Genomic DNA, 288,358 nt, shown 5'->3' with positions numbered 1-288,358 from the left:
TAAAAAAAGTTCTAAGAAATCTGTGCGTCCTCGCTGGAGGTGGTAAAAGCCTTGGCTTAATATACACATTATCAGAAAGAACCCCTGGCCTCTTCCAGCACTGATGTTTAGAAAGCACACATTGACACCTCATAGCTACCTTAGAAAGGTCAGGTTAGAGAGGAACAAACCTTCTTCTTTGCTTTAAAATGACTATGTGATAAATCCCCGTCACAAAAGAGTATGAGTTTACACAGCTCCTTAGATGAGTCCCAGAACCCACAGATTTTTTATTACCTTTAGCTCCAGAACATCCATGGTACATTTGTGCTTTTGTGTCTGGAGTAGCACATAGCTGCATTACTATTTGCCCAGTAGAGGCTGGTAATAGGGAGGCTTCAGGTAAATGGACCACAGTGCTTTCAAGCACTTGTTAACAATCAGATGCCCTCATTACATCTCTTTTAATGAGGTAAGCGAGGACTGGCTCTACAAGATGGCTCTCTCTCCTATTTCCAAGAGTATGGCTGGGACTTTTTAACCTGCAAAATGCTTGGGCAAGGGGCTGGCACCTCCTGAGGGGAAAGAAGGGCTCTGCACTTGGGGAGCTGCATCTCTGGTTGGATTTCTGCTCATCTTTTTGGTATGTGGGAGAAAAGCTGTTGTAGTCCAAAGCAGTCGCTTGAGCCTTCGGTAAGTTACAGTATTCAGGCTATTATTTAGAAAACATATAGGAAATTTTAAGAAATAAACACTTATTTTGGGAGACTGCTTGGTGTATACACTTTGTGTACCCCAAGAGTGGACGGCCAGGTCTGGGAGGGCACACAGGAGAGGTATTATTCTGGTCTATCTCTGTTCCTATTCTTAACAATTCACTACAGGCCACTGTTCTTGCTGGATTTTCCCTTAAGATCAAAACTTGATAAAATGAGTACATTGGACTAAATAGATTCTTTGGTCAGCCTCTGACCATGCTTCATTTCTTCCTCCTCTGTAGCTCAAGTGTTTTGTCCATGTTATGTATGAAACTACTGAAAAAGTACTCTGCATCCTTTGGTTCAGAATTTTTGCCAATTTTTGTTGTGTATCCACCTCAGTTTGTAACAAAAGACTTGCTCGTGCATCTTGTTCTGCAGTTACCATTAGATGTAGGTGCAAATAGTTACTAATTAAACTCTACCTTATTGCACTTGAAGAGCAAATTACATACTCCTCTGGAATTAACTGAGAACTAGAGTATTATTTCAATTCTCAGCCTTGTTATTGGTTTTTTTCTGTGTGTTGCATGTTAAGTAAAACAAAAAAAATACTGTGGTATAGAGGCAAACAAATATGTGGGGTTGTACTGGGTTCTGAGTTAGGTTTTCTGGATGGCTGATTTGCTTATTTTGATTTCTCTGATGTTTTGCAGTTTTGGAGAACATAGAAATTTACTGGAGGAACAAAGTAATTTGCAACCATTTTATTACTTGATGGAACTTTCCACATAATATGCATTTGTTTTTTATTTTTTCTGAAACAAATGTATTCTTTCTCTTTCAAGGAGTGCAATACTCTGGTAATAGTTTACTCTTAGTAAAATTCATTAATTCAGTAAGACGTTGGAGGAGCATTTATGACTGTGTTCACTTATTACTTATTACTGCTTAATTTTTTTTCTCGTAGTCTTTGTATGCATGGTAAATATTAACAATGATTTGCAATTTTTTTTTTTGTATTAACGAAGTAAAAAAGCAGCATGACACTTGTAGCACACAAGTAGGATTGATCCTTACTGGTGCAGAAAAGTGAAAATTTATCCCTAAAAATTGTATCACATTCAGGTGGTGTGGAGTGGATTCCTCCCTAGGGAAAGTTGGAAAGTGTTTTCTAGAACTAACCTCATTCAATCACCTCTGTTAGAATATAGCTAAAGTTTCTGTAGAGGGGTTTTTACTGGATAAAGAAGTGTGCAGAGGTCTTATTTTTAAATACACATATAAAACATGCAGCCTATATATGGATGAGGACAGGAATGAGTCCCTTGAAGAAGCTGATGCAGATAAGCCAGGATAGGAGACTGCCTAGGAGGAGATGCTTCAGTGTAACCTCAAGAATAGATGCTTTAAGAACAACAAAGGAAACAATAGATGACAAGGGGTTTATAGGAGAACCTTTTCAAGGTCACTTCCCTATGCTGTGTAGGGAAGGAGCAAATGACATCCTATTCTGTGAAATCTACAGAAATTGCAGAAGAAATGCAAAAGGACTACAAAAATCATCAAATACCTAATAAATAAACTTTGTAATTCATTTGCAGTGTGGAGAGGGGGATGCAAGGAAAAGCATACTTGTCTCATTTAGGCCTTTTCATCTCTATGTAGTTGTGAGTTTGAGTCATCAGATGGGGAGGAATAAAAAGCAGCAGTAATATCTTCCCCAAGAAAAGGCAAAGACATCAAAAGATGCTGATGCAGAGAAGTCAAAGGCAAATTCAGGTGTACAGCTGTCTTGCCACATTCTGTTGATATACTGCCAAGTATTAATTATCATTGCAATGGCAGATAAAGTCTCACAAAGGTGTGCCACTTGGAGCAATCCCAGCTGCAGAATCATGATGTAACTCTTCATCTCAAACCATTTATCTAACCTTTACTTTTTGGAACTAACCCAAATGAAATAAATGTAAATTATTGGTTTTCCCCACTGCTTTTTTTTTTCTTTTGATGTTCATGGCACTGATGTGAAAACCAGGGATGACAAAAAATCTGCTGCCCTGACAGGATACTGAAATCATGAAGTCAGGTTATTTGGGATGACTGTTGCTGCACCTCAGGCAGAGGCTCAGACTCGTGATGCAGTGACACTCAAAAATGCAAACAAGTTCACAAAATTGTTAAGCCTCACATCTGCTAAATCACACATTCACAGCATTTTTAAATTATTAAGCTAAGGTAATGAAGTTGCACTTTAACTTGGGCAAGTTTGTTTCTGCTGTTTCTGTAGGAAAGTCTTCCTCAGTGAGCCTGTTACAGAATCAAGCTATCATAACAGCAGCCTCCCATTTCATCATGAGTACAGCTTCTTAAACATAACAAAAGCTCATCAAAACTTCAAGGACTCACTGAAATAAGGAGTAATGATGAGTACTCTTGATGTAGCTTTGTCCTAGCCCTCTCCACAAGATCTAGAAAATAAAAGCTGTGACTGATAGAATACTTCTGTCCAACTAAACTCTCAAAAAGCAGCAACCATTCAGCTGACAGTTGCTGTATTTATTAAATCTTGTATGCTAGGTTAGGAACACAGCAGATATTTGTATTTTGTACTTTCATAATGTTCCCCTCATAGTCTTAAAAATAAATTGCTGAGGATGGGAGCATTAGTTTATCCCTTGCACTGAGGCAAAGGCTTTGATCCTAGCACAAGCTTTCCCTCCAGTTTGGTTTAAAAAGAATTAGTGAGGTTTTCATTCACAAAATTATTTATTTAGTGCTTGAGCAGTGGTGCAGTAAGATTGGTTATGCATTTGGATTGTGATTGTTGGATGTTGGTTAGAAAGAAAATGTTTTACTGCAGTGGGAGGCATTTGGGGGAATTAAATAGTACATGGTAGGATGTGCTGTGAAACGTACATCTACAGCTCAAACTAGCTGGCAACTAAGAAATTTTAAAGAAATGTGGGTACAGAAATGAGAAGCAGTGCTCCTTTTTGCTTATACAGCCCACTCTTAGGAGGAGGGTGGCCTCTCTTCCTTTCTCTGTTCTGGATTAGGCACAGAGGGGACTCAGTCCTCACAGCTGCGGACTGCTGCAGAGAGAACATGCATACCTCTTTCTTTCCTTCTTTTTCCTACACACCTCTTATCATTCTACTCCCATATTCCTCAGCATGTGGCCATCTGTGTCTGCTCTTACACTGCTAATCCATATAGTAAATATTTTTCTTTTTTTTTTTCCTTTTCCTAGGCAGAATTATTGGACATGGTCACCTTTTATTTGGAATTAGGATCTACAGCACTTGTCATCATTTCCTTTTTGTTTTCAGTTCCCCCTGCTTCAAAAATGGTTTATAAGACAAAGAGGTTACCTGAAGCTTCTTGGAAAGGTGGTTACTGATTTCCTCAGATCAGTTGTTCTTCAATAAACTTTTAGTTAAGAAATCAAGAGTGCAGTTGAATACCACTCTACATCCTGAATAAGACTTGATTGCAAGAATTCAGTTGTGGTTCACACGGAAAAAAGGAAAAAAAGGAAAAAAAAACTTAGAAAAAATAATTACAAGGGTTTTCTCAATTGTTTCTTAACTATAAAAACTTCGGCAATGCTTAACAGGAGTATACTCATTTTAGTAAGTTTAGCATGCCATAAATCTGGGGGTTTTTTGCTGTTGATGGATTTATGTGAATGTTTGAAAGATGCTCTTAGTGAATAGGAATGAAGAGTGGGTACCAAATCAATTTTAGCATTTTGATGTGACTATTAGAGTATGTTAAGTTCAGCTCTGTTCAAATTATTTTATGTATCTGTTTTAAGGCTTGGCAAAAGACTGTACTCCCCTACCACTGTTCTTTAAGAAAGCATAGCTTAAAATGGAAAAAAATCCAGGAATTAGAATTTTGAAATATCAGTAAAACAGAGCAAGAGCAAAAGAGTTTCTCAGTCTGTTGGCCAAAGGACTAAAGTAGACTCTGCTGGTTTTTAATCCTCCTGGTTTGAAAAAACCCAAGTTGAAACAACCCAAAAAACTATCAGTACTTCCACTATCAGTGGAATCTGAGAGATCTGGTAAACAGACTAGGCATTTATTTGCCTCCATTTTTGCTCTCTGTAATATTAAAATGCATTATTTGTGTCTTTTCAGGAGACTGGAGGCTACAAAATTGAACAAATAGACAACCCATAATTTCCAGTTTTCAAGCTGGCCTCAATGTTTAAGGCAGAATTGCATGTTGTTGTGTCTCAGGTAGCTCTTCCCACATCTGATGGTTCATGGATGAAGCTTCCTGGCTTAACTGTCTGGCTAATGAGGATCAAACAGTGAGGCTATCAGTGTGAGTCAGCATTATGCAGACTTGCAGAAACTGTACTTTTCAATCCACCCTAAAGCTCAGTAATTCTGTTCTGAGTCCTGATACTTTGGTTATTTAAGCCAAGCCTGCACTTGCATAGCAGTCGCACAGGAAGTACTAAGAAATGAAAATTTGGTGTGTTTCAATGGAAGCATTTATTTAGAAGTGTTTGCTTCATGCTAACAGCTGGAATGTTGTAACCCTTACATCCTACTCTGTAATGGAGCATTGCTTTCCTCTCTCATAGCTCATCGTGCAACATTTATATCAGTAATTTGAGCTGCTGTAACTGAATTAATGTTCTGTGTGTTTTTCTAATACCCTAGTTATCAGTATATTTGAACTTCTAAGTACCTTCTGCATTTATAAAGCACAGCAAGATGTCATGATTTGTTTTATATCTTTTTTCCTTTTTCTCCTTCTGGTGAATTACAGTAAATCTAAATTGGACTTCTCTACACCAGCATCTTTTTTTCCATTCCAGAATCTTCCTCCACTTGGCCAGATTCCAAGCCATGATTCTCCAGCCTTTCAGCATTGCTCCCAAGGCAGATACCTAAAGTCCTTTGTCCATTCAGGGCTCTGGTACACTCATAGCAGAACAGTAACTTCATGTGAAATAGGTCCATGTGATTATTATCTGCCAATATGGGGCACAGTATTTGTTTTTGAAGAAGAAAAAAGGACATTATTGATTTTTTTTAACAGATAATTACTATGAAAGACCATTTGGGGATTATGTGGGGTATTCTGCAAGTGGTGGTAGGTTTTGGGGTTTGTTTTTTAAACCCTGGAGCATAGTTGTGAGCTCATCTTACACTTTACATCTTTTCCCTCCTGCCTCATTCCCAAAATCCACCCACAAATTGCAATTTCTCCAAGTTTTTATGAATTTAATTTGAGGAATCCTTTCTTTTTCATCTAACTTTTGGTGCTTATTTTATTCCTATTAGGTTGTTATAGGGATAACACAGCCCATAGTCTAACCTAAATACATCTCAGACTCCATGGAAAATATACAAGTTTGTATTCATGATAATGACTAAGTCAGCATTCTAATGCTTATGTTATCCTCCCATATACATTTTGTATACTTTGCTGGTGTGAACAGCATGTCCTGTGGTAGAGCTAAACTCCTACTGCTGTTTCCCACCACAGAAAGTATGACTACACAATAAAATCAAGACATAATTGCAGAATGAATAACAAGTGATTATAAATAGCGACAGAAAAGCTCAGAGGTTACTTGGTATCTTTCATACAAGTGTTCAAATATTCAGAGTGAGCATTAACTGAATTCACAGAGTGCCCTGTGCCACACATTGGTTATTTTATGTCAAACACACCCAGAGAGCTGAACTGACTTGTCTGAGACCTCAGATATGAAAAAAATCTGTTGCTTTAATCCGTAGAAAGTACTGTTTGTACTGCAGAAAAGCACAGGAGAATGTACAAAGCAGGCACTGCCTTGAGCTCTGTGTTTTAAATTTCTCACCTATGTGTTTTTCTCCTCTGCATTATAGAAGAGTTCAGTATTTTCTATTGGGAAGAGGATTTAAATACTCTTCCAATATTTTCTCCAGGATAGAACTAGTCCAATTGTGACAGCTAATAGTCAACATGCACCTCCCCAGAAATGAAAACTTTTCTCATGTTTCAATATATGCACAGGAGCAAGAGAATGGGTAAAACTGGCCCAGCACTTAACTGACTATGAAGGTTTTGATTTCCAAAGTGCAAACAAGTCTGAGTGGTGTAATTTATAGTGGCTAGCTCAAAACACTGACAGTTTGACATGCTGGCATCATGCAGAAAGAGTTCAATTCACCCAACTCCAAGAGCCCAGGAGAAAGACCCAGCAAGAAAATAAATTTAAGAATTTCAGCATTGTATGTAACTTGTACCTGAAAACTTTGGTGTTTTTGAGACCTAGATGAAGAGATATTCTGATCTTCATCTTGAGCCTGAGAGGCATCATCTTGATATTTATTCACTTTAACCTCTACTGTAGTCAGTGCCCAGCTTTGGATCTTGCCCATTTAACATTGAAAATTTTTCCTGTGGACATTGTAGGACAGCACCTTAACTGTTGAATCCTGCTGCCAGCTACTTTATTGTATGTGTTTTATAATGTGTTGGAATTTCTTTAATGTGGAAAATGCAGGGAGCTAACACGGAATTCTAATTGTTTCAATGATCTTACAAAGTTATGCATTCTAGTTCACCAGTCATTGTGAAAGGATATCAAAGGTGTGGTGCTCTTGTCACCTACAGTCATCAGCAAAGATAATGAACTTCATTAAGCAGCCCTTTGCCAGTGACCTGTGGCAAAAGGGAATGGACAGGTTTTCTTACAATATCCTCAGCAAGTTCATTAGTACAGCCATCCTCTATAAAGAATTTATTAAAGATATTTTAAAAAATACATTCTATACTCTTTTAATTATTTTTTAAAGTATCTGTTGAATGCAAGCAAACATAAAACAATATAGTTGGAATGCTCTAGATGTTGTCATGATACAAAATATATGTACTAAACATTAAACACCCTGGGCCAAGCTCTACTGACATTAGACTTGTTTTAGTGATGTGGTCTGTCACTGCATTTAATGAATCTCTCTTTGTTAGTAAGATCTTATATATATTTATGTCACTACAGGTTTATCAGCCAGGTTCAATGATTTGGATGAGCCAGAAGATCTTTCCAACCAGCTGTGGGGATGGGGGATTTCCAAAGGTAAAGTTATTTATGTAATTTTTTTCATATAAGAAATAGTTTGCTAAGATGAAAGTTTTTGGGAAAAAAAGAATTAAAATTGAAAGTTAAATGGATTTTATTTTACAACCACTTCAAGAAAGTAGCCAGCACTCCTGATTTCATCACGAGTCTCATGTTGCTCTGTTTTTCTTAAAGCCTTGGCTCCTTGTACCATGCAGTTAACTGAAGAGCTCAGTTTTCATTTTATAATTATGTTTTTAGCCTTCAGGCTTGCAGAAAACATGGACTCTTGTTGGCTGCACACCAGAAGGAAAACATACTAATTTTCAAAGGTTCATATTTCTTAAGCCTGTCTCTTGATTTTACAAGGTTGACATCTGAGTTTTGAATGCTTAATTTTGGCAATGCTTTCCTAGCAATGCAGATGAAAAAGTCAATGATAATGCAGCAGGAGGAACCAGGTGGTTGCTTATCTTTTATTAAGTATCTTGCTTGTGGGTTACCTGGCTTGAGTAACAAGCATACAAAGCCTGAAAATTTTCATCTGAGTTTGACAAGAAGTCCCACATAGAAAGGCAGAAAATGTGGCTCATCAGACAGCATTAATAAGATTTTATTTTGTTACCATTACTGGTTTAAAAATGTGAAACTGGACATGAAATTTCAGTAGTGAAAGATAAAGATTATGCAGAACCATAGGATGTACGTGTTTTATTTTCATATTCCCTTTCAGTTACTGGCTTAAGCAGGTAAGTAAAGAAGAGAACACATGGAAAATTGTTTTGATTAAGTTTCAGTTAATAACTAGGCTTCTGCTGCTCATTGTTAACAAAACTCTGCTATCGTTCCATATGGATAACACTATATTTTCCTCTACTCTTTTTCCTCTACAAGTGAACTTCTAAAGTTTATAGGTGGGGTATTTGCAGCCTCATGTGCCAGCCTGCCAGTCTTTAAACTAGCATTAATGGCAGTACTGTGATTCTTAGCATTCACAGCATTCCAAAAGTTCAGCTGAAAAGGCTGATACCAGTGCCAGAGCCTGATTAATGTGCTCTGTAGGGTCAATCTTACATCAAGTGAATTTGCTAATTTTATGAATCAGCTTTGTGTTAACTAGATGATTTTTATTCAAAATGTTAAGTTAGAAGCTTTCAGTAAGTTGTCATTCATCATTAAACAAAGTTTCTCCTAAAGCACAAGAATGAAACTGTGCACTATGTGCAGCATAGCAACAATGCTGCATTATATTGGATTTATGAATAGCTGTGGGTTTATGCTGTACCTAGTTTAAAATAAAATGTTCTCAGAAAGGATAATGGTTTCTCAACTAGCCCAAACATATTATAAATCTTTTTTCCTTTTAAAGTTACTGGATTCCTGCTTTTAAAATACAATTTTTTTCCTAGCCTTTATGTAATTCTTCAGAAGATATTTGGCATGTGCTAGTACAACAACCAGTTTTTAGAATTAGCTCCAAATTTTATTTCACAATTGATATTCAAAGGCAATTTCAATATTAATTGCACATAATCCAGCTTCCAGCAGAGAATCATCTTTAACAGAAACTGTGCATCTTTCGAAATTTTTTCATTTGTGCTATAAAATTAATTAGGATAAATTGGTGAAAAAAACTGCAGAAAGTTTTCAGTCCTCTAGATGAGCACTTTTATCTACTCAATGCTAAATAGCTTGAACTTCTGAAAATATAAATTAAAATACATAGATTTTTTATAACTATTATTTGAGATAAAAGTGGGGTTTTTTTTTGTTTTTGTTTTTTTAAATTTTATTTTCATGCAACAAACAAACATAAAAGGCTTCAGTTCTTAATGACAGTTTATTTCCAGACGTAGAAGGGTCACATGGGACTTTATATCTCATGATTGTATGGCAGGATTTCAGGACTGAGATTGTTTTCACAGCTGAAAAGGAACTGCCCAACACAATGCTTTTGGAAATTTGCCCAGACCTTTGGTCTGTGTGGTGTGCCTGTTTGCATGTGTAAGTTTCCAGTTTTCCCTTTGTATCCTGTAGTGATACACAAGTAGCAAATTTAGTAAAACAAAAATAAGTAAAAATATTATCATGAGGATGGAATTTTCTAGAGTACTTTGAGGAAACATGTTTTTGCAGTCACTAAAATTTAAATGTTATTTTCTCATTTTGAAATTCTTGCAGAATACCCATATTGGCTCTAGCAAATATACCTTACAACTCCTTACCCTTCTGCATTTGTACTGACCAAATTCTGCTCCTTTCCTCCATTTCTTGATGCCCCAAAGGAACAGGTCACCAGCTATCTCCAGGAAGGGATTTTGCTCTGTGCTCAGCCAGAAAACTGCTCCTGTGTGCAGCGCAGAACTCCACGGGGAGTTCATCTACCTAAAACCAGAAGTTATCCTGTACACTGTGATAAAGAGAGAGGGAGAGCCATGGGATGGCTTCATTCCCAGCCCAAGTAAATGTAGCAAGTATGAACATCCCAGTGAAAATTCTGGGTTTGAAGAAAGGAAAATTGCTGAAAATTGCACTTTATTGATGACTGGGAAACTGCCATGTGTTTAATTCCTAATTCAGAAATTCACATCAGAAAAAAAATTAACTTGGAAAAGATAACTTTAATTTCTTAACCAAAGAGAGATATTGAGCTTATGTGACAAATACATCCTAAACAATACGAGCAACAAAACACCTTTACAATTCTTACCACTTAAACACAAAACCCACAGATTTTCTTTTTCCCTATCTTAAGATAAATAAATTATTTTTGTTTCAGATCCCATAGTGACATTTAATCAGTGAAGTACTTTAGGCATGTTCTTAGCCTTTAGGCTTCATTCTGAGGCTTAAAATGAAACATATATTTAAATGCTGTCTAAAAACTTTGCTGAATAGGCTCTATTAAAATGTGTGGTTGACAAAGATCTGAGGCAGCTGGCTCATTTGGCACACCACTTCCTTACCTGCTCAGAACAAGAAAACACTGCAGTGTTTTTAGTGTGCTCTTTCTGGTGGATTCATATAGGGAAGTGACTTAGTAGTGTATGTTGGTTGCTTAATTAGTAGTTTTCTAAAAATGAGAGGTCTACCTGGAAAAAGTTCTCATAATATTAAGATGATATTTCATAAATAAAATGTACTTTTGTGTTGGATCTTCTGCATTTTTTGCTGCTAGGACACATTCGTTCATGCCCACATGAAATGTTTTTATCAGATGCTGCAAGAACTTCCTGGTTTTCAAACAACCCTTTGTTCTCTGTGGCATCAGGTGCTTCAGTCATGTTTAGTAGCTGATCTAAAGCTAGGAAACTATGGAAACTTTAGGATGAGAGAAGGGAGCACCCCACCAAACAAAGCACAGCTAATATGACTTTTTCCTCTCCACAGGGAAATCTCCCCATCTCGAAGGAAGTGAATCGCAAGAAAAGTGAGGTGGAGGGGCTGTGCCTGGCTCCAGCAAGTGGCTATGGACAACATTTCACCAAAATCAATTACCTCTACTCTTTTTAAACATAATTTCTCCATTCGTATTACATATGATGTATGGGTTTGATGAGGTCATGGTGTCATATATTGGAAATTGTTTCTGTGTAAATCATCAAGTGTAAGAAGAAACTATGGGACTCTGAGCCTTGCTTTAGAGAATAACAGTGGACAAACGTGTACCATAAAAACTAGTTTTTAACATTCTAACTCAACCGAAAGCTCTCAGAATTTCACACTGTGAATCCATGTTTACAAACATTACAGGTGGGCCCTCAGGCCTGGTTCTACCACAGCAATGTCTTTCACTACTCAAACTCCACAGCTCACACACAACCGGTAAACCACTCTCTCCATTTCCACCAACCCAAACTGCTTCTTGCAGAGGCTGAGAGTCCCTCTTTTTTTTCATTTAGATGTAACAAGCCTAGTAGTTTATTTTCATCGATTGTCTGTATATCTATATTTTATCCATGTACTCTTTTGATGTATAGAAGTAGTATGAAACTCATGGTTTCCTTGTGGTAAGTGATCGTGATGCTGCCACGGGATTTGAGACACTGATGAATGGTGCTATTTTGGACTTTAAATATGCTCCTTGGCAAGGTAGCTCTGATGGAGTTATTTTTTATTTCCATGTTCTGAGAGGGTGTTGGTACTTTGTTTTTCTGAATGTTGTTCTTTAGACTGGACTGACTTGTTTACTTGTGTCTTCAGTGTGGCTTTCTTATTCAGTGCTGTAGGTGAGTAACTACTTATAGTGTACAAGTGAGGAACTGATTCCCTATCAGTGTCCACTCACAAACATGCAGTTATAGTGGGAGCAATCACAAAACTGTAATTTTCGTAAAATCTCCCTTCTGACTCCTAACCACCTTATGGAGAAAGATGAGCAATAATTTTCCACCAACTTCTCAAAATCTCTTGATTTTTGTCTTTTTTTCTTACAAGCCTTTTTTAAAGAAGGGACAAGTTTTAATGTCCTCTTCAAATCCATAAACTAGGGGATATAGTAAGAAAAATACAGCAAATTTCTGGGAAGAGAAGTCCTAAAGGGGAAAGAGTACATTTCCACAGTACTGTCAACATGTGGAATTTACATTTTTGTTCTTGCTCCCAAACTACTATAAATACAAAATAACACAAACCACAAAACTAAGCAGTATCATCTACTCATGGAGTGTTGTTGTGTTAGACACAGTCTGAAAGCCCACCTTAATTTTTTATATGATTCTGTCTTTTAGCTATTCCTTTTACAGGGCAGCCCTTGTTCTGAACTGTCTTAGCTTCTGACTGTTAAATACCAATGCATGCACTGCACTTCTAGATTTCTTTCCTTTCCTTGCCTTCTGTATCCCTTTCCTTGTACACTCACTTTATTTTCCAATAGAATAGATATATCTGCTGTGCTGTATATAGAGCAAGAAGTAATATTCAGCAGTTGTGGCATTTATGTATAGTTGCAGTTGTGTACTGCTGAAAATGCAGGCTTTTGTAACAATGTGATCTTTAATAATGCAAGTACCCAATGTATTTTAGCTATTTTAGTAGGATTTGTTCAATAAATATGCAAGCTCTAAGGGTAGCTGTGATGTGTCTCTTTCCTTATTACAATAAGGGCAGGGTTCCCGTTACCAATTGTTTTCACCTGTTCTTTTCCTGAATCCTGAGGTTTGTTTCAATAATATCTGGTGAAGTAAAAGGTAATTCCTTTTGCTGCTTGCAAAACAATAGCTATCAAGATAACTTAAATGCCAGACCTGGATCTGGGAAATGATAGCTTGCTGGACAATGGCAGTGGCTTCCCACACCGCTGAGTGGCTGGGTCAGATGTGACACTCAATGCCATTTTTAGTAGCCCCAGGAGGACACTCTGGGGCTGTGCATGGCAAATACAATATGTTTCATTTTCTACTTCTGGTAAACTGAATTAAAATATTATTTCCCCTGTGTGGCAATTTGGTTTAAAATAGTGTTGATACAGTCCTCTCTTAAACACAGTTCTTATTTTTTTTTATTGGTGGAAAAGTAACACACGCATTGCTAAGATTTAGAGCATATATTGGTTTCATAATAGTATAGACGTAGTAGAGACAAAGATTATACAATAGACACTGTGATTAATAGAAGCTTGCAGAATAAGCAAAGATGGCATACACTTCTGCATCTGCAATAGTGGCTGTGGTATACACGTAGTATCAGATTCATAAGGCTTAAAAAAAAGAAAAAAAAGTTATAGTTATTAGGCATTAAAAAAGAAAAAAATCATATGGCCATTTTAAAGAATGCCCCTCAGATTGAATACATGTATTTTCACATTTGGGATGAAGTATAAAATTATATAAATGGAATTATTGGGGAAAAAAGCACAGTGTATATGTCTTACAGTCAGTTGTTGCAGAACACCATGACCAGCTACTTTTGTACCTACCTCATTAAATAATAATTTCTGAAATAGACTAGTAGAGTATTTTGAAAGCATTATGGTCAAACAAATTGATCAGGAAACACTGGTTCCAACTTCAGACCTTTTTATAACATATCATGGAGAATCTAGCAAATCAATATTTGTCCCTCAGCAAATCAAGGAAAAAATAAAACCCTGAAGGTGAATTCTGAAAAATAGAAATAATAATGAATCCTTGCTTTCATAAAGCATTTTAATCTACACAGACAAAATCACTGATTAGGAACTAGCTGTTTTTACCATTGAGCATCATATTTTAAATGAAGAGTAGGCCATAATGGTATGTGTTATCAATTAAATTCCAATATTAAAAAAGCTCCATCATTAATTACCAAATGCAGAATACATTAATCATTATACTTAAGAGTTTGTGCCACTAACAGCATCCTGAGGATGTGTATTAAAAAATATGATTCATATTAATAATTTTATTCATTGGAAGTTAGCTAAATTCTGTCTGCAAGCATATAAAACATATGGAAACAATCATAAAAAATTTCAGTCAATAGTACTTTAGTGCCAGACTCTAATTAAATTTCTAGTATTAAAGCTATGCTACCATATTACAAAAGATAAAAAATAAAATTAATATTCTACATAAGAAGTTCAAACAGAGGAAGAAAATTTAAATAGAATGGAATTAGCCCAGATCTGTCTCATCAGCATTATGCTCTTGTGAGTGTAAAAAAGAACATGAGTATAACATGAGGAAGCCAAGTGAGGTAATGGTTTAAGACCACTCAGTAATAGCCCATGATCTATGTGCTAAAGCTAGAGACCCCTTTTTGTGGCCCTTCACATCCGTGTGCACTAAGGTTCATCTTGAGCTCTGGTGAAGTAAGAGGCGAAACGCAGGAGCGTTGCTGCTGTACAGCAGGGCTTTGCTGCTGTACAGCAGGGCTTTGCTGCTGTAGCCATGAAAACATGAGTAACTTACATTCTACTGCAGAGAAAACAAAGACCAGGAGGAGGAAAAAGAGAGGGAAAAAACAAAAAAGAAATAAACATGGAGAGAAATACAGCAACCAATTAAGGAGAAATAAGAAATTCAGAACTTGAGCCTGTCTGGAGCCTGTCTGAACTAGAGCTCCAGAGGTGCAAGGTTTGCAGAGAGAAAACACAAGTGTCACATTCCAGTTTGGGACAGCAATTTTCCTTCACAGATACGGACCTGTGAAATGCCCTGTTAAAAACATGCAGGAATAAACCCTGGCTTTATGAGACAGTCGTTAATGGGGTTTTTTTCCCCATGAAATTTTGTGAGTGAGGGGCTGCCAGAGAGGTGGCAGGCTGGCATCACCCCCTGGAAAAAGACATAGCAGGACAAGACAGTCTTGGCCAGCGGTGCCAGGGGTAGGGTGCAGGCTTATCCCAGCTTGGATCTTGAGACTCTAGCACTTTTTCTGCCCAGGGACATGCCTGGCAAACTTGAGACAGTGGTCCTCACACTGTGTCCTAGTCCTGGACTAAGTAGGGGAACATGGTATAAAAGAGCAGACACACTGCAGTTTGTATCACCTTGAAGAAAGAGCCCATATTTGGATACTCAAATGCTACCTGCTTATGCTTCAGGGAAAAAAAAAAAAGAAAGAAAGAAGAAAAAAAGATAAAGAAAAAAAAGAAGAAAATACATCCTGCATTTATAGTTCAACTGGTATGTTAACATAACCCAGAATCTTCAGGTATCTTACTAGCACAGTGAAAATCCTGCTGGCCTACACCTACCCATCTGAACTATTTTCTAAGTGCATCCAGAACTACCATCTGTCTGTCAGGGTATGGCCAGAGCACAAAGTGCTGTGTAGGCTGGTGTAAATTATCTCAGGAAGCAGAGTAACTGCAAAATCAGCAGTGCCTGGGGGAAAAAATAGTCAGAAAAGGATGCTCATGCTCTTTGTGTATTCATTTCTATCTTGTCATTTCTGATGCTGCCTGGGCGCCTTAGCTTGATTTCACCAATCAATTTGTAACATTTCATAGCAGCTTTACTCTATTCCTGCTCTGAGGGCTCTGATTTGATGTTTTAAGTTGTGGGTTTAAAGCTTTCACCCTGTATGTCACCTGGTGTATGCTGCTTTTCAGAGCTCTCAGATTCTTGTGACTCATGTAATATTTTCCAGCTGGTGATTCCAGAGGAAGAGATGTGACCCAACAGCTGATGTTTTATACAAAGAAAGAGTATCCTGTTTGCACAGCACTGTTTCAAATTCATATTGCATGTGTCCAAAGTCAAACCCATGAATCTGTACAAACAGATAATCGTTTTACTGGGAATTTTATTTTGTGTAACTTAAAACAGATCCCAAAGGTTCCAAAAAGTCATAGCACCTGGGAATTCTCTTTTCCAGGACACGGCCTCAAGATGAAAGGGCTGTACAGGTTTCTTGTGCATTTTTTTCCAGTATTCTCAGGTGATTTTTGCAGTCTCAAGTCTCTAGTTGATCTCAACAGACTTCGACTGATAAATATAAGAGTGCAGAAAGATCTTCGTGATATAATTTCTCCATTCAACACTGCAGCTTTCCCAAAGCTACTTTTCTCAGCTTTGCAAATTTTACTGTGTATTCCTAATAAAACTCTCTGCACCTGTCCATTCGAGACTTACCACAGGCCATCCAGCTTTCTTCCACCAAATTACTGGACAGCAAGCCCCAAAAGCCTGCTATGTTCTCAACCAGGCTGCCACAGGTTTTACAGCTACATCTAGATTTGCTTTCCCACCAGTTATGCAATCATTCTGCTCACTGACTGTAGTGCTGCTGCTGGAGTTAAGTGTGTCAGCAGGCTGCCAGGACAGCCCTGCTCTGCAGCCTTTGCTCCCCTGTGAGTCATTTTGGCTTGGTCACTTTTTCCCCACTAGTGCCACTTGCTCGGAGGTGAGTTCCTGCCCGTGAGTCATCAGCGTGGCTGTGGAGCCCTGTCTGCTGAGGGCCCCCGGGAGGCCCAGGAGCCGGAATGTTTCCGGCACAGACTCAGCCGATCAAAACCACCTGCAGCCTCTAACAAATTCACAGTCCCTTTGCTTTCTTTTCAAGTCTGACAAATTCTCCGTGTTTCCTTGGTAGCCCACCCAAGCTGGCAGCGCTGCTCACAGGAAGGTTGCATGAGGACAGGGCTGCATGTGGCAAAAACACCCTTCAAAAAAAAAAAAAAAAGAGAGAGAGAAAAGAAAAAAGAAAGGGGAGGGAGGGTACAAAAAAGGATGTCTGAACACTGTGTTTGTAAATAAACAGCAGTAAGTTATCAGTAACTTAACTGTAGCAGCAGGAAACAGTTCTGTCAGATTCTGGAAAGCCAGCCATGGCAGGAAATTGTTACATAAAGTGCAAAACTGCTACTATTTAAAAGTGTACTTTGATCAACAAAGGGAGAAAAGATGCATTTCATGCTTTTCACTCTGAAATACATCAATATGAGCAATTTGAGGTATCTCTTTTCAGTGGGGAACCTCAAGTTAGCAGACTTGCAATTTGCTGTAACTGTTAAAGATCACAACCTTGGCAGATCACACATGAGAGCAGAGGAAAGAAACTGGGCATTGTTCCCCAAGTTTCATCTGCTGGGCGTTATCCTGTCACTGAAGGACCTAAACCTCTGAAACCAGAAGAGAGGAGCTGGACACTGGCAAGAGGGTGCAAAGCTGGGCACCCCACCTCCCACCTTGCCAGAGCCCCAGTGCTCTCTGCAGGTCTCTGCTCCATTTTCCTTTGCCCAAGGGGTCCCAAAGAAGCAAGTTTCAGCCAGAAAAGCCCAAGCCTATCTGCTGTGAGTCATGAAACCTATCTAGAGCCCCCAGGTGTAATTGATAACCCTGGTTATCAAATGATACAGGACACATGTCCAGAGGCTGGGGAGAAGCTTGCTGAAGAGAAATGAGAGGAGGGGGATGGATTATCCCAGTCTTGGAAAGCAAGATGGTCAAAGATCTGAAAAGTAAGGAATTACTCACTGTGATAGAAAAAAGGTATCTTGATCAAAGCCTTTTCTATGATTAGTGGCATCTATCCTAATTTCCAATAAATTAAGGAGAGTCCAAGGACACTATGTGCCTAAATCACATGCCAAACCCAGGGATTTTAAAACAGTAAACCATCCATCTGATCTCACACAGTGGTAAATGCTGAGCTATTCCACTGGAATTACCAGGCTGAATAAAAAAGATCAAAACCAGGTTCATGGGGATGACCCAAAACTTTTGATGCACCTGTGAGGCAGATATTCCAGCAGGTAAAGAAACTGCAGACCTCAGCTCTCATAGCCAGACAGTGTCACTGACATTGCCTTACAGACAGGCAGAGTTTGAGCAAAAGGGCATAACTCTAGGGGTAGACAAATCTCCCTCAGGTGAGCTTTGCCCATGCACACCACCCCTGCCTTTCTACCCACCCTGGGGTGCTGAAAGGCAAACCTCAGGTTTTCTCCCCTTTCAGGGGTGCTTGGCTGCTACTGATCAGAAACTGAAGCTCTACATGCATTTTAAGTCCATCACCCTAATTGTGGATGGGTTTCCTTTATTATGAAGGTGATTGTCTTGTGATGTTCCCTCCTGATGGACTGAACTACTCTGATGTGGAGGAATGACAAGCCAGAGCTCACTTTCTGCTGGGAAGCTTTAGGACCCACCTAAACAACACATAATCAGCTATAAGGCATTTTTTGGGGAGTGAATAATTTTGCACTGATTTAACAGGCCTCAGAAAGGATTCAGAACACAGGTCCCCTGAAAACTCAGATTTCTCCAGATGCTCTAATGCTTCTAAAAAAAATGTGTTCTGCATTGTTCTAATGTGCTTGAAAGGTAAAGACAACCTGGAACTGACATCAAGAACAGATCTTGTCCTGCAGGGCCATAAAGAATGCACAAGTTGCACACAACTCTCTTCCCTTGCATTAATTCCTGTACTGAAAAGCCAATACACTTTTATTCTACATCCTCCCCTCCCCCCCCCATTGGTTGTGTAAACACTCATATCAGAAATGTGAACAGCAATTTAAATTACAGATTGTGATGGAGCAAACATCTTTTTTGTGGATAGTGCAGTAGTGTTCTGTCCAGTGGCAGGTAAGGCAAGGTTTGTTCCTATTTCTGAAAACCATATTATTTGTGCTTATTTCGGACTGGTACAGGTGGACTCACTTCAGAAAACTGGGCTTCTTGTGCTTCTTGGAATCACACATGAAGTACTGAACCTGTTCCCGCACAGCCCATCAGCAAACCATCCCCATAAGCATAAACTCTCTTTTGAGAGGATAGAGTGCTGTTAAGGAAATGGATTTTTGAAGGCTGAGAGAATAATTACCCATGTCCTTTTTTTTTCCCTTTGGAGAAGAACATAATGTTTTCAGGTTAACCTTAAAGTCTTGAACCCTAGAAAACATTATGTAATGTGTTATATTAGGAATATCATGCAAAACCAAGAGAAATGGTTCTCCATAGGCTTCACAGCAATAACAAGCTATAAGGGATAAGGCAGAAATTATAATTTCAGAGCATCTCATTTCAGTACTGTTAACCTACATTAGAGTTTTTGACTCTATGATGAACAAAACTATCTATACTCAGGGTGATAGGTATATCTGAAAACATAACAAATATTTAAATTAGGTCATATTGCTACATTTTATGTAGATAATTTGTTGCACCAATATTTTTAAAGCAAACTGCCATAACTAGTCTGATGAACATCACACCAGCATTTCAGGAAACCCCCTCTGGAGCAATGGAGACAACAGGCCCAAGTTTTGCTGGATTATAAATAACCAGATTTGGCCTGGCTCTCTTGTGGATTATGCAAGTTCAGTGGAAGAGGAAAACAGATTAGGGACCTCATGTTGCCTATTTCTGAGCCAGGAGGTTGCTTTTACAGTACAGGCAGGAAGCAAAGGAGTAGGACAGAAATAGTTGCTGTCCCCCTGGGAGAGGGCACACAAGTGAATGGTACATCTCCCTGCTTCCTCTGTATCACAAAGCAACTTCTGTACCATGGAACAGATGTATTTGGCTAGTTTGGCATCCTAGAGGGCACAAACTGAGCACACTCAGTATGTCAGTGTGTCAAAGTAACTCAAGGCCAGAATAGGTGTCTTTTCTCTGAGCCTGAGAACTGGTTCTGGGCAGCAATCAGCTTCTTACAGCATTTTGGAACTGTGTATTCATGGCTAATTGGGACTACACAACTTGCCTTTGAGCTGGAAGGTCTCAACTAGTATTTCCTCAAAGTACACAGCTTCCATGCCAAGCCTGTGCCATTGACTGATTTTCTATTTCATTTGTGTTTTCAGAATGATATGTGGGTGCTACTGAAAAGAAAGCAAATAAAAAGAAAGCAGTAGGTCAGGGAAACAACTTTATCCAATGCTCATGACTTGCTTGTCTTCTACTAGTTGCTAAAAATATTTTTCTTTCCCTGCCAGGAAACAAAAATACATGTATCAATGTCTTGGGCCATGGGATTTGCAGGAGTATGCACCTCACAATGCCAGTCTGAACAGTCATGGATGTCTGTGCTGTGCTATTTTCTTGATTTACTGCTGATTCCCTGGTACTCATAAGAAAAAGTAGAGAGAAAATCTAACAGTGAATGTGCTGTGTGTCCCAACTTGATACCAGCCCACACAGCACTCTCTGAGCACTCACAAAACTTATTGACTCTAATAAAAGCATGCAGTTACAGAAGGAGAGCTGAAATCCCTGAGGGATAAAGGTTAATGTCTGCACCAGAAACACCTGCTCCCCAGGGCCAGCACGCCTGTGCTGCTGGATGCAGGAGAGCCAGGAGGGTGCATGGCAGGAAGCCCTGGAGCAGCAGGAGGCTCCCCTAGGAACAGCTGCAGTCCTTAAAAGAGGTGATATCTCTAGAGTCCTTCTAAGCCACAGCTCCTGATACACCAGCTGCTTTTGAAAAAGTAATTTTAAGTTATCCCTGGCTTCTTTTTAATGTAAAGAAGGAGTGTAAGAGAAAATAATACTGATGATTAGGTTTTGGAATGTGAGATGGCACATAAATCCCTGAGAGCAAGTTAAAAGTGTGCATTAAAAATAGCCCAAAGACCAAAGTGTGACACTAAAAAATATGAGAAACTAGTAATGTTCACTGATTTCTTATGCCAACTACTGCAAGTCACTCTGTGTCACATCTAAAAAAATTCAAAACCAACAAACCATAACAGCAATAAAACCAACAACAACAAGAAGAGAAAACCAGAAGAAACCAACTATGGGTTCCATGTTGGAGTGTACTTTTGGCATTCCAATTGTGTAATCTACCCACATTTCCTTGCCCATTTTCATCAGAACTCCTCTATAAAACACAACCTTCTTCCTTCCCAGTGCTGCAGGGACAGCCCAGTCACTCTGACATACTAAAAGCATGGTTGTCTTATACATGGAAGTATGAAAGCTACATGCAGTGGTTGTCATTATTTCTTTTTAAACACTGGCTCAAATGACAGATTGCTGACACTTCAGGACTCTACAAATATGAAATACCTGCTACAGCTAACCTGCCTCAACCCTCAGGCTTTCCCTCAGCTATCTTCCTGTACTCTAGCAGCAATATTATTTGGGCTTAACAATAGTTGTTACTTCTCTCTCTATATTCAGCCCTGATTTACTTGTGAGGAACATTTACATGTTTGCTGTATCCATTTGGGATTTTGTTGTTTATTTGAGTCTACTCCTGATGTAAGTTTTTGAGTTAAAATTACTCATGGCTTTCCAAAAATTCTGTCATACCTTTCAATACAATAGTCACTGTTGATATTCATAACTCAAATTACACTGACTAATGTAACCAAGGTTTTCTAAGCCCTTGTAATTCACCTCGGATGGGTTGCTTGCTAAGGCCATAAAGGTCTACTCATTGCTTATCATAAGGTATGGGATTTGGCCATTATTTTATCCTATGCCTAGGAATATATTCCTTAAAGTCATTTGGATAGTCTCATTCTCCTCTAGAGTTAGCAATGCCTTGCAACAGAAATTTCCAAATTTCCATCCTTCTCTACACTGTGAGATATTGTGCATAGGCCTGTACTTTCTTCTCTTCAAGATAAGAGAAGTTGGCCTTAGACAATTAAATTAATTGATCACAAGGGTTTCAAGACAAAATATCAAAGGTTTGAAAGTTTGAGACAAAATTAATATCATACAAACCATGTTTTAGCAGTCAGCAAGGATTTGATGAGAACAAAATTGCATCCAACCAATCCCATTTCATTTATGGAAAGTTATAATGAGGTAAAGGCTTGTGAATAAACAATAGAAACCATAAATCTTGTCTTCCATTATGTTTTTGATATTGGCTGATGTGATCTTTTTATAAATAAATTAGGCAAACCAAGACTGGATGAAATACATTTGTGTGGGAATAAAACTGGAGAAACATACCAGAAAAGTGCCCAGCCATACTACAAAAACAGTTGTGAATTAAGTCCTTATCTTTTTTCCAAATCAATATTTCCAACAACTAGGAAATTGAACTAGGAAGAAACCCAAATGAAATTCAGTGACTGAGGTAAAAGTACGGTCAGTGCCAGTGCTGAAAACCAGGAACACTTGAAATTTTCATGACAAACTGACATTTTTTTCTTTGTAAGAGAGTGTTACTCAAGAGGAGGGCAATGTCACCCAGTGCTTAGACAGCCAAAGTTTTGAGTAATACTTCTGTGGAAAACTATCTGGGGATCACAGTGAATCTATAGGTAGGAGGAGTTAATTTGCTGCTGTTAGAAAAGTTAACACTCTACTGGATTATACAAACAGAAGCATTAACCTACACAGCTCATGCAGAACTCATTCCACTCCTGTCAGCATTTGCTAAACCTCAGGTGAGCAGCTGTGTATCTGGTTTTGGACAAGGCACTTTGAGCAAGATGGGGAGAAGCTGGAGGATGCCCAGGAGAGAGCAGTGAGAGCAGCCAAGGGTCTAGAAGACGCGCTTAGCAAGGAAAGACTGCATGAAACTGGACTGTTTAATCTAACATGAGGGAAGCACAACAAAAAGGGCAGCTGCAAAGGGGAAGAGGAAAGATTTTGTTTCTTGGTCCATGAGTGTCAGAGGAGGATGCAAAGAGCCTAAATTCTGGTAGGAAGCATTGGGTTTAATGTTTGAAAGTGGTCTCCTAACAGCTTGGCCTCTGCTGCAGGGCATCTTAGAAAACTGCACAATTTTTTCCAAGCTGTGAAAAACTTCACAACCATGCAGGTAGTTCATACTGCTGACAAAGGCTGAAGATCTTAGAGATCTTTCCAGGCAAGCCTGGCCAGGAAGAGACATGTAAAGCTGTTCTGAGGGTGGTGGTGCTGTTCCTCTGGATCTGGTGGGAGTGTCCTGTCACACAAAAGGAGCTGCCTTTGATGCCTACTCCCCCTTGCCTTTGTTGTCTCAAACCAGATTTTGCAGGCTGGTTGCAATAGCAATCTCCCAATACCTAAATGAGGAATGCAAGATCATCTTAATAAACCAAAGACTTCAGTGCTTTATACTTCCAGTATTTTTATCCTTTCCTTTCTCTCTTTCTGTACCCCACTCAAAACATTTAATGTATGTTTTAGTGTGCTGGTTTTCGTGGGTGTAAGCAGACCAATACATAAAACTCTGAATCTTGACTGCCCTCTTGTCATACTCTGATGAGGCTGTGCTTAAACTACTGGTTTCATGGCTGCATGTAATCTAATAACCAGCAGAAGCAGAAGTTGCAGTCTGTAGTCCCTGGCCTAATGACCCTATGCTTTAAATGAATATGTGATGCACCTACCACAGAAAATGTGAGGAGGAAGACAAACAGTGAGTGAAACACAAGTTTCACTTCATCCAGTTTCTATTGTTTCTACCACCTATATCTATGTTGTTTCAAAAATTATTTTAAATTTTCACTTTGTCTCACTGCCTTAAGAAAACTATTAAAACCAAGGAGATTGGTTTCTTTTAAGACAGCTACTCAGATAATAAGCCAGTTTCCCCCTCAAATCATTCATCCCACTGATGTGGTGCTAAGAAAAGCAGGCAGTTCCCCACTTTCACCCTTCAACCAGGACCACCAGGAGCTGCTTCCAAGAGAGATGAGCATGGACCCAACTCATGGTACTGGATTGAGCAGAACAAGGAGCACCTCTAGGTGCTCTCTAGTCCACCCTGCTCCCACCAGCTTACATTGGTGCCTAGAAAAACCAGATTTCCAGATTTCAATGTATTTCTAATTATTTCTGCCTCATGAGGCAATGCAATAGCTTGGGCTACTGACATGGGCAGGGGCTGCTTGGGCATGGGCTGGGTGTTTATGACCCCAGTGGATGGATCACTGCATAGAGTTTTCTGCTGTGAGGCTGCTGAGGGGTCCCATGGACAACTCAGGTTGTCCCCACCAGCTGCCAAAACCTGTACTAGACCAACCTTTAGACACTGACAATCCAGACATGTGCAATTTATGCATAAAACCTATTGCTTCTGTTGAAGCTAGAGGTCTAATCTACTTGACTCCTGGAAATAAGCGCCACCTTTCTGAAATCTACCATGTAGCACAGGCTGGACATAAACTGCTGAGCAAGCTGCCTATTGCAGCATTCCCCTTGAGGAGGATATACAGGAGCAGATTTGTATCTGCAAACTTGCTCCTAACATACAACATGACACTTCACAGGTTAAGGCCTGTTTCTCTGGGCTCATCTGGTAACATCCAAGCTGCCTCAAGCTTTGTCTAGGCACACATAACCACCAGGATAATTATCTGTCCAAAAGCCAGTTTTGATTTCATGTTAGCATTAGGTCTGCCCTCAGAAGTGTATCTGTAACACCTGTATTCTGCCCATTAACTCTGCTACATCATCTGCTTAACATCATTATCCTCAGGAGGATTATAATGTACTTCATGTACCTTTAAAAGGCAAAAATTCATTATGCATCGTACTGAATATAGAAGTGAAAATTTGTTTCTGGGACTGACTCTTGCTTAATCCTAGGGACTGATACCATAGTGAGTTTATGGGGTTTGTCAGAACTAGACAGTCAATAGATGTGAAATTGTACACACAAATGTACACTTGTACAATGAAATTAAATAAAAGATGTTCTTTATATTAGTTAGGAAATAAACTCCTTTTTTTTTTTATTTTGCAAACTACCTCTAAGGAAAATTTGCCATGAAGAATTACTTGTGTTTTCTATATTATATGACAGCAATTTATGTCAATTACTTAACTTTTTGCCATTTTGTGAATTTTGAAGTGCTTAGATTACTTTGTCTATTTTTCCTCATTTTTGAATGAATACAGCTGTTACTAAATTTCATTAAAGAAAGCTTTGTACCCACTCTTTTTCAGACTTGAAGCCAAGACTTTTGGAAGGTTTACAGAGGTGACTTTCATGCAGATAAGAGGACCACCATCAAACAGTGTCTCTTTAATTTTAACTTAATGAGTTCAGCTACTTTGCTACTGGAGATAAAAGGAAAGACCTAATGTAGCACAAAAAATTTCTTCCTACCAGCTAGCTTTTCAGCTACCAAATGCTTCTGCATCTATGAGATGGGGAACTCAACTGATTAGGCCTCAGATCGGATTTTGAACCTGCACATTAACATCAAACTAAACTTACTGGCATCTGCAGCAATGTGAATGAATTGCTAAAAAAAAGCAATCAGTAATTATGAAGGGAATTCTCTAAATTCTCATATGGCTCATTTTCATGAATGCCCCAGTAGCCTGAAGGTATTTTATGCCAACAGCATGGAATACAAAATAAGGTTATAAGAGAAACATTCCACCTGGTATTTCCTTTGTAATAGATAGTAATAATATATTGGGGTTTAGTACAATTCCTTGAATTAAATCTGAGCTGACAAGAACTGAAAGAATGTCTGACAGGTTTCCTCCACCTGCAACTTAGATCACTTTCTACACTGTTGTAGCCAACATCAGTTTACAACCTCTCAACTTCATGTTTTCCCAGCAATTACACCCTGGTCACAGCAAAAGACAAAATGAATATTATTTTCATTTCTGCAATTAATAGATTATTTGCCTCACATTGTTCAATGCCAGTGTGCTTAAAGAGAATAGTGTAAAGATTGAAAGAGTCTGCAAGAGAGTCATTTGAGAGAGAAAGTGAGCAAGGTGTGGAGGAAGTAGATCTGTCTTGAATTTCTAACAGATGTTTCTTTAACTTCTGCATGCTGCTCATCCTAGGAATATAATTAGCCTGGTGTTTAAAGCTATCTCAGACTACATGTGCAATTGTTCAGCAAGATGGCAAAGGCAAAGGTCAATTATAACTCATGTAATTTATTGCATAATAGGTTCTTGCTCCCTAGTTGTGTTTGTGGAAGTGCTTTTATTCTAAGGACACTACCAAATTTGATCCTCTTCTGCAAATAATTTTGAGTCTGCTGAGAACTCAAGAAGAACTGGAAAGAGGGAGATTCATCCAGTCCTGAAATGGTCTGTCTCACATAACTTGCCTCTGGGAAGCTTTTGAAGCAAGGCTATAACATATGGCATGTGTGACAATTTATCAGATTGTGTCATTCACAGGGCCTGGCCTACATACTTCAAAAAACAATAATTTTCCCAGGGAGTGATTCACACAAATTAATTAATTTTTGTTTTTAACTGAATATCTGTGCTACACATTGCCTCCATATTTATGCTCTCTCACATCTCCCCTACACCACTGTTAGCAATGACAATTTTAATAGGATGAGGGAAGCCACCTTGAGCTGAGAAGCACCAATCTGGTGATACTGTTCCATTAGATTGAAGATCAATGTTTGTAGTCTGCCAGGGAGATATTTGGAGTTAATGCGGCAACCTGGGCTCTTGCTCACAAACTTTAGGCAGTTAATCGACTGCCCTTCCAGTCTGAGTTCAGAGCAAGGCAAAGCCAGTTTTAAACTTGTACCATAGGTAAACGTAAAGTGAAATTATTGGGACAGCCTATAATTACAGCAAAACTGTAATTCTGTGGCACTGTGGTGGTGTAGGAGAACAGTTAGTGTGCAAGCACAGAGCACCTTCTCAAAGCCATGAAGTGAACTAAAGAGGGTTTTTTGGTTTTGGTTTTTTTTTGGTTTTGGTTTGTTTTTATTTTGTTTGGTTTGGGTTTTTTTGCCAGAATACACAAAAATTCAAGTTGGTACTTTTCTAATTATTATCTTTCTGTTTTCAATCCAAATGTCAGCATCTCTTAAACTAACACTTCAGATAATTTGGAGACATTTTGCCAAAACCTAAGAACACCACAGTATCCAGACACTGTTTTGTAAACAGTTTCTCTTCCACCCAGAAATCTAAGTCTATGCTGAACAAAACAAGAACAGCCCTAACCTTAAAAGAGAAAACATAAAAGAAATACCAATACCTACCCTAGAATTTTTATTGCTTATTTTATTTTTTTTCTTTTTATGCGCAGCAGGGCCACTGGTCTTTGAATGACACACTTTTCTTGCAATTCAATTAATTATAATTAACTGGGTTTAATTAATTATAATTAACTGCACTCTTCTAGGCAATGCACAAATGCGTCGGACAGAAAGCAGCCAGCAAAGAACAAATCCAGTGGTCAGGTAAGGCAAGAGTAGAAGTGCAGAGGAAAGGAGAGGTTTGTCTTCCATCAAATGTGCTAATGGGAAAGTAGGCAGAATCCTGTTCCCTTGCCTTTGCTGGGACTGTTCATGTGCATAAATGCATACATGCATTCATGTTTTGACAGTCTGAGATTTTTAAAAGGAGATCAAAGTAGCTGTGGGAGGGAGTGGAGAGGAGGTTTAAAATTCTCAAATTCATTCAAGTGAGTTTTTGCCTCTGAGCTTAAATTTGGCTCAGTGCTGTGGATCAATCACTTTGTTGGGTGGGCAGGCTGGGGTGGGAAGCGCACACAGACACACACGCACATGTGTATGCACACATGCACACAGGGCTCTGTAGGGGCCAAACTTACATTATACAGTGAGATAGTAGAGACACTTCACACTGGCAAAATATACTGACTAGCAAAACAGAAACCAGCCCTTCTTATCTTTTTAGGATGATAGGAACTTGATGAGATGAAAGAGCAGTGGTATCTTCCTTAGTGGAAGAAGACAAAAGTGGAGCAATTCCTCTCTTGTTTTTAGGTTCCCATTTTTTTCCCCTTTCTCTGTGTTTCTATTCTTCTAGGGGTTGTGAGAATTCTTGAGACTTCCCTGTTTTCTCCTGTGTTTTTACCACATATGGGATTTCTACATCTGGTATACGTATTTCCTGTTTGTTGTGTCTGCTAACCAGTTATGATTTGTGCTTTCACCCTCAGCCTCCTGTTACTCCCTCTGCCTATATCTTCACAGCCTCTACCATAATTTTCTGCCACTTTTGAGAACGTCTGAGGTGTCTCAAAGGGAAAGACCTCTTGAGGATCTCTGCTACAGAGTAGGGTGATTCCAAAACTGTGTTATCAGAGTCCTCATTTTGAGCCCCAAAATTTGTGCAGTGCATAAATATTTGAGAGATTTAAAAGACATTTAGAGTGCCTATTTCCTAAATGTAAATATGGATGTGTAGCAGGGAGAGGGACATGTAGGTATTACTGCCTTTCACTGTCTTCAATAGGGCTTCTATTTTGTCAGTAAGCATGCCTCCATCATATCCGTAGTCCTTAGACAGATCTCTATGAGAAGTAGGACACAACCTTCTTATGTAATAATAAATACTGTAAAACACAGAAAAAAACCCTCTGCCTGACCTTCAAACACTTTCCAAGAAATAGTTTAAGCATTTTCCAAATAAGGCAGCAGTTGTGTAGGAAGCTGTCCAGCTTGGCAAGCATGTGAGAAAGAGATGCCAAAGTCCAATCTCATTTGCCAGCCTCAAGAGTATAGTATCTATCTGCAAGTTTCTACTTGGTAAATCAGAGACAAGTATTAGCTCCTCCTCTACCAGTATTCATTAACAAGTTCTGAAATGAAAGCTAAGAAAAGTCAGAAGTTTTGAATAATAGAGTTGGAAGAATTGCTCCAGCTTTTTGTTGCACTTCTAGCATGTTTTCCTAGCCACAGAGATGTTTTTTCCTAGATTTTTTAAAATCTGCTTGATTTATAATGGGAAAATAAAAGTAGATGACGGCAAAAATACATAGTTTGTGGACTTACAACCCTCCTTGTTCTCGTGATGTTCCAAAACAAGAATGCATGGCTCATTTCAAGTTTAGTTTGTTTTCAGGTTTTCCTACCTACCGTCATGCAATGTGATTTAGAGGTGGCTGCATTCCAAGCACTGTGCTAGCAAAGGACCCCAATACTTCAGGGCATTCTGGTTGATAGTATTTTTCCAAATCAAAAATACTACAGACAGTTATGTTAGCACATATTTTTAAAAATAGGAGAGCAAGTTTTGCTATCAGAAAGAAAGATTTTTTTTTCCCACTTCTAAAAACAAACTAATTATAATATGTTTACGATGACCACAGTGGTCAAAAGAATATGGAATTTTTTTAACTTCTTATTTGAAATTTAGGCATGTTTCCACACAAAGATCTCACTCAGTTCTCAAAAAACTCTCATGAAGATACAAGACAGCTATTGGTTGCTTCTTATTGTGTAGCAATTTGATTGTACTACAAACCAGCTGCACAGCTGACATGTTTTTGAATTTGACAAAATATCAAACCAAAGAGAACAGAGGCTGAGTTCTGCAATGCTTCAGGTGTCCTGGTCTGAGTCCAGTGAAGCACTGGCTCAACTCTTCCATTTAAAATAACCAGTTCCACTGCAGACTGTTCACTTGCAGAAAGTCAGGTAGTTCAGCTCTGCTGCAGTAATGTTTGCCAGAGAAAGGTCCCTTCTATGGAAAAATCGGCTTCAGGTAGCTTTCACTATGGCAAACAGACCTTAGGTCAAAGAGAAAATAAAAGTGGGAAAAATAATGTTGCAACCTGAAGCTTTGTTATCTACCTAAATAACTAGTAATCCAAAAAGTGCATCTAGGTCCGCCACATTTTCAACATGTCTTTGCATATGTGATTTTTCCTGCTTGGAAGGCATGCCTAGGGACAAGAGTGGGTTTTCTTCTTCTGGGTGGGAGATCAGACAGTCTGGTTGGAGCACAAGCTACAGATTCCCAGAACACCTGGGCAAATCTTGCATGTACATTATGCAGCTCCTAGCAGACAAACTGTAATGCTGTTGTAAGTGAGGAAAGACACTAAAACTACAAATTAACTATTTTCTATAGAGTGTTCACTGCTGCAACTCTTTTTATCGACTGTTTTGCTCCAACAGCTCAAGGCTAAGAAAACCAAACTCCACAAAATCATATTAAACACACAAAATGTAAAAACAATCAGAAGTGCCATCATTAGAAACAGTAACTTTATTTAACATGTAGAGGACAGACAATATAAGAAGAAACATCTCCCTCTGTCACACAGCCCACACTTGGTCTTGAGGTGGAAAGGTGGAAAATAAAGTTAATGGTCAATGAATTTTCCAGTCTGTATAGGCAGCCTAATAAACAACACACAAAATAGGAACAGACTTGAGTCTCACCCATCCTGCTGACATCACTTTTATTAAATGTTTTACTAGTTGAAAGGGCTTCTGGATAAACTTTTTGTGTTCTGGCTTAAGGCAGACATAAATCAAAAGTGTTAAGCTAGAGCAATTATGACACTTACTGGCCATATATTACGATAATCTGTTACTTAACCTGAAATTTTAACCAGTGAAAAAGTATTCTCTACTATTATTAAAATATATTTTATACCATTGCAGAAAGTCAGGTGTTTATACACCAATGCAGATGAGAAGGTGCTGAAATTTATGCATAGCATTAGTGACTCATTATGGTTTTTTTAAATGTTTATTTAAACAGACAATTTCTGTTGGTATTGTTACAATTGTATGGAGTTTATAAAGGCAAATACACAATAGTATAGCTGAAAGAAACTTCTCCAGGTAGACAATTTTAAACATTTCATAGTTGCATCCATAGCTGAGGGCCACATTTTTACTTGTGATACACAGTGTGAATACGGCTGAAAGAATCCCTCTTTGCAGGAAAATAAGGCTTCTGAGAGGCATTATTCAAATCTTAAAATCTGCCTGAAGTCATATATAGGACAAATACTCTGCTGGTGAAAAATACAGAAGATCAACTAAAATAAATACAGAAAACATTTCAAGGTCAGTTCTGTATCAGTCAAGTTGTGCTGAAATATAAGTTATTATCTTTAGGTTTTGGAAAAAAAGAATGCAGCACCTGTTTGCAGGTAAACAATAAAAATCTCCTTTTCATGTCAATACAATATTGCAAAATATTAAGTGTTATCTGAGTAGTACCTGGCTTAGAATGCACTAGAGGGTGAAGAGAATATTTCTGCTTACTAACAGGGTAATGTTTGAACTGATTATCCAGTAACTATTGCTGATAAACCTGGGCCAAATGTAGGGTGATTTATTTCTTATCTGATACTAGCACTAAGAAATAGTTTTTTTTCAGTTTTTTTTTTCAGTTTTAACCCTGAGGTATTGCTTAAGTTGGAACAAAACATTTGCCCCATTTTTGTGTTTTCTACAAATTAGTATTTTGTAATCTCTTTTGTTTTGTTTTGTGGGTGGGTTTTTTTTTTTGTGTTTTGTTTTGGTTTTTTTTTAGTATTTGTAGTTACAAATATTCTTCTCTCTGAGAACTATGAGGCCTCTAGGATTTCAGCTTCTGTAAGGCACCTCCAAAACAGACATTGTAAAGCCTTTAACCAACAAGGCAATTCAAGAGGTTGGGGTCACACTCCCTTCAAGTCAGTGGTGAGATCATGGAGGGCAATCCACAAAGCTAATTTGTCTGACAGGACAGATCAAGAGCTGCACTAGCAGACACACTGCAGTGACTTTAGTCTGTCTAAATTGGTAGTGTAAGTGCTAAAGACTCAGAAAAAAACCCGTCACTTCCAAAGGCACCTGAAAATTCATTTGTTTCAGTTCCTTGATGACTAAACCCATTCTCTTGTGTTTTGTTTTGGCATCCTTTAACTTGCATATAGACTTGGAAAGTACTCAGCTGATGGGTCAATTAAAGGATAAGATATTTGTCCAGATCATGAGATACAATCTGTAGGACCTAAGGTCTCAGTTCCCAGCAAGAATCCTCTCACATCTACACAAAGGTCTTATTAAACCTCCCTTCCTTCCCTCCTCTGCCACAGGCTAATAATCCCATAGAAGGACCAAGTAGAAAGTGAGAGCAGCCTAGTGATAGAAACAATTTAGCAGGGTTGAGGAGGTTCTGGGATCTCCCAGGACTGTTTTCATTTTTTGTACTGGACAAGAGCAGCCCAAAGAGCAGCACAGATTGACCTGAGGAAGGTCGAGGAAGGTCAAGAAAGCAAGCCAGGTTTGAGAGCAGCACAGTCACTGACTGGTACTGAGCACCTTCTTGTGAACCAAACAAAATTATCCCAGATAAACAGCTTTTTTGCAACCAGACTAAGTGTTTGTGTCTTCTCTTTTGTAGTGCCACTGTAGAAGGGAGAGAACAGGAAGGGGCCAATGCTAAAAATCTTTGTATTTCAACCTCTCCCCAAAAGCGGAGAGAAAATCTTTGTATTGCAACTTCTCCCCATGCAGTAGGGAGTGTGCAGCAACCAGCTCTGGCAGCTTTACTACAGGGGCAGTGGTGGCATATTCACTGTCCGATCACTGTCCAACATGTCCAGCCTGTGCTGTCTGAGGACACTCCATGTGGTCAGTGCGGATAGGGCTGGCCCTATCTGCACCCAGCTTCGAGATCTTCACTGTGCACTTAGACGGCATGTCCTCTGACTGGCATCAGGAGCAGACAGATGTGTGTAGCTGTCACCTGCTGAGCCAAGCAACAAGTATTAGCTAAGCAAAAGTCACAAATGGACTTGAGCAGCAAGACCTCAGGTGCAGAAGGCAGGGTCCTACACATGGAAGAGAGTAATTCTCCTTTGTATGCTGGTGAATTTCACTGGAAGGGTGGAACTCAAAGCTCGTTCACCCATGGGAGATGTCCCAGAACTGTAAATATAATATGAGGCTGGATCTGGAATCCCATGTCAGTAGGCTGTAACACCTAATCTCATTAGACCTTGGAGCATGGCTCCTTAGCTCAAGATCAGACCAAGGCTGACAGGGTTATGACCTTTCAGGGACATAATTATTTGGCAGCATCTAACAGCTTTTTGCAAAGCTTTTTTCTTTGGCCACTAGACATGTCCTAACTCAAAAATGGCAGAGCAAATAGGAAAACCCTATAACAGTCAGTGTCAGAGGGTCAGCCAAGTGTCACCCATTCAGTTTCCATAAGACAAGAAGAAAAGGACCTTCCACTGAAGAAACAGAAGTAAACAATTTAGAAGCAAGAGGAGAAATTTAATTATGTGCTGAACAAAATAATAAACAGAGTACCTACTATCTCATTCTATCAGAAAAACAAGGAAAATAGGTTAAATGGATAAAAAGTAATTAAAAATATCTAACATATTCTTTATAAATGAGATGTTATTTGCTGTTAAATTAACCAGAATTAGAGTTAATACAGAATAGATTTATGGTTCGTGTCAGAATTCATGACTGCAAGGGTTGTGCTGGGAACAAATTTTTCCTCTTGGCATAAACTGTATAATTGGATTTGTGAAGGTCCTACATGTGTTCTTGAAGCTCATAATCTGATCAAAGTCAAAGTCACTGCTTAGCATTGCAAGGTTTGTGCTTTTCTGTACCTATCTGTTTTCTACTAATTAGAACATTAAATTTGAGGGTGAATACAAAGGAGAAATGTTACAAGGTTGCACAAAGCAAATTTATTATACAATTTCTGCCTTTATCATGGAGAACACATCACATAGTACTATGAAGCAAGTGCAGAATATTTGACTTGGTGAGATGAAATAATTTTTCCACCATGTGTGAGTGGTTACACACTACAACAGCTAATTAGTCTCTGCCCTAATTCTTTCAGAAAAGGCACTGGATAATTCTTTTCCACAGTGAGTATCAGATTAGAGGGAAGACTAATGCACATTATGTATTCGACTTATGATCGATGGCTTTCTGCCTATCGTTTGCATTGTTGTTATATTTGCCTTCTTATTTGCCACCTTGATCTCCCTGTTAGATAAATCCTGACTTAGAACTGCCCTCAGTCAAACACGAGTCTTTGGAGGGGGCTGAAAGGAAAAATAAAAGCTTTGACTCGAGGCAGTATCTGCTACCTCTGCAATTCATGAGAAGCTATTTGAGCACACTGCCACCATGCCACCTGCAGACCTGCAGGAGCAGTACAGGTGGTTATGGTGTCTATGGCCTCGGTGCTGGCTCACGGTGGCACACTCATATTCTTGCTGGCATTGGCAGAAGCATTTCATTATGTATGGCACAGGCCTTCCACCATCTCTACCAAGGGAAATTAAGAAAAAATCTGATGTAGGAACAGCCAAAGAAGAAAGCCAAGTTACAATGAGACAGCTCGAAGTGTTGCTCATATACATCATTCCAGAAAAGCTCTTTCACTCTTTACCTATAGAACAGTCTCATTGAGAAGACCTAGAATAGCAGAGGAAAAAGAGTGTGGTTAGGACTGAAGTTCTCAACTGCTCCAATGTCATTTCTCATTGTGAATCCTGAGAGTAAGATGTGTGAACAATTAGTTTTGATATTTAATATAATGTCTGCATTTTGCTGTTCCTCAAACATTTATCATCAAACATCTGGTTGCAAAGGTGTCAACAGCTCTGAGGCCTGTGGGAAGCCAAGGCCAATTCCAGAACTAAAACCCTCCTCTAAAAAGGACCAAAGAAGCCACGGTCTCAGCTATTGTATAGCACAGTCTAACCAACTCTCTGAAGAGCAGTCTCCATTCCTACTGGGCTGGTACAGGCAGAGCTGGGCCTACAGGCTCAGCTGTGTGCAAAGTGATCACAGGCTCCTTTTGCCTAGCAATTGAGAGCAGTCTTTGGAGAAAAAAGAGGTTCCCTCTCATCTGAACTCTCAGTGAAATATCATAATCACAAGTGCAGATTGAATTTTCATTCAGCTTAATTTTTTTCCTGGCTTTTTCAACTTTTTTCTCCAAAGGAGTTGAACAGCAGGAAATGCTCTCACTGCAGAATCTCATGGCCCAGAAGTTTGGTCAATCCTATAGTGATAAGGATGACAAACCCATTCATGCAGAAAATAGCAAAAGGATGTACTCTCACCCCCACCTCAATTAGCCTGTGTCCTGAGCAGATGTGGGAGGACTTCTGTCTGGATTTCTGTACCCACAGTGAAAGACACACGCTGAAGTGAGTGGCAATCATTTTGTGTTACAATTCTAGTCCCCTGAAAAATATCAATGTAGAAGGAGGATTCTAAATTGGGTGGATCTGATACTCACTGTCACCATGTTGCAGAACTCCAGTCCACCTGGCATTGCTTATACCCAAGGTCCGCAGGGCACAATTTCCTTGGATATCAGTGCTCCAGCAGGAGCAACCTTGCTGTCTGCACACCTGCCTTCCTTCCCCAGGGCTCTAGTTCTATTGCTACAATGGTGACCTCATTTTCTTCGTATCAGGAATTTTAGTGCTTATCTCCTTACCTCATCATCCCTGGCTTTCTTATGCTACTGAATACAGGAAATTTCATCTGTAACCCATGAATAGTTTTAGCCTTTTGATTTCCCATCTATCCATCAGTTCAATCCAGAACATTCTGCCTACCTTCAGTATTTTCCCTTTTACACCAATTAATAAGTAAACGATCCTTTTAAAATTTATTTAAGACATCCACATAGGAAACTTTAAATTTAGTTAAGAGAACCACCATTAGCTTGCACAATGATGTGCAAAATTTTCTGAAAGCAGTAAGAACAGATGAATAACCATCTAAAGACACAGTACAATGAAACAGGAATCAAAATTGCCATAAATACTGCCATCATTTTCAGTTATTATAACACTACCAAACTAATGACAGTCAACCTGGCAGTGGGGATCTTGGAAGTGACACTGGGGTCATGCATATATTTGTACACACACATGCAGTGCATTGAATATGCCCACAATCTAAAGCAGAAGTGTAAAAACACAGAGAACAGGAAAATTTTTGCCAACTTTAATCTACTTAAAGCCTGCATCACCAGCATTGCCAATGCTTTGGCCTGGGCTGGCTATCCTTGTCCTTTGCAAGCTTCATGCACCCAAACCTGGCTAATAATTCTTATCTCTTACTGGCATCAAAAAAACTGGGCCTCTGCTGTTTTGGTAGAGCTCCGTATGCCTGCAGTCACACATGACTGCCATGCAGACACTCTCTAGCACCAAAGAGCCTTTGAACACCAGGCTTATGTACTGCTGCCACCACATGTGAGCTGCATACACTGTTTTCCAGTACCTTGTTATATCCTCATGCTCATTGCAAATCAATCTTTCCATTATGGTGAAATGGCAATGTAAGAAACTAGAAAAAAACAGATGAATTGTTGAGGTGATACTACTATTTCAAAGCAGTAGTTAATTTGGCTGTTGAAGAATAAGAATTTGATAAGTAAAGAATGTGTTACAAGTACCACATCTTTGTCTTTCTCCCAAAAATTCCATGCAGGGCCTCCCTTCAAGAAAGAAAGTTACCTAGATAGTAATTAGCAAACTTAGGTTTTTCAATATAGTAAGTTTTTCTGGGGTATTTTTTTTTTGGGGGGGGGGGGGGGGGGGTTGGGTTTTTTTCAGATGAGGAATATTTTCCTGGATTTTGCATCTCTTCTTTGGCATAGCTATGGGAACCCAAATAAATCCAAAGGTTTTTACTAGGGGCTACGAGACTTGCTATGCAAAGTTCAAGCTTGTGGATGTTAACGTCAAACTGCTTTACGAAGAAATACACATATTCAGTCTATTTATGCTACCTTTAAATGTGAAGATGTGAGTGAAAACTAAGCATTTGGTAAAAAGGGAGCCACATTTGAACTGTATGAAAGAGGTAAAATAGTATCCTGTTCTGAGGATATGAACACACATGCACAGAGCCCTTACCAAACCTCTACAAAATACCAAGACTTGCTGTTCTTCTTACACAACTGCATGAAAAAAATAAATTAATAAGGATTTTGTGATGTCCTGCCCTTTCTTGGATGGTGTTTTAGTGGTCTGAAAGACCAACCTTCACTGATAGTATGTAGAAAACAAAGTAGTCACGTGTTGTTTCCTGTTAAGCCAGTTTGCATACTCAGTATATAAGTGGATTCAAATCACCAACAGTCAAAATCAGGCATGAGAAAATTACTCAATGAATGTTAGTGCTTTTTAAAGCCATTAGGTACCATCAAGATGAGCCAAGTGTTTTCTAAACTACAATGAGGACCTCTTCACATTGGAGGAGTTCAACCTAGAAAATAGCAAACACTTAGGCTAGGAAGAAACATTATAAAGTACATATCAATGTAATTACTGCTGTTTGTCAGAGTCACAATCACATGTGAAAAAAACTCAAACCTCTTGAAAGAATGGGAACATAAATAAATAAAAGGTAGAGAAAGAAGGGTAAGGTTTCTAGTGGTCCTTTTACCACATTTCTGGGAAAATGCATGAAAGATTTCACTGTCTTAGCATGTAATTGAGTAGGCAAGTAAATTGATTATTACCTGGAAAAAGGTCAGGTCAATAAACAAGTGAACTGGGGAGAAGAACACAGAGAAGCAGAAAAATGCTTTGAAGAGCATGTGTTTACCATCTCGGAATATTTCAGAATAACCACTCCATGTGCTCTCTGTTTAATTAATTATCCAGCTTATTAAAGATATTGCAGTAAATTGGACTCTGTCCCAGTGAAAATTGCTCTTACCATGAAAATTTTCTTTTTTTCTTTACAAGCTGAAATCCCTCCTGGTGCAACTTGTACTCATTGTCCCTTGTCCTTATGAAGAGACAAGCTCTGTCCTCTCTGTAGCTGGCCTTTAAAAATTGAAAAACTGTAGTCACATGGCCCCTAAGCCTTCTCTTCTCTAGGGTGAAAAGACTGAACTCCTTTAGTTGTTCCTCACAGTGCAGGTTCTCTGTCCCTTTCATAATCTGGGAACTTTCTGCTATTGTCTGCAGTAAGCTGTTGTTGAAGTAACTTGAAGCAAGTACACCTTCAAGGTGAGTGAATCTTCAGGATTTACTGACAACTAAACCAAGGCATGAACATGTTATGTAAATGTGATTGTCCAGCTGTGCCCTGCACTAGTGCAGCCACCTTAGATATTGTGTGCAGTTTGGGGCACCACAACAAAAGAAACATATTAAACTATTAGAAAGTGTCCAAAGGAGGGCAGTGAAAATATTGAAGGGCCTTGAGGGGAAGCCATGTGAGAAACAGCTGAGGGTAGTTCATCTCTTCAGGCTGGAGAAGAGGGGACTGAGGGGAGACCTCACTGGAGGCTGCAACTTCCTTGTGAGGGGAAGAGGAGAGGCAGACACTGATCTCTTCTCTGGGGTGACCAGTGACAGGACTGGAGGGAATGGCCTAAATTTATGTCCAGGAAGCTTTACCTTGGACATCAGGAAAATGTTCTTTCCTCCGAGGGTGTTTGGGCACTGAACAGGCTCCCTGGGGCAGCCATGGCAGCACCAAGCCTGGCAGAGCTCAAGAAGCTTTTGGACAATACTCTCATGGTGTGACTCTTGGGAATGATGCTGTGCAGGGCTGGGAGTTGGACCTGATGATCCCTGTGGGGCCCTTTCCAGCTCAGCTTACTCTGTGATTCTGTGATTCTGTAATTTGCATCCACAGTAATAAGAAATTCTTTCTTGTATTTACTGTGTATCCATGGATACTCTGTGTATACAGATCCAGTGATTTGTGCAGGTCAACAACTGTTATTTGTAAACTCCAAAAATGATAAGGTGTTTTGGTTCAATCCCAGCCAGCAACTAAATACACACAGCTGCTGGCTCACTCCCACCCCTGGTGAGACTGGGAGGCGAATCACAAAAAACACATGGCCTGAGATAAGAGCAGATTAATAGCTGAAATAAAGAAAATCAATAGTAATACAATAGCAACAAGAGGTGAGAAAGAGAACTAAAACACAAGGGAGACAAGTGATGCACAATAGAGTTGCTCACCACACATTGACTGATGCCCAGGCAACAATTGTTTCCTGGCAGCCAACTCCCCCAATTTACCTACTGGGCATGACCTTCCATGGTATGGAATATCCCTTTGGCCATACTGGGTTACCCATCTCAATGCCCCCTCCCAGTTTCTTGCAACAGCTCCTTACTGGCAGACCACAAGGCACTGCAAAGTCCTCAAATTAAGATAAGCACTGCTCAGCAACAACAAAAACATCAGTGTGTTATCAGTATTATTCCCACACTGAATCCAAAATACAGCATTAACAGCCGCTGGGAAGAAAATTCTTTCTACTCCAGCTGAAACTAAGAGAGTAGGCACTCCATATTCCATATAATTCGTATAATGCCAGGTCCCACTTCCCAAAACCCTATCACTTTCCTCTCTTTTGGTACATATACACACACAGATAAAATTCCCTTAAATTATGGACCATCCCTATAAAAACCCATTGAGCTCACTGAGTGCATGACCCTGGGCTCCATTTGTCAGAACCAGTTTTCAGGCAGGAGAGAAGGTGTGTGGTGTTTGAATGTTGCATGTGGAAAGCAGTTCTGAATCCATCACTGCTGTGCTCATGGTTCCATCAAAGTTCATTAATGTGTGATCAAAAGGGAGTTGGGATCAGAGCCCCAAGTGAAAGCAAACTGTGGCCTGCACTCTGCTTTCGAAAGGATTGACAAAAATACATCAGTGATACCCACTGTGGAACCACTGGGCTGCCTCAGACTCTAGTTCATACTGAAGTTTCAGCGTGTCCAGCACAGCAGCACTCCATGATGGTGTGACTTCATTCAGGCATTAGCCTCCCTTCATTCAGCTAGTCTCCCTTTTCCTCAAACTTTCACACTGGCCATATGGGACTGATAAAGGATGAACAGGCCCTGTGGATCACTCCTTGTTTCCGCAGGCGATAAATCACCAATGGGTGGGTACCAGGGAATCTTCCATGTCAGTTGTGGAAGTGATTGGCAGCTGTTGTTCTCTGACCTTCTGCAGCTTCACAGCAGAAGGGTCCTCTGAGAGACCAGGCAAATTAGAAAGCTGCTTCATTTCCTCTGTCTCCAAGGCAGAGCTGAAAGCCCACTGCCTTTGGGTCTTTGAAAAGCCTTCTCCACAAGCGTAACTTGATATCTTCTGACCTTCCATGTGAGGTGAAGGGCAGTATAGCATAGCATGTACACATCTGACAAAACTGCATTTTTTTGGTAAAAAGTGGGAAGTCTTCTAGAATTAAGCTGGAGGACAGGAATGGATGTCCTGAATAACCAGAAAGAATTACATTAAAAAACTCCTAAACACTGAATTCCAGACAATCTGAGTGTGAAGCAGTAACAAAAATTTCAAAAGGGGAAAGTGGCCACTGATTAAGGAAGAATTTGGTTTTAGAGTGATTCATAAGGAAAATTTATAGGTCTCTGGTGCAGTGCCAGTGCTAAAACAGAAATACCTAGCAGAAACATTAGTGTATTGGCCAGTTTAGGAATGAAAACCCATAATCTGCACTTATTGCAGAGAATTAAAATACACTGGGGAGTTTTTACTCTGATTTAAGCACTCACTGCTTGAAGGTCTCACATCATCTTTCCTCTCCATTTTTCTGTCCTCCGAGAGTTTTTCACTGTCTTTTATTATCATTTCAATTTATAATGATAACTGCTAATCAGTCTCCCCACATCCCCCTTGTAAAGGACTCTTGGGCTCCTTCTCCAGAGGCAGTACTGCTGCCTCCTGCACCACGGTACTGCAGGGGATATTTGTTTCAATGGCCAAGATTCCTGGGAGGTCTTGCATCAATAGCAGCATTTCCCCATCTCTAAAAGAGGGCTGACAACATGAAGAAATGTACAGAACTTCATGGCAAGTTTTACACTGTGGGGAGTAGAAGATCCAAGCAGCATTAGCCCTTGGAACAGACAAAGTGGCATACCATAAAGAAGTTGAGAGGATCATTAACATCCTCAGTGAAGAATGTGTAGTCTTGAGTTATGAAGGATGCACCAGTTTAGTATTATTCAGACTGGTGTCAATATTGTCCACAACTCTCAGTGACCACAGCAAGGACTCTTGTCACAACAGAATTATTTAATCTTCAGAGTAAAAGCTAAATTAATAGTCAGGGTTAAACCAGGACATCATATTTAACCTCAAGCATAATGCTACGGGTGTCATTATCTTAAGCTGGAGGGAAAAAAAAGTAGACCAAAAATTCCTCAGGAATTTACTGAAATGGCTGCAGTATGACTGAGCAAGAAGATTTTAATGGAGAGCAGTGAAACTCATGAAGCACCCTTTTTTTTCCTGTTCTCACTCAAAACCACACAAAATCATTGAGAAGTAATGAAATATAATTTACCCTATGCCAGCACAAACAACTCCTCCATGTTAGGCAAAGAAAACACCATCTGTCATCTTTTCTCTTCAAGCTATAGAATAAAGAACTGACTAAAATATTTTGGGATATAATTTCAAGAGAAACTTTACCATGGTCTATGAGTAACAAGTGGCACAAAACCAGTACCCCTCACTCTGAAAAGGGTCTCTGAGCAGCTTCTGGCTGAACAGAACTGGTCAACGAGCAAATGCTACTCTCTGTAAATCAGCAATCAAAGTCTAGCAAGATCCAATACTCACAGATGTTGGTCTGGTTTCACCTAATGTACAAATGTTAAGACACCTGAAACATGTGGCAAGATATGCGATCTATCTATCTATCAGATGTAACCTAAATAAATTACTTTTTTTTTCCCGCAACAGTTACAAGCATTACTCCAAGCAGAGGCACTGGCATATTTCATGTAGGTCTGACTGAGAGGACACAGAACTGCAAAAGGCTAAGGGAAAAGCAAAGAACACAGCCCAGATGTCTACAATTCCTTCTGCACAACTAATATTTATGTGAAGACTCTTCAGTGAAGATTCCTAAGTGAGAAGTCTTCGTTCTGAAAAAAGAGAGACAACTGAATGCGGTCTGTAACAGATGTCAATAAAGCCCAAGTACACAGAGATACTGAATGGGGATTAACTGTTCACTGTGTTCCAGCACCAGAACTGGGGAGGGCATCATATAAAAGTAACAGAAAGCAGATAGAAAACTAGGAAAAAGAGATGGTTTTCCTTGCAGCATATGGCAAAATTTTGGACAGTATTATTTTACACAGGTTGGAAAAGTGAGTAGGCAAATTCATAGGAGAAAAATCCATAACCAGTCATTAATTTAATCAAATCCTATAAAAATATCTATCTGCAAATGATCAAAAGGTGAGAGAGTGTATGTGTGGAAATTAATTTGTGATTAACTTATATTCTTCTACAGGTAGCTGCCCTTGGCCACTGCAAGAGACGTTCTTATGTTCTTTGCAGTGTATTATGGAACTCTGAAAATCATTATGGATGTCTTCAATACTACTATAAATGTTTTACAGAAATAGACTATACTGCTTTAGCAATTTAAGTAACATTATGCCATAAATGGCACATTTTCTTTGTGGCATGAGTTGCCCACTTCTTTTTACTTTCTCCTAAAGATAATAGGATTTATGCAGGAGGTGAAATTACATTCTATATTTGCAGTCTCCTATTGTGGTTGCTTAGACTATGTCAAAAAGAATGCAAACCTCATTCTTAAACATGTTTCTATACATGTGATTAGTTCTAAGGAAAAGATCCATACTGATACTGCATTTTTTTCATGACTTCCAATCTTGAGCTAAAACCAGTCTCACAAATATTCTGGATCTTGTTGCACAGTAACTTCTACTTCCCGAAAAAAACCCCACCAAAAAACAGAAATTCAAAAGTATTGTGGGAGATCAGTGAATAAGTAATGATATTTTTTCTTCCATTAAGCAGCACCAGGGAAAAAAACAATAATCAAAACCACAATCAACCTAAAGCCAAAGAAAAAAATGAAACAGAACAAATGCCAGAAATAAAAAGAGTATAAAAGAAATAATTGAAGAAAAGAGTAATGGTAGTATAGGAAAAAAAGATAATTAAAAATTCACTTATCAGCCCCCCATATTTTCTGTTAAAATGAATAGATAAAATTTTATCTACTGGCCTGTGTGAAGTGTGAATTTCATTATTAAAAGACTAGATAATGTGGGATAGTAAACTCAATTTGCTGGGTGCCTTTAAATGCTAAGCCCCTTTCTCTGTAACTAACTTAAACTGTCATCTATCATGTTGCCAGACACTTTCTGTAGAAATCAAGAGCTTCAGAATTTCTCTACTTTGACATGGCTGAGCCGTCTTTAAATGACATAAAAAACCAACCTGGAGATAACCAAGAACTTAGACAGATGCATGCAGAGCACAGAAATGCAGGACATGTGCACAGGTAATCACAGCCTGCCACACGGTGGACACAGGCACACAGAGCACTCACATAAACACAGCACAAACAGCATCATCCTGCTCCCTCCTCTGGCTGAGAAGGACAGTGAGGATGTAGATCCAGCAGCTGTCCCTGGATCCCAGACTCCGGAGTTGTTGGCGCTGGATGTAGGAGAACCCGAGGTACAGTGTTGTCTCAGTGTTGTCTCTGTCTCTCAGACAGAGACAACACTGAGACAGCCACATTGTGGTCTCACAAAAACAGAGCACCTGCCTTTGCCCTGGAGACCCCCAGACCCTGACATCTCTCCAGCAGCTGGGACTCCTCTGGGCCCCAAGACAGACCTCCTCCCTAAACCCAGGGAAAAACAAAGAGTTAGAAACTAATATGATAAGAAGATAGGTCAGATTCTGCTAACTGGGCACATGGCAAAGGCAGACAAATGCAATTATTTAGAAACAAACAGCCCTTTCTGTCATCTTATCCCTCTGTTTTCCTTCACTTGTTACTCCCCAAATAATCTAAATTCTTTTCCTTTCCCATTTTTGGCATTTCCCAATATAGCCTGTTATAAATCCTCTGCAATCCTAAAATGTTCTTCCCCTAACATATCCTATGCCTCTCAGCAGAAACCCCCTCAGTTCAAAAGCTGCTCCAGCCTTGAATTTTTATTATAATGGGTGTCATAGCTGTGCCACGGGGTGGTGGGTTCCCTGGGAGAGTCCTGGGAAGAGCCTGGACAGGGCACAGTTCCCACCTGGCTTTGGGCTCCTGTGTTGCTCTGGCTGTGTTGAGGTGGGCTCTGAAGGGCTGGTGGCTCCTTGGGAGCAGCCAGGGCTGGGTGTTCCCAGGTTCTTCCATGTGCCACTGGCTCCCTGTGCTCCACTGGGTGGGTGAGCAAGGGAGCTTTTTAACATCACAGACACGGTCACAGAATCCAGAGATCCCTTTGAGTCCCTTTGTATCTGGGACCTGTCCCAGGTTCTCAAAATACAACTGAGATTATGTAACCAAAGCTCTCATGCATATCTGGAGGTGCCAGCATGAGCCTAGCTCAGAGCTACTTGCCCTGTTCACCTCCCTGAGATGCCGATTTTATTCAGCTGCCAAACAATGTAGCTGTAATTAGGGAAACGGAGGCTGGAGAGCAGCACTGTGGAAAGAGACCTGGAGATCCTGGTCCACGGCAAGTTGAAAATGAGGCAACAGTGCTCTGGCAGCCAGGAGGGACATCCCTGTCCTGGGGGCATCAGGCCCAGCATCACCAGCTGGGCAAGGAAGGGGATTGTCCCACTCTGCTCTGGGCTGGGGTGGCCTCACCTCCAGTGCTGGGGGCAGTTTGGGAGACCACAATGTAAAAATGATCTAAAGTTACTAGAGTGTCCAAAGAAGGGACACAGAGCTGGTGAAGGGCCTTGAGGAGAAGCCTTGTGAGGAGTGGCTGAGGGCCCTTGGTCTGTTTAGCCTGGAGGAGACTGAGAGGAGATCTAATTGGAGTCTGCAGCTTCCTCCTGAAGGAAAAAAGGAGGGGCAGGCAGTGATCTCTTCTCTGTGATGCACAAAGGCTCAGGAAAAGGCATCAACGGGACCTGAAGCAATGGCCTGAAGTTTTGTCAGGGGTATCAGGGAAAGGTTCTTCCCCCAGCTGAGGGGCAAGATTAATGTTAAAATGAAAATGTCTTAAATTGTTTGGATTTTATTCTGAACTGTTGCTTAAAAATGTGGTTTACTAAGGTTAAATATAAGAGTACTACTCCTGGAATAGCCACACATGCCTTGTCAGTGACACGTGCCCAGAGAGAACGAGCGCCCGTGGATCGGCAGGAGGAGGAGGAGGTCAGAGAGGCTCTGTCGCTAGGATGACTTCCCCGAGCAGCCCCCTTCGAGCCCCCCTCGAGGCGGGGGGAGGCTCCGTCGCTAGGATGAACTCCTCCGGACCACCCAATGATTCCTCCGGACGATCGGACTGTGGGAGGGGCCAGGCTGTATATAAGGAGTTATGAACTGCACCGCAGCGCCCAGCCCCTAGCCTGGAGCCCTAAGTACTACCTCAGCTCGCTGCTGCCCCGCTGCTGCTGCCCTGCCGGTCCCGCTCGCCGCCGCCCCGCTGCCGCCCGCCCGCCGCCGCCGCCGCCGCCGCCGCCGCCGCCGCCGCCGCCGCCGCCGCCGCCGCCGCCGCCGCCGCCGCCGCCGGAGCTGCCGCTGTCCCGCCGCCGCCGGAGCTGCCGCTGTCCCGCCGCCGCCGGAGCTGCCGCTGTCCCGCCGCCGCCGGAGCTGCCGCTGTCCCGCCGCCGCCGGAGCTGCCGCCGTCCCGCCGCCGCCGCCGCCGCTGCCGCTGTCCCGCCGCTGTCCCGCCGCTGTCCCGCCGCTGTCCCGCCGCTGCCCTGCCTCGAGGCGCGATGCTCCTCTCCGCCCGGCACATGCTGCGATTCTCTGAGCAAACACGGGTCTTCCATGCGGACAAACTGTGGGATGAAGGGAAGAGCAGAAGGGGAAAGAGAAGGAACCGGAGGCTGTCCCGATTGAGAAGATGCAGAGAGAAGATGCGTGAAAATCAAAGAAGCAATACAGGACAGTTATAATGTTGTTGATGCTTATTGTACTTTGTTAAAATAAAGAAAGAAATGTGTAAATCCTGTATCCATTAGGAAGAGTTTCCAGAATTCCAAACCGTTTCTCTAGAAAAGAGTTCAGTCACATTTCAGCACAGGCTTTTGGCATGCTCTTGATTAATGTTAAATGACAAAAGTTAATATCCTCCAGGTACAGATAACATTGTAAAAGTTTTCTAAGACTACGTCCATACATTTTAACAAATTAAACTTTTGATGTTGTTTCCTAGGAAAGTTGTTTTGTTTGTTTGTTTTAGATTGTTAGAATCGTTATTGTTTTGCTGACTTTCACTTGAAATAAACCCATGAGACTTATTACTATCCTATTTTCTTTGCCATCCCTTCACAGCTGTAGTCATAGAAAATTTAAACCACAATTATTACCTTAAGCTATTTAACAACGCTCAAAAACTTTGTCAGCTACTACTGAGTACATAAAATGTCCAATGTTACCCCAAAAATAAATTACAATAAATCATAAATATTTTCCAAATAAAATAAATGCATTTATTTTATTAAAAATAAATATACCTCTGGATTGTATTTCAGAAAATTGTACAGACAACTTTTAAAATTCTCTGATATAGCAAGATGAAGCCATTAAGCTATATCCTGCTGGTGTGGATACATATATCCTGCTGGTGTGGATACGTATATTCTCTTTTAATGATACTTTAAAACATGTATCATAAAAAAAGAATATATGTATCCACACCACATTTATGGTATATGCAGAGTCAATGAATTCACCTACTACCTCCCACTTTAATCAGAATTAATTGAAAGCCAAACTAATGTAAATGGCTTCTCTCTAGGCTATCTATCTGACAATTTTCTGCCACAGAAATACAGCAGAGAAATTTTCTATGAAAAACATGCATTAACACACAGTTTATTTTCCCGAACCTCTTATGCAGAGAAGAGGTCACTCAGGCCTTCTAATGCATCTTGCAATTTAAAATACTGTGTTGTGAAGAATATTGCTCTCTTGACCCAATTTCAGCCTCTTATTTCCAGAGCACTGCATAAAAGCTTGTGTCAGAGCATCCTTCAAACATATTAAAGCTCCTTGAACTCTAATAGAGCTTTATTCAACTTCCTCCTTGCTGTACACACAGGCAGTTGATGTGACTGAAGCCTCTTAAAAGTTTTGCTGTTATTTGAAACCACACAGTCCCTCTCTGACCCCTGTTGTGCAGCCTTTGTTACTACCCAACAGAATTACATCCTTTTATCAGCTGAACTACCCTCCCCAAATCATCAGCCTCCTACTTCTAGCTGGCTACATGCACACTCTAACCTTGTTTTGACTCTGCATAAACCTGGTAATTTGCATACTTTCCAATCAATTCTCTGCTATGTCTTAGCAGAGTGCCCTAGCCACTAGAGGATTTTTTTTTTTTTTCTGTGGTCACCTTTCAGGATCCCATCCTTGGACAAAGGTGCTCTTTATCCAGGAAATTAATTCTTTCCTAAAAGTGTTCTACTAGTCATCTTTATCTCATCTAAGGCTGCCTCAAGGAGTCCCTCCATATTGAAAAAAAATCCTGACAACAATTGCACACAAGGAGTTTTAAGCTGTGCTCTGAATTTTGTTGTCCATACTGTTATTCTCCTCACACATCAAACCCTGGAGCACATTGTAATAAGAACCATCTGAAAAGACAAAGACATGCCTCCATGGTACAGAGGAAGAACTGTTTTATTCATACCACTAGTTCTCACCAAAGCTAAGAAAACAAGAGGTCATAGGGTTAAAGAAGGCTTTTAAGACAATCAGGTTCAGTCTTCTGCCACTGTCACATCTGAAAAATATCTTAGGTTTCCTGTCTGTGACTGCCATCCTCAACCAGAACAATGCTGCCCTATGTTAGTCTACTCACTTAATACTCCAAATATTACATTTATAACCAGGATGAAGATATAATCCAAGATAGCAAGTCTGTTTTGGACTGGCTGAGAAAACTGAGGCATTTATTATGTCCATATAATTAGCTGATTAAGAAAGAAAGTGTGTTAAAACAATGATGTCATGTTCTGTTCACTAGTCAAAAAGGCTTATTTGCAACTCCTAATGCTATTTTCTGAAAGGAAATAGCTCAGACATCCATGATAAATGTATCTTACTTCACTGAAAAATTGCCAAATATACTTTAAGATCTTAAAAGCTCCAAGTTGTTACCCTGGAAGTATTCTAAGTAGTTTCTATTTTATATGGATGATAAGGAGGATACTTTTCTAAGAAAAAAGGTCATCTAGGAGGACTGTGTGCCATAATGTTCTGCCACCACTCAGAAAAAAAAAAACCAAGAATGCACATCCAGCTACAAAATAATTTCTGCAAAGAGAATGTAACAGTTATTTCAGAGAATATATGGTACAAAAGGCAATTACTAAGCTTAAGCATTTCCATCAAGCCTGGAGATTACAGACATCAAAAGAGGTCTTGTTTTTCTTGACAGTGACCATGATTCACACACATTTTGGTGATGATGGCTGTCCTATACCTATGTACACTTAAAATTGTAAAAGGGTCAGCAAATTTTATATATTCAAATTGACTTACAAAATAATATAAACAGTGTAGCAGCAAATATATCAGGAACATGGTTTCCAGATCTGCTAATGTCAGGACAATACCAAAGCAGAGCAATGTGTGGCCACAGGGGCTTTCAGCACATATTTATAGGAAAATAGTATAAAAGCCTACAGTGCTGCCAAGGGGCATGGTAAGTTAAATAATTAAAAGAAAAACCTACAGGAAAAGTGGATCTGGAGTTTACTTGTCATTGTTTCTGTCTTTTTTTTTTTTTTTTTTTTTTTGCCATGATTTCCTCAAAACTACAGCAGCTGAAGTTGTGAGCTGCTTGAGCAGGCAGAGTGAGAGTGGCACAGCTCTGCTATTGGTGTAAGACCATTAGGAGTAAATTCAGCTTCAGTGTTTGTCTGCAGTAACCAGCTCCATTAATCCTGTTGTCTCACTTTGGGTGAAGGGAGAAAAAAGGAAACACAGCAGAGACTGAGATTTTGGAAGTGTTGTTGCAGAAATCACAACATACTGTGTAACTACAACAATCCCGAAGTTGGAAATCAATGGATAGGTGGCAAGAAGTTTTCAATGCAGCACATTTTTAAAAACCCATTAAACATTAGCCTTCTAAACAAAGAATGATAATTATTGCTGTAGGTTCTTCCACGAAAAGTGCAACATCATGGCATCTTGTGCAGAGCCCTTGCTTTGCCCCAATGTCCACCTTTCAAAGATCTGTAATCTCAACTTTCTATTTTTGTTTTCTCATTGCTGTAATAAAAGATCTGGTTTCCTAAAACAGAATATCATCTTCTGCCTATGACCTGAGAAGCAAGTCTTTCAAGGAACGTTTGAAAACTTGACAGATTTTATGATTGACACAAAGAAGTCACTTTTGGTACTTATTTAAATTGGGCATTCCTCACCATGACTGAGATATTGAGTTAGAACAGGTATATATCCAACAGCTACCTTTTACTGGTATTACTCCCTCATAGTGGCACAAGCATGGACAATTCACAGAAAAGCAATGAAATAACTGCTTTAAAAGAAAACATTGCTTTGCTGCCTGAGTCTCCCAGGGATCAAAATTGCTTTAGGGACAGCTATGAATTTATCATAAACCAACATTTTAATACCAGAAAATGTGGGATCAGTAGTTCTCACAAATAAGTGTGTTGTATGCATAAATCAGGAGTTACCAACATGGTAATTTTTCAGTTATACTTTTTTCCTTTTCTTAGCAGGGCAACTACATATGCACACATGAACTATGACTGTTTAACTTCATGATAAAGACATGAACTAGTCTTCATTTCTTGTCAGTGATAAAGTTCTGTACACTGCCTCATGGTCCATCATCTGTGCTTCTGACCCTTGGCCAAGGCACAGCTATTGCAGAATGGTGCCCTCAAGCTCAGCAGAGACCTGCTCTGTCACTGATACATCCGAGGGCTGCTTCTTGGAGAAGAAAAAGGTGTCCCTGTTAGAAGCAGTAAATGAGAACAGTAGGGATAGAAAGAGGCAATAAATTCCCAAACAGACCAAACTACAGAAAGCCCTGGAGGGTGTAATTGAAGCCTGTCTAAAACAAGTTCAACAACTTTTTTGGAGATAATAAAGGCATTTTGGTGAACAGCTTCCTGGTTCACTATGATGAGATGACTGCAGAGAGGCCACAGACAAGTGTATCCAGGAACACAGACAAGGCCAGAGGTTAAAACTCCATCTATCATTGGACATAGGTCTTTTACTACACTCAGCTTGCTACAGTCAGGAAAACATGTAAGACACCCTAAACATTATTAATTATGGTAGACAACATATTCTCTGGGTTGCAATCAGCATTACACGGCATTTAAGAGTGTTTGCAGGACGAGACTATCTAACAACTGGGAATTGCTCGTAAGACTCCATGCACACCACTCCTACAGACACTACTGCCATGTACTGCTATGGTGCACTATTGCTACTTAGGCAGTACTAATGATGACATTGTGACCACCGCGTTTGAAAAAGGAACTAAGATATTTTAGAAGCCACTCTCTTTAAAATTCCACTGACAGGATATGGCAGGAGAGGAACAGAATCCAGACATTTGAAATTCTTTCATAGAAAAAGTTACAGTACTTTTCTTAATATCATATCACAGAGGCAGATAACTACAGAGATGATTTTAAGGCATTGTGTCTTTTACTCTTCAAATCAAGAAGAATCAACTCATCATTTGACTCTCTTATGTGGCTTTGCAGTCTGCTTTGAGAATAATGTGAAGGTAGATTTTTTTTTTGCAAGGCTAGAATGAGAGGGTATACCACGTAAGATAGAGAAACCAAGGACTAATCACGGTTCAGGGCAATCATGGTTTTTCTTCCACATACAAAGAGACTTTATTCTCAATTTAATTTTGTTACACACCATATTACACTGGGAACCACAATTGAAATAAGCAGTTCTAACTTTTTTAATTCTTGCCCATAGGCAAAAAATTAGACATTTCTCCAGAGACATAAAACAGCAGGTAAGAGAAAGATGGTTTAGTGTAAATCACAGTTAGATAGCATTAATTAAAGGGATATCTAACATATTTTAAAACTTTAGCAACACTTTCATGAGGAAAATTTGCCCCCTTCTTGATAGTATTTGGTTTTAGATGTAACTTTCAAGTGCAGCTGCTTCATAAAATAATATTTATTTTGTTTTCCTGCCATCTCGTGGCTTAGCCGCAAAATGCACTTTAAAAAAAAGAGGTACAATTGCAGGTCTGTGAAGTGATTGCTTTTGGAACGCTATTTGGCCTAAGCTGTGCTCCAGACCATCACTCCCTCTTCCCTAAACAACACAGCAGCTTGCAACAGCATGGACCTGCAATCCAGTGAATTCCTGCAACAACCTGATACCATGGAAGGAAATTGTGGCAGCTAGCCCAGGTCTCACCAGAGGAGTGATGGCCCATTCTCTCTTCCAGACTGTTCTCTTGACCCACATCTGCCCAAGCCAGTGAATTCTTATTGCATTCCTGTTTCTTAGTTAAATACATTAGTTTGAATGATTATGTGAGAAGTGAGCTGAATTCTAGTCTGGCTCACTCACAAACTGAGGCAAACCTTACCAGAGCTATGTTAGTGAAACATGCAATATTATTAGTTACACTTCTCACCATCTGGAAAGTTGCATTTGGCAATATGTATGAGTGCTAAGAATCCAGACGTAGCCTTTTGGGATTTTTTGGCATTTACAGGGAATGGTCAAGCTAGCTGATTTAATACAGCTCATTTTAAGCAAACATGAAATCCTAATGCCGTTTCTGTCATTTTATGTGGGCCAACTGTAGAAAATAAAGACTTGCTTTCCATCACACTATGATTGAAAGGCATCACATTGTACACTTCCCTAATCCAGCCAAAGTTAAATAGACGGTTGAAGATCAGACATGAAAAATACTAGAGGTTTTCTACAAAGTTTGGAGGTTTTTTTGTTTGATTGGTTTGTTTTGTTTTTGTTGTGACTCACTTTTTAACTGCTCAGCAGAAAAGCAAAGTCATTTGTTTTCTTCATGCCTGTGACATATTTGTATGAAAAAATTTTACCCATGCTGCATTTGAAAGAGCCTCCTTACCAAAGATGTATAATCAGTTAGATTTAGTGGTTCATGTGACAGTTTATGGGTGAACAATACATGTGCATGTTTTAGCAAGAGATGGCCTCTCAAGATTTCACTGGCTGAACTTTCTAGAAAGTCAGACTCCTCCAGCAGTTGTCCTGCCAGCTGAAATGCTGTGCTCGTCTGACTGAATACACCAAGAGTGGTTAGAGCAAAACACTTTTGCTAGTCTATGATTTAGCAAGAAATTTTCTGTGCCATATAATTCCACATGAGCCAGTAAAAGGTTTCAAAACAAAATTGTTTTAGTTAAATATCAGTCCTCCTGTGCCACTTGCAGAATGCTCTTCCCAGTACATTCCAAGACTGTGGTTTTCCAGGGCAGGTTTTTGTCTAAGTTCAACTTCCAACTGTTTTACTTACACCTGAGCTGCAAACCTGGATACTTGTGTTTCATTTTATTGACAGAGAACATAAACTGGATAGTTATAAAGGTGTGTGGGGGGGAAAATCTTAGAAGCCAGCTGCAGGAGGAAAGTAATTGCAGGATTTCTCACAAGATCCTCATAAAGAAGTTGACACACCAGCTGGATGACCAGATAGTGAGGGAGGTGATGGTCAGTGGCACAAATCCTGGTTGGAGCAGTGTGACCCAGGGTTCAATACTGGGTCTGAATCTCTTTCACCTTCGTTAATGCTCCAGATTATGGGGCATCTGCACCCTCCATAAATTTGCTCATGGCACCAAATTGGGGAAGGGGGCGGGGGGGGGGGGCAGGGGAGGGCTGATTCACCAGAGGGTCATGGTGCCATTCAGAGGGACCCCGACAGGCTGGAGAAAGGGGCTGACAGAAACTTCATCCAGATCAGATGGCACTGAGATCCCTGCCAGCTTCAACCATCCAGTTACTGGGTCTGCACTGAAGAACAGCTTTAAAGGACTACACAGCCCATGTGTTTTGTGCAACACAGAAGGCATGGGTCTAGAAAGTCTGAATTTTGCCACAAAATTGATGCCTGTGCAAACGCCCCAAACTTGTGGAACTCTGACTACGTGGAGGGCTTTCTACCTTTCACAATTAAAAGCAACTCAAGTTAATACCTGAAAAAAATCCATAAACAAAAACCAAAAGCCCAGCAACATTTTGAATTGTATAGTCAGTTATGAGTATTTTTCACTGCTTGAAATTGCTCAGATCTTCTGCACCAGTGAGGAGATTCATGTAGATTTGAGTGCAGTGTCCTGGTAACAGGGAACACAATGACCAGATAAGGAAAACTGAGTAGTCAGAAGAGAGTAATGATAAACACACTGCTCATGATCAAATTAAGCACAGCTCTAGCAAGAGATCAATTGGTCAATCAACCAATCATATCACTCTCCTATAGAACTACAAATCTAGAAAAAAAACCAAAATTCCTAAGTGATATGTAAAATAGAACTGTACAACAGAACATGTATTGGCACAGACATCGTAGCTACTTTTCATAAGTTCATAACTGCTAAAAAAGACTCAAGCTTAGAATAAATATATTGGACCACACTGGAAATCACACTCCCTGACACACTGTAGCTTATTCATGACAAAATAAACAGTTAAAAAAATATAGTAAGAAAATGCTGCTTTTTCCTCAAAAGTATTAAGCAGTACTGACAAATAGTGATAATTCCTGAAAAGCTGTCTAATGGCTCTTGCCAACCCATCAGCCAAAGGAATGTAGATGCCCCAAAGAATGAAGGATGTCATTATCTCCACCCTTCTGCACTGGAACTATCTGACGCCTCTAATTGCTCAAGCCTTAGTTAATGCTTGTAGAAAGAAGAAAGCTCCTAATGAGGCATAAAACTACGAGAAAAATCCCAGTTTTTCAACTTACCTGTAGCTACTGATCACTTGTGAAAAAGAAGTGAGAAAATAGTAAGCCTGGTAACATGGATCCTGGATTTGCATTTTCATTTCCAAAATTCAGATTTCATTCTGAAGAGCTGTAATAATTTAATTCTAAAAGGAGATACTGCATCTCCATATGATCAAGCCAGCTCAACCAGCAAAGAACAGTCTTGGCAGGACAAAATATATTGGGTTTTTTAGAGTCCTCTGTGTGACACAAGTTCAGATTATATTTAACTTTGAGAATATCAAATACATTATTATTAATGGCAGCCTGCTAAGCTTTAGAATCATATAATACTTGCCAGGGACATCAAGGATATCTTTTTTATCTGCAAAGAGCACAAAATACATCTAAATTTAAGAGAAAAAAAATTGGTCAGAATAACTTTAATGAGGTAATTGTGTGCCATTTTCTCTTCTTCCAACAGCTGGAGTTAAGGTTTCATGCAGCTAAATACTTTGGGTACTGTTCTGGGTCGGAAACAGCATGCTGAGTGTCATATACAAGTGAGCACATTATGTATTAGTGGTTCTATACCCTTTTCTACAAAAGCAGAACTTGGTCCAATATGTTTGGTAAACTGCAGACATTTTGCTGACTTGCAAGACATTAGGATTAAATGTCTACAGTTCCTTGTATCTGAAAAGCAGGCAAGATTGTTATACATTCTTCAGAGAGCACCTTCAGTGATCAAAGCTATTGCCAGGCACTGGTAAAGTAAAATTAAATGCCAGTAGTTAATATTCCACTTTTCCAAACAACAGGATTTCTAATATGAAATATCAGACACTGTAAGCACTCCTCTTCATGGAGGTGAATGCAGATGTTTCCAGAAAGAAAATTATTTTATCTAGTTACTTTCCTGTTGAGGTACAGAGGTATTTTGGGCTTTTTGACAGTGTTTGTGGGTTTCACCCATTATGGTAATCAAAATTCACCCGTGCAAGGTGTTATGTAACAAGAGGAACAGATGTTCTTCCACAGGAATACAGCATACCTCAGGCATGACACAGCTGTGGTGTAATTTGGGAGTGGTTCAGGAGTTACTGCGCAGAGATGGGCCAGAGAGACCAGCAGGAAGGAACAGCAAAAGCTCAGCTCTGGTATTGTTAGCAGTATTTAACATTCACATCCTCACAGCAATTTTCTCACATAAGCACAAACTAGTGGCATTGTAGCTATTACTGTAACTCATGAAGGAATGTAAGACAAGAAAAATATTCAGCATCACATTGGTTATCTTGCACGCTTCACTGACACAGTGCTCTGCACAGCTGGGAAGCCAGAAGGTATGGAAGTACCTCACTGTGAGCAAGAACCAGTTTATAAGTCCTGAAAGCACCCTGTTGGCTCATATATTAAAATTAATGTTAAATATGAAATACAGAGTATCTATATTCTGTAAGACTATTTTGCAGATCTCCTAAACTTGAGAAACTGATGTATGAGTTCCCAGAGAAGCTTTAAAAAGCCCAAACAACCTTCTGTTATAATCCACTCAGTCCAAGGAAACATAAAACATTTATACAAGTAAGGTTTTATTAAAAACATCAGCATTTTCCAATGCAAACTTGCCATTCCCCCCTTCAAGAAAAAGAAATTTCCCTCTTAAATTTACACTGGTGGTTTAAACTAGAAACAGCCCATGGGGAAGAATTTCATGCTCAAAGGCATGAAAGCACTGGACTTCAAGGAGTGTAACAGGGCAAGGAAGAATGGAGAAAGTAGCCAGGGACTGGTCAAATGTACACCTTTTCACTCAGAGAAATATAATAGACAGCAATCTGAAGGAAGATGAATGAAGTATGTTCCTCTATAGTTATATGCTTTCAACTCAAACTTCTCTCTTGATTCTGCAATTTGTAAAATTTCAAGGATTGCATGTAAAATATCATCATTTTTTTGTTTAGTATGTGCTAGCATGACCTTTGTTTAGAGACCCGTTTTCAATTAGGGAAAAATGAGCAAGAGTTGTACATTGCAAAGGGAACTAGGACAGTTCAAAAGGTCTGATGGTAAATCCCTGTATTGAAAACAAAACCACGTTCAAAACACTCATTTTGGGAGCCAGCATTGGCCAAAATGAACAACATATTACCACACAAAGATCTGTTGACCTCCTACTCCAATCATCTGCTTTTTAACCAATTTAACTTCCTGTCTTTACAAGAGGTTTCAGTTTTTACATGGACATTGTCCAACGTGTTTGCTGGACTGAATGATGCCCAGTGAACAGTGCAAACCTGCAGGAAACAAGCACTTACACACACTTTTGAAGTTTGCTTCAGCTGTGCGCTGGCCGTAGGTGCTGCTGTTTCCTAGGACAGGAATCCAGTCTGCTTGCTGCTTTATAGAGCAAAGCGAAACTTCAACACTCCCTCCCTTCAACACTCTTGCTGAGTTGTGTTGCGAGCACTGCTGACTGGACCAGGAGTGTCAAATACTTTCTCACCCCAATGTGTCGCTCACCATGCTCTGCAGCACCTTAAGCTCTTTGTGGCTGGACAAACATGCTGTTTTCAGTTTCAGGTGCTGTGACAAAAGCCACAGCTAACAGCCACCTGGAGATGCTGACCCAGGGAATCTTCCTTCACTGCTCCTGCCCACCACATTGGCACTAAAGGACATGCTTCAGCTGAACAGCAAACACAGAGGACTCTGGAAAGCTGCAGCCCTGTGTAAACCTTTATATGGCCACTGTAAAGAAGCACTGTTGTCCCCAGATATGTTCTTGCACCTGGTGTGCAGGAGGCCAACCCATGCACAGAATAGAGATACTTGATTTATTTACAGACCTGTGCAGCAAATGGGGACTAGGTGGCAAATCCACAAAGCCAGCACCATGATTCCCAGAACTTTTTACTATTTATACATTTTAGCAAAAATAGGAATAATGTTCATTGGCTAAAAGCTGCATAGTTCTCTTATTAATTAGCAGCCTATCTTCTATAGGTTAAGTGAGTCACTCCCTTCTTATGTTAATTAGTCTGCATGCTCAGTCTTTCTTTACTTTTGGGTCAGTGGTTGCATCTCCTGGTGCTGGAATTACTTTTTACCCAGTCATACCTTGTGGAAATCCAGGGCACAGAGTATATTTCTCTGTCTGCTCTAGGGTGCCCTGACCCCCAGGGGAGTACCGACTTTGACTCTCATTCATGGAGAAAGCTTCCTAGACTTCAAGATAGACTAGAATCCACAAAAGTGTGAAATAGATTATAGAGATAGAGAGTAGATTATAGATTATACAGAGTAGTGTAGGTGTATCACTTGTCTGAGAAATTCAGGTTTTGGGATTTTTAGTATGTTGCGAATGGAAGCAAGATGGAGGACAGAGGGTGTGTCCCATGTTCCTTCTTTATCCTTCTTCCCTCTTCTTCATGGGTTTGGGTGGCATTTTGTAATTGGGTAGAAAAGTTTGCATTATGGGCTTCCAGGGATCTGTTATTGGGTTAAAAGGGAAAATAATCTAGGCATCAGTTCTTAATTGGGTAGTTTAGTCTTAAAAGACATTGTAACAAGAGATTGTTAGCCATTTTTGTGGTGCTTTTCCAGTGCACTGAACCTAGTGTGGACAGCATGCAAAACTTTAGATAAGATAATAATAAACCTGAAGACTGAAAAAGTCCGGTGCATCTCTCTTTTCTGACACAAAACTGCTCCAGGAGAGTCTCCCCCAACAGAGGAGCGCCCAAGGAAAGCACAGCCAGAGGCCCAGAAATCGAGAAATTAATATTACCTGATTCAGTGCAATTGCTGAGTTCCTTCATTAGTTTCTTCCTTGGGGATTCTTCCAGATATTCTTGTGCCTTGGAAATTCTGCATTCTTTGTGCCCACCATCAGTGGTACATCCTTCTCCCCAAGCTTTGCAAACCTCCCATAGGTCTGAGATCATTGAAGCCTGCCAAGCCCTAAACCTTAATAAGGCAATTCTGCCAAAAAAGCAGTTTGTTTTTTGAACACCTGGATATCACTTAGAGCTTGTTGGCTGTTTTCTGTTTCAGGAATTAAATCTTGTTGTTGAAAGCATAAAAAGGTAATAAATTAAAGAACATCCCTTCTTAAAAAAGTTTTTACATCTTCCACATTTTGCAACAGTACATTCTTCTTCTAGATATTATCAATCTCTTCCTAGGTTTGAGCATTGAACCTCCCCCTAAGTCATGACAATGAAGCCCACTGAGTCCTAAACCTTAACAAGGCCATTATAGTTACAAGTAATCAATCTTTTGAACACCTGGATAAACATGCCATATAATGAGTGAACAACTGGCTCACCAGTCAGGCACAATCCTGATCCAATGCAATCCAATGCAGGGCTCCATCCTTGGCCCTGTGCTCTTTGACATCTTCATAAACAACCTGCAGGCAGGACTGGAAGGGAGACTCAGCAAATCTGCAGATGATACAAGACAGGGAAGAGCTGTTGACTCCCTCAAAGGCAGGGAGGCCCTGCAGAGACCTCGATGAATCAAAGGGCTGGGCAATCACCATGTGCAGTTCAACAAGGAAACATGCTGGACTCTGCACCTGGGATGGGGCAACCCTGGATGTATGGAAAGACTGGGGAATGAGAGGCTGGAGAGCAGCACCACAGAGAGGGACCTGGAGATCCTGGTCCATGGCAAGCTGAAAAGGAGGCAACAGTGCTCTGGCAGCCAGGAGGGACATCCCTGTCCTGGGGGCATCAGGCCCAGCATCACCAGCTGGGCAAGGAAGGGGATTGTCCCACTCTGCTCTGGGCTGGGGTGGCCTCACCTCCAGTGCTGGGGGCAGTTTGGGAGACCACAATGTAAAAATGATCTAAAGTTACTAGAGTGTCCAAAGAAGGGACACAGAGCTGGTGAAGGGCCTTGAGGAGAAGCCTTGTGAGGAGTGGCTGAGGGCCCTTGGTCTGTTTAGCCTGGAGGAGACTGAGGGGAGACCTCACTGGGGTCTGAAACTTCCTCAATGGAAGGGGAAGAGGAGGGGCAGACCCTGATCTCTTCTCTGGGGTGCACAGTGACAAGAGGGGAATGTCTTGAAGTTGTGTCAGGGCAGGTTTAGTCTCGGTATCAGGTAAAGGTTCTTGCGCCAGAGGGTGTTTGGGCACTAGAACAGATTCCCAGGGCAGTGGTCACAGCACCAGCCTGACCGAGTGCAAGAAGCGTTCGGACAATGCTCTCGGGCACTCTGTGACTCTTGAAGTGCCCTGTGCAGGAAAGGAGTTGGGACGCAATGATCCTGATGCGTCCCTTTCAAATCAGCCTATTCTGTGACTGTCTGCGATCGGTACAAAGCAGCACTGCCAGACACGCGTGAGCAGAGCAGCCCTGGCGCTGTCCCCGCAGCTGCCGGGGCCGGGCGCAATCCCACTCCCCCACCCTCCCTCACACCACCCCCGCCATTCCCAATCCAGCCCGAGGCTCCGCCCCTGCCTCATGACGTCATGGTCGCCACACATCGGGAGGTCGCGTGACGCGAAGAGGCGGTCTCCCCCACCCCCGCGCCCGGCGGACCGCGCCACCATTGGCTGCGCCGGCGGGGCGGTCGCGTTCTGATTGGCTGTCGGTATCGCGCGCTGTCGGGCGGGCCGCGGGTGAGCGCGGAACCGGGGCGGCGGCGCGGCCGTGAGGGGAGCGCGCCTGTCCCGCGTTCCCGCCGGATCCCGGGACGGGGCTGGTGCTGAGGTGGCGGCTGCTGGCCCTCGGCCTGCGCCCCTGACCCTCGGCCTGCGCTCCTGGCAGCCGCTCTCTGCCACCTGAACCAAGCTGGGAGATGTGCGAGTGTGCGCGCGGCGGTGTTTCCCGCATCCTCCGTTCGGGTTTGGAAGATCCGCGCTGTTGCTGGCATCCCTGACTCCGTGCCTTGTTTTGCTCTGTGTCTGTGTGATTAGGCATCTTCGCGCAGGAGGGAAGCAGATGGATCCCCTGTCCAATCCCGCGCCCCTGGCCTCGAAGCTGCGGCACACGCTGGTTCGGTACCACAGCATCGGAGACAGCGAGTGGCGGGTGGCGAAGAAAACCGTGAGTGCTCTGGCCGCTTCCCGGTTCTGCTCCACAGGAAGCTGTGGGTCACCGGTGCGGCGGAAAGAGCCCGCTGCTGTGCGTGCCACAAGGCTGAGAAGCACTTGGCCGCGCCCTGCAGGACTTGAAACTGACAGAAGCTGTGAAACCATCCCTCTAGAATATCTTTAGATGGCAGGATGTGTTTTTCCTGTTCTCAGGCATACTCTGTCATTTCTTCTACCCATTTGCAGGGGCGTATCTCACGGAAGAACCTGTGTAGGATTATAGGCTTGACTTGCAAGAAAATGTGAAGTAGTTAGCATTAATAGTGTTGCAAGAGGCTGACGTGTACTTCCAGCAAAGCAAACGCAGGCATCTGGAATCTCTTGTCAATAGATAGTTGATCATGCTTCAGCTTTCAATAGTTGATCATTCTTCAGCTGTCTCCCTCTCAGAAAAGAGAAAATTCCTTCCTTCTTAAGAAGGAATTCCTCTCCTACTGTTTCACTTTTCTGTTGTTCTTTAGAGACTGCACTTTATCCTAAGTTTCCTTCCCTGAAAGGGAATACAATTCCTGCTCTCTCCAAGCAGTTTGCCATCCTCTTCTTTTGAGCTGCCTGGGTTTTTTGAGTTATGCTTCAGCAAGCTAAATAGCCTTTACTTGTGCACCAGTCCTATGCTGGGTGAATACTTTTTGGTTCTGTCCTCCACAGAAAGTAGAAGTGTAGCAATATGGTAGGGCTAGTGTGGTAAATTTCTGTCTTTGTCTTTTTATTACAGTGATTTGAGTAGTGCTTTTATTTTTTCTTCATCGTGAGCAGACACTGATAAGACAGAGGCAACTGATCCAAATGTAACTTATTATTTGCAGAATTAATAAATTTGCTGTCTGGAGAGGGAGGAATGGAGCATCCAAGCCTTTCACTCTTGCAGTACACCTATACCATCTCTACTCTACTAAATGTGTTGTTAAATTAAGTACTACTGAATTCCTTTAAAAAGTTACCTGCATCCTTGTGTTCCAAATCCTCAGATTTTACCCCTTTCTCCAGCCTTTCCTTCCTCTTTCCTTTCTTTCCTCCCTCCCTTCTTCCATTTTGATGTTGTGTCATGTAAAAGAAACTAAAGCTTTACCTACCACAAGGAGATGTGTTGTGCCCCAAAATACCTTAAATGATTCTGGATGTAGTACTTAGCAGTACTGTTCTTTAGGGCATTTGGTCTTTTGTGCTTATATACTCATGATTCCAAAGAAAGTGGTGCCATATGGTACTCTTTTCAACACCAAAATTTGGACACTTTGTGCAGAGGTTCCATGTCATAGTTATGTAAAAATCAGAAGATACTGGTTTCTCTATTTTCTCTGGGTAACTTTAAAATAAGTAGACTACTGCTTGCAAGAATCTTCTAGTCAGGCATCTAGGAGAGAAAGGTAATTGAACTTTCTTGTCTGCACCTGCACCTCATGCATGCTTCTGTAACTTGTGTTACAGGAGTGCAAGCAGGAGTAGTGTGGTCTTCCTGTCTGAGCAACATCTGGCTGTTGGCTTTCCAGTGGCCTTGCAATTGGAAGGCTTTCCCTGCTAATGTTGTTCCATTATTCTATGTAAACTGACTTGGCCTACCAAACCCTATTTCTGCACAGACTTCTAGCGTTTCACTCTGAAAAAGCCAATTTTGTGATTTTTTTTGAAATAATAGAAAATTACAAGTAAAAGATATCTGAAAGATCTGAAGAAAATTGTGCAGTGGTGCCCAGGTGAACCATGGAAAATTATAAAGTTGTCTGCTTTTCTTCAAGGAAATTGAAACATTTTGTGGACTTCTTGCAATTGTATCCAAGTGACAATTTATACTGTGTCTTATATTTTCTTTCAGAAAGATGCAACCGTGTGGCGTAAGCCATCAGAGGAATTCAGTGGATATCTGTAAGTTTTCCAGCACAAGAGATACATTTTTAATGTTCCACAGATGTGTTCTGTAGAATTTAGAGATTAAGGCTGTGAATTCTATAGCCCTCAGCTACACCGATCCTACAGGCGGGAAGCTAAATGGGTTACCTATTGTGGCTGTATGATTCCTTTGTAGTTTTTCAGTTTGATGCTTTAGCATTGCATGGTGTCTAGAACAACAGTGAAGTCTGTGGAACACAGCACAGGACTCCCATTAGCTGAAGTGGCAACAGCATCTGTCCAGAAATTATGTCCTGTAAAGCTCAGAATCAAGCCTGGGTTCAGTAGTCCTGAAGGGTCACTGGGTGACAACTCAGTCAGTCCTTGGACTCATTAGTTTGGTTCTCATTAGCTTGGTTCTACTCCTGTGTTATGATCTGCTCTAATCACAGAGGAGTAATGGGAACTCTCTGTGAATAAAGCAGAATGAACCCAAAACCATTCGAATATTCCCAAGACTTGATTAAAACCAAACAAGGCTAGGTGTTGATACTGAAAAATTGATACATTTTATTTAGTAGTAAAAGAGGCAAAGAAAAAGGAAGAAAAAAAAAAAAGAAGTAGAAAAAGGGGAGTGTGTTTGGGGGGACAGGGAGCATGACAGCTTAAGTAGAAACATGTTACCCCTCTGTGGGTCCCAGTGATGTCTCATTGCTCCCCTCTTCTTGGTGGTGAGGGTCCCCCATCCAAAAGTATAGAATCCCATGGATTAATACAAGTTTGGACAGGTGGGAATGCCCAGATGGCCTCCCCTGAGGGGGGCAAGTTTGACACTGTCCCTTGCATGATTCTGGATCTGTCATTTTGCATCACATGCAGCTTTGGTGCGGAATCTGGGGACCCCTTTGGGAGGGCCCTTTATTGGGCCATGATAGCCCCTCTGCTGTCCCTCATGTGGATGTCCCTTAGATGTGGCTTTGCCGGGGTGAAGAGGTCCCACAGCTGAGCTGGTGTTGGGCTTTCACTGCCTCTGAGCAGAGGCTTTTTCACCATAGACCCAAAACCTCTTCTTTGTCCTCTTTTGGTGTGAGGGTCTCTTCCAGCCTGACAGCAGATAAGGCTGGGGCTGTGGCCTCCACCCCTAAGGTGCCGGGTTTAATCCTGTGAAAGTATTTTTATACCCCAGCCCAGACCTGAGTCACTTTATCTTATCTCAAATCAATTTGCAGTCCAGGGCCTCAGTCAGGAGGCCCATTGAGGGTGCTTCTGTGCAGCTTTTGTTACACAGTTTTGCTATAATAGGCAAAAGTCCTTCATAAAACTGTTCAAGCCATAAACCATAGCATTTCAATCTCCAACATCCTGTTACTTCTGCTTTATGAAAAATGTTTTTCCTGTTATATTCGTGATCTCCTTTTTACCTTAGGTTTACTTACCTATGGTGAACTCTGTTGCTAGCCAAGCAAGAGGAGTAAAATGATAAATTGTTACAGTTGTTAGAGAAATAAACAGGATAATTTTTATCCAAGGAAGGAATTTGCCATTTATAAAATACTAACTGTATAAGAAAAGGTAGTATTTTCAGAAACAAATTTCTTGCAGAGAAGAACAGATGCACCCGTAGGTGTTTTCCTGTACTGTTTCTCTGATGTAATTGTGCACAGACCATGCTTTCTGGTACCAAGGTGTTAATGGAAGTGGTATTGTTGAAAATTAATGTAACATAAAGAATTTCTTACTAAATGTAAACACATTTTTCTAGCTACAAAGCTCAAGGAGTGGTGGAAGATGTTACTAACAGAATAGTGGATCATATTCGCCCTGGACCTTACAGGCTAGACTGGGACAGCCTAATGACTTCAATGGACATCCTGGAAACATTTGAAGAGGTGAAGACTTGTTTGGATTCTTGAAGGAGATGTGTATTGATGAATACATTAATTTAACATTCATGTAGAGCAGAGCAATTCTAACCTGAAAGATCAGAACCTTTCTCAGCCTTCTTGTTTGCATGCATGAGCAGCATTGTGCATACATGCTCTGTGTGACCATAGATCAGGCCCTCTGGCAGCACAGTCCTATTCTGAAGCATGAAGTGCATCGTTCCATTAATGCTAAAAATAAAGGAGTCAGTCACAATTCTCTTGGACCTGGGAGGTCTGGTAGCCTCTGATAAAATTCACATACAGAGGGCTACAGTGTGATACTGTGTATGCCAAAGCCATTTCATACAGCTTGCTTTCTTCCGTTCCACAGCAGACAATAGTATTAGTCCAGACGTATGGAAGCTGCAACCTCCCCCTCTTCCTGAAGGCTGACTTGTGTAGCATGGCTTTGTGCTGAGACACAAAATAGTTCATACTGAGGGTCAGGACTTGATAAAAAAAGGTAGGTTTGAAGCTGATTACAGAACAGCTAGTAGCCTTCCTTTGGTTAATGCAGACATTCAGAATGAATTCAAAACCCTCATCTGGACACCTGGCTTGAACAAGGATTGTCATTTGCTCTGTCTCTGAAAGAAGATTTGTATGACAAGGTATTTTGTCTATATAAAATTTATACAGACTCTACTTTATAATATAATAAGAAAGCCTATTTTGAAGAATTGTTCACATTCCATTTTATTTTTCCCTTGTGGATTAAAAGTATTAGATAGAGTATCTTAGTACAAAGAGATTCCTCTTGAAGTTTGTTCATGGTCCTTTTTGACTTCCCAAGTGCTCTTTGGTGACAGAAGAGCCACGTGGCTTTCAGTTATCAGGCATGCCAAAGTTCTCTAGCTTTAGATCTTTAAATCTTTATGGTGCTAGATACTCTCTGCTTCCACAACTCTCAGTTGTAGACCACAAGTCCTTAAAACTTCCAGATCTTAGGTTGAGAATGGCACAGCCATTCAGACCTCATTGAATTTGCAGTGCACTTGACAGACGCTGTGAACTTTGTGAAAAACGTTAGCTCCCTGCAAGCATTACCTTTCCCTGTATTCATTATCCTAAGTTATATATTTTTTTTCCCCTTATAATTCTGTCACTCAACAAGAACTGCTGTGTGATGCGCTATACAACTGCTGGCCAGCTCTGGAACATCATAGCACCAAGGGAGTTTGTTGATTTCTCTTACACTACAAGCTATGAAGATGGGCTTCTAACATGTGGTAAGCCACCACCTGCCTCTGCTAAATTCTTATTTTACAACAGTTGCTTGGCTTAAGATTTGACTCAGATTTAGTAGTAGTAAACATTCCAAAAATGGTCTAAGATGGTCTTCAACAAGTAAATTCAAGATGTTTTAACAAATTTAAAGGTGTTTTAACTTTAATTTTACGTATATAAAGAAGTGTACAAGTTACTGGATTACTCATGAACCATTCCTTTCTGCCAGGCTTCACTTATGTCAGCTGTGGGACAGGAGTGTTAGAGACAAGTTGAGTCCTTCAACTCAGGTCTTAGAGCAAAGTGGGATGAGTAACAACTAGCTTCTTGTAAATGGGAGGAATGTCCTCTTTTAACATTTGATTTTTTGCTTATCATGCTTTCCTGTCGTAGAGTTTGGATGAACAGCAAATTCCATGCATGAAAATACCTGGAAACTCATAGTGTGGCTGTCACTACTACTAAATTCCCCAACCAGAAGCTTATATATGACAAATTTACTGTGCATTATTTTTTTTTTAACCTCTTTCAAATTAATTTCCCTTTTTTTGGTTTGTTTTATTTTCCTTGATAGGTATAAGCCTGGACTATGGAGACGTGACACCAAACTTTGTCCGTGGATTCAATCACCCTTGCGGTTGGTTTTGTGTCCCTCTCAAGGACTCTCCTGGCCACAGTCTTTTGACAGGCTATATCCAGACTGAACTGCGAGGGATGCTGCCACAGTCTGCAGTAGACACTGCCATGTCTAGCACCCTGGCCAATTTCTACTCTGACCTCAAAAAGGCACTCAAAGCGTAGACAAACAGTGATTTAAAAGTCAGCTCATTCCTTGCAATCGGATTATGTTGTTTAGCTTAGCATAGGTTACCTACTAAATTGAGGTAACACTCTTCCTGAATGACACCTGAACCTTTGTTCCAAATAACTTTAGCAAGTGCTTCCTGATGTGATCATTGGCATACATTCCCAGTGCACAGTGCAAGATGCTTTTTGCTGCTCAGCACTGTGCATCTTTGTGAGAATAGCCTGAATCTCTAAACTGCCAGCTTACTCAGTAGAAAGCGCAAGATGTGTGTGTGGGCTTGAAAAATGCAGTGTGAGCTCAGCTCTCTCCAGCAGTTTTGGAAGCCAGGTGCTCAGGATTTTGATGGTGCAGGTTGCTGTACAGGCAGCATCTCATTGAAGATGTAATTTTGTAATATATATATATTTATATTTACCTAAATTTTAATTTATTTTTTAAAGTTTGTTCAGCTCCATCTGTAATTTGCTTTTAAAATTTGCTTTGATTTATCATATGGATATTATATAGCTAAGTTGTTAAATTATACTATTCATAAAAAAGCTATTTGTACTTGAGAGCAAAAATAAGTGTTCATTTTTGGCATTTCTTTGATGTTGTAACTGTAACTTATTTGCTGTTTTATATAACAGTTTCAGTACATAAGGAAATGCCCTTACAGCTGATCCAAAGCTCATTTAGGTCATCAAGTATCTTTCCATAGGTTTTTTGTTGGACTTTTAATCACACAATTGTCAAAATAGCAAACCTCCAATGGATCTTCAGTGACACCCTCTACTTCTAAGGAGTTTTTGATTTAAAGTTGCATGTAATAGTGTGTGTAGGGATTTCATTTGGTTGGGTTTTTGGGGGGGTTTCTTTCTGTGTATGTTTCTTTAACTGCAAACCCTGGAATTACAAAAGCAGCAGAAAGAGCCGCTCACTTGCTTCAGGGATAGGTGTTGCTGTAGCCACAACAGCACAGGCTTGCCAGGGTTCTGGTGCTGTGGAGTGCTCTGTGTTACTTCCCCTAGATTGATCTTTGCAATAAATTAACATCTTAAAGCATGAGCAACTGAAGGCCAAAGCTCAAGCTGCAAAATTGCTGAGAACTGCTGAAGGATACAGGGTCTTTTTTTAAGATGCAGATTTCAAGGATATTCAGCAATCTGAATCTGTGATTCTGACAGATACATAGCAGCAGCATTTAAAAAATAACTCCCTCCCTGCTAGGAACATGAATTCTCTTTAAAATCTGATGTTAAGCCTTTGATGTTGGTCATTTGCTCAGACATTTTAGTTATCCCCATGTTTTGCCAGTGCTCACAGTTGCAAGTTTAGCTGTGTAGGAGTTTGGGAAGGTATCTTGGATCCTTGATATTGTGGAGTTGTATATATATAATCCAGGGAGGGGTAATGGACTCTCAAAAAAACCAAAAATTCAGATGAAAGTCCCCAGTAATATTGGCTTTTTTGACACTGGCCACTGTAACTGAACTCTGAACAGTGAGGACTTTCCTTTCTCATTGCTCAATCAGAGAGGTAGCAAAAACATAATACCAAAAATAGTGGGGGCTTCTTCAACCTGCTTCATGTTTTAAGGTATTTAGTACTATTTAAGACTGTTAAAAACAATGCATGAAACAGCCTTTGGGTCTTTATGGGCAGAAAACGTTAACTCCTTTTTAGGTTTTGTGTATTCTGCATTTCCCTTTAAACCCCTCAATTAGTCTTCCCATTTTTTTTCTACCTTCCTTGTGTCTGCCAAAGTACTGCAAGCTCACAAGGTGATCTTCCACTGCCAAGGACACCAAGGAATTGCTGCCAGAATCCTCTCCTTTCTAGTACTGGTACAGAGGCAATTATGAAATCTCTGGCAGTGCTGCTCCATGAATGATGACATTATGGTAGAGGAAACTGTTTGAAGTGTATCCTATTTTTTCTTCCCAGTTACAAAGATTACATGTGCAGTGAATCTGCATATTCATGTCTTCTCTTTTTAGAGCTGCTGGGAGTGACTAAGGGAGGGGTTGTGATACAGATGTACATTGAGAAAAATATTGCCCAGTTTAAATCTGCATAGAGGCACTTCAGTGCTGGAGAAGTGGGTCACAAGGAGCACAAGACACTTACAGGAGGATGTTTGTACAACACCAGGCACAGAAAAGTAATTGTTCCAAACACCCATTTTAGTGGCTCTGACACATATACAGTATCTATCCATATTTAGTATCCAGTGAAATGGCTTTTTCTGCTTTCAGTAGAGACAAGTTGGTGAAGCACAGAGCGGCTGAAGAAAGAACTTGAGCTAAAATAAGAAAATTGCTAGTGTATTTTTGTATATTGATACTTCTAATAAAAACTTCAGCAACTGATTAATACAGAACTAGAAAAAAGATGTTCGATTTCAAATGTATTTGAACCTAAAATTTATATTATTTTTATATAGCTATAGATGGAGAGGGAAAAAGAACTGTTCTTTAACCAGAATACATCAGAACCAAGAAAGCCACAATATCAGAGCCTCTTCTCCTACTCTTATATTCTCCTGCTGATTTACTGGACAATCTAGGTGGAGCGAAGAGGGTTAAAACAGGAAAGCAGTGGCAAGGACAAAGTGCAGGAACCTATGTTTTGCTTATGCAGAAGAAATGGGAGACAAAGTAAGTGGTTAGTATGGATTTCTATCATTTAGGAATATAGTTGTCCAGAAGTGGCTTCTGAACAAATTGCCCAGGAGTAGTAGAAATCTGGCTTTGCTAGACAAATAGTATGTATATAGACATATCAAAATTATTTTTATATGGCTAATAATTTTTTTTAAAAACTTACTTTTTAGAGATTTGGGCAATGTGGCACTTTATGCTTTGGCACTTTAACTAGGTGCTTTGTATGTGTGTGGGAAACATGTCTGAAGATAAGACAATTTTCATGTTTGGGTTCTGTTCCTCATGTAAAACCTCCAGCATTAAACCTTGCCTGTGATGTGCAGAAGACGCAGGGCTGGGGTTAGCCTACATTTAGAGGCAAAGTACTCTACCAAATCTGGCTGGGAAGTGCACCAGTACTTCAGAGAGATATTCTGTGCACAGGCCCTGATCTCAAATTTGATGAATTTATAAATGTGAAACATGATGAACTTATAAAACACAGCATATGTAATTCCTCCAGTAATCGTAAGTAGCCAGAACATGACAATGTGGCCTGGTTGTTTAACCTAGGAGGTTCACTGTTGTAAAAAAATCCCTAATTCTAGAGAAACCACTCAAGTTGTGCCTGTGAAAGTCTGTTTTAACAGTGGGTTTAACTTACTGTGTTCAGCATTTAAGCAATTGTATTTGTATTTTGAGTGCAAATGCAGAATAAATAATGGATTCCAACAGGCTCGTGATGTAGTTTCTTAAATACTTGTGCAGCCATATGTAGCATTTTTGGGGAGTTATGTCTGATGATGTGGTTCATCTTCAGCTGCATGGTGATCTCTAATGATACCAGTTTGTCTCCTTAAATCTAAAACCCATAAGGCCTGCCTTCACTTAGAAACTTGATTTAGACTGAGGAAAATGCCTAACTGAAATGTCTTGAAAGCTGTACAAGCAGGATTTTCGCAAGGCTTCAGTTCTAAAAATGTATATGCAGGAGTGTTTGATGGCCCGTGATTGTTGTGGATTATTTATCTTTTTGTATGTTTAAGAAGTGATCTAATAACCATAAATAAATAAATGAGCATATAGCACCTGGCAGAAGGCATATAGATGTATATTAGATGTATAAAACAAGCTGCAACATGTATATTGTCATGTATTTAATTAGCACCTACAGAAATGAAGAAAATCCCTGTATCTTCTCTAGAGCCTTCCCTTGTTTCTCTTGCCAAGCTGGCATAAAGGCAGTAGGGTTCTGTAACATTTGACTTGGGTGGAAAGAGTTGTTGCTTTCCTCTGTTGCTGACAGAGGGAACTGTCACCTCTGAAAAACAGCACACTCTTGTAGGGCATGTATCATGTCACTTTCTGTAAAGTGTGGTAGGGGTAGGTATAGAGGCCACTTGGGATCTTAGGATAATCCTTAAGGACATTAATTATTAGAATTGGTAAAAGATTGATATTCAAACCCATTTCCTGGTGAAAGATAATAGAAAGCTGAGAGAGATTTTAAACCTACACGAAATGTTAAATGTTCTCTAGAAAAGAATATATCCTGAAGTCCTAAACCACCATTCTAACACATTCTGCCTTTTCCAGTCTGCATGGGCTGTGCTGGTGACTCAGTTTTACAGTTCATATAGGGGCTGCTTATCATGGAGTTAACCTTCTTTGGAATTGTGCCACTAGCAGGGAGAAAGCAGACACAGATGGTAGCAGCATGTGGCAGGAGATACCTGTGCATATTGCATAGCTGACCCACATGATAAGAAATGCCACATCTGGACTAAGGAGCCTCAAATACCAACACATTACCCAGAACTGCCTTCTCTGGAGTTACTTTCTTTAAAACATTTCTTTCAGTGTGCCAAGACACTGGGACAAGCTAATAATCCTTAGGTTACCTGTATCAAAGATCAACTGATCTTAGAAGATCAGTTATTGCCTGAAGTGTAACTGGAAACTGACCTTGCTCAGGCCCTCACTGGACCAGTTTGGCTCTGCCCTGGGATGCATGGGGGTAGAAATCACTTCCTGAGCTCTGTACCTGGGCCTTGCTGACCTGCCTGCCAGCAGAGACCCCTCTCTGTGGCAGTTTATAACCCTGGAGAGAAAATTATTATGCCAAGATTCTGTGACTGTCTCAGCCTGCAATTTGGGTTCCAGTCAGGGAGCATTGCTGCTGAGGCATTGGTGTCACTAATTCCAGCTCCAGGGTGCACTGGGGAGGCAGGGCAACAACGCTCAAGTGGATGCATTTGAGCCGCAGCAAACACGAATTTGGTCAACTCATGTTATTTGGGTGCCATACAACCCCTCCTTGTTATATGCCTAACAGGATTTCAAGCTCCTCGCAATTTGAAGGGGGAAGGAAAGAAACCACAGCAGGCCTTTTTGCTGGAGCATAAGCCATGTCTCCAGAAACCACCCTCTCTTCTGCATACAGGATTAACGATGCAGCCTGTATGTGCGCAGCCATATCTGCAGAATTTCATGGTCTCTCTGTTTCAATCAGCTAAAAGAAAATAAAATTTTGTATATGCTCAACATGGGCAAAACATCTTTGTGTTCTGCTGTGTGCCTCCCAGCCCACACCATGGGAATAGAGCTTCAGTGGAAATGAAATTGAGGAAATCTTGATGACCACCACTAATACCAAAGAAGTGAGGATGAGGGAAGAGACCCTCCATGCACTTTTTTTTTTTTAATATCAAATGAAAGTATGTAGAATTCATTATGGATGTAAAAATATTGAATCACTTCTCAAAACTACCTGCATCATGGGATATTTGAAACATAATTTTGGGGATATGTAAAATGTTGAAGGAAACAAGTGCCTGAACTGCTGAGAAGGACATCATAACTACAAAAGCCCAGTGCTTTTTAAAGAAGACTTCACTAGACATCAACAGAAATGCAGAAATTTGATAGTTATGAGGCAGGATCATTATGTTTAACTCCCCAGCTATCTTAACTCATTAAAAGTTCCTCTGACTTGTTAATTCTTATTTCCCATTTCCTTATTTGCCTCAAGTTCACTATAAAGCCAGTGTAATGTTGTGCTGTATCACGAGCTCCAACTCAGCTGTTTGATGTGCTATTTTTAAGAGGTCAGGCAAAAGCAAACAACCCTTGAGCTCCAGGGGGAGCTCGAAGCCAGCTTGATACTTGCCCTCTTCTTTCCTTTGGTCTTTCCACTGCCCTTTTCCATTCTGTTACAGAGGTGTGACCAAGATGATTTCATGAAAGTGCAGTAAGAATATATGCCTTGCATTAGCTTGGGATAAGATTCAGCAACATCCATGGAAGTGCCAAATTAAACTATTTTTTTTCCTGGAGCACTGTTGCCATGCAAAATGTCTTGTGGAGCTTATAATAATATATTTCTTACATTGCTCCAGGATGGAGAGATTTTGTAAAATCATCTCCCACAAAAGGATATGAAGGAACTTTGCATTCATGCAGTTTGCAGGCGTAGGAGTTGTAGGTGACAAGAATAACAAGATGCTCCAGTACCAGGCAAGACAGGACACCACTGAGGGTGATAGATGTGGGAACAGAGCAGAGAAATTAAAAAAAAACCAAGTCCTTTCAACATGTCAGTCTTGCAATGTTCTCCATTCAAGTACCATGTGCAGCTTTTGACGACATAGCTCAAGACAAAGAGTAGTCAACTAAAAGCAGAAAATTCATATTCCAGTAAGAAGAGGAGTGTAAGACTTCTGGGGTAAAGGATTTGTTTGTGCTGCTGAGAGAAAAGGATGCTGAATGAAGGAGCACATTGGATTTGGTTACAGTAAACAAATCATTGTGAAATGGCTGCAGAAAACAAATCATTGTGATAGAAAAACTGTTAACTGCAACAAAAAGACTTGGGACTTTGTAAAATACTTCCCAGTTAAAAGAGAAGCAGAACTAAAATGCACAAGGAGGTGGTAATTTCTTAATTGCTGGAAGTAATTAACAAAAAGGGACACAAGCATCTATATCACATAACCCACCCCTGGGACACAGAGGAAGCCTGGACAGCCCCTAGTTTTGTACTCCACCATTAATAACAGATTTTGTTTGTTATTCAGCTGCTAACTTTTGAGGAAAGAGGAGCAGGGGAAATGCTGTGCCAAGCTGGAATTCAATCTGGACTTTGCAATATAACCAATTAGTACCCATGATGACTCCTCTTTATAAGGATGAATATTGTTCCTTACTCTACATTGAGCATTAGCTATCAGCAAATAATAGATGTAAACTTTTCTAGATTTACTAGTTTATTTAGCATCAGATCCGTCATGCAAGACACTTATTAAAAATAGACATCCCAGCACTGAAGCATTTTCTCATGGCTTATCAGCATTCCCATGCAAACACACAAGGAGGTACACTTGTCCCACACACAATACATGGAAATAACGAAATCGTCATTTTCTGGTTCAAATTTCTCTCTAATTCACTTGCACAGTATAAGAAAATTTACTACACAAACAGGCCTAATCAGAAGCAAAAGGGTAAAGTTAAACAAGCAGACTATAAACTGCTATTTAGTTGCTTACATCTTTGCTAGTATAAGAAAAGAGTGTTGATAGTACAGGATTTCTTACACATTAAGCAGTAAGTTAAGGATTCAGGAACACAGGACATGGAGCTAATTTGAGAGAGTCTGCTATATATATTTACAACATTCTTCATTGTTATTAGTTGGAGTCCAGCCTCCACTGCTCTGAGATCAACGAGCTTCTGTAACAGGCTTATAAAATATTTTGTGTTATTAATCAAAGGCACCATTTTTTCTGTTTGTCTTGGAAACATCAGCACATACCCTAACCATCCAGCATACAGTATTCTTGAATTAACAAAAGCACAATATTCCCTCCTTATGGTCCTCATCCAGCCAGAAGCCTCCAAACCAAGGCCAAGCCTTCATGTATCACACTTCTTCCAAGCCTCCAAACCATGCACCCTTCATGTATCACACTTCTTCAGGTTAAAATCAGTTTAAGCTGATGAGCTCCTTACTCTGGGTGGGGAGCAGCCAGGCAGCCTCTGCTTGGAACCCCTGATCTTGCAAGGGTGTGGTGGTATAACTCCTGGGGACCAACAGACTTCTTCCCCCAGGCCAGAGAGCCTCAAGGAGTCATCCCTTCTCCTGCTCCCTGACAAGCTGGAACAGCCACCACTACTGCTTCCCTGCAATAACATCCTGTTCATGGTGGACTTGACAGTGTTGGGTTAACAGTTGGACTGCATGATCTTTCCCAACCGATCTCTTCCAAAGGTCTTTCCCAGCCTGGATGGTTCTATGGTTCTATGATGTGGGTTCACCTCCACCTCTCCATCTTTCCTTCTCCCTGAGCAACCATTTCAGAGGTAATTTCTCACAAGCATAGGCCACTTGTCTCCATGTATCCCAAAAAATAAAGCCAAAAAAAACCCCAAGGAACAACCAGACTTGAAAACAATGTCCTCTTATGGAACATTCAGTAAAATTTCTGCTGTTTAATCAGAAGTGTTAGCATGACATCTCATGAGGATTTGGTGTGAACAAGGAAGTGTTCTTCTTTCTTTGTGTGAACAAGCACAAAGAAACTGTTTGGGTTAGCTCTCACCAGTTAGTAGTTGTAACTGTCCTTGTTTTTAATTCCTTTCAGTAAAAAGAATCTTCATTTGTAATTATTGTCTCCCTGCAACCAAGGTGGTAATGATTTGAGCAGTGCAAACAAGGCACCTGTCACTACACTGGAGGTAGTACATTGATGATGGAACCAGCCTTGGATGCTCTGTAGGGTCCTTGTCATTCCTGAGGAAAATACTTCTCAGGGAGGACACTGCTGCAGCAGGCTTTAGGAGGTATTTCAAAGATATTTTTGTCAAAATATACATACAGTCCATTTGCTTAGTTTCATGAAATTTTTCTTGACAAACTTCAGTTTTCTGTAAAAGACTACTTCAGGCCCCCATGGCCAGCTGAGGGAGAGACGACTGGGGAACATATTAATAGTACAAACAATACAACTTCAATGTCTTACAAATGAAGGGTAGGGTCAGTGGTGACATTTTTCCATCTAGAGGAGGCTGTCACTAGATACATGTGTTTGCACTACTTCCAGAAACATGGCTGGTGGGCATATCAGGAAAATAACAGAAATCAAGAAACTTGAGACCTCAGAATGTACATATATAGACACTTCTCACTTTATCCTTTGTTGTCACAAAGCTAAAAAGGAGCTCCTTTTGGTGTGTTCTGTAGCAGACTTCTCTGGTGTGTTTGTTGTGGGTGGTTATTGTGCAGTTTTATTTGGGGATTTGTGTAGTTGTGCTTGTTCATGCAAATTTCACATTTGTAAGTAACATCATCATGCTTTGGGATCTGAGGGCTGATAGGATAGTGTAGACCCCTATGCACAGTTCTGTGTATGAACAAATATGACTCAATAGCTCCTAGAACATACAGTCTCTGGGACAGATCACATGTAAATCAAACCCAATGGTTTGTCCTCAGCTTTCAAATGACCAGAATAGCTGCTTCAAGTAATTTGAAATAATAATTTCAATTAGAAGAGCTAACCCAGATCCACCCAACATAGGGATAATAATTACAGTCTTTTTTGTTGTTAATGGGACTTTCCCTCTGTGTACTTATGCAGATACAATGATTGGCTCCACAATTTTGTATTACAAAGCAGATCATTATTTACAGTTCCAGGCAACTAATGGGACCACGTGCTCCAAACCGACTTTGCAGCTTCTTGTGCTAACACTGTAAATGGCAACATGGCATAAAATAGGATTCTAAGTGTGTCAACTCATATTATGTAAACAGTGTTAGGAAGGTCACTGGTCACAGAACACATGATATTTTTCAGAATTCCCAGACCTTACTTATCTCTTTGGATTGACCTAAACAATGTCTTCCACAGAAGGAAAAAGGTGCTGTTGGCAAAGGAGCTTCCTGGTGCTGAGGAGCAGAACCTGGCACAGTGCTGTTCTTGTGCCTCTTTGCTCTGAGCCACTCACCCTGTGCCTACAGCAGCCCAGGTGCCTTCATTTTCTTTTGGGAGAATAACCCAAGAAGCTCAGTTATTTTCTGTGTCTGTCTGGCACTTGTTGCACACCAGTGAGCTATTTCTGTCAGCCAGGTATAGGCTGTTAAGAAAGGAATCTGAAGGTGCCAGCAAACAGCATGAGTCTGGGAACTGGAGAGGGAAAGTAGAAATACCTCTGCCTGGGTACCAACTGGCAGTGACAAATCACACCAGGGATGGCTCACAGAGAAATATATGTACTGACTGGTGAAACCCAGACTCTTCTGGGAGCAGAAGAGCAGGAGTGAAACCCACTGATGGAACCAAGGGCAACAGCAGATTTGGAAGGGCTGAAAAGCTGAAACCTGCCAGGTGTCAGATGGCTCTTTACCCACTGACTGGCAGCTGACAGCTGCTCCTGGGTGCCCCTGGGCCAGGAGAAAAGAGATGAAGCACAAAGAGGAAGAATAACGATAAGCCCTTTAGCCATTAATGTTAACACATGTTAACACAAACTCTGAAGCCAGAGTTTCAAACAGAAAAAAAAAAAATCCCTTTCTTTTAAGCTTTGCTCTTTATGTATCTTCCTATAGGAAGAACTCTGTGCTACTTCATAGGGGCAAACACTTGCTGTTAAATATACCTTGGCCAGTAAACATCTTCCTTTTAAACAAATAAAGGGCCCAACTGTTCTCACACATGCTGTGGATGGAACATCACTGGGCAGGGTTTCTGTGCAGTTTGGGGAAGCTCCAACTCCTCACAAAATGCTGTTCTTGTGTTGTCACTCCTCTTCCACACCTGTACTGAGCACACCAATGGAAGGCTTTGAAATGATCTTTTTTCCAGCTGTGTCTTGGAAGGAGCCAGAGCAGGGCAAAACTCCGTACTGTTGTATTTGTTATCTTCCACACCTTGATTTGCATTACTGAATTTCATCAGCAAAGATCTATGTACACCAGACTGCTAATCATTATAGTTTCAGGTCCAGCTGAGTAATGCTGGCAAGGGACAAATGATGGCTTCAAACTGCGACTGCTGCAACTTTTAATACAGACTTGGTTCTCAGATTGTTCAGCCGTCTCTGCTTTTTATTTGATAAATTTATATATTTATGTGTTCATGTACATATTCAGATTTCAATCTATAATTCTACTGCTAAATTCAGAATTGGGCCACTTCAAGTATTCCATTATATTCCTCCTTCTGTACTATGCCTATTCCCAAAATATTTGAATGCCTTACAATAATAACTGCATTCATGTTCTCTTTTCCACTTGGGAGGGGTAGAAGAGGATGTATGTATTTATTGAATTTTTAGTTATGTGTATGTATATCGTTCTATCCTTCTATTAGTTAGAGGATTCACACTCCAAGGAATGCTCTTCAATGCTCCTTCAGCAATCTTCTGTATTACTCTGGCCAGAAATTTTACCTCCCAGATGTAAAGAATCTGCAGCCTTGCCGGTAAGAATTTATATGTCTTCTGGAACTAAGATCATGAAATCACAAAATCACAGAATGGGTAAGGCTAGAAGTGACCATTGGCACGGTCATCTGGCCCCAACTCTCTGCTCAAGCCAGGCTACCTAAAGCACATTGCATAGGATTGTGTCCAGGTTCTGGAATATCTCTAGTGAGGGAGATATTGCCTCTCTGGGCAATCTGTCCCCAGGTGTGGACACTTGCACAGAGTAAAGAAGCTCTTTCTCATGTTCAGGGGGAACATCCTGGACATCAGTTTCTGCCTATTTCCTCTTGTCCTATTGCTCAGCACCATGGAGCAGAGCCTGGTCCATTCTCTTGGCACCCTTCTTTCAGGTATTCCCATGTATTAATGAGATCCCCTCTCAGAGATCCCTGAGGGGCAAGCTCCCTCAGCCTTTCCCCATAAAAGAGTTGCTCCTGTCCTGTCATCATCTTTGTAACACTCTGCAACCCTAGCTTTAGAGCTCTGTGTCTACACTAGGCAAATATTTCCCTCATATTTTTCCCCTTTTCCTTCCTTATTTTCTTGTTATTCTGCAATGCAGCTGATGTTTTTTTGTCAAGAAAACATGGTATTGTGCAGGGGCTTATCAGGGAATTTAATATAAAATTTTTTATACAAAAGAAGAATGAACTCTGTTTATGTTCCAACTGGATTAACTCTGATAGGAAATAAAGGATATTCTTTGAGTTGTTATTGTTTTATAAAGTAACTTTAAGGATGTTCTGCCTGTCTCTTATATTACCGTAGTTATCTTCAGGACTTGTGTGTATCCCTAGCACTGGTCTCTATGTCTAACTGTACATCTTTCTTGGTCAGCCTCTGATATTTTTTGTTACATGAATGCCATGCCTCCATAAGTTGTGCACACATAACCTCAGCAGCAACAATGTTGGCTCAGCCACACAAAAATTAGTTCTTCTCCAGGAGGAAAAGCCTCTGCACAAGCCTCGGGTCAAGGCACTGTGCTGACACTTGTGTCTGCCATTCTGTAAGCAGGCAATGTGCAGGACAATGTGCAAGGATCTGCAGGGAGTCCTCCACTCCACACTTTATAATACTGCTCTCAAAACCCCAGAGATGACCCAGCACATGTGCAAGAGCTGAGGGACATTTATTTAAAGACAAGGGCTTATTTTCCAGAGTCCTGCTGCATTTGCTGCTTGTCAGATATTGCTTTCCTTCTGCTGAGTTGGACACTAACAGCTCCCAGTATCATTTTCCCTTTCCCTGCTGCAGAAAATGTGGTGTTGTCCTCACTTGTCCTATGGCTGCCAGCTCTGTCTGTCTTCCACTTGCAGTGTGAGTTGTAGGAGAAGGTGATTCATTTGGAAAGTGTGGAGGCCTAGTGACAGTGAGCCACAGCCTCCTGCAGCCTGGGCCACCCTGCTGGTCTGAGCCACTTCAAATAACTTTTTGGTTGATGCTTTGATCCTGCTTTGCTACCACACAGCATTTCAGAGCATTTTGCTGTATTCACCAAGGCAAAGGGACTGCTGGGCAGTTTTTATCATACTCTGTGTGCCCAACAGCTTGCTCATTTGTGTGGACAAATAGTACCCTTCTTCTGAAGAACCTGCTGTATCAAAAACTTTTGCCTGGATGGTATTCTGCATTCAGAAGTTTGATTATGGTGTGTCTGCCTCTTTACAGCATGTTTGCACACTTTAGAGTACAAACTTCAGCCAACAAACCAGCACCAGTCTCACACAGTGCAATCTATTGTGTCATCCACAAAATTACAAGCAAAAGTGTTTGGAATTACAGGAAATCTGTTCTACTTTGGAGGGAATCTTTCTGAAACTGGGAAAACCCCTGCTGTGGTGCAGAGGCAGGACTTCCTTAGCCATTTAACAGCAATCTTTTCATCATTTCAGCTCTAAAATATTACCCTACAATTGACTAGTGCTGAAGTCTGCTTTTACAGGAAAAGTTTTACTAAGTTGAAATACTTCAAAAATATTGGAAAGTTTCCCCTTTTGTACTTAAAGAACTTTGTTAATATGTTAAATATTCTAAAGAATTAAAGCTCAGTATTTCAACAGAAAAGAGCACAAGTAACTTTCTAATTAGCTTATAACCATGGATTTGGAAACATCTGCTCTTTCCCCAGTAGTTTTCAAGTGTGTTCACATTTTTCAGCCATAGTAAGACACTGATGTTGCACATCCCAGTCTGCACTACAGCAGATGCCACCAGGATGTGATTTTTCAGACAAAGCCAATGCAGGTAACACCTGCATCTTCCAGTGCATGCATACACCCAACTGCTGTCATACATCAAATATATCAGCTAGGCACTGTGCTTTGCCAAGTCATGTACTAGTAATCACAGCCTCAGCACAGACATCCTGATTGCTTAATATTGAGTATGATAAAAACAAAAACAACTGAAGCCCCAGAGCCTAACACAAAACTGAGTTGTCTCTGAAGATCATGCTGTCACAGAGAGCTCTTAGATATCTTAGATATCTATGCTCTTAGATATCATCAGCTCATAGTTATGATATTCTGTGGTATAATTTAGCAAAAACCACCACTGGGAATCAGCTGGGACCACTTTTCAGCTCAACAAACTGTGCCTCAGACGAAGGAATTTATACTCAAGCTCTCACAGATGTGCAGTTACTGCTCAGCCAACTCCACTTCTGCAGGTTTGAAGCAATTATCCCAAATGAAGGAGAAATAGTACAGAAATCCAGCCTCTCCCATCAAATTTCCCTACTGACTGAATTTGGATGACTTCACTACAGTATAGGAGAGTGGAGTAAAGTAGCTGAGAACTGCCTCTTTCCTTCAGTGACCTGAAAGGAGGTAAGACAGACAGTAAAAAGTGAGACAGGTGGATGTATCTATGATCTTCTCCAAAGTTATTAATCTTGCTGTATTTGTTTCCAAGGGAAAAATCTGTAAAAGTGTCACGTTGGCTTGCATACAGCTGTTATGCCCCTGCCAGATGTTTCTGCTGACCTCAAAGTGTGTCCTTTGAAAACTGAATGGATGCATGTATACTTTACATTTCAACCCTTCCTAGTTAGCAAAACTTTTTGTTCAAATTCAGAGAGTTCTGAGAAATGGATAAAAAATCTCAAGTATAATAGATCCATTAGCATGCATTTTCACCCAGTAAAGACAGGATCTTTAATCCTCCTTTATATATTAATTTAGGGCACATTTTATTTATTAAATCTACCATACGAATAACATTGTATTACCCTTTAATTTCATCAGGAAATGTAGTTATTGAATGCTTTATTAAAGTCTTGTTTTTTTCAGTAGCTGCTATATTTTTTCAAGGCAAGTTGTGCAAGGCCTAACAACAACATAAAAACAATTAAAGCTAAAGAGGAATGATGATTGTATTAGGATGTTAGGTAACTATCAGTATTAAAAAGTTTAACAAGCACAAATGACATTTTTGTATGTCAGGTTCTTTTTGCGATTTTTGTAATATATCAGTACAATAGTCACATGCTGTCAAATAGATAACAAACAAGTGTAAGTGGTCATACACACTGATGCACATTAGTTTTTCAGTTCCTAACAATCACATTCAACAAGAACATCAAGATAGCTGAAGAGCCTGACCCTACTTTTGCAAGCTGATTGATGCACACAGCTGCTAACTCAAGACAGCTCTGGGTGGATGCAACATCGTGCTGGTGGATCACTTTACAGGACGCATCCTTTGTTAGGAAAATGTGGACTAATTACAAGTGGAAACTGCTCACTCATGAGGTTAAATTACTCAGGAACCAACTAGATTATACTACTTGCTCCCAGACCTTGCATAAGAGTGTTTCCCCAAAGCAAAATCAGTAATTGTGAAATAGCTTCAAGCATTTACAGCTTATTTAAATGCAGATTATTCCCTTAGGGTTTATAAAATGTCTTCTATCTGCAGATTAGAATTTTAATGAAGAAATAAAATGGTATGCCAGAAATTTGCATGTATTTTAATCCTTGTTTAGTGTGTGGTTTTGTTTTGCTAACACTTTACTGTGGAATGAAATAACAGAGTAATTTTGGTTGTTATTAAAATACTGTATATAAACAAGAAAAGTCAGAATAAGGCATTCTCAATGCAAGTTTGAACAATGTACATTTTCATGCCCAGTGGAACTACCATTTCAATTTCTTCTCAGAAGTAGTGGAATGTTTTTTTGTGGTTTTTTTTTTCTTTTTTTTGCATGTAAATCCCCAAATACTTTTTCAATTTTACAGATAAAAAACATTATTTCATACATCAGTTTTAAAAGCATTGGTTTGGTATTTCCTTCCATTTTTCTGCTGAAGGACTATGAACCTGGAAGGAAACAGTTCAAAGAAACTCACAACATAGATAAGACACCTACTTCCATAAAATCAAACAAAATAGCATTTTGTTTCAAATGCCACCTAGGAACACTAGATAGATGAAGTATACACATTATGGTAGGTAGTTAATAATCCCCATGTTTTCACCTGCCGATATTACTGCAAATTACACTGTTTCCATGACATGCCTAATGGAACAGTTTACTATTTTCATAAGCAGTCACATGCACTGAAGGTAGGATCATCAGGTGGGGCCTGTGACACCCCAAAGCAGAACCAGAGAGGCCAAGCTTGCTAATCTCTCTTGCTGGATGACAAGGTAGCTGGTGTATGAAATGACATCTCCGCTGACATGAGCGAGCGCCATCGATCTAAGGCATTTCTCCGGGAGCCGCCGCTGTCGCCTCCTGCGAGGGATTTTCTGTGTCCGCGGGCTGGCTGTTGTGGCCGGGCGCCGGGCTGGGGCCGGCCTTGTGGCCCTCGTGGGCGCTGTGGCTGCTGGCGCTGCCGAGGCGTGTGGAGGCCACCACAGCTTTCACTGCAGCCTGGGAGAGAGGGGACCAAGCAAACATTCCTTAGGGAATGCGGCCCGTGGGCACGCGGCACTGCCCCGACAGCAGCAACTACATTCAGTCTTCCTGGGAATGTCAGCTTTGGATACCTGCCTGGGCCCGGGTGGATTTAGAAAGCCACCTGGCATACTGGGTTGAGGTTTAAAATTGCTGCTTTCACAAGGTTACAGGTTGGGTGACGTGAACTTTTTTTTCAGCTATACTTGCTGGTTTTTTTGTTTCTTTTGGGGTTTTTTTTGTTAGATTTTTTTTTTTTTGCTTTGTTTTGTTTTGTTTGTTTTTGTTTTGGTTTTTGTTTTTGTTTTTGTTTTAGAAATTACTTCAGGTGTCCTGCCCTGAAGCCTGATGGCAAAAAAGAAAGTCATCATCTTCTGTCATAATAATAAAAACCACCAGTACTACCACTGATTATTCCATGAAAATTTCACAAAGAACACAATATTTTTCACTATTGCACTGTTGTATATTCCAAGCACAATGTTGCAGGGCAGATGGGCACCTTCCTAAGTATAGGCATATGAAAATACACACTAGGAGGAGGATTTCATATCACATGTAATATCACAAAATGAAGACACATATGAAGACAGGTATATTAGCCCTTGCCTTGAACAGTTTTATTGCCTGAAGAAAACCAGACATACAGAGGTGAGGAAAATAAATGCTAATTTCTGTGTGCGACAGCTCAAGCTATTTTTGACTTGGCAGCTTTTGCTTAGATCAAAGCAGGTCTGCAGGAAGAGATGAAGAATATAGCAAGTTTTATGGATTCTTTGGAGAGGTAATCACACACATACACACACACACACACACACAGAAAACACACACAAAAAAGAAACAAACAAAAAAGTCCCACAAAGAAATAAAAAGGAAAAAAAGATTTTAATGAAAAGCAGATAACATAAGCATTGTCAATAGAAAAGAATCAGCTACAACAGATTATGAAGAAATACTATAAGGCATAAACCAAAGAAATGGGCAAGAATTTTGAGAGAGTAGACCTCTTAAAGGAAAAATCACAGACATCCACATTGGTGGTGAGAGGACATTGGGAAGCTGATCACAAACGGAACAAGCCACTTAGTGATACTATAATGTCTAAAGGCACTTTCAATGTAATTTAGTGTCGCAAGAAGTGTTGGATGTTTATGAAACAAATTCAACACAGCCTATGAGAAACCAAATCTTGACTGAAACCTTTAGAGTTACTCTTTAAAATTTGTCTTTACATAAAGAAAGTCTGCTGATGGACTTTTATGTTGGGAAAGAGAAAATAATTGCATATTATTCTTAATAACAAAACAACAGCCAAAGCGTGTACTCACTACTTTGATGTCTGCTTTGGTTTTATTTTTTTGACCAGGAGTTAACTGTCAAAAAATTTATTGTTTCTTTTACAGATATATTGTGGAAAATTATTAACTCTACAAGAAGCTAACTGCTAACTTCAATCAATCCTCTTAATAATTGGAGATTTGGTAATTTAATCTTCAACAGAGAAGCAATGAAGAAATAAACTTATAAAAAGTGATAGTTTGTAATCACAAAAGAATAAATTGATTTAGTGTAGGGGTCTAAATAAAATGAGCTTCAAAAATATCTCTGGTGTAAAAAATATAAAGAAAAACAAAATCAAAATGTCAATGTGAATTATATCTATAATCTCTGAGAACTTTGTAAATGACAAAACAAATTTCTTTGCCCTGTAGAAATTCTCTGCTACAGTTCTCTACTAAAAAGAAATAGCAAAGCCAAAGTTAAGGCTCAGTTTTTTTGTGAATGGATTTTTCTATGGAATTTACTAAAGCTCTCAGTTAAGTTGCTTTTACTCTAATTCCCCAGGGCTACAAGGGCAGCTTCACTGTAGCTGTTACTAACAATTCCTGTGCTGAGGTATCCCTGGAATTATCTCCTGATCAGATGAAAATCTTTAAAAACTAAATAACGTATTAGGAGAAAAGAAAGTTTCCTGATACTATGTCAGTCAGGTGACCAATTGCCTGCTATTTGCACCTAAAGACATTTCCCTGCTTCTTCCCATGGCAGATATGTGGACTGGATGGTAAAGGAGCATCCTGGGGATATTTATGGACCTACACATCTGAAATGCTGACTCAAGTTCATACAGAAGGATGGCTTAAACCTCCTGCTTTGAATTGACAGGTACAGGTGGGTTAGGGATCAAAATATTCTTGAATAGACTAACTTTCTTCTAGATTGATGGATGCTTATTAAAAAATTACTCAGTATGCCGTTCTTTCTGGTCAGTATTCTAAGGATGCACCAGCAATACAGGACAGATGGATGGACAAAAGCAAGAAAGGAAGAAGGGAAGAAAAGATGGAAAGTAAGGACTTTGTGAAAGGTGTGTACATCCTCAGTGGTCCTATCTGTGTAGATAGAGTTTTCAATCAACTTCACCAATTTTTTATTTGTTTTGGCTTTGGTCATTGACTGAATCAACTTCAAACTTCTTCAATCTTCATCAGACATCTTAAATGAAAAGCTTCCATAACACCATGGAATATTGTCCTCAAAAATGTGCAAGGTTTCTGTAAGGCTAATAATTTAATTGCATGCTTTCATAGCCAGAACAGAGACTATGAGCAGAGACTTGCCTTAAGTTTACGCCGGGCATTGAATTCTTGAAGTTTCTTTTGTGCGTTGTCCATGTGTGCAAAGTTTATTGCCTTCCCTGTGACCCACGGGTGCTGCAAAGCCTGTAGAGTGGTGAGGCGTTTCTTGGGGTCTAAAACAATCAACTTTTTAACCTGCATCACAAGCAAGAAATACAAAAGACTGTCAACCTTATTCTTCATTCAAATTTACCTAGTTTTGCATTTGGGGGCTCTGGCCTTGGTTTGGAGAGCATCTTAGGTGAGACATTCTAAGAAACCAACAAGAGTTTTCATTTGTGTCTTTGCAAGTATTTTGCTTCTGGCATTTCTTGGTCCTCCATAAATAACATCTGATTAAGACAGCCACTAAGGGGGAAGAAAGAAGAGAAAGTACCAACTGGTTACCAACATATTAAGGGTATGTACCAATGCAGCTGACCTGTATCTATCATAGGCTCTTTCATGTCTGACTTGTCACAAAAACCCTAAGAGGTTCTCAAAGTCTCTAAGCAGTCTCTCTCTCTACTTCAGGATTTGGACAAGTCTTAAACTGGATTAGAAGGTTTAAATTATGCACACGCAGCTCCTGCAGGCTTGTACCATGCAGTCCCTGTCATATACATCACAAAGGAAATTTTTCTTTCAGTCACTGAAAGACCTCTTGTACATATTAAAAAAAGCATTGTACAAGTGTTTCTGTCTTAACCCACTCTGGAACTAATGCTGTTTACACCATTCCTTCTATCACCACAGCCAGAAAACCTGGACTTCTACAAACATGACACTAGGATATTTTTGGGAAAAGGCACTGCAAACATACCCTTAGGACAGCAGATGGTCCTGCTGGGTACAAAGTGTGACCAGTCAACTGACATTCCATAAGTTTTATTGTATCTCCGGACAAGTGGAGTTTTAAAAAAAGAAGAAAGGTGAGGATGGAGTAACAAAGTACACAGATGGCACTCTGCAGAGCCACACTTACCCAGGTCTCCTGACTGCAGATCCTCTTGGAGCAGTGCAAGTGATGGCACAGGGCTCCACTGCTCCTATGTGCCCAAGGGTGAGGGAAAACTTGCTTTAGGGTTCCCTGAAATCTCCCTACAAATACCTTTAAAGTTGCTGCCCTGAAGTGCATGCAGGAGAACAGGCATTGTGGTGAATATTGGTTGTGTCTACAAGGAAGTCTTTGAGTTAAAGAAATCCCTTCAACTGAACACTGAACTGCCCACAGCATGGGTTTTGAGAGTCATGGTCATCATTGTTATCTACAATTTCCTATGCAATGTTCAAAAGCTTTACCTGCAGACTGCTGTTTATCTGGCATTAAATGATATTTTTTTTGGCCTTAGAAAAACTTCACATCTCATAAAACACCAAAAAAGTACTTTGAACTTCTTCAGTCCTTCCATTTGAAATATCCTGAACTACTTCACTAACACCAATGACGTAGTATTTTGTGACACAGTTTGTATGAGTGTATATGGAACAGAGCACTTGTGTTTTCAGTGCTTATGAAATAACTGAATTATGCAAGTTATTATTGACAAAAGTCAGACTCAAGCATACATATCTTTGCAGATCAGTGTCTCCTGGATCCAAATTACTTTATCCAGTAATAAAAGAATAGAGTGCAGATAGCATGCCAGCCCTTGCATTTTGCTAATGGAGCATATTTAAAAGGGGTCAGTCTTTCCTCACCTACCAAAAAAAAAAACTTTAACGGACAGAAAAAATATGTCAGAAAAAGCAGTGGGAGGAAAGTTTCATTCCTTTTTATATTCTTCCCCAAAATGCAGGCTTGAAAATTGCACAAAAAGAAGGGCTTGTTTCTACATTCCCTGAAGGTGTTTGCCCGGAAAAGATGAATGGTGAAAGACTTCAGAGCTGGAAGGAAAGGCAGGCATACACGAACACTGTGACAGCTGCCAACAATCTATGGCTTGCTTCACAGAAGGGCCTGAATATCCATGTTCTGAGTGCAAATTACAGCAGTGGACTAACAGGAGATATTAACAGCACCATAATGTAGCAAAGGCAAGAGGAAACAATTATGAACAATTAATTAACCAATTATTCTGCCCCCACCCCAAAATGGACTCTTTCTCAGTGGCAGAAATACTAAATACTCCAGTCTCATTTTTGCTTTACTTACTAAATCCTTGGCATTCAGAGACACATCATCCCACCAGGGGGACACAAAGTCATATTCACAGCTCAGGATTCTCTTAAACATATACTGATCTCCCCTTTCATCATAAAATGGTTCAAAGCCACAAAGTCTGAAAGGATAAAAAAGAAATTAATTAATCAAAGTTTAATTAGTCTTGGGTTGTTATAAACAGTTCATGGTAGTATTTTTCCCTGCTTTGTGTCCTGTAGATCACTTTGGGAAACCATTCCTGGATGTACTCATGAACTCCTAATTCTACCTAACAGAGAGAAATGTGGTCATAAGTATTCTTAAACACTGGGAAAGGTTTTTCTAACTGTAATTTTTCTATTTTCATATGTTGGAACTATTAATATAGGATCATAGAGCATTTATCAGAATCCCTGTAACTCTTGCCAGAGGAAGAGGAATTAGCTGAGGAAACCCATCTTACACATGAAGTTAAAGTTTTTATATATCCAGTTAGGAATGATTTTTAGACATGTTCATCCCTGTACTTTTTTCCATCCTATCAGCCACAATATGTAAAAACCTTTGTTAAGTTTTCATGATTAGGCCTCATCTTTACTTAGGTAACCTACATACAATCTAGAAGTCTTGTGATCTCACTAATGACTGCATTTATAAATATATTGAATAATACAGATCCCAGCAGAGATCCACACCGCTGGCCTCAGGGAAAGCAGACTCATAGATGTGGTTTCCATTTGTATAATGTCCTTTTTTTATCGCTTCACTGCACTTTAATCACGCCTGCACACATAATCAGATTTTTTAAAGTGAATTTCCTATTCAGCCAGTATGTGATCTGAGCTTGACAGAGAAAGGCTATGTCCTCCTCTGCTTCCAGAAAATGCAACAAGCAGTAAGATGATGAGAGGAAAACAACAGCAGATCATAATGATCAAGACAGCAACAAATCTAGAAAAGCCTTACATTTTAACTTGTTTTTGTATTTTTAAACACAATGTGCTTACTGTTTTGAAAAAGGAGGCTGAGATTCAAGGAAGAAATGTGGTTTTGGGAGTGGTGCATAACCGTGGGTGGAACAGCTGCATCAAATTCCACTGCTGAAGAGGAGAAACACCTCATTGCAAGCACATTCTGGGCACATTATTTTTCCAAGTCTGGCAGAGGTGCATTAAAACACAAGGATCTAGCCTCAAAACCTTGTGCTTCAGTAGGTGGTGGGCAGGCAGAGCCCCTCTGCTGCTCCTGTTTGCTGTCTCTCCCATCACCATTTCTGGGTTGGCAGCAGGTCCCTGCTGTCCCATGGAACACCCCTGAGCAGCTCCCCTCACTGGCTCAGCCCAAACTGCCTTTTGGATCTGGCTAACCTATGACAGTAAGAACCTGCTAAAGTCTTGCTGTGACTGTGCTGGAAGCCTCCTAAGTGAGTTTTCTGTTTTCACTGTAACTCACTATTACCTATTGCTTTCCTACCAACAATTTCAATAGATATAGTTCTAGTTAAAAATCCACTTCAGCAGAGAGTATTTTTTTTTTTTTTTGCTACATGCCAAAATAGATAAGTAAATCTAGAGGTGTGGTTTCAAATTAGATCAATTGAATCAGTGCAAAACCTCGTGTGGCTGCTCTTGATTTTATTTTATTTTGAAATAACATTTTATTATTCTGATTCACTTTAAATCAGGTACTTATAAATAAAGGAAAAGTCAATGTAAGCAGCTTAAAAAACTACTAAAAAAGACCAGATTGGGTCTCGTGTCCTTTTAAGTAAGTTAGTGAAATAACATCCTTAATTAAATCCACGCAATTTTAACTATTGGCAAAGAGTTTGTATTTTTTGACCACTGTCTGCATCTCAAACATGCAGAAGGATTTCTACCTGCTTTAGGAATAGAAAAAAGACTGCTCCTCTTGACTTTTAGAACTATACATGTGGCTTCCCTTAAATTATGGTAGTTTAAGGTAGTCAATGGGTCTTAATATAATTTGCCTCAGGAAAAATTGTTCTGTCAAAATATGTGTCGGTTTTTTTTTTTAATCAAATGTAAGTCCACTTTGATTAATGGCAAGATACAGTTTTATGCAGATCCTCTGTAACATGGTTTTTAACTCTTACATCCACTTCATTTTAGGGGGACATACAGGAATGGTGGGGATTTTTTTGTCTCTATGTAAGTGGAACTGAACTATGAGATGGAGACATGAAACATTGTCCTCTGGGCTCCAGGATTAATGACTTAGTAATTTTACATGTACCTTTCTGGTCTCAGTTTCTAATCCATCAGACATATTGATTCCCAAAGCTTTACACACAATAGAAGAGTTTTAAATGTGGAGTACTGTTAAAGCTAAATGGAAGAGACAGCCAGGTGGATTTTTGCATCTTGTTCCTGTAGATCAAATTGGATTTTGAGGTGGGAGTGGGACAGGATTAGAAGGAGGAAAAATGGAAGAGTATCTGTAGTCATGGAAGAGTATTTGTAGTCCATCCAGGGCAGGAGCCCACACGCTTACATTTACACTCACACACTTGTAGAGGTTTAGTGTGGCTTGGGAGCATCCCCTGAAGAGCTGGAAGGTTTTGAGAAGATGCATATAGAAAATGCCAGATATTTAGGTAGGAACTGTTTGGAGTTTGTTGGAGCTTGCTTACACTTGAAAATAAGTTCTGCTTAAGAAAGGCTCTTAGTTTTAAGCGCAGTAACTTCATTAGGCCTTGAGTAACTAGGAAAGGCCATAACTTAATCTAGGTGGCTTTGTAAAGGGACAACAAAAGTCATCTCTCCAGTCTTAGGGACCGCCTTGCTGGCAAGTTTCATATCTCTCTGCCATGAGTGGAAATCTTAGAAGTGACAAGAAATGAGGACCTGGCAGGCAATATCTGAGATGTGATCTTCAACACAAAGTCTGAATCTTAAACCAGACCATGACACAAAGATACACGCATTTAAAAGGAGCAGATAACAAGATGGGAAATAGGAATATTGTAGTCTATTATTTACAGGTACCAAAAAGGGGACCTTTGAATTATTTGAGGTTTATGTGCAGAAGAAAAGATGAATGTTTTCTGGCATTACTATCAGCATGTATGTATATTCTTACATGGACTTTTAGTATAAACACTAGAGAATATAATTTTTTCTTTGCAAAAGATAAAAATAACTATGTTATTCCACACTGTACTTGCTGGACATAGCAAGTAGTAGGGGAGGGATAATCGCCCACATGTATAAAATCCTCCATATCTTTAAGTTACATGTATAAAATGCTATTTTCTTCCCACAAAAGGCATCCTAGAAATATTGTATATTACTACACAAGCCATCTACATATTGTCATTGCCAAGGGTCTAAATTAAGTCTCATAATTATTCTCCCATAAAGGAGGTAGTCAATACATCATATGCAATTTTCCTTCTCAATAACGTTCCTTTGAAAGATTCAATCAATACAATAAAGTAATTGTAATTCTTACCAATTGAATCATGACTAACCACAATAAGACTTAGACACAAATGCCTACTTAAACACAAGTGTTTGGAACTTTTGTTCTATACTCATTCACATTAGTAGCATGATTCTGCACAGGTCTTGCTGTTGTTCAGGAAGAAGTGTTATAGTTATCAAATATTTAGACTGACTGTTTTGCCATGTTCCTCTAGGATTTGACTTACTTCAGTAAGGTTAGGAATACAATAAGTAAAGTTCAGGATCTTGTCTTTTCCAACACCACAGCCCATATTATAATGATATCCTGTGGATGCTAAAAAGTGAACTTCTCTTTGTCAACATTTGCACTTACAGGATGTAGGTGATAATCCCCAGGGACCACATGTCCACCTCAGGGCCATAGGCACATCCCCGTAGTATCTCTGGTGCTGCAGAGGACAAAACACTTGTCAATAACACAACACTTGCGTGAGGAAATAATAGCTACAAAATCAATCAAAGTCCATGCACAGTTGTGTCTGTTATAAAAAATTAGGACTGCCCATTTAAGCCCTTAATTAGACAAATGATTCCCTTCACGGAATACAAAACAAGAGAAGTCATGTCCAAGCAGAGCCAGAATGAAATGAGAAGTGTACTTTGGTTTCAAATTGTATTTTATGTTTGTGGAAGGAACCACAGAAAGCTACAGCAGTGCTGGAGCTGCAATGTGACCAATAAGGTGGTGCTTTAACTTCAGTATTTTACTTAGTGTTTTTATAAATACATCAACAACAAAAATGTGGCCAATGAAAATCTCCATCCTTGATTGGATGCAGAGGCAAACACTGGAACCAAGGCTGAGGAAAAGGCTCAGATGCCTTCTTTGCCTCAGACCTCAACAGTAAGGCCTGATTATCCTCAGGGAACCAGCCCCAGCTGGCAGACAGGGACAGAGAGCAGAACAGACCCTGTGCAGTCCAGGAGGAGGGAGGCAGTGACCTGCTGAGCCACTGAGACATTCACAAGTCCATGGAACCAGGTGGGATTCATCCAAGGGTGCTGAGGGAGCTGGAGAAGGAGCTTGCCAAGCTGCTCTGCCTCACTGATCATCAATCCTATCTAACTGGGAAGGTCCCAGATGATTTGGAGGTTGACTAATGTGATGTCCATCCACAAGAAGGGCAGGAAAATGGATGCAGGGAAGTACAGGCCTGTGAGCCAGACCGTGGTGCCAGGGAAGATGATGGAGAAGATCATTTTGGATGCAATCACATGGCAAATATAGTGCAGGGGATCAAGCACAGCCAGCAGGGGTTTGGGAATGGCACATCCTGCCTGACCAACCTGATCGCCTTTCATGAGCAGGTGACCTGCCCAGTGCTGGGACCAGTCCTGTTTTGCATCTTTATCCTGGTCTGGATGAGGGGATCGAGGGTATCCTCAGTCAGTTTACAAAGGACACCAAGTCAGGTGGGGATTTGTAAAGTTATACAGAAGGATGTGGAAGGTTGGATCCATGAGACAAGGCCAGAGGCATGAGTTTCAATGAGATTGAATGTCAGCCCTGCCTTGGGACACAATAACCTCCTTCAGTGCTACAGGCTGGGGGCAGAGTGGCTGGAAAACTGCTCAGCAGGAAAGGACCTGGGTGTGCTGGTTGACAGTGGCTGAACACGAGCCAGTTGTGCCCAGGTGGCCAAGAAGGCAGAGGGCATCCTGGCCTGTGTCAGCAACAGTGGGGCAGTAACCATCCCCCCTGTACTGGGCACCAGTGAGGTCACACATCAAATGTTGTGTCCAATTTGGGGCCCCTTACAACTAGGAGGGCCTTGAGGGGCTGGAGCCTGTCCAGAGAAGGGCAAAGAAATTGGTGAAGGTATAGAGAAAAAATCCAAAGAAGAGCAGCTGAAGGAAGTGTGAGTGTTCAGCCTGGAGAAGAGGAGACTCAGGGAGTCTCTGCAACCACTTGGGTGGAGGTTGTAGTGGGGTGAGAGTTGGCTTCCACTCCCATGTAACCATGATAGGTCAAGAGAAAATGGCTCAAGCTTCACTAGGGCAAGTTCAGATTGGACATTAAGCAGGATTTTCTCACAGGAAGGGTGGTTAAGCATTGAAAGAGGCTGCCAAGGGAGATGGTAGAGTCATCATCCCTGGAGACGTTCAAGAAAAAACTGGACGTGGCCCTTAGTGAGCATGGTGGCATGCAGTCAAAGGTTGGACTTAACAATATTGGAGGTCTTTTCCAACCTTAACCTTAGAGTCATCATCCTTGGAGGTGTTCAAGAAAAAGTGGACATAGCCCTTAGTGAGCATGGTGCTATGCAGTCAAAGTTTGGACTTAAGTCTTGGAAGCCTTTCCAACCTTAATGGTTCTATGAGACTATTTACTTGGCACTTCATTTAGGCTTTATTTTTGCTATTCTGTTTTAACTGGAAGGAAAGACAGACCATTTCAGGCAGTTGGTTCTGCTGCTGTGAGGAGCAGACGGAAAGGCCAGGCAGTTTTGGGGGATTCCAGCTCTGCAGCAGTAAAGAGGAGTCAATGTCTGCCTAAGCAGCTTGACAGGCACAGCTTGAGGACCCTGGTTGCCCTGGATCTGTGAGGCACATGGGATGACTGCCACATTTCTGGAGCACAGTGGGCTGGCTGTACCTACGAACATCAATGCAATCTCTTCCCTTCCCACACTATACTTGCACAGCCATGAACAGAAGGGCTTTTAGTATTTTTTTAAGATTTCCAGAAGTTTGCTTTTGGTGAATGGATTTGTCTGACAGAATTGCGTTAGTTTAGATGTTGCCTGTAACAGACTGATCATGAATCACTGCTTTGCACTGGCTTGATTTTTTGTGTTACTCTCAGAAATCACTTATGCTCTTCTTGTTAAGTTCACTGAAGGTACGGCATTGCAGTAAACTAAGTTCTCTGTGATCATCTTCTTGCCTTCAGTCCTCTGCATCAATCTGTACATCCCAAGGACAACAGATTGTCAAGTCTTGATGCCAAAGTGTTCAGAATCGAGTATGTGTTTTTATTGCTGTGTCCTTTCTGGAGAAGCTACTGTTAGATGGGTGGGCAGGATGTGGGAGCTGGCAGCCCGGAACCATCAATTATTCATAGTTTAATTTGGCATTTAAACAGTATTTCTCCTGGGTTTCCTCCAATTCTGGAAAGTAATGCTTGAATGTTTTCTGGTCACCAGGACTTCTGCACAGTTAGTTAACTTGAATTGTAAATCAAGGATTGCTATAGGCACATAACTACAGGCATAGAGCTCTTTTCTTCCCTTCCCTGCAGAAATATTCAGCTTCAATCCTTCCTACCCAGTCGACACAACTCTAGAGCTCTTCTACAGGAATAAGCCTTATCCTGTTTTTAAGCACTAACCACTAACTATGGATGTGTGGCATTGGTACTATAATTTCACAAGAGAAGACAACCAGAACATTAACAGCTAATATGTGAAAACATTTTATGAAACTAACTGGACTGGAGTTAGGTGCTGCTCTGAAGCAGACTTGGCCTGTGTGTGTGCTTTGCAGGCAATGTCATACAAGATAATGGACAGTGACAATGTCACCTGAATTGCATTATCAGTTGCTCTACGAGGTAAGAGAGTGATCTCACATCTTCTGCAGTGCCCTCTTGCCTTTGAATCTACAGTCATAAAAGCAAATATAAGTAACAAAACAACATACCACAGTACCCTGGAGTTCCACAAACTGTCTTCATGGTCACATGATCTTCCACAATCTTGGAAAGTCCAAAGTCAGCTGTTAAGATGGTTTGGGAATATTAATGTTCTTACTCCCTGTAATAGTGTGGGGTTTTATGTTGTATATGCAATTAAACAAACATTTATACATTAAATGAATGGTATTGACATTTCCATAAGTAAGCATTGATTTAATGAATCTACTCATGCTGCAATCCAGAGGTAAAATTTCCTGTACAAATGAGTATTCCTGGCTCTTGCTTGACAGAAATGTAGCTTGTATTTTATTCTGAAAACTACACAAAGCCAGTGCAGTGGGAGGCCTAAGGGCATACAAGCAGAGATGCAAAAATATATTCTAGGTATATATTCAGTTTCCACTCTATGTGTAATCCAATAAAATTATCAGAACTATTTTGGGTTGCTTTTTTAGTCAAGGGTCAAAGTGTGCAGTCTCTGCAAGACAAAATCTCAACAGTATTTTGATAGAAGGCTTTTAGAGGCATAAAGATGGTGACAGAAGAAGTATTGATCATCCTTTCTCCAATGTTCCACCCTGAATTATCATTCACAGAGTGAGGGCCTTTGTGACAATACACACTGTACTTGCATGACTTCATAAAAGTAACAAAAATTGAAGTGTTCACAACACTTTTTTCACCAAAAATAAACTGAGCTTATTCAAATTGACTTATTCTTAGATAATGAAAATCAGCTTTGTCTTAAAAGTGCAAAATAAAGGACTTGATTTTGTTTTGTAAGACTGAATATAAAAGGGAATGTTCTAACTCCAACTCAAGATCAGGATAAAAATAGGTCACTTTTTCCTAAATGGCTATCCTTTTTGCATTATAATTTATCTAATTAGAAATACAGTTTACTTTTATAAACACAGCCACTCATTGTAAATTGAATTTCAATTTAAACAGGGCAATAACCTTATCAAAAAGATGAAGAATCATGGCATTTAGGAAATGTTTCAAAAGCCCTACACACTCTGGATGGTATTGCATTAAATTATCAAGTTTAGAGCCTTTCCAGGAAAGATTAGAAGTAGGATAAGATATAAAATACCATCACCCTGAGAGCCAAGATGTTCCTAGAAATTTATACAAAATTGCTTGAGGCCACTTCATGGAAATTTGGATCCAGAAAACCATTATGATCACCAGCCTGATGAACGTGGAAACACTCCTAAGGGAGCACCAGGTAGTATTTTCAAACTCAGAAGGGTTGCACAGATGATCCTTGTTGCTCAAGCAAAAAACTAGGCATGCCCAACATTTTTGGAGGTCATACCCCTTGGAAGTGTCTGCCATCTACAGCAGAATTGGCACAATAGATTCCTGATCAGGAGAGCCTTGCTCCTCCTTGCCCCCTCTATGGGGCTGACCATACTTCAGAGAGTTTCCCTGTGCTCTTTGCAAAGATCTCTGCATCTCCCTCAAACCTGCCCTTAAAACAGAAGCCAGCCTTGCTCAGTTTGCCTTCTGCCACTTATCTGCACATTTTTATTTTCACATCAGTGTGTCTTTCCTCTTAAGGTACTAGTTTAAAAGAAAAAAAGGGGCATAGAAGTGGTGCACAGACCTTTATGCTGTTCTCATGATTCTTCTTGTTCCCAGTGCTTTAATCTCTGCTATGTTCCACACAATTTTGGCAATGAATGCTCTAAGCAAGCATCTAGTTTTGCATTGGTTTTGAAACCATCATTAACAGCTGTGCTTCTGAAGTAACATGCTGTTCATTAAGCACTGGCTTCAAATAGGGTGATCATGAGGTGCACATACTCCAAACATCAGTTAGCACATACTACTGATGCAAAGGCATCAGGGAAGCAGATATTTAATGCTGCTCACCAATTTTTAATGGTGCATCTGGTGCTGGTGTTGCATAGAGTAGATTTTCTGGCTTCAGGTCTCGATGCACAATCCCATTTGCATGCAGATACTAAGAAAGAGAAAATCAAAGCACGTAAGTGAGAATGGTCAAGCATGAGTTGACATCTTTCTAATTCTCTATAGCAGCAGATTAATATTTTCTCTGTGTGTGAAACAGAGTTACTTCACTAATTTTCAGCAGCTCTTTTCTCTGCAAACTTGCTCAGCATAGGATCCTTGGATTCATGCTGTAATCTGTAATGAATAGGAAAATAAAATTTGGGAAGGCAAAGATAACATCATGTTCATTTGGGAACAAAAACATGTCAGAAAGTATCCTTGAATTTTAATACAGCAGTAGCTCCTAAGAAGCCATCTGATAGATGATGAGATGCCAAAGTCTGGCTCAGAGGAAGGTAGTTTCTGCACATTATAACATTCTCAGAGATAGGAAAATGGCCATGTAACTATTAAACAATTAAATACACGTATTTGAGTAGAAAGGATGCAGTAGTTGTCCTGGGTCAACTACAATTCTTAGGGTCCCTTGGTGCAGATTTTCTACAAGTTTTAAAACCACTCAACGGGAAAGTTCCAAAAATCCATCTGTCTTGCCAAAGGACATGCAAATCCACTCACTATTGAATTCCTGCCATGCACTAATGGAAAGAAAAATTTCTAGAACGTATGGCTTCCACTTATACTGCTATGGATAGAAATAGAAAAAATATAATATACAATATACTGATAGACAAAATGGATAAACTAGTGAGAGAAAATCTGTATTGCTCGTTGATAAAATATTCACACAAAACTCTGAAGTCTTAGAAGAGAATTGCTGAAAGGTAGAATCACATTATCTTATTCAAAAGTCTCCTGTTATACATTTTAATAGTATCTCTCAGCTGTGTTTTCACTACCAAAAAACCCTAGTCTCTGTGTATATTTATCCAGGAAATGACAAATGGTTGAATATTCACCTAGACAATACAGCTATAGTAATGTACACTTGAGTTAGCATCTGAGGTGAATTCTTGACTGTGTATCTCCTATAAATTGCCAGTGATTAAACAACATTAAGAAGGAATACATTGCTCTGTCCTTTGGCATTGTTTTAGTGACACTGTGTGTTTTTCACAAGTGTTTTTTCTCACAGTCCAATAAGTGTTCTTTATTGACTTTCTCTGCAATCCTAAAGCCATAGGATTTGTCATGATGTGGCTTTTAGAGATCAGCCAAAGACTCTCACCTTACTTCACAGAGAAATTTAAATGTTTGTTCCATCTGTTTTCCACAGTGAGCTAACTAATCAATTATTCAAGGTAAAAACAGCCAACAACATATGGAAACAGATGGATAGTACACTGCTACATCATGTAATGTAGCCACAAAGTGGATTATGTAGCCACATCTGCATGCCTGTAAACAATCATGTCCACCCTCCATAAAAATATATCTTCATCATGCCAGACATAACTGTAGCAAAGATGCTCCCACAGCAGAGCAGTGATGTGTTTGACATGCAGAGGTGACACCAAAAGCCATCAGACTGGAGTGGACAGAAAAAGATGTCTGAACTAATCTGTGTTCATGTGCTGAAAATCAGTTTAGCTACCTCTAAGGAGTGAGAAGGATCAAACATTTCATGATCTGATGGAAAACAGACACTGCCAATTCATCTGCATAGAAAGTCCTTGACCAAATTTGTGCAGAGGAATGTTCCAGCCAAGTTTGCAGTCTTTTAGCAGGTCCTTTTTACCACGTGCACATAATCCTAAAAACATTTTATGCTGTGAGGCTGAAAACATAGAAATTTTCTTTTCTTTCCAGAAACACATTTTTGTGGGAGGGAATTTTGGGAAAAACTTTAGGAGAAGCTGTTCAACTTTTCCTCCCTTTTAAGTCATAAAATGGTTCGTGGGGCTCCTTCTCAGACACAGAACCATAACTGAGAACATTTGCTAACCACTCCTGTGCCTGATGACTGACTGACTTTTTAACTAATTGAACTTGGAGTGTAAACTGGTTTTTTTGTTACAAATTTACAAAACCTCAGGTAGGAAATTTCTTTCCCCTGTCCAAACCACCATTTGTATAAAACTTACACATAGCGGTGCCCAACAAATGAAAATTGCCTCAATAACTTAACCCATGCCTTTCAAAGATTGTCACTACAGTAATCTGAGCTCTCTCTCTCATGTGCCCTCATCACAACACCTGCACCTATTCCCTCTTCACCATACCTCCCCTATATTCCCAGCATCTAATCCAGCATTCCTGCCCAGACGTAGTAACTCCTCTGTCATCTCTTTGCAGCCCACATAAATCCTGCCATTGTTACACCCTAAAATCAGTCCTTGCTGCTCTTTCCTCTCTCATCCTTTGTTTCTCTTGCTTGATTTCATACTTGGACTGGGACAAGACGTGTAAGGCCAGGGACGCCTCATGCTGCCAGGTCCTGGCTTTAACAGCTACTGTTCTCAGCTTGTATTTTCATAATACATCAAATTTTTTGGAGTATTGCCAATAGGGTCAACAGCTTTGTTGTGAACTAGCAGACAGAAGGACAACATGGATAAAAACCCCAAAACCAACCCAACAAAAAACCCCCAGTGGTTTTATGGACATGGATGTCCCATTCTTTATGGAAGTATTATTTAGGCTTGTGGATCCCTAGGTCTCTGAGGGGATAGATAGCTGGTTGTACTTCTGTACAAGGTGTCTGCCTCCAAACAGCCTTGGTAATGGTCTCTAGCAGATGCAGTGACCTCCTGTCCTCCAGCCTGGGCCACCTGTCACTCACTGACAGCATTTCCGGCTCCACAACCCTCTTGCAACACTGTCCCTTCTCAGCACTGCTCCCTTAGTTAGTAGATACCCTGGGACTGACCTATTTCCAAATTTTCATCAGTCCCATTCTCCCTGTGTAGTGTTAGAGCTCCAGGCAGTATTGAAGGAATACCAATTGGTCTTGTAGAAATATGAACAGTATGAGCTAAAGGATCTTGGTTTAGAAACAGATTTAGTTAAATTAGCATAATCCACTTTGTATAACACTTATCTCAATTTATATGTGCTTTATTTTGATTGCTCTCGCTTTATTTCTCATATACTGATTTTAATGAAAGTTATGTTCCTTTGCATAACTTCAAAGACTTTCCTAGTTTGTAGTATAGAGCTGGGCATTGTGCATTTCCACTGTTAGACAGGTGCTCTACTAATTATATGTTATGTCTCTTAATGACTAAGTTATATGATCAAATGAGAGGATCTGGGCCCAGGTATCATGCAAGAACTCACTTTACAAACCTAGGCATTACTGATTTACATCACTTTTCCCACATAAAATATATGGATAAGATTTGGAAAATAGTTTATATCTGTGGCTGGATGTAGAGTTTGCAAATGTATAGCACTGCAGGACACTTTAACAGGGCATGCACATTAAAATGTGATCATGATGCGGTACTCTCACTGTAGCTAAAATATTCAGTTTTCACTTTCTTCAGATTTTCAATAGAGAATGCCAGCCAATAAAAAATCACAAAGACTTCTCAGGTAATCTGGGAGAAAAGTTTTATAACAAAATTTAGTAGCACAGTCTTATTACTCTTGGGTAAACTTTGAGGTCAGACTCATCATGACACTATGTTGTACTGAGTTTGATATACAGGTGCTTCTCTGCAGGACCTGCTTAAAAATGAAGACAGCCTTCATCTCAGCCTTTACTCCTGGGGTACACAACAGGAATTCATGACTGAGCAACTTCCATGACTCTAACTATGACTGCAACAGAAAGACTTTTTTTTCTTTTTTTTTTTCTTTCCCTCTAAGCTTTTTTTCCAAAAAGCTCTCACTCTGATGCATGAAAGTTTCTTTTGGTCTTTGTTTTGTTGTTTAATAATTCAGGCATCTATCTAACTTGAAAGATTCTATGACAAAAGGACAAATATAAACTGCTTAACACTTTGGCCCTATCCCTTAATTTTATTTATGGCACCCATTACACAGAACTGTAGAAAAGTAGGGCTGTAATGAACCTGAATGATCTATTCCTCTCTATGCTCCTTGGCAGCATCAATTACACCTACAACAGTTGTTTGTTCAATTTATTCCTGCAGGCCTCTGCTATTAGAGACTTTAGAATTTCCCCAAGCAATTTATTGCAGGGCTGTGCTTTTCTGACTGTTACAAAGTACTTCCCTGCAACTCACCTGAATTTTGACTAGAGCAGATGAAGCCCATTGCTTTGTTTCCTATGTATGGAAGAGGCAGAAAGTAGATTTTGTCCTTGTTTTGCAAGAGCCTTTTGAATGCTTGTTATCATGCACGCAATTATTCTTCTCTCTCAGATTGCAGGACTTTTGTTTGGTCAGTCTTTTCTAGACTTGTGGTCATTCTTGTTTTCTCCTACAGGAAAGTATCAACTTGCACTAATGTGTTGAAAATGCAAAAATGCATTCCAGTAGTTGTGGCCTGAAAAATTTTGTAAAATGTATTAATAAATGTATTTGTCATTAATTTCCAACATATGCCACTCCTGTCTGCCTGTTGATCCAGTGTAACCTTCAAGCCCTTTCTCTTTTTTTCCACTGCCCTGACTGAACAAAAAGGGCATTGAATTTTAGCAATATTATTTTATTCCTAATCCTACTCTGCAACATATTTGCAGCTTTCTCCAATTTTATGGTGTATAGAATTTTTTTAAGTGGATCTTCTATTCTATCATATGAGGTTAGCAACAAAAAACACTAGAAAAGCAGAGCAGGCAAGGTTTCTCCTGAACTTCCACTTTTGCTCTTCTGATACACATTCTCTCAGTAGAGACAACCAGTCTCTAACCAGCTTAAAGCCACATAACCTTGATAATATTTTAATAATTTATTGTAAAACTGTCAGATGAGTCAAGTACTGAAAGCTTCATTTATGTCAAGATTGATTTGTCATGGCCTGATCTGAACAAAATCCTGCCTTCCTCGTGTCCTCCATTCCTTGTTATTCCCCAGGTGTCCCATATTCTTTTCTTCATTATTTACTTCAAATTTCTGGGGGGAGTGAAGTTAATTCCTTCCTTCTTCCTCTGGAAGTGAGTACTGAATATATCTGCTTCACTGCCCAGCCGATACTGGATGTGAGTGTTATCTATTACATCTATTTTAGGCTTAAAAATCTTGCTCTTTAAAGACTGTACCATGCAGGTCACTGGGTGCAAAGAATTTAAAAAAAATCTAAATTATTTGAATACATTCTGAAGTTAATTTTTAGTAATTTTTCTTATTGTAGGCTCATCCTTTACAGCTTATTCACTGCTATTAAATGTGCTAGACATCTGAGTATAGCTCAACACTTATGGAAACTAGCAGGAAAAAAAAAGACAGAAACAGTGCTTCCTTCTAGACATCTTTCAATAGGTCTCCTTCACCTGTAGCACTTATGGGGAGGATCGAACTCACTACCCCTCTTGTCTCATTCTAGATTCTTTCTCATTTTCTGCCTTGGCCTTCTTGGCTTCAGCCTTTGAATTCCTGCTGTTATTCAAAGCCAGGCATGAAGACCCTGACCGGTTCTCTGCTTCCACCTGTGTCAGTGTTTAACTCCAGGATGGGCTCTTTCTGAGCAGTGATCTTCATTCGAGGACTGATGATGGCAGATTTCTGTGTGCATTAGCAGCGGGGAGAAGTCTGTTGTCTGATGTGGCTGGTGCAGTGATTTCATTACAGCAATTTCTGTCCAGGATGCTGATAATGTGACAGCCATGATCATGAATACCAGATTCACTCATGTTTTCAAAAGGAAAATTTCCACCAGTTTCATTGCTGGATAGAATATATTTAGGACTCGCATGTTGACTTTATTACAAAACCAGGACAGTAAGGTTTTAAACCAAAGCCAGCATTGGACATTTTCTGCTATAAATGCAGTCATTACACGCATAAGGAACTGAAATCAGGGACTTTTTTTGCTCTCTTTTCAGGAATGTCTAGACTTATAATTAAGCTCGTTCTTTGGCCCTCACAAAAGCTGCACAGAAGAGTGTCATTGCATAATGAAAGCTACTGCACAGTAATTTGGTTTGATTACAGCCATATATTGCTTGAATAAGGCTTGGTTAATTGATGCTGATTTTGCATCAGTTAAGAGGAAGCTTAAATAAATTTTCAATAAACTAGAAGGATATTGGGAAAAAAAAATCCTGTTTTCTAGTCCTAGGAAGGTGAGTCAGCTCACCTTATACAGGTAGAATGGGAAAGCCAGTCTCCATCTATGTGGTGTCTAAAATCACCATTCAGCACAGACCTTACAGAGCACAGAGAAATATTCAAAATGCATCACTGAAAATGTACCTGGAATCCTACATTCCATGTTGGTGCAGACTTTAGAAAACAAGACACATGCAGCTTGGAGGAATTGAGAGATATCTAAAATGTTATAGTTAATGAGGACCTCTGCACTATTACAATCTCACGCGTGTATTAGCCAATTTGCAATTCACAGGTCCAACAAGTGCACAGAAGTTACAGATTGATAAGAGGATATGGTATGTGACCTGGAACTACTATAGGCTTATCCTAGGCCAAACCAGGCAGTTCTTCTGCATCTCAGTTTCTACATTTTTGAAACTGTTGAGGTATATAAGCTGCACAGATGTCAGAGTGAAACATGCAGAGGGAATGGGGACACATAATAATTTGTTTTTGAAATGGCGCTGCTACCAGTGAAATCTATGTAAAATTCCCCTACTTCAAAATTTTCAGACTTTATTTAAAATATATATAGTAATATGACAGCCTGTTCCTGTTCTATTTATCCCTTAGGCAGCACATAACTTTAAATGCAGAACAGGACATGAAATCCTATATGCTTTGGCTATGGAAATTGAATAGTTTATTTGTGCTGATTATGGGAAAGTGCATTTATCTAACTCTGTTGCTTACATGGTAAAAAAATTGTTTAGGGTTAAGTTTTTTCTGTACAAAATAGAACAAAAGGATAGAAATATTTTTGAATATACAGGAATTGTTTTAGGAGGTCTTGCAGAGGTATATGTTAGAATTCCTGCTTAAAAAGCTTAAAAAAAAAGTCACCAAATAAAACCCACCATCAATGGTAATTTCAGAACCCAGCTCCACATGCATCAGCAAAGCCTCAGTAATAAAGTATGAGATCAAGTTACAGTTATATACACATCAATATCTCCTCTTTGCCACCTTTCCTTTCTGGTAGTCACACTGGTTTTGAGACTGAATAAACAGAGGTCCACTTCATCACCATAACAGATGAAACCACTATCAATTTATTTTCTGGATGTATTATTTCAGCAAGTTATGGAATTCAGTGTCTGGATCACAACAAAACAGAGACCTAGAAAGGTCACAAATAATGAAAGTTCCTCCAAACAGAGGAGCTGTTGCAGATTGCAGATTTCAGAAATCTGAGTCTTTGCACTTGTCCTCCTTTTACTGGCTGCTCTGGGAAATAGGAGTATGCCATTATGTTTGCTACTTGAGAAACTGACTTCCAAATATTTTCATAAAATATCCATTAACCTAGTCAGATTCATTTAACTGAACATTGTTTTAGTGGAACAAAGAATATTTGCCTTTGTATTTAGCATAAGTATGCACTAAGACAACTAATTTGATTTATAATTTCAGATAATAAATCTTTGTATTATGAAAAAGAATGAAGAAATGCATCAGCATAGATGAATAAATCCAAATCTCATTATTTTCTTTGCTGATCTACGATATTCAGAGTTATGAGATAGGTCAGAAAGGAGGTTTTAAATTAAGCAGTTGGGTTATATAAAGTTTCAACTGCATTCCCCACAATTAATTTTCTTTTACATTTGGAAGCTTTTTTTTTTTTTTTTAACATTCTAGCTTTTAGGAGAGTAAAGCAGCCTTAGGGATGACGACACTACACCAGGTGTGGTGACAGCAAACCATGTACAGTAATTTCTGTACAATCTGACATATGTAGGAGATGGTAACACACACACCTTCCCACACAACTCCCAAATGAGCGGGCTTTGTGCAGAGAGCTGTCTGCAGTGGCATGAAATTCTCCTCTTAAGTTGTAAGTAGGCCACAGCATCAGAGTAGCTAGAAGAGCTTTGATATAGTGGCTTTTTCTCTACATCCATCCAGAACAGCCACCTACCTGCAGAATTCAGAGAAGAATTAACATACATTTACCATGTTGCTCACACAGCCACTCTGCTGAATTTTCTTTTTTTGTTGTTTTGGGGTGTTTTTATTGTTGTTGTTTGTTTGGTTTGTTGGTGTTTTTGGTTTTTTTTCTGTTCTGCAGGTCTGGGGTACAGAAGAGAAAGATGATGCATCTTCTCCTGCAATTGCCAGACCCCTCATGTAGGAAAATCTTCCCACTGCAGTCTCCACACAGATTGGGCACCTTCCCAGTGCCTGCCCCTCTCCAGTTTCATAGGGAAAAGGTGAAGAATATATTTTGTTCTGGGAAAACTCAGTCGTTTATGGTGAAATTCAAAAGAGTCATTGTAATAAATGTAGGGTAATGCCACAAAATTGCAGTGGGCAGAGCTGAACAGCTGTGACTCGATCGGTCAGGCCTGCTGAGGTACAGTACACTACTTCATGAGGTGCAAAAAAAACCCAGGAGAGTTAAACTCCCCCCCCCAAACCAGCACCGTTCTTAAAACAAAAGCCAAAACCTGGCAATGCAGTTCTTCCTTGGTACAAGCACCTATTTCATCTAGTTTTATTCAGCTCACAGAACCTCTCTGCTCAATTTACTTAACTCAACAAAGCTCTTACAACCAACCCTCCACAGTGTGCTGAGGTTTTATGGTTTGTACAGAGATCAGAAGACAAAAAGCATCACAATCACATTGCATTCTACCACTTTGCTGGGCTCACTGTCTTCACCATCTTTTAGTTTATTGACCACAGTCAATAACTTTATAAACAAACAAACAAACAAACAAACAAATCCCTAATAAGCAAGAGTTTTTAATTAACTTCAAGACATGAAAAATATTTAAATAGCATAAGAGATGGAACTATTTAAGACTTACCTACAAAAAAAAACTTTCAAAAACTTTGTGAACACGCAAATGTGTCTTTGTAAAGTAATGCAACTACAGCAAATTTGAGAGGAAGCAGGGAGGAATTTTATAAAATTGAGTTTCTACCTTTTAGCCAATGGCATAAATCTACAGAAAGGCTTTTATCAATCTGCTATCCCTATATGGAAAGAAAAATTCAGCAAGATCACTGCAATTCTAGCAAATTTAAAACTTAAATTCTCTATTTAAATTTAAAACTTAGATTCTCTATTCTGAGCAGGTTATTGAAAAGCAAGTACTGTTCTTGCAAGCCAGTAATGTCTTTAGTTCTGCCTCTGGGAAATTGAAAAACATACAAATGAAAACCAATCTAGAATAAATCTAAAGCTGCTGTCAATGATATCTGGGGCTAGGTCCGGTCCCAGTAATGAAATCATCAGAGAGACATTTAGCTAATGGAAAACTATTTCTGGCAGCATTAGGTTTCACTGACCACAGGGATTCACAAGCCACAGTTCTAGGATACTGTAACAGGGCCATAATGCAATACCCTAATTAGCCACAGGTGCACGTCTGTTCATTCAGAACCAACATATTTTAGTTTTCTTGCAAGAAATTGCTTGTTTTGCATTCCAATCAAAGCACTAAATTTCATTTTGATTATTTTTTCTCCTTTTTTTAAGAGGGATATTTCATAAAGTAATGTAGATCTTAAATGAGTAAGTTAGTTTTTAGCGTGTGTTCTTGAACAAGCAGATTTTGTTCTGCCTGTACTGTACACTACAAAACTAAGCCATGTCAGGAAGTGCTCCTGGGTGCCAGTACTCAATTGTCTACATTGTTCAAATGTTTAGAAAAGTCCTGGGTAAATTAGTACTGATCAAAACAACACCCTGTTTCTCAAGTAAAGGGTATTCCCACCAAGCAATTTGAATCTGGACATTTTTTTGGCAGGCTGGCGCTGGCACAATTTAATGGCATGGATATTGTCTGTAAAAAGCCAGCTGTCATTGCTGACAGCGAATGACTGTTTTGGTAGAGTCAGACTTAAATAGTTTCAAAGGTGAAATTTCAGTGTAATAAACCAAAGAGGATGAAATTTCTCTTGTCCATCCATGAAATTCTCATTCCAAAATATGCATTTTAAAAAAGTCTGTAATTTTTAATGCATCATTTTATCTATGGGATATTCATAATCCTGCATTTGAATTCTTCTTTATGCATAAATAACACACAGATGTTGTTTTGTGTTATATTATACTGCTTAGCTTGAATGGTCAAGTTTGGCCTACACTGGCATCACTTGTTAAGCCTAATATTGACCACACATTTAAGCTGCATAAACCATATTATTAAAAAAAGAATAATCTTCTTTTACTTCTGTTACAGACTTTTTACAAAATGTAATTTTAAACAGCTTAGCCCTCAAGGAGTACATGTATGCAAGAGCCTCCACTCATTCATTTTCTAGATGTGAGTCCTCAGCCTGTGCAATACAAATGCCAACATCAGTCTTTGAGGTGCCATTACATTAAACCACAAGGGGGGTGAGGCAAACTGAGACTGATCTCAGCCTCACAGAACTGTGACACATGCACTCTTCTATTCTGAAATCAGGAAGGAAAATAAAATATCATTTCTGTCGGTAGCACCATACCTCAGGCATCTCCTTGCTTGAGGTACACCTTGCAGGCTAGAGCTGTAAACTATCCCCAGTTTTCATGTTTTTGCAACACAAACTTTGCACTCAAAATGAGAGAAGAAGTCTATTATGCTCTGTCATGGGGACTCAGTGAAAAAATCCAAACAACTTCATGGACAGTTACTTAGGATCCCAAAACAGTGAGAATTCATAAGTTCAATTTCCATTCTAGGTTTTAAAGCCTGTATTTTTCTTCAGGTGATGGCATTAGGAACATACACTTCTGTTGTACTTTACAAGATACCAGCAATATCTGTAAGGAAATCAGGTATTTTAAAAAAATCAGACCCATTTAGCTATGCCTTTAAAAATGTAACAGGAAGGAGATATAAAATTCTCACTTAATAGTAAGAGGAAGAGGTCAGGTAAGCCTGTGGTTACTCTGATACATAGGTGACTGCTTCTATTGAAAATCTTTCTCAGATTGCACAGGAGTATAATGATGAGTTTTCTGTAAAGGCATATTATGTGTTTGTGCATATAATATGACTCTTGAAAGTGGAGGAAAATTTAATGTTCTGCTGGGAATCATCATAACTTCATCAAGGCACTCCATGTTCATTGTTCAGACACCTGGAATTCTGAAATACCATGAGCCACTCAGAGAAATGCCAAATTGTAATTTGCTAGAAGGTTCTCTTTTTTAGAAAGGCCAGGAACAGATCAAAATGGGATGTTTAATTTCTGTCTAACAAAGTAACCTCCCTGTGGTTTTGCTGGTCTAGTCCAGAACTTCAGGCAATGCTACCAATTTTTAAAATACATCATATGACAGTTGTTTTAATATCCAAAAGGCTACAAACATTTTCCTTATGACATCTGCTAATACTGGAAGACACAGTAAGAGATTTAATTTAAAATTGTATTTTTATCACAGAAAGATTTTCAGAAACATGTTTCCAAGTATTTTTCCTGGTTTCTACATGAATCTCTCTTAACTCCAAATGTTGCTATTACAATGGAGATGTCCATAAAAAACTACAAAAATTTAATTTCTGTTAGTATGCCATACTCTTCCCAGCATTCAGAAAATCTTTGTAAAAATGCCTACAAATATGAAGAAAAAATTGTGCTCTGTCACATATTCTACAAAGCCATGGAATTGACAAGAACATCCTAGTATTTTGACTTTTTGGACAGATTGTATTCCCAATGCAAATAAGCCAGCCTTTCCCAAACTGCAACTTCCAGAGCTGTTTCTCTAAGCAAGTGACAAACTCGAATAATACAAGTGCTTTCCAGGGTGAATAGTGATAATATGTCTAAATAAAATATGTCTAAAATATAAGAACCTGCTGTCATCTCCAGCACCTGCCTCAGGGTCTGCAGTCAGACAGGAGGAACCTGGGGTGCAAAAGCATCTCAGGCGTTTGTCTCACAGGCCACTGCTAATTTTCAATTAGGACTTAGAGCCAGAAAAAGGATCAGCCACACAGGACAAACGGCAAATAATCCCATGAAATAAGTGTAAATGTTTCTGTCATTTTCAAAGAAACCGCAGTGTGTGTGCTAGTTTAGTGTTTTGCACTGCACTACCACCATAATTCAGACACCCCTGTACCCTTGATCAGCAGACAGTCACTGCTGTGGCTCTCAAAGAGAGTTGAGGTCTTCTGGTTTAAAACTGTGGAATTAAATGTAATGACCAACACTCAGTCAACATGTTATCACTGCACTCAGAGGGCTGGAGATAGGGTGGCAGTATGTTTTTCATTTTGTATTTTAATCTAGGTTTGTGTCTTTGTATCAAGTACAAGAGACTTAAAGATTAACACTGAAGTTAAATTTATTCCCATACTAAAAGGACACAACAGGATAATAAAGAATCTGGTCCACAGATTCCTGTTTATTTGGATTTTTATTGATTAGCCTAGCAATCAGAGTGAGATATAAAATGTATTTATTGTTCCAGAGTAACTTCCAAATTGAGGGAATGATTGTGTTAAAGATTTGTGTATAGAAAGTCTTTTACCTCAAAATATCAGTAAATAAATCTAAAACATGTAATGAGAAACAGGAATGCCAGCTGGGATAAAAAACTTTTTCTCTCACGTCTCTGAATCTAAACATAAATCCATATAAACAGAAAAAGCTATTTTGCCCTCATTCAAGTAAACAGCTAAATTCCTATTGATCAGAACAACAAAACAACCTAACTGAAAAACTGTGAAGAGATGACTGAAAATGATATCCTTTCTTGACACCCTGGCTTTCATCATCTCATTGTCTGTAATGCCATCATTTATGTTTGGTTTTGTTTTGTTTTTTTTAAATCACAGAGGTTTCTGGCTTGCTATGACCTGGATTATAAATGTGAAATATTATGAAGAAACGCAAAAGTAAAAATTCAAAGCCTTTCACAGTTTTGCATGGTACAATTACATAAGAAAAACGTGAACCCCCTCAGCCTCTGCAGGCTATGGTTGAACAATTCCATAAGACTAAGAAGTGCTAAGAGAAGATAAATCAATGTTAACTTTAACATATGTCAAACATGGGTGCCACTCCCGTCCCAGAACCTCCTCTTATCAAACCACACCTGGACTAGGCTCAATGGCAAATGTGAATATAAACACCAGTGCTGAAAGAGAAAGAATCCTGCCTGTGGGCTGTTTAGAAGGAAAGAAATCCTCTTCTTTGGAAGTTTTGATAGTAAACTTCATGCAACAATCACAGATGTGAATATGTCTGGATTTCAGTCAAGTATCTAACATTAACTCTGGTGTCTAGTTGGTCTTGCTGATGGTTGCGCTGATGGAAATAGAGATCAGTAGGAGAGTGCAAAGTAGGCAGGAGCACAAAGCGAGGAAAGCACTTGGTGTTGAGAGACCTGTTCTGGAAAAGGAGGGACTGATGGAGGACTGGAGAGGCTGTTGTTTGATGAGACAATGCTAAATTTGCCCTGTTCAGCAATGCAAAGTAGAGGTTTGAAGGAGGACTTGACCACCCTCTACAAGTACACAGCAGGATGTACAAATCAATGCCAGGCAGGGCGGAAGGAACAGGCTAAGCTATCCCATTCTTGGCTCATAAAACCCAACCAGAAAGTAGCTATGAATATTTTTAGGCCAGAAATGAGAAAAAGGCTCCTCACTGTGAAAGTGTCAAGTATTCAGGGCAACCTTGCAGGAGGAGTGTGTGTGGGTCAAACCAAAAACTGCTTCTAAGGCCATGCAAGAACCACTATAAAGGACATGCTATGGTATTTTTTTTAAATTTTCTTTCCAGTTTATACTAAAAGGTGCTGGGTTTGCATGGCAAGGTTTTGGGAGCAAGGGGACTAGAGGGGTGGCTTCTGTGAGGCTAGCCATCAGCAACAGGGGCAGCAACTCTGGGATAAGATATTTAAGAAGGGAAAAAATTCCCTCACCACAGAAACATCACTTCAAGGAGAGAAGAGAGAATATTTTCTCATTATCACACTGTGATTTAATTGGTAATAAATTAAACTAATTTTCCAAAATTGAGTCTGCTTTGCCTGTGATGAAAGCTGCTAAGCGATCTCTTCCTGCCCTTGACTCATAAGCTTTTTGCTGTTTTTTCTCCCCTGCCCATCTGAGGAAGGGGAGGGATAGAGCAGATTGGGTGGGCATCTGACACTGAGCCAGGCTCAAGCCCCAAATACAGCTTTTTGAGTGGTTTTTAGTTGTAGTTTTTGGTGGTTTCTGTGTGTTGTGCTAATTAGCAGAAATAGGATTTGATGCATAGGGAATCTAACTGCAAGCATTTGTGCAGCTGGGCTGAAGGAGGACACAGGCTGAAAGTAAGAAGGCCAAAAGGGAAACAATGAGCTGGTAGTACTTTATTTCATTGTTGAACTGGAAATGACAACTACATCCTTAAGTATTGATCTCAGCTCAGTGCTTGCCAGGGTGAGCATCACACTGAGAGTGATCCCTGCTCAGTCAAAGCCCCAGTACACAAAACACTGCAAACACGTGAGAGGATATGACTTACCTGTCTGCTCAATGATGCCCTGGAAGAAGTTCAGATGAGGAATGTCTTCTGTCAGATAAGAGCAACTCAAGCTGCTGACATGTCAAAGGGGAAAGATTTAACGGGCTGCTTAGCTCCAGTTTAAGAGGGAATGTGGTGCAGAGAGATCGTGTAGCTCTGAAATAGTGATGTAAAGGAAAGGTACTGCCGGAAATTACATCTTTCAATCTGTGAGGCTCAGATAAAATTGGCAAACATATGTTTCACTGAGACTTTTGTCAAACACCAAAGATAGCACCACAGACTACAAGGCTGAGCTTCTACACAGTCTTGTCTATGATGAGGTCTCCACTTTATGTACATTCAATTGCTTAGGTTTTTAATGTTTATTTAAGTTGATTTTTGGATAATTACCATCTTTTAACTTAGCCCACAAATCCTGCTAATAGGTTGCCTATAACCCATCTTTGCTTCTGTTGCTGCTCTTTTCTTCTCCTTTTTTTTAAACTAGTTTCAGGGTACCTTTCTTTTCTCTTCAGTTATTCATTCCACAGGGCTAAATAGTCAAGCTACTGGTATCCTCTTGCTCATTTGAAGGTCTGTCCCTCCTCTATTATCATACTCCTTGTTTTAGTCTTTCCACGTCCTTCTCCTTAGGTCTCTCACACCCCCTTGCACTGCTTCTCTTACCCAAATACTCCAGGATCTGTGTTAAGCACCAGCCTTTATCCATGTTTATACATCTTCCAGCATCCCGGCAGCATGTCCTGTAGTATACACAGCTCTTCTGTTTTCCTCACACAGCAGATATAACCAGTTTCATAAGACCACTCCAGAGATGAGCTGCATTCAGTGTTGGCAGGTACATAGGAATATGTAATATACCAACTTCCCTCAGAGGTGGTAATCATTCCTGCTACTGTGCACCTATACGGAGTTGTTGAGCTCACAGGTGAGGAGTTATCAGCTGGAAATGCAAGAGGAAGAGAGATGCTTAGGTGTATTTATACACCACAAGATGTGCTATGAGTACATCCCAGAGGCACAGGGTGAACTCCTGGAGTGATGCCTTTTTGCAACAGACAGATGCAGTCCTCAGATGCAGCAGGGGAGATATTGTCAGGGAGAGAGGTGCTACTGGAAAGACTGGTTCAGATCAGATGCTGAAACAGGCTGATGATGCTATTATATGCTGTAACATCTAACTTATATAGTGAGAGTTTTCTGGACTGAAAAACAAGCGAATTTTGAAGAACATGAAAATTTTCATTTTGCAAAAGAAGATTAATAAAGTGAGATGCAATATTTTACATATATAAGGTAATACATGTAAAGATAAGGTCTATCTAAGTCATGAGGAGAATTTGTTTAATTTTGAATTATTTTACCTTGAGCATAGGTGCCTGAAATATGAGACTGGAGTTTTCCCAGAACAGGTTGCAATCAGGTTCAGACCTCCCAATAAGAAATCTATTAAACCTGAAGTCCATGTTTTTATGAGCAGAGATTAAACATATGGGCTTATTTGGTTTAACAATAGTTGTAGGCTGCAAGAGGAAACAAATGCTGTTTGTCAAGACAAGAATGGACAAAATGGAAGGAGGAATGAAAACTCACGGCTGTTACTTAATCAATGAGGTCAAAGGAGGTCTCCAACAGGAATGCAGTAGCAAAAAGCTGCCTGGTCTCATGATCACAGCTCTGTGAGAATATATATCTATGATGGCAACAGCAAAAATCCTGGAGCTTATGGAGATAATGGAAACAAAAGGTTGAATTTCAGATTTGAGCACCCTTCCCAGAGTCCAAAAGTGAGCGCACTTGTGAAGTCAGGGATGCTTTTTCCAAACTGTGGAGTCAACAAGACCAAATTTAATTGCTATGTTTACCCCACTGGCTTCAGTGCAGCACTGATAACCTCCACAGATGGAGGATTTATTCACAGTAAAATCTGTACTTTGATGTAATACATGCCCAGTTTTCAGTAAAGGATGTATTTTTTCCCCTGCTAAATCAGTGAACAAAAGCTTTGGGGCTTCAGCTGCTGCAGTCATCATTCAGCTTTTTTGAACTTGCAGAGATGACAGTAACTGTGTTTAGACAAAAATTATTATGAAAAGTCACAACAGTTTCATACAAACCAATGTTGTTTCCAAACGAGGAAACAGAAACTCTCAAGCACACCATCAAACACACAATTTGCAGGAATAGGTAAAAAATGTTATGAAAACTTATGAAAATGCTAACATTTTCCACCATTAAAACATATTTACTGCATCTACCTCTTTGACAAACCTAATTATCTTAACTGTCACTGTGCTTAAGCTATCTCATCCCAGGTTTTGGAAGATTTTATCATAGAATTGTAACAGTGTGTATGTGAATGACGAGGAAAAGCTGGTATTTTCAACACAAAAAAAATTACCACAGTGTCTGCTGAGAGCAGGGAACACTAAGCTACAGACTATCACATTACATGGATGAGTGTATGCATATAAATGTACACCAGCACATCCTACAAGACCTGAACCAAACCAGGCACATTTTCTTCAGAAGAAAGCAAGAGCATTTAAAGTGTAACACTCTGGTGCAAAATTAAGAATGTGTGTTTCAGTAAGATCACTTCCATGGGAGCTGTGCATTTGTACCTGGTGCTGCAAATCAAACCCTACTAAACTTGAGGGACAACATCCTTGACCAGGATTTTACGGCCCCGTTGGGTGAGCTCTGACCATCCTGGAAGGAGGCAGCAGGCAGCTGGCGTGGCTAAGGCAGGCAGAATTATGAAAGCAAAGGGAAAGGTCATGCAATAATATATACTGTGACTGCCAGGAAAGTATTACATTATAGCTGCTTTCTGTTGGAATGCCTCTTATTAAAAAAAAACTCTCAACAAGAGAAGTGATTTCAGCTGAGGCTTTATTTGCTTTTATTTTGCAAGCAAAAGGGCATATAAGGTTCTAGTTCCCTGTTCAGAGCATATTCCCTTCCCTTTGCCTAGCCTGCATGAAATCAAGAAGGATTAATTCCGGAGGTATGATTAGTCAGTGTGAACTAAACACGCAAAAATGAGTTAATAAAATCCCTAGAAAAAGTGTGATTTTTTTAAAAGGAAAATACTTGCTAATACCGAAGTATTTTAAAATTCAGGACAGGACCTGGCCTGCAATCTGTTGTCTAAAGGGCTTCAGTCTTTGGGACAGTTCTACCTGCTTCAGCCAAAGCCCAGAACTGCACAACTCCTGAGGCTGTACATGCCACATCTTAGGTACTGAATCTACTTCTCTGTAGAAGTATATTCATTAGCATTTAAATATGTGACTCTGTGACATCTCAGTCCTTTTCTGAAGACAACCCACTGTCTTAAGAGAAAGCCACTTCTCTTCAAGAGAAATGCCAAAATTTTGAACCCTAAAAAATGAAAGAGACAAATACTAAAAGGAGGCTTTCATTTTGGCGACCAAGGGAACAGTATTTTTATAAATGGCTGAAGGCGACTTTATTTTTTTCAACCACATCTGAAGGCACCATTTCCTTTGCTTTAAAAATGCCTTCTTCTCAAGGCAAATCCTGGATAAAAAACTGCTGTTGCAATGGTGGCTGAAGACAGAAATACACAGGTTTCTCTTCTCTTTTTCCATCAATCAACAAGGCACAGCTGAGGCTCCGAGCAACCATCCCTGTCCCAAGCTAGGCAGTGTGCATTGCTGCTGCTTCCAGTGCCTGAACACTTTTTCTGGAGAGGGCAAAGCCACCCCAGACAGACCCAGAAGAGGGCAGTGGGATGCTGTAGAGCATCTGCTTAGTGACACCTCATTTTTGCAACAAGGGTGTGCATACCTTTTTTGTAGAGTGGTGTATTTTCCAGCCTCAGAAAGTGCAACCCAGCATAGCCTCAGCTTTTTTTACACAGATTTGATGCTGGGTTTATGCCAGTGTGTTCATGTTACATCTCACAGCACATCCTTTTTCTAACAATCTATTCTTCTTTATGTTGAAATCAGGTAAGGAAGCTTAATAAAAGCCAAACAGTGTTTTAAATATTTATTTCTAAAATTCTTTATTGGTTGGCTGCAGTTATTTAACATTCAGAATGCTTTGGTCTGAGCAGACTTGTTTGAAATACAAACCACAGCTACACCACTAAATTACCCCAAAGAGTTTTCTAAGTTAATTAAAATCTAAGTTCTTTGCTTTTAAAGTAAATGTTGATTCCTCAAGAACAGAACAAGCCCACTAGTGTTATCAACAATATCTGCAGATAAGTTCATCTACCTGTTAAACTGTGCACACTACCTATTAGAATGAACATTCCACTGTTTGTTAGCCATGGTTCTCTGCTTAGACACCTCCCAAAATTAACACAGAATGCAAAGGAAACAATGAAAATGAAGACTTACGACAGATTACAAGGGCGAATGTCCATGCCAAGTTCAAAGTGACTTTACAAATTGCTGAAACACAATACTGCTCCTGGATGGAAATGCAATGGCATTCAGAAGTTCCTTTCTGCCTAAGGGCAATGCCTATCATGTTTACTACTTTGTTTAAAGAAACGGACTTTTTAAAACTTTTGTGGCTTGAACTGGACACTTAAATGACTCTCAGTAGTGAGGCTCTCCATTCAAAGCAAATATCACCAGAGCTAGAAGTCAACCAGAGATTGAACCTCCTGAAACTGAATAAAACTCATGCAAATCAGTAAAGAAAGGCAAAAATCTCTCACTTTACAAAACAAACCCTTCCCCCTAAGTTAGGAAGGATATAAATTATATTTTCCTGGCACAGATACTAAGAAAAGAGGATTTCAGAACTATCTCACCACATTCTCTGACATTTTCTTGTCACTATACATTAGTAAATAATAACTTAGAAGAATCAGCTGCTCATTCTGGTAAGGTCCCATATGTCCATGCCATTACAGAAACAACAGTCCTTTAATCTAATTATCATGAAATGTTGTGTACACTTACCTCCATTGCCAAATATTGCACAGATCTTACTTTAATTTTTCACTCTTTTGTATTTGAGAGAAATTTTACACATTTAGGTTTGTAATTCAGAGTAAATCAAAACTGATAGCAGATGAACAAACTACAGCATGCCAGATGTGACAACTTATTCTCAAATCTTGTGTGATTAATTGCTGCGCAAATGTAAATAACCTTAGGTGCCCATACCTGCATTGGAAGGGAAGGACAACAGGCATAAAGCTACATTCAATTTTGTTTCAGCAGAAAACTTTGCATCCAGGGAGGGGCTCAGAACTGGATTCCTGACCTCCCAACACTGTAGACATGTTTCTACTCTCTACTGCCATGCTGAGCACTATGAGGAAGGGACCAGACATTTAAGAACTGGAGAGGATTTATGGCCTCTCACCCTTCATTTTTTTGCATTTATTGATCAACCCAAAAGCATGAATGCAGCTGTTACGAGACAGGATTACAGGAAGAATGACAGAGAAGGTCCCAGTGGTCTCTGACATGCCCCAAAAGGGTAGTGAAGGATTCTATCTCCCTTCCCCTCCAGGGGATAACCTCCTTCCCCATATGCAACTTCGAGCTCAGAATACTAACAACATACAAACTACTTTTTCTAATCAGAAAAAGCTGTAGACTCCCCTGAGCACTGCAATGGTAACAAACCAAGATCATGCTGCAGCAGAAGAACAAGAAACAGAGCCAAGAAGGCTAGTGATGGACATACCTGCAGCCCCTGTTGGAAGGGCCACACACCCTGCTGGGTACATAGTGCTTTTCATTCAATGTTTTTGATGAGTAGGTTCTTGTGGGGTCTTAAGGATCTTCTGTCTGAAGGGTGGCCAGGCTCTTTTCATCACTTCTGGCTACAGATGAGAATTTTTATGGGGCCTGTGTGAGAGATTGTTTTAGCTTGTCTTTAGGAAGGGATGCGATTAAGGGTTTGTTCTTGTGGTAAACTGGTGGGATGTCCAACAGGGAAGCCTTGGAAGGAATGACCAACCTTATTTTTCTGGTGTCATTCCTTCTTATATGTCCAAAGCTGCATGAAAGGATTTCAGCCAAAGGCCCTTGCCAAGTTTACAACACATTGGACACAGCTCTGAGACAAAAACTCATCTCTCCAAGGTAGATTGTTAGTGTTTGAAAACAATAGCCCAGTGAATTACTTTTTTTCTTTTGCTTAGCTGTGCCTTACCATATTAAATAATTTAATTTTCTTTGCCTAGATAGCAGACATCAGCTCTGTGATTTTAAGCATATCAATCAAATTGAAGACTGACAGAAAGCAATGAACTGGTCCATGACTTTTCATTATTTAGATACGTTGGTCTGTATTTCATGCAGAAAGCAAACAATTCTAAGAAACAATAAAGAGAAAAGGTCATGGAAAATAAAGTCCAGGAAGAACAGTAAGTAAAATAGTAATATAGGAGGGGTGAATAATTTACTCTCAAAGAGCCACATGCCCATTCTGCATAACAACATATTGAGTACATCAAACCTGAAGAGTGACAGAATTTCATAAACCTTTGCTTTCAACACACTAAAGGCTTTCTGGGGAAGAGAGTTTAATCTGAGTTACAGATCTAAACCTGGCCAGCTATGGCATTGGTTTTTGGAGAATCTGGCGCAGGCTGGAGCATGGGGAGCTGTGCAGCCCAGGGCTGTGTCTTGCACATCTATGTGGTAGTTGGGACATGGGAGTAAAGGCCACCCTGCCAGTGCCAGGCTGCTGCCCCACAGCTCCAAAGCCTGAGGTGTGATGTGAGCCACAGAGCACAGGTGCACCATGCAACAGTCTCATGTGTGATCCTGAACTCCAATTACTGGGTTACAGACCTCAAAAAGAGCTGAAGAATAGACATGCTTTGCTGGCTATTCCAATTTCTATTTACCAACCAGTTCACTTGCAGCAACGTTAACCCAATTATATCACTCATCTTTTCCAATAGTTTGGAAAGTACCCTTATGTTATTTAAGCAGTTATTTCTTCATTATCACTAAGACGCAACTATAAAAATCTTTTGTGCATTCCTGAAACACATGCTCAAAGATCTGCTCAGACTAACTGCTTCAGTCTGCTTCTTCCTTAGGATTAGCAGAGATGGGGAAAATGCAGCTAGTTTGGAAAGGAAGAAGGTCTGCACCTTCACAGACCCCTACTCTGAAATTAAGCTTAGGAAAGTGGCAGCTGGAACACCTCCACTGATAACACTAGAGTCAACCCAGCACAGGAGCCATCCAGCAGTCTTATATGGAAAAAATTGCAAAAACATGTAGGGCTGGAAATGGTTATTTTATATTCAAGTGACATACTGGACCTTATCCTTGCTGCACATTTCAGTGACCACACAGATATTTAAAAGCAAGTATATAAGAATTTGTCTTTCAGTTGGTTTCTCTACATGTTACCAGATTTTTCTTCACACTCCCTAATTAGACAATTCAAAGCTTACTAGAGATGGAAGCTTCTAATTTTATTTGCGGATTTATTAATTTAATTTTTGACAGGTTTGCCTTTCTAGACAATCATTCATTCAAAATTATTGCAAGGACTTATGCTTTCACAGAAAACCAGATGAATCCTTCAAAATAGTGAGATAACCCCTGATTTGTTAAGAATATTTAGTCTGAAACTATGTTGTTCTTATAAAAAAAAAAAAAAACAACAAACTGGCTTAGGTTCATCTGTTTGATTTACCAGTAGGCATGTGAACAGCAGAATACTTAATTTGCAAAATAAATACACCAAATCTGGGTATACAGTAAATGGCACTACCCTACTGCACCATTTGGAGAATGGGAGCTGTGGAAAGCACCCTCCATCAGCCCCTGCACAGGAAGCAAAGATGCTGGCAGATCCCTGTGCACCTCTGTATCAGCATCTGCAGGGGCAGGAGCAGGGCAGAAACCTCCCTCTGCTCCTGCACCTGGAGGTGAGAGTAAACCCAAAAAAGAAGCAGCCCCTGGGAGGTGGAAGACCCTCTCTGAGGAGAAGGTGTCTTTGCAGCAGGCAATTCTCAGTTCTCTCTAGGCAGGGAGCTGAGGTACCTGTGGTACCTTGTCTGCCTGCAGCTGTGAACAAGCTCTTGCTTGTTGATCCTCCCTGCTTTGGATTTCCAACGTGAAAAAAAGTCAGAGGGAGGGTTTCAGGAGAAAAAGCTAGGATTGACATGAATAAAATAATCTATTTAATCTCTCACTAGGTGGAAAAAATTAAGCAGCCAACAAAGGAGATTTTTTTTAGTCCTATCATCAAGGAAAACACTACAAGACAAGACACTCAATGTACAGCTGAATGCTCATGTGGTGCTCAGACTAAAAACACTTTAATGAAGCACCCTCTCAGAACTCAGGAAGAAAGAACTCTTATTTGTGAGAGACATGGAGCTGTCAAATTTATCTTTTCTGAGTTTGTTCAATTATTTATCCTTCCAGACAGCCACAAGCACAGACTTATTCCAGGGTGGTTGTATATGCACAGAAAACCATGCTGAATTTTTTGTTGGCAACAATGTTCCATACCAGATATTATCAAATCTTTATGGAATTTTAAATTAAATCTTGATTTTTAAATGAAGGACATAATTTTAACAGATTTTATTGCTTGACTTTCCAAGTTCCTTACAAAAAAACCCATCATTGTGTCACACAGAAAGATATAAGAATCCCAGTAAAGGAGGCACAGTCAGATGCAAGGAAAAGGATTGCAGCCCTGATAATTTATTATACCTAGCTCTACAGTTGTTAGATTTTTCTCGCTAAAATATAATTCAGAATTATTATATTTTATTGCTGTAAAGTATGATAACAATTACAAAATACAATAATATTTTATAGACAGGAAACCACAATAGTAAAACAAAGTAACTTTAAAACATAAGAAATAAAATATTCATATATTTACTTCCTGACAGCATGCTGAATTTTTGCTGTTGCTGCTCATCAAATGGACTCAGCTGAGCAGAGTATTTGGAAAAGCACATTTCAATAATGAAATATACTGTTTGTTAACCCTCCAGGTGCTGCCCATCCTTACTACTGCACAAGAACTTGTGTTAAAAATTAAAATAAAATCCTCACATCCAGCACTCTTCACCAAACAGTCAAATTTGTCAATGTCCAGAAATCGAACTACCATTGACTGCGTGCTCCATTCAGGCACCATCTAACACAGCTCCTAAAAAAGCCCTGTTCCTCTTCTTATGAATACTTGGTCTCATTATTTCTAGCTCATGAAGTAAAATCATGGACTCAAATCTAATGAAGTGGTATGTGCGGAGTGGTGCTGACTGCTGGAAGCATTGGCTTCAATATTGACCTCCGCCAAGGTTTGGCTCTTCCGACATGGAAGTCTGTGCAAAGCTCAAATGAAAAGAAGAAGTGTGTGAAATTTAAAGTCTAGAAATTCAAATTCCCTGGATTTGTTGACAGAAATAATGAAAGTGGAGGTAAAAGGCTTCAGAAAGCATTCTTCACATGCCAGCAAACAAATGTAACAACATCATGTAAACCAGTCACTCAGAGACATAAAAATAATCAGAAATAGTAAATGAGAAAGAAGAAAACCAGATGTATTACAAGTTCCAAAATACCCACAGTTGCTGACATTTCAGGGGATCAGTTAGGGACCTTGAGAGATTAAATAAGGAGTTTTGGTTCACTCATGTAGCTACCAGGGCCGCAGAAATAGATCCACCGAACTGAAACAATGACTGATTAATTTCTATGTAGCCTATGTATTTAAAAGGGATCAGTGTCAGTCAATCTTAGTTTACGACAACTCCTCGCATGTTAGGAATCTCCCCCCAAAAGGGCAGAAATTATCTTACTCTTTTTCCAAATCACAGGCATGGGGTATCTGGTAAGTTTCCCTACAACCTAATGAAAAAAATGCAATTTTGCAAGCAGCTGTTCTGCTGAGAGGCTGCTATCTTAGTCAGTCTAGTACTACAAAATTAGAGGTGCAAAATTGCATAAGGCTATAATAATACTACTGAGTAATTTTTTGGCAATTGTCTTTATTTTCACGGGTTCCCTTAAAATTTAGTCCTGAAATCAATGTCTCTTTATTCCTTACCATCATTACTGATGGATAGACAGCAAGACACACAGAGACAAGCCTGTCCTTACTTAGTCTTACAGGCACAGGTGGCTTAGGAAACAAAAACCACAGTCCTGGAGGACTGTGCCTAAGGATTTCCTTAGGCTTCAGTAAATATTTCTGGGGACAAAGCAGTGACATAGATAAAGGTGGTTCTTTTTTAATGTAACATTTAAGCAGATGCCTTTCAGTCCTCAGTGAAATACTGCAATATGTGTCCACACTGCTATCACTTTATCAAGGCTGCACAGATTGCATAAGGGGCAGCAGTCACCTGTGGCACTCTTGCAGTGTCAGTTCACAATTCTCCTCTACCTTTCCATGCACAGATGGGGGGTTTTCTACTTTGGTATTTCCTCTAGGGCAATTCCTGATACCTCCTTAGTCTTCAGCAATACTTCTTGACTCTTTCTGCAGCACCCAGCTGGTAAACTTTTACTGTTTCTACACAGTATGTGAGGATCTCAGAATACTTTAGTAGCTTCTCCCACTCAGAAACCTTCAGAGCCCTGCCAAGCTCATATAGCAGCATGTACTTTTGGAGATGCAGAGTGTACAGTGTGTCCCATAGGAACAGGTACTTGAGTGCCCTATCCCTGCATTACAGTTTGCAAAATACATGCAATAAAAATTATTGTAATAAAAGGAGTATTAGCAGTTTAAAGCCTGAGATAAATGCAGTCATTTTCCTTTACTTGTGCTTGTTAATTGCTAACTTTGTGCTGGCTAACATACAGAAGATAAATGTGTGGCTGTCTAAAGACAAGACTCAGACCCTCACAGAGCTGGTTTCCTATGCTATTTTCCCCCTTAAGGAGATGGCTAGGCCATCACTAATGCCTCAAGAATCAGTGAATGAGGCAGATAGACTCAGCCTTTGGACAGGGTCAGCACTCTCTTCACACAATATTTTCAACAATCCATCTTATAAATGAAGGTGCAGAAATATTGCCCATCTCCTTGAGATGAATTGGGAAAAGGTCAAATCCTTGAGTCCCCAGTCAGTTCTTAGACAGAAATTTCCCTGGAAATGTCAGTCTCTTAGACTAAGTATCAGCTACTGACTCAAACAGAGTATCATTTGGCATTTGTGGTGTGCTAAGAGTTAAAACAAGTGATAATTAATCACTTTCATTGTTACTTCCAAATATTTTCCAAAATTAATATTTTAGTGTTACCAAAACAAGAGAAGGACAGCTTAATTAGATGAAAGCATAATATAAAATAGTAACAATTAGGCAAATATGACCCTGACTTTTTGTTGCACTGGACATTAACTGTAATACAGTAAATCTGCTCACTCCATTTCCTCTATTAGTGATAATAGCAAATACAATACCCTCATTTCCTCATTGCTGATGACAGCATTGCTGGGCTCTTTTGACTGTAATTCTTCTTCAATATGTGTGCTGCAAGATGAACCTCATACTCAGCTGAAAACAGATCTCAAAAAATGTTTTTGAAAAAATAATTTTGAATCAAGGCACTGATAAATCAGGTTAGTGTGATTATAAGTCCCACTCTGTTACCCTCCCCAATAACAAGAAAAAATAGTTTAAAATCTGTCTACAACAAACATGAAAAGCAATCAAATGTAAGCTTGCAATATTATGAACTGAGTCATTAAGAATGCCTTCACGCTCTCAGCAGATTATCCTGTATAAGGAACCATTACTGAACATTGCTTCAGAGACAGCACATCAGAAACACAAATGCATTTCTCTCCCAGACAGGGGCAGCACTTGGATTGGTTTCTTACACAACTTCTCCGTTTACCTACTTGCTTATTTGTTCTTAACAGCAGTGTGACAGAACAGTCTCCCAGATCACTGATCAAGTCCCTGTTAAAATGTTGTCACCAAGTGGAAGAAAAGGCCAAGAAAATTTCCCAGCTTCCATGGAGTCATCTCTGTACATGATGTGTTACACTGTGCCTCCCCAAGAAGATTCACCTTCAAGCCTCAGAAACAAATCTTGAAGAAAGAAACACTTTGTGCCTAGACTAGATCAAGCAGAAATTATTTTTTATTTCATAAAACCCCAACAACAATGCCATAGGATGGTCAGATGTTGTTATTTCTTAATACAAGTCATTAAGTTGCATGCCATGCCTCTGGCAATACTCCCAGTTCAGGGAGGAATGAATGTAATTGACCTGCAAAGCATGTCCTGATATCAATTCAATCATCAGTCCTTGCCTGCCTTCACTGTATTATAAGATACAATGCAAACAAACAACAGATTCTCCCCTTATTTAATTCCTCCTCTGACTGACACTTTGCTTTGTTATACAGGGTTTATTGTGTGTGTGAGGCATGTTTTATTATGAAAGTCCTTTTTAGAAATATTGCTAGAACCTCTTTATTCTGCAGTCTAATACAACCACTATCAAAGTAGTGTCTATGCTATTTCAAGAGGCTATGAGCCTGTAAAAAGGGGAATGGCCAAAGTGGACCACACACTCTCAGTGAATGCAGTACAAAATCATAATCCTTAGCAAATTCCTTTTCTTATAGTATCAAGCATTGGTCTTCAGCAACAACCATATAGTTGAAGACATACTGAATCTGGCCTAAACCTGCAAGTTTCTAAAGTTCCACTTTCAAGCAAACATACAGAAAACTTGACAGAAGAATTTTACATTTCCCCTTCTTTCCCCATCAGAAAAGCAAGGGTTGGTGGGTAGTCTTAGATGAGAACAGTGGCTGTTCCTTAACTTCCTCCTTATGGATAAAAACACTTATGCCAGGAACAGAGTCAGAAATCCATTCTCTACTGCCAGAGGGAAGATGGAAAACACTCAGGATTCATCAGTGAAGGAGTAAAAACCTGAAGGTACAAATGCCTCTTCTATTGAAATGAAAATCCTTTCCAAAATCTTCTAAAGAGAGGAAGTTAATGTTCTTCAATATCTTCAATCAAGCATAGTATTTTTCTTCCTACATAGAGTATTCCCAAATTTTCCTACTATTTTAGACAAGTCTTTTTCCTCTGTTGTAATATCTAGGCATCTCTGCCATTCTCTTCTGTTAATTTTGACTTTCATTTTCTATAGAACTGAGCTCCATGTTTCTTCCCAATTCTTATCCTTTTTTGTGGTGTGCCTTTTTAGGCTTTGTTAAGTATATATTGATCATGTAACACATTCACCTTGTTCAAAACTTTAGAAACCTGTGACAATTACACCTCGAGTAAGTTCACCTTGTAGCTGGTGGCTAAAACTAAAATACATTTGTTGTCTCTGTCTCCAGCAAGAACTAACTCAATGACTGTATAGAAAAAAAAAAGGAAACTTCTACATAATCTTTATCTCTTGTACACTTTTCTTTGAATGTCAAACTCCCCAGATATCTAAGTCAATTCTCTTGAGTCTTATCCTGCCTTTAGAAGTCTGATTAGCTCATTTGGCCTAAGCAACAATTGTCAGACACACCAGTAACTCAGATGTTGTAAATGTTCTTGCAAGCTGCACATTCATAAATAGGTTCTTACCTACTAACATACAGTTCATTATTGGACAGATCAAAATTCTCTGAAATGACTAGAAACCTTTAATCTAGATTTTCTCTCTCAAACCTGCAAGCTGCTTAAGTGCCCTCAGGCACTTAAGCATCCCTGGCAGTTCAGCATGCTCCCTGTGAATTTAAGATGACAAGGATCTGAACAGAAGTGCAGATCTATAATGATGCTTGATGCGGTAGAAAATTTAAATTAAAAAATAGAAATAGAGGGAGTCCCACATATAACTTCAGGAAAATATTCCCATCTAGACAAGAGAATGGGCTGTCTAAGAAAACAAATTACTGTAAAATTTGATGGAAAATTATTTTAGAGACTGATGGATGAGCTCAAAACTAAATATTGTATGTATGCTAGTAACTACCCTAAGTACAAAAAGCTAAACTTTAAACTTAATTTCAAATTTAAATATATAATGAAAAGAGTAATTTAAACCCCAAGCAGAAAGTATTCCTTTTACACCAATGTAGAACAGGTAAGAAGGAACAGCACTATTTTTAGTGACAAATATAAGATTTTAAAAGTACACATTAAAAAAATATATCAGTATAATTTTATAAAGTTTAACCACCTCAAAAATAGATGTGTGTTCTTCTCCTAAAGAAGTGTAGAATATTCCTTTTGTGACCAATCTTTTGAGGACTGCTTGGATACCAAAACATCAATAACTAATTCTTCACTTCAGTGAAAATCTGGCCTCATCTGCATGCAGAAATTCTCTCACTACAAAACAACAACAACAACAACAACAAACCCAAAAAAACCCCAAAAAACTAAAAACTGCTACTAGAATAAATGTGCAAGAAGGCCACACTGCATGTAACTTATTCCCTGAGAGGAGAGAAATTACAATAGTGTTCCAAGAAAGAGTGCCTTCAAATGCCTCCTCTTTAGGCGTGAAACTCATTCATGGAATCATGAGATTCCAACTCATCTCCCTGTGCTGTCAGATAGCAACAAAACCTCCTCACTTGTTTTGAACAGCACAGCAGAAGAGTAAAGGGATGAACATTGGTTTGACCTATTTTTGCATAAGCCTTTTATCTTATGAATGAAGCTCTCTCCCAGCTTGAAGAACAACTAAAGAATAATGAAAAAGGCAAAAATGCAGAAAAGAGGAAAAAAATGTAATGTGTTCCCTCTAAGGACAAATATAGTCACTGGCTGGGAACTGGTTACATCCAGATCAGATGTAAACAGAAGAAAGGAAAATCATGAAAAAAGACAAAATTAATGTGGAGGTCTACACAACAGTACTGTTTTTTTAATTTTCTCTGATCTTGGGATTACAGATGTCTGATATATCTATGATGCTTTGTGACATGAAGATTCAGATTAATCTTCTGTGTGATACTCTGCTTGCTTAATTAATTCTTGGTAAGCCAGTTAGAGCTGGGCATACAGGTATTCAGGTATTACAAAACCCTGAAAAAGCCTGAAAAAGACAGAACTAGAATTTATTGATTGACTAATCTTTATTGATTAGTCTGTAATTTAGTCCATTTGCTTTAACAATTTCAAAGGAAATTGAATAAAAAATGCTTATGTGCTTTTAAAAGGCCACTCTACACTTACTAAATTCTTTAGAAGTGTCTCGCTATACGAGACATAATACCTCCTCCTTAGTGACCCACTGCAAAGACAGATCCATGACGATAGCAACAGACCTGAACAGGGGCCTTATAAAACATTTAGCTCAAGAGAGGTCAGCAAAAGGAAGGCTGGATGCTGCTTTTTCAAAGAGCAATTTATAAAAATCACATAGATCAAAAAGCCTGTGTGGTGCCAGAAGGGTATTCATTGGCATTGTCTATTGTACAAATTGTACAAATATTTAATTTTAAGAATGATCTATGGATACATTTCCTTTTATTTTGAAAAGATTATTCTGCTGCAGCAGCATTTTCCAGTTCCTGACAATAGCTCCTGTCCTGCTCACAAACACCATTCTGTCAAGTTTATAGCCCCAATCTATCAGAGTACTTCTGCAGGGCTGCAAAGATCCCAAGCTGGGAACTGCCACTTCCACAGCTTTTCCAGCTTTGGCTTAGATATTTGGTGTCAGCTGTAAGAGCAGAAGAGAATACAGTTCATCCTAGTCAGGGATCTACTACAAGGAACCATAGAAATCCTAATTATTGCTTATATAAAAATCAGCTTTTTAATTTTCATACATCACTGTTCCATTGATTTCAGCCAAGCTATTACGGCTCATAGAAACTGAAGATTTTTCTTTTGTTTCTGGCTTTAAAATAAAGAGCTTAAACACCATCTGAAATATATTTCAGCAGAATTTAATCATCATTTTTTTGTAAAATAATGTTAAATAATGTAGAGCCATCTTAACTAGGGCACTTCAACAGAAAGAAAAAATTAGTAATAAAATAATAATCTGATCCAATTTTAAAAGTTTATACAAATGCATTATGTTGTGCTATAAAATACATAATTTAGATTTCTTTGGATGAGAGTGACACAGTAGAATCAGATCATTCAGAAGGGACCATGAAGTGAACATGCATGGCCTTGCAGTATGTGCAGTTTGTGTTGTGAACACCAGTTCTCACATCTTATTTAGTGTGAACAGGCTCACACTAATAATACCAACAGGGGCTTTTCACACTGAGGTATTTTGTGATCATCACAGGCAAACATGCCCAGGTTGCCTTGCTCCTTCTGATGAACAGAATTACTGCTGTAACCATTCATCTCCTCATCTCTGGATACCTTCTGCAGAGGCCAGTAATCCCTACAAGTCCTTTTCTGAGGACACCTCCTTTCACACTGAATTTCCATGGATGGCCTGTATAGAACCTGCCTCACCACTAACATCCCACAAATGAGCCCTGCAGGCTGACCTCTCTTTTCTCTTGTCCCCTCTCTTCTGTACTGGAAGTGAACAGTACTAACACTTACACTGGGCAAATTAATTTCTTAAGTATTTCCTCAGCATCTGATTGCTGGTTTGGAGAACATCTGGTGTGAAATCAGATGGAAGAGCAACAAGTGACTAAGAAGCACAGAAAATGTAGAGAAATGCTGTATATAGACATTAGAAGCCTTCCTCAAGAATCTGTATGCCTTTAGCTAATAGAATGTGAAATTATTATGCAAAAATGTCCAATGTTTGAAAATCACAAAACATAAAGAGGAATAAGGTGCATTAGAAATTGCACAAGCTACTGGTAACAATTATTATTCTTCTCTCTCTCAACAGTACTGTCATTGCACTTGAAGTGCAATTCTTCAAAGTGTCACTACCTTAAAAATTATAATTGTCAGAGGAAACCTGGGCACACTGCCTCTTTCACACACAAATATTTATTGAGCCACCATAGATGAAAGATCAGGTGCTGAGCATGATATGAGATAATACTCACAGAAACTGCCTCCAGGATTTGTTTGACAGCATCAGCAGCATCTCTTTCACTGTAGTACCCCTTTTCCACAATCCTACAGAAAAAAAAGCAACACAATTAAGAACCAAGGTGAATAAACATCTTGAAGGTAGATGCTTCTTTTCAAAAATGAGATAGCAAGCAATCAAATTTAAATATGACTAGGACAGTGGAGTGTCCCCAAGAGACTAGAAAATAGTCCTTTTGCAATTTAAGTTACCCTTGATTTCCAATTAAATGAAATACAGGAGGTAAGATATCAACTGGATAAGATGCTCATAATATATGCACACATTTAGTTAGAAGTTTTTGAAACTTTCTGACATGCAAGGAATCTGAATTACTGAAAGACAAAATTATTCAACATTTAGGAACTGTTTTTTCACTTTTATATTTAACTTAAGCCCCTCTTCCCCAATTAGTTAGTTAGTTAGTTAGTTAGACAGACAGATATATAGTAAGTTATAAAACAAAAGCACAATGCTATGCACACACAGAATTATTCAAGGGAAAAGATTAGTGTAAAACTTTACTAGTTTCAAATTATTCCTCAAGTGTGATGGGCTGAACAACTGTCTTTTTTCCCTCAGTAGAAAACTAGGGATGCCATATGCAGAGAAATGCAGGTTTTTTACAAGTAAACCTACTTTTTTCTTTTGGAAAAGCTACTTTTCCTTACAGAGTCAGCAGTAGACAAAGATTTGCATAATGATGTACAAGCAGTTAATAAAAGAAGGATCTATCATTAAGATATCCTAATATTCTATTTAAGACACTCAACAGTCTTTTTACTAATGTTTTTAACTGAGCATAGTATTTGTGAACTACAATAATTGTCCCTCAGAGAGTTACCTTAAAGGTCAGAATTTTGATCTGAAGTCTTGATATTTTTAGTATATTAATTTTTCAATGCCCAAGAAAACATAGACAGATGTTGTCTAGGAGCCGAGCCTGTGGTGCCTACAAGACATTCTATAAGCAGACAGGCAGTTTTATAAAACAATATCCTAAAGTCCCCATGAAGCAGAACAGCAAGGAAGCTTTAATGGCTGGGGTCACTGGAAAGGCCTTCTGCCCCAAGATCCATAAAAAGGCTCTGCTGGTGGCAGGAAGGCTATCCTTCTTTCTCCCCATTACTCCTGCTCTGCACTTTTTATCACTTCCTTTCACTGAAATAACAGATTAATGCTGAGTTACCATCAGCGCAGCTCCTCACAGCTTCACAAAACTGACAGGAAAGGGGTGAGTAACTACATGGAAAAACATTACTTTATACTCATTAGAGCATCAAGTGATTAGAAGTAAGAAACAATGCAAAGACAGCACTCCACCAGACACAGAGGCAACACACTGTGGGAAGCCAGGGATATTCCCAATCAGCTGCCATCACTTGACCTTTACACTCATTGTGTTCACAGAGAACTGTGTCTATTCATGTGGCAGCAACAACAGCAAGTAATCCCTCTCAAACAGCTCTTCTATTTCATCATTATTTCTTTGCTGCATAATTGCTTGGGATTATTTCTAGAAGCTTGTTTGGTTTGGGTTCTTTGGGTTTTTTGGCAACGCTTTAGCTGTCCTGCCATATGCACTGCTTTAACACCTTTGCTTTTTTTGTGCCTTCAGCCCTTCTCCTATTTTGGTCATCTGTTTACACCATTAGGGAGAGTTTTACTGGAACTTATCACCATAAGGGGAAAACAAAGCAAATCTTACTCACTGAGACATTATATTAGGCTTTTACCCTGAAGTATAGAAAGAGGTTACAAAAACCTAAAAGTCACGCCATAAAATGCTACATTGTGCTTGAAGGCTAGATTACTCCTTAGCCATTTCAGGCTGAATTATCCTCTTGTGTTAGATTACATTGTGAGACCTGAGCCCCATTAATGCTCTTGCATTCATTGCTCCAAATACACTGGCTTTGCTTCCTCCTCCTTTTGGATTCAAATGAAGTATTTAGCGTCAGCCAGATGTGCTGGTCTGTAGCATCCACCCTGCCCCACACACTGAGTCCCCCAAGTGCAGGATAACCTTGTGCACCTGACTTCAGAAATGCATGAGGCAGGTTCTAAGGCTTCAATAGTATTTTGAGTACTCTGTTTTTTCCAATATTTCTCAGAATAAGATCACAGGAATATGAAGTAATGCAGTTACAATTCAACTTACATTTCTCCCTCAATCCAAAAAATTCTCTATTTTCAGTGTGGTAGCTCAGTCTTTTTTTTTATCTTTTTGAAACACGTAAACCAGGGAAATGAAAAAAAACCCAAAAAAAAAACCGCAAAGGCAGCCTACAGCTTTGTATTTTCCTCCACTCATCAAAATCAAAGAAAACAGGAACTTCCTATAAATGCCCAGTCAATGTTAATTACCTGACCACTGGAAACAAGGGAAAAATCAAAGAGACACTCAAGGCTCACCTCTTGACCTCAAGGCAAGTCCATGCTGACTTAGACAATATATGCTGGTACAGATAGCAGGCTGCTCTCATTATTTATATTAAACACACAGCAGAGAAAACACAAAGACCTTGTAGATGAAGCCTTGTAATTTACACTTTAAAATAAATAAATGTGATGAAGTGTGGGCCCATATTTCTGGAAAGCAATAAGAAATAACTGTAGAAATATTCTGCAATGCACTGGACCCATATGCCAATGCTACAGGTGAATAATATGCACTGGTCAATTACAGATTATGTCATACAGAGTTACCTTTCCAGTTTTCCGTAAGTCTTATTCAGACTTATTGAGAATAGAAACCTTACTGTTAATTAATAATAATCTAGCAAATGAAAAACTAATATTCTGTGACACAATAAATGAAAAAAGACATCCCTTTTTAAAGATGAAAATTTATTTCTAAGGGTACTCTGCTTTAGAACTAAAACCTGGCTATTAGGCAGTAAGGAGGAATAGTGAAAGAAGATTATCCTGTAGTTTAGGGTTATATAGTAAAGCTGGGGGATCACCTGCATATTTATTTTTCGCATCCTCCCTGTGATAGTTTACATAAGACAAATGGTAGGTGTGCCAGCAAGACTCCTACCTGAGACCAATGAGTCTTCTTTAAAAGGGTTTTTCAAATTCAGCCTGCAGATTAACAATTACTCATTGGCTGTTTTCTATAAGGGGAAGGAAACCTGCAGAAATATCTTATTTCACTCTTACTGAAGCAAACCCCAACTATTTACACCTAGTTTATAGGATGATCTTTGACAAAATCATGGGTGAAGGAAGATTAAGCCTTTGCTGAGAGGACAGAAATATAGGAACAGCAGCAATAAGGAGCTAATTAAATATTTTCTTTGATATGCAAATGAACAAGCCAGGTAGGCCAAGAGGGTGCTGGATAGAAAAACTGTGAGGAAGACAGCAGGGAACTGCTGGAAACCAGAAAAAGTGCTTGGAAAAACACTTAATTTGGTGCTGCAGGCATTCAGGAAATTTAAGATGCAACTTCAAAATAGAGACATTCTAGACCTAGCAAAAATGCAATGCCTGATCATGTAGGATCCCTTTTTCATGGTTCTGTTCACACATTTATTGAAATACGCTGATCCATTGTTTACACTTTTATATATCAAGACACACATTTAGCAGAATGGCTACTAGATGGACAGCAAGCCAGAGCTCTGCCAAAGCACCACCTGACTCAATCTTCCAAGCACATGTCATCATATTTGAGACAAATCTGCCTCCTTCTAAATAGAGGAGCAGGGAAATAATTCCAGGAGCCCCTACTCACCACCCTCTCCCAGTGCTAGCAGAGAAGATGTCCTTTGGGAGCAGCCTGAGTCCCATGGTGCTGAGACACATCCCTGCCTGCCTGCAGGGCCTGGGCACCCCACAGAAATCTGTGTTATCTTGCTCTTTCAGCTGCTGCTGCTGCCCAGAGGTGGAAGAGTCTTGCCAGGTAATGGGGGTATAACAGATTTAGCAGTGAGAAAACCACCCCAGCATCACACTGCCCAGCAAGCACATGGAAATGGCATAATGTGTTTCTGGGGAGGCACACGTTTCATATTTTGGCAGCTTCCATCATCAAACACATGTGTGTGTTCAAGTGTTTCAGAATTTGCAGTAATCCTTGCCAGATTCAACTGGCCTTTCCAGCATTTCCTTTCCTTGTGAGCACTGGAAGTTTTCTTGCAGTATAAATTCTTTAGTTTTGCAGATGGTTTTCAGTGTAGCCTCAGTACCATGGAATTGCAGCTCTTGCTAATTTTTTTATAATATTTCCATGTTGCATGTCTTCATTAGGGTCTGCAGCTACATAAACTCCTACCATCATTCACCCCATCCCTGCAGCATCCAGTGTAATATGGGAAAACCATGTAATGGATTTTACTCCTTTTGGGGCATTCTTCCTGCTACTGGGCTTTAATTGACTGTATCTGTGTGAAGCCATGGAGAGGAGTGGGCCATCCCAGTAAAGAGAGGGAGGTAGTGGCCACACCTGCTCTGCAGAAATTTTGTTACTGGTAGGGGAAAAAAAGGAAGAGTGCAGTCCGGCTAATCTAAACACATGGGACCTGAAATTCAAGGAGGAAAGAGATGGGGAATCCCAATGGATCATTTTAGAATCTATTTTCAGAGGAGTATTAAAATTATATTGGTATACAATTTTACACTTGGCTAGGACATGTTTCTGGGGATTAATGACAAGCACATCAGGCAAGTGAAAATAATCAGTCTCCTAAAGGAACAAACAAGTGAACATTTCATCAGAGAAGGACAGGACGAGGTTTGGGGTTTGATTTTTCAAAGAGTAACAAAACAGGGGCCAAGCTATTTCCAAGTCCAGCAAGAGAAACAGATCTTTCACAGCTGAACTGGTAGAAAAAGAAATCAAAACCACCCAGGAACCTGCTTTGAGCAAGGAGAAGACTCATCCAATGCCAGAGGATGCTAGACTGGGCTAGTCACTGGCAGCACACACCTCATTGTGCAAGGCTGACCATGCTTTAAACACCCAGTCAGCATGGGAATTTAAGGCACTGTCAGCCTTAAATTCCTGCTGTTATAGAGACAGCTCTCAGCTAAGAGTGAGGAAGAGTGAACACCCTTCCCCCCTCCACAGAACCACTCCAGGCCTCTCACTGTGGAAATGCCAGAAACTTCCAGCTGAGACCACTGTCCCTGAGACCAAAGCTTCTTTCTCTTTTATTTTTCATCAGTATTAGAATTGGTATTGGTACAATCAATATTCCTGCATTTTTAAACTCAACATGTACTCATTACTCCTGCTAATCAAGAAAATTTGAAATCTTACTATTTAAAAAACTTACTTTTTCCTCCCCCATGCTCTACATGAACTAGTTCTCCTATTCTTAGCTTTTCTTCTCTGCTTCCCTCCCACGTGGTCCACCTCACCCATCCTCCAGTCTTGCCTAAAATGTGAGCAGGTAAAGTCTGTTGCTTTCCTGCTTTAACTTATATTAGCAAATGCACTTAGTTTTATGCTAATAATCTAAACAGTTACTCTAAAATTTGCAATATTTAGCAATTATTTAATGTTGTGGCTATAAATACTATTTCTCCACAATGTGGAGTTGGTAGCATTTGAGCTGAATTTAGAAACATATCATGTGGCTTGCAAAAGTCCTGCTAAACTTGGCCTTCTAAGACAGTAAAAATTATTATACTTTACCAGTTCCCAACATTGTTTTGCTTTCTTTAAGCACTCTCTGTATTTGCCTTGTAGACCATCTTTTATAACTATTATTAAAAAAAAAAAGCCATCACTCTTTCTAGAGTAATTTTCATTCTGCCTCTATCTGGCTTTTACCCAAAATCCTTGCACCACATCTTAGCTGTGTCATGCTACTTCATCTACAGTCTCAGGCAAGACGCTGCCTGAGATACATACAAGTTCTATTCCAATGCCAGTATGTCCTAACCATTTTAAAAATTGTTTGGTTCTATATAATAAATGTTAATTTATCTAAAATGCTTTGGTTGTCATGGAGATTTTTTCTGCAACCACTCAATTCTTATGCAAATTATTGTACTCAATTAAAATGAAATTAGAAGATTTCTACAAGATAAAGTGAGACTAAAAACTAGAAGAAACAGGAAAAGAAAATGACATCACTCTATTCAATAGCAAAATGGTTTCCACAAGGGACATTTTCTCAATGAATGATTCACAGATCTATTAGTTCTTGTCTGTATTGAGGTGATTGCAATTCGTAGTTGCATTTGTTTAGTTAAAAAAAAAGGTTTCCCGCATAAATATGCATGCATTTTCCATACTACAAAGCTGATGAATAATAAATGTTTTTAAAAGTAGCTCTGCAGAATCTCCCTTATTCTACAACCATGTTCATATTCCAGAGCAGACTAATGCTACTGTGTCTAATGTCTCAAACTGCCTGTTTGTCATCTGAAAAAAGATAATGGGAAATACTGACCTGGGTTGGAATCTGATTCCCTGAGAAACAAACTAGAAGTTTTTCTTCAATACTGTGTTTATAAATGAAATTCAGCACTGCAGTCCTTCAGGAAAACTGTTTTCTCTCCATTGTTATTAAGCAAGACTCACTCTCTGATAGATGAGGCATGCGGGAGAATTTAGAGAAAGATTACATATTTCTCATAGCTCATATTAGGATTTTTTTCCTAGTCTAGTCTTTTCTAGTCTTTCCAGTCTTTGCTTCTAGAAGTTTGCTTCTGAAGCCACAGTGCTGATGAACCGGCTGTAAACTTCCCTCAAAAGTTCCTGTGTAAGGGGCTGTGTGAGGCAATGCAAAGGGAGTTACTGAATCGTGTCACAACTCCTGCCTGCTGAGAGGGGGTGAAGAGGGGAATCCCTGAAAGCTTGTAAAAGAGGCAGAGGCCCGGGGAGGGGAAAAAAGCAGCACTGAAGGCACCAATGAAGCTGCCTGACAACAACTGCTGAGGCTTTAATCGGGTTTCTCTGAGTAGCTAAGGGCCCCAGCATATGGGAAAGATGTGGACACGTAAAGGACTTTCAATAGACAGTAACTGAAACATAGAAAACATAATGGGGGACAAAAGATTGCAGGGGCAAAGAAAATAGAGTCTTTCACAATACTCTGCTGCATGAGAGCTTTCTATAAAGTTTGCTTTAAAGAATAAAGTAATCACATTCTTTCTAGCTACTGGGGACAACTTACAAAGGGCTTTCCCAATTTCCAGAGTGACAGAAAATTAGGCACTGACCACCAAAAAAAAAAAGGTGTAAAGGCATTACTACAACTCTGTATGAAGAACAAAATACCAAATTACATTGGAAGGACTACAAATGAGCATTAATGCACATGTCTTTATTCTGAAATTACTTGGTTTTTTCATTACTGAAGATAAATTCAAGAGAGACTAAATGAGCTACTAGGACATCAAAGAGCACTTTTATCAGAGTTCTGTTTCTTGACTCCAGCTTCAGAGAACAGGCATAGTTGGTGTAGTCAAGTCACAACCTCTTTCTGTTTTTGCCAGTCCTGACTGGGGGATCTGTAACATGGTCTCATGAAGCAGGGAGTCCAAAGGACTTCTCCGACCCCTGTTCAGAAGACAGACAGACTGCCATGACATAATGAGGCCAGGGCACTGAAGCAAACAGAAGGTGCTATTCTGACACTAGCTCATAAAAGACTCCCACTTTAGTGACTGATTAATTCCTCGAATATTTTTGACATCCCTTAGCAATTTTAATTTCCAAAAGAACAAACAAAAAGGTGCTCCTAACGCCTGGGAAAGCTTTGCTATATTTTCTCCATAAGAAGCAATCATTCCCACACCTCTTAAAAAGGCAAGTTATTTAGAAAAATAATACTTAGTTAATATTAATTAAATATTAACAATTAATATTAATTAAATATTAACAATTAATAAATATTAACAATACAATTAATGTATATTATATAAAAGAAGAGAATATGAGTTTGTACCTAGAGTTCACAGGAAATTACATGAAACTTGAAAGGGAAGTGAGTCAAGAGACTGTCAGCTGCAAGTGCTATTTTTAGACATTGTTCAGTGCGCTTTATAATAACATGAAAGAAGAAACAGAAAAGCCTATGGTCAAGATGCCAAAGTAAAAACAAGAATGTATGGATTGACATTTTTAAATGAAGTGGTAAAACCAAAAATTATTCTTAGCAATCTGCAGGTATTCTGACTAAAAAGAAGTTAGAGTTGATTTTTTTTGCTGACATTCATATTTGAAAAAGAGATATATACTGGTGATTCAGCTGGAAGACAATAGATAGGAATAAAATTTGATTGCAAAAAAACCCAACTTGAACAAAAGGTAGTCCATAGAAGACAAGATATCAGACTGTGCTTTTGGGCTTATCGTTGCTGGAATACTCAGAGCCTTATCAGAAGATTGTCCCTTGGGGCTCTGTTAAAACACTGCCAGTTTAAATGCACTTCAACCATGCCTGTCTGTTTTAGACATGCAGGAATGAGAGAGGAGAGGCAAGCAAATGTGAGAAGTATGTCCCAGCACTAGGCTGGAGATGCAGCACCTGTAAAGAACTTTAATATAGATTAATTTGGACCTACTACATTTTTCTCTCTGTCCTGGTAAATTCCTCCATTGGTCTGCCATTCTCTTTGTCATTCTTTGCCACAAGCTCTTTTTCACTCCTTACTTGCTGGATTGGCAAAAAACATCATGTACATTGTCAATAAATATTCTATTCACACAAACATCTCCAGTTTTGAGTTTGTATTTGGAGTGGTACATAGGGTATGACCCACAATGTGATTTATGAAGTCTGAGAAACAGTTTTCTTTTTAAAAATACAGCCCAAATCGATCTGATTTGAACTGTATTAACTCAGGTGTCAAACTGATACATTCACTTGAATTTATCTCCCTTTAGGTAACACAACTGAAAAATTGTCATAATGACAGTTCATTTTAGCAATAATGTGGATGATTTGACAGTACTATTAAATATGGTGAAGGAAATGAAATAATTTCATTATCCAGAACTTTTAGTTAGAATGGCACGAAACCAACAATGCTAACAGGATTCTAGAAGACCAATTGGATCTTGGGTATTTATAAAATCATCCTCGTGGTAAGAGAGATGTTTGCATGGAAGAACTTACTCTTCTGCAGCTCAAATACTATTCAGAAGAAGAATGGACATCTGGGACGGGAGAAAACTGGAGCAATAAAACAGTTGATATAAAAAGTAGCAGTATATTACAAGATTTAGCAGTAACAGTGATGAAGATGTTTGCAGCCAGGAGAGCAGCACTGCTTGTGTAACAGGCCCAGCTGTGTCATTTACTGATAGCTGATTAGAAAGAGGGGTAAGAGTAACTCCTCCAGAGCACAAAACTGCTTTGCTGTCTGTGTATGGGCCGTGGTTTACAAATAAGACACATAAGGTATTCCACACCCTGGAGGTGGTGCCAGGCCACACTGGGGTCCTGCTTGTCCACACATGGTCTCACCTTGAGGACAACCATGGGGTGGATCTCAAACCTAGTCACAGCTGTCCCTCCACATCTGACACAGCTCCTCTGCTCAGGAGGAGATTTCCAGGTCATTCATTATCTTTCTCCTGCGATGGGACTCATACAAGCACAGAAAAAGGCGTGCACAAGTTCTCTCTGTCAGTCAGGACATTTCCTTCATGAACGATAAAAAGATGTAAGGACTGAAAACATTATGCATGAGAGGGGAGTGTGCCCTAAGGCAGAAAGCTAAATTTATCCTTTCTAAAACTCAGAGGGCAGCCATTGTTCAGAACAATGCAAGTTTTAATCCTTTAGCCCAGCTTAGAAAGGGGAAACAGCTAGTGTTAACTGGAGTCACTAGTGCAAAACATCTTGGCTGCATATTTCTGCTTAATTATTTTTAGTTTAAGGTTGAAGAGTGAAGTAATACTCCTAGTTTAAGAGCTGAAAATAATTTAATGTGGTTTCTTGTTTCATTGCTTGTTGAGTCTTTTTCCAAATCACAGAGGTCTGTATTGACAAAGTTTCCAGTTCTGTTGTACATGGGGCAAAGGAGGATGCAGATCTCCACAATATTGCTGCTTATCGATAGCATCACAAGGGGGCTCTGCAATTCTACTGAGTGACTTTGTTTCTAGTCAGAACACCAGACAACTGGTCTTAGCTGTCCAAACTATTGGGTCAAGCATCCAATCTTTTTGAAAAGATCAATCTGACAGTTTAAATCCCACAGTCACTACTGAGTAGAGTTTACAGAATGTTTAAACTGTCAGTATATTAAATCCTGGTTTAATCAAATAATGTGGTTCCCCATCCTGGATCCCATGAAATCTTTTCAGTTCTCCTACCACACAGATGGTTGCTGCTCAGGAACCAAGAGCTTCACTGGGTTTTTTGTGTTTTGCCTTTGCAAGATCTCACGAAAGACTCCTGTAGAGTATCCAGCCCTCCTGAGAATGACCTAATCTGAAACCCATGTGGATATATAAAGGGCTACATGAAAGGTAAGGCACTTTGACCAGGGTTGTCTCCAGCTCAGGACTGGGGTCTCACTGGTACTTTAACTTGCAGCATATCTCCCCTCATTCCTTTGCCTCAGTATTGAGAGAGTGATCACCCTTCTTCTATCGAACTTAGGATGTCACAGGAGCAGTTGCTTTTGTTGTTGTTGTTCAGAAATAGCTCTTGTCAAGGTTGAAGGTATGACCATGGCATAAAAAAAAGTATGTTTTTGTTTTTTCAAGTGGAAGATACTTTCATACTGAATATTTGATGTGTATTTTTGTAATATTCCTCTATGATACTAAATTTTAATTACAGAACAAGGAATATCAAATAACCTGTCCTTACGTGAGTTTGAAATCACTAACACCAGTCAGTTAATTCATTTACTCAAGTTGGGATAAAATGTTTTCCTTATCATCTCTTGCTCTAAAAAACCCAAATCCCTACCAATAAAACATCATCCCAGCACTATTACAGAATCATCTCACTTTATGCATATGCACTTCAGAAGCATGAGCAGACTCATGAGCAAAAACTCCAAAACTCAACAGCTGTCTTGAAGAACCCTTGTAGCAAAACCAGATGTTTGATAAACACAGTAAATACCAAAGAGAATTTCTTTCCTGTTAGTCTGCTTACAAAATTTTTATTTGACATAACACTATCCTCCTGGCAGGCTGATTGCCACCTAATCTGTTTTATGATGATCTCTCAAGGAGATTTTGACAATTTTTCCCATCTTTTGTCTGCTCTAACACACTTGATGCTATGTGCCTGCTGAGCACTTTTCTTCAACATTTACTGGCTAATTTCTCCATTTTCAACTGATTTTTTTCCCCCAAAAGTTTCACGGTAATTACATTTCCAAAGGCACTTTCAGGATATTTGCTGCAGATATTTATTCATGTGAATTACTCATATGCTGGTAAAATAACTCCAATAATTACTAACGCAGGGTTTACATACAGAGGAGAAATTTGAACTCTAACATCCTTGGGGAAGGAAGGTACTGGAAGAGGTATGTACAGGTAACTTACCTGTCAAATAGTTCTCCACCAGTGACAAGTTCCAGAACAAGACTTATTTCTGTAGGGGTCTCAAATATCTCCTTCAGTTTTATCTGGTAAAAGAATACAGAAAGTATTTCTTTTGCTTATTTGTCTTCTTGCAAAGCACTTCTGAAGGTCAACAGTAGAACACAGAACACAGCTGGGACAGTTACTGTGTTCTCTCCCAACTTTTTTTGCTACATTTTTCCTTTTTTTTTACTCTTTTGGTTATTCTCATACCTCTGTGACTTCTGTGAAATACAGGAGTTTAAGCAGCCATCTGCCAATCCCTCAGAGAAACCAAAAAGTAAGACCTTTTGGTCTTTAAGTCTCCCAGGACTGAAAACACCAATTTCTACTTTCATTTGCAGAACGTTTTTCACATAGTTTCTCACTCAGCTCTGTAAGAACATCATTGTTTTATCTTAAAATGGAAATATAACTTAACAGATGTTCATAAAAAAGCTGCTAGCGTGCCCACTAAGAGAACCTAGACCTTTAATCCAGGTCTGTACAGGTCTTCCTGTACAGGTCTCCCTGTACAACCACAACAGTCTTTCATAAACAGAAGGAGTATTAAGAAAAAGAAGGAAACAAATGTGGAGTGGAGTAACTTGGCTAAACTTACAATGTTGGGATGTGAAAGGCGAAGGAGAACTCCAATTTCAGTGCGGACAATTTTCTTGTCTACCTGGTTAAAAGTGGGGAGGGAAAAAGGGAAAAAATTATTTCTATGTTCAGCATAGAAACTTCTGGATGAATCACAGGATGCTATGTATGAATAGCACTTCCAGATCTCCCAGAAGAGTAAGGTAATGTGAGACACACGAGTCAAGCACACTGGAAAGAGAAATTTTCCATTAGCACAAGATGGATACTATAACAGGGAAATGTTCACACCCAGCAATACTATTACAAATATACATGTGAGTCACAAAGAAGTACAATATAGGAAAGATATCTGAAAAAGGTGAGAAAATTCCTGGTTTTACTCAAGTTCTGACCTTGTCTATTGCTACTTATGTTTGTTGAGTTTATGCAACTTTCTTTTGACACACTGTCCAGCAGCTGTGCTGGAAAAGGTTTCTGCATGAAGGATGTGCTCATCAAAGCAGTGTAACTTACTGCTTAGAGCAAAAAAAAGTGGTGCAAATACCTCCAAAAACCTCCAGCCACAGCGTATAAGGTTTAACCTCAATTTTCTTCAACTATGTCTGACAGAATGATCTATTAATTCAAATTACTGTTTAAACCTCTGAGAAGATTACCCCTTCCCTTTTCAAACTGCAGTCTTCAACAATCACAGCTTATGTTCTTGGGGGTCATCAGTCATTTCTCACAAGAAGTGTGGAGCTAGGGAGTATTTTGTTCAGGAAAGAAAACTGCAGCTTTCCTGTAACTAGAATGCTTAAGCAAGCAAGAATGGAAAATGTTTGTAAGCAAATTATGAATGCTTTTATGTTTCTAAGGCAATTAATACACTTATGAGGAAACTACCTGAATTGCAAATATTCTCCCAAACCCTAGAGAAGTCCTACATTGATGACTCAGGGGGTTCTGAAATGAATAAGAGTCAGCAAGTCACTGTGGTTCAAAGTTGATGACATACATGATGTCAAGCAGAACATTTTGAGAGGGACTTGTGCTGGTTTTTTTGTTTGTTTGTTTGTTTTTTCATGGAAGCTTTTTATCAAAGTCAAGTTTTGGTTTTGGCTTTTTACATCAGATGGGAAATGAATGGCAGCCATAATATGTAAACCTTTAAAGGGGACATAAAATTGCCTTCCAATTCTTAGTGAAGAAGAAACATCTGAAGACACATTTTATCACCTGAAAGGAGAGAGCTACTCCTCAGTAATTTATTTTTTTCTAACATCAACAAAATCCAAGTATCCATTACCTTCAGAACTACTGGATAGGCAGAATTTGATTCTCCGTTTGTGCCAATCAGGGACAATTCCAGCTTAGTAATGCCACAGTGGTGTAAATGAGTAGAGAACTACAGTCTCTTCTAGTGCCTCTGCCAGGAAGCAAAATGAAGCAAGAAAAAACAACTTCGGACAAATTCAGTGCATGTAAGAAGGAAAAGAAATCAAACATTGAAGAGGAATGAAATATTCCATTACCTGAGTTGAAGGTAAATAATATGGCCAATAACAAAATCTTCAAGGACAAACACTTGCTCTGGGGTCAAACTCAGGACCCTTTAAGCTTGTGAACAATGCATGCTTTATAAATGTTTTTGCTTTCTACTCCAAATGCAATTAACAAATTTCTTTTCCTGCTACATAAACACTGAGCAACAGGTTTGAAGATATGCTCCTGTGAACTTTTCCTAAAATGCTGCAAGCACCAGCCTGAGGTCTTGCTCAGTTTTAACATCTCCTTGGCATCACTTTGGGTTACTTCAGTGAGTGCAAACATGCAGCAAAGGCCTCCAAAGGTCACTGTTGGGCAACAAAGGGCTTTTGATGATTCACACAGTGATACATACTGTGACTGTTCCCACATGCTTTGCACCTCAGAAAAATTAATGTACAATTGTGCATGGACAGTGATATTCCCAGCAGAGCAGTTTAGACTTAAAAATTTATCTTATCCAAAAGCACTGCTACAGACTGAACAACCCACAGTTTGCTTCCTGCAGTTTTGAAAATGTTTGGGCACCAAGCATACCTGGGAGCAAGCACTGAAAAGGTTGCCCAAAATCTAAAGAGGACTTCTTTTGGCACTAAGTAGTTGCAAGTGAGAAAGTACAGAGGCCTCCTCTCACCTTGCCTCTCACTTAATTAAGTCAAAACATGGCCTAAGACTCAGTTTTAGGTCTTTTGGTTTCATAGACAGTTACTCTCAAACTGTAGGTGAGTTCCTCTGTGATCAAGTTTGTGACCTGACACACAACAGTAGACTTTCACACTTTCTCAGATGATGGCATGAGAAAAAGGTACCTCAAAATTCAGGATGATGAGATTCAATGGCAAATATGCTGCAGAGAAACACTTAGGAGTGTTACATATTTATATGTAATGGCTATTGGGATAGATTTTACTAGAGAAATGGGCATGTATAGGTGATATGAAATGTTTCAGAGTGAAAACAGGGACAAATTTAGTCATGACATTTCATTACAGACAGGCTATTTTATCACTTTTATCTTCTTACCTTCTCCTACGCTAAGAACAGACAGAGTTATGTCAACACTTACCTTGTTCAGCTCCTACCAAAAAAAAAAGGTACCTACTTATATCAGGGCTAAACCTGGCTTATTTTTAGTTTGGGCAGGAATATCAGCAATTCAACTATTTATATTGAATTTTCCTATCATCATCCTATCAAATAATTTCCTGACAGAAATTATTTGCTAGGATGAGAGTCAGGCATCTCACTCTAGATTATATGTTGCTATAGTAACAATTTTTAAAACTCGGATAATTTAATCAAAATATGCCATTACCACAAATGTTTGGGCAAATTAAGTATGTTGGGCTAGATCAAATACAGCAGTCTGATTTGTGTGTATGTAATAACTGATCAAAATGAAGTTGCAAAATTCTTTATTTTGTCTTCTCTTCTTTGGATGCAATTTAAATAGGCAGTTCAGTGCTTGAAAACTATCTGAGCTTTCCTTAAATTAGCATTACTCACAGGAGCATCAGTGAGATATGTGTCAGTATATTACAGTCAAGAATAATGGCATCAGCAGAACTGGTCCATTTGTGAAGTGAAAAAACAATCAAATGTTAACTTTCAGGGGTTTCACAGTTCCACTAGCTAAGAAATTTTCCTTCTATCCTTTATTCTTTGCTTTTAACCTATGCTAAATGGCTAGAGTACACTTTTAGTCAAATATTTCATCAGTGTAATTTGATTTCTACTTTAAAGATTACTTTGTGTGAAAAATGTTACTTCTGTAATGCCAGGTTGTGTAAATGCCTGGTCAGGTGATTTTAACACTGGTGCAATTTTACTAAGCTTTATTTTCTGTATTTGCAAACTTTAAATTGCAAGTAATCAAAGGGCATTTGCCATGATAGGCCCGCAGAGCAACAACCTGCTGTGGAACACCCATGTCAATTAGAGAATTCATTTGACAGGTAAACCAAACCAGTTATTTATCTTCCCCTCACTGCTGACCCTGAGCTTGAAGATTTCGCTGTCATAGGCCAAAAAAATACCTTAACAAAGTTGTTAGATGACCTGTGATTATTAAAACCCACAGCATCTATGTGTTTCCTCAGCTTACTGTGGAGGCACATGGAATGCTGAAAGGCAGCAAATCTGCAAGGACTGCTTGTAGGTGCTGTACAGCCACTGCCTGGTGATGTGGCTTCCAGTGCTCCTCAGTAAACTCTAGCAAGCAAACCAGGAGCTGTAACTGCAGCCCAGATAAGCAAATGCATGCTGGCTTTAATCTAACTAGATAAAGTACCTGCAGCAGCAAAGATCTAAAAGCGTGAACTCGGGAGCAAGAGGCAATCTTGCTGCTCCCTTAATTTATAACAAAGCATTTACATTAAAAGGGAGATCATTCCTGGACTACTCCTAGTATTTGTCCCTCCAGTTATTTCACTTCAGTAGAATTAGGTATTTATGTCTTTCATAGATAGATAAGTGTCTGCAATTACCCTGTCTTTGAAATTTCATACTGATCATGCAAAAAAGGAGCATTAGATTTGTATTCAGGGTACTTCTTACTTTTGAATTTCAGATTATTTTGACAAGAGATAGGAATGGAAAATTACTTAATGAAAGCTGAGATTCTTCCATGTTTCCATGCCCAAAGATGGTGAGATGGAGTAATGCTAAAAACCACTGAGATGTGAAAGTCTTGTTTCTGTGTGAATTAAATGAAACAATATAAAATTAACCACCACTTTACACAGATTAATCCAGCTGCATCTTTGCAGTATAGTACCACCCTAAAAACAGGCGGCCAATGGATGTTCTTTGTACCCTCAAACTTAGTAGTGAGCAAGAAGAAGAGCCCATTCCTCATCCTGCAAGCTCAGTTTCTGCTGTTCTCCTTCCCCTGGGCACTGTAGAGCCAAAGGGGCACATTTGCCCAGGTGTGACCCCCGTGCAGTGAAAACACTGTGCCCAGGCAATGGCTGTGAAGAAATCAACGCAAAAATCTCTTGAGGAGCTTCACAGCACTGCCCGTCTCAGGGAGTCTGTTCACACCAGCTCTGCACAGCTCCTTAATTAATATCCCACTTCTTGACTCACATGAACACCTCTAATATGAGCAATTAATTCTCCATTGAACCAGCAGGTCAGGCACTGACTATGTGCTTCTTACACTTACGGGGGATCGCAGTGCAAAGCATTATTAGCTTGACACTTGTCCCAGGGTGACGTTATGATGCTTGTATCCCCATTCATGTGTTCTGTTTATGCTGGATACTATGTTCTGTGCCTTCAAGACTGGCTCTGAAGAGGGAAAGTTTTGTCTGGGTTTTCTTATCAGCCTGGTGGGACACAGAGACAGGGCAGTACATTGTGCTGCTTTTGCTGTTTTCCTTTGCTTTTTGCTTTGCTGTCGCTCTTGCTTCTGCTTTGCTTCTGCTTGCTCTTGCTTCTGCTCATTCGCTAGTTTAGCTAAACAGTCCAAATTTCTTCCTGGACTGTTTCTCCTTTCCTTTTTTTGAACCAACTTGAACCTTATGTAGGGTAAAAATAAAGATGAACCTGCTCCGGACTGGGACCTGGGAACCCTGAGAGTTTGCAGCTTGTGGCTGCAGCAGCTGCCCCAGCGCCGGAGGGACTGATAACAGAGCGACCAGCCACCGGGGAGACTTTCTGAATTTGTCATCTCTTCAGAGCAGAGAATCAGTTTTGTCATCCGGTATTGTTCATTTTGTGTGCTGGGGAGTGCTTTGCCTGTTAAATAAACAGGTTCTTTCCACTTCTCTCCGAGGAAATCCTTCCCGAACCGGTTGGGAGAGGGGCCGTGTGGCTTTGATTTCTGGAGGGGCCCCTTTTGGAGGTTTCCTCCCAAATCTGCCCTAAACCAGGACACTATTAAAAGTGCTTCCAAGAAAAAGGTTTTATTTGCTCATACAGTAACTGCTCTGAAGCCTAAACCTTTCTTTATTTTATGGCATCAATTCCTAATTACCATTTATAATTTTGCGTTTATTTTTCTCCCTGTCCTTTTCACAGGGAGAATGTATCTTCATGGGGGCACTGGCATCAGCATCAAACCATGACACACAGTTAAGCTGAAATATTAAAACCTGTACAGACATAGACTACATATAAGCAGAGCTGTCACTCCCGATAGTCTAAAAGGTCTGCTCCCAATTGTCACAACTAAACACAGGAGTGATGGGTTACCCAGGCTGTCTTGAGAGATTTGAAGAAAAAAAAGAAATAGGCTTGAATTTAAATAAATGTTCACAAGAAGAAGGTTCAAAGAAAATATTTTCTATGAAGTTTAAGGTTTTGCTTTTCAATTTCAGAACGTCCTGAATGACAGGAATTCCAGTTTCTGCCCAGTTTATACATAGAGTACCTTCTCACAAAATTTTTCAGTCAAGATTCAAGTATAAAACACTTTAAAGAAGACTTCTGAATGTGTTTTTACATCTTCATAAAGATGGATTGAATTGAAATAATCTGATCTGATCTATGTATCAAGATGAGATAGAGGTCAGTCTTCAGCCTAAGTGATAAAGACATGGAGGTTTCAAAAAGTGATATGACAGAAAGACAGAAAACTAGGGACTTATATGAGACTCAGCCCACTTCCCTGAATTACTCTGATGGAATTCAGTAATCAGCATGGCAGTGGACAGTAGGTAAAAGCAGAATTTTAAAAAGCTGACCCTTCTGAATGAAGGGATAGATCATTGTTCCAACTAGGACATTTATTTAACAGCTGCTTTAGATGATTTGTTCATTGAATGACAATAACAGTTTCTCAAGTAAAGAATTCCTCCCATGTTTTAGTAGCTGCTCTTGTTGGAACATTGCTTGACCTTCTCAGTAAGGTCTGCAGCTCTCTCTTGTGCAGCAACAACCTTTGGACTCCTAACAAACTAATATTATCTTAAAAAACCAAACAATTTGAAATAATCTTTTTGCATTTTAAACTGGCCAGATTATACTGGCTCTGTCTGCACTCAAGCTTAACGTGGGCATCATAGAGAGCACAAAAAACAACTCCATAAAGCACAACAGCAACTGCACAGCCCTGTGGTATCTTCCCTAAGCTCAGCTCAGAGTTTTCACTGTGCAGGTGTGCTGGTTTGGCTGGGATAGAGTTTATTTTCTTCACAGTGCCTAGCATAGGGTTGGACTTTCATTGGTGCTAGAAATAGTGTGGATAATTCATGGATGCTTTTATTATTGCTAAGCAGGGCTTGCACTGAGCCAAGGCCTTTTCTGCTTCTCATTCCAGCACATCACAGATAAGGTTGGAGGTGCACAAGGAATTGGGAGGAGACAGAGCCAGGGCGGGTGACTCCAGAAGATCAAAGGGATACTCCAGACCATGTAGCATCATGCTCAGGACATGAAGATGGGGGACAAGAAGGAAAGGGGTGGGGGGATCATTCAGAGTCTTCCCAAGTCACTGTTCTGGGTGATAGAGCCTTGTTTTCCTAGAGATGGCTTACCAAGCAACACAGTGAATGAATTCCTTACTTTGCTTTGCTTATGTGCACAGCTTTTTCTTTGCCTATTAAGCTGTCTGCATCTCAACCCATGAGTCTTCTCACTTTTACCCTTCTGACTTTCTCCCCATCCTGCTGGGGATGAGCAAGTGAGCAGCTCCATGGGGCTTAGGAGCCAGCTGGGGTTAAACAACAACCATGGGTTATTGAGGATCTTTATTTTTACCCTACATAAGTAATTTTGTATTATTAATGAAGGAAAAAAAACCAAGAAAACTATTCACTACTAGAGCAACTATTTTCTGCACATATCTCCATGCTTTCAATTTGCAACTGCAGTCCTTCAAGTGATGAATATTCCTCAGACTGAACATTATTCCCTGCATGGGAATAATGCTGGTTACATCAATGCGCCTGTATTTTTCCTGTCAGTGATTAAATGTCTGGTAGCTGTTGCCTGCAAATACCTGGGTTTGTAGAAGCTGAAAGAGACTGATCTATCTTCATGGGATAGGACTGTTAATCTGTTAAGAGTAAATTGTTCCATCAAAGAAGCAACTCTACTGTTTCTGAAGAAAAGCACAGTACATTTGCAGGGAAACCATCAGATGGATACAGAAAATTCATGGGGTTGTATAAACTTATGGCTGTAAGAACAGTAAATAATCCCTGGCAAAACAGATTAACAGACCCTGCATCTTGAAATACATGGTTTCAGTAGTAAAGGTGACCAGATGCAGGTAACATTCCCCAAAGACACAGGATCCACAGTGAACAGATTCTGTTACTCACCCACATTAACTTGGTGGCATCACCACAGAGTGAATGGATGAGTTCAGAACCACTTACAGTTTGTACAACACTGGTCATTTGCAACAACATATTTTATGTTGTATATTTATTTATGTTTATATTTATTTATGAGAGTACAAAACAAGTTATATGTTCATTAGAATAAGCCTCATTATAGGCTATGGTCTAACTATATGACTAATTTGGTTGCTATCTCTTTCCCTGTCTCATTAACACACAGATTTCTGCAAATATGTTAGATAATTGTTGAGCAGTTTATGCAAACAAATTTAGGCCTATTAGGTATTCATGAATTGCTCACTTCAGCGATTCACTATTTATAGTGTGTTACTGCCATTGTTACTGTTCCCAAAGCTGGGTGGGGGAGGACACTTTTAAGATGCAAGAACAATGTGTAAAATCAAAGGTAACTTCTTTTGTTTTTGCCAAAATAGATGCATTTATGGCTCTATTTATAAATCTGTACTTGCCATCTTCTTGTATATTCTTGCTTTTCAGCTATGACTGTTACAAATCCAAAAATTTCCTTTCTTCTCCCTTGAAAATTTATTATTCCAGCTTTTATCCTGGGTAATTATCCAGTATTAAACATCCAGTATTAAACATCTTGGCTTCTCATTCACACCATTCCTCTGAATAAACAAAGTGCCACATAAAAATTAGAAATGGAGAGCTACTTGGTGATAGGATGTTTCCTATCATTGATGTTTTATCTTAAAAACACTCCAAATTCTCAGGAGCCCTCAGCTGCATGATAAAGATCTGGAATAAGTTATATCCGCTTATATCATTAGCCAAATGCAATGCTTGCTGCTAGTTAAGAAATTTCACATGAATAATAAGCTGGTCCTTATTACCCTTATTATCCATCCTTTTCTCAATTCAACTTGTATGAGTCCACTGCTACCCAATGAAGGTCTGGTGCATCAAGGCTACCATTAATATCATAATCTCAATCACAGATATCAAATAATTCCATGTAATCAATGAAGCAGTTTTGTCTGGGCTGGAGTTAATTTTCTTCACAGTAACCTTTAAGGGGCTACATGCTGCACCACTCCATTTATGAGCAGTTTCACAGATGGCAGGTAGGGAAGGCTTGGTTGGTGGCACTGAAGCTCAAATGAGGTTGATTTATATTCAAAATATTTCAGGTGGGATAAAAACATGACAATGTCAGGTGCAACTTACGTTGTACACTTTTCCTCTTCTGAACCATCCTGGATCGTTCAGCCTGCTGGTCAAATGGCCCCTGCACTAGGAGACTTGTAATATCTGGATTCCAGTCCATTTTTCAGGCAGGTCAGCCCCAAACACTGATAACAAGGAGTCCTTGAGCAATTTCTGTGTTGCTTGATAGTATTCAGAACCTGCAATTCTATGCTTACAGGACCCATACACATGGACCCCAAAAGTGCTTCAGATTTATAGGTTTTATACCTTATAATCTGAATAACTAAATAAAACAGTGGAGGCTCAAAGGAAAACAGGAAAGGACTCTCATGCTGAAGATTTTCAGGGACTGAAAATGAGACATATTTTATGTAATTGGAAGATGATACAGAGAAGCACATAGAAATGGTGAGATGGTTAAGAAAGACAGGCAGACGTGAAAGCAAGCCTTTGTAACTAATTTAGAGACCTTGCTTCTTAGATTAAGAACTGTGAGCTGAGATTCTCTTGTTAACACTATGTGTCAACAAATAACACTGTAATTTACAGGACTGCTTTTGTTCCTGCATCTCCCCAGTCCCAATGGAGGATGTCTCAGCTCCATTAATGGCAGCATGTTAACTTGCCTCCTCTGCCAAGAACTATGAGTTGTGCTGGGAAAAAAGGACAAGTGACTGAGCAGGCTGGGAGCAGAAGGAATATGCAGTGACTTCCCTCCCCAACAGGTCACCTCAACCCATGAATTCAATGCACAAAGAGCCACAGGGTGTCTTTCATATTTGATCCTGCGCTCCCTGATGCTTCATACAATTTAAGAGTAAATGGAGGAGATGCTGAAAGGGGACAATTTTAAGCTATGTAAATCTGAACCAGAACAGATTTTGAATTTCAGGAGACTTTATGTCTCCCTTTATGGCCAGTGAAGTTACATGCAGATTTGGAAAATCACAATACCTGACCTAAAAACCTGCCTCTGGTTCTACTGTGTGATTTGGATGCAATTTTGATATATATTAAAAAAACCAAAAAAACCAAAAAAACAAAACAACCAAAAAAACAAACAAACAAACAAAAAAAAAAAACCAAAAAAAACCAAACCTGAAATCCCTCAAGACTCCATAGGTGTGGAGATGAGAGGACAAATTTTACCTGTGAAGTAAAGAAGTAAAGGATGCAAAGGATGCAGGGGGTAGTTGTTGATGTGCTGTGAACTGTGGTATCAACTGCCTGGATACAAATACAGCTCTATCTCCTGTGGTTCTCATCCATAAAACATGGAAATGCTAATGTGTGTTCTCACCATGGTGGTGCAGCTGTAACACAGAAATGGCCAAAAAAGAATAACTGAAATTAGTTATAATGGTGAAGTGAATAATTTTCCTGGACTTCTCATTAACAGATTTATGGCTTCTTATTTCTGGTAATTAGGGCTTTCATCTTGAGGAATTATGACTTTTCTCACAAACTCTTGAAAACCATATCATGGAGTTATTTCGATTCGTATTTTCTTACATTTTTACATTCAACTCCTATGTTCTTTTGACTTTGCAGTTTCTTATCTTTTTACATTCAAATCCTGTATCTACTGTGTTTACTACTCAATTCAGAAACCTACAATTATTATCAAGCTATTTCTTCTTGTAGTACTGTTCTTTTATCACTTTACAAAGACATGAAACCTATATGAGTGTTATGTATCTTGCAGACAAAAATCTAAATTTCTTCTGGTTGATATTTGTGAGAGAGCTGCTTAGAAGCCCTCACAAGTTAGCACATCATGTAATAGCTGCAATTCTAACAAAAAAATCTGAAATCAGGATTGTCTCCAACAAATTGTAAAAGAAAGAGGCTTGAATATCACAGGACTGAAATACAAAATAATCATCTTATTAATGCTATTTCTTGTTATTTATGGAAATGTTATTTATGGAAATTTCAGCTCTTTTCAACTGTATCTACTGAAGACATACTCAGGTGGCGTTTGAAACATCTGCTTGTTAAATATATGCAAAGTGTAATGGAATAGCTTTTTGGAAATGAGTAGTAGTATTTGAAGACTGCACAAAATGAAGGGAGAAGAATAACAAAGGAAGTGGGATGGGTTTTTCACTTTTGTATGAAAACAAGTTATTACTTTTGATTTATTTATTCAGAGTTTGGGTTTAGCTGGTGTATTGTTTGTTGGAGGGGCATGGGTCTTTTGGGGGTTGTTTTGTTTGGGGCTTTTTCTTTTTCTCTAAGAAAGCCCTTTTTCAGTGACTTGAGAGCAAGTCTAGTTTAACAAAAACTTATCACAAGCCTCACTCACACACATCAGTGCTGCAGCTGTCAGCTGTCACAACACTTGGCTTAGAAATTTGTATTGAGCCTTAATTCTAGTCTTGAGAGATCCTCTGGTCAGGTGATGTATCCCAAGGAAACCAGACTAAGGTGCTGCCTTTCTGATTTCTCAAAGAAGCTTCTGTATCAGAGCCCTCAGATTGTGCTGCTTATATAGCTGCTGTGTCAATGTCCACCTTTGCTTTTTTATTCCTCCCTACATGTGGATCTTTTAAAAGACATAAATAAATGAAGACCACCTCAGCCAAAAAGCATATATTTAATCTGGAAATAAGCCAGTTTGTCAAGTAAGAACATGCTGATTACAGAACCCTTGGTAAAATAAATCCTCTCTTCTACAGATCTCAATTAGATTTGTCTCTCTGAGAGGCTACAGAGAACTCAGCTTCAGAATAATAGGCACAGGATAACACATTTTAAGTCATAAAATGTTCATGATTTATTTCAACACCTGAACTGCTAGCACTGGAGAAAGCACTATAATTTCTTATCTTCTGCCCTCTTCATATTTTAGTGCATACAGTTTTCCTTTAATTCATTATTCTAAGCTTAGAATCTCTCTCCCCCAAAAAAACAGCTGTCACACCTGTGACGATAGCACCACACCATACACATCTAAAAACAAAAACTTCCTAAAATGCAGAGGAGGAACACTTTCAGAGAGCCCTAGCACAATCTTCACAGATTCACCACTTATGCAGAAACCTGGCCTCCTCTGCTCAATCAAGGTATATCTCCAGAATTCTTTAACAGGCTGCAAACAATGAAAGATTTCCAAAGAGGAGGGGTATAATCTCAGGATAGCTTAATATTTACCTCTGCACCACTGTTCAGAAATGCCATCCCTTTGTAGGATAGTGTGGCATTAAACACAGCCTCACAGAGTAAGAGTTTCTGGTCCTACTCCCCATCTTACCCCTCCATATTTATGTGCACCCCAGGCATGGAGGTTGCCCAGGCGTGGGTAAAGCCATGGAGAAGACAAATCACTGCAACAGGAAAGGAGCAAAATGTGCATGGATAGGTTGGCAGAAGAATACCTGTGGCTGAGGTAATTTCTCAGAGTTCCTATCAAGCAATTACAAGCTAAAGATGTGTCATTTTTGGGGGTTTGAGTTTTTTGACTGAATACATCACCCAAAGGATATTATCACTCAGAACTATTTGTTCAACAGTGCAATGTATAGTGTAGGTTGAGCTTCCCTGAACAGTGGAACAAGTTGAGCTTTATATTTTTCTCTTTTTATTAGATGATCTTTGTATTTCTGAAAAATAAGCTGTGAAGACCAGAAATGACCCTTTCTGAGTACCTATAAATTAGGCAAGGAAGAAGGAAATACAATACATACTGTCAATTCTCAAAATCTTAACCAAAGTTCTGACTTACTCAAGAATAACACAGCAATTCAATCTAAATGGTCACAGAAAAAAAATATTATTCTATATTAAGTGACTTTTACACAATACCTGCGCTACTATGTACTGCAGATTTTAAATAACTTTATTTACATGGGGAGGGTTTTACAATAGTAGAAAGGGATTTTTTTCCTTTCCTAAAAATTGTCCTGACGCACCCTTTTTTTTGTTTGTTTGTTTGTTTCTTTGCAAAGACTAAAATACCTAACAATTTTATTTTTTAGGTAAATTTTCACCTTCATTGACAGGTGCCTGATTTTGCAGCTTCTAGAGCACAATTCTTTTGGTAACTTAGTGCAGAAAATAAATGCTTTAGTTGTCTCTTATTTTGTAGAGAATTTAAGTGAACTTCTTTGTCCTACTTTAGACACTATGCATTTGATGTATTTCTACTCAAAACTCATTTCTTTTGGATTGTAGTGAAGCAGAAAATGGAAGCCAGACTCCCCTTACATGAGAGAAAGCTGAAAATAAGCAGTGGAAACTCAAAGTTTTACTGCCTTATTTCTTTATTCAAAGTAATTTTGACTCAGTTTTCTTTTGGTCTCCCAGTAAAAACATGAGAGTGTGAACTGCATATGTATATCCATATGAGATGATGACAGGGATGAAGAAAAATGAGAAAGACAGGAAAAATAACAGGTAGTACTGTAGGTGGAGTGGTGATCAGGTGGTAGTTAAGAAGTTACTGTTTCCCTTTAATTACCAAGCAGTGGCCTGTGTGGTGTGCATGTGTATGTGTATGTGAATAAATGACTGAAGACAATGTATGAGCTTGTTGACAAAAATAGTCCTTTTTATTGTGTACTGATGTACAGTGGTGTGCAGTTGACTGTTTTCATGTAGAGTTACATGTGACACAATTCTTTCTCTTTTTTAGAAAAATTTGAAAAAAAATCAGAATATTACACATTAATACAATGTGAGGAAAAAATGACCTTAAATGAGCATATGAATGTGAATATATACCACACATTTCTAACCTGAAGAAAAAAGGATACTGCCTTAGCATGTCATACAAATTGGTGTATTATGTCAGGCTCTTGCTTTTTTGCCTGCTAAACTTTATCACTCATAACTATCTGTCCACTATGAGTACTGACAGTTACTGCACCAATGGAAGTGGATAGACTAAATATAGATATAGATAAATTTAGATAGATATAGATATAGATAGCTATATAAATATAGATATATACACATAGATGTGTGTGTGTGTGTGTGTGTGTATACATCCATATATAAAGTTTATAGAGAAACAGGCATATGGAGGAAGGAGGCACTTAAAATATAAATCACATAGAACCACATGGCAATAAAAAGAAGGCTTAATTTTACACCTATAAACATACATCATTTTCTCCTGAAGTTAATATAGGAACAATTTACTAATTCTGGTTATGCCAGTGTGATACACAAGTGTCTGCCCATTACTCCCCTGCCCCTTCCACCCTGATGCTTGTCTTCTTAATCACTTGGGAAGGCTCAACCAAAAGCCGTGTTCCTTCGAGAGACAAAACTAAACATTTCCATGAGCCTCTTGATAACAACTTAATACCACCAATTCACTGCAACAGAAAATGAAAAACTCAGCCAACTATATTCCCTGTGGAGTTGGGAATACATAAGAGTTTTAAATCCATATCTGCTTATATCATATTTATACATAATCTTCCAGGGTGCGTATATAGGTGTTTGTATATTTGTGTCTATAAAACATACATGCTTAGATATATATATATATATATATATATATATATATATATATATATATATATATATATATCACAGAATCACTTGGGATGAAAAGACTTCCAGGATGATCAAATCATGTCTTTTACCAATTGCCACCTTGTCAAAGAGACAGGAGCACTGAGTGCCACATTGTCATTTCTTGAATACACCTCCAGGGATGGTGCTTCCACCATATCCCTGGGCAGCCCATTCCAATGTCTAATCATCCTTCTGTGAAGAAATTCCTCCTAATGTCCAGCTGTAAGGTCCCCAGCTGCAGTTTGAGGCCATTTACTTTCATCCTGTCTCTTGTTACCTGGGAGAAGGGGATGACCCTCATTCCACTACAACCTCCATTCAGACAGTTTTAGAGAGCAAGATCATCTGAGCCTCTTTTTCTCCAAGCTAAACACACCCACATTCCTCACCTGCTCCTCAAAGGACTCAATCTCCTTCCCCAGCTCTGTTCCCTTATCTGGCACTTCAAGGTCTCTCCTGCAGTGAGGGACCCAGAACTGGAGAGAGGGTTTGAGATGCAGCCCCAGCAGTGCCAGCACAGGGGGATGATCACTGCCCTGTCCTTGCTGCCCCACTATTGCTCAGCCCAGCCAGGTGCCCTTGGCCTTCTTGGCCACCTGGGCACAGCTGGCTCATGTTGAGCTGCTCTTTACCAGCTTCCCCAGGTCCTTTCCCACCAGGCAGCTTTCCAGACACCTTTCCCCCAGCCTGTAGAGCTGAAGGGGTTGTTGTGGCCCAAGAGCAGGACCTGGGACTTGGTCTTATTGAGCCTCATACAAGTGGCCTTGGCCTATCAATCCAGCTTATCCAGATCCCTCCGCAGAGCCTTCCTGCCCTCCAGCAGATCAACACTCTAATCTAACTCAGTCTCATCCATGACCTTATGGAAGGTGCAATTGACCCCTCATCCAGATCATCAGTGAAGATATTAAACAGCTGGGCCCAGCACTGAACCTGGGGACACCACCAGTGACCAGAGGCCAGCTAGACCCAGTACCGTTCAGTACCATTCTCTGGGCCCAGCATCCTAACCCAGTTCCTAACCCAGCCAAGAGTGCTCCTGTCCAAGGCATGGGCTGCCAGCTTTTCCAAGAGAGTGCTGGGGGAGACAGTGCCAAAGGCTTTGCTGAAGTCCAGGTAGACACACCCACATTCACACCCCCTTTCCTGCATTCACTAGGCAGGTCACCTGCTCATGAAAGGCGATCAGGTTGGTCAGGCAGGATGTGCCATTCCCAAACCCCTGCTGGCTATGCTTGATCCCCTGCACTGTATTTGCCATGTGATTGCATCCAAAATGATCTTCTCCATCATCTTCCCTGGCACCACGGTCTGGCTCACAGGCCTATACTTCCCTGCATCCATTTTCCTGCCCTTCTTGTGGATGGACATCACATTAGCCAACCTCCAAATCATCTGGGACCTTCCCAGTTAGATAGGATTGATGATCAGTGAGGCAGAGCAGCTTGGCAAGCTCCTTCTCCAGCTCCCTCAGCACCCTTGGATGAATCCCACCTGGTTCCATGGACTTGTGAATGTCTCAGTGGCTCAGCAGGTCACTGCCTCCCTCCTCCTGGACTGCACAGGGTCTGTTCTGCTCTCTGTCCCTGTCTGCCAGCTGGGGCTGGTTCCCTGAGGATAATCAGGCCTTACTGCTGAGGTCTGAGGCAAAGAAGGCATCTGAGCCTTTTCCTCAGCCTTGGTTCCAGTGTTTGCCTCTGCATCCAATCAAGGATGGAGATTTTCATTGGCCCCATTTTTGTTGTTGATGTATTTATAAAAACACTTTCTATTATCTTTCACAGCAGTGGCCAGATTGAGTTCCTTTTGAACTTTCACCTTTCTAATTTTTTCTTTACATCACCAGTAATATCATTGTACTCTTCCTGAGTTGCCTGTCCCTTCTTCCCAATGTATATACATATATATATATATGTGTGTATATGTATATTTATATATAATTATTTATTTATTTATATATTTATATTTATACATGTGTGTGTGCCTACATGTACATGTGCAAACATTAATGCAATAGAGACTTTTTAGATGCGCCTTATAGACCATTATGATCTCCTTCGGACCCTAACTCCAGATATCCAACCCCAATTATCCACACGGGAAGCCTATTACCTTTGCATTTGCTTACTCTCCTTTCTGATCCACAGACACGAAATATCTGTTGTCTTCAAATTGTGTAACTTATTTGTACAATTGTATTAATCCCAGCCCAACTCTTTCCAGAGTATGTATTGCTTGAAAACTATTGCTCTGTTTCAGATCTGAGAAAAAATTGATGGGCCTGAACATTTGTCTGAATTTGAATATCAACCAGTCTCCAGGAAGAATGCTGCTTCATATATACTGATTTTGATAAAAGTGCTGCAGAAGTATTATTTAAGCACCACAAACTGTGTGAGGGAGGAGGCCCACACATAAAAAAGAAGGAAATCAAAATGAAAATTTTCCAAAACAGTCTCTATACTTGTATATCTCATCAACTGAGACAGACAGGGTCTAATATTTCACAATACTTAATTGTGCTTAGGGGATAGCACATATCAATTAGAACTGAGAAATATTAACCAGGCTTCATTCAAAGCATTGCTGAGAAGCAAATAAAATAAATATTATCTTATTTTTATGGATGAAAAAGTTGAAACCAAAAGAAATACTGAGAACATGCCAGGACCAAGGCTACAGACAAACCAGCTCAGAATCCTATTGTCCTTTCAGCCGAGCATGTTGTTTTATTACAGTGGCAGCTCCAAAATTCCTTCAGTTGCAGTAGTTAGCACTTGGTAGACCTACAATGTAGGCAGGCACTTGGTGTCTTAGTTTAGAAACCATACAGCAGAGTCCATCTGTTCTCATCATATTTTTAAAGCAACTTGTCCAGACTCAGGTAGGAAATTTAAGGCAGAGGTGGATCTAATTTCTTGGAAGGCATTCACCTGCCCAGATTCTTACCCCAGGCTGCTTAGCTTCCTCAAAACACACCAAAATGTGGAAAAACAGATAAGAGACTTCATATAAAAAATACCACATATATATGTTTGCTTCCTTAAAGAACTTCATTTGTCCAATATGATCCATATGCTGTATGTTGTTTGCAGCAATGACCACTCCAGAATGACTGGTTGTAAATAAAACATAATTTTTAAATCTCAGTTTAAGAGTAGTAAGAATAATTTTTGTAAAGTGTACCCTAAAGATTCTTCACTTTTCTGTAGCACTGAGTCATCAAGGAGTGGTAAAATGCATAGTAAAAAGCAAAATAATCTCGTATTTGCAATTGCAAGTGTAAAAGTTCATCACGGTACTCTGCTCATTTGATGACTTTTTCTGAAGTGCTATGTGATCTGCTTTTGCTTCTTTCTTGCTTCATGAAATAGATTTCCCCCAAAAGAAATGACATGGTTCAGATCTTTACATTTACCACCTGCGTGGAATTTAAAAGACCTGCTAAACATAGCAAATGAGCAGGCAATATATTTCAGTTATGCCCAGGAACAAAGCACAAAGGTTAGATGAGGAAATCACAGGCAATATTTTTGCCCGCTTATCATCTGACCCATAGATGTTGGGTTTTAAACTTTTTTTTGGTAGCTCTTAAGAACCATTACAAATTTTATTTCTCATATGTTATTGGAGAGTGTCTCTCCTGCTAATTCAAAAATCAACTTTTCTTTGGACCTCTTCAATCCTTATGACAGTTGTCTTTCAGCAGCTCTAGAAGCTAAAGTTCTAACTTGCCTCTTAGTTTCCCAACTAATTTTTATTTTTAAGGATTTTAAACTACTCCTAAATTTGGGCTTGACAAAACTAAAATCAACAGAAAATGGAAGCATTCTGCTTCAATAATTTTGAAGCGGTAAAAACCTGTTTTTCTTCCTCCCTTTGAAATTGTAGAAAATTTGTATTAATAGTTAAGAATTATTAAACCTCTCAACAGAAATATAATATTATGAACACTTTCTTTTATTTTAGTTATGCAGAAAGGTTTGTGTAAATGTTTTTTTCTGTTACTCTTTGATGGTTTAACCCCTACAAAGAACCCCTAAACCACAGATGAAATCACCCACATCCCCCAGACCCCCCAAAAATTAGCGAATAATCTACTATTATTAAACAAGATGGCAAAAAATGTATTAATTGCAGAAACTCCTAGGAACTCAAAACACTGTACAAGCATGCATTCTCAGAATTGGATGATAGGTCTTGCTGAAAATTTTATTTGCTCTTAAATAAGAATGTATTAATCATGCAAAATGAAAAATTACTCATTCTGTTTAAATGAAAAGAACACTGATAGCTATTTTATGTTTCTTGCAGTCTGTTCCTAGAGGACTACTTCAATCCTAAAGGATCCTATGTTCTTACCAAAGCTGTTCCCATGGGACAAAAGTAATAATTCCTAATACTTTACTTCAAATTACAGCACTCCAGTGATCATCACTCAAAAATCTGGAGCTGCCCATCAGCCACCAGCCTCCTAATCACACATCACTTGTCATCACTTCCAGAGCAATCTGGACCACCCTATCCCTGTCCCTCACCCTGGTTTTACAGACCTCTTCCTTAGAGAGTCAGTCTTGTTTGAAGCAGCTGACTATTTCCATTCAGACAGTCTGTTTGAATGGAAAAACCAAGAGCATTTGCTCTTTTGTCATCCTCCTTTGTCTTCTAGTTTCAACCCATGTGCTCTCCAGAGCTCCCTTATGTATATTTACAAATGGAATTGAAGAAATGGGACTCTACCAAGAAAACAATCACAGGCTCCTCTTCTTTTCCTACCATCCCTTTTTCTCTACTATTGAACTGCCATCCTTTTTCTTAATTGTTTTCAAAAAGGCAACAGGAAACAAACTGATCAACATTTTAGTACACGACTTGGCTCACACATGGTTATTTTTATACTGAGACACTCTGAGCAAAGATCAGACCTCCTGCTGTAAGAACACTCTAACACGGGTAGTTCAGTCCCTCTGATAATAATTACATCTCCAAATTGGTCAGACACAAGCAGTGGCACATCCTTAAAGCATTGTCTCCCATGTTCTCATTTACCCAGGAAAGCTCATTTGTCTAAGAGGATTACTTGTTTTCATAGCAAAACATCCCAAAGTGCATCAATTGCACTGGGAACAACTCAGCTCTCTGAACTGCTTAACCACATTGCTAATATAACCAAGGCTGCATTAAGTGAAACTTATATATTATTGCTGATGTAAAAACAACTTTCATAACTATAGTCTTTTCCTTAGGTGCCATAAAAAAAATAAATCTGTGCTACAGCAAGTCTACCAAAGTCTAAACTGACTAGTTTCAGACACAGAAAAATAGATCTAGCATAAATACATAAATGTGACAATTGTAAACATGAATTAATTTCCATGAAAGCAAAAAAAATCAAAAGGCAGAGAAATATTTTTAAGAAATGTAGTTCTTCCTATTGCATTTCAGAATGAGAATTAGAGGACAGTATACTCCTAAAACATTATGAGAATCTCTGGCATAATGAACAGATGAAACCTCAAAAATTCTCTGCCCTTCCATAGGGCACAAGCTGCAGCAATGCACATGTTCTGCTTCTTCCAGTGTACCAGATGCAAATTCAAAAGCAGCACACACAACTGAATCTTTGTGCCAGTTTAAACCTTGGCTCGTGTTCAAAGATGACAAATTAATGCCAATTTTTTACTCATTTTTACTCATGTGAAACCCACTCATTACATCTTGCACTGAGACCACCAGTGGAGCCACCACTTGGACATGGTTATGCCTACCCACCCATCCTTATGTTTCTACATGTGAACGTTCCTGAACATCATGGAATAATGAATGTTCTAATGCTGGGATAAACTGAATCAAAACCATTCATGAAAAAATACCATGTGCATGCCTCACAGCTTGCTTGCTTTCTCTCAGACTTCTCTTTCCATCCTAGGAATATGAACTGCTCTACCCCATGCCCCACAGTGTCCTTCTGCATGAAGTCTCTCAGTCCATAGCTTGCCTTTCTTCTCTTAGTCTCTCTTCTTGCTTTCCACCATCTATTTTTCAGAACACACAAAAATAGCTGTAGTAGAAGTGTGACATGTATGGAATTCTAAAAATAAATTGTCACCTCAACTGGTTCTCTAGCAATTTCATAGTAGTAAAAAAACCCACTACAATATATTTAATTTTACTGGGGTTTGAGTTGGTGTTTTAAATCAGTTTCTGAAAAAAGATTAATTGTATTATGGCATTTTTTGAGCAAAACAATATATTACATCAAATACAAAACACTGAATATTTAAATTTTTCAGAGTGTCCTTTTTTGTTTTTTTAATGAAAGAAAAAGACATTTTTTTTCTTAAAGGTTTTTGCCAAGTCCAAGTGTATATGGACAACACCAGCTGAAGGTACAAGCCAGATTTGTGGGGATTAAGCATTCCCTCTAAAGTACTGTTACTTCTAACAGCTGTTTTGGTGATGAGGAGCCAAAGCTCACTCAAATGGAAAATACAAGTTCAGCAGTTTATAATCCTAAATCTAGCACATTTTCCCCACATGAATAAACTGCACCAAAAAAACAACATAAAAAAGGCAAAAAAAACCAAACAAACCAAAACCCAAGAAAAAAAAGCCCAGAGAAAATCCCAATCATATTCCAAAGCAAAGCAAAGCAAAACAAAACAAAAATGACTTACTGTCTTCTTCAACATTTTGACGGCGTAAGGTTTCTGGGTCCCTTTCTGCCTGCATCTGTAGACAATGGATGTAGCCCCACTAAATTTAAAATAATAAAAAAAAAAAAAAGGAAGAATAGTTGGGTTGTACATACAACTCTTCGAATCTGTCAATAAACAGAGTTGCCTACATTTTCTACTCCTCCCAGTTTGGGCAAAACTATCGCATTCTTCCCCACGGATGCAATAAACCCTCCACCCCAAAACCCAAGAAGCGTCAAACCCCCTCTGTGTTCAACCAGAGAACTTCAGCAGTCACTCAGCCAACAGAAGTTGCAAGGGTTTAACATCCTTCTTGGCCACACCTTTTCTGTCTCATGGTAATCCCTGGATGTTTCCTTGGATAATCAAGCCATCACATCTTGTCTTTGTTAAGGCAACACATCTTCAACAATAACTTTTATTGGGGGGCCTGCTCACTAATTGCTGATGACTGAAATGGTGAAACAGAAGAGAAAATTTTTGTGCTGCTCCTTGCCCACTGGACCAAAAAGTCAAATTTGGCACCAAATGGAGGAGGCAGCATTTTAGGTTAATTCAGTGAAAACTGGTGGGACTTGTTCACAGCAAAAGTGGACTGAGCTTACATCTTCTGTTTGCCTTCAAGGTGTAATTATTTGAATGTGAAAAGTCTGAGCACTCATAAAATTATGGCTCTGCTGGATGGAAGGCACTTCTCTGAGTGCATAGTTGGGGCAGATGGTCTCCAGAGGGAGGCTCAACTTGTTGTGCTTTATTTGTTGCTGTCAAGGAAGAGCCCTGTACTCTGTGAATTACTTAAAGAGAGGTTGAAACCTCCGCTAAGCTCATACTGGTTACAAACCATCCAGATACCTTTGTATTCTACCCAAAATAGACGCACTGAAGCACCATCACTGAACTTAAGGCATTTTTGGAAACTTCCTTCCTTCAGACCCACTCCAAGACTCAGCACTTCTAAGTAGCTGCATATTTTTAAGGTAGAGGGGACTGCAGTTGTCATATATGACCTCCTGAACAACCACTGCAGAAGTGCATACAGCATCTCTGCAGTGAGCGAATTCTCAGACATAACAGATGCCAAATTGCACTGCAGATCCCTCTGAACCAGGAGAAACCCATCTTAGTGAGTCTACAGGAGACAACCATGACAGGAGCAGCTTTCTTTTAAACAGTAGAATGGCATAGCCACGCTTGACCATAGGAATAAAGCTGTGGTACAAGCTTCATTATTCTAGGTGCTGTACAAAACTGCCATGGGTGCCCTGCTCTTCTCCCTTCTCAGCATGGGCCAGACATGGGCCATACAAGGCTCTGAGTCATAGGCACATCCCTGTTTTCACAATTTCATGAGTGAGCACAAGAACTGGCAATTGATTGAGAAGATTTATTTCAGAAAGACCTCTTCATAAGGAAAGGTCACCTGTGGCAAGGGTTGTGCAGCTCAGTCATCTGAGGGCTTCTCTGCACCACATATAAATTAATCTTCACTTCATCTCAAATGCTAAAATGATTTGTCTCTCTTCAAAGTATATTGATAAATGTGTGGGAGTACTGAGAGCTTCAGTGACTCTCAGAATCATTACATGAATTTAATTAGATCTCCTCTCCTTAGCCAAGTCTCCGAAGACTCTATTTAGCAAGAAGAAAAAATATATCACATTAAAAAAACCCTCACATCTTTTAAATACAACAAAAATGTTAAAAGATAGAATTCTAAGAATGTGCTGTGATAAGGTTTATATCTCCAGTACTTCACTGCAGGATTGCAATGGGGAAGTCAGTGCATAAACTGAAAATCATTGATGTACCCTGCTTCACATACACAAAGTGCAGTACAAACATTAAACTCATTAGTTTACATATGTGCTTACAAAGTAGGCAGCAAACTTTCTAGAAATTATTGTATTTGGGTGAGGGCAGAATTAGAGAAGCTATTTAGCAGCAGCTATTAACCCAAATAAATAGATGATAATTCCTGTACAAATCTCTTGATGTTCACTGCTGCTGTGGCAATGGAAGGCAGTCCCTGTCTCTCAGTAAGGCTACTGTCAGTATTTGCATCACCAGTTTGCAAAGTCTTCCATGTAAATAAGAGCCTAGCCACTGGAACACCCCAGATTATTTAACTGTCTTAGTGATAAGATGGACATCTCCACCAGGAAGGGAAGATAACATCACCTTTTACAGTTCATTTGACTGTACCCAAACCTGGAAGACAGGCAGCGTAATGCTTGAAAGAGATGTAAGACACCCCAGAGAGAGAATCCAGTCAAGCAGTTTGACATCAGGCTCATTAGTCAATATTCAAAACACAAAAAAAGGTCTACTTTGGAATTTACTCTCTATTGTACAGATTTCTGCATATCGCTGCAGTCCTAATTTGATGTAAAATTGATGACAAGGTATGGCAAGACTTGGGAACACTTTGAAAGATTTTGCTTCTGATTTACATGGCTTTGCCCAGCTCTCACCAGTAAGGAGAGAAAACACCTAACATTAGCTAACAACCAGCTCTGCTCCTCTTCCAGGCAGAAACCAGTGCAGGAAATCAGGAACAGGATGGCAACCTGCTTACACCACGTCCGGGGCTAAACAGCAGAGAGCTATTACTAGTATGGACCTGATTCCTTGTTTCTTTGCTGGTAACAAAATATCTTCACTTCTTCACAGTTTTAAAAAAAAAAAAAGGTAGTGAGGAGTGGGGGGGAGTGGCGCAAGCAGAAATCAGCCTATGGAACTTAATGTAAATGCACTAGCAGAAGTGCCTCATGTAAATCTAGGTGGTTTGCTTTGCTTCTTTCTTTGGCTTCCTGCTGGAGCTTTCTGCTGAATCAGCACATCCAGCTTTCCCAAGTGACTGTGTGACTTGGAAGGTCACCAACTGGAGCAATTCAAGCTTTCATCACCAAAGAGCAGTGGGAAGATTCAGCTGCAAGATTCTCATGCGAAGCTGAAACACAGAGAGCTGCTAATTGTAACCTCTTGCCCCTACCCTAAGTTTTTTGCATCAAACCTTGACTGCCATCATCCGGCTTCTGAGAACCTCCTCTTGAATTTGCATCAACTGAAAACTTCATTGATATGTTTTGTCAGACTATACAAATATACAGAAACCAGGAATCCTTGTGGCAACATGCCACTTCCCTCAGGAATGGAATTTGTCCCATTCTCTGCAAGGGGGGTTTGCCTTGTCTGAATGATAAATGTAAATACTGCTATAGAAAGAGATCACCCATACTCAATGGTTAAGGCACTTATTTGATAAGAAGCAGACAACAACACTAGAGACTATTTAATCCAACCCCATTAACAGTTTAAATGGGAGTAACTGAGAGGGCCCTGAGCCCAAACAGCTGGTAATCACTTGCAGAAGTGCATTGCAGAGTATGACTGACAAGTGACCCGTTACTAGTTCAGGCTAGAAACCAGAAATCATGTCTCACATATTCCACAAGATTACTCACTGTATTGTCTTTGCCTACTTAGAATTGATTCGGTCAGCTTTTGCCTCTTTGTATTTAGTGAATATATACAAATATATATATCTTTGCATATATGCATACACATTTATATGCAATACTTATTATATATATTTGTGTTTGTAAGTGTGCATTTATTTACCTCTAAGCAAAATTGGGCTTAAAGGAGCATCCAGCTGCTGGTTTTTTGCACCTTTGCCTGGAAACAGTCTACCTACCTGAATTCAAAACATAAATTGTTTGAAATTGGCTGGAATAAGAAAAATAGGGGAAAAAAAGGAAAAAAGGAAAAAAAATAAAAGGAAAGGAAAAAAAGGCATATTCTTGTATTCTTGGAATGTGCAGTTGGCCAAGTTAGAAAATAGTAATTAGAATTGTTGAAAATATTGCCATTCCCCTTTACTCTCACATGCATTTCAATCTGGAAATCTGCTTAATGATTCTGTTAAAGATTTACTTTTAAAAGCCCAGGTATAACTGTGGTCATGCTAAAGAAGAAAAGCAACAACAAGAGATCATCTTATTGTGAAGATGCCAAATGCCTTACTACAGAAACATGTTTATATATATATATATATATATATATATATATATATATATATATATATATATATATATATATATATATATATATATCTGTATTGAACTCAGAAAAAGCCTGAAAATCATTTATACATCTTTACTGTTTGGTCATAATGGACAACAAAAACACTCACTTTTGTGATGCCACCTACAATGCAGACAGTGACAACACATAAGAAAGCTCATTATGTCCTGTGTATGGAATGTATCACAGCTGAGGCACACACAGCCCAGTATGAGCACAGAAATAGTTTTCCTTCAGTAGCATGATAAATTCACTCACCCATTAGTCAACCAATGTAAGCGTGTGCCACTAAATACATCAAAATAGACTCAAATTCAATAACTGACCTCTGTATGTGTGTTGTCCAAGACATGATTTTGAAAAGTGATTTTAAAATATTTAAAATGTGCAAAACCTTCTCCCTCCTCCCCACCCACCTCTCAATATACAATTGGTTGAGCATTCTGGATTATTTTTGTTATTACTATACTCAGGTGTTACTGAGCTTCCAATGATTTCAGAAGGACACTGTTTTAAAGGTTGGGCAGCAGCACCACAGTGCCCTGACTGTGCTAAGGACTCCAGACAGCAAGACTGAGAGAAAAGGCATGGCCACACTTCAAATAGATGCAGTCAAAAATAGTGGTGTCAGCACAGATGGAAGGAAGGCAGGGACACCCAGGAGGGGTGTTAAGGAGGTGGAAGTGATCAGCAGAATTTGCACATAAAGGAGAAAATGGAATATGCAGGATCCTGCAGTGGAGCCTGGCAGAGAGAGAAAATACAAAACAAGAAAAGACAGAATTTGACCCAGTTTAGAAAAAGCATTTCTTCCCTGAAAACCACAAAAAGCTTCTGCCTCCGAAACAGGAAAGGGAACCAAAAGGAAATGCAGCCATATGTTTACTTGGCCACAGGTAGGTAGTAAAAGTAAATTCCTCGAGCTGCAGCTTTTAAAATAAAATAACACTCATTGGCAGTAATTTCACTGTAAGAAGGAAATTCAATCTTTTCAAAAGTAGGTCAGCATTTCCACACCATGCCCACTCATCCTGGTTTTTATATTGCCTTTGAATCAACTCATTACAAATACAGTCCTCAATGTAATCTCCTATAAATTTCATTTGGATTAAATTCCTTAAGTTCTGGATTGATTTTTTAAAAATAAATTAGTTTATGCTTCATGCAGTCAAGCAATAATTACACAATCAAGTTTGTCCAATAAAAACATGTGAAAGAATGATTGGTCCCAAGAAAACTGTACCTGGTACAAAGCCATGGAAATCTGTGCTGCCAAAACTGCAGCAAGAGATCAAAGTTCATTATAGTTTTCCACAAAGAATACTGATTTCTTTGTATAGTTTACAGAAGTATAAAGTCAAAGCTCATTAATTTACCTTTTCTTAGATATACACTAAAAGAGCAAAATAGATTTATAGAAATGAAATTATTATTCCCGGACTTCCAAATTAAACGTCCTGTTTGAAGTTAAAAGACTGGACAGAAAAAACAAAACTAAACAAAATAAAAATGCTCAAAACCAAACAAAAATAAAAGAGAAAAGCTATTAACAGTTAGAGGAACTAAAATTAGTTTAAAAGTGCATATTCCATGGTATTACTAATATTGCCTTCACTTTAAAAAATACATTCATGTAAATTTGGAAATTCTCACAACTTGCATTTCATGGAGAAGTATCAAACAAACTCTTTCTACATAATCTAACAAACAATTCTTACATTATTCAAATCTAATGTCAAAGCTTCTTCTAAATATCAATATCTACATATACAAGGCCTGCAGGCAATTGCAAACCACTGCAGCCCTGCCTTTTCTCTCATTATTTCATGACTTGTAAACAGAATGGAAAATTTCACAAAACATATATCATTTAGAAGCAGCAAAAAGTCTTGGATTCCCATACACTATGAGGAATAAACCAAATCTTTAATGAAGGCAAAGTTAGTGGAAAAAATGTACATGGTTCTGAAAAGGAAATCTAATTCCAGAAATTGCGTTCCAGAGTTCTGGCTGGTTTGATTTTTAGAATGCTGAGTAGATTTTCTAATTTTTGAGTTGAAAAGACTTTTCATCAATTGCTCAGACTGGCCCCCAAAGGCAATGCAATAGTCCAAAAAGATATTTTTTTATATTCAGCCTTCACTGCATTCAGCAGATAAAAGGAGCCTTAGATAAGCACAACAAAAGACCTACACCATTAAAAAAAATAAAAAACTGTAATCAAACTAGTGCTTGCCAATATTCTTGAACCAGTAAATGCCACAGATAACAGTTTGTAGAACTATAATTCTTTAGACATGGGGTAGGTTGGCTGCTGAAACACTAATTAAAATGCAGCAGTTCAAGCCACTCCTGCTGTGGTGGCTGGACCAGCAGCTGATAATTCCTGCTGGGACTGCAGCAGCATATTTCTAACTTGCTTCCAATGAAGCTCCTCCCTCAAGTATTGCAGGAAGTTTAGAGAGGACCTCTATAAAGTTTTAAAAGGACCTCTATCCCACAGAGAGGATAAACACATTATTACACCTGGATGTAGTGCCTTTTTAAACTGCAGGAATTCAGTTAGGTGTCACATTAGCTGCATCCATATTAACACTAGATAATTTCCCCCACATCAAATGCTACTTTTAAAATTTCAGTTTAGCTAGTAGGCAAATATTGAGAACAAGAAAGAGACCCCCAGGACTGAATCTGACTTCACTGCCTTTCACCGAGTGGAAATAGCTGACCCAAACTTACAAGCAAGAATCATTATCTCAAGTATTAATTTGAAAAGCACAGAAGCAAAACTCAAACTACACTGAATTCCAGAGGTTACTGCTGTACTCTGTATACATTACTCCCTTGAAGTAACCCACCTTTCTGAAATTTGGGTTCCTAAAAAAACTTCAGACATGATTGCTGAAATGCAGATACGAGGTGAAGATTAGAGCACTTCCTACAGCACTGTGTAAGAAAAATATATAGAAAATACATTCACCATTTCTTCTTTTTCCTTTAACCCCTCTAATATGTTGGGTCAGACCACACACTGGAATAGCTGTATTTCTTAAACCACATATGAGTTCTCTGTAGGAAAACAAAAGTTTTTCCTACCAGTCTGAAAAAGATCACTTAAACTTGCCTGAAACTGAACTTATAATAGTGGGGAGTTCACCTTTCAACATGAAGCCCAACAGATCCAGAAACAGATCTTGAATATTTTATTTGGAAATTAGTTTTCCTTGAGAATGCTGTTCTTTTTTCAGGGACTGGAGAGTTCTTAGCTACCCATGTCTAAGCAGTTCAGTGAAATGAGGAGAGCAAAGAAAATAAAGTGGAAGAGTGGACCAAGGGAAGCCATGCATGTTTTTGTCCTCAGTACTGAATTTTGGACACAGTGAGGCAAATCTTCCAACATATGCTAACACCACGTGTGCAAGATGCAGCCCCAGATCCTTGGGCTGGCAGTCTCAAGGGAGGGTTTTCTCACAGTCACAGACAGATGCTGTGCACAGATATGATGTGACTGGCCTCCCTAAGTCCCACACAAAGCCTGACAACTGAAACCATCCAGTGAGCTCACCCCTCCTGGGAATACATGTGCCTTGTTTAAAGCACCATTTCAACCCCTATCTCATAAGCAGCACTTTTCTCCCCTCCTCTTAAAAGATCCTAATGAAGAATAAACATTATTTATTTAAACTTCATGAAGAGTGCATGTGAGGAGAAAAGAGTGCTGAGCAGTAAAAACTTTGTAAAACCTTCTGTGTTACAAGCCTTCCTTCCTGGGCCACTGCAGAATTACCTGCCTGTTTTTTTTTTTTCCTGGTGACATATTCCTTCATCAGGAAGTATTTTGAACTGTCTGTACTATGAGCAGGTGTCAACACCATTGATTACTGCTCTTCATGACAATCTCCAGATGCAGGAGGCAGACTGGACTTAACACTAAATGACAACGTGGCAGCATGAACATCCTCACATGCTGACTCTGGTTCCCCCGGTCGAGGGAAGGGAAGCAGTGAGGAGGTTATGGACTTCTAACAGCTTGCTCTGTACATAGGAAAGTCATCATTTGAAATCAGACAGGGAAAAATTAATGGTTTTTCATGTCTGCACATTTAAATCTAGCTTTGAACAAACTTTACAACCAGGAAGTTTAGGTCTAGGCATTTTCTGGATTCTGAAAGCTCATGTGCCCATGTATGTCCTTAATAGCCCTCTTTTTGGTAAGTTACAAAGTCTTCTCCTTGGAGGTTTGTGTTGTGCTGAATCATCAATTCCTATGCAGTGTCTTCTCTGAAATAAATTGCTTTTGCTAAGAAGTTCATATTCAGTGCCAGCCTAGGATCCTTAGCACAAGACAACAAAGAAAATTTTAATATATGACATATTCAAAAGTTCTTGGGCTGTTTTTAGCTACTATGTATGTTTTCTTCTTTCAACCTCGTGGGACAGACATTTCTAATCATAAGCTACAAGATTGAAAGCCAGGCAATGCAAAATAATTTGGAGGAATGCATAATATTTACAATACTCCCTAAATTAACAAGTTTTATAATATTTTGTGTGTATTCTGATCATATTTAAATATATTCTCAAAAGATAAATTGAAATAGCTAATTTTCCATAATAGAGAGGTCTTTTAATCTGCTGCTTCTAGTATTTTTGTCACAGTCAGAAAACCCAACTTGCCATTATCATAAAAATTACCTGCAGACTTAACACTTAGTTGTAATTTTACTGCATTAACAAAGCTACAGAAGAAAGATGAAGCTGCAGCAGAGAGACGCTGTTATTACTTCTAAAACAGAAAAAAATTCTTGAAGAAGTGAAGAAGGCAAATACACTGGTGCAGGTTTTGCCAGTGAAGGTTATTTACATCATAGTGAAAGGGTTTGCAATCCTGCCAGGCCTGGCAGCCAAATGCCAACTTCCTGCAGGCACAGGGGAGGTTTCAAGTCAGGTCCTGTCTTCCAAAACTATAAGACCAGCTCTTCCAGCTTCAGTTCTGGTGGGTGGGAAACACCTAAGTTGGTCCAGATCTTCCTTAAATGCTGGATTTATTCCACATGCACAGAGGAAAAATGCTGCATCAGTCCTCAGCTAACCCACAGAGGCCATGGAGCCCTCCCTACCACCCACTATGGTGCCAGGCACAAAATGGACAGAATCTGGGATCACCACACCTTCCTTCTCAGGGACACATGCACACCATGCAGAATTGCAGTGGGGTGTGCTTGGCTGCCAGGTACCTTCCAGGTTTGCTCCATCACTTCCAGTCCATCAACAGGATTGGGGAGAAGCTGGTGGGGAGCTTGACAGAAAAGATTTTGGGTTGAGACGAGGACAGAGAGATCCCTTAACAATTTATAACATGGGCATAACTGACTTGGCTTGGAGAAATTAATTTTAATTATTGACATTTAATAAATACAGTGGAAATTGGAAAGAAAAATCTTACATTAAGACATATTTTAATCATATTATCTTCAAGCTTGGATAGGAATGTTGTGCTTTTGTGGTGTAATTATTTATGTGGCTTTTACTTTACACTGGTGTGTACAGCCAAGTCTAAGAACATTAATGCTGCACAAAGCACTGTGTAACAGGAGAGATGTCTCCCTCTCCACTCACTGCACAGGCAGAACCCACAGAAACATGGATCAAGCAGCCTCTGTGGGGGTGGGGTTAGGCCATGAGCTCTGAAGACAGAAAGTCAGATGGGATATCCCAAATGTGTCTCAGGGAAAGAAAAATACCAACAACAAAGCCACCACCACCAAAAACCCCCCAGTCAACCAAAGCCAGTGGGAGCCTGTGTATTCAGTTCCAGAAGTTCTGTGTTTCTGCTGGTCAGCAATAGTTCTGCTCATTTGTCTTTCCTGCTCTGTTGCTGCTCTTTCTGGTTTTGGTGCTTTATAACAGGACCGCCAGAGACCATGGAGTTTGAAGACTGAATGTTTGGTGCTGCTTGTGTGAAATGGAAGGCAGCAGGCACTACAAAGGCCATGGCCAGTAAGATGGGAGGCCCTGGGAAGGATTTTGTGAAGCAGAGAAATGTTACAAGACAAGAAGAAGAGAATTTACAGAACCAAAAGCCTCTCGTGGTAAAGCTGTGGCCTGTGTCTGTTTTCACTCTCTGAGTTTTGTTTGTCCTTAGTTGCAGCCGTGCATTGTGAGCAGCTGACCTGGCTGAGCTCATCTGGCCTTAGAACTACTGGGGTAGAAGCTGCAGAAGGGACCAGGAGTGACGCCCAGCCACTTGTGTCACCTAAGCTGGGGGTTCCTTTGGCCAATGGCAGTGTTAACCTTCGGCACAAGGACCTCTGGCACCATCTTCAGCAGCTTCAATTCAAAGTTAAGGGGCAGCCTCTTGCAAAGCCTCCCTCCAGCTCCATCCTCAGAAGCCTTCATGTCAGCAGGGACTCTCATTTCTGGAGCTGTGAAGGTTAACAGGTCTGAGCTTACAGGCTGCAGGTTTGACTGGCTTGCCCACATTCCCTCCTGAAAAGCATTTATGTAATTGGCAATTTTGCATGGTCACATCTTCTCCAGATCTTCCAGCAATATAAAGGTGGAAGTTTTGACTTCCAGAGCTAAATGAAGCTTCCAGTTCTTTCTGCATCAAGCACAAGACCAACTTCCAAACCTGAAGCTCTTTCTTTCCTGCATCAGCTGTCACCTGGAGCAATGAACTATATAAAAAAACCCATTCATTGTAGGAATGACTTTCTGTGTTTCAGTTCAACAGACTCCACCTAGTCCCACCTAGTCCATACTCCCCTGCCCACAGTCACTCTGAAGGACTGCAGGTGAAAACTATGATATTCCTCCCAGAAGTTTCCTTCTTCAGCACTCTGTGATGAACATCACCAACTCACCAGTGACATCAGGACTCTGACTCAAATATTCTCACACCTGCTCTAATTGGGCCTTTAACATTTTAAGGATCCCAGCTTTTTCCACACAATGTTTTCTTTGCTAATATTCCCTCTTAATTAAAGAACTTAGCTTTTTCTTCTTTTTTCTCTTCCCCCTCCACAGTTTTAAAAGATATTATTTAGTAAATTTAATCAATAATGCTCCTTCAGCTTCCTCCCTTCTCAGTGCTACTGCTGTATATTCTGTTCCATGTTGCTTTTCCACTTTTCCTGAAATTCCAATCACCATTCTGTACTTTGACAGCTCCTAGTGCAGCTAAACCTACAAAAACTTCAACAGGATGCTAAGAAGGTCTTCTCAATAACCATGATCACAGACCATCTTGGTAATTAATCACACACCTCTGCAGGCAAGAATACACTGAATTGTTTTCATGAAAGTGTCACCACTACTCAATCCTTGAAATTAGGGAACTCTTTTTACAAAGTATGAAATTGTTGTTTTCAAAGAGAAGATTCCAGAACTTCTCATCCATGAACATCTTTCATCTTTTCTTTAAGTTCTCTACACCAGTCACTGATCAAGCCAGTGTTTAATTGGTGATGCTAGAGAAAGGCTGCAGTTTCCATTTTTAAAGGACTGAGGCTTTTTAGCTGTCAGAGGTGATCTGTAATCCAGGATAATGAATCTCATCTAATCTGTGTCAGTCTCTACTCCTCTGAACTCATACTGAACTCAGCACAATGGTGTCTTAGATGTTTGGAACTAAATTACTTTCGCGTTCTTCCCATCATACTGAAACTTCAAGCACAGCATACTCCAATGATATACCTGAAGGAGTATGTCCATACTCCATTTTCAAACTCCACTCGAATGTAAAATAGAATTGCAGTTAGGCAGTATTTAAGACATAGTCTGTACAGGATTTACATGTTCACATTTTAAAAAGCTGTTTTTAAAAAGGTTCTGTATGTATCTTCAGAGAGTGACTTAAAACAAAACAAGTCATGTTTATGTCCATGTGCTGGTTTATGCTCTTGTAAGCCCTAAGTGGGCAGTGGCCATGCAGATCAGTTGTCCATGCCAGCAAGTGGCTGCTGTGTGCCCTGCACAGCAGAAGTGCCCTGCAGGCACAGCTCCAGCACCCACATCAGCTGCAGCCTGGGAAAAGGGCTGCTGTGTGCCCCAGCAGGGTGGAAGGTTTGGACATGGAACTTCAAAGGCCTTCTGTTGTCAGACAGGCAAGTTCTTCTGTGTCCCTCAACACCACTTTGTGTGTCCACATCTCTTTTTGTGTCCCTGGAACCACCTTTGTGTCCCTGCACTCTCCTTTCTGTCCTCACACATCACTTTTTGTCCCGGAACACCCCTTTGTATTCCTGCACACTACTCTGTGTCCCTGGAAACTGCTCTGTGTCCCTGCACATTATTTTGCATTTCTGCAAACTCTTCTGTGTCCCTGCACATGACTTTGTGTCCCTGCATGTTGCTCTATGTCTCTGCACACCCCCTTGTGCCCTGCAGATTGGGTGTCACATTGACATGCAGAGCATTCTCCTCTGAATAAGAACCAAGCTGTGAAATGCATCGTGTAATTCTGTCACCCCTTCCCACAATTTCTTTTCTTGATGCCTGGGGAGAAACACCCTTAATGAGATCTCACGTGAAGTCCAACTGTGCAAACTTAACTTTACAAGTGTTAAAATTCTGCTTCTGGGCTTGTGCCTGATTTGTCAAAATTTATCCAAAATCAAAGAATTCTTTTTTGAAGATTTAACTGCAGATGCACAGGACTCGTGGTGATCAATCACCATCCCTCTAGATGCTCAGTTATGCTTTAACAATATTTTCTGTACAAGTATCTAGTTATTAATGTTTTTATCTGACAAAATAGCACAAAGTTTTACCCTATATCAATGCCATATAGAATTTTAGTAATGTTGGGCTCTCAAAAGCTTTGGCTGAAAAAAGGGGGGCAAAATGTAATAGAATTTTGAATTCTTTGATACATCCTGAAGAAAAAAATATTTAAGGTTCACTATTTTGCTGAGAAGTTTATCCACATTTTTATTCAGAAGAAATGTTTTCTTTATTCCTCCATCTGAACTTTTGAAAATAATTTTTTTTCCCCACTGACTTAGTAACACATCTGTTTGCAATGGTAATTTGTGAATTCTGTTAAGAAGCAAATGCTTTTAATGAAACAACACTAAAGCTTGTTAAACTTTGAATACACTCACAAACTTCAGACACTGTTGCAAGCACAAGGGTCACAGCAATCTGTGTAGGACAATGTCCTGTCTTGACAAAAGACCAGGTGGTTATGGCTGAAAAAATATTAATGATTGTGGCTAAGCAGTCCTTAATCTTTAGAGAGAGCTTTTTGTATTGCATTTTCTATAAATGCTCAAGGATCCAAAAGGTTTGTGCACAGTGCAGACTGTAGCCTCAAGGACACTAGAGGCTCTGTCCCACTCTGTCCCTTTCCTCCTGCAGCTTTCTGGTTTTTCCATTCACCCACTGGAGCTATCAGTATTTCTGTAACTTATTGCCCATGATCTGTGTTGCTCTTCCCTTAGCACTTCTGTATTTTGAGAAGACTGTGCACTATTTCAGCGACTCTTGCAGTCCTATTTGGGGTCAATTAATAAATCAGGTAGGCAGAACATAAACTAAAATACCTGATATTTAAAGTATTACAGACTTAGACTGTAAAATATTAAGACCTTAAGCAGTCTACATTTTCCCTGGTTATACAAAAAATGTGATTCAGACCGATGGAACTACACTATTTCTACAAACTGACTCAGGCACAAAAGATATTTAGCTGTAGGAAGCAAGAACAATGAACATAATTTCCATAAGATCTGAGGGACTGCACATACAGTCATGTGGTTTGATTTTAATCATAGGACACTGGGACATGCACAACATACATGCTTTGGTGCTAGTGAGGGTTTAAACCCTCTTCCCTCATCTTTCTTTCCCTGCTGAACATATATTGTAAGAAGAAAACTGATTAAGAGATAATATGGCTAACAATAAAAACAGTAACACTGTCGGAAACTCTAGTTTTTTTGTTTTCCTAGGGAATGATGTTATGCAAATGAAAACAGTAAACAGGACAATCAGAAGTACTAAGATATTTTTCTAGTACTTACAGGGAAGTTTTCAATACAAGCACTATTCTCACAAGCCATTTTCCCAGTGAAGGATAACTTTAGCAGTCTTTAGATTTTGACAGCCTCAAATGCACTTTGCTACTGCTTGAGACACTCAGAAACCCTCTGTATCTCCTTTCAAAGGCAGAGGCAGGAAAGAAAGTTGAGGCAGGATATAAAAAATGAAGAGTGTGGATAGATATCCATTCAACTATGGATATCTATCTAGGTCTGAAAAAGAGTTTAGGTCAGAAGTGGGATGTAGTGATGTCACACAGCTGTATTTGTGGACTACGACTGCATAACATAGAAAAATATGTCAGTTGAAGAACAAAGCACACTCAGAGCAACTTGAAGAACCAGAGCTGTCATTCCAGATTATAGAAAAACTGTGTATCTGTATATATTTGTCATTCAGATATAAGCAATAAATTTACACCAAAGCAGGTGCTAGTGAGATATTTCCATCTGTTATACATTCTTGTTCTTACATGAAGCTAATTATAGGCATTACAAGCCACTTAGAAGCTTCAGGTAATATATTTAAAATTAATTGCTTCATTTCTCCATACTCTTATTTTTGAGGAGGACTCTTCAAAGCTGCCATCAGTCCCCCCAGGAAAAAAACCTGCTACCTGAACAACACACTGTTATAATGCACTCACTGCCAAATCCCTGGATTTACCCTTACGGCTGCATTTAGCTAATTAGAGTGCTTTTTACATCACTTTTCTTTGGTAAGACTTTCTATAGCAGCATAAATGCAAAATTTATCTACAGGGCGAATTTGCCAGCAGCAAAGGAGTAGGACTGGGTCCTAATTGCAGGGTGCTGAAGTGTGATCTCTGTGAAGAGGAGTAATTAAAAGTCTTAAATTTCTGCCTTAATTGCTCCAAAAGTAAAAAGCAAAATACACCTTCCTTTGGCAGCATCAGTTTTCTAACACAGAATTACTATGTCCTTGAAATAAAAACCACACACAGGCAAAAAACCCACCAACAACCCCCTGCCCCCAACCAAACGACAACAACAAAAAACACAACAGAAGAGAGAAATTTAAAAGAAAGGAGATATGTACTCCATATACTTAGCTTTTACCAAAGGGCAGAGATCACAGATCTCAAAAATATCTTCACTAACACCTAAGTTTACTATGGGAGCTGTTTTGCAGCGTAGAGCTACAATAGCAAAAAATTAAGTACATTTCCTGAATTATTGCCCCAGGGCAAAACACATAAATTTTAAAATATAGGGTTTGTGCTATTTTGTGTCAGGAATCTTATTACATGAGAAACTGATTTCTCAGTGTGTGACATTAGTCTTTCATTTTTTGTTCTCTGGGGAAGTCAAATTAAGACAGAGTTCTTAAGAAGTGGCATATTGGCCTTCTTGAAAGGTAAACCCTAGGTATTTAAATGTGCATGTGCTCCAGCTCCAGTGAGAATTCCTAACTTCTGACACAGCTGATCTCCTCATCTTTCAGCAGGGTGGGCCTGGCTACAAGCAGAGAAATCAGAAGCTGCTGTGTAGAAATGCTGAGATAGCCTGGCCATATGGTGAGCTCAGGGGAGAGGTGAGCTCAGGAGAGAGAGAGAGAGAGAGAGAGAGAGAGAGAGAGAGAAAGAGAGAGAGAGAGAGAGTGTGGTCACAGGGTAGCTCTCAAGAGGTAGAACAGGACAAATCTTATGAAGTCACACTCAGCAAACATACTTCCATATGTCATGATTCCAAACAACATTCTTATTATTTACTGCTAATCCTCCCTCTCCTCTCAAAACAAAGGAAGGAAACAGGACAGATGGAGTTAGAATATTTCTAGCATGTTTATCAGCAGGAAAACTGATGTACATTTACAAATATCCCACTTGCCAGTCACATAAGGGACGATACAATGTATTATTTGCACCAGTCAGACATTATCCCTTTGCTGGACTGGCACCACATTGCCCGTGCTTGGGAACCCACTCCTGGCCCACTGAGCTCCCACCCAGTGGTTTACTGCCCATGAATTCAAAGGGGTCCCCTCCACTGCACAGCAGCACAGTCAAGAGCAGACAGCTCAGCCATGAGCTCCAAACACTGCCAGGAGCTGAATCCATTCTTCACTGCAGCACAGAAGGCAAAGCACCTCACCAACACACCGGGACTGAATGTAGTCCTCTAAAATCTAGGTGCATGATTTTGAGCCAGAGATTTTTCAATCCTGCACAACAAAGATCAGTGCATGTTGCATTGCCATTATCAGACTACAGAGGAACAAAAATGCTATTGTGGGCCACAAGAAAGTGAGAGAACCATGCAACATTCCTGGCCAAAGTGCATTTTTTTTCCCTTATTTCATTTGCACTTTCAAATACTGAGCTGTTTACCCAAATGGTAATCAAAAGAAAACCTCCCTTTGCTTTGTTTAGTAATAATGTTTTTCCATCATCATAGTTTCTAGAAATCTGCTTGATTTCCCAGACATTGGCCTTTACTGCAGCCTTCTGTCTCCTAGAAAGCATACATGAACTTCTAATGGAGAATGTCTCTTTTCACAGAAGATAGGATCTTGCACTGCAATACTTAATGGATTATTCCTCAACTTGTGATATTTCTTTTATGCCACAGAATTAGTGTTTTGAAAATCCCAAAACACATAATGCAAAAAATAATGCTCTGTATTAAGTTTATAATCAGTTGTATTTATTCTCTGGAAGGTAAAATAGAATTATCAGCCATGTCACAACACCACCTTTTACTTGTATTTGCCCAGTATTTGAAACTCCCAAATCTAGACCACTCTCAGGAAGAAAGAGCATGGCACAGTGATGCTGAAGTGCCCTCTGAAGAACAGAGTATCCCTGAGACCTTAGGAAAAATGAAAATCTAAACAGAGGATCTCCCAATCATTCAAATCTGAAGAAAGATATATTTGCTGTAGCCCCATGAAGATAAATGGTAAGAGTAATCAGTCTTTGATAAAACTGCTAAAGCTATTCAGGACCTAAATGAGGTCCCAGCTTGTACTTCAGCAATGATTTCACCATTTATATGACATATTTTATACGCAGGTACCTAAAATTGAAAGTAATTACAGAAGTTATCCAGGATTAGCACACCATGGCTCAACTGGCTCATGGCATTTCTTATTCACTCATGGCATTTCATACTCATTCACTGCAGTCACACTACAACAATGTAGGCAGCAAAGGTAATTCCCAGTTATGAGACTTACAGGGTCACTTGTTGATTTCTGTGAAATAGCACAGATTTTGTGAGATATGACCCAGAGGACTTCATCATTCTAATTTTCCCCCCTAATTTATTTTTTAAAGCAATCTGTAGTTGCAGAAGACTCTGATTTCCAATGTATTAACAAAATGGGCTTAGCTTAGCTTCCTCCTGAAATTAACTATTGCTAACCTACTGCTCAACATAGTTTTGTAAATATTTAGAAAACTTAAAATCAGCAAACTTCCCATTTATCATATGACACAATAAACTACCCTGTTTTCATCTTCATTCCCCTTCTCTCACTAAAGGGCCTAAGAAATTTTGTAAGTGCACCACATTTTGTTCCTAATGGAGGAACCCTGCATTCAACACATTTTCTAGCTATCAGGAAGGACTAGTTCCAGTGTTAAAAAAATGAAGAGGTAGCTTGTTTTCTCCCAGTTTGTGCAAATAACTCCCTGACTATAATTTAAAGATGTGAAATTATTTTCCAGAGTTTCAAATCTACTCCTGTCAACTGCAATAGTAAGTCAGATCTTCATAATTTGTCCATCGGACTGGATTTAATTTGCAAAGAGTTAACAGTAATTGCCTATAAAGAGAGATTTAAGGGTAATTATTTTGCTGCCTGGTTTATAGCATTGTAGTCTCTTTGATAATAAAAAACACTGAGTGTGATAAATGAAAGCGCCTTGCCTCTAGTAAAGTAAAAGGAATGAGGATACTACTAAAAAAAAAAAAAAGAAGAATCCTGGCTTTCTAATTTAATTAGTCCCTAATCAGAAACATGCATTCCATTAGTCTGAGACAGGAGTGCTGCCCCAAGAGGCATCACCTGAAGAGAGGGAAAAATTCATGTGAGAAGCATGGTCTGCTTCCAGGGAAGGGGAGAGGAGAGAGGAGGGGGACCCTTGGCAGGGACCAGCCGCAGCCCCAGGGAGGCAGAAGGCACAGCACCAGGCTTCCAACCTGGGACCTTCTTGGAAAGTCCACTATTATATGGATCACTTGTAAACAGAATGACTTAATTTACAGAAACTGCAGAAAATACTGTTATTTACAACATGGTTGCCTATAGTAGGCTCACAGTCTTTTGGCACTTCTCTTTTTCTTTTTTTGTGTTTTTTAAAATCTTGTTTGGGTTGCTTTTGAACATTTGTTTTAAAGGTTTGCTGTGGTGTTGTTTTGTTTTGGTTTTTTTTTCATTTATACTCAAAAACTTAAATGTGAAAGGGCTATTAATAATGAACATGCAAGGCTATTTTTGTACTCTAAGTACTAGAAATGGGCAGTATACAGCAGTAATGTGAAATTACTCCCATTGACTCAAACACTGCAGTAGGACTACACAACTCTATAAGGAAAATTGCTGCTCTGGTTGTGTTGCATAAATTTTTGCATGAGTTAAAAAAAATCTTGTTGTTATTTAAAGTAATTTTCATACAATAAAGTGAACACTATACTCCATTCAGTAACTGTAAGAGGCACAATATTATTTCAGCCATGATACTTTAAAAGGGCAAACTGCATGAGGAGATAATATGTTATTAGATATAATGACACTGTGGAAAAAGCAGACATCTTTTAGTTCTGTCTTCAGATACTACATCAGTAACATGAGCTGATCATATGGTGAAAATGCCTAAGATTTTCTTGTAAAGACCATTTTACTGAGCACTAGAAAATGTTTAGCAAATGGCAACATTTCTAAAATTGTCTGTCTTACTGATTTTTTAAAACCTATACCTCTGTAGCATACATTAATCTTACAAAGAACCAATTCTTCATCTTAGTATTGAGTTAAAGTGGCTGAAGAGGTTACAAAATCAGGAAGAATTCTGCCAAAGCACGAAAGGTGTCAGCAACCAGCACAATGTATTCTGACAGAACAGTTAAAACTTCCACAAGCATCAAGAGAATAGCCTCAAACCAAGCTTGGCTCTTTTCAGATAAATTTTTGCTCCCTTGGGCATTCTCAGGTGTAACCAAGGAACTATTTATTTTCAGAGAGGGAAAAAAGTGTAAAAACTCCAATGTCAGTTCAAGGGAGTTTATAAAGATGTAATATTGCAAAGTTAAGACCAGGACCTGAGACATTAAGCACTAAACACCTCTGGCTAATTTTAGCTCTGCACAGTATTTACATGAGCTTTTGGTAAAACACAGGACTTTGAGTAATTCTTCCTTATTAGCAGATTCATCAGATATCTCACTGGCAGAGTCTTGCTCTACTTTGAATTTACCTTCCCATTTGTCTGACAGTTTGTGATGCTACAGGGAGTGCTGGATACATTTTCTGAACCATCAAATTGCTTGTCTGACTCAACACAATTTTTTTCTTTCCATTTGTACAGAAACAGTGAGCAAAGCTCATCTAATCAAATGCCAGTGTGTACCTCCCTGATAATTAGCTGAATTCCCTTTGCAGATAACAGAGAGCAATTGGCAGTTTTGGAACATGGTTCATTCTGTCCTAAGGGCATTTTGAATAGTTTGGGTATAACATGACCTGGAAAAGTTTTAACTCTGAGCACCAACAAAGCTTTATATAGGTACCTATAAAGGTAGCTGTCTTTGATAAGGGAAATTGCTCCCACCCTTTCTAAGTACAGCAGTCCACAGAGCAATGAGTTTTTGAATGCAGGTCATGGCAAACTCTTCTCAAGACTCCCAAAAGCAGCAAAAAAAGGTCACCATGTCTCTCATGATTCAGAGCCCTTCCATGTCCTTGTCAGTGAACAGCATTGCAAAATCTCTTGATGTAGTCAAAATGAAAATTTTCATGGATCTCTCAATCCTCTGCCCCCACCACGTGCCCCTAGACCAGTGCAGACTAACATGTGTGACAAAACTGTTCTGAGAAAGCAGCTACACTGTGTCGTGGGGCGTGCAAAAAGTTCCCCACAGCACACCACCACTTGAAGAGGAAGGAGAAAGAACACAGGGAAGAAAAACCTTTGGGAGAAAAAAAAAAAATAGAAAAGCTATCTTAGATGAAGGAATGGAGAAGGACATGTATACATGTATCTATATTTATCTAGCTATCTGGAGAGGAGATAGGCAGATATCTAGACACTGAGGGAGGCTGAGGAGGGATGGATGCTGAAGTGAGAAGACAGGCACACAAAGATAAGGTGGTGAGAGGAGGAGGTGGTGGGAGTGTGGAAAGTGGGTCAGCAGACACGCCAAGAGAAGAGCTGCATAGTAAGAGAGGAAGTGAGAAAAAGGAATTCAGAATAGAAGCAGCAGCAAATAGAAAATAAGCATGTAGGCTCATGGTTTCAGAGTTTGGGGACACAGAGCATGCAATGACAAAAAAAAAAAAACAACACAGCAGAGAATAAGAGCAAGAAAGAAACTGCAAGTTTGAGGAGAACAACTGTATTACTTTTCAAGCTTAGGCAATGAGTAATAGTACAGAGAAGCATAAAATGGAGTGAAGAATACATAATACCTTAGGACTTTATTTTTTCTTTTTTCATTTTAATTTAATCATAAGTATCTTAGAGAAAATGCAACACTTGCTGAACATAATTAAATGTGATGCCAATTTTTTGAGGTTCAATGCAGCACCAAAAATGATATGAAACACAGCTATGTAGACTTACTACACCTAATGCCATTTAAAAAAGTACAGATTGAAGGGAAAAAATAATAATAATAAAAAAATTAACTGTGGCAACCTGCATCAAACTGCAGTATCAAGCCTCATGCTTGCATGTGGGCATAACTCATGTCTCACTAAAATCTGGTCTAAACAGGCCTGTGCCCTTTCTACACACCTTGTGTAACTGACCAGTCTGTGGTCTGACAGATGCTACGGAGACTAACTCATAGTATTCAAATTCCAACCCTGAAGAACCACCATCCTTAAAGAATATCTGTCTGTTCTTCATATGAAAGTAAACTCATTCTGTAAGCTGAAAAAAACCCCAGTTTTTAAAGAAGAATGCATAAAGTCACTATATAAATCCACCATTAATAGGCTGCCTATAATCTTCCCCCTCAAGCTCATCTTCTCTTGCAAAAGCACTGAAATTCCCTTATGCTCCTATGCATAAATGTAAGAAAAAATAAACCATTTTTACTTGATCTTTTACTATCACAATAGATTAAGTAGGTGCATTTTGCCTTCTTGCAGTGTCTTTACCTGCCTACTGCTGTTCTGTAAATGTGAGGTTATTTAAGTCAACAATATCATGTGGTTTTAAGTGCTCTTGCAGCATATCATTTAAATAAGTATGTAACTGCCTCCACTATTGCTGCTTTTGATCAGCTACAGTTTTTTTGCCATGGTAATGAAAGAATACATCTTACAGCAGCTGTCAATCACTCATGGCATGATGGCATCTCATGGCCCTAGGCAAATCCTAGGTGCACACAACAGGCTATATAGGCAACAACTAGGAAAAAGCCATATATTCATCAAATCTTATTACTTTAAAGAAAAACAAACCAATAAACAATTACTGAAGAGTGCTAGGAATCGCTTATCCAGAGATGAGTGACAAGAAAAGTACACTGTACCTTTTTCTATGACTGGATTTGAAAAGAGCCACCTGTGCCAGTTTGTTCACCCCTTTAACTCTGTGGATTATTCAAAATTGCAAACTTCTATTATATGTACTTTCTTTTTTTAAGGTTGTCATTTCAAGAAGCTCATTATGTAATGGACCAGTGGCTACAGTAAGAGTATCATAACTGATTTCTAAAAAGCCAGCATCTGCACTTAACACTGACATGAAAAAGAGTACTCTTAAAAAAGGAAGAAAAAGCCCCAGACATTCCAGAAAAGCAATGTGAAAAATACTTTAAAAAAATTTAAAAGTTCTGTGTAAGTAGAGAATCACAAAGAGACAAAACATTGCTATTTCCTCTTTCCAGTTGCTTCATTAATACAGTGTGATGACAAATATGGTCTTTATAGAAAAACTATGTCTATTTGTAATGTTTTGCCCTACACCTGTGTATCCAAGAACAACACCTTTCTGGAAAAGGGATATGACCCAATTTTCTTTCTGACAAATCATCTACTTCCTTTTTTTTTAACTCTAGTTATCCCACAAGTGTTTCAAGACAAAACTCTTTCTACTTGAGCAACACACCCTTTTCTCCAAGCTAGACATGGACAAAAATAGCAGAATTCTTTAAAATACTTTCAGTTCACACATCATTTCACCAGGTATGTATGGATCAACTAATATATGTGACCACTATTATGGGGGGTTTATACTCTGCTTTTGCCAACCACTTAATTCTTTTCTGTATTCACAGAACTCAAATCAACTCCACAGTTCTCCCCACATACCACTTGAAGGGAAAAAGCACTGTATTTTTAGCAATATTCTCTTTCCCTAGCCACTTTCTCTTAGGTACAAATATTCTTTTTACCAGTCTTTGTTACTAAATTGATGTGTGAGAAAGGCTACAGAAAAGATTTTGGTATAGGGAACACTTCTGTTTCTTACCAAATGCCTCAAGGCAATGCATGCTTCTTCCCTCAGTAAATCATCAGGACTGAAGAGGTTAGCTGTCAGACAGAATTACAGAAGCTACCATTTCAGACAGTTTCTTTCATAAGTCTTGAAAGACTTATGGTCTTACATTTGAGAGCAGAAGTGAACCAGACCATCAGAAAGCACATTTTAAATTAATGTTGCTCAGCCCTAACTAGGTGACTGATTCGACTCTGCAACCTTTTATCTGCCTTGTTGTAATTCTGTGCATGTCTCAGGCAGACAGATATGAGGTTTAGGTAAAATTCCAGCTGGGACATAACTTTTGTGTGTTGGCAGAACACCACAAAAATTTGGATGGATGAACTCCCCAACCTCACACCACATTTCTTCTTCAGTCAAGAAATTGCAAAACAATTGGAAAATTTATCTGAAATGGTAAGAAATAAATAAATGAGTTTATGAGTTGTGGCATATAATTTCCATTTTTATCTTCACTGTGCCAACTGAGAGGAGAAAAATGAGAATCCAGCTCTTGGCTCTGCATTTCTACATTAAATCCAAGCATATGTTTCTGATCATTCTTCAGTCACAAGGATCCTGTGACTCCAAAATAAATAACTTTATATTAATCATGTTAAGGGGGTAACTAAAATGAACACCCTTCCTATGCAGCCTTGACATTCCAGGACAATACATAATGATTTTATTTCTTAAAGAAAACATATCGGAGATTCTTTCATCTTTTGCTGTAATGTATTTAATTTATTATGACAATTTCTTGTTCATGTCATCAAGCAGTCATGAAACAAAGAGTGAGTTAGTTCTTTAATTCAGTGAATTACATGAATCATTAACTTTGTTTCAAACATCATAAATTCACAAAACAGTAGAATGGATCCTTATTTAGGATCCATTTCTAATGACTGGGAAAAGATTCTAACTGTGCAGCAATTCATTAGGTGATGACTGAGTTCTGCTGTGTTTGCAGGCAAAGGCCAAATACTTCTGTTTATTTATGTCCTGCAATACTCAAAGCTTTTTCTAGGTCAATAACAAAGAAAATTAAATTTCTTGGCATTGGTAGAAAGCTGTCATTTATTTTCAGGGTCTCTTCCTTTAAATAGTGGTATCTAACAAAGAAGAGAAAGACCTCTATTGATGCCTAAAGTCTGTGCCTTGCAGTAATTTTCATTCACTGGAAGTACAGCACACCTTCAATTATGTTAGGTTCAGCCATTTCAGTAACAGCTCTTTTTTGAACTTATATTTTGCAGTATTTTCATAATGACTATTACTACTAGCACTTGAAAGTTTGATTCAAATTATTTATGTACGCTTTGTTAAATTGCATGTATGTTGTCAAAGGGAGTTTATAATCCAATGTTTCAAACATAAAGTTTCAAGATTCTTTATTGATATGCTACACAGACCTTGCTATCTATATTTTTGTATTTTGGAAATTCAAAACATTTCTCCAAGCACCTCGTGTTTTTCCAGCAATAAAACAGAAGCAACTGAGACATAGTCAAGCTCTTGTTTGACTGGTCTTGCTTTGATGAAAACTTTCTTTATATTTTTTCCTTCATTTTGCCTCACAGGAGGAGACACCTGCCCAAAAACTATTTTAATCAGCCAGTTCCTGAAGGACTGCACCCTGTGGAAACACTGGAGCAGTTAGTGAAGAACTGCAGCCCAAGGGAATAACCCATGTTGGAGAAGGCTGGGAAGGACAGTCTCCCATGGGATGGACCCCATATCAGAGCAGGGAAAGAGCATCAGCAGGGAGAAGCACCAGAGATAAAGCGCTGTGACTTGACTGTAACCCTTAAAGTTGACTCTTGTAAGATGTGTATGTGTGGGAAAAATGGCTTTAGATTTGCTCTCATTTCCCCCCACCCTAATATTCTGATATTAATTGTCATTAAATAAAATCAATTGCCCCAAGATCTTCTTGTTTGTCTGTCATGGTAAATAGTAAGAGATCTCCCTATCCCCATCCTGACCCAAAACTTTTCACAGTGTTTTAATTAACTGAATGGGTGGGGGGGGGGTAACAAAGCACCTTGATGGGTATATGCCCCTCAGCCAAGCTCAATTCATCCCTTCAGGCAGATTCAATCACCAGAGAAAGCATGTCTTGATCAATCTTCCAGCAGAAAAAAATGGTATGAAATGCTGAACCCATTTTAGAACATAAAATGACTAACATGAAAAGTTTTATAAGATCAAGACTTTAAAAAACAAAAAAAAGGTGGAGTTTTGAGGTACAAAAACAAGAGACAAAATGCTGGACTGAGACAGGATCTGTTCTTTCCTACAACAAATGTTTATTATATAGTTTATATCTACATCAGGTGATACCTGTTATATGAAAGACTAAGCTTCAGGTTTGGAAGTTGGTCTTGTGCTTGATGCAGAAAGAACTGGAAGCTTCATTTAGCTCTGGAAGTCAAAACTTCCACCTTTATATTGCTGGAAGATCTGGAGAAGATGTGACCATGCAAAATTGCCAATTACATAAATGCTTTTCAGGAGGGAATGTGGGCAAGCCAGTCAAACCTGCAGCCTGTAAGCTCAGACCTGTTAACCTTCACAGCTCCAGAAATGAGAGTCCCTGCTGACATGAAGGCTTCTGAGGATGGAGCTGGAGGGAGGCTTTGCAAGAGGCTGCCCCTTAACTTTGAATTGAAGCTGCTGAAGATGGTGCCAGAGGTCCTTGTGCCGAAGGTTAACACTGCCATTGGCCAAAGGAACCCCCAGCTTAGGTGACACAAGTGGCTGGGCGTCACTCCTGGTCCCTTCTGCAGCTTCTACCCCAGTAGTTCTAAGGCCAGATGAGCTCAGCCAGGTCAGCTGCTCACAATGCACGGCTGCAACTAAGGACAAACAAAACTCAGAGAGTGAAAACAGACACAGGCCACAGCTTTACCACGAGAGGCTTTTGGTTCTGTAAATTCTCTTCTTCTTGTCTTGTAACATTTCTCTGCTTCACAAAATCCTTCCCAGGGCCTCCCATCTTACTGGCCATGGCCTTTGTAGTGCCTGCTGCCTTCCATTTCACACAAGCAGCACCAAACATTCAGTCTTCAAACTCCATGGTCTCTGGCGGTCCTGTTATAAAGCACCAAAACCAGAAAGAGCAGCAACAGAGCAGGAAAGACAAATGAGCAGAACTATTGCTGACCAGCAGAAACACAGAACTTCTGGAACTGAATACACAGGCTCCCACTGGCTTTGGTTGACTGGGGGGTTTTTGGTGGTGGTGGCTTTGTTGTTGGTATTTTTCTTTCCCTGAGACACATTTGGGATATCCCATCTGACTTTCTGTCTTCAGAGCTCATGGCCTAACCCCACCCCCACAGAGGCTGCTTGATCCATGTTTCTGTGGGTTCTGCCTGTGCAGTGAGTGGAGAGGGAGACATCTCTCCTGTCACACAGTGCTTTGTGCAGCATTAATGTTCTTAGACTTGGCTGTACACACCAGTGTAAAGTAATTACACCACAAAGGCACAAGATTTCTATCCAAGAATGATGCTTATTTATTTAAAACCTATCTTGATGTAATAGTTTTCATTCTAATTCAAAGAAGTTCTTCTCCTTTGCTTGATTTCAATTCCATTGCAGAGTATTTTATTTTCACCTTTCTAGGAGACAGTGCACAGTTCCAGAACATGTTAAGCAAACAAAAGATTTGGTGAAACTGCATGATCTATCCTACAAAGGTTGTTAGACTTGAATAATACATTGACACTGTTCACCCTCAAACCACAGTGTGTCTCTTTTATCACTAAAAAGAATTGAAGTATGTATTTTTCACATATACCTAAGCTCTGTATAATCATCTTGGATGCTAGCAGAGCTTGCAAACAAAACACAATACAGACATGCTCAGATATAAACTCTGACTTCACGTTTACGTAACAAATCTGTTCAGATAATGAATCTACAAGCACATATCATCATCCAAACCCTCTGGCTACATTTTATTTGCAATATAACTACTGGAAACCATGAACATCCAACAGAATTCTGTCCTGTTCCTCCAAAATGTGAAGAGAAGAGAAGAGAAAAAATCTGGATTTGGGGGTGATAAAATGCTATTGGCTTAGAGGAACAGTGAACTCAGTTAAAAGGCACTGTAGTGGCATGTCACATCTTATTTTGAAACCAAGACTAGATTAAATGAAGCAAGATTCCTTTATTCCCATTAAGAAACCCTAGCAACAAAAGACAGAACCAGCTTAAATGTATACTTGTTATTGCATTGCTAACTGGTAGGTTTGTTTCTCTGTTCCTGCATGTGGCCACTCATTTCAGATTAAATTAAAGATCCAATAAAATTCCTATTTTATTTCCCATGAGTTTTTCAACATGCACCACATCATGTGCACCACTAAGGGAAAGCTGTGGCTATGCAAAGCTTTTGTTTGGGGAAAACATCTCCTTGAATTTACAAATATGTGGCACAACCATCTGTAACAAAACAAACAGCAACAATCACATTTTCTTGCCATAATGTATCCTGCAAAAAAGTTACAACTTATTCCCTGAATCAGTAACAACTAATGATTAAGAATATTTGACCCTTACTTTTCTGCCATAGAGATATGGACTTTAAAATACACTATCTTGTCATTTTGTCATTTATCATTCAAGCTAAATTTTATATTTTAAATTTAATTTTCTTAATCACTTAAAGAGTATATTTCTACAAGATTTAATTGCTCAGATGTGACAATCTCTCATCCTTGGACAATTTATCTTGCCCAAAAAAACTGTGCTATTACACAGGACTAGATAAAGGATTCTGATTCAGTCAAGTGTTCAGTAGATTAATTTAACTACAGTTTCAAATGAGTGAGAAATAAACATTCTAAAACAAACAAAACCCAAATCAACAATAACAATAATTCCAGGGAAGATGCAAAGCCTAACAAGGCATTGGAGATAAGGATGGTTATGGAAAGAAGGACCAGGCATCTTGGGCTGCATTAGGGAAGCACTGCCAACAAGAGAAGAGCATGGACAATGTGTGATTGCACATCAGTTGCTAATATATAGCGACTGGAATAGTAGTATATCTGTATTTTTCCATCTAGTATATGGAAAAAATAGAATAATTGATTTTGTGTTCTTTGCACATCAATATTCCACAAATTCATATCACCCATGGAGTTTTAAAGGTTCAATTCTATTTATTTTTTTTTTCTGGCATCCTCTCATGTGATGTCATGCAGCAAAGTATAACAGAAAATTAGTACATATTTCAGCAATCAGATAGATTCAGCTTAGGAACCATGCAAGGCACAGAAAACCTGGTCCTGGTCAGGATTAAAATGCTATTAACTCACTATGTGTTCAAGTTGACCAACCTACACTGCATCAGATCACATACCTGTGACACAGTATTTACAAAAAGAAGAGATGCATCCATAGATAAACTTGATTGTTCTATACAGCAGAAAACAAGTCAATACAGGAAGCCATGGGGTTATTTGTCATATTCTGCAGGTTAATATTCTGCAGGTTAATATTTCTAAACAGAAATATTTTGCAAGTATCTAAACTGACATGAAAAAAATCAGCAAAAGCCAACAGTGTGCAAAATCATCATAGTAAAAATAAAATATTAAAAAGTAACTTTATATGTCATAAAATGTGGTTTTTTATTAAAAGTATGTTATCAGGTAGTCACAAAAATAAGAATGGCAAGGGGATGGTACTTCCCACCACTAGGATGTGGTGTAACTCAACTTTCTCTGAAGATTACTTGATTCAGCGAGAATGTTTGAGAAGGAAGACAGTTGACATTTGACTGCTTAATTTCTGATTCACCTACTATAACTGTGAGGACACAGAAATAGGAATAAACAATGACAACTAAAACCACTGAGGAAATAAATAAATCACATATATTTTGGCTTTTAATACAGGCCAGTAACATGCCTAGATTTTCTTTCAGCCTAATGCAAATACAAAAGTGCTGGCATGAGAAGTGGTCACATCAACAATGCAGCCAATAAGTCTCAGAAGACAGATTAGAAAAAGATTTATAGATATCCTAAAATGGAAACACTGAAAATTATTTGAATGCATAGATGGGTGTTAAGTGAAAATGATACTGCAAGATGTCAGTGTGAATGAATAAAATAAACTTTCAGGGAAGAGGCAAGATGTCTCAGATACAAAGTACACTTGAAAAAGAACAAGAGTTACCTCAATTTCAGAGTCACACATTAGGTCCACACAGGCAAGGCCATGTTTTCCCCACAGTATAAATGGAAGAAATGCAAATTACAATGGTAACAATGAAGTTCATTTCCTCTCTTGACAGCTGTCCCAGCTTGTCAATAAAAGTTGTTCCTTAGTTTACAATATAGACAGATCACAAAGCTTCTGCCAATAAACACTGTAAGTAACTGTTTTAGAATGACATAAAAAACTTTGAAGATCAAATTTCTCTGTCAACATTCTACAATTTTTCTCTCTGCATATTCTGCATATGCAAAAGCAAAAAGCATTTAGTCTTTATTCTATGGGTACTTGAAGTATTTCACACTTCTAGGATGATTTTCCCATTTTTACTGCTAGCAAACGGCAAAATGAGACTTAGTTCAATGTACAAAACGATATTTCTGAAGAGAAGGTGCTTTTAATCTGTCAGTGTCCAGTATATTTGATCTGGAAACTATAAATTACTTTTCTGCTGTGAGAGGAAACCAAACATTTGGACATTAGCAAAGTTTGAAAGCCAGTAAGCATCACAGAAAGAAAGCAGTGAGTGCACTGAAAGTGTTAGCTCTGAGTGATAATGAGGAGAGGTGAGGAGATCCAGTGGGACAAAGAAGAGCTCCAAAGCCATTCTCACACTGCTACCATTTATGTGAGAACGCCCTGTTACAGTTCACTTACCATTACCAAGAACATGTGAAAAATTTGTCCCTAGCCTCAAGCCCACTCAAGCTGACCTTGGATCTAAGATGCAAGATGGTGTGTGAAATTAGAAGGAAGAATGGCACAGCTGAGAAGCCATTCTGGAACTCTGCTTCTCAGTTGGCATCCCATCCCCCCTTTCAGATTTCTTTGCCTAAACACACTACAAGCTGCAATTTTGAAATTAATTCAGGGATGGTGGATTCAGTCCTCCCTTTGACATTACATTAGAAATTTCTTTTCTGTCATTTCATTTCAGATAGAAAACCACCAGAGCAACTGGTTACATGCCAAACAAGGGGTCTGGCATCACAAGAAAATCAGAAGAAGAAGCTGACAAACTTCTAGGTAAGACTGAGCAACAAAGGTTCTCAAAAGTGAACACAAGCCAGCAAAAGGAGGCCAAAAAGGGCAACATGACCACCTATTTGATCTTCTAATTTAACCATTAAAATAACATTCTGTGAAGAAATAAGAAAGGCAAAAGTACATTATCAAGTTCAAAGAAAAATGCCAAGAGAAGATAAAAATGTGTGACTAGAAAGAAACTCACACATTAAAAAACAAACAAAAAACTGAAAAACAATGGACCCTCCCCTTCCCCCACCTCCAGGAGAGTTTAAAAGGTATGTAGAATACACATCTGATGTGACCAGAAAAGGAGTAATGGATAAAACCTGGAAATGTTATTAGATTTATTAGTTATATTTAGCACACACACAAGAAACACCAGAAAAACTGGTGTTATTTATACCACAAGAACCTGCATCTTTTCTAGCTAGTTACAAATGCTTTGTCTATTATTTCCATAGAAAGCAAACCCACTCAATTTGTACATTTGCATGTTCTGTTGCAAGTGAAAATGTTAAATCATTTCTACAATGGAGAAGTAGGATGTATTTTGGAAATCTTTCCAGCAGAATATAAATTGGGTTTTCATCAAAATAGTATAGCGAGCTAAGTATACATGTAAAACAGTAAGCTAATTTACTTAATTAAAAATAGTTTCTTATGCTGCTTTCCAATGTCCCACTCTACCTTTATTTGACCTCAGCAAGGACTCAAAATCATCACTTAGAGAAACCCAGGAGGAAAGAATATGATCTTATTATCTGTGATTCCCACATTTCAAACACTGTTGAAGCTCATGAGCTGTTTAAAGTGATAGCTTGAACAGGTGACAAGTCAGGATCTTAGAGAAATACAGATTATCAACTGGATTTTGGGAATATGATAATTCTCCTGCCACAAAACAAAGGCTGCCTTCAATACAGGACTCAAAATCTGCAGGTGTCCATGACATTTAATTGCAGGGATTTGGCAGGAGGTAACATTAGAGGGCTTAAGGAAACATTAACAAAACATCAGCTTTCTGCAACTGATTTTCACTTTGACAGCATCACCAAGATTTTTCTGCTTGTCAAAACTTCAGCCAAAGAAAATGAGTAATTCATTGCAGCTTGTAAATTGTGTTCTGAATTGTGTAAGGGAGTTACTTGTTAATAGCTGCATTACCAAAACTAAAGTAAGATAAGCAGAATGACTTAATTATGCACATCTTCTAGCAAAACAAATAAGCAGCTTGCAGTAGCTTAAAAGGGTAAGAAATTCCACCAAATATGAAAAGGTGCAAAGGTGGCTATCAAAAAATAATGTTGACTACCAATTTAATATTGGTTAACTTACTAATGTGTGGGAACATAGGAGCAGGCATGGAAAATGCAGAAGACTGCTAGAGGAGGTTCTTCCAAAACATATAAACTTGTCTTTTCGATCAAGCATGTTCAGCTGTAACATGATGGAACTTCTGCAAATGCAGCACATCATACAGAAACTTAAATTTTAAAATACGTTTTCTCAGGCTGAGATGGTAAAAAAAACCAGTAGAAATATTTTCTGTTCTGTTGCAGGAAAATAGTATTGCTTATCATTGGCATAATTGTCACCAATATTGAAAAGGGATAAAGAAATCAGTGATTTAGAAACAGAACAGCTCAGCATAAAGGACTTCAAAAGTTTCTAGGCTGAAAGAGGGAAAATGGCCTAGGTATGCCCTTTTACTATTTAACTTGAACAAACTGTAGAAAAATTGTTCTCTCACTTTAAATTAAAAGCAAGAACAAGGCTAGACACAGAGTTTCTCCTTTGCTTCTACTCCTTATAACCTCCAATTCCAACCAAATTTTTCTGCCACAACTAGCCACACAGTTCCTAGCTGAAATGATCATAGCAGCAATTCTGCAATAAGCCTGATCGAAATAATGCTTAAATTCAATTACAGCCAATTATCCAAAAGTTTGATAAAGTTCTCAGTTTCCTGAACTCTTCTGCACATCAGTGCCATGTGCCATCCTTACTTACAAGGAAAATAAAACTTGCAGCAGTCTTTATTTCCTATTTTCTCTGCTAGGAACACCAGTCTCTTTTCTCTTTCTCCTCCATCAGTTTATATGACTTTTGCTCCAGCGTAAGACTCCCACACCCTCCACTCCTGCTCGGGTCTGTCCCGTCCCGGCTCCAGCACTCAGCACCACGGCCAGCGCCACGGCTGACGGCGAGAGCGGGGTCACCACAAACCCAAAGCTGGCCACAAGCAGAAACCCCTTATCTCTGCCCTCTCTCCTCCTAGCTGGTAGGTCAGACACGCTACTTATGGCTGCCCTGATGCTGTTTCAAAGCTGCTGTTGTTGGTCAATGACACTGCATAGCACTGAATGAAAAAAGAAATGTTCAGAGTAAATGTTGCTCGCAGCAAGGAAACAGTTGTAGCTTTTACAATTTCATTCTAATGATGACAAAAGTACTAGCATCAGTAAATGACCTATGTGTTGAAGTGCTGTCATGATGTGATTTTAACTTTGGATAGGAAGTTTGCTTGTTGATATAAGTGAAGTTTGTGAAGACTCTGTGTGAGGAATGTAAACTTCAATGAAAGTTCAGGTTTATTCTGACAATAATAGTAACTGGTTTACAAAATAATGCTGCAGACAATGCTACCTGGATTGTACAGAGCTGTAATTATTCATTATCTCTGTTTCTCCAGTTTATGTTCAAATGTCATTATGCTCCAAATAGTATCCTTGGGGAAAGCATCCGGGGAGTTTGGAACACATCTGTTACAGATATGCTGCATAAATGTATATACAGTGTTACATAATCACACAATGCTGTAGAAATAAGGGTGACTAATTTCACACTTTGCTTCAAATATAATTTGCTGACATGTCTTTTTATGCAGGGGAGCATCACTTCTAAAAATGATGAAACTGATTTTGCCTAACTTGAATTAGGAAAGCTTTATCAACATATCTTACTCACTCTCCTTTTAATATAAGAAACATGCAGGCAAATTCAGCAGTTGAATTTGATTCTATATCCAAATTTGGTGGAATTATAGGGTTTCTGAATGACAGGTATGTAAATGCTGCTCTGTTTCATATCACACATTTTCTGGACCCCTACTGCTACTAAGCCTCCATCCCCTCCTCCATGCAGCTTTCTGCCAGTTACTGACAGAAAACACATCTGCAGATACTCTGACTTTTCAATTTTCCTGCCTATTTAAAGATCTTGCATTTGAGTTCATAAATCATTGAAATTACCTTTCTCCTTTGGAAAAAAAATAATGCATAGAAGCAAACAGTTAAATTTCATGTCAGCAGAATCACAACCCACGCTGAAAAGCTCCAGATGACATGTATTTAAAAGATACCCTTGCAAAACTCTTTAGAAATTAAAAATAACTGACTTCTGGAATAAAGTATGTTCTTGGTTACTTGAAAGTACCTTTATACACAGCAGAGGGCTGGAATCTACAAACTTCCCTGTCTGATCCTGTGACTACCCTTGCAACTTCAGTGGCACTGTGATCTGCAGGAATTGTGCACAAGTCACCTGAGCTGCATCTGCCCCCAGTAAAACGCAAATACTTGTACTGCAGTATACTGTTGGGAAAGGCAGGCCTAATTCACTTCATTTCATCAATCATTACAGTGCCTTACAGACAAAGATTAAGTGCACAACAGCAGGCAATTGTGGAAACTTTGCAGTGTATCCTGCAAAGTTTCACTTTACTCAACGAATCCAGGTGCTGACGTTGGACATGTTGTTTCTTCTATGGACTCAGAGAAAGTGTGGCAGATTTCTACACATCTCCTCTGTAATGCAAGAGTGAACAGAAGAGAAAGTGACCTCTTACTGTTTTATATGAACATCCTCTGCTGGACTGTTTTATGTGACCATGACCTATTACAGCTTTTAAAAACATGCTTGATTTTAACTGTAAGAGTTATATGACTGACTTCAGTTTTCAAGCTCTTTTCAGCCTTCACAAGTTGAGTCTTCAGTTAAGACTGAAGAATTATTATTGTTGGTCAAGCACTATTAGAAGGAGTAGGAAAAAATAAATTCTCTTTTATAAGAATCAGAGATTTAATCCAGGATTTAACAAAATACAAAAAGATCTTTTATCTGTCTATACAACGCTATTCACAGAATTGCTCTTAAGAGCAGAGTCACATCTTTTTGTTCTCTTTTTTCACAAATTTTTATTTTTATACTATCCTCCTATCTGCAAAGCCTTTCACTCTAAAATGTAAGCTTACTTTGTCATTTAAATCCCCCAAATCTCCATAATTTGACAGAATCACAGAATAGTTAGGGTTGAAAGGGATCTGTGGAGATTATCTTGTCCAACCCCCTACCAAGGTATAGTCACCTAGAGCAGGTGAATCAGGAATGGCCCCAGGTGGATTTTGAATGTCTTCAGAGGGGGAGACTCCAGACTCTCCCTGGGCAGCTCTTCCAGTACTCTTCCTTCCTCAAAGGGAAGAAGTGCTTCCTCAAGTTGAGATGGAAATTCTTGTGTTTTAGTTTATGGCTATTACTCCTTGTCCTGTCACTGAGAACCTCTGAAGGGAGTCTGGCTTCATCCTCCTGGCACCCACCTTGGAGCTATTTATTTGCATTAGTGAGATCCCCTCTCAGTCTTCTCCAGACTAAACAGACCCAGATCCCACCTCTCCTCCTAAGAGAGATGCCCCAGACCCCTCTGTCACCCTGTTTTTTTAAGATTTTCTAAGCCTTCTGATGTTGACATTCTTGTAGTGAACTTTCTCACACACTTTCTGTAAATAACTCATTGTTTTGCATTCCTTTATAGAGGAAGAGAGAGTTGATAGACTGTTAGTTTGACCAGTGTCATTGGAGAAGTGTCACTGTCACCCTCCAATCCGTTGTCACTTTTAGAAAACTATAAATGTTGGAGTCAGAAAACAAACTGCCTTTTTTCCTTCACCTTGAGAATGGTGGTGAGCTTGTGTTCTTTTGTGTCCTATAGCAACACCCCTCATCATCTCTGCAGCCTCCACTGGACCCTCTTCAGTAGCTCCTTATCTTTCTACAACTGTGGAAACCAAAAATGAACACAGTACCCCAGATGGGCCTCACTAGGGCAAGAAGGGGAGCAGGATCACCTCCCTGACCTGCTGGCCAAGCTCTTCCTGATGCATCCCAGGATACCACTGTCTCTCCTGGCCCCCAGGGCACACATGACCAGCTCATGGTCAACTTGTCACCCACCAGCAACACAAGGTCCTACCCAGAAGAGCTGCTCTCCAGTGGGTGAGCCCCCAGCCTGTGCTGCTACTGGGTGTCATCCCCCCAAAGGTGCAGGACCCTACACTTGCCCCTGTTCAGCTTTATTAGGTTTCTCTCTGCCAAATTCTTCAGCCTGTCAATGTCCCACTGAATGGCAATACAGCCTTCAGGTATAATTCGAGTGTAATTTCCTCAAGTGAAGAGTAGTTGTTCACATCAACCCAGTAATTTTCACAATTACAATCAATCTGATTTTTCTTTTGTCACAAATTTAGCGCAGTTAAGTACACCTTTATAAATGTATAATAAATAAAATAGGTCTTAAAGGAAAGCAGAAAAAAAAGATTGAAATACAAAAATATTTTGAGCCTGCTCCAAAACTTAATTCCATGAGTGCCATATAAAAGATCAGAAAAAAGAAAGGGAAGAGATGCATTTTCTACAATGTTTTCTTGGTATCACTATAATATTCAGAGCCTCAAAGAGTCCCGTAATCCATCCCTTTTAAGTTTAAGTACAACATTTCTTTGAAAGTAAAATTGGACAACTTGTACAGCATGAATGTGAATGGCCTCAGGCTCTAAGCATATTCCTAATTAATCTTTTGCCATCTGGGGGTTATTCTTCTCCATGCATTTTTAGGACCTCAGTCAGCATTTCAAGAATTGTGAAGAAAGAATCAGCTGAGGACACCTATAATCTAACTAAAAATATGTTCAGTGTAACAGGTCAAAGAAAGAAATTTATTCTGAGAGCAGACATTTGACTTTCATGACATCACATATTTGCTGTCTGTACTTTCTCAAGTGTTTCTATTTGTCCTTTTGTGTACTTTAATATTAAAATACTATATGTCTCCTTCTCACACTTTAAATTGACCCTCATTGAGTGGGCTGTCGTAATATCAGATAATTTTGTATCTTCAAGTGACAGATCTATTTCGAACACTGTTCAATATAAATATTAATGTTTTTAAGAATATATTGCCCTGATAAATCTATTAAAGTAATCTTGATTGTGCAACTGTGTGCTCTTCATGTCAACAGACTGGACAGACACCTGGTGACTACTCTCAAGTTTTTATTTATAATCTGAATGAATGAGCTCTTTCACTTCACTATCTGTTCTCTTGAAATGTTCAAAATGTGTATCTCATCTTGATGCTATACTTTTATAAAACTACTTTTTATGAAAAGCCTAATCTGTTTTTATAAACATGCCTCTGTGTTTTTCACTGTACATTATACCTTCCTTTTTACTCCATGCATGAGACATCCCCATCATAGCAATGGCCAACACAGACCAGATAATAGAGAAAAGAAGAAGGCAACTTTCTCAGCTAGTCATTGGTGCCATTATATACTTTTTTGCATTCCTAACTAAAAAAGTTAATTTCTTGAGTAAAAGGACACAAACCCATATGTTTGAGGGATATTCCCTCGCAAGACATCATACCAGTTTATGTAACTGCAACTGAAAATAAACAGTAAGGTTACTCTGAGGTCACAGTTTGAAAACAGATTTAGACAGTTGTTTGGATCTATAAAATATAACTAAAAATTGAAGTTTATATTATGACCCACTCAGTCAGCAGTTATTTCTAGAAGTAAAAGTTGGTATCATGGAAGGGTTCAGCAGTTCTTGTAAAACACCAATGATACAGCTGTGTCTCATACTGAAAGTGTGAACTTGGCTTTTGTAACATGAGATCTCCTATGGAGCTGGATTGAGGTGCCTAGCTAAAAAGGACTCCCAAATCTTGAAATGGATGGATTTTTAGTGAGATAAATGGTAAGTTAAATTATTTTTTAGAAAGATCAGAATTACAAACAAAAGCACTATCAGTTTTATAAGGATCAAAAAATGTAGTACTCAGGAGCATCTGGTAAAATGTAGTATTTTAATGTAACTAATGCTACAACTACTCAGATTTTGAGGTTTTTAGATTTTCTTCCAAAGTGTTTTGTTGCTATCAGATGAAGATGCTAGCACCGTTTCAACCTTGGGTTTTCTTGCCTTTCACAGATGAAACAAGCACAGCTGGTTATACAAATTATTAAAAATTTGTGACATCTCACAGGACCCAGAATTCTTCCCTGTGAAAGGAAAAATACTAAGTCTGTACTACTCAAGGAATTATCTTCTTAGCAAGCACAAAAACATATTGCCTCTCTGCATCTCCCCATTCACAGAAGGAATACAACTGCACCCAGTATCTCATGGAAAAGAAACATAAGCCTGTTAAGTCTGAACAAAACTGACAGCATGCTCTATGCAAAAGACACAGACAATGTGTTTGACTTTCTCATGTTTCAATATAGAAATGTTTCTCATGTTTCAAGTTTCTTTTTATGGAAACTAATTCCATGAATAAATTTGGAAAACTCACATGAATGAGTGTAGGTATACAACATACTTAGAATAATTACCCACAGACTTCTTAGAAAAGGGGGAAATCTCCACATATGTGAAAGGTGTATTCTGCCATTTATGAGTAAATACATCCACAAAGTGTCCATTTCTTCTGTCTGGAAAAAGCCCACTGTAACTCTTCACTAGACATCCCATGTAACTACTAATATACAATCCAATGTAACTGACAATGACTATATTTACCTAAATAGCTAATATTTACTCTCCTTGCAGTTGGCAGCTCTGTTTGGAAGGCAAATTTATAGAAAATCAACTTTCCAGCTTCACAGAGAAGGTACTGATTGGTATATCACTAAACAAAAGCTTTTTCAATATTCCATGGGAATGGCTTTATTTCTGTTCCTCAACATCCCTTGAAAATAATAAATATGAGCAATGTCAAATATAATTCAGTACAAAAACTTTAGCAGCTACGTATATGTGCTATTTGACTTAAATATTACTACATGCAATGTTTCAGAGGTGAATGCTGTACAAAAGGTTAAGGATATGGCTTCAATAAAGAGAAATGAAAATAAATAAAATAAAATAGGAAAGGACAATAGAAAAAACAGAACAGTTTTCTATAATTTACATTTGTTCAGTGCTGAATATGAATGGCTTTGAAAAATCATTGGAAACAGTTATGTAGTCATAGGGTACAGGGTGTAATAGGTAACTAATTGAATATTGGATTTGTTGTTTTGAAGTCGCACTCAGAACCAGGAATCTGGATCAGAGACAGGTAAGTTTAAGGCAAGAGCACCCAGGAAAGTATGCAGAAAACACAGCAACAAGCAGCAGTGCAAACTAGTCCAATGCAAGTCAGGGAGAGGTAAGTATAATAAAAGACCAACATAGCAAAAAGGACTTCGCCTCAACCACAATGAGGAAAAAGCAGAAAAGAAAAAACAACAAAGAAACAGACATCCCACCTTTCCAAAACAAAATTTGTCATATCACTAATGACAATTGTAAAAGAAAGTAAAGGCTTGCACAGGACATGTCTGAAAAACAAGGCAAAGGAGATTTACAAGAAAGACCAGGAGCATTGTTAACCAGCTACTTGGTAAAGAGGTGAAAAAAAAACAGTCATAAAATCTCTGCAAAGCTCAAGTTTAATCTCTGTCTTCCACTAAAGGGTCAGTTTTTCAGGTGAGCAGAAGAATTTAACAGCTTTGTAATAGCTTAACACTGGGGAGAGATGAATTACATGTTATCAAAACTGCTTGCCTTCATTAGTTTTATCTCAGAATATTAAAAGCATGATCTGAAGACATTTCAAAGCCACAAGTGGCTGTTTTTTAACTCAGGGGAAATGAGTGACAAACTATTAGACTGAGAAAATTATAAGAAACCCAAACTGCCACTGTCTCTAAAAGAAAAGACAATATGAGCACTGGTGAATACCAAAGGCAAAAAAAACCCTTAAGAAAAGTATTTGTCAGCACCAGAGAATGATGAGATGACTGGCAAGAAAGTTTCATTTTTCAAGAGCAATTAATTATCAAACATATTTTTTCCTCCCCTGTAACAGGCCTCATTACAAGTGGAGGCAGCAGATGCCAAAGACTTTCACCCCCATGCAGCTAATGACATTGTCTCACACACCCTTCTCAGAAATAACAGGGAGACAGTCTAGAACAGAACACTGCAGGGTCAGTGAAACATTGGATAAACACATTGAAATAACAGTTATAAATTATCTGAGAGTTAAAAGTAGTTGCAATTTATTCAAATGGATGGATGTGTCAACAGTCCTGTGTCTGCTCCCCTGCTTGATGCTGCTTGGTGCTTTCATGGATTATCATAAGAGGTCATTATAGACAGCTCATGATTGCTTTAGCAAGTCAAAAATAGGTGAGTTTTTTCAATGTAGACACTCCAAATGTCGGAATGTATGCTTGAGAACACACAAGAATTAAAACAAATCTGGACAATCTAAATAACTAGTCAGAAAGACCCCTCCCCAACTAACTTAGAAGAAACAAATACCTCCCTCAGGGAATCTCCAGATGAAGTTAATTCATACAGTAAAACCTCTCTACATCCCCATGATCTATTCAACATGGAGGTGAATCTTGGCAAGTCTGGAGACAGCTGAACACACCCTCTGTTATTCCATACAAATACACACAAATACACATATGTATATTTTTACCTTTGTCTCTACAATTTCCTGAAAATTGCTGCTACACTTGATGCTATATGCTATAGTGTACTTTGAGCTGGTCCTGGCACTCTGGAGTGCTCTCAATTACTTTCCATTCTTTAGAAATTGTATTTTTTAGTCTTTCTAGCATAGAGCAATGGGCTTTTGCTGCTTTCATGCAAGCATTTAGTAAGAATAGCAAAGAAGACAGCTGGATATAGTTTAATAATGATGTCTGAAATCATTCTGAAAACAAAATTGAAGACTTCAATATAAAGTAAAAAGAAAGTCTTTTCTCTCTAAAGATTAAGAGATGGGTTATTTGTGTTTTCAAAGAACAGAGCTTATAGTGGTCACGCTATAAGCTTTTGTAAAAGAAGAGTGGTGAGCTAGGGGAGTCACAGCACAGAAGAATTTAACACACTAGCAAAAATCATGATCCTCAATTATATGCAAGAAAGCATAGCTTGAAGCAGTCAGTCATGATTTCCATTTGATGAAATCCAAATGCTTTTTCTTAAGCAAAACCCCCGCCTTCAAACAGACCTGTATGCATGTCTGATGACACAGTTTAAGTATCTATAAATATACATTGGTGACTCCTAGAAAATACTGCTAAAGAGCTAAGGGACAATGTCATAAAGATCTGAGTACATGCAAACACCACCTTAGATACAGCAATCACACAAAGCAAGCACCCCATGCAAACATCTGGAAATACTTTCAACAATGGAGCACAACTTCTAGGAAGAAATCCAAATAATAGCATAAAAAGCAGCAGAGAGAAATGGACTACACATTTCAGAGCTACCTTTAAAATCTTACAGTTCTTTGGTATAAAACCTATATGAACACTGTCTCACACTGAAAGCTACCCTAAGATGGTAAGGTAGCCTAATCCTATGGGTCTGAAGTACTACAGGAAGGATAACCACACCTAAGCACAACATTAAATAGCTCTTTAAGCCATAAGATCTTAAACAATAACATTAACAATAGCATGAACCAGCCCTGATGTATTGGACTTTCAATATTTTATCACAGAGGATGCCCATATGCATGTTGCAGTTTCCCTCAAAAGGAATTATTCAAGTTAATGTAATTACAAATAACAATTAATGTATTAGCAGAAAAACCCAAAAACCTGCTATCCTTCATCATAACAGATTTGCCTTCCATCATTTACCTGAAGCTGCTGCTTTTCCATCAGTATGGCTACACCAGGACTCATTGCTTTTAAATCCCCCAATTTACTCAAGAGCCTTGAAGATGTCCCAGCCTCAGCTGATCAAAGTAATTGTAGTGAAAACTAAGCAGATATTACATGCATAGGAAGTTGATGTCTCTTAAGGCATCAGAGAGAGATGAAGTTCTCAGGTAGCCTCAGTCAGACCCAGAGAACAGTGCTGACAGAGGATGACAGCCTCTCTCTTTGCCAGCCTATGCAAAACATCAGTAGACCACAGAAACTCTCCACTGACTGGCTCATTAAAAGTCACCTGGTGAAGCTTTTTAAGTAGAGCGCAGGAATTTTTAATCCTGCACTACTGAAATTTTAGTTCTGCAACTACTTCAGTCTCGGTAAAACTAAAATGATTGAAACTCAAAAGCGCCTTTTAGAATATTAATGAAAAAAAAAGTGAGTTTGCAATGGTGTATGTACCACTTGTCATGGTATATTCTCATTTCTAGCCCGATCATTCCCAAGAGGTGAGGCACCTCATCCTGGATGACATTCCAAGTGGAAGAGACACCCATCACCCACTCTCTTTGGTTGTGAGTGCAGGCTGCATGATGGGGCCAGAACAGCTGCAAGGACACAGAAAGCACACCTGAGAAGGGGCAAAACACCTTCTACTGACATCCCTGTTTCCTCAGTCACCCAGGGCTCCTGAGCCCATAGCTGACAGGAACAGACAGAGGAGTACATCTAGACAAAAAAAGTGCCTGACAAGTCTCCAAACACCTTTCAGGACCATCATTATTCAGGCTCCCCATATAACTCTCTTGGTGTTGAGCACAAAAACAAACAACATTCTCTACAAAAAATCTGCTAAGAAGAAGGAAGAGAACAATAGGACCACTACACAGGAAGCAGCATCACCATTCCTGAATTATTCACCATTTAAGCATGCAGATGGTACAACAAAATTCTTACTTGCAGAAGTGGTGAGCAAAGGATTTACTGCAGAGCAGCAGGCAGATGCAGTCTGTTTTCCAAGTACTCTGACTTCCACTTAAGTATCTGCATTTAACAAGAATAACTATGCCTACCCAAGCAATCACTTGAATGAATTGAAGACAGCTTTCTAACTAACAATTCCTTTCTCACCATCAGTCAGTGAAGTAAAAAATCCAGGCTGCAGACAGTTTTTAAAGCTGAATTTATGAAATTTTAGGGAAATTCATGTTGTATGAAAGCATTTTCCAATATTTTTGCTGTGTACCAAGATTTGCTCATGCTATTATGGGCAAAATTTCTTAAATGTTAACAAAAAATGTGCTCTACAGTGAAAGATTCCCTTTTGTCATTTTTGAAGAAATCAGGGTTTATGTTAAATATACTTTAGGTGGAAAACAAATCAGCTTTGTTTCATAATGACTGTAATGGCAGTCTAAGCTGGAAAGCACTCTGTATGGCGATGAAAGAACACTGACCTCTCTGCAGCTTTTCAAACTTGAAAGTCAGAAAATACTGATTTCAGTAGTAGATTTGGCTCATAATTGGAAATGGGGAAAGCTGGGGGTGGTGCTGGTGTAAAATCAGTGAACACCCATCCCATTAGTCATCCCAACCTTGTCAGAGTCCAATCCTATGAAACTCAGAGGCAAAAGTCTTAATGGCAAACTGATAATTTTCACACTTCATCTTTCAAGGTGGCTTAAACTACTTTGGTAGAGAGTCTGGCACATGAGAATTTTATGAAAGAAAGGTATGCTCAAAGCATGTATTTTGTATTGGAGTTTGAAGGGATATCATTGACAGGATGACATATCTCTATCTCAGCACGGCAGGGCAAATTCTCATAGGATTCCCAGTTCAAGGCAGAGCCCTAAATGAAGTCTGACACTCCACAATAAATCAACAGTTTCTGTGCATCATAATGCTCATTTCATTCTCCAGTCTTCTCTTCAATTTTTTGAGGCCAGTTCATTTGAGATGAATAACACTTCTTTCAGAGTCCATGAAAATGTTCATTTTCGAATGACTGAGGGATCAGGTTAAACATTGTTACTTCCCAGCACCAGAAGGTTCTAACACAAATCAAGGCTGTGGAAAAGGCCAAATCAGAGATAACAGCCTTCTGCATTTTCTCTGAAAAACTAAAAGCAAGGAAGAATATTCTCACTTGGCTTTACTCTTTCCACAACTCAGAGAAGCACAGTGTGGCAACAGGGGAAGAAAGGAGAAGTTTTATCCTGTCAGGTTATTAGAAGGGTAACCCCAAGAAGATGCACAAAAAGAATTTAGCTGGAGAAATTGACAAGCAATCTATAGCCACAACTAGACATTTGTGAGCCATAATGGACAGCAGCTGTTGGCAGAAGTTTGACCATTTGAGAATAAGAGATGTGGAGTCAGCATGAAAAAAAGAGCAGATTCAAAACATCCCTTCTGAGCACCTCTGTGGGAAAGGACACCACCAGTTGGGGTCCTGGCAGCGCCTCAGAAATATTGGATGCTTGGAGCATCTCAGGTGTGGGGAAGCACAGAGAGAAAGGCTGCTCTGTACAGCTGCTGGAGCTTGACACACTTCCAGACTTAACCTGATGAGGCACAGAAGAAACCTGTGCAGCCACGGTGCCCCTGTGGCCAAGAGCACTGGCAGCACACTAGGTGAGTTACCTTGGGATACCTGGCCCCCTGAGCTGGAAGACAGAGATATGAAGCAGGAAGAATTCCCCAGAATCCAAGGAGAAATGGTCAGCAACAACAGCAACATGGTGTTTCAAAGACATTGAGACGGTTCTTGAGGTCATGGTTTGGTGGTGAATGTTACAGCATTAGGTTTATGGTGAGGTCTTTTTCCACCCTAAATAATTCCATTATTTGATGTAGGCATTTTATCACCTCTATTGGGCCCCAAGAACTATTATGACCAACAGCTTTCAACTGACTTTGGAGAGTTTTTTTAACATAAATTCGGAATGCTGTATTCTCCATCACTGATAGAAGATGGAACAAACTCTTACAAAAAAATAAGGGTTCCATTAGACTTCTAAATACCTACCACTCATTTCATCTCCATCAGTGCACCCTCTTTGGTGGTTCCCATTCACCTGACATCAAAAGGAATCACAAAAGTCACTACACATTACAAGCTTGCCACTCACCTTCCCATCCATCCGAGGTTGCACCTACACATGTGTGCACACATTTGAATTCACAGCAGCTGCATGAATTATAGAACATTCACAGCATCGTATTGCTCCAGGGACAATGATAAGCATGATTAGCTTCAGTCAAATGTTTTACCTCCTAGCAGTTAAACAAAATTGAGTTTTCCTACAACAAAACTGATGCTGTAATGTAAGGTCATAGATGATTGCAGAGACAATAGAAGCTGACAGAAAATTAGTACCAGCCAAGGAGCCATCATTTAGATTATTGATTAGTAGATATTGAAACACCCTTACACAGCTTTGTGAGGCTAAATGGCGGTCATTTAGGCACATATTTCACTGTCCAATTAGGATAATATATTTTCCAGCCTATTCCAGCCACATGTATTTCTCTTATAAGCTATAAAAAAATGGTTACATAAATATATTCCAGAAGCACTGAAAAACACCAATTTGATGCAAGACTCATAACAGTCATTCACAATTTCTATACCAAAAACTATGTGTATAACACAAAGTAAATTTTCTCTATCTGCCTATTAGTCTGGAACTCAACTTCTATCCCTCAGCTTTCCAAAATGGTCTTTCCATTGCACAATTCATCAAAAAAAAAAAAAAAAAAAAAAAAAAAAAGAACATGTTTGGCACTGCATGGGGATTTAGAATAATTTAACAAAATTTTTGCTCATATTTAGTCATGCACATTTTTCCTTTGCTGGACTTAAAGAGGCTAACACCATGTGGTCAAACATAAAAAATAGTGACAATATGTCAAGACCTTCACCTTACCCAAATTGTGCCTTAGCACAGTAAAAGGAAGGTGTAGGATGAAACCTTGCAAGGATGAGCAGCAGCTTCTACAGCTTCACTCTTCCTTAAGACCTGCTGTCAAAGGGCACTTGCATCAAATGACAGGAGAGTAACATCTTACCTGTTTTTTCACCAAATGGAAAACATTCTGTGTTGAAGGTGATCTCTTCAGCAAGCACAGAATGGCCACAATACACTGAAAAGTGGCTGCAAGATCATTATAAAATTTTAATTCTGTTAAGATTTTGTGTCTATTGAAAAGCCTATTATAAATCTGATGTTTTCAAATGTTAGAATCTTTCTTTACTCAGAAGACAGATGGAAAAAAGGAAAGGTCTTCAATGCTCACATAGATAGAAAGAGTGAAGAGGCAAAAAACATGGGAAAAACACATAAAATGAGCAACAGCACATTATGGGCAGTGGATGAGACTCAGTTATTTGAGTAACTTGAACTCATAGATGAGATAGCTTAAATTAAAGTGATATCTAAACTTTTGTACAACACTGACCTAGCTATCTGAGACTGAAACAGAACAAATGTGACAATTTTTAAAAATATTAATTAGAGAGAACTGAAGGACTGTACTGTTGCTCTACATGGCTGAAGTAATTTAAAGCTCTAAGAATATGAACTGTGGATATACGGATACATATATGAGCCTGGGGAAGAATTCATGTGGCTTCTGTAAAAAGAAGCTGTATGTTAAAACCACAGAATTTCTTTGAAAGATTCAGCAAGATTTTGAATATAAAGTAGGTTTGATTGATTTTGATACTTGGGTTTTCAGAAGTTACTTGATAAGGTCCCTCAAAACAGGTACTTGAAGAAACCACAGAAAGCACCAATGAAATAGTAGTTTGTTAAGAGACACAAAACAGGGAAAGAATAAAACTTTAGTTTTCCCAGTGCAGAGAGGTCATCAATAAGTCTAATTTACCAGAGCTGGTGTCTGCTACCCAGGCAGCTGAGAAATGAGGTGAAAATATCCAGTTGGAATTTTTTATAATCCAATTTCTCCATAATAAGTCTGTGCCCAACTGCAACAGGTGTGTACTGAGATTCAGTTATAGGGTATTAAATGGCAGAGAAAATTCCCTGTAAATAAATACTAAATTAGGAATATTGCATGCAATCCTAATTTCCTATATTAAACAAAATAATTGTTTAATATTATTAAACAATTATTATTATCACAATTATCACAAGAAAAGACATCTTGATATATAGTCAAAAATTACACAAATCAAGCCCTTGACTAAGGGAAAAAAAAAAGGCAGTCCCAAACCCAACAACTGTTAAGAGGTATTAAGTATTAGCCCATGTATAATTTCACTGGGTGAATGTCTCCCCTGGTTTATCTTCATCTACTCAAAGCTCTGCTGGACACACTGCTGGGAAACCTTCTCCAACTAACTTTGTTAAGCAAAGAGGTTGGACTGAATGATCTTTATAAGTCTCTGCCAAGCCCATCCGTTCTGTGATTCTCTGTCACCTCTCAAGCACTGCATGCAAATTTATGTGACTACTTTGGTATGAGGAACAGAGCTGAAGGCTCAGATTAGCTTCAGACTTCTGGAGGCTGAGGGGCTGCTCCAGGCAAGCATCAAAGGATAGATGTGTTCTTGCACCCCCTCTTCTAGGCATAAGCTTCTCACTGCTGATGGGAGACAGGATATCAGCTGTTATGATCTGACCCAGCAGCACCATTCTTACACCATAAAGACTCAAATGACTTAGGAAGAGCAGTTGATTCCAAATTGTATTGCAAACATATATATATGTATGCATTAGTCAGTATACTCTGAAATGGCCGAAAGTTCTGGAAAGAAATACTGAATGTTTCCAAACAAGATGTCTTCACAAGCAAAATGGAAAAGCACATTCATGGTATAATTAGAGTTGATTCTTTCTGGAAGGCAAATTCAAGTTTCCTTTAAACACTAAAAGACACATACCCAGTGCACTGCATAGCCATCTCTGAGAGCATCAACTGCAGTTTAGGTACATTTTCCACTAGCCAGGCATTAGGGATGTAGGAGAGTACATTGGCCCCCAAAGACATTTTGATTTCAATTTGAGATAAGAATGTGACTAGGAGAATTGGCTGATCTTTTGGTGGTGTCAACAGATCAATACTGAACTTACTGCTGCCAACAAGAGGACACTGAAAATCAATGCAGTTATTCTGAAGATAACTGAGAGTGATCTCCTGAGTCATCCAGACAGTTCTTGGTAACATGGGCAACCATGTCGTACAGTCTCTTCTGCAAAACTATCACATACAAATTTTAGGCACAATTCTTGTCTGCCTTGCTCATATTTAAAAGGCTGTGACAGAAGTACAGATGGTTAAAGACTTTCTTCTAAATTAAAAATTTTATTGTAATCATGGTCAAGGTAGTTCTCTTCTCCCTTGCATGTAAGGAGTCCTTAAATTTAAATGAATTATTCTATCTCACAGATGTGGTCCTCTATTGAAGAACTACCATAACCAACTACCTGGAAGTAAAAAAACCCAATTCCTCCACAGTGTGTTTTCAGAGGAAATGTTTACAAGTAAATTTAAAAGAGATTTTTCATAATACCTAGGAAGGCAAGTATTTTATGTCAATGTTGCTATGACTTTTCACAGCTGCAAGTATTGTGCTGGATGGATAAAAAATTAGAACCTATCAGGCTACAGATAACTCACAGACCCACATAATTTTCAAATGCCATGTAAAATATTCTGTTTTGTCTGACAGATTTACTGGAGATGAGTCCTTCAACATTCAGGAGTCAATAAATTTATACACACTAAATCCACATTTCAAAAACAGGAGGATTACACCTATCTGCATATTAAAACCTAATCTACTGAAACATCAAGATTTCTCTCAGCTTCCTGACTAGCACACCAATTATATTATTTGGCACCCATCACAAGAAGACAGGTGTAGAATGACCAATTTTGCAGCTTCTGAAGTTGTGCCCATTAAATACGTGGAGATTAATTTTTCCTCTTTGCATAAAGATGATTGAGAGTGCATTTGAGTGTTTTCTCTTTCTAGAGAAAGCACTGGGGAGAGGGAAGGTGAGAATAGACTCGCTTAGCTAAAGGAGCTAGGAATCACCAAAGGAAAATAAAAGAGACTCATTCTTGGTAGGGGCAATACTGCAAGAATTCTGACTTGTTTCAGTTTCAGTTGGAGTGGAATAATGGTATAGAGGGGAACAATTTTATTAGCCATTTGCTTTTAGGATTTTGTTTCTCAGTCTCAGTCTCTTTGCCTTTGCATCTAACCTTCATCAAAACTTGCCAGAAACACATTGCACATTACTTCAGTGTTTTTGCTTTTATCTGACATGCATGTATGTTTGAGCACTATGCCTTTGGTTGGTTCTACATCTTATTTAATATCTGAATTATCTGCTTTGGCATGAACTTTGGAGTATGCTGATTCAGTTCGCTGATGATAAAGGTGGGGAGGCATTGGCAGTGCATCAGAGAGCTATAATAACAGAAAGAAAAAGCCTGTACTTACTACCTGGGGAGTAGGATCAAGAGAAAAGGGATAAAATTTAGCTGCATTAGCTGCATGGTCACGACGTACAGACAAATAACAAGAACACCACTATAAAATCTCATCAATTGCAAACAGAGAAGGAAAATGGAAAACATACAGTTTGAGCAACAAACAACCAGACAGCTATAAGCCACCAAGACAGCAGTTGTAAAAAAGGCAAATGTGACCCCCTGTTATCCCATTCAATAATGTTTATTGTTCTTATTAGAAAAATCTGACAATTTTGTAACTGGAGGCAGTAGACAAACAGAGCTTCTGTAACCTCTTTATGTTCCAGCAGGAAATAAATCACATGAAAGCTGCACCACATTTGGTGTAGCTGGAAGAACACAGTCAAAGCAAGAACCAAAGACAAGACAAAAACTGTTGAGAGGGAGCTGAATCAGAACTCTCATAAGGTACCATCACACAAGATATTAACTTACTTCATACTTGCAGTCTGGTTACTTTGAGCAAAGAATGTCTTCAATGAGCACAAAACACAAAATGTGAAAAGATTTGTAAATTTTAATTCAAAATGATTGAATAATTCCATGGTGTGAAACTGTGCCTTATCCACAATGCATAAGTACTTTAATCAATTATTCATTCTAACTCAAAACAAAGAGAAATGCCAAAATATTGAAATTTATCATGGGATGAAAATTGCAGAGTCCTCAAATATGGAAATTAACTATTGCAAAGATAAGAGTATGTGGATAAAACAAGCTTAAACAGGTATGGCTCTAAAGAATTACATATGGTCTGCTAATGGCCACATGCCATTGTGGGTGACTAACACATCTTGTTAATCATTATTATTCTATCTTAGCTGTGACTTAGAGCAAAACACAGTAAAATGGTATTACTAGGTATTTGATGCAGTTAAAACACATGGTTCATAAGAAACACCATGGCAAATTACTTAAACAGGCTATCTGGAATATATTTATTGTGTTAATTCACAAATAGCACACATAACCAGTTCACAGAATAGAGACTGACAAGAGAAAGAAGGTAATTTGGAGGCCTATTTATGTGAAGAATAAATTTCACCAGTCCTAATTTAGACAGTCATTTGCAAGGGAAATACATCTAGTATGATTTTTCCATCACAAATGACATTTCATCTTTTCTGAAGTCATGCAGGAAAAAAATGTAAAGAGGTTAAAACACTTTGGTTTTTTCTTCTACTATGTAAGTGTAGCATGAACAATAAAAATAGCCTAGTATGGACCAAATCAATTGAAATCATTGTACATTAACAGGAGCTAGTGTACCATAACTAGACAACCTCAATATTCAAACGGCATTGTGCTAAGGAGAAGGTAACCAAAGGTTTTTTTCTCATTTGAAATTAATGATTCTCTGAAAAGAATATTCTCCTTATGCTACTGGCAATCAAATCAATTCTCTGAACAACTTTTATAGTAATAAATAAAACTGCCTTTTTCACTCGGTTTTATTCCTGCTCCACCCACTTTTGAAGACTTATAAATTATGAAGAAAGATGGGATTTTAATTTAAACTCAAAAATAATTTATGTTCATATTTATTATGGAGGTAATACAGAGAAGGAGATGGGTTTCACCCCTAGGAGACAGAGAAAAAAAAAAACCTGCTTGTGAATTTTAGTGTCTCTTTCATTGCAGATTTTCCACTACATATTGACCCCATTTAGAAATGATTACTGATTTTACTTAGAATTCATCAGTTGCTAATTTTAACTACTAAACTCTGTTCTTGTTTATAGTTAAGCCATTCTTGAATTAAAATGCTGTGAAGGGAGAATAAGATACCAGTCTTCCTCCTCCCTGCACCAAACAAAATTAATTTATTATTGCCTTTTCAGTGCCATACATGTTGCTCCAATTTTATCACTTACTTGTTGTTCCAGTAGCATTTTTTAAGACTAGAATTTGCCTTCCTCTTTCAACTCAATCCTATGACAGTTAGCTAGCAGACCAGTAAACAGTGTGCTCCACAAGCATTTGCAGCTTCCATTGAAAAGGCTGCAAAGAATCCCCAGAAAAAAACAGATGGGTGAGAGGGAGAAAGGAAAAATCCCGCCTGTATTAGGTTTCTTTCTCTGATTGCTTGGAGACTAAAGTCATTAAACAATGTCATCAGTCATTTCCTAAGGGGTCATCAGTACCTACACCTTAAAGTGTTGCTTCCCATTACAAAATCAGCTTTCAACCCTTTCAATTTTAATTTTATTAGTCAGCTAGAAAATCATGAGGGTTTGAAGAGAATGTATAGAGAAGGAACACTCAAAGCAGGCAGCTAAAAACATTCATGCACATGTATCCTACAGCTCTCTGAGCACAGATTATGATAATGGTGTTGGAGTTCTCAGTATGTGTTGCATTCAGTTTTAAGAAATCATTATTGCACAACACAGGAAGCTGATAAACATATTTTCCATTAGGAAGACAAAAACCCAAACATCTGTAAAGCACTGTACATCAGATCAGAAATGTGGTTCATTAAAATAGAAAATATGTCAATAGGCTAAAAAAATACATTAAAAAAAAATCTGTACTTATCCATGGCAGATTTTCTTAGGATTTTATAAGCCTTACCAAAACATCAACTTCCTCAGCAAAAATCTAAAACTATGTAATACCACCATATTAATACAAAACAATCATATTGTGTCAAAAGCACCAAGGTTTTTCTGGTCCAAAGCATGTTCTTAAAATACTCTTGTTGATCCACAACTTTAGGCTGGTGCAGGATACCTAATATGTCAGAAAACAGCAAATGTTGTCTTGTATTTAGAGATTCTGAAAGAGATATGTCGTCAAGTTTGAATAAAATTCAAACAACTAATCACCAATAAATATAATAGCTAAGGATCTTATTATCAAGTGAAAACTGCACAATTTATGTCCAGCCTTCCGTAGAAGGGTACAGAAGTCCAATAATTTCAGCACAGTGTGTTTAATTTGTTTAGAGCTAAGTACAAAATAAAATCACATACCACATCCTTTGGCACTGTCAGTGTGACTATGTTAACAAGGACTATTTAGAGAAAATCAATATGAACATTATTTCAGAAGTACTTGAAGATAATACCAGTGGCAGCTGATCTGATTGACTGTCCCTCCCAGTCACCTCAATACAAAAACACAAAACCAAGACAATTTGTTGGAATTTTTTAATTGTTAAAGTCTGTGGTGCAATCAGGGTTGTCTTCATTAATGAAATCACACTAAATTGACTATATTAAGATGCAGTATCAGTACCCAAAGGCAGTGAACCTGGTAGACATGGATATGCTTTAAAGATCAAAAGACTGAAAAAAAGTAAACATATTGGTGTGTTCATAATCATCTAAATTGAGAGGAAAATATGAATATTTGCAAGAAGGAAAAATTATTGTGGGGAAAGGCATGGAGAGGAACACATAAATGACCTTGTTTTAGAATTGACAGCTATTCCTTAAATCCAAGCAAGTGTTTTTGGTTTTTCTTCACAATGCCTGGAGACAGGCCAGAGGAGAAAAGCATCACATGTCTCTGGTGAGGAGGGTCTGGGGAAAAGGACTGTGGAGATGACATCAGTTCTGAGATAAAGTTGGAGTTCTGGCATCTTATCTGTGGCATATGGATGCTCACAGCAAGGTATGCATTGGAACACAGACTATACATTTGTTGAAGGGCATAAAATTTAGTGTTTTATTTTTCAGGCTGTGAATTACAACTTTTGGACTTGCTTTTACATTATCCCCCACAAAATGCCACAGTATATAGATAGCAAATTGTCAAAGGGCAGTGTGTTTTATAGTTATTTTTGTTCCTCAGGAGGGCTCCCACTTCCTTCTCTATTACATTTTATGGTCCTTTATCTCTAGCACAGATAACCACATAAATGAAAGGAGGCAAACTTATAATCTACAGCACCATGTTGTCCAAACCATTACTCATGTCTGAACCAAATCCACTTTGGTGGATTCTCTCCTCTTGTTCCCTGAAGCTCAAATTCAAAATCTTTAGTTGCTACACATTGAGTGGTCACTTGCAAAGTCATATTGTTACATAGATTTTCCTAATTTAGAATTACTTTGGAGTAAAACTGAAAGGAGTAAAATAACACCTCATCAATCTATTCATGGGGCAACAGATGCAAATATGGATGGGCCCCAATTGTCCATGTGTTTTAACAGAGAGTAAACTATGATAATAATGACATTGACAATGCAAGGCCAAATAAAGCATCACTAACACCAAAATGTAAGACACTTTCCAGTATACCAGTGAATGGTCATAAAACGTGTTATTCTTACCCTTTTTTTTAATTTTTATGGAAGACAAACAGAAATTATAAATACCAGAAAAGACATTAGACAAACCAAGAAAAAAAAGCAGCACCAACATTTGGAAATAAATGGTTTCCCTTTCTCAGAATTATCATCCCTGGAAAAAGAATATTCCTTGTGAAATTACTGATTGTTCAGATAATAAAGGCTTGCTTTTTGTGAACAGAGGAAGCATGGTAAGAATACCTAAGTAAAGAAGCAAGGAGCAAATAAATATGCAAGTTTCTATGCTTAAATTCTGCTTCATTTTCAAAGCACAAGGAAGTACATGTTCTTTATAGTTATACAGTCCAAACTTGTAATGAGCCTACTAATGGCTCATTCATATTGCATACATATAGATGAAAATAATATTCAAACCTCTGCAGGTTTTTCCACACAACGTGCAGGTCAGAAGATTGCTTTCCTGAAGCCCAGTCAATATTGTGGATAGATAACAGAAGACTACAGAAGAATTGTTCTCATCTACTGCAATAAAGCTGGCTCAATTTGTTACACTTTAAACAAAATAAGGGCTAGGAATGACTATTTTTTAAAATTTCCTTATTGAACTTTTCAGAGACTATTCAGGAAAATAAAATTTCTTTGATCTTAGTGACTGAAGAGGACAGTTAGCCCTTTCTAGCAAGCACTTGAACTTCCACAGATGGGGCACAGGCTATTGCAAACTGCTGAGTATTTTTTCACTGAGTTTTTCATAACTGGTGGTCTTTTTAAATGTGACTATTTACTATGCAAGCAAGCTTTAAACATCTCTCACTGGAAGAATTCTGCCTATTAAACTGTGTCCATTACAATCCCTTACACAACAGTGTGCACACTTGCACACACAAAAAGATACTGTGTGGAATGAACATATAATACGCTTCTGATACCACAGAACTTCAGTAAATTTATCTGCCCTCCACCCAGAATCACACAGGCTTATTCCACAACCACTCTCTTCAATTGCTCTTGAAAATACTTATTTGATTTCAGATTTTCTCTCTTCAGCAAGACTTGGACTTCGATAATCCTGGTAGGTCCCTTCCAATTCAAGATATTCTGTGATTCTCTCTGTAATATGCTAAAAGAATTACTTTGTTACATCTTACCTCTTGCAATTCAATGTGATGCTTTTCAAGCCTGACAATTCTTGTATTAACACAAATTATATGATTTTCACTCCTAAAACCAATCTGTGTAAAAAACTTTTTCAGTATTCTTAAGAGTACTTACTTCAAGAGCTATTCATTTTCTCCACTAGAAATATAATTTTTCAAATTAGAAAACATTATCTAAACCACTGACATAAATTCATGGTGGCTGACAGGAAAAAATACCTTGAAAATCAAGAAATAACTGTTCTCTATCATAATTTTTCATTATTAATAGCTCTTTTTTTAAGTATGAGAAAGCTGTCAGATTTACACAGAACTGATCACCTATTCATTTCAGGTATTATTTATGGAATAGTACATTTTCTTTCACTGCTTTTTCAACACAGCTTTTTACCTCCAAATCAACTAGTTGTTGAGCTGAACCAGACAAAACTGGGAAAAAAATCACACCCTGCACTGAGTAAAGAATTTTAGTTGTCAAAGCCTGGGCTATTCACTGCAAGTTCTGGTTTCTGGTACCCAAGTCAGAAACTTCACCCTGCCCACCTCTTCAACAGCCTCCCCCCCATGGGCAGGAACTGTCTGAGGAAAAATGCTTCCTGCTTGTCTGAAGGTGTGAGGGTTACAAGCAAGGTGAAGTTTGTGGCACAGGCACAAAAACATGGACAGTTTCTGCTCAAATCAAATCATGATGCCTAAAAGGACTCCACGCTCTCACAGTCAGACAGCTAGCACCACAGACACGTGCTACGTGCTGCCTGTCAATTGCATCCCTGCATCACTTCAGAAAATTCTCAGGTCCACAAAAAAAAAAAAAAAAAAAATCACAAGCAAGTGACCAAGAGTGTTAGGAAGGAGGGACAGACCTAATTTAAATTCACCCTAAAGCACACTGTGAAAATGATTTTTCAAAATAAACAGGGCAAAGAGTCTGTAAAATAAATTACTCTTGAGATGAACAGAAAAAGGAACTTTTTTTTTTAATGAGGGGATGGAGAGTAAAAAAGTTGGCATACTTTCAAAGCAAAAATTGTTTGAACTTCCAAGCATCAAGTGCAAAACCAATCCATTTCTATAAAATAATGCTTTTATCAGCTTGACAAAGAAGTTTTTGATTTGTTAGCTTAAATTAGCTAACAAAGAAGTTAGCTGATTTCATCTACTTCTGCCATTACAAAAGTACGTGTTAGAGTGGCAGCTTTCATAAATAGGATTGACAGAGTAAGATGTCATTCTGCACTATGAAATCTTGAGTTCAAACTGTACGTTAGATTTAAACTTTCTCTGTGCTAAAAACTCAAGGACATAAACCACCTATGATTCAGCTCACACTGTCAGTCCAAGCTAAGGTGCCAAGTACTGAGAGCCTTTCAGTCTCAGTCTTCAGCAAGGATCACACAGCTGAAAGATTGCCCAGGCAGGAAAAGATAACCTTGGAAGAAAGAAAGCCTGAAGGATTTGATTGGAAATACTTTCATCTACTTTTGACCATTTAATAGATTTGTAATCTGCCTACAATAGTAACATTAGACAGTTTCAACTGAGATAGTTGTGTAGTTAGTTAGGCAAAGAGGGTGCCTGTCAAGTAAAATTCCAACAAAAAAAAATTCCATTTTTTGTAATATTGCTGAGTATCAAAAAAAATCATTGCTGAATTTCTTCTTCAGTCAAATACCATATTTAGACCAGCCCAAAAGCCCAAAGATACAGCAAAGGTTATATAAGGCTAACAAAATGTTTCAGTCCTTAAGGAAATACAAGTTTAGAGTACAACATTTTCAACATCTTTTTCCAAGGGAGTGTGGAAAATACGCTTTTAGATAAAACATACTCAGAACAAAATTCCAAACTCTACATCAACAATTGCAACCTGTAAAAGAAAGACATTTTTTAAAGCAAAGCACAAAATTTCACATTTATAGTATTTTGAGCTCCACTTATACACAAAAACCCTTGTAAAAATGGATTAAGAGGAAGGTGAACTAATCAGGGCTTCAGTGGAACATAAAAACAGAATAAAAGAATGAGAATAAAGGCCTGTCTTGCCCAGAGTATGAACAGTGGCCAAACACAGATGCCTCAAGAAGAATGTAAGAATAGAGCAAACTCCTGTCAACACTGTCAGAGAACACCCTGAAAACTCTCAAGATCTTACAGTTCAATAGTTAGCATCTTCAGGTTTAATAAGTCTTAGTGGATTTCCTGCATGTTAACTTGCCTTGTTGCCCATTAAGTCCATGTAACCCCTTAGCATCCATAGTATCCATGTCCAGGACTTGCAGTATACTGTGCTAAAGTGGCCTTACCTCCTGTCATTGAGTTTTGACTGGATACCCCATTTTTTGACAGATACCCCCAAGAGCCTGCATGAAAGAAAAAAAAAAAAAACAGCCAACAAGCACCTCTAATGAGATGTTCCATCCATGCCATTTTATTTATCCAAACTTCATCTGCTATTTAAATGCCCCAACAGTAGAGTAAGTTGTTCCTTTCTGTAATTCTTTATAGGCAACACAACCTTTAAACCCTTGACAATTTACAAAGACCAGCAAATATTTCTGTTAAACCCCTCTATCTATGAACATGCTGAGCAGCACAGACACGTAAAGTGATCCCTGTGGAACTCCACGGTTTAAAAACAACTGTTGACTCCCACCTAAGCTTAAAGGCCTTTTATCATTCTTTCTAAAGGATCCTCTCCCTCTTCTTCCATGACTCCTTAGCTAGTCATGCAAGCAAGAGTTACAGAGTAAGATGTCTTAGGGATATGTCAGATATACTTTGCACAAGGAGCACTCCTTCCAAATGGAAATTCCCATATTTGGCTACAGCTGTCCAAATGCAGATCTTTGGAGTCTGCCAAAAGACATCTTTCAATCCCTGTATTTGCTAAAGATAATTTAGGACAGTATTTTTCATTGGTTATTTCAGTATATTACTTTATTTACTGCATCTAAAGGGATCATATAGCCACATTATTCAGCCTCACCTGACACATTTTCCCCAACACTAACCTAACTAAGCAATGAATAATTTTGTTTTTATAGACATACTCAAAACCATATGCAAAACTAAAAATTTGGAGAAAGGGTTACCAAGACAAAGCAATACACTTTCATATGACACTTGGGAACCAAGAGGGATTGTTGGATCTTCTTTATAGATTTGCCAAGATACACCTATCAGAGGAATTCTGAGACAACCATTAGCACTCTGGGTGCTGGCTCTGAAAAGATCTCAAACTGGCCTAAGGACCAAGATCTCATTGATCCATTAGACCCATTAGAGAAATTTTCTCTCAGAGCATGTATCACTCCAAGTTCTACTGTCCCTTCTCTACCTTAATCTTTGATTAAGATGGTTGTTTTCTCCTGTATTGTTTCTGTTTTAAATCTTACTTCCTAGCTCTAACCAGGAACAGAGCAGACTTAAGGGTCTCTACACTCTCTACACTGCTTGGGTGTGGTTATCTTCTATATTCAAACCTTTTGTTAGTGTTTCAGCATTTACTCTCTCACCTTGCAAGTTAGGAAAATCCATTGCATCTCATCTTTACTGTAGTACTTTTACAGGCATTAACTCTTCCTACAAAAACCTGGAGATTTCATATGTTAAAAACACTTCCTTATGCAACAAACCCAAGATGCATCACCAATGCATATTGCAATCAAGCAAAGCCCACAGTCACTATCACAAATGGTGGAAGGATTCTAGACAGACCCCAGAGAAGAGTACTAATCCAGGTGACAGGGTTGGTATCAACTGCTGTATTTTGTTTGGTGTCCTTTTTTGATGACTCTAGACACACTACCATCACACCAATATTTCCTGCTTTATATTTTTATGCTTCTGCACAGGGGTACAGTGAAGTCAAATATAAATGTGATAACCATACATAAAATTATACCTATTAAATCTGGCTAGGAATAGCAGCAATAGTGGGGGGAAAAAAGTAGCAGCAGATGTATAAGACCTAGGCGGAAAGTCAAGAATTATGCTATATTGTATTTCTATCACTTTTCCTGCCTCTATCAGTTAAGGTACAGAAAGCACAGGTATGCTTTGTAGCAATAACTTTCATTGCATGTTCTTTCTGGAAAAAGTATTCTTCCAAGGCAACCATGTTTTTATCTGCAAATTTCCCACATTTATTCAGGAGTTTTAATGCTCTATCATTGGCAAAACTAACAATTGCTATTTGCTACCTACTGACTTACACATTTAAGTCATGTACTGTGAACTTCAAAGACCCTGCAGTTTTCCACTTTTTTGCACATTACTGTCTACCTGAAAATTCAACATGAACTAACAAATATATTAAGAGGGCAAAAATTGCACGTCAGATATAGAGTTTTTATACCAGACATCAGTTTTTAAGAACCTGAACACTTGGGATCTTTAAGTTGCTGTGCAGGACCATCACCAGGGCAGTAGTGCAAAAATTAATGAATGAAGATGCAGCAGCTCCCTCGCCTACCCTGCACCCCGATGGGAAGGACCCTGCTTGCAGAGGCCTGTTCAGGGAATCTTGTCTCGGGTGGGAGTTTTGTGAGCGCACGGCTCCGCTAATGGAGAGAGCGGCGAAAGGTCTGGCGTGAGGGTTGCCGCGCATGAGGCGGCGTTTCGGCGCTCTGAAGTGATGCCCACCCTTCAGCCGGCAGCGCACGGGCACAGGCAGCACACAGGTACCCTGCTCGAGAGCCGCCCGCTCGGGCCAGCGTCCGCCAAGCGCAGAGATGCCTCCTCCCCAAAATCATTCCCTTCACCCGGGGGTTTCTCGGCTTGGCTCCCGGGGAGCTGGGATTATTCCTTCGAAAGCCTGCCCCTGGTGAAAGCCGCACGGTCTCCCGCTGCCGCTCTGGCACGCCAAAGTTTTGCCGCTCTGGCCACAGCGACGCGGGCACGGACACCCAGCCCCGGCCGCCCCACGCCCGCCCGCCCGGCCGCCCGCCCGGCCCGGCCCGGCCCGGCCCGGCCCGCCTCACCGTCCCAGCTCGGACTCCAACTCGAAGTAGTGAGCCAGGGTGTCCTTGTTGGAGCCATCGATCCAGTAGTCGGGCGCGGCGGAGCCGGGGCGGCTGGCGGCCGAGGACCCAGAGGAGGAGGATGAGGAGGACGAGGAGGATGAGGATGAGGAGGGCATGGTGACTTTCAGCATGCCGGGACGCCTGCCGAGGGCTGTCCTCTCCGCGCCGGCTGCAGAACGCAGAGCGACAAGGCGGCGGCAACACCTCGCCTCCCTCTCTCTTTCTCTCCTTCCTTACTTATTTCCTTCCCTCCCTCGCTCTCCCCTCCCTCTCCTCTCCTCCTCCTTCCCCCCGCGCCGCCCCGGAGAGGCGGTGGCGGGTGCCCAGCCCGGCGGGGCGGGCCCGGGGCGGGGGATTCACCTCCATCGCCCCCCGCCCGCTCCCTCCCTCCGCCCGCCGAGCCCAGCGGCCGAGCCGCGCCTGCAGCGGGAGACACCCGGGGCCGGCCTGAGCCGAGGCAGCGCCGCTCGCTCAGCGGCACGGGGAGCGGGACACGGCCCCGCGAGGGGACAGCGCACGGCAGGAGGAATCGCATCCCGATCCGCGGGCGGTGTGCGGCGGGGCCGGGCGGGATGCGCAGCCCGTAGGGCGGTGGGCGCCGGCCCGCCATGCCGCAGCGTTTTTCCAGTTTCCGAGCGGGAGTTCAGGAATTCTGCCGTGAATTTGGCGGAGAGGGTGTGGGGGCCGAGGCTGAGCAAGGCAAACAGCAGTGGGAAAGAAAGAGACTGACAAATTCTCGAACATGACTATAAAAATCCCCAAAACACATCTTCTCTTCCCACCAGAGAGCTAAAAGAAGCCACAGAGAAATAAAATTGCTTTGCTGCAGTGCCACTCTCTAACAGGTTATGAAATCTGCAGGTTATGAAATGCATGTGAATTATACTAAAGCATGCTACATCCCCGACTGCAGAATCCTTAGCCAGAAACATCTACAGAAGGGTCGTTTCTGTTGGTGTAGTGGTGAAATAAAACAGCAGCAGTTGTGTGTGCCTCGCATGCATAGTGTGCCAGAGCAATCCCACTCACATCCTCTCTGTGCTCTTACACCCACTCGCACTGCCATGCCAGCACAGGCAGGAGGTAAAATGGACCATGTGTGAACTGCACAGCAGAAAGGACGAAGTATTGTTCTCCAAATTTCAACCACAATTCACTGGCCTGTTTTTTAAACATCGTATTTCTTCCTCAAATAAAGCACAGTATCCTGTTCAGTGTTTTGCTGATTCAGGTGTATTGATGTTTCCCTCCTCATAAACAAGTCTGTCTTTTACTGTTCTATAAGTTCCTAACTGTAACCAGATGGGGCAATTAATCTTAATTCTAAACCTCTTAATTTCTCAAAGATCTTAACAAAGAAGTGCTTCTCTCTGAGTAACCAGATAATAGAAGTATATCCTAAACTAGTCTTTGTTAGTAGTGGGAGATAATGAGAGATAAATGAAATAGATAAAAGAGAGATAAAACCTTTTTGCTTCGAGTTACTGCCATTATAAAATTTAAATGTAGACCCCACTGTAATTTGAGATTTTATCATTTTCAAATTCATATTTGAAAGTCAGGAAAAAATAACCCAAAGTCCTGATTAGAAAACCAAGTTACATCAAATGCAGTTTGACAGCAACTCCAAATTTCCTTTCAGATGAACGTCACGCCCAGAGCACCCACTATCAGTTACAGGGCTGATATCAGCACCAGAGCACCAGGCAGCCATTTCACTGCTGCTCGTGCCCTCTTTCAATCCCCCAGCTTGCTCTGCCTCTGCTGGTGCATGCAGAGCTTTTCTTCAGAAGTCTTTGGCTGATAGGTGAGACTTTGACACTTTTTCATCTTATTTGTTAACAGCATCTCCTGGGAGAAGAAATGGTCACTGATTAAGACAGTCACACACACAAAAAATGGCAAATCAGCACACTTAGAAGACAGTGGTTTTCTACACTGAATTTTCAGTCAAATTTCTAATGTATTCTGCAAGACAAAGGGCAGATATAATTCTGTTCTGGTGGGGTTTTTGAAGAAATTATTTTAGTAGCACTATATTTATCCAGGTACCTGCAATCAGGTTCATATCTCTAATGATCTAGGTATAGTTACTATGAGCCTTCAGCTGCTCCTTGGTAAATGACATAGCACCAGTGGATTTTCTTTTTTGATTTTTTTTTTTTTTTGACTAGGGTATATCTAGAAAAGGCATTTTACTTTCTTTGAAACTCTGACTCAAAAGTGAGCAGCATTGCATGATGCTGACAACCTTGTACTTGAAAACTGACTGGACCTTGTTCTTCAGAAAGTCCACATCCTTCAAAAATTAAGATCACGATATCCAAATATGTCCATGGGGAATTAAAAGTCTTCAGGTTGCACACTGTATCTAACCAGCAAAAAAATGCCTCTCAGTCTCATGGAAACCAAAGACAGCATTTCAAATGTGCAGTGCTCCAACTCAGGTCTATGTTAAACACGTGAAGATTTGCACCAACTTTATTGGACATGAAACTAAAACGCTAACAAATCTTCATTTATCAATTTGTGACACACTATGTACAAAATTTTATTATGGAGATACAAAGATCATAATTTTCCTGGCAACAAACCCAGGTTACAAACTCAAACAAAAAAGGGAGGTCAAGGAGGAAGCAGTTTATATGAACAAAACATACATGCAAGAGCTGTCCAATTTTCTGCCTCTAGCCTGTCGCCCATAAATTTAAGCCCCAAAGCAGGAATGTTATCTGGTGTCTTGGTGGAGGTGTGGGATCAGTAATCTTTCTGCACTCCTGGTTGCTGTAGTCCTCTTTTGTGAATGCTCTTGTCCTTTGTACAGACATCACTGCACCAGGTATAAGCAGAACATACCATAGAAGGCTAAATTAAAAGGTAAATGTAGGATAGGAACTTTTTAAACTTGACTTCTGAAATTTTCATACAATTCTAGCAGTTAGGCCTTGTGTAGGAATTAAAAACAAAAAACAAATTCTGTCCCAGTTTTGAATAAGTAGTTTCCAGTTTGTGGGCATCATTTGAAAGAGCACTGTGTTAGTCCTCTGAAACTTAGGTCAGTATTTCTTCTTGGCCAAACTGCAGCAGCTTCTTGTTGAAGGTACAAATGTGTCCACGCCTATTGTAGTAAAGGTTATCTATGAAAAGCAAATTGTCAGATATAGTCCCCATTAAGGAATATTTTTCTCAAAGTGCTTTTCGTGTACTAGAGCTTCCTTCTTTACAAAGATGATCCAGTATGGATTCTGCATTTCCACCTGTGCTAGACCAGATGCTTACCAGCGATAATTGTAATGCAGATTAAGTCTTCTGAAACAGAGGTTGCTCAAACTGTGTCACATACAAGTCAAAGAAGTTGAGATCAAGGCAAATCCCCAAAGCTTTCACTTCCCTTCCCTGTCATTGATTTTCCCTGCTGAATACAAAGCCTTGCATCAGATTTTATTTTCTGTAACATCTTTCATCTCTCACTCAACTTCCAGTAACTCTGAATCACTATGTAAGCTTCCATGGATGCCTGTCAGTTGGGAATGCTAAAAACTTCTGCGAATTTCCTTGTTTTTATTTATGTATAGGAAGCCTTATTACTTGTATTGAACAAGTTCATCACAGTCTCTCAATTTATCATCATCTTTCATGCTGTTTTATGTGTAAATCTAAGTCTACTTAAAGATTTATAGAGCTGCTGGGTAAAGATGGGCTCTTTCATCAGCTATGTAAATGAAGAGTTTAAATCAGGTGAGAATGAATGCCGTGCTGGGAGAGGCCAGAGAATAGTGATGTTGGAGAGGAGGTGTCGTTATGCAAGAGAACAAAGAGGAGCAGACTGACCCTTTGCAGAGTGACATTAGAGGTGAAGGAGAGTAACAACGTGCCCTTTACCTCAAACCCTACTCACAGGTTTTGAAGTCAAGATGATTTTTTTTTGCCCGTGACTGGGAAAAGCAGACATGTAAACGGAGATAAAAGAAGTGATTGCCTGATGATAAATTGTTGGAAAACAGTGTGATTCACCCATCTCTGAACCACATTATGTGGGCTGAGGGTATCAATAGGGTCATTTTATAGTCATTGTGGGAAGGCACACAGAACAGCTATCTTTGCACCATACTCACTTATCTTTCCTGTCCCTCTTTAAGTGATTCAATAAATCATTTGATTTCTAGGATGTAGGAGGATACTTGAAGCATTCCCTTTCATTTTGCAGGATCAAACAGCACTGGTTCACAAAAAAAAAAAAAAAATAAAGCTGGTCCACAAGTCTATGAGTCATTAAACCTAAATAAACCACCTCCTTGAGGACAAGCTTCATAAACCAGAAGTCGCCTGGTAGGACCCACAGAACTTACACATAGCTCTTCCTGAGTTAAGCTCACTTAGCTGTTGCTGGGTCTCTAATCCCTGCTCAAACAAAATCCAGCTGGAGGTCCTCTGCCATTATTAGCAGCTAGAGAAATTTCTCCAGGATATAGTGTTCCTTGTTTCTAAGGCAAAATTTTCTCTTCCTCGTCAAATGCTATTAAGTAGTTTAAATATGTAGTTTAAACTCCCTCCATCACAGGGAAAAAGAACACCTTTCTCTCAGCACCCCCTGCACCCCAAAAAAAAAAAGCAAACCATGAAGTGAACTCTAAAATGTACAAGTAAAAATACAAACTTTATGCCAGGTTTAAGGTGATGCCAGATTTTCAACCCTTTCAACAGAAAGTTGGAAAAACATATTAGGAAAACAAATATAAAGGGTCCTAGTCACAGGCAAGCACTCTTAAAATCAAAGATGACAATATTAATATTGTTTCTTTCACTCTCAAGAAAGAAAAGAAAAATTTGTCCATGTTTTGCTACTTGGAAAAAGAAATCTGCATACAGGAAATTTTATGAAGACTGTAAGAGGAAGGCAAAATTAGCAGTTTCTGAGAAATGGTGATTTATATGAAGAGAATTCACTTTCCTAGGGTAGGCTGGAATTCAACCTCAACTCAGTTGTAAACCACTCATTTTGGAGGAAGGTTAGGAGGAGGTTTAAGCATTAGCACCCTGTGTGGATTTGGAATGAATTGAAGAAATAAAAAAACCTCCATACTTAAACCACCTTTTTTCTATTTCCTAAAATGTATGTTTTGCCCAGCGCTGAAGAAGACATTAAGGAATAATTTGAAGGGGAACAGCTGCCACTCACTTAATTTTAAAAGTTAGTCAGTGGTTGTGCATGTCCTTTTGCTGATTTGTGAGCAAAACCCAGGTAAAAATTCAGCAGGTGACTCTATGTTATATTACCTAGCAGAGAGAGGCAGTCTAAGCTGTGTGTTTGGTTTTCCCATATAAATACATGCAGATTCAACAATGTAAAATTTCTTACTACAGGTATAAAGCAAACTCTCCATTGCCAGCACCTCAACACCTTATCCAGTAGTAAGGTGAGTTCAGTAGCTGATCCATTTTCAAGAACTTAATAGCCATGGTTAAAACCGAAAAGAATTCAAGGTGTATCCCTACTGCTGTTCCAAAAGGCAGCTAAGTTACTAGCTAGACCAGCAAGTAATCTTGCCTTTCCAGCTGTCTGATTCTGTGACCTCCCCTTACCCCAAACAAAATAAATAAAACCCTGCTGTGTTGTGAAAAACAATTAAGACTATCAATTCTGACTGCTGCAATCCATTATGGAACAAACCTTCTTTGTTTCACTCATTTGCCTCATATTTGAGTGGCTATAAATTGAGAGGGCTGTTAACTGCAGTGTAGTTGTGACTGGTTTTCTTGTGACTTGAGTGGCAGTGACAACAGTGGGAAATACAAACAGTTTGTACCCAGGGCATGGTACAGAAGAGAAAAAATAGCTATTCTTATTTACTTCAGTGATTTCTGATTGGATTGCTTCCAGTTCTGCAAATTCAGGAAAATTGCAGCTTTTATGAGACAGGAAATGGCTGTAGTTTATTGATATTGTTTTGTACATCCTTCTGATTAAGCATCCAGATATGGTCTTGTTCAATTGCAATCTAATCTGTTTGAGTGCCCTGGCTGATATTGATGATAACAGGCTTTCTGTGTTAGCTAAAGGGGTTCTAGAAAAGATCTAACTCTGGAAAAAAAATCCAGGTATTAGAAAAATATCCAATTCAAAAGTAAAGGTTAACTATTTAGTTTTGTGTTTAGCTCCAGTACTAGACTATGCCTTTGGTCTCCATGAAGGCAATAATTTCAAGAGACAGACCTGATGCTTTTGTTGAGGGATCTCAAAATGAGACAGCAGTTGTGGGAAATGCTTATGCAGAAATTCCAAAGGAGTGAATATGCCTGTGTGTGAGTATTTCAGAGAATAATTACTCCATTTACTCCCCTCTAGACTGAATGTCTGTGTTTTGGGGGTTTTGTTCTTTTACGAGGCCCTTGAGTCTTTGGATTCATATGGCCTTACTACCTCTAACAATATTTCACTGACACAGGAGAAGGGCATCTGTGCCCCAGGATGTAGTGTTCATAAGCTTATCTGTGGACAAATGTAGAAGAGAGGAGGAGGAAAACACAAATTCTAACTCACTTTGTCTCACCTAAATGTGGTGCCTATTTCAGGCCTGCATGAGGTTGCTTCCATGCAGACATAAAGCTCTCAGCTAACTGCTTCACTCTTCAACAGTTCTTGCTGGAGCTCGAGGATAAAACTTTCCTCACTGTGCTCAACTTTCTCCATATAATTCTAGGATTTTTTCATTTTGGTTCTTTAAAATTCCCTGCAACTAATTTAACTTTCAAGGACAAGAAGAGTTTCTATTAGGTAAAAGGAAGACTTTCAGCAGCTCTTCTGCTCTCTGGTAGCACACACATGAAGATTTTTACTCTGTATTTATTACAACTCAAAAATAGTTATTGCAATGAAAGGGTGTACACAGGGATACCTTACACTAAGCTGCTGGTGAAATGCAAGGTGCCACCAATTATTCAGCAACTCAGTATCATTAGACCCACTGACTGAAGTGCAGGCATATGTACACAGACCATAGAAAATTTCTGCAGTTTTCATTAAAAACTTGGAAACATTGAAAATACCTAATACATTCACTCATGACTCAAGATCATATGAGATTATACTTTCATACAAGATATGCTACATCTTGTAAAACAGAAAAATCTGAATCCCTCCAAGGCAAAAAAAAGTCAGTATTTCCAAGTCACAGCATTGCAATTTCTTCTCTGCACAATACACATATATATATTCAAACATGTTACACCAATAAAATTGTGCATTTCCAAGCACAAGATATAAGTTTTATTTGCACTTTAAGAAAATCAGCTACACTCCACTTTGTTTAAATTCTTGCTTGGCTAAATTTTTAAAATCTTGTACCCCTCAGTAATTACCTTGGTAGGAATTAACAATGATGATCACATTTGCAGACTGAACAAATGTATTATTTTATTACTATACTCATCCCTTCAACTACTGCATTCCAGCTAAAATTGAACAAGATTAAACGTACAATATAAGATATTCAGGTAGAATTCCTAGTAAAGTGAGTTGGATACCATGTGTAGAGATGGTATTTGGGAGTTTCCACCCATGTGTTCCATTATGACCTCAGCCAGTGTGGTGGGTTGGCCCTGGTGGGTTGGCTGGTGCCTGCCCAAGCTGCTCTATTGCCATCTTCCTCACTGGTGCAGGGGAAAGAAAATACAAGGAAAAGCTCTTGGGGCAAGATAAGCGCAGGGAGAGGTCACTCAGCAGTTGCCATGACAGGTAAAATAGATTCAATTTAAAACACCTTCCCTCCAGCTCCTCCCTTCTTAATTTTAGTCAATTTTTCTCTGTCTCCTCCCCACTGGTGCTGCAGGAGGATAAGTGGGGGCTGTGGTCACTTAAGGACATGCCTCTGCCACTCCTCCCTCCTCAGGGGCTGGACCCCCAATTCGCTTTCCCTGCTCCAGCATGGGGTCCCTTCCCATGTAGGAGAGCCCTCCATGAACTTCTCCAGCACAAGTCCTTTCCATGGACTGCAGTTCTTCACAAACTGCTCCAGTCTGAATCCCTTTCTTAGGGTGCAACCCTTCAGAAACTCAGCATAGGGCCCCCAGGTGATCATGAAATCCTGTCAGGAGCTTCCCATGGAGTCACAGCCTCTTTTGAGCACATATCCACTAGCTCCAGTGTGAGGTCTCCATGGGCTGCAGGTGGGTCTCTGATCCACCACGGATCTCCACGGGCTGCAGGGTCACAGCTGCAGCCCCACATGGGCTGCACCTTGGGCTGCAGAGGAATCTGCTTCTGCCTGCAGCAGCTCTTGCCCTCCCTGTCCACTGACCTTGGTGTCTGTAGGGCTGTTTATCTCACATAGCCTCCCTCCTCTCCTTGGACTCCTGTCTCTGTTGTGCAGGGCTTTTTTCCCTGCTCTTTGCAATGCTACCCCAGAGGTGTTACTTCTCACTCAGCCAGCAGCAAGTCTGCCTTTGAACAGGCTGGAATTGATTCCATCACCTTCCCCTCCACCAAAACCTTGCCTTGCAAACTCCAATTCAGTAAATCTAAAGCAAAGTGAAATGTAGAGCAGTTTAATTACTTATGTAAACAGTTCTTGTTTATTTTTTCACACAGTAGTTTGGTACTGTAAATACTCTTACCATTGTTTAGACCCCTGATTTATGAAGTGTACCTAAAAGCCTTGGCAACATCTGACTCATATAAATCACTTTGAAAAGACTCATAATTCCTCTTGTTGCCAGTAAAATTTTAAGGACATCTGATTTCCTTAAGTAGTATTACATACCTATTTTTTAAAAAATCTGAACTGAAATGCAATCAGTGAAATATTGAACATTGATTTCGGTGAAAAATTCTTCACTAAATCAAATGCTATGATCATCAATCAGAATAATGCTCAAATGGATCTGTCCATTTTTTGCTTATATTCAAAATACAATAAATTAAAACAAATCCTATCCTTCAATGGACCAGTCTTTGCAGTAAAGCTAAGTTCACTAAGAGGATATAAATAATCCTTCAGCCTTCAGAAGAGTACATGACAAGGTAGGTATAGGTAAAAAAACCATGTATAATTTGAATGCTGATCTGTACATGATTACTGTAGATGTACAGAAAGGTTTTTGCACTTGAAGACAATACCTCTTGCTTCCATAGAACTCTTGTATAGGAAGGCAATAGTAAAATCACTAATTAGTGTATGGAAACAAACAAACTAAAAGATTAAGCACTCTAAGCCTCTAAGCACTCTCCAAGCTATTCTTGCTGTATGTTCCTCACACCTTCTGGGTCTTAGCTAGGGGCTTTCTAGAGGCTTTCGGCACCTTTTTTTTTTTTTTTTGGTCCAGTTAAAGGCTGAACAATTATTTGTATGGTTTTAATAATAGATCAGAAACAAACATTGGTTTATACTTATGCAATGCCAATGATCTCTAAGCCTATTAGCAACTGAAAGTGAAAGAAATATCTGGTCAGACATCAGACACCTTGGAGAAAGTTTGCCATCAGTCCACCTTCAGGGTCAACAGTTTGACCCCGATTTGGAAAATGATGGGGTTTTTACAACACCAGCATTATCAGCGCACTGATAATGCTAGGTCTGTCTGTTTACCAGCTAATCTTTTTCTACAAAAGATTTCCAGAAAATAATCACACAAGACTGCTTCCATTTTACTCGCCACTTTCATATTTCCCTAGGATTTTTAGCAGATACTGGTACAAAATGTCAGCAGTTACATAGATAAGCATCTTAACTCACACGGGGAAGGAAATGGGAGCTATCAAAGTGAAATGAGGAATAGCAGAGCTCATTATGTTTCTCTGACTGACTTGGAAAGAAGTACCTTCAACCTGAAATGAGTGAAAACAAGAAAGAGTCTCTTTGCTCCTCACCAGAGTGAAGATTTGTATGTGTGTTTCATCTTTGGCTCTGCAGGAGACTCCCTGGTTGGTTGGTTAAATCCCACACTAATTTATTTAAGGTAACTTACAATCAGTATTTTTGGGTCTTGCAATAAAAGGCAAGTGACTTATTTCACGTAAACAAAATTCTTCATCAGACTCAGATTGGGTTAACTTTTTCAATAGAACTTTTAGAACAACAAAAATCAGTTTTTAAGCAGAATATTTTACTTCAAAAGTACCTATAGAAAACATTTTATTTCTTCCAAATGAAATGAATTAATTTCTTCTTCAGTTTTGGGGAATTGTTTACCAAGTTTAGCTCTGAGTACACTGGATTCCTATTGAGCTTTTCTTTTTTTTTCTTTGGAGAAGGTAGTCCCCAGTTTTATGACAGAGAAGCACAGACAACAACAACAAACAAAAAAATGGCCACCCAAACAAACAGAAAAAAACCAAACAAAACCAAAATCCTCCTCAGTTGCTAACAATGTAAAGCCTAAAAGACAGGAAAGTGAAGAACCATCTGTTTGGTACATTTATCTTGGCTATGGCTTTCCACATTTTTCATAGTCATGCAGCATGGCAAAACATGGCAAAACACACCATGCTTTTGGGTAGAACTTGCAGCCATTTCTTTCCTGACAGGATATTGGCAGGAAAACCATTTAGCAGGTCACGACAAGAAAGACCAAGAAAGCCTGCATCAGCCACTGTCACGTTCAAATGAGTTCAAATGAGTGGAAGTAATAAAAAGCAGGAGGGTAAGTGCTCTGAAGGTGTGAAGATTTTCCAGAAGTGATGACATCTAGAGTTTAAGAGTAACACAGCCAATTTAGCACCTTGTCATAGAATCACAGAATAGTCATGAGGAAAGCTGAGTGAAGTGGATGCTGCAGCATCACCATAAATACCACATCTTCAAATATTATTTTTCTCAATAGATTTACAGGTATTAAGTAGGAGACTGATAAAATACTTTGGAAACTACATGGATCATCTATATCTCTGTTCTGTTACTCTGCTCATAAAAGTGTACAATATTTTTGAGCCAAACTTTAAAATTATTAGAGAGAGGCCTGAGTTCCTCTGACATCAATGAGAGCCACTTCTCTCAGAAACCAGCATTTCAATTGTATATTTCTCCTTGTACTAATCTTCAGAAGTCTCACCTGTGCTCTGCCACAGGAAAAACAGTTTTCTGGTTAAAAAATTTGCAAATAAAAGGAAAACAGAAGTTCAAAGTTTGGCCAAGCCATATTTACCATTTTCAGGCACAGTAACTGCTAGTATAACTATTCCAAATAAGTTCTGCCTGTATCCTTATGTATTGTGTACATTTTTTTCATCAAAAATAATTCCTACAGTAGCCTATGTGCATTTTGACTAACTGCATGACATGGAATAGGTGTTCTAGAAAAATAATAAAATAAATTTGAAGGCCACATGAATCATCCTCATCCTGTTGTTAGAGGAGAAAACCAAGACCAATAGAGTAATGAAATTCAGGGTACCTTGACTTTACATCTATTCACTCAATTCTATACAGGACGCTGTTTTCAAACCTACAAACTACAGTCTAAACTGCCAAACCCAGAACTTTTATAAGAGAGGCCCTGTGATGTGTGCGAAATATTTAAACCAAACAATGAAGCTGGGTCTGGTGAAAAACAGATCACTGAGATCTGTAAGATAGTCTTTATTCTATACATAACTTGACCAGGTCAATAAGCAATTTTCAGATTAAGTTTTTAAATGCATGTTGCATTTAATATCAGCTTCTTTTAAAGGATCTAATCTTCCTGCTGTTTCAGTTTGGATTAGTGAATACTCAGTGACTTGGTCAAGAACACAGCATTTCTGTAGAACAACATGCTGGTTTACCCTCCTACAATGACTTCTGCAGAATTCTAATATTGTTATTAGATCTTGATAAACCCAAATAATTTCAGCACAAACTTTGCTCTCAATTAAAAAAAAAAAAAAAAAATCATCATTTAAGACCACCTAAGGGAGTGCTTTTCCTCTAGAAATCAACTGACCACAACATATTTATTTTCAAGGGTACAGGTTATACCACTGATACTAAACTAGTGATAGATTTTCAGAGAAAAACCCTTCTCTTTTTCTCCCACTGAACCAGAGAATCACTCCCACAGCAACAGCATAAATTTTCTACTAAAATGATGCATCTAGAAATAGACTCTGCCAAGGCTACAAATGAGAAGAGAAAAGCAGAATGAAGGTATGACAGCCAGACAAGCAACACAGAACAAAGAGCTTTAATCAGCTTTAAACTTTTAAAACATCCTATAGTCAACGTGTTCCTGTGACAAATTAGAGGAAGGCAAGCAGGAGGCAGAATGCCTGGTCCCACTCATATCAGTGGGATTGGTTGCCATGGACTTACGCCGATGTGACATGTGTAGATGGTGTACACATAAGTCATGCTCAGACTCATAAACACATGTGACCAGCTCTTGTAAACAAGCTTATCTGCTTTCAGCCTAGCCAGGGCAGCACAGGAGCTGATCTGTTTGGGCTGATCTGCCCAAACAACAAGAATTGGTTTCTGGTGAATTTGGACCATGACCCGATATACAGGATGCTGGGAGTGCACTCTGGGCTCTCAGGTCCCCTCCCTTGTGGTCACAGGTGATTTTGTCATGAACTGTTAATCCCAGAAATGTGTCTTTTAAAGTCTTTAGTGCAGGAGCAAGCAATCAGGTGCTTCACTTCCTCCTGGCTGATTACAGCTGTCTAATCAGCAGGTACCACACCAAGAACAGGGCAGGTTCTCCTCTTTTCAGCTCCAGCTCACACTGCATTCTCATCCTGGAAGAGGCTCTTATTCTACATCTAGCATATTTACTGAACAAGGTGTAAAAAATGGGCTTCAATTCATGTAATAGATTTTACTGGAAATTAAGCCCACATGTACATCTTGCTGAACCAAGTAAAAGTCTAAGTGGATTGGTGAATACAAGCTTAGGTTGTGGCCCCCATTAGCAAAAAATTTTAAATTTTGATGAAACAGTGTTAGTTCCATGACATTGGGCCATCTAAACTTCCCTGCCAACTTCCTAAAAAATGCAGGTTGTTTGAAATTGCAGCTACACAAACTGCAAACTTTTCTCATAGGCCACAGAAAGCATCATTCCCAACCAGCAGTTTCTATCATGTTTTCTTAAGCTGAAAGAAACGGCAAAGGTTCAGATAGGTGTATATTTTTTTAAAAAGCCCCAGAGCCAAGAAAAGAAGAAGGCCCTCTGCCTAAGTCATCTGTAGGTACTACAATTTTCTGCCACAATCATGTTTGCATACTGAATTCTTTAAAAATTGTGATTTTAAACTGAAAGCACTGTCAATCCTTAAACAGGATTGCAGCAGCAAGACCTCATACAAATTTTAAAGAAGAAAGTCTCCAGGGACTGGGTCTGCACCTTATGGGATGTTTGCTAGTGAGATATTCCCCACAACAAGAATTAATTATTAGTAGTCTAATGTTAAAATGCATCTATGAACTATCAGTATAGTTCACACACTTGGAAGTACATGGAGGTTTGATTTCTCCATGAAAAGAATAACCAGTAGGCAAAAGAAGAACTGCATATAAGACTGAATCATCTATACTTACTATTGAAAATAAGGATCCCTGTGCAACAATGCCCAATTTATTGTGCTGTATCCAGAATATGCGGACCACATTTTAATTTAGGAGGCTATTGTTCTGCAGAATAAATAGGTACAAACTGGAAATTGGCTGAGGAGGCATGAGAAACAGACCATTGCAAGTGACAGAAAACAATTAGCGCTGGCAGAGGGAAGGAGAACTTTTTTGGGGGAGGATGGAGAGGTTGTGTATGGACACTGGTGCTGAGACTGCTGTGATGACCCATAGGATAGGAGGGAAATATTAACCAGGGGCCTCAAACAAATACTATGACCGACCAAATTTAAACTTGTTGGGCATCAGTGGCTCCAGCCAACTTCCAGTGGCTGAGAGTATGTTCCACATGTCAGTATCCCCCACTTGCTCTCAAAGGTCTTACAATATATCCAAAAATTTTATAACCAGAATGCAAACTAGCAGATGAAAGCAGAAGGATGCTAAGGAATATATGTTAGTTACAAAAATTATCCTCTAGTGGCATCACATTTTCTCATTAAATGGTAGGTCAAAACTATCTGTTGCCTTCTGGCAGCATAAGGAGAGTATCACCAGTGAGATGCTATGAACATGTGCTTCCCCTGCCCCCCATTCCTCCACCCAGAATCTCCTGATTAAATTATCACATAAGTTTTATCATTAAAATATGTAAATCTGCAGTGAATTTACATTTTTGCATCCCAAGCCTTCTTAACTTCCTGAAAAGCTGTTGTGCTCACAGTTAGTGCTCACATCATTGCTATTACCGATATAGCACATGCTCCTTCTGTAGCAGCATTAGCTAGTATGGAATTTTATTCCCAGCAGGCATCAAATAATTTACCATGTGAAATTACAAAAAAAAAAAAAAAAAGAAAAAAGACCATGAGATAGCAGAGTTGCTGAAAATGTCTCCTAGCCTAAAAAAGATAAAGGCAAAGGACAGTGAGGCTGCAAAGACATGGCTGCATATCTTTGCTGCCTTGCAGCTGGTGAAGTCTCTTCATTTGAAGACACAAAGTAAAATCTTACAGTTTAAAAAATATATTGGACAGATTTTAATCTGTGAACACATAACAAGAATCAGCTAATATAATGCAGACAGCATATAGATCATTTGTGTCTTTAAAAAAAGTAAAAATTAGTATCTTGATTGCAAAAATGAAGAAAAAAAATTCAACATTTGTTTTATAAACCTGAAGAGCCTTCAGTTGCAGAAGTGTGCCCACCTCTCTTCCCTCTGCTATTTCCTGTTGTAGTGAATACATTCAGTATCACAGATGAAGCCTGACGTCCAGGTCCACTAAAGCCTACATCAGATTTCCCTTTCCTATGTCAGCAATGGTGAAGTCATTAGCTTTTACGAAGAAATCCAATTCCTCCACGTAGCTAGAAAGTGTAATAAAAATATCATTATTAAAACATGATGATGCTTACCACAGAGGAAGAATGTCTGGACATTTTCAAGACTAAGTAATTGCTCCTAAAGACTCCATCAAAATATAAGATTTTTTCCCCTGAGGCTCTTCTAGGCTGGAGGTAGTAAAGGTAAGGTCACTGCACAGGGACAGAATGATGTGAGCAAATATTCAAGAACTTTTTTTTCAAGTCATCACCAAACATCAAAAATACTTGTTTCTGCCTTTGTGTCAATTCAGAGTTGAGGACCACACTCCTCACACACCTCACTCACCACAAGGATGAAAAGTGCCCCATTCAATAGAAGGGTCTGACCACCCACACTCCCTTGTTGAAGAATCTTTGTAGAGTTTCAATATTTTTTTATGTTCTTCCCACATGCTTGAGATAGATGGCAGTCTTTTAACCACCTGCCATCAGGAGATTATTTCCCTGTTCATAATTCAGAAGGCCAGACATGAAAATTGTTCAGGCTTAAACTTGACACTCATGATCAAGAGCTGCCAATATAAATTTGCAACAAACCATATTCTTCTCTGGTTTGAGTCACTTCCAGCGATGTTTCCAGCAATTCCTGTAACAGGCATTGCTAGGGAATATTTTTGTGTCTGACACACTTGATCTTAAACAATATAGGTTACTGGGAGAAGGATGAGCCTTGGAAGGCATCCAAACTACTCAATCATTCTGGCAGTTATGGAAGTCCAACTGCTGGAAAGGTTTTGCAAAAGCTAAATGTAACTGTTCTAACAAGATGTGTATAAGCACAGTATGACACTCTGGCACAGAGCAGGCCACAAACTTTATGTGCCTCAGTATTGCTTGCATATTGAGAAAGATATTTCCTTCTAGTCTGCCACTTTATTTTGCTCATTTAAAAAAAAAATCCTTGAATTCCTGGTGACAGTGACACACTGAGCACTGGTTCATTGATGAAGGAACTCAGGAATACATTACAGTTTTATTTAAGGCACTGAGAGATGGTGACAGATCTGAGAAAAGAACTGACATCTTTCCATTCTAGTTTTGCATGGAACAAAAGAAAACTCAGCTTTTCTGCAACCCCTGTCTTAACTGCAAGCTTTTCTTCCTTCTTTTTTGCAACTTTGTTCCTTCTTTTTGTCAGGAAAATCCACAAACATTAGGGTTTATGTCCAAAAAGGGGACAGAGGAGTCCTTCACCTTTATTTGAATAAAGGAAGGAAGTCCACCGGGGCACATGGCCGTGGGGTTTTCTCTCTCAGGGTTTCGGAGGGCGCAGCCTCGTTTTATCCTGAGCTCCTGGCCGCATGCTGCCCTCTGCCTTTCCCCTTTGGCTGAGGTACAGCCTTCCTGAACCGCCTACCCCATATCCCCCCTTAAACCTCCAGTTCTACCCCAAAGTTCCGAAGTTCAGGCTTGTGCAGACCCACTTGTCTGTCTCAGGAGCCAAACTGTCTGAGCTCTGCAGCAAACCTGCTGCCCAAAGTCAGTAGAGACATTAAGACCCCACTGCAAGTCGTTAAACACACATACCTTCACCCATCCAATTATATGTGAAGACATGAGCACACATCTTTCCTCTGACTGTGATCCCCCTTGTGTATTTGTCCTTACAGAAGTGGAACTGATCATGAGAGTTAGAAAGACTTCAAGCAGCTCAAGCCACTAAACAGATAAATAGATAAGGTGAGCAGCCCAAAGAGCCACTGAGAACAAGTACTCTTAATGGGAACAAATACAGGCAAACAATACTCTGTAATTTCCATTAGCTCTGGGTCAGCACAGAATGTAGCATAATAAATGTCACATATAATTTATCAGTCCCCTGCATTTACTTTACGGTACTTGAGCATTAACATTGAATATGCTTTTAAAAGTTGTACAGAGCCTCAGAGAAGTTACGGAGTCTGCAAACAATGTAAGAGATCCCATTAAATTATATGGACATTTAAATGTGTGTGCAAAACAGAGAACACAATAAACAACTCATACTCTCAGCATTTTTTTCCGCCTGTTTAAGTGTTTAAGGCCAGGTCATGCTTTTGCAACAGAGATGCTCCACGATGGCAATCCAAAGCCAAGCACACTTCACCAGCTGCCAGCTCACCCTATATGATGAGGGATAGAAAGAGTGCTTTGGTCCTGACATCACAGATGAGGTTGTTCATTTACTGCTAATGGCTCCATATATTGAAAAGAACCTGCGAAAGCACAGTCTCTGCATTTCAGAGGGTCAGCACAACCTGAAGACCTGTCCACCCGTGCCCAGATCTCATCCAAAGCTCTGATTAATATAAAATTTCCAAAGGAAAACAATGTTGTTTTGAAATGGTCTCTCTGCATTGAAATGGAATTGAGATTTTGGAGTTTGACAGGCAAGGGCATATTATTGACAAAAGGCTAATACACTCTGAATAGGCTTTTTCTTTTTAATCCAGAAGTGGTAATTGTTAGTTCATGAAGTACCTGAAAACAACCATTTAACTTAGTTGCCTTCACTTTGCTACTTTGTGAATTTTTTATGGGGTTTTTTGTGGGGTTTTTTTTTGTGGGTTTTATTTTGTTTTGTTTTGGGTTTTTTAAGATATTCTCAAAACTAGCATAGGGCTCCAGGAGGTTTGCCTGTGTTTTCTTCCCAGGTTAATAGTTAGTTTGCTAACTAAGAGGATGATGCAGATGGGAACTTACTCTCTGGTGTTGGCAGTTATCCCAAGCTGCACACAACTCAAGAAATAATCAGACTTTATGGTTCTTCATTGTAGTATGTGGTAGAGATAATTCATGCTATATATGTATAAAATATTGTAGAATCCAAAGTATGTCTTTGACCATCCTGGCTGGGAGCAGAGTCTTATGTTTATTCAAGTAGTTCCTGGACAATGTTAAGATAATATCAAGTTTGTTAACTATGAATGAAACCTTCCCGGACCATGAGTGCTGACTTCCTCGGAACGCCTAAGCCCCTCACGAGGACCTGCACCTGGGAAGATTGCATCGACCACACTCGAGCACCGGCGCCACTCTGCTACATGTGAATGCAGGCTCTGCCGAAGTGGTCAGACATCCGTCTGGACACCTGGACTTACCTTTGTCTATTTCTGCTCATGTATGGCCCCAGTTCTGCATGTGAAGAGACACAAAGGAACGTTTGGTCATTTCTGCCTCGGGCAGAATAAACTGTATATTAAGCAGCGTGAAGCAGTCGGGGTGAACCACTGGGGAGACGCTGACACTTTGTCGGTCGGATCTCGGTTTACCCAGCGCCAGCACCTGGGGTTGACGCTGCTTTGGCTGCGGTGGCTTTTCGAAATTCTATTTTTGTTAACAATCTAATAAATCATTGTTAAATTTTCTTATAAATTTAGCTGCCGATTTGATAATGTATAACATTCATGAAAGCATTCAAAACATAAAGAAATTGTAAATATTTTTAATCTCATTAAAAAGAGTAACTACACTGTTCAGTGTTTATACATATCCATATCTACTCTGAATAGGTAGAAATTTTTCTTTCCCTATACGAGGTCATATTTTCAACTACTTCTGTTTTAATTTTACCCATACTGAAGAACTAGAAAATCAAAAGGAGGGGGCAAGGGAGGAGGGAACCCAGGTTGGATAAGGATTGTGTGGTGCTATTTTTCAGTGAGAGAACTAAGAGAAATAAAGTAGGGTTAATAGGAAGCTTGCCTCAAATAAGCAAGAGGAGCTTGCTCTAAGCTCTGAGTTCTGAAGCTACTTGCTGTGGGATACTGCAGATGCCAAAAATGTAGATGGATTCAAAAGAAGCCAGGCAGATTCATTAATTGGAAAGACAAATCCATTGTTTGAATCCCAAAACACCTAGAAATCATGTTTGCCTCTGATAGTCCATTAACTTCAACTTGGTAAAGCCTGAGAAAGTGTTTCAGAGAAAGTAGATGTTCTTGCTGTGTTTCACTTTTCCTTGTCTTTTTTGGCCACTTTGGTCAGATCTAACAGAGCTGCATTTGTCATTACAAAGAAGTTTCACATTTTTTACTGCAGCATAAAGCAAAACTTAAAACAGCAGGTCAGAGAAAAATAAGATCTTACTGAAGGGATTTTTCCTATAGGTTATTTTTCTAAATAACTTTTCAGTTCATCGCAACACAGAAAAACTTCCTTCAAGAAAATCTCCTGCTATTTGGCGACTTCTGGCAGAAGATACCAACTCCCACAGCCTCCTTTCAGGTATTTTTATAGAGTTGTAAGAGAGTGACTTCCCTTCCTGTGCTGTGGGATCCTGGTTTGCTTTAGAGCCCATGATTCATAGCCCTGATGTTCATATAGTGAAGGGTTGCAGATGTACAGGACAGAGCAACAAAAAGGCAAGAAGGTAGGCCATTGTCATCTGCCTGGCTTTTTGGTGTGCTTGGTTTTCAGAACATTCATTATCTGTGGATCCAGTACTGTAAGGCAGTATCAGAAAGGTCTAACATTTCTGGGTTTACCTGCATTTAACTTCAATCCTACATGTACTGGATGGCATCCAAACCCCATGTCAAACCTCAGTCCCTTTGCCACTCTTAGGCCATAGCGAGTCACCACACGGAGTTCTGAAATTTTGGGCTACAAGATATACACACAAACAATTCAGTAATTAACTAATAAATAGTGCAAATGCATTACTATGAGTCAAACCCAAAAGCCTTCAGCAGTACACACACAGCAGGAGATTTTCTTGAAGGAAATGGGCATAAGTTGTTCATGGGGAAGTTCAAACTTGGTATCAGAAAAATTTTTTCACTGGCAGAGTGGTCAGGCATTGAAATAAGTTGCCTAGGGAGTCAGTGGGGTCACCATCTCTGGAAGTGTTCAAGTGTAGAAAGAATGAGATGGCCTAAGGTCAACAACACATTCTTCACTCTGACTATCCAGGTACTCATCTTTGTAGAGAGAGAGGAGCAAGATAAAGTTTTCAATAAGATTATAATTAGATTTATCAGTACTCACATGACAACACAATGACTCACATGAGTGAAGTATTTTGAGTTCACAGAACAATTTCTTATTGGATTTCTGGATAGAATAAAGCCCAGTGATTTCTATCTCTTCATTTATGAATATGAATACTATTACATGATCCAGTCTTATTAGGAGCCAGACTTGACCATTTAGTGTTCTTTTATTTCGCTAGGAAGAAATTGTTTTGGGTTGAGTTAGAGTAATGTTTAAGCATTTGATTGTGTGGATAATTTACTCTGTGTAATGGTAATAAATCACTCTATTTTCCCTGTAAATCTAGAAGTGCTGTTTGGAGCTAATGCAGACGAGCACTGAAGGATTTAGCTGGAGATGGAGAAGATAGGTTGAATCATTAGCAATGGTAATGCTAAGGGGTAAAATGCTTGAGCAGCAATCTCCACAAAAATACAGTTGGTCACACCATGGAAACTGAAAGATAGTTTTATCTCTAATCCAGCTTACCATGAATGCAGAAATCATGACTTTCATTACTCTTCTTACACTCCAGTTTTCTCAAGACAGGAGTAATACTGAGTGGTAGGACAAGAGTGGAAGCTAAGAGTTGGAAATCCTCTGTACTATTTCCAGTCATTCTGCTGACTTCTTAAAGGACATTTAGCAACAACAGGTGTATCAAGACTGCATGATGAGAAAATCAAGAGATAACAAGCTAGCACCAAGCTTTTTAGGCCTGGAACTGGGAACTGTTCAGTTCCACAGCTGGGAACTGAACCCCTGGGTAACACTCCTAAATGACAATATACCAATATTTCTACATGGCAGTATGCTAGATGGTCCATTTTCCTACAAGTCACACAGTTCTAACAACACTTACCTATTCATGGTTTGCTGTCAAGTTAAATTTATCCAAGTCAAGCACTTCTAGTCTTTGAACTTCCCATTGAGGAAGTGGAAATTATTACCGACATCACAGAATGAGTGGGTGCTGCTTAGACTGAGAATTAGCTCCTCAGAAAGTGGTTGCTAACAAAATAACAATGTAAAAAGTGCCTGCCTTTCAAGTCAGTCTCTAATAGGAATAGAAGCAGTCTGTAACAAAGGATAATTGTTACAGTTTGAATCCTAGAGTGGAAATTATAAAGATTAATGGAACAAATAAGATTTTTCCTTTATCTTTGTACAATCTGAGTAACAATCCTGTCATTTTAGTAAGACATCCTCCCTTTTAGTCAAAGGAGAAAAGCATAACCAAACAACGCAAAGAAAGAATCTTGTTTAGAACTGTGGATACAGACAAGAAAATGCTGAATTGACCAGATGTGTCCGCAGAATTTGATTCAGCTCTTCAAGCTTCTGTACATTATATATGGAAGGAGTGAAGACTGCAAGAACAATTTCATAAAAACTGAGAGAGGATTGACAAACATAGTTGGAAACTTAATCAATTAATGCAAGTAAACTGCTTTTCTGGTTTTGGGGGGATAATAGTCATAGCTAAGAAGAAATCTTATGAGTGCCTTTTGACTGATTGGAAAAGGAGGAAAATTACATCATTCTCTTAATCATGAAATTTTTTATTTTATTTGACTTAAAATAATTTCAAATGATTTCATCTGTCACTTTTCCAAAGATGTGTTTCTAATATCTAGTGAGGTTAGTATTCATGGGAGGTGAAGTCTGTGGTAATGTAGACTAATTACAATAGGACAACAGAGGCTAGAACATAATTTGAAACTGCCAGTTGTCCTTCTCTATTTAAAGACAGTGAATTATTTCATTTAATGTTCTCCAATGCACATAAAAACAGTTACTTAGCTTTTCTGAATGTAGCTCTCAATCATGATTATGTAAAATTCAAGAACTTATTTAGCAATCTTGTCTTTGTAAGTACAAAATTTTTGTTTAAAGCTTTTACCCCAATCTCTTTTCAAAACAACATACTATTTTATTCTGGAAAGGCAGTAGAAAATTAATTTATGACCTATTATAAAAAATAGTTTTCCTGTTATTACAGCAGACTGTCTCATAGCATATAAGCCTGTTTCTTGTCACTGACTAGAGATTCACTGTAGATATCTCTAATCAACGGGAATCTGTCATTTTAATTGACAGATCACTTAGGACTGACAGTTATTAAAAGCAAACAGCTAAAACAGCTTAATAGTTACCTAGACCACAGCATCTCTTTTAGAACTGTAACCAGTATTTTAAAAAGTATTTAAATCAGAGTAGCAAACAAATCTGGAGCAGCATATAAAGCTGAACTTCAGAGAGGCTGCTGTAACCATTCTTTTACTGATGGAACACACTGAGATGGCAAGAATATTCTACCATCATGGTTTGGGTTTGGTTCCTTCTCCAACCTCAGCTTTCAGCTTAACACTGACACTCCACTCCTGGGCACGAGCCCACAGCACTTGATAGATCAATTAACATGGGTTTAAATTCATCTTATCATTGGAACATCTGAATCTGATGCCTCAGTCAGTATATTATGTCCCTGTTTAGGCTGTCCAGGCCTATCAAGGAGCTCATGGTCCATGCTGAAGTTGAGTAACAACTCACAGAGGTAATCCCAGAGCTCCATCTGTCTTTCTTAGTCCAGAGACTTAAGTGGAGCTGGGGTCATAAGGGTAGGTTATGTCAAGATTAAAGGTATTGTCTGTAGTGATCTGTGGCTCCAGGATTTCCTTCTCCAACATATCAAAATGATAAATAAACTGAGGAATGAGTATCTAAGCTGTGCTATGGTTCTGCTTGAGAAAAAGTACCATATTTTCAAAGCCTTTCCTTAGAGCATGAAAGGAAAAGGCATTAAATGAAGAACAGAACCTCCTCACTTATGTCAAAACAGTTCATTTACATATGTATGATATATTCAAGAATTATTCTTTAAACACCAGGTACTAGGCTCAGTTAAAAAACATTCTCATGAGCATGAAGCAGAGAATCTAACATGGTAAGCCTTCATTAGCACATAATGTTTTCAGTATCATTATCCCTTAGGATTAAAATTTACGTCATTATTTCTCTCCTAATATTTCACTGATACTTTTCCTTTAATTTTGACAATTTCAGTACTTTCTTTCTTTACAAAGTAGATTATTAAATAGTTATAAATTAGGTCTAAAAATTGCCCAAGCTCACAGAAACTGATATTTTCATGAAAAAATAATTTGTACCTTAACCTTCTGTTTAGAAAGACAAATCTGTTCAGGTCTTGACAACCCCTAGAAACATTCAGTATATCTCACTAATTGGATTCTTTTGAGAAAAAAATCTGTACATTTTCCACGTATTTTTATAAAGTTAGTACTTTGGCAATATCTTTGTATTTTTCCACTACATTTCTTTCTCTTGCCCTTTAAGATCTCAACACTGTCGATCACAACAGACAGATTTGAATCCCAATTTATTTGGAAAACCAAGTCAGTTTTCAGAAAGGCAGAATTCCAGGTTTGGGCCTTCTGCTTATAAGGAAATCATTCTGTTTGGTCCTGCAAAGAAGGATTGCAACTTGCGTGTGATACCCTCAATGTTTAACATTAGCCAGTTGGGGCACTTTTGGACCCTGTGACCCTGTCTAAGCAGAAGGGCCTTAGGACTAATCTGAGGCATAAAGGTAAGATCTTGCAGTCAATTCACTGTAAGGGCAAAGAAAGCATCTACAGCACAGCCTCAATGCTCCCACAGCTAAGCAGGGAAGAGGAGAAATGTGAATGTTTGTCTTTACTCATTACAGGCTTTCAGCAATCAGACCCTTGCTTCCCTGCAGGAACACTGGTATTACTTCATTATCTACAAGTCCTCTTGTGTAAATGATGCTCTGTGTTTTTCTCCTCCAATCAGCTTTTGTTGCTGTTGTTGTAACTCCTGTGATATTCAGGCAATTTTTCATTAATTTCTGAGAGAGATGCTGCAATGGGAACAGCATCTCTGGAGAGGACATTCTCTCCTGGGTCAAGTACCACTGTACTGGGGCCCATTCTCTTTCTGAGAACAGACAACCTTTCCTACCTCTGATTGCACAGATTCTTTAAATCAGTTCATGCATTTTCCTGACTGAGAAGCACTCAGCTCCTGAGGATACATCACAGTCTGTTTCTTGCACAATTTGCTATCTCCAAGCCTAAGCAGCAGAGTCTTGTTCCAGAAATACATTTCTAGGTACCACCTTCACACTAAGAAAACTGCACTCTGTGTCCCTTTCTCAGCTGGCTGTGTGGTTTTGCAGTCTCTTTTAACAGTGTTTCTTGGACCTCTCACCATTCCCAGAGTAAGCGTCTTGTACCCCAGGAAGAGTCTTCGTTCAAACAAATTGTGTTACCAAATGGTTATGAAATAGGCAGAAGAAGCTATTGTAAAAAGAAGAAAGATCTATAGCCGCAGCAGGAGACATGATACAGTGGTGATACACAAAATTGAAACCTCTGTGGATAAAAGGCAAGAACTTATAAAACAGCCAAGTGTGTTGTGGCACCCACCAATTTTAGAATAATTTTTTATCAGCCATTTACTTGAAATACTTTCAACTCGTTTAGCAGTCTAATTCTTCTACGCCTCAGTGCAAATCTCTTGAATATCATTAGCATTTTTCAACATTCTGCATCTAATTTATTGAGCTTCTTTGCTATGGGATATTAAACAAAATAATCATGCATTAGGCATAATTAGAACGTGACTAAATTAATTTCTGTATGCTGATTATAATGGATAACTGCAAAAGTAATTCACACACCTTGGTGCTGCAGAACCGATATGATGCTTAAGTCAGCTCATAGTATAAAAGGTACATGGTGCATAGACTGCCATGAACAAGCACCATAATTTGCAAAATATTAACTGAAAGCATGCCTGTTGACTTTTAGAGTAGCAATTTACAGTGTTTCATAATAGACTATGATAATGTAATCACAGACTGCTGTAATTGCACTAAATTTGATCATTAAATTCATGGCTCTTCCATTGTGCACACAACCAGCCATTTCATCCTAGAAGGCGAGCACCTTGGGCAAGCAGGAATTGCCCTTGCGACTCTCCTAATCTTTCCCTTTGTGTGCTAGAGATGGATTCCAAAGGCACATGCAGCATGTGCTCCATGATTCTTCGGGAGAATGGGGAAGTTTGAAGAAACAACAGGTCCCCCCATCCTGCACTTCACCTCTGTTAAAAATGGGCACAACAGCCTCAACCCAGTTGTCAGGGACCTCCTCGATGCCAGTGCTGTCACACTGGACAGCACGCGTGCACGAGTCCTGTGCAGTCCCTTGATTATGAGGTGACTTCAGAGCTCTGCACTCTAAAGTTTCAAACTCAATTGCTGGCAATTCCTGCAGAGAGGATGCTGGTACACACTGAAAACGGAAGCAGGCTTTGCCTGTGGAGACTGAAGGAAAAAAATAAGTATCAAGTATTTCTGCCCTTTCCATATGTACCAGCGGGTTGTCATCCTCACCCACCAACACAAAGGGAGCTGCAGGGATTTCTGTACAGATGGTGCTGTTTACTCTAGCACCATGAATAAACCATCTCAATTAAGCACTGATGTAAGCACTGCTGAAATAGCTTACATTTGTCTTGATTCTGTCGAAATGTAATTCTTCAAAGAGAACTGGGCAGTCATCCCTCAACCTTTCATCAACCCAAACCAATGGGCAAACACAAAGGTTAATCACAAATGAGAAGAACAACCAGCTGCACAACCCTGTGTGAACAAACCTGATGTTCAACAAAATATGCAAGCTGACACACTCTGAAAACATATTTTTTACCTGGGCTTTAACCTTTCCTCCACAGGACAGGAAGAGACATGTTGCATTACAACAGGCTGGTGACTTTTCAGTTCCAGCTGTGCCAAACAGATGGAACAGTTCCAGAGCAGCAGGAACATCACTGGTTTTAATAAATGAATGTCATGGCCATGTTCTTCAGTGAGCTATACTTACAAAATCCTTTTGAGGCATATGAATCTGAACAACGCTCAAAAAGTGTTTGGAGTGCTAATGGATGAGTTGCGAAATTCATGTCTCATTCTGCGACCAATACTGGGCAACTTCAGAAACAGTAAGTGATAGATCTTCAGCTGTGTAGCTGTAAGGCAAATATCAGCTTGGCTACAGGCTAACAAAAAAGGGTGAAGGAACCCTCTGGGCTTAAGTTCAGTAGGCGAGTTTTCTTTTTATTTCCAGTCTCTACAAAAATATCAACTGAGTGAGGATCCTGCAAGTATTTTATTCTACCTTATTCTGACTTATTCTATGGGTGATTTCAGGTAACTGCAAAACACCAATGTGATCTGATCCTTCAGAGTGAGGACCCTTAAAACACTCATAATCTAGTAGTCATAGAGCCAGCACATTTTTAACACACTGGATAGTCAGGGAAGCAGTATGCAATTCCACTTAGCCACATAAGCTGTTTCACAAACTAGCAGTGCACACATCAGTGGAGGAAAGTAATTTTTTCAGAGACTGCTACTAAACAGCAAAGCTTTGTGATGTGCAACAACCATCAGAGAGCTCATTTAATCCTTCTGGGGAACACAGAATCATACAGTAGAAGACATAACAGCCAGGGTAGAAAAATCTTGGTTATTTTATCTTTCATTTTGCTTTCCTCAATTCACCACTGCTTCACAAAAAGAAAAGCACAGGGGTTAAGGACATGTAACGACAGCATTTTGGTCTCCTCTAATGTATATTGTAAACACATCAAAAAGTAAAGGATGCCAGTCCTTGCACTGGCATCGAATAAGACACTGATTGGATTCCTCATCTCTAAAAAGGTAAATTACTTTTATTAAGAGATAATTTTTCATAAAACAAATAGCTCTTAAGATACAGATGGTGATGTGCTGGGAAGATTAACATGATACTCAGGAAACATCAGACAACAGGCTGAAGCCAACAGACAACGCAGTAAACTACTTACATAATAGTGATCCTTGAACAATGCTAAACTCCTTCACAAGAGTTTAAAACAGAGCACATTAACAGAGTTCAAATATGCCAACAAACATCCTGCCTTTTCTAATTCACAGAATGCAAATAAGTATCTTCCAGTGTCCTTACTCTAGGACTTTGCAGTTATGACAACTTGCACAGATAGATCTTTCTTATATTTTTCTTGAAGAAGTAAGAGTTAAATTTGAAACGTACAAAATGTTGGAGTGCTTCAAGTCAGAGGTATAGGTTGGCTACTGAACCATGTAGCCAAATGTAAACATTGGTATCCTTCTACTGTCTCCTCATGTTTGCATGCCTCATAATACCTCTATTTTTACTTGAATGAAAAAGGAAAACAAAGACTACTAAAATTGAAGGCTTCTTATAGTTCAGAGAAGAGCAACATTCACTGTGCAGCATCTGAATCCACCCAGTAGCAAATTCAGGCAGCAAGGTCCAGCTACCAGTCTCAAAACAACCAGGAATACCAAATGTGTCTGGAAAAAATAACAGTCAAAAGGAAACAGTGGAAGTACAGAGAACCTAACTTGACAGGACTGCTATGTGCAGGAGTTGCTAAGAGCAGCAGCTGCACTCAGGAACCAAGAGCTGAAAAAATCATGGTGAAAAGGAAAGCACAGGAAGAGAGGTGGGGACAGGCTTGAGAGGAAGCTGGAAGGAGTGCTGTGTCACAGACATAACAGAGAATTTTAACAGCAAGCTGCTACTCAGAGTAGCTTAAGATGGCCTTGGCATTGTGTAAGAATGGTAAAATCCACAGTAGCTGCCCTGCTTGGAAGAGAACCTAGAGTTAACATGAATATCCCTTCATCTATCTAGCATTTCTCCACATCCCATTGCATATGCATATACAAAAGCACCATGCTAGTGTGAGTTCTTATGGGCAACAAAGCCCAAATTATCAAATTCAGTTTCCATGCATATTACCACTTGTAATCAACAATTTTTCACTAATATCACAAAATACTGTCCTTTATGCCTCAGGCGAAGGAATAATACAGGAAATAGCAGGTGAAATATCTACTTTCATCCACTAACAGGAGGAAATTATTTTTTATTTCTGAAGAAGTTTTTTTATTGACAGCAAGTTATCATTTTGATGTGGGGTAAAAAGGACAAAATAAAAGACCAAGAACATGAAGCAATCAGAACTACTGGTGGAAGACTCTACAGCTCTAATAATAGTAAAACATCCCTGAAATAGCAGTGATGAGTAGACATGTTGAGAAAAAGACAAGAATAAAGAAGATAACACTCACATCTACATACTATATTCTGAAGGAAGTTATTGAAGTGTTCCAGGTGGACTTCAAACAAGTATGTGTAGAAGAAACTGCATTAAACACATTTAATGAGGTCATACAGGACTGCAAACATCATGTCAACTGTGTTATACATACATAGCTCACAAAAATTATCCTGATGTTTCTGTTTTAATAATATAGCCTGTTTGGCAGAGTTTTTTCTTATGACTACATCAAGCAGACCATGAAAACAGAAGAGCAAAAAAAACCCACTACTCTACAATCCTAACAGGTTTTGTAGACAAATCTTGTACATACAGATTTAAACATCTGTGCCCAGAAAGGGCTCTTGGATGTCAGTGAAAAAGCAGACATGCACTCAGCAAAATAAAGTATGTCCTTCATGAGCAGAAGCCCTTTCACCACTGCTCTGAGGCAAAGTCTGGGAAGCATGAAGACTAGAGCACAGCTGATATTTCTCACATTCAAGGAGAGGCATACAATGTTAGAAGATAGCAGGTCTGGAGTATATAAACAGAAATACATTATTGCCGTTAATTAAATTGTAGGCCCCATTACTACAGGATGTTGTGAAGGATAAATGAGTTCTAAGAGATTAGATGAACTCACAGAGAACAAAAGGTCTGTCACAGAACATTAAACACAACTGTGAGGCTAAAGCTGGGTCACAGAGATCTAATTGCTGTCTGCTGAAAGGTGCTGTGATATGCTTGAGAAACAATCACTTTATACACAACCAGCCTGCTATACTACAAATCTTCCTTCCTCCAGCTGAAGACAGAACAGTGGGCTTGACAGATCTTTCCTCTGATCCAACACAAAAGTTCTTCATCCATGTTTCTTTCTTCCACAGAGGCAGGTCTGCAAATACTGTCCTATCAACCTTTGAACATTGTGTCTTTATTCAGAGAATTATTGTCTAAGATCTTCCAAAGGAGTTACACTAACACCTGCAAGCTGAGATGTTCATTACACTGACATTTAAGGTATTTTGGACAACTTCATATCAATCCAATAAATTGGGAGCCAAGAACCATACCACCAGAAACTAATAATTCTGTGCTACAAAGGATTTTCTTAAATCTCAGTAGCAAACCTTGTAGAAACCTCATGTGTACATGATAGCTTTAGACTCAAGGACAGTAGGTTCAAATTGGACATGATCAGGAAATTTTTCCCTGTGACAATGGTGAGACACCATGACCAAGAGAAGCTGCGGATGCCCCATCCCTGGAAGTGTGCAGTCAGGCTGGAAGGGGCCCTGAGCAACCTGATCTAGTGAAAGGTGCTTGTGCCCATGGCAGTGGGCTGGAAGCGGGTGATCTTTAAGGTCCCTTTCAAGCCAAGCCCTTCTATTGTTTTATGATTCCATGTTTGCAGATAATTTGTTCCAGTACACATAACTAAAAGGGGTTTAATGTGATGGCATAAAAAAAACACCAAACAGCTATACAGTAGACAACTGACCCACACTATTGCTTCAGTCTTCTATCAAATGCAATGAACCACCTTTCAAGTTTACTCATTGAAATTGCATATATTTGTATTAGTTACTCTGTTGGTCTGTGTACATAGATTGAGCATGTGAAGTACAGCAAAGGCCTTGTTCAGAAGATTCTTCTGCTGGGAGGAAGTACTCTCAAGCAGCCAAGTTGAAGTTAATTTCACTCATGAGGTCCCAAACAATGCCCAAATGTTATGGTTTGAAACCTAAATATCAATTTGTAAAAAAACCCATCTGATTTAATTAAAAATTTCTCAAAACAGTTTTTTTTCTAGTAATCTTTTCTCCTTTTCCTTAAGAAAAGAAATTATTTTCATATGAAACTGGACATCCCAAAAATCTGGTTTTGTTTGTTTAGTTTGGTGCTTGGGTTTTTAGGGATTTTTTGAAGTTCTATCATTGCTAGTACAGCTGGAAATCTTTGCCTTTAGAAATAAACGTCTGCAAAAGTGACAACTGATTTTTACAACCATTCTAAGAAAAGTGCTCTAATTGCAGAGGAACATAATTTTTAGATTAATTTGCTTTAAATTATTGTTTATAAAGTGTTAACAATTCAGACTTTTTATTTTATTTTTGCATCAACAATGACTTTATTAAGAAAAATATAGTTTTTGGCCTCCTGCACAGAAGTTACATTCCCACTTCTTTTTTTTCCCGCAAATCATTTCTTCATGGTGAACTACGTTTTATGTAGCCATAGAATCAGAGAATCATTGAATGGCTTGGGTTGGAAGGAACTTTAAAGATCATCTACTTTCAAACCCCTGCCATGAGCAGGGGCACCTTCCACAAGGCCAGGCTGCTCAGGGCCTTGAATCCAAATGTCTGTCCACTGGCAGCACAGACCAACATAACAAATATTTTAGCTGCACATAGTAATTTTTTCTCCAACTGAAGTGAACAAAAATAGGCAGTTGTGCATTTTCTAAAATACTCTGCCACATGTAGATGTATAAAATACAGCACCGGAAAAAGCACTGGAACAGGATGGTGGTATCACCATCCCTGGAAGTATTCAAAAATGAGCAGTCTGGCACTTAGTGATATGGCTTAGTGAACAGGGTGGTATCCAGCAGAACATTGGACCTGATGGTCTTGGAGGTCTTTTCCAACCTTAATGATTCTACAATTCCAAGACCCAGCATGATTTTTGGAATCCAGTATTTTTTTGGTATAAATTGTACTATTCCTCTGAGGGAAGTCTAATGCAGATTAAACCCTGAAGTATTTTACAGCAAAGCACTTTTCATGTATGTTAAAACACACAGACTCTGATTGAAGAGAGCCCGTAAGTGAACCCAAGTTTCCTCAAGTTGCATTGACAATTTGGATATTTCTTCCAAGAGTTTTGGCTCCGATGAGAGAATCTTAAGATGTAACTGAAAATGAAAACAAGCAGTTAGTGAAACAAATACAGATTAAAAAATTAAAAGACTGTTTTCCCCATCCAATTCCAATACTTCGCTTTCAGGAAATGTCCCAAATAGGGAAAGGACTCTTTTCTTTCAATAATTCCTCTATTCAAAATACTGCTCCCCTTTTGCTAGTCTTTACAAGCCATTTTTCATGTTCTAGATGGGATAAGGCAGCAAAGTGTCTTAAATATGCTATATTTTTACTAAGTCCTCTTCTGGCAAGGCTGCTGAATCTATTCTCATCACACACTTCCCTAGAGGGCAACTTTCTCCACTTTCTGACCTGCATCACAAAATTTCTCTTTAATCTAGAAAGGCTAGACAGATGTACTAAGGTCAATCAGGATTATTATTTTAATTATCCATGTTGCACACATCAAGAAGAATGATGCCAGCACACACTATAGTGATAGAGATGGATGAGGTCTCCTTATCTGACAAACAGCAACCTTGTTAAAAATAAGAGAAACCTTCTGAACTTGCAGTAATAATCACCACTTAATGGATGGAATATTTATTTTCCAGGCTACAATTTAAATATCTAGGAGCCTTGATAGAGCTTTAATCTGAAAGATAGTTGGTTCAGTCTGGATAATAGACAAAACTCTTTACTGTGAATGTGGTGAGGCACTGGAACCCATTACCCAGAGAAGTTGTGGATGCCCTGGTATTACATGTGTCTGAATGTCTATAACAATGTTTTCCAAGTAAGCTGTTATTAAATGCTTTCACATTATTTCATAAATCAGAGTATCTAAAACACTTGTGCATCAGAAGGGTTTCAATCCTCTGCAGAACCACTTTGTCTCTAAGAGTAACTGTTACTGTGCTTCAGTAGAGTAACTTTAACTTACACACGCCCTGGGACAATTTCATTAGCTCTGTGATACTCAACAGATAACACAAGAAAGGCAGCCCACTGACATGGAAAGTAGGTCAGGCTTACAAAGTCTAGTGATAAATCCGACAAAATGTCTGATTTATTTCCCAACCATTGTGTATTAAATTCTTTGCTTATTTAAGACATAACATACCTTAGCTTAACAATCAACAACCACTAAGAAGTTAGGAATGTTACAAAAAAAAACCCAACAAAACAAAACAATTCTAAGTAAGGAATACAAGACAAAACCTGTCTGGCAGGGGCCTCTTCACAACATCTTTTGTTTTCCAAGTTTTTCTGGATTGTCACCAAATGAGTTGCCACATCATCCAATACATTCAGTTAGACATTTTAAAACCATTCTCAACCAAAATCAGGTAATTCAAACAGACAATTTATATCTTTTTAGTATAACCATTATTTTTAATAGGACTAACATAAATTTAGTAACAAATATTTTACCTTTAAAAACAGTGCCAGGTATGCCTGAGCGAGTTCAAAGTTGTGCTTCTTGTTCAGCATCATCCCAATCATTCTCAGGAAGCTCAGCATTACCTCCATTGAGCCCCCACCTTCAGGGGCCAAACCCCGCAGCTCCACCTCAATATTAGATGGTCCCAAGCTTTTCAGTAAGTCAAGGGCAGCTTTATCTGTGATAGAACATTGGAGGACACATTATTAGTAATGTCTGCAAAACAGAATCTCACAGATCCTTCACAAGACAGGCTTATTCTAAAATTCTTAAGCAGTGACTATGCATTTCAAGTTTTTACTGTTCCCTTACTTTTTTGTTTTCAACAAAATGTCTCCCTGTCTTTAATTTACTGTCCCAACATATACTAAAAGTACAGATGCACTTCATTTGTAAATAAAAAATACAAGTAACATCTTTGTTTCAATTTTTCCCCTCTTCTGTCTTCTAAGTTAAACAAAATTTCTAATTAACCACATAACATTGTCATTTAACATCTCTTGGCAGAAAGAATGTACATACTTGATATTTTGAGCTGTTAACTGTGAATATAGTCTGAAAAATGGAGAACACTACTTTCACTAGGCAATATTTACTCTACCTGACAATAAGCAAAACTAGAGACCTTCGGCTGCATCTAACAAAATTATTACTTTTGTTAAGTGAATGCCTGGATGGTATTACAGGAAAATCTTTTTCACAGCAGAAATACATGCAATTTACAAACTTTCTTCCTCTTCATAATTGCTCCTTCTCAGGACTTCTACCGTCCTGCCTGATGACCTATGAGGATTCCATTTATTTGCTTTAAAAAGGAAGCAGCAAAAATATGTTTGCTTGCAAAAATGCAACTGATAGTTATAGCATTTTTAAAATGTATGTGGTTAATATTTCTTTTGCTAAGAAGTTGCTAAGAAGACCAACTTCATGATAACTACTGGTATTAGGCATTGGTTAATATTCCTCAGGTGGTATAAATCAATATTTGATTCCTAAAAAAATCATTAGCTAGTTTTGAATATAACTGATTTTAACAGGCTAAACAGATGCATTAAATAGCTTTTTTTATGACATTAAACAAACAAAGCATGGAACATGTTGTGAGGTTGATACACGTACAACATGGAAAAGGCTGCAGCTCAATCTTCACACCTGACCCGAGGTGTGAAGCCCTGTTTCCACCCCTACAGTAAACCAGGATGGTTTCAAGCAGGATTTTTTTTATTTGCATGGTCCACAGTCACGTTTAGAAGAGATGGCTGTAATCCAGCCAGCAAAGAGCCATGCTCCCCATCAGCAGCCAGGATCACCAGGTTCCCTGGGTCATGGCTGTGGCACAGACCCTGGGCCTTACAGCAGGGGTGGCCTGAGGCAGGTCCACATGTCCAAGCATATCAAAGTGCACTTGCTCGCTGGTAGAGCCAGCTCCACAAGGTTTTTAAACATTCACCTCTTCTGAGTGGCTCTGAGGCACTTCAATAGAACACTATCAATCGAAATACTACAAGTGAGGCAGAACACACCTTGTTTGTGACAGATAATGAAGTTCTGCACACAAAATGTTTTAAGTTGCTTGAGTAAGCTGGTCATCTCAAGAGAGTTTAAGCAGGGGTAGAAGAATTCCCCACAGAACTGCTTATGGACAAACTACTGTCCATTTACATTTCCAAGTCCGCTATATTATTTTAAAAAATCTGAGTTTCAATGATTCTGTAGCATCACAAGATAAACATAAAAAACAGCTGGTGCATTCCACTGGTAGTTTAAGTGATTAAATTTCAAAATAAACTGAATGTTCAAAGAAATCCAACACCTTATTTTTGTATAATTTATTTCTTCTAAAGCTTTAAATTATAGGGCAATGAATTAACACTATAAGTTCACTGCCTGGTGAAGTAACCCTTGAAAGGAGAACTTGTTAGGCACACTATGCTTTTCATTTTTCAGTGAATCACCAGACTATTCCTTTCAAATAGGTCTATTTCAAATCAATTCCTTCCTTCTTTCCTTCCTTTTCCCAGAAATAATGCATAGACCTTTTCTGGGTGATATCATCAGTTTTCAAAAAAGGTTAATGAAAAAGGAACCCAGTCTTCTTTCTCCATAAGGGTTTTAGCCAGAATTGGGTTCCATGCTGCAGACAGGCTGCAGTACCAATGGATTTTTGTTCTAGTGTGGCTATCTGTGTATTAGGTATTATACTGTAGTATGAGTATTTTTTTTCTCACATCTGTTACAATTCTGACATTAGAAATCACATACGTATCAAAATGAAAGCAGCATCAACATTTTTAATGAAATATTTCATTAACTTACATTGATTGGTGCTCAGGGCTTCTTCAAGATGAATGCAGAAATCAGATTTCTGTGCCAGTATCCCAAGGTTTACCACCTTTGACTAGACCACAAAAGCACAGCAGTGTGTCCATGAATATACAAACACATTTTTACAATTCAATCACATTATTTTTCTACTGAAGGAGTAAGACTTTGAGAAATAAAGCAATAATACAGTGAGTTAAAACGGGTTCTTTAAAGTCTAGTGATTTAACCCAACATTAAAAAGCACTTGCGATTTCTTTTAAAATACACTATATAAATACAATTAAATTGATTCTTGTTTTTACCTGTGTATCATTTTCCTCCTCTGGTGCAATATATCGGGGTATAAGACCAGGAAGTGTTGGGATGAAGAAAGGTGCTGACTTTGGAACTTTTGGTGGCTCTCTTGGTTTATTTTTTTTCTGTTAATTAGATATTTGAATTAAAATCATTACCATCATAGTAAGAGCATGTGGGAATATTTTGTTTGTAAAGAGTTTCCTTTTTAAAATACTGTGAAAACTATGAAGACTAACTGAAAAGTAAATATACAAGGAAAATCCTTTACCACTAATTATGAAGCTACTAATTAGCAAAAAAAACAACCCCTGTCCCAAATCCCAGGAACTGAAAAGCACCACATAGACTTCTAATGCAAAATCTTGAATAACACTTGAAAAGTAGGATCAAGTTTCATGCATTTCATAGAAATAGGGCAAATGTATGGATGTATGCTGTTTTTTGCAGTTTCAGTACCTTGATAATATCAAGGTTGAGGAGATTTTTCCACCTAGATTCCGGTAACAAGGAAAGGGTCACCAGCTGCTCTCCCAGTTGCTCAGGTGAGACATATTCTATCATTTCATCACATGGTTCTTCATCTCCTGACACATCCGCATCTTGCAGAAACAGATATCCTTTATGAACATTCATACTCCACGTTCATTTTGTAAAAAATCAAGCCCAACACTTTTACTTTTTTTGCAATTTTTGAATAAAAAATGCATAATAGTTATAGACATAGGTGCTAACATAACATTGAGCTAAAAAGCTACAGAAACAATCTGTATTAGCCTTATGAAATATTAAATAATTTTAAAATATTACAGCTAAAATGTAGAATTTAATAAACAAATTTTTAATGACTGATAAGATATGTCCACTTTGATTGAAGTTATATAAAAGCAGTTTACAGATTTATTAAAGAAAACAGAATTTTGACAGTAATCTGAATAAATATATACACAGTATATATTTAGCTCTTTATTCAGCTCTTTCTGAATAAATATATACACAGTAATTTTAATTCTACATAATAAAGCTGTGAAATCCTTGCATTTAGATCCTTGCACCAAATTCACTACCTCATCACAACCTCTTCATAGGTATGACTGGAGTGGCACATAAAAATGAAGAAAATCTCAACATTAAAGCACAATGTCCCACAAGGTAAGTTATAATATCGGTCACTCAATTTCTCTTTTCTCTGTGTGTTCTTGACCAAACAGGTCTGCATTCCTTTCTTTTTGTAAAATATTACTTGGCTAAAACAATTAATCTAATAGACAAGCCTGAAACAACAAAGGAATGTAACCCATTAAGAGCCCTTAGCATCCAAGCAGGAACTTTACACTTGCTGAAGACACAAAGTGGATTAAAGCTTTCAACTGGAATCAGGACAAAAATATTCAAAGTTCTGGGATGAATTCCTGTCTCCCCAATTTAAGTATGTAGAGCAAGTATGTGCTTGCTATAGCAGCCATCACCACGAGGCATGCTCTAGCGGCCAACAACTAGGTGTGCTTCCCCTCCAGATGGAGATGCAAATGCAGGCACTCCAAATGTGGGCAGACAAGATCTCCATCTAGAGGACTTCTGACGCACAATCACTTCTATTAATTTAGCAAAAAATTCCACTTAGGCCTTTCTTTGACTGGGCACGGGCACATGCCAGGTCAGCTGAACCCCATCCTCTTGCCAACAAGATATCCACAATGAATCTGTGGCATACAAGAAGGGGGAGCAAACTGCAAGGGAAAAACAGAACATTCTTTCGTCTGAGGGTTACCTTGCATGGGGCAGGTGCTGGGGAGGGTCACCAAAGATGGTTCATAATCTGCAGGAAGGGGCCGTAATGACACAAGTGAATACAGAGAACGGTTTGACCTGAAAAAATAAGTCAGGCATTTTAAAAGCCATCTCCAGATGAATGGGAACAAGTACTTCAGACATAATTTATAATGCAGTCTAATACTGCTGCAGCATGGCAATTCACCAGGCTCTATTCAAGATTAGCTCTCCTCATCTACCAGATAAGCAGGAAATTAAGTATGGCAATAGACTCACCTGAACATCTGAAATATAAATGTTATGTTCAAGTATTATTGCCAAGAACATAATAATAGGCTGCAGGACTTCAATGTTCTTATTGAAGTGAGGGGGCCAGAGCTAAACACAGAATTTGAAGTGTGACCTCACCAGTGACCAGGAGAGGGGCAATAATTGCCCTGGTCCTGATGGCCAAAAAGAATATTTAGCAGTGGCAGTGTTCCACCACCCTCACAATCAAGCATTTCTTTACAATGTGTAATCTAAATCTACCTTCCTCAGTTTGAAGCCATTCCCCCTTTTCCTGTCACTCTAGACCTTTGTCAAAAGCCCCTCCCCAGCTCTCCTGGAGCCCCCTTAGGCACTGGAAGGGGCTCTGAGGTCTCCCAGAGCCTTCTCCAGGCTGAACACATTATGCAAATGTAAATTATTCATCCTGCTTTCACAGGATTTTAGGGTAATACTCTTAGCAAATTTTCTTCAGGTTTGAAACATGCACACAAATAATTCTGGCAAATTGCTTCTTTTGTCAATATAAACTAGGGCTAGGTAAAAACATCTGCTGTTATTCACAAGGAAGCACTTAACAACAGGAAAGCCTAACAACTGAACACTCCTCACACAAAACTACAGCCAACATATATAACCTGAAATAATCTGTCAGCTAAATGGAAAAAAAGACCCAAGCCATTTTAACAGTGTGTCACTTCAGTACTGGACCTGAACAGTCATTTGCTTTAAGGCTGTATCTGGAGGAAACTGAACAAAACCACATTTTACTTCTGTGCTCATTTATCACTAATAAAGAAAAATAATCACAACTTTCATATACTGCCCGGAAGTCTCAGACAGCAGGACAAGAAGAGCACTTCAGAAAGAAGCACTGTTTGAACAAAGACATTTCAAAGCAGTGGAGGAAATGGAGTCTAGGAAAACTTTACAAATGGCATAACAGGAACCCTTAAGAGTAAGAAACATTTAGAAAAAAGAGATAGTTTAAACTATCTGAATAAGTAATTTAACTGTGGAAATTTCATGACTTAGGAATCAGAGCAATACAGAACATCTGTCCTAATCAGAACCATAGAACACAAAACACTGGAGATGATACTTCACAGGGTAATTCTCTATTTGCAATAAAGGTGATTAAAAGAACTCTGTCCCGTCCTAAATTCTAAATAGAAACAGATTACATACTCACCACAAATAAATTCCAAGATCATCCACATGTGCTGAAGCCAGAAAATCTCCTGTAGGGGACATAGTAAGGCTCACAGCTGCAGAGTCTACCAAAAAACAATCTATGAGACTATGGAGAAAAAAAAAACAACAGAGAAATTATCAGCAAGATAAACTTGTTTATCTGCACACAAATCCAAATATATTATATAAACAAAGCAAGTGAACAGCACTGTGCAACAAAGTCTCTACAAAATGCTCTAAAGTCAGATAAAGCTGGCGCCTCCTTAGACATCTACACATGGAGAATATGTGATGAAACAGTCAACTCCTTATGCCTAACACAAAACTTTTGCTGGCCATAAATTCTGAATTTCCATTTAGCCACAGTTGCTCAGACTGACAATTCCTGCTCTCAGCACCACTCCATGTACACCTGGTTAATACTAGCACATGTTTCTAAAATAAAATATGAACTGCACAATGTGAAGTTTGATTATCTGCATCAGTTTTGGCATTACTATATCTTCAGCCTGATAAACCATTTTTTAATCATTTATTTCATGATTGCGGAAAATTGAAAAAATACCATGTGAAAACAAAAGTTAAAATACAACTATAATAACATTATAGTAACATGTTATTGTGCAACTATTTTAACAATGAGACATTTAAGTTCTGGATGATGCACTCTCTAGCAGACTTCCACTCAAGCCCAGGTTGACAGCACTGCTTGTCTCTTGCTGAAATAGAAATTTCAGTTACTTTAAATTTTAAGTTAAAGTTTAAATTAAGGTTTAATTTGACAACCAGTTCACCAAGAGAAACAAAAAGAATAAACGAAGAGTGTGAATACTTTGTTCTTGTTTACAGCTCAACAGCCCTGTTCTGTTCACTAACCATAGAAAAAATATTGATGTAACACAGAACTTTAAAACATAAAATCTTGTGGGCATGTATTTTCTTAGCTACTGAGCACTCCTGTGATGGCTTGAGAGAGCATGTCAAAAGGAAAAGCCTTTTTCCCCTGGAGTTTTCCCCGGGAGTGTTTTATTCCCTATGCATTTTCTTAGATGCTGCAAATCTCAGGTAAGAGAAAAATCATTCATCACTTTCAATATAAAAATATATAAATACTAAACCCATAAATCCCAAACTTTTATCAGATACATTTTGTACACAGTGCACAATGGCAAGAAAAAATTTATCCTAGATACTTTCTCTTAGTTTCAAATCCATCTTTTTATGACAATCCTTGCCTGTAACTGAGAAATTCTGTTCAATAAATCAACCACAAAGAGCTCCAAAACAAATTTAACAACAAATTAAGTTTTTCTACTTACTGAACTTAAATCATGATTAAAATTACTGGCTTGTGGGAAGGAGGGATCAATCTACTCTAGGAAATTAGATACATTTGTGTTTTTTATACAAAAAGCTAAATGAATACTGCCTTGGGGCTGAAGGCATCTACCTTTATGCTTCCTGCCTAACTGCAAAACTGTGACAATGGAAAGTATAATGTTGAGCTCACATTTAACAGGTCTCCTGAGCTGTTTTTTCTTAACTGCTTCATCCATGAACAGTCAGCTCATACCCCTGACTCCTCAATTTTCTATGCAAGCTGCACAGCAGAAAGAAATATATGCATAGTGCCTGGGCTCCTGCTTGTAATTTTCTGTACACAAAGTCATCATTTTTTCCCAGTTTTAAAAAAGCCCTACATTAAAAACATGCACTAGGAAGACCTGCACTGCATTACATATGGACAGCTAAGCATCACTCCCAAGCAAAAACAGATGTCCAGTTAATAGATGTCAGACCATTATTAAAGTCAGGTGGTAATTTTTGTAATGTTGGATTCCAGAAACATGTTCTCCATATTTTTGTAAAAACAATATCAAAGCTGAGGCTTTAGAATACACAGTTCATGAGATGCTTTCTCTACTTATGAGTCACAGAGGTAAAGCAAGCATCAAGCCATTTATTAAAAGTTGTTCCTCCTTTTCATTACACTCCTCTGCCTATAGTTATGGGAAAACCTTGCCTTTACACACTGGAAGAATAATTTAACCTAATTACAATTAAAACCCGGGTTTGTAATTTACCTGCCTGGATTTCAGCTTGACCTGAATTTTAGAGACAAGAGACAAAATATTTAATTTTTTTTACATGTAAAAGAGAACTACTGTCAGACTGCTTTTAAATCATTATAAATAGATTCTTATTGTAAAGTATTAGGTTATTGAAGAAATGAAAACCAGAAGAAACTGATACTAGTTAATGCTGCAATTTTTTGTAGGCATATTACTTTGCAAGGGAAAGAGTGTTAGAAAGATGAAGACCAGAGTGCTAATTTCCTTCCCATCCATAGAAACAAAGCACATAATATCCATCCTGCCCTATTTAAGACTATTTTATTGGCTCTCATCATACAAGAAGAGGCCAATTGTTTGTTGAGATGCAATGCACTTCTGGTAGTAAAATGAGAACTTTTACAAAATTATTAGTATACAAAATTATTTACCAAACCATGTCAACAAAACTAATCAACCAAACTGAAACCTTTCAGTTCCAGGCACAACCACCAGAGCTGCACACTGCACAGCACTACCTTAAATTAAAAAAAAAAAAAAATCTATCTGATATGCTGCTGAAAGAATGCACTGGCAGAACGCAGTTATTTCTCAGTCTGGTTTTTTTTTTTCTGGGCTCCTGAACTTCTTGTGTGTACTTGCCTACTTCTCAGCCAAACTTTATTCTGGGAGAAGACTACTCATGGTGGATCACAAGAGAGTATTTTTGGCAGTTGCAAGTACAAACAAATGAAAAATATAACTGATGTAAAGCCATGTTGTGTTGTTAAAATGAATATAAGTGAAAACAGGCTTCTCTTTACAAAACCAACTGGAGTACTGCATCCAGCTCTGGGGCTCCCAGCACAAGACACATGAACTTAGAGCAGCTCCAGGAAAATTACTCAAGGCCTGGAACACATTTCTGATCAGGAGAATGAGAGAGCTGTGGGGTTCTTCACCCTGGAGAACAGAAGGCTCTGGGGTAGACAACCTTGTGGCCTCTCAATAGTAAAGGGAGCTTACAAGGAAGACTCAGAGAGACTTTTTAACAGGGCTTGTGGTGACAGAACAAGGGCCAGCAGCTTTGAACTGAAAGGCTGTGGGTTTAGATGGTATGCAGGGCAGAATTTTCCTATGATGAGGGTGGTTGAGCACTGGAACAGATTGCATGAACAAGCAGTGCATGGCCCAGCCCTGGAGGTGTTCAAGGCTAAGCTGGGGCTCTGAGTAACCCAATCCAGTGAGAAAAGTTCCTTTCCATATCAAGATAGTTGGACTGGATTTTTGCTCCCAACTCCAACCACTCTTTGATCCTGTCAACACTTCAGCATATCACAGTGCAATTCACCTTAAGCAATCTCTTGCCCTTTAGATTACAGTGCTGCTTCCAGACAAAGAACAAATTCACACTCATTCAGAGTACATGGAAACTCCAGGTGTCATCAACAGATCTTCAGGACAGTGTTATTCTGTAGACCCAGAAAAAGACATGCATTGCTAGCACTGAGTACAATTAAAATAGTGGGCAGAATTGTTTTATCATGTGCAACTTCAACTGTCACATCTGGTGACAGATAATCAAGCCAGAAAGCTTTCTGCCATTTATCAGAAAGGGGATTGTTTCTTGTGCTGTATGTTTTAAAATTTACTCACCATCCAGAGGGAAGGTCCCAAGTCTTAATGGAACAGTCCATTGATGAAGTTATCAGCCAACGACCATCAGGACTGAAAGTCTACAATAAAATAGTCAATTTAATGGCACAACCAATAAGCCAGTCCCCACAGGAGGCCCTGCCAAGATCAGACTGCTCCCTAAAACCCAGGTGAAATGGTATGGCCATAAGCCAAAACTGACAGTAACACGACTGGAAGTGAAGAAAGAACAAAACCAGAAGCTTTTTAAGAAGAGGCTCAAACATAAAGCACAAGATGTATCTCACTGTTAGTCACAGTGCTTCAGTCGTCACTTTTATGTTCATGGTGGAAACCTATTTCTAAGCATAAAGTTGAGTAAGTCAAGTAAATACTGTTTTAGTAGCATTTATAAATAAATTTGAAGCTAAAAACTATTTCAGTTAACAGTACAATGAACTATTACATAAGATGTAAATAAGGAATTATCCATGTGCTGCATAATCTCAGACGTTTTCAGTTTGCTTATCTTTTTTATATACACAGCTGAGATTTCTGCAGTTTTGCTCCTCAATGCAATTTTCATTATTCTCAGTGCTTTGTTTTGTTTGACCCCCAAATCAGCTTGCTGTTAGAGTTTAAAGCTATTGTTAAATCACAAAGCAGATTAAAAAACAGATGGCAATTTGGCCACTTTACATTTCCAAATTAAAGGTGGCTAAAAGTGCTGTAAAGCTGAACTACAGCTTTACTGCTCACAGAGTGAACGTAACACCCAGTGATTTAATAAATGCAGAGAAATTCACCAGCTGTAAAATCTGTTAGGTATCTGTGTATGGCACCTGTTACAGGAAATGAGTTAACAATTACCATGTCATTAATCCGTCCATGGTGTCCTGAGAATGTCCTGACAATCTTCCTGGTTTCTATATCCAAAACACTAATAGTGAAGTCATCAAAGGCAATTCCCAGAATACCACTGCCAAGAAACATCAACACACATGAGAGAGAATACTCAAGAGACAAAAAATAAAAACATCCTAACATTGTTCCAGGTATCTTTTATCCTAAAAATAGCAAGTCTTACATTCCTTCAGTCTAATAAAATGTCCTGTCATCCTCTGTCTACTAGTCAGTTGTATTTCAAAGCATTAGAAGAATAAATTCTAATATATTCTAATTAAGAGTACTGGTTGCCATTCTAGATAAATATGTTCACCAAACGCTGTACACATGAAATAACTTCAGTTTCTTACCTGTCTCTGTGCAGCAGAATTCCACTTGGAGAAGAAGAAAGTTCAGTGGAATAAACCAGATCTTTCACTTTGAATTTCCAAAATTTAATTAATCCTTCACTACCAGCTGTGATTACCAGCTGGTTCAATCCATCCACAGCTACCCCTCTAATGGCCCCTTCATGTGCTGCAAACCAAGAGAAAAAAGGGTATTATTTCAGAATTTAAACTTAGCACAGAAATCAGCTGAATACCAAACTCTGGTTTGTTTATCTTTGCCTGACTACAATGAATAATCAGCAAGCATATGGCAATTTGAAAGCCACTTGTCAAGATGCTCCAGCATTCTAGGTTTTTTTTATCTCTACACAAACCAAATGGATTTCAAGTAAACACCTAGGATACAAGTAAGAAGTGCAATTGAAGATGAGTGTTAGCTCTTATTTCTGCTTTCAGTTTGGGGAAGTTTTTGTGATTGTGAGATTTGAGGGATTTTTGAATCACTTCAAGGATGCCTCCAAGAGGAACCACCACTCCAGACAAAATTTACAGCTTCAGTTCAGGCACAAAGTCTGGGAGCTTTCCAAAGCTGCTTCACACTGCAGTGTAAAGACAAGACATAGCTCCTCTAGTTTTGGATCAATTTTATTTCTTAATCTATACCTAGGGCTACTGGCCAGTAAGCTAATTTAGAAAATTCATCCCACTATCAAGCAATGATTTTATAAAGAGACTACTTCATGTTTGCTAAGCTAGCTGGCTTTTAGAAATCCAGTAATCTTAAGGGCTCAGCAGGACTCTTTGTTTCTAAAACAAAAAAATTCAGATCATGAGTGCCAAAAAACCATGTATGAGAGTATATGGAATATACATAAAATATACATGTATGCAAATCTAAAAGAAATGTCAGGGCACAGTCACATTATGTCCTAAATTTGCAGATGGGTAATTAAAAAATAACACCATATGCAAAGAGCTGGACTTGCTCAGGACTTCAATTTTCCTTCCATTTCTAAGCAGGGAGCACAAAACAGATGGGAACATTTACCTAGGAGACAGAATCCTGTAATACAAGAAGCCAAATACTGAAAATGTGACTATCTCAAAAAGAGTAGAGGCCAGAGTATCTCATTTAAGTGCTAATCATTGTGGTAACTGACAACTTTGTTTTAAATAAAACCAGGGATATGTTAACATCAGAGTCGTTAAAGTTATCAAGGATCCTGTCCTTCAAGTCATGTTTCTGATTGCAAGACAGGACAGGGCACCATAATTAGAAAAACTGGAATGCATCCCAAATTCAACTCAGAACCTACACTGAATTTTCATGATGACAGAACACAAGGTGACTGCTGCTCTGTTAAGTGCTAGTGTTTGGGAAGTTTAGGAGCCCTTACCTGTTTCTTTGCCGTAACACCCTCTGTGAATGCCAGACTGCATGTTATACACATCTACCTGTCCAGTTGACATCCCAATTACAGCAAAATTACCACACGAGGTAATGTCAACTGCCTTTCAAGGGAATAAAAAAATATCAATCAACAACACAAAGCACCTATGAAAACCACTCTTTAGGTGTCTGTCAAGTAGGGAAGTTGTTAGAAGTACACAGCATATCAGGAATACAAAACACTAGTACATATTTGGGGAAACCTGCACAAAACAAATAAATTACATCTCAAGAGAGCAGAGGGAGAAGCTCTTAAAATGAACAAATAGTCAACATGTAATAAATATGGCAATGCATGGTTGTGAAAGATAATGAAATCCTAACTTAGTGGCATCCAAAAGAAGCCATAGGTAATATTATCAGCATTGTAAATTAAATAATAAAGATTGCCACAAATTCAATCCTTAAGACAAACGCCAAGCACGGAAACTGCTCTTTCAATGCCTGCGTTACCAATACCCACCCAAGTTAGGGTGAGGTCACAGAGAGTTTCAATAGGAAGAAACAAAGAAACAACAGTCTAGATTTCTTTGGAAAGATACAGTCCAAAGAATCTAGTAGATTCTAATAGAATCTAATAGAATCAAAAGAAAACTGGATATTTACAATTTAATTTATCTAACACCTAACTACTAAGCAAAATGTCAAAAAACCATGTATCACAAGACATAGGAGTTGCATTAACCCCTAGAAAATGTGGGGTGCCACAGCAATTCGTCCTATAAAAAGCTGGTAAACCTCAGCAAACATTTGTATCCCCTTCACTGTGTGTTTGACACAATTGTGACCAGCTCAAGTTGTAAAGTATTTTTGAGGTAATATCCTTCTTGCAACTTGGAAATACACTTCCCAGTACTGCCAAAAAAAGCTCAGAATCTTCAGCAATCTGCATTCTCAGAGTAAGTTAATCAGCACAGGCATACAGACAACTCTACATTGCTGTGACAGACTAAAGGTAAACACCAACCACCTCTCTGAGCCAGAAAGTAAGTGCATTTAACCTGAATGTTTAGGGGAAAAGAACAGCTTTTTGTAAGATCATAAGCATTACAAACCAGCTCAGTGAGCTGGCAGAAAGCACTTTTCTAGCAACTAAAACACATCTAGACTGTGCTTTTTCATTCTAAGCATTATTTCTGTACCAACAGGAATCAAAATAGCATACATACACTGTGAATCTGAAGAAATCTTATCCCAAGTAAACTTACTGTTGCATAGATATCAATAGGTTTGTGTTTGCTAAATTCTTCTGGCCTCAGTTTGTGAGCTCCCATGGAAGTTTTCTGATAGTTCCAGGTTGTACAGGTTATATACCCCTGATGGCAGGCAACAATACCATCCCAGTCACTCTGATGTGCCACCTCTGCAAGGAAACACAGAGTCCTTTTAGAAACAGTAACTCTAACGTCAAACTTCAGCTCTCTTGATATTTGAAAGTACTTTTAGACAGAACAGTTCATATTTAGTGTTCTTGTTACACACTCAAAAGGCAACCACTCAGAAATACCACAGGGCAAACGGCTGTATATGTGTAGTGTAAATAAAATGTTAAAACAAAACCTCAAGCACTGTTTTGCACATTATTCTCTGTGTTTTTGTGTATGCAGTTTGAAGTGCATATTTCAATGTAAATGTTTTAAACTGGTTTAAATGGTTTAGACTGCTCAATCTGTACACATTTCCAGCTGAGTGTCTTTAACTTTTTCTTCAGCTGTTGAAGCAGCAGAAGCCACCAGATAATGTCAGGTTTAAGAGCTAAATCTGCTTCAGATAGCAAAATACTGCTTTTGTGTTTCCAGGAAAATTGTTTATCAAAAGCTCAGTATCCAAACTTTGTAGTCAAATATGATATATGGAGATCTAAATAATGAGCAAGTTTGATTTTTTTCATGGAAATTTAAAAAAATTGAGAGCTTGAAACTAGGTACTTCTAGAACTTAAAAGATTAAAACAAGATACAAACTGATTCACTTAACTGAACAAAGAGAACAAAGAAAACAATGTATTTAAGTAAGTGGAGGTTTCAAGTCTTCAAATACAGGCAGCTCTAATTTTAAAATTAATTGATTTTAAATACAAATCTTAAAAATTTACACACATTCTTGCAACAAGAGTGTGCAGACAGTCTATACCACAGAAGTCAAATGGCTCCACAAAATTGTAAATCCAGATCTTTCAACATAGGAAACAATAAAACATCCTCAGAAGAGAGAATACCTACACTTTCGACAAAAGAGATTTCAAGTTTGAAGAGGAGGTCATTAATTCAAAGAAGCACATTTTGATGAAGCAAATAAATTGTAATTCTGCCTAAAGAAGTTAGATTCATTATTGCATACTGAATTACAAATGAACTGATTACTTGAAATTCAGCTTTAAAAAATGACTCAAATAAGTGTACTGAGGACTCAAAACCAACTGTAAGTGTAACTAAGACTTCCTCAGCTGACAAAGATCATCCTCCACCTAGCTGCTGGCTCTGCAACCTTAAATAATATGTATATCTGTAGATTTTGGTTCCCATGCAGGAGATTTTCAAGCCAAGAGCCAGATAAGGATGTTTTAACATAAAATGCTCTTTTTGAGATATTGGAACAGTTTACCAAGTCAAACACACTTTTTAACTGTCACTCAGTAGCTCACAAAAGGCCACAGAATAATCTAGATATAGCATGTGCTTCCGAAACAATAGTGTTTTGAGGGTTAAGAACTGAAATTAATACATGAAGATAATATACTCACATTTAATTTGTAACCTATGTCAAAGACCACTCACCTGAAGCAAAGGCTATAATTGGTGGAAGTGCCATCGTATCCAGCTTAAGGCCTTTCTTTTTTGATTTCTTTTTATTAATTGAACCTTAAAAATAGACATTAAGGGTCTTAGTCTCATTGTCAGAACTGAGAGTAATGGTTTAAAAGGGACTGTTAACAAAATGCAAAGCTCCTTTTAAATTTAGAAACATTTGGCTTAAATAAACACAATCCTGTTCCCTAGGTTTGTAGAGCTAAGAACACTAATAGTTTGTGTTAAAATTCATGCAATGCTGAGCAAATCACCACTTTTACATTCACAGCTGTGAATTCACTACTCAATCTACTTGTTCCAGGATCTTGTGCTGAAATCCTGAGGCAAAGGTTCCCCCATCACAGCTGAAAATGTGGTCCTATAGACATGACTATATAAAGTAATAAACAGCACCCAGACATTTCAGTAACCAAAGAATCCTGAATTTCAAATTAATGCCCAAATTCACTTTTATGCATCTTTTTAAACAGGTCCAAATACATAAAAACAACATGGACAGATAGTTAAAACTAAGAATTATTTGAATCTTTCTGATCCTTGCTCTCCCAAATGAAAATGTTCCTTAACCATGGCATGATGCGCAAATTGTGTTTAAGTCAAACTGTACACTGAATCAAAAGAACTCAAGCCAAGAAATAAGAACTGGCTAATCATTTAGTCAACTGAACAGAATGGAAACAGGGTAAAAAGCTGCAATTACATATGCTGAAATGGGAGCTGGTGCAGCTCATACAAAATGTCATACAAAAATCATGCACAGTGTTTCCCACAGTGAAGTAACATACACACTGCCATGATCAGAAATCTCTTTTTTAAAGTATAATCAAATATGGCAGCACACTTATTGCAGGAAGGACTGAGTCTGCAGAATAAGGAGAGGTGATTAGGTTTTATAGAACAGCTGAAATGAAAATAAGGCCTGACTAACATTTACATATATGCTTTTCTGGCCTTCTTTTCACTCGTGTTTGTACTTTGACTGAGATACTTACCACGTCCTAAACTTTTATTGAACTTTTCATGCACAGTTGAAAAAGATTGCAATGTTCCATCTCGACCTAAGAAAGTATTAGCACAGAGCAAATGAAGGGCAAAAATCAACCCTACATATAAGCTATTTGAGCAAGAAAAGTAAAAGGAAAGCAATAAGCAACTTTAAACACTGTAATAAGGTATTTACTAAAAATTCTGGTCCAAGAATAAATACAGATACACTCTAAGTGGCAGAACTAATGGAACCTAATTTTCTACAACCCATTCTTACAACTCTGCCCTGCACATTATCAGAATGACCCCTTCTTCACAGACATCTTTTCTATGTTCAATTCCTCTGACTCTGTAATGTTTGTGACATTAATGAAATTTTATGAAGTTAATCTGAGGAGATGCCTCTTCTAAGGAAACCAGTAGCCCATGAAAGGCAACTCTAAATCACTTCTGCTGCACAAAGTTTGATCACTGTTTCAGAAAGGAGGGCAGAGTGTCAGTCTCTCTACACTGCAGATACATCAGATCTCAAAGGTTAAGTCCCTTTTCATTGTAAAGGTTGTGTTTGTGCCTTCACCACTGAAAAAGCAAATGTGAAGATTTGTTAAGCAGCACTTAAGATTGAGATTGTGGTTTGTCTGGTGTGAGCTGAAATACAGACAATAACTCATTACATGAATACAAGTCACTAGCTGGATGACTAGCAAGAGATTTTAGTACAGGTAGAGTAATGATTTCAAAAGTAGGCCATACAATTAATTTCTTAAAAGTAATTCGAGACCAGGTGGTGAGTCTCATCACCTAAGTGGCCTAGGGTAAAACACCAGCACTTCCCTTGCCTAAGGGGTCTTTTTAAATATGCTAGTTTCTAAGGAAGGGTAGTCACTTATGCAATTTTACACTTTTAGATTAATATCTCAGTAAAAATCAACGTAGAAAATATATATTACAGATACAAGTATGCTGCAATATATTACAAAGACAGTGCAAGCCACAAAGCTTGATCAAACTAGTGGAAAAAGTAGTTACTAAATGCATTACACTGCTTATTTTTCCCCTGCCACAACCAAATTTTTTGAGTTGTTACAGGTTTCATTCTGACCAGCTAATACTTGCTCAGAAGATAACAAAACCATTTTTATTCATCAAATATAAACCATTTTTATTCATCAAATATATAAATATATAAAAATCAAATATATTCATCAAATATATAAATATAAGAGTAGCTCCTTTGCTATTCTGCTTTCAAGTACTCTTCAGCTTGCGGATGTGTTACTCTAGGGAAACACTAGTTTCCTACTAGAGTAGGAAAACTCTAGTGAAACACTTTGTCACAGTAATAAATTATGCTGTTTATGTTAGCCACTTATTATGTTTCATAAACACATTATACAACACTTGAAATATAATCTAATGTATTAATAAAACAAAGACACTTAGCTCTGCACATTTTCTTTATCACAGCAAGAAAGCAGACTGAAGAAGAATGGAAACTCATACCTGCACTAAGAATCTGCTCTCCGTTTTGCCCATGATATCTGATTTTTGTTGGTGGTGCACTATGTCCCATTCGGCTTCTCAGTACACGACCTGTACCACCAGGCCCATCAAAAATCCAAATCTGTACCCCAAAATAAGCAGAAAAAACCAGGCTGACAAACACTGCCTTGCCAATAATTGCACCTCTTGTCAGCAGAACGTGTTTCTCTGGGAGCTGGTGCAGCCAACTTCACACACTGGCTTTCAGCCTTAACCCTCAAACTTTGGAAGCTTCCATCACATTACTTTATTTGTTTCCTGCTGTTCATTCTGCCCTTCCACCAAAGCCTAGTGGCATCAGAGGACATGCAGCATAAGGGACTTTTATCAGCAGCAACTGCTTATGATCCAAAACATTATCAAAATGGATAAAGATTTAAAAGCATACTGGGATATAAAGTGTGGTTCTGGAAATGTGGATCCAAAGTTTTGTTCTTCAAGGGTACTACACAAAGCAGTAAATGAAGCAATGACAACATAGCAGCAAATCTTTAAACTACAGTCCACTACAGTCCAACTCAAACCAGCAACCTGAGTTTTGTTGTATTGGTTTCAGAGAGCAGCAGAGATTGTAACTCACGCGTAGAGCATTATCAGCACCATTAGTAACAAGAAGCGGCTCCCCAGGGACAAATGTCATGCCAGCTATTGCTGTGGAATGGGCATCTTGCATCTGACACATCAGCTTCTTCTCTTCTAGATCCCACAAAGCAATGTGTCCAACTGGGCTTCCAGCTGCCATTACTGGGTGTCCATCTGCTCAAAAAAAAAAAAGTTCAAAAGGTTTGCTTATTGACGTTCAGCTCATCCCTACTGTCTTGTCACATCTTAAAACTGATGCTAGACAAGTCTATAACCACAAGGAAAAAGAAATCTCAAGCTGATGCTAGAAATAATATAGGTTTTAACACAAATGTTGTAATATGTCTATCAGAAAAGAAACAAAACTCACTGATTAAAAAATATTAGTTTTTCATATCAGAGAACAATAAAATCTCTAAATCCAGCAATCAGAGTCAGAGATTTTGCTTGAAAACACAATAGGTATTGACACAAAAAGGCTCTCTTTCTACTTCTCACAAGTCTTTCCAAAATTTTCTCCTGTATCATTCCTCCTCAACAGGGTCTGCACTCAATCTATATTCTGTTAAGATTCACAAGATTATTCAAATGAGAGATTAGATTTGGTATCAACAGCTCTGCAGGCAGGATCAACATTAGAATAACTAGCTCTAATAATTAGGACATGTTTGTTAGCCAAGAAAAAGCTGTGAATACAAGTCAAGATTCCCCAGTAACATCCATTCATTATTCACCCAACTATTAACATTCTAACATTTGGAGGGGGGTAAGACACTGCTGAGCAGTAGGTATGGACACTAAAGCAGGATGTACTGATTACAATACCTCTGACAATTGTGTACTGTATCAGCTCTTGGCACACTGTCAACAAACTTTTATTTTCAAGTATACTGTATATCACTTTCTATGCAATATGAACACAAGAAAATGCTTAAAACACTTAGCATGATGAAAATGCATGATCTCACTTATTGCTACCTTTTCTAGACTACCTTCAGCCTTTGAAAACTGAAACTCTCAGCACAAATTTGATTCTGAAATGTTTTATCACGAAGTGTTTTCCTCCATTTCTTTAATCTTAGTGCTTTCATACATATTTTCACTAAAAACACTAGGACTTACCTGTACGAAAAGATATTGCTGTGATGGGACCCCAGTCCTGTTGAAATTTCATCAGAGTTTCATCAAACTTAATATTATGTACAATGATATGACCAGATACAAGGCCGACAGCAACAACATCCACTGCTGGAGCCTGCAAAAAATGAAAAAAAATCTGTTTCCAGAAGCTAGGACTACTGTGAAAAACAGAGCTTTTGTGAGTTTATCCTAGACAACTCTGACCATTTCCACCAGCTGTCATCAATGCTACTGTTAAGTTTTAACTTACTTTTGTATCTAAAAAAAAAATTATAGCAAATGCATTACAAAATCTTTTATTGAATCAAGAAAATCTACACTTTATCAAACTCCAAAGCAAAACAAATTTGGCAAAAAACTACCAGCATCATGAAGCTTTGTGATACACTGCATCTTGAAATCTCTGTGACTTCATGACATCATTCAGTGAAGACTATAGATATGATGAACACAAAACAGGTAAGATGCCAAATAAAACAGAACTAGGAATAGAGGAAGAGCAGATAATAAACCTTCAGTCAAGAGAGGGTTACTATAATTACCTGGGAGAATACATGACATCTTTACTGATGTAATTTTAAACCAAATTTTGCCTGCTGTTCTTGACCAATTACATATGAAAATAAAAGATAACGAAAAATACTAACTTGTTCAAGAGTTGTGACTGCTAAGCCCCATCCTGGAAATGAGTACAAGAGTTTGCTGTGAAAAAAAACATAGAAAAACCTATAAATCAATTAACCCTTGGGGATTTTCTGTGACATGGTGATTGCTTTATATGTACTTATACAGAAAGCCTGTGATACTAAGAAGTAAGGTTAAAAATAAAACTTATGGCTAAATTTTATTGAAAAGGCAGTGTTGTGTATTAATACCAGAACAATGACAAAACTATATGCCATGAACATATGAAAAAAAGAAATATCTGTGATATCATAGCAAGCTGACTCAGGAGAATGAAACTCTGATTTATGCAAGCTGACTTAACATGTGTTTGCAGCATGAACGTTTAAATGCAATAAAGCTCACTGTACCTGTAACTTTCATGATTTAGAAAAGCAGCTGCTCGTGGTAGGAATGAAATACTGACATTATGGATGATGATCTACTGGAACACGCTCAGAGACAACTGCATGCCTATGCATCTCTTACCTGAATCTAAGCTCAAATGCTAGTAATTACCTCTACTCTACCTGCCAGCACTTCCTTGGACCCACAACAACCAAAAAAATCAAGCTTAGAAGATGGGAGGCAGGAGGCCTGAACATGTTTTTACTATTATTTCAACAGCTTTCATGTGAAAGCTATGTGATTCCAGGAAATTTAAAAAAAAAAAATTCCTGAACAGCCCCTGACATTTTGCAAGGAGATTACTCTTACAACACACAACCTGAAAGGCATCAGCATTCAGGGAGCAGCAGCATTCCTTGTTCCTGGAAATATACCAACTGAAAACCTGTGCCAGAAGTCAGTAAAAGATTCCACACTTAAGAGTATCATTTGTTGCCTATCAAACTACTTGGAGCATGAAGCACAGCCAAAGTATCAAGAATCTTACTTGGATCTTATATTCCATAGCTGCAGGGTTCCTTGTTCACTCCCAAGGAGAATTTTATTCAGATAGGTGCTGGGGTGCAAAAGTGCAGAAACTGCAAAAGTGGCTTTATCAAAATCTATCTGAAGATATTCTTCTGCAAAAACAGCAAGAAACAGTGTTAGTGTGGCTACCCCTACAAATCTGCAGGCTTGTCCTCCCTTTGCAAATGTAAAAGAAGGATAGATGTTTAACTCTTCAAATCTGCAACTGATTTTTCTTACAGGATTAGCTAACATGTAACAGAAGAGGCTAAACATCTTTACAATGTAAACATCTGTTGGCTTGAAGGTGTATTTTTTCCCTGTAAGTCTATCCAGTACAACAATACTGGCAATACCATATCTTTATCTGATTTATATCTTTCTGAGGGATTCCTGCTCCTGCCTGAGCAAAACACCTCATCTGATTAGCATGCCTGTTTGTTATAGCAACTCCAAACCTCTAAAGCCTGGTTACAGACACTTTCAAGAACCAGCACGCAGAGAATAACACTGGTCACACCAATGAATGCTTTCTAAAGAAACATGTTTGGGGCACTGAAGCAGAATTTCACAAAGCACTTGACAACGGCATGAGAAGATGCTGACACATACAAAAAGATTATACATTAGCACTTAGTCATACCCAGTCTGTTAGATACCAAGGAATTACAAGAATTAGAAATAATGCCAAAGCTGCCCTATCATAGCCTTTATGAGAAAATGGAACACTAGAATGTAATGTTCATATAATCATTCTCTCTTTTACATCTACACGGAATCTCACTGAGCCTCTGCACATGGCAGAGTATCCATCAATGAAACATTACTGCAGGAGTAGGACTTCAGATCAACTAAATTAGCATGATCATGTAAGAATTTTCTTTTTTAAGAATAAATTGCATCTGAATGTGCGCATTTAAAAAACACCCTTCTTCTTAAATTACTGAATGTCTAACAGTGCTATCCTATAAAGCAGCAAGAAAAATAAAATCTCTCACCTTCTGACTGTATATTCCAAACAATAAGAACATTATCAACATCCACAGAGATGACATGATCACCAAAAGGCTGTAGAAGGTGTATCTTTGCCTTGTGGCCTTCATAGGTATGAACCACCTATAATTTCAAAATAGAAATGCTTCTAATAAGCTGTTAAGGTAGAATATCATGTTAACATAATACTTGAGGACAACTAAAAGATGTCTGCAACAAGTTCAAATAAAATTCATGGAAAGGACACACAACTTGAAATGCAAGAGAGCTAATTGTATCTGATATTTAAAACTGTTCGAAAAAAATATGCTAGCTAGGTATTTTTAATTATTTTCAATTAATTTAGCTTATGTGAATTGATGATTTTTTCAATCTTTAAATAGCTACTTAATTATTCCAATTAATATGCGAAACACAGTTCAGCATAATGGAATTTGCTCTTACGTTCCAGTTTAAGCTTTTGACTCCTCATTTTACAGCTTGTTTCCCTAAAACTGAAGGTACCAAACAGCTACTGAAATAGGCATTCAGAGAAAATTAACTGCCTTGATACCACAGACACGACACAACTGTTTTGTACTACTGAGTAATAAGTAAGCTAATAGAAACCTCTTTGTTCCTGGCAAAAGCATGAAGAATATTGTCGTATGAAGCAAATATCAGCATGCGATCTGCTGCCAAACATGTGATGTCCTGTGGCAAAGTGTTACCTGTTGATCAAACAAAAGAAAAGTTAAACGAGTTTCGGGTTCTTAGCAAGAGAGAAAGCTTGACAAGTGTATTTCTTTGGCATAGTGACCCACAAAGAAAACCCTCTGTTCGAACATCATGTTGAATTTTAGAGAAATACACAAATTTCAGAAGAATGCAAATATTACTACAAAACATTACACCAGTAACAACATCATAAGTAAGATAAGATTGGAAGAACATAAGGCTGTTATTTTGAAAAGCACTTGAAAATAAATCAGTGAAATATCTCTGTAAGTAAAGGTACACATTAGCTCTGTGAGGGCTGAAAAAACAGATGATAAATCAAAGTCTCAACATTAGCAATGCTTATTAGGTTAAGTTATTCTGCAGGACTGGGAGTTAGTGACTCACTCCTGCACCTATCTCCTGATCACACAAAGAATTTAATGCTCTAAGAATACATTTCATTCCTTACCTCATGACTGGTTTAGAAAGAGTATCTAATATTGGGATATTTACTTTACTAGCTCAAAAGGTAAAAGAATCAAAGTTCCAGACCACACTGAGAAGCTGCTGGTGTGGTCCCAAATAGTAGAAAAAAGGAAAAAAATTACTATAGGGAATAATACTCTCAATCTAAGGAAATATAAAAACGTAAATTACTAAAGCACTTTACACTTCTGCAGAGAAACACTAGGTCAAAAATCACTGTGGGAGTGCACCCATGATACAAACTAGCATGGTCACACAGCAGCCTTTCCCACAAAGGTGCTTTGTACCGTGAATCATTAGCAGGCACAAAGAAAACTGCACCCTCTGCTGTACTGCAGCACAGCTTCAATGGGAGGAACTAAAATAAGAACATAAAATAAGGTTGCACTCCATGAGGTTTCATTTGTTTGAACATATCTTCCCACAGCACCTCTGAAGTGACTCAGGCTTACAACCAGGTTACAGACACCTGGCAATCCACAGGAGCTGCATGCAAGGCTGCTTAGGCTAAGACAGCTTTAGGCAGACCCAAGTTAAAAAGTTCAGAGCATCAACCACATAACATCTACAAACCAACAGCACCATAAAAATATGAGAGGCACAGCATTCATTTTTTTCAATCACAATTTTGTATGTAAACATCTCAATTTCTCAAAAAGCTTAGATGATTACATTTTGCAAGAAGATGTAGCTCACTGTAGAACAGAATATGCAATGTTTTTATCGCTTTGCAAGATGAAAAAGTTAATTTGTTTACACCTTTAAAAATGCATAGCTGAAATCTTAATCTAGTCCTGGTTGTGTGACATTTATTCTCAAATTTACAGATCCTCTATTAATAGAAAATATTTTATATATGACATCTCTGTAAAAACTTTGTGGTACACAGAAGTAAAGCCCCTACTTTTCAAGACAGAGTGCATCCCTCTGAATCATGTAAGTGTCAAGTGAAAGGGAGCTTTGGAAATCAACTGGTTCAACATGCCACCAGCTCCTCACAAAGTTTATCTCCAGTACTAGACTGGGTTAGCTGCAGCTGTGCCCAGCTGAGTCTTGAACACTTCTGTGGAAGGAGTTCTCCTCAAGGTTTACACTGTACCACAGTTACCTCTTTGGGACACTTTTCCTACCCTCCACTGTGACCCTCTCAGGGTCTCAGCAGTCTGTGGGTGTTGCCCCTTGCTGCTCTGTCTACCACCATCAGCACAAATCCAGCCCCACCATCCTTCTGCCCTTCAGGCACCCTTTGGGTCACCCTGAATCTTGCCCTTCTTAGCACTACGCAGATCCAGTTACTCCAATGTCTCTTTTCATACTGCTTGCTGTAGACACTCTCTGCTCCTCAGCCTGTCTCCTGCAGGAGGAAGGAGAGCTGTGGAAGGGACAGAACCACACTAACAGGGAGCTGCAGTCCAGGCACGGCCCCACCAGCATGAGGTGCAGGGGGAGAAGAGCTTTGCCTGATCTGCTGGATGCACTCCTGATGAGGTTTGACACCCAGCCTGCCTTACTCACAGTTATCGTGTCTTTGGTCCACATTCAGCCTGGCACCAGCACAGCTCTAGCTTCTCCCCAGAAGGATGCCATGGGCCAGTCAGTTCCCAGCTTGCTCTGTCCCAGGTGCAGCAGGATTCTGTGCTTGCCCTTTGAGGACTTGGCAAGGCTCCTGCTGGCCCAGGATTCATGTTTTGCAGCAGCTCCCTGGACCAAAACTTTGCCATTCTGGGTGTCAAGCTCCTCCTCCTAAAACAGCATCTTCTGCAAGCTTGTCCTAGGGGTGCATGCTGCCTCATCACCCTGGCTGCTGGGGAGGGTGCTGAAGAACATGGGCCCTGCTGCTGACACCCAGGGTGCTCTGCCACCAAGGGCAAGTGAATGTCAAGCCATCAATCCATATCCTTTTGTATCACCAGTACAACCAACTCCTAACACTCCCTGAAGGCATCCACATCTATTTTCTTAATGTATTATTTTTTTGTCCTATAAGAGTCTTCTAATAATCACAAAAACAACAAAAAAGGGATCTGAAATTAATTCAATAAATTAATAATTGAGCTTTATTCACTGTGCAATCAATCCTTATGGCTTAGAGGTGTTTTTGGAAGAACAAGATGTTAAGAACAGAAGGTTCAAAAGGTATGTCTCTAAAAAAACTAAATTCCAGTTTCAACAGCAGTCTTATCTACAAACTGGTATTTTAGATTTCTGAGATTCCTTTTAATATATTTCAGTGTAAATATTAGCAAGTACAATTTATTTTCTTGTTTTTTAGTTGAAAATGAAGTGCAGATGTTGGACATTTTAAAAAAAATCCCAAATCAGAGGAAAAATCCCAAATCAGAGGAATTAACAATTTATGAATACTTACTCACAGCAACAATACCAAGCTTCTTCACCTGGAATGAAAATGTTAAAAAAAAAGGTGGTTTTAGTGATTGGTTGCAATGAATTTGGTACAAACAAATTAAAAATTCTAGGAATTAACCTAGACCGGACAATGAATTTGATACTTCACAAACCAGGAAGATTATTCATCCCAGTTTAAAACACTGTCTACTGAAAAACACATAGACAGCAGGTCAAAAGGAATGGGGCAATGCATTTGCCAAAAGACAACTACTCACCAACAGTAAGTTGTGCTTCCTCATGTATTTACCCTAATGCACAGGAATCTTAAGAACATGTTAAGACATCCTGAGGAGCTTGGGTACCATCATTTCCACCTCATCTCTGCTTCTACCTTATTTTCACTACAACCACCCTGTATTCTAATTTTATCTCTGTTCACAGAGATTTTCCTTTAGTTGCAAACACCTAGCCATCTCTGCCAGTGATGATCACTACTCTATTCAAAGGCTGTGAAGGAGACTGACAAGAGTGAACGCTAAAAGGCGCCACAGAAGCAGAGAAAGATCTCTGATGTCTGCACTCTGGTGTTCGCTGTACTCAGCTCAGTTCTGTGCTGTACTGCTTCCTATACAGTGAAAATGCTTTGACTGAGCCCAGGGAAGTCACGGAGTCTCCCTCTTTTGAGGCATTCCAAACCCACCTAGACATCTTCCACTGTAACCTGCTCTAGGTGACCCATCCTTGGCAGGGGGGTTGGTCTGGGTGATCTCCAGAGGCCCCTTCCAACCTTAAGGGCTTTAGGATTCTACACCACAAAAAACCGAGTCCGTATCATAGGCTTTCATCTTGCTGAGCTCAGCTATAATGATCCGTTCTCATACAGGGGTTTTAACAGGATCTGACCGCCCCCCGCCCCTAAGGCGTAACCCTCAAACGCTAAACCAGAGCGGGTTTGATTTTTCTCGTGATGAAGGAAAAGCTTCAGTAGCTGGGCGCTCCCGACGGATGAGTCGTGCCGCACCGGCTAGCGCTGCCCACACGGCTGAACGACCTCATTCCCGGCCTGTTCAGCCGGCAGCCTCCCTCTTTCCCTCCTTCCCGGTCAGGCCGGCTGCAGAGGAGCAGCAGCGGGGCGCCGCAGCCCCGCACACGCTCCCGCATCACGACGGCGAGGGCGGAGGAGGAGGGGAGGAAGAGGCGGATCTCTCAGCACGGCCCCGGCCTCCCCACGGCCGGTGGGAGCGGGAAGGAGGCCGGGAAAAAGGAGCGGGGACCGGGACGCCGCGTACTCACATTGTAGGTGTGCACGCTGCGCCCGACGGCCACGGCCAGGTAGAATTCCCGGTGGCGGCCGTGGTAGCGCAGGACGTGCGGGACGTGCCCGCTGAAGCGGCCGAGCACCCGGAACGCGGCGAAGAGCCCCGCGCCCTCCCGCGCCATCGCTCCGCACGTGTCCCCGTCCGGGTCCGGGTCCACATCCGCCCGCCCTCCCGCAGGAAGCGCCCGCCCGCTTCCGCCGCCCCGCCCCGCCCCGCCGTGCGCCGCTGAAAGCGGCCCCGCTCCGCCCCGGCCCCGCTCCTCACGCCGCTCACGGGCGCGATGCCGCCAGCTCTGCCGCAAACAGTCCACGCAGCCGCGACTGCGCGGCGGTTTTTTTTTTTTTCTTTTATTCTTCATTTTTGAATCCCCTTTTAGTCTTCATTTCGTTATCCCCTTTGCGTCGCAAAGCACCAGGTCCGGTTGCGGGTGGTCCCGCCGTAGAAGCGGCAGCGGGGCGCGAGGTGAGCCCACCTCCGATAGCGCATCCCTCGAGACACCCGCGTCGGGAGCCTCTGAACTTCCCGAGGTGTCTGTTTTGAGTTTTTGTGGTGATGGTTTTGTATGTTGTTTTTTTTTTTTTTTTTTTTAATAAATTATGGATATTAAAAAAAAAAAATACCAACCCGCAGGATGACTCCGTTGCTATGACTGCACGGCGGACAATGCAAGTGAAGTCCGGCGGAGGACGCAAAATGCAAAGCCGCCCCCCCCCTCCCCCCCGAGCACCTATCCTAAGTTGTTGTAGCTTCTCCACACTGCCACCAGCTCCCGGGCTTTGCTCTTGTCGCACGGGACCGGGCTTGACGTCCCGGCGGCGCTCCCGGCGCTGTCTCCGGGGCTGCCCCGCCGCGCTGTTCCAGTACTGCCCTGCTGTGACGCGCAGAAGCCGGGGCAGTGGTGCTTCAGGACGGACCGGGTGAGGCGCCACAGCTCCGGCCGCTCCCCGCATCCCCGCGCCCGCTCCAGGAGGCATTCCAGCAGCCGGCCCGCTCGCTCCGCCCGCCTGGAGTCCTGCGAGCAGACGGCCGGTCACGACCCTTAACTCCTTTTCCCTTCAGCGCCTCCCCAGGCATCCCTAATAAGAGGCTGCCCATCCACCACTCCAAAGATATATAAAAGCTCCTCATCCTTGCTTGCCCGCTTCTGCCCTCTTTCCCTTCTTTTCCTCTTCCTCACTTTCCTCCCCTCCTCTCTTTTCCCGTCCTGCCTTCCTTCTCCTTTTCCCCCTTACCTTTCCCCCATTCCCTCATACTCCCTTCTCCCTTTCTTTCCCCCCTCTTCCTTTTTTTTTCTTTTTTTCTTTTTGGAAAGGGAATTCCACCTAGCCGCCGGGAAGGGAGCCCTCCAGGGCGAACCTCGGACAGCTGCTTGCCCGCCGGCTCGGAGGGCGCGTCCTCGCAGGTGTGAAAATCGAGTCGTAGCTCCTGGAAGGAAACAACAACAGAGGATGCTTGTTAAAGCCACGTCCCACGGGGTCGCCTTCGCCGGCTGCCAGCCTGTCTCGGGCACCCCGTTATGGACATCCCTCCTGTCGGGGCTCCCCGTCCCGTCGGGGCCTCGCACGGTGCGGGCGGCTGCGGGAGTCGGGCGGCGGCCGTGCGGGGCAGCCGCTGCTGGGCTGCGCTGGGCAGCTCCGGGCTGTGATGTCCGAGCCAGCGGCAGGGCTGCTGTCCCCGAAAAACACTGCCTGGTCTTTGAGCTAAGGACCGGCTGCGCGTGGGAACCCTCCGCGTAGCTTCTAAACCACTTATCACCTTTGCAACCGTGACACCGTCTTCAGCCTCGGTGAAGCATTATACAAGCGACTTTCAGTCCTACGGGTCTGCAAGGCGCTGGGAAGGGTCGGGTAGAGCTCTGGCAGCGGCCGCCCGGGCTCCTGCTCTCCGTCCCTGCCAGTCCTAGCTTCAGCGAAGCACATTTTAGGAAGGTCGCCGGAGGAGAGCTGGACATAACTTCAAGGTCCTGTTTCACAGGTACCGGTTTACTAAACTAGCCAACTCCCGGCTTGCTAACCGAGATTTTCAGAAAATAGCTGCCTGTGGTCAAGGGTAAAAACGTGGAGGCAGTGCCGTCCCGACAGCTTCCCTCCGATGCCACCAGAGAAAGCACCAACCTCTTGTGTAAAGGTTTTGTCTGCATCCAAAACGTTTAGTAGATCCTCTTGTATCTTGCCGTGGTTGCAGAGGCTGAAATTGTAGGTGGATCCCCACGGTAAGAAGGCGATCTGAAGAAAGATGATCAAGCTACAAAGGACTGTGTAAGAAAAAGCCAAAGGTTAATTATCCTGTACCACTACGTGACCCGACAAGGCACGAAAAACAGCTGAAGAGAGGGATGCCCGTGCTTCAGAAGCACTAGAGAAACTGGTTGGTTACCGTTGAGATTATCCATGATGTCTTTACACGTTGTTTTTCTCCTCCCGGGCTTCAGATCGTTGCTGGCTTCATATATGTACCTGTACGCCTACGGAAATAAAGGTTTCCAATTCCATAACCGGGGCTCATTTGGACGTCTCTTGCACCTCTTTCCAGAACTGTAAATAATTATTACTCAGTCTTGAAGTTGTGTCACTGATTCGAAAATAAAACCGGAATAACGAATAATAATCAAAGGCATCATCCAAACCCCAACCAAAACAAAAGAAAACACAAAAGCTTTGCAACGGGCAATCTTGCTTGAAACAAGTGTCAGTAGCACTCCCCGCGAACACGTGCGGTGCAACTTCAGCGGGAACTGCTGCAGTAAAACCCGATTTTCTCTTGAAGGCGAGAAAAAAATGCGTCGGGGCACCTGCAGAGGGTCTGCCCAGGGGTGGGCATGCAAATCCTCCACACTGAGGTTGCAGGGACATCTCCATCATTTTAACACGCGGGATAACTGGAGCATAGTGGTCATTCCTCCATCCCCGTCTACAATTAAGAGGTTTTCTTTCCCTCGAAGGTGAACGTTTTATCTTACAAACCCCTTTCTCCGGGGGACCCCCTTGGCTTGCTGAGGCTGCGGGGAGTGCAGCTGCGCGGCCGTGGGACAGCCGAGCTGGAAGGGCAGCGGCTGCGCCGGGCACTGGGGACACCGCGGCACTGGCTGCCCCGGGCACGGGGTATCGGGATGCTCAGGACGACGAAAGACAGGCTGCCCCGGGCACAGGGTATCGGTGTGAGAGGGACGTCGGGGGCCAGTCTGCCCCGGGCTCTGGCGACCAGGGTGCCCGGAGTGCGGGGCCAAAAGGAGGCATGGCTCTGCTCCCTCCCTCCCTCACTCCCCCGAGCCTCCACCGGCCGGCACCGACGCTCTGCCACATTCGGCACCAGCTGTTCCCGGGTCCTGCTGAAGTGTTTCACGGAAAGTGCCCCGGGAGCCTCTGCGGAAGCCCCGGCCGGGGGCGTGCTCGTTTTCGGGGAATGCTCCCTGCGGCATGAGTCATGAGGGAAACCCTGGAAGACTGCCGCGGGACAACGCGCCTCTCTGGCCCGCTGAGCTGGGGACCAGCCAGAGCAGCTTAGTCATCAGGGGGTGCCTGTCCGCTTGAGTGCATTCCCACCCTGCCCTCCTCTTGGATCTCCTTTTTCCTCTGTTTCTTCTCGTCCTGCATCCCTCCCGCAGCCCAGCGCGGGAGGCGAGAGGCGGCCGCAGCAGCGCCCCGGTCTGCGCTGAGCGCTCCTGGACTCTGCTTCACAGCGTGGCCGCAGTCCTGCTACTCCGTGAATGCCTGCAGGTGTCTGTCTGAATTTGCGTGTGTGCGGACGTCTAATTCTAGTCATGACTGACGTTTCAAAACCCGTGCTTTAATAGCTATTGCACTAATGGAGATGTGTCTGCAAAGCTGGAGCTGAGCTCGGGTAGCCCTCGAGAGCCCTTGAGAAGGTGGTTACCTGCATTGCTGTCACAGTGGTGCCAAACAAATTCCAGTTTCCTAAAGGGTGTCTTCTTCTCATATTCTAGAAGGGGTTTTCTTATCTTGCAAAGTCATGTGCTTTAGTCTTTCTCCTAAGATTTTTGTTTGAAGTTGCTAATGGGCTTCATGGAAGTTATTAAAAGTTGATAAAAAGATGAATCTGTTAAATAGCTTTGTGTTTCTCTGGTAATTGGAGGTGCACCACAGCACAAAGGTCACCTTAGGTGAGTTTTATTGTACACCAGAGAACCAGCATCATAACCAAGGAAAGCCTATTTGTGCCATGAATTCTGTGTAATACTAATCTAAGGTCCAGGAATGTGCTATTTTTACTTTTCATTGTTCATTTGTCTTTACTGAGCAGCACACAAACCCCTATGAATATCTAAATAAAGGTATTTATTTGCCCCTACCTCACAGGACATAGCAAACTTGGGTGTAGATGAAGGGAACAATTATATTTTAATGCAAATAACAAGGGGTTGAAATTCTTTTCCATCACTGGTAATATGCACATGCTTTTATTTCTGAAGCTGTGTCTCCAAAGATACAACAAAGTGCAAAAGACACTGGCAATATACTCAGATTAGCAAATTTTAGAATATGTGATTTTTAAGGAGAGCAGAAATATATGTGGCTATAAAAGATGATTTGATATTGAAAACATGCTTGTAAGTAAGTTCAAATGAAAGCCTATTAGGAAAAAGGGAATTAGCTTCCTCTTTGATGACCTTTTCTTTTTTATTTGTATGGAAAATAGTGAATAAATAGTATCTCTCAAAAACTTTGCTGATCTCTTCATTTGCATGCAGCAGTAACCTCTTAAATATCAAGTTAAGATGAATATGTGTTCAAGTTTGCTCTCTATTTTAAATTCTTCAGGGAGAAAAGTCCAATTATTGACATATATACCAGAGAGGCAGGAGGCAAAAAAGGACTTTAGAAAAATCTGTTCCTTTTTATAATTATAGCAATTCAAAACTTTTACTTGCTTCAGCCAAGGGTGCTGCAGCCTCACTTGTGACAGCAGCTTTTGATCAGAGCAATTGGCCAAATTCAAGGGATTTGGAAATGGTTTCCACTAAGAAAAATAAGTGACAAGAGGCATTTTTCTGATGGATCTTTATACTTACAACTACTTTCCTCCTTAATCCCTGTTTCCTGGCTGAATTGGAGATCTCACGTTTGTGGTGGTGCTTGAGCAATGGGAAGATGGGATTGAGAAACAGCAGTTGCTATTTTGCTGCGGGTTGAGATGGTATCTGTGGGTGGGACTGCTTCCAGCACTCATCAGGAGAAGAAAAAAGACAACATGAAGTCATCGACTTTAGTAGACATTTATAATCAATATTATTATATTTATGGTATTATAATTTATTATTTTAGCTTGTATTTGCTGAGCCAATTTTGACTCTTACATCTTGGTACATGTTGCTGGAAGGTAAACCTTATGCTTCCTTTATTTTTTGTAAACATGAGTAATATACTCTTTCCTAAAACCTCTCACCACTACAGAAATGCTATTATTTATACTTTGGATATATAGGATTTGGAAATTTTAAAAATTCAACACCCAACCAGCTAATAAAAAAAATCCCTGCCTTTTGCAGCTTGGGGGTGTGAATGCCACCATCAAGAAACCTCAGCAAACATGAAAATTATGTTAAAGATAGCTTTCATACACAGATCATGGGGACAAAAGCTCAATGGCCTCATATTTTTTCATAAGTTTTTGTTAAAATAATCTTATTTCAGAAAATGATGCAAATATTTTTCCTTTGAAGCATAATAATTTCCATCACAATGGAAATTATAAGTGGTGCCCACAATTTTTTTCCACATTCCTATACAATGCTTGGAGCCTGCTCCTCCTGGTCACGGACACACAAGGCTGGCTGGCTGTCCCTTAGGAGCTTACCTTCTTGGACACAAGCAGCAGGTGTATGCCGGTGATGACCTCCACATGCCACTTGGAAAAGGTATGTGCATCCCCACCAGGAGCACCTGAGGGTAGCTGGCGGCTGGCAATGAACAAAACAGCACTCAGAGGGTCTGGCAGCTCCTGCCTTTGGTACTCCTCAGCTTCCGCCAGAGATCAAAGGACATGTCAGCAAAACACAGGAGTATGTCCAGGTTACTGCACAAAAACCTAACCATTTTCATCTGATATGGTCATGGTACATGATGGTGTTTATTTGGGCAGCAGCTGTCTAGACCGTTGGCACATCTGCAGGACTTGGCATGTGAGTCCTGAGGTGAGCACAGAATACCTTTCTCACAATCCTCCCCACACTGGTGACTTCTACATAAAAAACGTAGGGAGCACATAAAAAAACCTCTAAGTTTGAGCATCCAGGTTGTCTAAGTCCCACAACATCAACTGCTGACACATTCTCTTGTAAAAGCTTTGTAACCATATTTTTCTCAGTACTATTTGTTTCTAGCATTAATTTCCTATCTCTTTAGGAAATTGAGCACCCATCCAAAAGAAAAGTTTCAGCACCAGGAGTCAAACCAATGGCCATCTTGCTCTGGCTGTGCTCTCTGGGGTCATGCTCTTAGCTGAGATCCTTTCCAACCAGGCTGACCAGTCATGACAGTGGGGAGCTGTTATTCTACATGCTTATCAGATACTAGAAGGTATAAAATGCATATTACCTAGAGGTGTCACAGTGATTCATTGCCAGAAAAAGCTTCAAAGACTCATCACTTTGTGGTTAGGGCCCTTGAGAAATTGTAGTCTGTGAGTTAAACAGACTTGTCTCTGCTGTTCCCTGTTCCCTTGTCATCTTTGTTTTATCTCTTCAAGCATCTTCTGCCACCACATCACCAATGTCAGCCTCTGAGTCTTTTGCCCTTCTATTCTTATCAAGTCCCAATCATTTTCCCAGTCCATTATTAAATACTTATTTTTAAACTTTTACCTTTCTTGGGTAGAGAAGAGTTTACCTGCCTTCAAACTCTTCCCTTGCTTTTTTTCACTGCTAATCTTTTTGAAATCCCATGAGAAGTTATCGAAAAAATGTTAGTTGCATCTATTCTGGCTCATAAATCCTAAAGTATCAGATTTGTAACCATGTCATGGTTCTGGGTATTCTTGGCTTGTCTGAGTCAAGCCTGTTCAGATATTTTAGTCTTGTGTGATCATAACTTTTTAACACATTTACCTTTCTTTGAATTGTGTCTTGCACTTTCTGAGTTAATGAATAGTGCTGCCATTATTTTTATCCTATCTTTCATTAGTACTCCAATATAACTCCAGCATTCTTCTCTCTCAAAATTAATAACTGAAACTTGTTTTTCTATTATTTGAAATGTAGTATTTAAGGATAAATTGAAAAGAACATATAGAACTACTTTGGTCATGTCCACTGTGTAAAATCTGAATGACAGGAAGACATCACTTCAAACTTTAAACAACTCTCAACACACTGCTGAAGTATAATGAACTTTGGGTATCCACTGACTGTCATTGTAATTGGATATGCCTAACTGTATAAGAAACATGTTTTAAACCACTAAAGCAGGGTGAGGAAGCTCAACACAATAATTTTTCCTTTAGATCCTTACTTTAAAGCTACCACATTTAATGAGGGAGGTCAAGAATTTTCTGGCTAGAAATGATGAGAAAAAAACTAGTTTCCTACATTTCAAATGTTTCACCAAATATATGAGGTTTGTCTCATCCAAGAAATATTTCAGTAGAAATCCAGTTGAACTATTGATGTGTTTTGTCAACGGAGATACCCTGAGGCACTTGCTCAGCAAGGTGAATTAAAAACTCTGAATTCCTGAGAAAGTCAATCTCCATGTTATTGAAAGGAGTGAAACTGAAAGGACATCCTTGCCTTGATCAGCCACAGGATCCAAAACTTCTGGAGAAGTGGAAGAATTATATATATATATATATATATTATATATATATATATATATACACACACACACAACCAGAAATATTGATTGCTTAATAATGTTTCATTTTTCTGATAACTTTTAAAAATCAACAGATAATCTATCCCCTCTCCTCTGTTTGCTCTTCTATGCACTTTGTTGCTTACTTTGCCTTGAATAATGATGACTTTATAAAATACTTCTGAGTATTTCAGTTGCACACTTTTTAACAGGAATATGACTAATGCTGCTATAATTTTGACATTATCAATGTATCGAAAGGGAAGTGAAAAGCAAAATAGAAATTTGTATTTTTTTCTCACAGATTTTAGTAAAATAAGTACATTATTTAATTTGTCAGTTGGCTGAATGAAAGAATTAGATCTAAATTAAGTGTTACCAATACCAAGATATCACATTCACTAAGGAGAGCAACATAACCTTAATATTACAAACAGCTTGCTACCAAATGGTTTCTTATCTTGCCTTTTCTAAATGAAGCACAGTATTGGCAAACTTGTGCCTTTGTGCTGTTTCAGTAAAAATTTGAAGTGAGTCTTGACAATACTGGAGGGTTTAAAAAAAATGGGATTAAGCTGTTGTATTTCAAGGGCTGCAAAACAATCAGAATTAAGCTTCTTCAAAATCACCAGATCCATTTCACTTCATCCAACTACAAAATGCTTTATAATTTGTTAAAGGAATAGGGTACTTAGCTCTGCTTTCTCTATCTCTACTCTCAAATAGAGCAACATGCCAGAAATATGTATGTAAATAATGCTGAATTATATTTTGCCAAGAAAGTCTGCCAAGTAGACTAAGACATAGATATAGTGCAGCCCCAGGGAAAGCAAATAGAAATTCCTGGTAACTGGATTAAAGAGGATGTCCAACTCTCACTACACTCATGATTTAAAATATATTCACTCAGAACTGAAATTCTCAATGATGCTGCTCAGCTATTGCATGTCCCAGCAATACTGACTCCCTATAGGAAGCCCTCTATCCAGATGTCTTTTTTAATAGCATACCAAATAATTATAGTATCAAATAATGTCTTGGCTTGGAAGAGACCTTAAAGATCATCTATTTTCAAACTCCCTGCCGTGAACAGGGACACCTTCCACAGCTTGCTCCAAGCCCCATCCAATCTGGCCTTGAACACTTCCAGGAATGGGGTATCCACAACTTCCCTGAGCAACCTGTGCCAGGGCCTCACCACTGTCACAGTAAAGAATTTCTTTCTAATATCTAATCTAAACCTATATACTTTCAGTTTGAAGATATTCACCCTTGTCCTGTCACTCCAAGAGCTTGTAAAAAGTCCCTCTCCATCCTTCTTATGGAGTCCCTTCAGGGACTGGAAGGGACCTCAAAAGCTTTCTCTTCTCCAGGCTGAACAATCCCCATTCTCTCAGCCTTCCCTCATAGCAGAGGTGCTCCATCCCCCTGATCACCTTGGTGCCTCCTCTGGACTCTCTCCAGCAGCTCCATGTCCTTCCTGTGCTGGGACCCCAGGGCTGGAGGCAGCTCTGCAGGTGGGGTCTCAGCAGAGCGGGGCAGAGGGGCAGAATCCCCTCCCTGCCCTGCTGCCCAGGGGCTCTGGGTGCAGCCCAGGACACACTTGGCTCTCTGGGCTGGGAGTGCCCATGGCTGGCTCATGTCCAGCTCTCACCCACAGCACCCCCAAGTCCTTCTGGGCAGGGCTGCTCTCGATCTGTTCATGCCCAGCCTGGGCTGGCACCAGGGATTGCCCTGACCCAGGTGCAGCACCTGAGCCTGGCCTTGCTAAACCTCATGGGATTCCCATGGGCCACTGCTCAAGTTTCTTCTGATGGCATCTGTCCGTCAGGAGTGTCTATTGCACTCTCACCTTGATGTCATCTGCAGATTTGCTGTATGTACTCAATCCTATAATCTGCGTCATTAGTGAGGATACTAAATAGCACCAGTCCCAAAAGAGGCCCCTAAAGGACCCGTCTCATGGTCTTGGATTTGCATCATTGCAGTGATCAACGG

General features: G+C 39.4%; 4 protein-coding genes across 6 annotated transcripts in view; 2 read left to right on the top strand and 2 right to left on the bottom strand.

Annotated features, from left to right (window-relative positions):
• The window catches only part of NREP (neuronal regeneration related protein), a 19,945-nt gene extending 7,122 nt beyond the window's left edge, over window positions 1–12,823 (top strand). The window contains exons 3-4 of the mRNA XM_066569088.1: window positions 7,693–7,770; window positions 11,143–12,823. Coding sequence (XP_066425185.1) covers window positions 7,693–7,770; window positions 11,143–11,265 — 201 coding nt within the window. The 3' untranslated portion in view covers window positions 11,266–12,823. The remainder of the gene's footprint in view (window positions 1–7,692; window positions 7,771–11,142) is intronic.
• A 46,565-nt stretch (window positions 12,824–59,388) lies between these two features.
• STARD4 (StAR related lipid transfer domain containing 4) lies at window positions 59,389–65,951 on the top strand. 2 transcript variants are annotated; one of them, XM_066569564.1, is made up of 5 exons: window positions 59,389–59,772; window positions 61,633–61,682; window positions 63,409–63,535; window positions 64,686–64,800; window positions 65,373–65,951. In XM_066569564.1, the coding sequence occupies exons 1-5, from the start codon at window positions 59,668–59,670 to the stop codon at window positions 65,597–65,599; spliced, it is 624 nt and encodes a 207-aa protein (XP_066425661.1). In that variant the 5' UTR covers window positions 59,389–59,667; the 3' UTR covers window positions 65,600–65,951. The 2 variants fall into 2 exon arrangements, with proteins under 2 accessions (XP_066425661.1, XP_066425662.1); XM_066569565.1 differs by lacking the exons at window positions 59,389–59,772; window positions 61,633–61,682; window positions 63,409–63,535 and adding an exon at window positions 63,976–64,034.
• Window positions 65,952–79,969: 14,018 nt separating this feature from the next.
• CAMK4 (calcium/calmodulin dependent protein kinase IV) lies at window positions 79,970–219,741 on the bottom strand. Of its 2 annotated transcripts, XM_066569562.1 has the most exons (11): window positions 219,425–219,741; window positions 160,409–160,487; window positions 139,229–139,291; window positions 138,589–138,671; window positions 127,081–127,153; window positions 95,388–95,478; window positions 93,512–93,586; window positions 90,183–90,258; window positions 86,394–86,520; window positions 84,242–84,394; window positions 79,970–81,596 (listed from the first exon to the last, which is right to left on the bottom strand). In XM_066569562.1, the coding sequence occupies exons 1-11, from the start codon at window positions 219,595–219,597 to the stop codon at window positions 81,423–81,425; spliced, it is 1,167 nt and encodes a 388-aa protein (XP_066425659.1). In that variant the 5' UTR covers window positions 219,598–219,741; the 3' UTR covers window positions 79,970–81,422. The 2 variants fall into 2 exon arrangements, with proteins under 2 accessions (XP_066425659.1, XP_066425660.1); XM_066569563.1 differs by lacking the exon at window positions 160,409–160,487 and having other exon boundaries at window positions 139,229–139,287; window positions 219,425–219,599.
• Window positions 219,742–246,112: 26,371 nt separating this feature from the next.
• Window positions 246,113–278,673, bottom strand: WDR36 (WD repeat domain 36). Its single transcript, XM_066568941.1, has 23 exons — window positions 278,527–278,673; window positions 277,253–277,280; window positions 274,309–274,409; window positions 273,705–273,822; window positions 272,687–272,819; window positions 271,776–271,830; window positions 271,111–271,243; window positions 269,987–270,162; window positions 269,368–269,488; window positions 267,870–267,935; window positions 266,845–266,928; window positions 265,277–265,431; window positions 264,016–264,130; window positions 262,640–262,805; window positions 262,254–262,362; window positions 261,405–261,484; window positions 257,696–257,803; window positions 256,235–256,332; window positions 254,923–255,065; window positions 254,472–254,588; window positions 254,161–254,242; window positions 251,835–252,022; window positions 246,113–250,453 (listed from the first exon to the last, which is right to left on the bottom strand). The coding sequence occupies exons 1-23, from the start codon at window positions 278,671–278,673 to the stop codon at window positions 250,304–250,306; spliced, it is 2,673 nt and encodes an 890-aa protein (XP_066425038.1). The 3' UTR covers window positions 246,113–250,303.
• Window positions 278,674–288,358: the final 9,685 nt, after the last annotated feature.

Source organism: Molothrus aeneus, chromosome Z, assembly GCF_037042795.1.
Source record: "Molothrus aeneus isolate 106 chromosome Z, BPBGC_Maene_1.0, whole genome shotgun sequence".
Taxonomy (NCBI): domain Eukaryota; kingdom Metazoa; phylum Chordata; class Aves; order Passeriformes; family Icteridae; genus Molothrus; species Molothrus aeneus.
Note: the sequence above shows the minus strand (reverse complement) of the source record. Positions and strands in the feature narration are given on the sequence as shown.

Coding starts and splice junctions, on each gene's coding strand:
- STARD4 (XM_066569564.1), top strand. CDS start 59,668: ATGGATCCCCTGTCCAATCCCGCGCCCCTGGCCTCGAAGCTGCGGCAC. Junction 61,683..63,408: donor GAGGAATTCAGTGGATATCT/GTAAGTTTTCCA, acceptor ACATTTTTCTAG/CTACAAAGCTCAAGGAGTGG. Junction 63,536..64,685: donor TCCTGGAAACATTTGAAGAG/GTGAAGACTTGT, acceptor TCACTCAACAAG/AACTGCTGTGTGATGCGCTA.
- CAMK4 (XM_066569562.1), bottom strand. CDS start 219,597: ATGCTGAAAGTCACCATGCCCTCCTCATCCTCATCCTCCTCGTCCTCC. Junction 160,488..219,424: donor TTGGAGTCCGAGCTGGGACG/GTGAGGCGGGCC, acceptor TTTTAAATTTAG/TGGGGCTACATCCATTGTCT. Junction 93,587..95,387: donor AGATGCACCATTAAAAATTG/GTGAGCAGCATT, acceptor CCATCTTAACAG/CTGACTTTGGACTTTCCAAG.
- WDR36 (XM_066568941.1), bottom strand. CDS start 278,673: ATGGCGCGGGAGGGCGCGGGGCTCTTCGCCGCGTTCCGGGTGCTCGGC. Junction 273,823..274,308: donor CTTTTGCCAGGAACAAAGAG/GTTTCTATTAGC, acceptor TTGAAATTATAG/GTGGTTCATACCTATGAAGG. Junction 255,066..256,234: donor CAGCACCTGCCCCATGCAAG/GTAACCCTCAGA, acceptor TGTTTCTGCAAG/ATGCGGATGTGTCAGGAGAT.